General features: G+C 36.3%; 10 protein-coding genes and 1 non-coding gene across 14 annotated transcripts; 7 read left to right on the top strand and 4 right to left on the bottom strand.

Annotated features, from left to right (window-relative positions):
• Positions 1-2,404: 2,404 nt before the first annotated feature.
• LOC137390271 (chymotrypsin-like elastase family member 2A) lies at positions 2,405-37,866 on the top strand. Its single transcript, XM_068076606.1, has 7 exons — positions 2,405-2,579; positions 16,577-16,667; positions 22,131-22,280; positions 25,197-25,322; positions 32,042-32,184; positions 36,353-36,507; positions 37,271-37,866. The coding sequence occupies exons 1-7, from the start codon at positions 2,405-2,407 to the stop codon at positions 37,463-37,465; spliced, it is 1,035 nt and encodes a 344-aa protein (XP_067932707.1). The 3' UTR covers positions 37,466-37,866.
• A 2,518-nt stretch (positions 37,867-40,384) lies between these two features.
• Positions 40,385-46,988, top strand: LOC137391604 (homeobox protein ceh-12-like). The gene is made up of 3 exons (XM_068078116.1): positions 40,385-40,644; positions 45,419-45,570; positions 46,502-46,988. Exons 1-3 carry the CDS (start codon positions 40,443-40,445, stop codon positions 46,625-46,627), a joined length of 480 nt encoding a protein of 159 aa, XP_067934217.1. The 5' UTR covers positions 40,385-40,442; the 3' UTR covers positions 46,628-46,988.
• Positions 46,989-51,451: 4,463 nt separating this feature from the next.
• Positions 51,452-54,319, bottom strand: LOC137391212 (G protein alpha o subunit-like). The gene is made up of 8 exons (XM_068077613.1): positions 54,209-54,319; positions 53,954-54,088; positions 53,767-53,839; positions 53,330-53,632; positions 52,880-53,203; positions 52,520-52,740; positions 52,235-52,413; positions 51,452-52,127 (listed from the first exon to the last, which is right to left on the bottom strand). Exons 1-8 carry the CDS (start codon positions 54,267-54,269, stop codon positions 51,918-51,920), a joined length of 1,506 nt encoding a protein of 501 aa, XP_067933714.1. The 5' UTR covers positions 54,270-54,319; the 3' UTR covers positions 51,452-51,917.
• A 4,064-nt stretch (positions 54,320-58,383) lies between these two features.
• Positions 58,384-58,743, top strand: LOC137389728 (phospholipid scramblase-like). Its single transcript, XM_068075810.1, has one exon. It carries the CDS (start codon positions 58,384-58,386, stop codon positions 58,741-58,743), a length of 360 nt encoding a protein of 119 aa, XP_067931911.1.
• Positions 58,744-59,344: 601 nt separating this feature from the next.
• On the top strand, positions 59,345-139,598 carry LOC137389725 (uncharacterized). The gene is made up of 9 exons (XM_068075807.1): positions 59,345-59,769; positions 68,868-68,946; positions 70,261-70,393; positions 82,739-82,848; positions 104,247-104,349; positions 114,747-114,854; positions 117,866-118,015; positions 123,903-124,036; positions 138,993-139,598. The coding sequence occupies exons 1-9, from the start codon at positions 59,345-59,347 to the stop codon at positions 139,203-139,205; spliced, it is 1,455 nt and encodes a 484-aa protein (XP_067931908.1). The 3' UTR covers positions 139,206-139,598.
• Trnar-ccu (transfer RNA arginine (anticodon CCU)) lies at positions 120,426-120,498 on the top strand. The gene has a single exon. It is a non-coding gene; the product is annotated as a tRNA-Arg (tRNA).
• Positions 139,599-146,198: 6,600 nt separating the features above from the next.
• On the bottom strand, positions 146,199-159,919 carry LOC137391159 (uncharacterized). 3 transcript variants are annotated; one of them, XM_068077529.1, is made up of 8 exons: positions 159,865-159,919; positions 157,047-157,130; positions 153,376-153,498; positions 149,019-149,160; positions 148,791-148,892; positions 148,551-148,650; positions 148,198-148,344; positions 146,199-147,598 (listed from the first exon to the last, which is right to left on the bottom strand). In XM_068077529.1, the coding sequence occupies exons 4-8, from the start codon at positions 149,148-149,150 to the stop codon at positions 146,796-146,798; spliced, it is 1,284 nt and encodes a 427-aa protein (XP_067933630.1). In that variant the 5' UTR covers positions 149,151-149,160; positions 153,376-153,498; positions 157,047-157,130; positions 159,865-159,919; the 3' UTR covers positions 146,199-146,795. The 3 variants fall into 3 exon arrangements, with proteins under 3 accessions (XP_067933630.1, XP_067933631.1, XP_067933629.1); XM_068077530.1 differs by lacking the exon at positions 157,047-157,130 and having other exon boundaries at positions 159,865-159,880; XM_068077528.1 differs by lacking the exons at positions 157,047-157,130; positions 159,865-159,919 and adding an exon at positions 155,130-155,172.
• A 6,665-nt stretch (positions 159,920-166,584) lies between these two features.
• LOC137389723 (uncharacterized) lies at positions 166,585-175,705 on the top strand. The gene is made up of 3 exons (XM_068075805.1): positions 166,585-166,589; positions 175,184-175,373; positions 175,457-175,705. The coding sequence occupies exons 1-3, from the start codon at positions 166,585-166,587 to the stop codon at positions 175,703-175,705; spliced, it is 444 nt and encodes a 147-aa protein (XP_067931906.1).
• Positions 175,706-182,112: 6,407 nt separating this feature from the next.
• Positions 182,113-212,342, top strand: LOC137389892 (zinc finger protein DPF3-like). Of its 2 annotated transcripts, none has more exons than XM_068076048.1 (8): positions 182,113-182,293; positions 189,689-189,887; positions 197,103-197,311; positions 200,017-200,177; positions 207,104-207,206; positions 208,012-208,124; positions 210,797-210,878; positions 211,739-212,342. In XM_068076048.1, exons 1-8 carry the CDS (start codon positions 182,119-182,121, stop codon positions 211,804-211,806), a joined length of 1,110 nt encoding a protein of 369 aa, XP_067932149.1. In that variant the 5' UTR covers positions 182,113-182,118; the 3' UTR covers positions 211,807-212,342. The 2 variants fall into 2 exon arrangements, with proteins under 2 accessions (XP_067932149.1, XP_067932148.1); XM_068076047.1 differs by having other exon boundaries at positions 200,017-200,189.
• Positions 182,627-188,077, bottom strand: LOC137389893 (uncharacterized). Its single transcript, XM_068076049.1, has 6 exons — positions 187,896-188,077; positions 187,281-187,388; positions 186,501-186,640; positions 184,632-184,757; positions 183,006-183,187; positions 182,627-182,871 (listed from the first exon to the last, which is right to left on the bottom strand). Exons 1-6 carry the CDS (start codon positions 188,031-188,033, stop codon positions 182,813-182,815), a joined length of 753 nt encoding a protein of 250 aa, XP_067932150.1. The 5' UTR covers positions 188,034-188,077; the 3' UTR covers positions 182,627-182,812.
• Positions 212,343-214,435: 2,093 nt separating the features above from the next.
• Positions 214,436-215,626, bottom strand: LOC137389720 (uncharacterized protein DDB_G0290587-like). Its single transcript, XM_068075800.1, has one exon. It carries the CDS (start codon positions 215,624-215,626, stop codon positions 214,436-214,438), a length of 1,191 nt encoding a protein of 396 aa, XP_067931901.1.
• Between the last annotated feature and the right edge of the window lie 2,102 nt (positions 215,627-217,728).

The raw sequence follows: 217,728 nt of genomic DNA, 5'->3' as shown, positions 1-217,728 counted from the left end.
TCAAAGAGCCATTGCTAGATTTTTGGTATAAAACCAAGAATGAAAGTTTTTATTTATCTGCACATGACTTTTTTAGGCCCTACGCTGCTATTTTTTAATGTTCCATTATAAAAAAAAACTCTTATTTCAGCTAAACAAAACCATTGTTGAAAGGATGGATGTTTGTTCCATCACCGCGAATGAACACATATCAGTCACTATTTAATTTATTAGGTTACAAGGTCATGAGAGAAACATTGACATCGCTAAAGACCCTCATATCAGAGTAGCTGTCCAGCCATCTAAATACAACTAATAATAAATAAATAGAAAAAAAAATAGAAACACTAAATAGAACTAATCATGATTAAAAGATTATCTGACTTTGATACATAATTACATATTGAATGTTGAAAATTCTTAAAAAATAAATGCACAAATATATAAGCTATAAATCCAATTATGAATTACTAAAACATACATTATTTAGGGTAATACTGAGTACTGCTATTATAGGAGGCTGCTTGACCTTGAAGTTGATTGACTCTTTTAGCGTTTGCATTAGACAGCAAGAGATCTTGTTGTTAGCATACTGCTGTTAGCATACATACTGCAAAATGCAAAAGAGTTAAGCATATAAATTCAGAGTTGTTTACTTATAGAGAAGACAACTTTTAGTAATGCTAAACACGAATGATGATATTTTAATAAGAGGTGTAATACTAAGAGTACACAAAAAGCTAATTCACAAACATTAATTTTTTCAACATGTTTAAAAGCATATTTCACCATGAGAAAATTTTTCACAAAGCTTGTTAAAATTTAATTTTAGAAATGTTGTGTCTTGATAAAAACCACTCTCTACACATTTTTCAAAAAAATTCCAAGTTATTGAAAACTGACTAAACCAAAGCTTATTAATTTGTGACCTTTTCAAACTTGCTCAACGTCTACTTAGTATTAGTGTGTATTAAATTAGCAAAGATCAATAATAATGATATGAGAGCATCTGCTTTTTTGTTTTTTCAAACGTTTTACAAAGCCCTTACTAGGCAGTCAGAATTTTATGGAAGAATTACCGCACACAAGCTCACTATAGTTTGATGTTTTTTAAATGGTTTTTTTTGGCATTTGCTTCAGTTTACCGTATGTTTAACATGTCAAGCGAATAAATCAACGTTTGTCATATAAAGATCCGCATGCTATCTTGCTGGTTTATTTGGCTACTGCTAAAAATTTGCTGGAAAAAAGTAGTAACTCAAAGTATGTAAAAAAAAATTATTTAAATTATTTAAACGAATAACTAAGAGTAATAAAAAGATTAGGGAGTTCAGATTAGGGAGTTCAAAACTAAGATGTTCATAGTTTTCTATTATTCTAATAAAAACAAGCTAATTTTGGGGTGATTCAACCACAAAGCCAAGTATATAACAAACCGCTAAAGTTAAAATATTTATAAATATGTTAACTTGCTGGGGAATCTGTAGCTAGCTATACTGAAAAACAAGTACATTTGGCATCCGATTCAATTTGGAAACTTGTATCAATAAACTTCTAGCATATAATAATTGATTGCACTATTTATAATTGTGCCTTAATCCTGTAAAGCAATATGTTATTACAAAAACCAGAATAACCTTCCTTTACATAATCTATATACACGTATATAAATTTGAGTATTTCTTTGTCTGTCGTATGTCCAGTTTATAGCAATGAAGTTATAAGAACGAAAAAACCATTTCGCGCTGGAAATCTACTCAAAAATGCCAGTTTTGCGAACAGGCTTTTTAATTACTTCGCCAAGCAGCCACTTTGCTATACTATAGAATAATTGTAGCGCATATAAATAATCTAGCATGCTTGAGGATCATCATTGTGGGAGAGATCATGACGCGTGACGATTATAGACACAATTATTCCAAGATGTGGCAGGCTAACTGCCACATCTTGGAATAACGTATTGCCACATGTTTAGTGGTAGGGCATTTGGCTTCACATCTGTGCAATTGAATGTACAGGTTTGATTGGCATGAAATGCAATAATTTGTCTTAATGCCTAGAAGGGAGGGAGGACGTGGTTTTTATTACAAAAAATTTAGACTAGCTTAAGTTACTCAAATATATTGGGTAAAAAACTTAGCCAATGGCAATGCTACGCACACCCTGTGTATGTAGCATAAGAAGTAAGAAATTTCTCATATGCCCATACTTGGTTAATAATGTAGTACATCCAAGAAAATGTTCTGCAACCTTTAATCACAACATGTTTACGGTATAGGATTAGTGGCAATATGCAAACTTGACTCCCACAATTGTGCCTAGTAGCAATGCTACTTGTCAACTTATTTTGTTAAACATGGTAAAAGGTTTATGGGAAGATAACAGTTGAATACAAATCATTAGGTATTAGTTCATCAGTACTAGTATGATTTTTGCAGCCATTTGGATTACCTGTGGTGTGGGTGATTTAAATTCGTCATTTGACTGCGGTGAGAACAAGTCAATTGAAGCTGGATTTGTCTGTGATGGAGATGAAGACTGTTTCTGGGGCAGTGACGAATCAGATGATCTCTGTGCCAATCACACTCACAATTCTTCAGGTTAATATCTTTATATAAATTTTTGTACATGTACTAACTGAATGCTCGGTGTTGTATGGGTATTACAAAGTTTTGCACAAAAAATTTATTTTTACTCAACATATATAACAATTGCCATTCTAACCTCTAAACGAAAAAGTTATGTTTATTTCTGTGTACAGTGTTTATCTCTGTGTACAGTATTTATTTCTGTGTAACTCATACTGTACTGGCAGCAGTGCCTACTACAGATCTATACTGATTGCAACAGTCTTGCTGCCCATGTGAGTCTAAGCATTGTTTTTTACTTAAGGCATGCATTTTTCTTTTGGTATAGCTTCACACATAACGCCAGCTGCAGTGTTAAGCATGAAGCCATAAACGATTAGCTTGTGTAATAAGCATGTGCCCAATTTATTCCGTAGTATAGCAAGATGAACGGCGTAGTGTATTGGAAAATTCTTGCCTGCAGAACTGGAGGTTGAGAGTTCAAATCCAGTGTGCAGTGAAATTTTACTTCCTGAAACTTCATCTCTATAACTAGACACGCAAACAGACAAACAGACAGACAAACATTGAGATTTATAGATATAAATGTGTGAAACTTTTATTTTTTACTAACCAGCACGTACAAAACTGGGAAAAGTTCAGCACTTATGAGTCAGTCTTTGGAGGATTACAAGCCAACCCGAGTGGCATTTACTTTAAGAAAACTTTCAGTAAAGCCGTTATGGTGTTTGTGTTGCTCACAAGAAGACAGAAGGTTAGATAGAACCAACCCAACTATTCTCTCTCTGGATGCCATAACTGTGTTTCATAAAATATATGGTTACTAGGATGATGACAGTCATGCACGCCATGAGAGATCATCACGTGTAATAACTATGCACACAATTATTCTTAGATGGAGAAAGGTGGTCGAGTGTCGCAGTGTAGCGCTTGACAACGGATCAGAATATCAGCATTTAATTCCTGCACAGTACAACATTTTTTCCTAACGCTATTCCTTTGGTTTTGGACAGACAGACGAACACGGCTATTATTATAGTAAAGATTTGCGCAATCAATACCTAAATGCCTAGATATATACTGCAGTGTGATGGTACCCATAGCTAATTTAGTCTGGTATTCTACATGTACTTACTATAATCATATTGCTTATTCTTTACACATATTACTGGACAGTTTTTAGCAAGCACCACAAAAATAGTTTTTGGTTGAGAGGTGCTGTACCGCAATGGGAAAATTTTTATAAGCAGATTGGAATGCTGGTTATGAAAGAAGATAAATCCAACATCAAGTTATGCGTGTACTATCGAAATTCTCAAGTCCTTCAAACACGTAATCAGTGATGCAATTGGGCTCCAATTACCTCCATATAGAGTTAATGTTCTTAAATGACATTTAGTTTTAGGTTTTTCCAACGATGTTGATGTAATGTTTTTTCCAAACATTTCGAAAGGTTCGCTCAGTGTTGCTAGTTCCCTAAAGCACCAATGTAATAGGAATTTGGTGTGCAATTTTTTAAATTTTGCTATAGTTTGCTTAACCATAAGTTATAGAGATGATGTTGTATTTGATCATAGAAAGCTGATTTTGATAAAATTAAATTCATCAATATAGTCATCCTCTTAACTTGGTGAAGCTAGGGGGCGCGTTATTAACCCCCACCCTCCCGAATGGCAGCATTGCAATGACTTCTTCTCTCCTAATATTTACTATTATTACTCAGCTGTCACTAAAGGTCTACAGTCTTATGTTTGTTACTAGTATTGTCTTTTGTTTACTTAACATGAACGACTTCAATGCCTCATACAACTCGCTCTCTGCTGTTCACATTACAAGTGACAAAACAAACACGATTCCTCATAAATTGAGCAATACATTACGTGTTTCGTCACGCTAAACAGAAGGTGGTATTTATAATGAATGTAAACTACAAAACATGTGTACAATAAGTTAACTTTTGCAAAATGATCTCCTGAACTTTAAGCATAGTTTATTTGTACCAAGCGCTAACCTTGACCTTGAAACTTGGCTCAATTACATAAATTAGCAATCCTCTTTATTAATGGAGGGAGGAAATCATTTCAGGGTTATTTTGCTTTTATATGTGACCAAAATAACTAACTTAGAATAGCAAATATTAAAAAGACATGATAGTGTGGATAGAGTATCTACTCGCAGTAAACTGTTCACAATTCTCAAGCCCTTTCTTAAAGATGAAATTGCTTAAAATTGTTAGTAGATTTTATCAGAAAGTATCAGTATTTTTTTATCATTTGCAATTGTTTTTGATGTTTGAGGTGATCTGAGTGCCAGGATGTTTCTAGATTGAATCGACAAAACTTAATCATATTAAAACGCACTTACGGTAAACTTTCTACAATAATAATTGGTATTAATCAGTGTGCCGCAGCATTCAATAATGATATTGTTCTTAACATCTTAAATGTGCTGCCATAGGTAGAAAAAAACACTTGCACGAAATAACAGCAGACATTACTCTTGTGACGATTACACAATCATAGAACATAACATGGATTGCCATGACATGACAAAAAACCTATTTTTAGCAAAAACAGATGAACTCATCATTGTTGCTCATCATTATTATTATTACATATTATTATTATATGTTATTATTATATATTTTGATTAGGTGTACGATTAATTTGATTGCGGGCAACTACTCTAATCAGGTTTATTTTGACTGTAATAAAAAACATCTCTAGTAATTTAGCCTCAGGTCTTGTCACAGTATTTTATAAGTTATAATGGTGTTGGTTGAGTTGCTAGTAGGGTATCAAGAATAAAGTGGTGCCTCCTCCATATTGTGTAGATCCAGTAAGATATATATCAAGATTTGTCGATACTATTCGCCATTTAAGCTAAGCAGGAAAATGAAAATAAAATAAATACCCAGCTCTACTCAAAAACACTTCCCATGATTAATAGTCTAGCGTATCTGGGAATTCTGAAAATTATCACTAATTAAGTGATTCAATTAGGTTTGCTGAGGTTTAATCAAATAACTATAGGCTTTTCATTTTAAGGAATTCACCCTTTTTTGCTAATATATAGTTTTGGTAACCACCGAAAGCAGGCGATTAGCCAGTAATTTAATTATTATTCAAAATTCAAACAGTTACTAACTACATGTACTTTATTTTACATTTAGCTATCCGGCTTTATTTACAAGATACCTCTGATGTTTTTATTTCCATGCATTTTCTTTTGCTCTTATCTCAGCCCTGTAATGTCTTATTAACAACTTGATTATCTTCAAAACTTTCCTCTCGTACAATGCAAAACACAAAGTTTTTTTGCTGTTTTTGGTTTAAAATTTAAGATTGTGGTTGGTATTCCAAGACTTAGTAAGTTATATCTCGTACTTTTAGCAAATGATGTAACATTTATGAGGAGTTGAAGCCTATAAATCTATCATTCAATTTAATTCAACGAAATATATGGTGTTATAAAACATAAAGTATAATTTATAAGGAATAACTTATGGTATACTTGGGGGTAGTTATGTAAGCTGAATACCGAGTTTGCTATCAGAATTAGTCAAATTATCACTGATGGCATTTCTCATTCAGCTAAACTAGCAGCTGTTTTTAACACAAACAGCGTTTTTATCACTCACCTCACAACAATGTATTTATATTGCGTAGGCAGCATATCGCTCTATAGCAATGGACAAAATTGAATTAAAGACTGTTGCTAACTTTTACTATAAAATATCATGACTAGCTGTACATTTTTTTGATAAAATCACTGGCAGAGTTTAACTTGGGCAGTTGATATACATACATGTATAAGAAGACCTTATATAAGTTTGACCTGCAGTTTGAAAAGCAGGTATTTTCTAAGCGGGGTTAACAGATACGCAAGCCCCGCCTCTCGGCATCAGGAAATGCTATTCCTCATCTTATGTCTTGTTGTCTTTTCTGACTCCGAAATGTAACAAACAAGTCGAAAGGAGAAAACAACTTACCAAAAGTTACTGATCAGCTTTTCTTTTGTAACATATTAAGAATTATGAAAACTTCAAATAAAATTAAAAAAAGGCTACTTAAGTAGTTTGTCTAACTTGGAAAGAACGAGAATGGTTCCTAGCTTCCTTTACGGCCCAAATAGCCTGATGAATATTTTTTCTATCTCTCATTTATTGCTTCTAGCAGTAGAGTTTGTATTGCAGAGCCCATTTATCAAGCTATTTGCGATATTGCTACAAGTATTTGGTACTTAGTAAAAACTGATAACTATTTGTACAGAACTAACATACAGCGTTTTACCGATATACACTTTGTTTGACTGTCTTTGACTGAAGACCGTAAACTAGTCGCTTATATTTAAGAGTCGCTCATCTGAAAGCAAAAAACTTTGGCTCCCATTCAAAAATAGTTGATATTTTAGGTTTTTACCGATACAAATGGTCAGTAGGAAACCTCTTTGAGTTAATTGTTTCTTTCTAATTAGATGTGTGTATAATGTCCGTATTAGCAGAAACAGTTTTTATTTGAATAAAATTATTACTGGTTTAAAATGCGTTTTTAATGATGAACTTGGGCAAAATCTTAATAGATTTTATTAGAAATTATCGGTATATTTTCAACATTTGCGATTGTTTTTAGTGTATCAAGATTTTCAAAATTGAAAAAACTTGATCGCGATTAAAACTATTGCTCAGATTAAGTAAAAATGTGATTATTATTATTGCAAAGAGACAGACAGAATAGAAATGAGTAAGCCTGTAACTTGAACACAATACCCGATATCAACTATAGCAATGATAGCGACTTGTGATGTCACTTCGCACGTCTTTTTCTTCTGAGCAATTCAATCGTGATGAAGTTTTATCGATTTTAACCTTGAAACATCCTGGCAGTCAGATCACTTTAGACATCAACAACAATCTCAAATGATAAAAAAATATCGAAAAAAATACTTTCTGATAAAATCTACTAGGATTTCGTGCAAGTTCATTTTTAAACTGATATTGAAGAATTGGGATGAGAAGAAAATCACAAACAAATAAGAGTGTTTCTATAATAGGAATAAACATATTTACACATATTTATTAGAGTATAATATCTTAACGGGATACATATATTTACTGATATTCTAAAATACTGATATTGAGCAAAGAGCGTCAGATTGATGCACCAGTATCTACACACGTTAAACATATAAGTCAGCGTATCTGCCCGTTACATTATCTAAAATCATCAATGTTCATTAATGTTTATTTGATATCTATATCAGTTATGAAAAGAGTTATTGCCATGACTCACATTTGATAGCTTTTCAAAATATTAGGAGTTGTCTTATTGTTAAGATAATTAGCCGATGAAATGTAAACATGAGAAAGCATGAGCAAACATCAACATGCCCCAATAACATGTTATTGAAGACACATGTCATAAACATACTTGTTCACAGTAGCTAGAAACATGAGCCCATATCACGGACATTCGCGTTCACATCAGTAGCTGGAGCCTTTTTAGCTAATTTTATTTCAACAACTTTATGTTCAGTTTTAATAAGAGTGAGAATATTTAGCTCTGGCTGTTCACCATTTTATTCCGAGTGTGTGCAACGATCTCTTATCAAATAGCCAATTAGATTATTGTCACACGAATATTACAAATCAGATATATTTACACAAAATACTTTTCAATGTTTGGCAATGTCTCGTGTTATGCCTACAGCGAGGTGTTTTGAAATGTGAAGCCAGGTCGTGAACCAGTTTGGGCAAGTGGCAATGTAAATGAACTTCACTTCGCTATAAATTGCTCCTTTATAAAACAGCATAATAGTCGGGTGCTCCGTAGACAGTGTTCATAATAGTCGGGCGCTTCGTAGACAGTGTTCATGTAGTCATCAGGAAATAAAGTAATTCAAAGGCTTTTTATGGCCTCGTTGATCTTACTTAGGTATGCTGTTTTATGGCATTGCACACGATGAAGAGCAGGTCAGCCGGAAATGGTTGTCTTACGACACATTTATCCTCATAGATAGCCTGGGAAATTGATATTGTAATTTTTTTTATAAAACTTATAAAATTGTGTTGATCTTAAGTGATAGAATATCCAGCAAGACTGTTCGTAAAAGCAATTTAGTTAAGTATTTTGGAGTTTTCTTTCCTTCTTAGCTTTGAAATATTTGGTTAGCTTTCAAATGAATTAATTATGCGGACATAGTTATTCGGCACCATCAAGAGCAGATAACTAACTGGGAAGTGATGTTTTTAGTATTATTGTTTGGTGTACAGCGATGGAAGAGCATGTTTTATGTTGTGTCAGTATTACCTCAATTTCAGCTTCTAAATACACCATTGTTTTTAACTGTGTTAACTGTATTCTATGACCTTTGTAAGTTTTATATATATATAAACTAGATAGATGTGACAGTTATATGTGTAACATGTATGCATATGTAAAATGTATACATACTTATTACATACATGTATATTACATGTTACACCTATAACTGTAACATATATATGCATAATATATTATATATAAAACTTATATATATATATTCCATATATATATATATGTACGTAAACAAATTGTTTTTGCTTGGGTTAACTCAAACAGGTGGTAATCTATACTCAAGCTCGGATCACCTACCAGAGACCAGGAAGTTTGCGCACTGGCCTCAAGATCTTAGCCGTTCTCAGTAGAGCGAACTGTATTGGAAACATATCTGCAGCTTACTTGAATTGATCGTTGACAGTATATAGCTCGCCGCATTTGATGTACAGGTGTTATTGTACTCAATGATTCAATGACCAGAGCTACAGTTGTTCTTACACGCCAGTACAACTCACACATGTATATATGGTATATAGTGCGAAGGAGTCAACAGTGAAGTCAAACTAGTTATATATATAGAACTTTATTGGCAATAATTTCATTTCACAAATAGAAATGTTTTTCAAATTAGGCCAAACAACAATAGTAAAACAAAAAAGGGGAAAAAAACAACAGTTAGTTACAGTTACACTGAACAGTTACACTTAACAGTTAGTTCAGTGTGTACTCACTTGTATGACAAAGCACTAATGGGGTTTGATTGAAAGGTATCTACTAATTTATTCCATGAGTATATGCTGCTGATGTAATGACACGAAATGCAGATACTAACACTTCTGCTAGTAAACTGGTTGTGAGCAGTTAGAGTCATTGTGTAATCTTAGTTTAAGCTAAATACTGTCGTTTCATCATTGAGACAGAGTTTCCATAAAACTGCACTTTTCGACGTCACCTTTTCCTTATCTGAAGCAGCTTTTCCTTATCTGAAGCAGCCAAACACTCTACAGTACTTTTAGGCTTTGACAATTCACTAGCAAATGCAATACCATCAATGAAAAAGGTTTCACTAATCTTCAGCACTATATGCGAGACAATTGGTATAATGCAAATAAAATCTATCGCTCATCCTTCCTGTCATTTCCCAGATGTCATTGAATTAGCGCGGAAAGCTGAAAGTAAAATGCAACTTTGCAGTCTTTGCGTGATTCAAGTAACCTCCGAAAAATAATCCTTGTGTGAATCTGGGAATTCTTGAATCGAGAGATGTATCAGTTGGCCTTGAAATAACTCATATTTGATAAGGTGGTAACTAAGACAGTTTCCGTATCAACAGTCTCACCAAGACGTGAATAGAATGAGACTTTTCAAGTGAGTGACAAATCTTCAAACAATCAAAATGCACTTAATTTTTTCGCTAGGATAACAATGATGCGCATGTCAAAGCAATGTTTCCTCCCACTTCTAGACTAATTATACACGAACTAAGATAATCTCTGCATTAGATTATCTCAGATTATTAACTATTTTTCTTTGGCTAATCCTCATCATAACGGAGTTTTATTACTGTAGACGACATTGCATATCCAATTAAATTACTCATTTTTCCTTTATATCTCCAATTACGCACAAATGAATGAAACTTTTCGCCGATCACCGGGAAATATTGTAAGTTCAACTTGCCTGTTGTGGCCGATACTGTTCCGTTGACACACTGAGCCCTATCTAAGCTTCTTACGATGACTGATCTGTTCTCTACTGCCTAGACCAATTCTACTTTTGACCGATTTCTAGTCACACGTGCGCTCATCCATTGCTAACTGCTGTCCATGAAATGCTCATTTCTTTAGCTGCTTTAAGGAAGGCAAATAGTCATTCTCAAAAGGAGGTTTAGTCGTCCCATAAATTCGGTGTGATGCTCCTTTACTTTGAGTTCAAACCAGTATCTTGGCAGTCAGGTGTGCTGCAAGATATTGTCAAGTCTGTCAATTAAGCACTGAGAGTAAGCATATGCACGATTCAACATCATGAAAGGCAAACTATTGGTGCGGGTAGGAGTGCGGTGGCTATTGAAGTTGGTTGTTGCCAGTTCTAATCCCGTATACTGCAATATTTTTTTCAACCTTTACCATTAGCTTCATTCAGATATATGTACACGGCTCTCACTATATATTATATCACATTAACTCATTATATCACACTGGTACCCTGGCAGTCTAATGCGCCGTGTGAGATTGTCATGTGTAATCAGCATAGAGACAACTATTCCAGAGTACAGCGAGATGGTTGGTTGGTGCAGATTTTAGAGAGGTAATCTCAAATTGCTGAAAGTTGGAAGTTCGAATCCCATATGATGCAATTTTTTTTCAGCCACACAAACACGACTCTTACTAAAGATTTATAATGAAATTCACAAATTTACAATAGAGTACCAATAAAGTCAACTTGTCACTACAATTTTAAGCTTGGTGCAGTTGTCTTCTCATACCATGACAATAGTTCATGTCGTGCTTATGAGTCAGCTATTATAGCTTCACTGTGATAAACTAAAGTGCCAGACAGCAGCTTTTAATAAAACAGTTTTTAATAGGCCAAAAACACTGAAAAGAATGCACAGTTGTTTAGACCACCCTGTTTAGACCACCCTGTTTAGACCACCCTGTTTAGACCACCATGTTTAGACCACTCTGTTTAGACCACCCTAATCTACAAAAGACTCATTGGCTGGGACGAGTATAACTGGAGTGGCTCAGAACCTGGTCACGTGACGGAGAAATTTTCTGTTTTTGTCTAATATTTAATATCTCATGCCAAATCTTACCAATTTTTTCGAGATTTGTATTTTTTTTATACATTTCTCTATTTTTCTATACATTTTCCAAATATCTCTCTGTGTACAATAATCTTATGCAAGATTCTGCAACTATTTATGCACATTTTTGCATAATATCTTATCTTATATTTCTTAACAGTATTGGGTTATTAGTAGTGGGTTATTGCAATATTGCTGTGATAGAATATAGCATTGTGGCCAGTGTCTAATATTAATCATGATACATGATTAAATGCAACTGGGCATGTGCAAGACGTGACAAAAACAGAAAATTCCCCCGTCAAGTGACCAGGTTCTGAGCCACTTCAATTATACTCGTCCCATTGGCTGACATGACAAATGGTCTAGCTCTGGATATAGAGGAATGGCCTCTAGCTAAAGCCCCTTTCCCCCCATCACTCAAATACTACTATTTTGACTAGGGATATTTTTAACTTTGCCCAATTTCTCATGATTGCGGCCAAAAAACTGTGACAAGCCTTCGGAGACACTCTCCTTTTGCAAAAACCGCCATAAACAATTTTCTCTGGAGCATGAAAATTTATTCTCATTTTAAAAATATTCAGTCAAGTGTTCATGTTGCATGAATCTTAATGGAACTTATCTTCGCGTATGTAGGTATCCTTATTGATGAATTTCTTGTTAATACCTGCAGGAAAGTATATCAGCAAATGGTAGGGTTTTGGTTCCAAAATAAAAGATACTTGCATATATAACAAACCCTAACTGCTGTTCACATGACATCTAAAATTAATAAAGTATTTTAACATCTAATAAAGTACAAATGGATACTACAAGTAAAAATACTATGACTGAATGAGATGGAAGCAATATTGTTTGCGATTAAAAAAGAACTCATTTTAACTAAGTAGCAATCTCACTAGTTAGTACAGAAACCTCTCTACATACGATTTGAATTCATTCTAGTGTCGGCATTGGAAGGCAAAAATGTCATATAGAGGGGTATAGAAACCCATATTAATTATCTAATGCAAACAATCTCTGATAAAAATCATCAAAATTTTATATACGTACTGTACATATTAAAAACTAGTAACAATATAAAATGTTAACCTTAATAACTATAGTTACTTATAGTAACTTTAGTGTATTTAGTAGTTATGATTTGCAAGAAAATGTAACAGGACAGTGTACTACATGCAGTATGTACCATAGGGTCCTTATCTTCGAGACAGACGTATAATGTAAACATTAAATTTAACTTGAATGGATTTAGCTTACTAAACACACACTTAAAGTTAAGTTTTAGTATTTATTTTACTAAACTCTGTTGTTAACGAAAATTTTATTACCTGTTGCCAGTTTTGTTTTCACTATAACTGGAAACAGATAACGCTGAACTGAGAGAGAGAGCGAGCAGCATATCTCTTTCATGCATTGTAGAAGGGATTTCGGCAAATAACATATCGCCATCTTCATTATTCTGCTGAATTTAGCAAACAAATTTCCAAATTTGAATTTTGAGAAAAGTTTTTGTTGACGCTGTATGGTAAAAAATGTCAAAAATGGCGAGAGCAAAAAACATTGTTTTTCCAAATCGTAAGGCAGAAAAATCGTATAACAAGGTCATCGTAATCTGAGGGCACACTGTACGCTATTCGAGTTTTGTCATTATATTATATAGTCACCCTGACTGGCAGAGAATGACAGCCACTCAAGTGACACTATCAGTTGACAGAAATAAAACAGCAGCATTGGCTGATTGGCATCCTATAGAGTAATTTCTTTTATTGAATGAACACTTGCTGCCATATTTGGGAATTTTCTAAGATTTTTCAGTGCTGTTATTGCTGTTATTTTAAACAATAAACATGGATAAGCCAATAAATGTTTCGCTAATGAATTAGTTTTTTTATCCGAACAGTTAAATATTCCATAAAACCTAATATTTGATAAGGGCCCATATCAGTGGTCATAACTGTTGAATCACACGGTTTTTGGAAAATATTGGATACCAAAATAATCAGTTAAAAGTTTAGACCAGCTTATGCCATAGAAAGGCTACCAATGTGTTGCAGAGTTCAGAGTTCAGAGTTCAGAGTTCGGACTCCTATTCAGCCATTTTCGCTACTATCGGGAATAACAACTTGGGAATGTTCGGAGTCGAACGAGTTATTGACATTATTACAGCTTACGGTATTATTATTACTGCTAAAAATAAAATTCTCGCTCTTACTAGTATAATTATTGTTTAATAGGGAATCATCAGAAGACTATTGATCTACAGTTTGTGAAACCTCCGTTGCTGTGTCTGGTCATTGAAAGCAAGAAAATGTGATAAAGATAAAAGATTTTTTGCAAAGCTAAGCTCAGGACAGGCTGTAAACATGATTTCTATTGGTTCAAAATTATTTCCTTTCGTTTAAGTATGTACACAATAGGCTAATTTATTACCTACTCACCAATTAGAAACAATTTGTACAAAGTCTACTAAATCTGCCTCACTCGGCTCTTGGCATCTTGCAAACACTGCGCTGAGCTGCACTAAGCGGCTCATGGTATGTAATGAGTTAACATGCATCCATGATATTTGAATAAGTACATTGGTTAAGCTGTTTTTAGGGTTTTTGCATCTTTGCAAATTTTTTGCTAAAAACTGAAATTTTATAATATTGGAGTCCTAACTAACCTTTTTGAATTGAAAACCCATTATCGTCCTAAAAATATCGCTTTGTGCTTTTTGGCTAGCTCACTTCCTCTGGTAAGAAGGTTGATGATAGGTTAATGACATCACGTTTGCTTGTTCTGTACGCAAGCACAGATTTGTAGCTACCAATAATATAAGTTGAAACTTTCACAAAGTTGTTTAGTTCCGGTTCGCTTGCTTTATTTGCATTATTGATAAAAATAGTTTTTGACAGGCGATTATAAATAGAGTACAGGAGAGTGTCTCCTCCGGTCACGTTCCCTCCTGCCAGCTCACTCTCTATCACCCCTATTATGTCATGCATCTTCTACTTGCTTCTCTTTGCAGCTTATTTTGGCTCAGCTTAAAATTAATTTACTTTTAACAAGTTTACTGAATATATTGCTGTTCAAAAGAGGATGTCAAATTACTGTTTCTTTTCCAGGAAGATTGTGCTGATAAGACCGGTTATCACATCTAGTCAAAAAGGCTGCTCCTTTTGTTAGCAATAATGGTCATCTTATTTTTATCTCATGGGTTTTATCAATTCTGACAGCTATCGTAAGGCAGCATATTTCAAAGGACTTGTCTAATTTGTCTAATATATCTACAAGGTGCCTGTTTGTCTTGAGACAAAGTGCTAGCAGGTCATCCTCTAAACACCGCATATACAATAACTGTTAAATAATCATACGTTGATATATGCTTTAGAGTTTAATGCTCAATGCTCTTTGACACTGTATAGCTGAGCCATTATTTTTAATTTAAATAATGCGTTGAATAGCTGAAACCATTTTGACTGAGAAAAATGGCAGCTGCTGACATACTTTCCATAGGATATTATTTCTGTGGCTCTGACAAGCCGAAATACTCAAGCGGAGCAACTTTATAGTTTGGTTGTTATAGTGGTATATAGATTACCACCACTTGGTGGCTCATATGTGTTCAAGTATTGAATATGATGATAGACTGTTGTTCACCTCAAATAGTAATTTTTGTTTTTACTTGCGCTTCTGCATGAATCTGGCAAATGCGATGAAAGTATTTGTTGCTTAGTAATATAAGTTGAATGAGTATTGAGCCAATGAAAAAGCCTTGTTTTTTGTTTTTAAGTTTTTGTTACAAATCAAAATACCTTTACTTTATTATTATTGGTTTATTAAGGGTTTTACTGCTGATTGTTTATCTGGCAAAAGATTCTACTTATTACTATATATCTGTACTATTAGTATTATTTATATTAATAATATTATTACTATAATTGTGTTTTTATTTTTACCAATAGTTAATCAAGTTTGTCATGTCTCTAAATTTTTTAAGATTATATAACAAGTCCAAATATTAAGTAATCGGCTTACTGAAAGAGAATCCTGTAGACCTTGGGCTCTGTCTGGCTAGCTTAAAATTCTACCATATTAATAGGGAGGTTTCACACTTGCCATCATCATCTTCAGTCGCACTATTGTCAAGCTGAAACCAGATGAAACACAATTTTTTAAATTTTCTTTTTAACTTTTGCTAGTGTTTTTCTAAGAGAGCCAATCAAATCTACTCAAAGTCATTTGAACTCGTTACATCGCATTGGGAATGACGACTGTTGCTCAGAGAGTCAGTGCAGTTCAGAGAACTTGCTTACTCGCATATTGGTCATAGAACAGACAGTGTCAGTCTTTGGATTACAGTTACAATTGACACAAAGAAAATAGGATATTAATTAGCTTAAGTTACGGAAAGTAGTTTATCAGCTGCATACCCAAAAAAAATTATTTTCCGTGACGCATGACAACTTGTCAAACCTATTTTTGATCCGCTTTATTGAAAATAATGGTCAGTTTTTAATAAACTGCAGTACTAGTTCCTGTTTGGCAAGTTACTAATGCCTTCAGGTTTTGTGTAGCAGGAACTCAAATGTAAAACTGATTATAATTGACAACCCATTTCTGCTGACTAATCGTAGTTAGCTGGACTTCATCGGTTGGCCACTTACCGGATCTTATCGCTTTTCAATCTCTGGTCTGCTAGCAAATGAGTAATTTTTAAAGCTAAATCCTTTGTTCGGCAATTTATCTAAAAATAATTAAAAGATCTAAGATAATTTACGATAAAAGATTTTTGAATGGTTTTTTGTTGGATTTGCAGAGTTTCAAGTACATAGTACCTGATTATTATGCAATTTTTTGTGCTTTTATATTTGATTCACCAGTTTCCTTTTTAGGAATTTGGAAGAAGTGGTTAGCAAAATTCCTAGATGATGAATACTTAAAAGTTGGGGGTTGTGGGCTTCCAGACCTGCTGCCTAAGTTTCGGTAAGTAAAACACCTGCAAGAGTTGTCCTTCGTAATGTATTTTTTTAGCTAAAACTAAACCTGTGGAGAGCTCATGCTTTTAAAGTACTTGGAGAATTTGCTGCATCATATGATACCCTAGGTAAGGAAATGTTAAAAATGCTAGAAGGTGCTGTTAAAAGTAGGAAGTAGTTAATTTTCAGTAATGAAATTTAAATATTTAATTTATTTATAAGTTTCCCGCTTCTTCGAGGCAGTATGTTTATACTAATTTGTTTACAATGAATTTACCAATCTATTTGGTGGGTTGGTAGTAATTCCTAACCACATCTTTACCAAAAATTACTTTTCCGTAGTTTGATTTTGTTGCTAGTCAGCGGTGCGGCGTCAAAGGAAGGGTGGGGGACAGGGTAGCAATGTAAAAAGCTTTGCACGAAACACCAGCTACTATCAATTACCGCTTTTTTTCAAATGCTGGCAAAGAACCTAAGATAGGAATTTTGAAACAATAAAATAAAATGAATGTACATTCTATATAAATCCCTTTTACAGTCTCAAATCTCACAGTTTTTCTGATAACAAATTTTAATCACCAGGACATATTCACTGGCCCTAGAATAAAATTAGTAATCTTTGTGAATTTTAACTCTGTGTTATTTCTTTTACTACTATCTAAGCATGCGTATTTTATATAAGCTTTGTATCGGTTTAATTTAATGCAGCTTGAAGTTTAAAAGTAAAAAAGTAACACAAATGCTTATTAATATTTATTAAAACTTATATTAATAAGCTCAAAAATAGTTTGATGTTCTTATAAATTCACAAAGATAAATGGCTGCAGTTGTTTAAAGGGGATAAGATTGGCTTTGCTGTGACATAGTCTGGTGGACCTATTGACTCATTGCTAGGGCAATCATCGCTAACATAGAATTTTGGTTACATATTGTGACCTCTGACAGTGTGAAAACTTATAGGGAAGTGTATAATTAAAGGAACAGTGACTCCTAGGAGAGACCTGCCCTAGTCATAGAAGCGTGGTAGGTTAAGAGCTTTATGCGCAATTTTCCTTGAGTTTTCAACTTTGCTTAATCATGGTTGAGTTTTTCTATAAACTCATAATCTATAACCATGATGTAGGAAGTTATGGTATGATGTAAGTCATTAACATGCAAATTTTAGTTTACGACTACTTAGAGCTTGAGCTAATTATGGATTTCCTCGAAACCATATTTATACAAAAAACCTAACTCTGAAAATCTAACCTAAAACCTAAAAATCTAACTCTGTGTATATTTGGCTAGTTAGAGTGTGGAGTTAGTTGCATGTTTTTGCTGAAAATATACTGGCTAATAATTTTTTTGGCTCGAAATATTTTTGTACAGGATAAAAGCTGCAAGCAAATTGATTTTCAGTTTTTGATGTTCGGTGCTCCATTCTGTCATGTGAAGTTGCGTATTTTGAAATGCGCACCATGCATCTGGAGTTGTCATCCCAAATGAGTTGTGCAATAGTATAGGTATCTCTGCAGCATACACTCATTGTATATGGAAACAACAATATTTGTAAATTTGGGTACACAGGTGGTTTTTACACTGATTCACGTATATATGTACTTGACATGACCTTTTAGTGACATTGACCCTGGCTCCATCATGTTGATGTTTCAGATTTTTCAACCACTCATGTGTGTGTCTCATTATTTATTTCTGTTGGTGTCTGGCGTGTGTTTCATGATATCACTAAAAATGACAAGGATACCACTATAATAAGTAGGCCCTACCAGTTGTCCAAAAAAAGCAAGAATGTAAAAAAACAGCATTCAGAATGACCTTGAAGCAGTATGTTTATAGGCCGGCGTATAGTTAGCGAAAGTTTTATATAAAAATTAGAACTTTGAGCAAAACTGGCAAGGTTGGTAATGTTTTTAATTTCTCTCCAGTCTCTGCACCAGCTTGCTGAAACATCTGTGTAAACAGGTAAAGCCTTTATTATATTATATTATTTATTAATTCACACAAAACATTGCTACCAACACAATCTATTACCATCTGCAGACAAACACCTTCTCTGCCATATTGATATAGCAGAGGGTTTCGTACGCCATCCTATACAGATACTCTGCCTTGTTGTCCATATACATGGTTAGTTCCAATTTAGCTGTGTCATAACTCTCTGGGCATTAGTACACTTATTCCTAGCTCTTATGGTTTGTCTCCTTCTGTTTCTTTTGATCAATATTCCAAGCTAGCTGAGAAATAGTATAGTTAAGAGTTAGGTTGTACTCCGATAGCTATCAAAAAGGTCGGTGAGATATCATTGAGTGCTTCCTTTTTGTCAAATGTTTTTTTCACAGATTGACTTAAACACTAATCCGGCCATTTTGGTTGCGTTAATGTCCATTTGTAGTTTGTAATACCTAAAACATGCTGTATCTCCGGCACGCGCTCTCATTTGCCCAGAATGAAATAGAAGTTTAAACAGTTTGTTCGAGGCAGCCTCTTCAGGAAGGACCATAAAAGTTTCTTGAGAAATGCAAGTCATGGCTGAAGCTCTTTCCAGCCACACCGGGTTTTAGAGCATACAGAAATGCGTCGTAGAAGTAAACGCGCTCACACATTATGCTCGAATATCTGTCACAGCATTCGATGACTCGAAAGGTTGATGAATGACCTTAAACATGAATCACTTCAGGTTTTAGAGCAAATTCTACATTTTTTTCTAACCCTAATGTCTTTTTTGGGAGATTATACTGAGCCTGTTTTTATGATCGCATTTTCGTGTCTTTATTGCCACTGGCAATTGAAATAGCTGAGTATCGGTGTCGATGGCAAATGGTGAGTAATTAATCTCTCTCGGGCTGACTCATCCGTTGTGAGAACTTCAACGCAGGAGGTCTATATGAGAGGAATAAGCTCTCCAGTACCTGCCACCATATCAAGTGTCTCCAACAAAGCCTTCCTAGCCTCCATCCAGTTTATCATTTATCCATTAGCTTTCATATAACCAACCAAAAGGTTTTTTGTTGTTATTTTGAGCTCGCTGTATCATTCATATCCTGTTGCGTATATCAGAATTCATATGAAAATCATACAAATGCTGGGTTTTTAGCTTTGCTGTATAACTTTTATCATGCAAGGCATTATTTTTGTTAATATAAAACATAAAATAATATCACTTTAAAATATATTATTTTAATATTTTATGATTACTTTAAAATATGAACTGCCGCACAATTTTTGTTCAACTTTTCATAAAATTTAAATTTTTTGCTAAATTTTTATTTGGATTATTTATTTTTTTTATCGTTGTAGTGTTATGTTACCTTATCACAGCATATGGGTAAAGCAAATGGTAATGTATGATGTAAAAGGGAGATAACTCCAAAGACTAATGTAACATACCAACTACCAATAGTTGTTTTGTGATATTACACCAAATCTTTGCTATTTTGATGCAGATATTAGGGTTTCACCTTTCATAGAACTTTTAGTGTAGAGTTTGCAATGGCCCATATAAAAAGGCTTTAGGATTGAGTATGACAATTTTCTAAATAGCTGTTTCAACCCTACTTACGAGTTTCCTGTTGTATGACACAATACTTGAAGGATTTGAATAGCAGCAATTCTCACAAGGAAGTTAGCATGGTTCTCTGCATCAGCCACCAGACCCTCAGCAACAATCTCATGCACTAAAGCTTCGTGGCATGAGGCTCTGTGGTTCGTGATCACAGTGTGATCACACTGTGATCACAGTGCTAAGCTGCTACAGGAAATCGCTTAGAACATGGCTACAAGGTCATTTAGAATATGGTTGTTTACAGCAAATAACGGAAGTTTATAACTGTGGCTCTTACATACAGTAGGTGGCGGTCCCCCGGCGGCAATCTCATGCCAGTCTTTAGTTCAGCGCTTTTGGGATGGTAATGTCTGCTGGCGTGTGTGAAGATTTGAATGGTACTTAACTCTTGCAATCACGGCCAGCAGCTACGGGCCGCAGCCAGAGCATAGGTCTTATTTTGTTGGAACATGCATCAGGCTAGTCAAGAGTGCTTGTGGCTTTTCATCTATGAAAATTTTTATGTAAGGGTGCAGTTTTGATAGAGGGCTCATCATTCAGTGAAGAAATATTTAGAGCATTCAATTCATGAATTCTAATAAGATAAAATTTATTCATAAGTGTGTTCCATGTTAAGGTTGTTTATTAGAAACAGCTGATCTTGGATAACTATACCTAATTTCCAGCTGTAGACCTAAATTGTGACCATCTATCAAGCAAGCACCTGCCCTCCATGTACCTCACCTGCTCATAATGTCACTCGGATGTGTGATAACCCAGGGCCTTTTGAGATAGAATTATTAAACCAATTTTGCCATAAAAATGTTAATTCTTCATTTTCTAATCTATCATTATCACCCTAGCTAAGGATTTTCTTTAGCGCAATTGAGTCACCCCATTGTTTAGCAAGAAACCAGGCTATGGCTGACCAGTCTATAAATAACTAGGATTTATCTAAGCTTCCTTGCACCATCATAGCTTCTAGGAATCGCTCTAGTTAGCTACCAACTGAGAAAAAGATTTCTAATTTTGCTAAAGTTGTTCATAGAATGATTCAAGCTATTTCTAATCACCTCTTTATATGTTTATGAATTTGATCAAAACTGACAACATAATATCTTTTTGTTTTAATTTAGATAATTCTCGGCGAATTCTTCAACAAACGATAGAGACTTTCCTGCCGTTACTAAAAACTTTGTTGTTTGATCCTTTCAGTGTTTGTGTCCAAAAAAATGTTTTAATGCATTCTCTATGGTTTTTAAAATAAATCAATTTTATGTGCAGATGACTCATCTGCTAGGATTGCGTTAATGAATATCGCCGCACGCTCCCATACTAATGATCTATAAGACGCACTTTAAAATAGCATTAATAATACATAGTTGAATTTTTTGCTAATTGAGTCTGCACAAGCACACTTTTAAAATGTGTGTTTATCTGGCCGAGTGTTCTAGAGTAAACTAGAAACCGGATATATTCTAACCAAACCATACGCCCTCTCTGCGTCAGACAGGATGCACCTCTTTTTGACTCCCCGTAAGGCCATAGGTATGTTACTACTGCGGGACATTAATTTGGTTAGAATCTATTCCTTTCTACTAATAAAGCATTCAAATTGAATTTTCAAAGTTCTATGCTGTTAGATGTTCACTAGCGGCCAGGCCAATTGAGAATGTAGTAGGAATATTTCAAGAAATTATAGAAAGCAAAGTGGCTACTATGGTATGTATAACTTTTTGTTGACATAAGTAATCATCTGTGAAAGGATGTTTTTCGACACATGCCAAATAAAATGGAAAGCGAGAAGTCAGGAATTATCGGGCGAGTTGAACAAAGGTGTTTTAAAAGTTAATAATCTAATAGTATTGCAGAGGTGTCTGGTATTATGAAAATGAAATAACACCCATCCGGAGCTGCCTTTTGTTTTAGAGTTCGACGTCTAATAGACGGTGAAGAGGCAATAAGAGGAAGCTGGCCATGGCAGACGGCGCTTGTCAAAAAGGACCAATCACTTGTCTTCTGTGGAGGCACCCTTATTCACAGGCAGTGGGTACTGACTGCCGGCCACTGCCTAGAAAGGTAGAGCAGTTAGGATACAGGAGCTACTAACCTGTAGCCTGTCTAACCTTGAAAAATTTGTTATTTTGTGTGAAACATGCTCACCTACAGTAACCTATGACTAGAGTTATACGGCATAATTTTTATCAAATAATTTTAGGCTAGCTAAAATCTTTTTTTTCTGCAATAGTTTATGTTTTGTATAGAGCGAGCTAACAATATTGGAAAAGGTGCTAATCATGCCGTGTGGCCATATTTTTCTACTGAAAGACCGATGAAGCTTTGCATTGGCGTCTATTTGTCTCCATCATCTCTTGCTAGTAAACCAGATGCACTTCCTCCTGGTTCTTCTGCCCTGCAACTCCTGCATACCCTCTAACTGCTTGGCCTATTCTCTCTGTCTTTCTTCACAAGATAATGTGCGCTGACTCCCCAATAGAGAGTTGGCAGCTTTGGAAATATCTGTGAACTATTTTTAGCATCTAATCAATTTGGAAGTAAAAAGGTGATGGTTTGTATAATATTCTCTGTATTTATAGTACACGATATTGTTGACAGCTGTGAGTTTTAGAGTGTAGTTAAACTGATAACAGATATGGTTTTATATGTGTAATGACAGCTAATCATAAATGCATCCTTAGTTGGCTATAAGTAGATAGATATGTACTTCAGTGTTACTATAGTCGATGCTGTTTAAAGTAAATTATACCACGAAACAAAAAAATAAAATACAGAACAGTATAACAAAAAAATGTGTATTGAAAAAAAAGCTATTTTTACATAACGCTGTTCCATGATGTAAATTGGCAAGGTGCTAGTGTTTGGTATAAAATGCAGTGGTTTTTCTGAGGAAGTAGGAATGTAATGGATGGTCAGACAGATTGGAGATATGGTCTGAGTATCTTAGACAACGGATACGTAATAACGCAGTGACTAGATAGAACTGCTGGTACAATAAGTATCGCATCTCACACTTGCTAGTCTATGCTAGATTTAAGGAAACCTTAAAACAAGGGCTATATGGTGCTAGCTACTACATGGTTTATATACATAAAAGCTGCTAGCAGCACACTTATATGTGTGCACTTCATTAGGGATAAGCTCTAATGTTTTCCAAGATGCATTACAAATAAACTGACTGAGATGCCAATAAGATAATCATTGATGTATAAAAAAACATATTTTTGCGATTGAGTTCAGATATCTCAGCAAGCACACCGACGAATTAATCTTCTAGCTGTCCTATCATTCATTGCGTATGATATAAATGATATTAGCTTGCTTGAACAATTTTCACCGTATGTATTCTGGCTGACACCAACCAAATCAGAATGTCCTTCATTGGCATTGCGTTCGCTGGCAGAGTTGAGAGCCACAACAAATATGAACTTGGATTACGAGCCATTAATACATAGTCACTATCAAGCAGCAAACTCCCTATGGAAACGTATGACAACTAGCAGCATGTGCTGTCAGTTGTGGTTGTGACAGCATTGTTTCCAAAACAATTTAATGTGTTTCCTGTCAGAATTACTTTCTGCTAAACTTTGCTTTTAGTGAATTTATCTATACTAGTACGCTTTCTGGGCCCGCGCACTGTGAGAGATCATCATGAGTAATCAGTATTTGGAGAACTATCTAGTGCATTGTTAGTGCTCCAGAGTGGTGTTACTGTAGTGGTAGCATGATTGCATTTGAATCTGAAGGCATGGGCACAACTTCCATGCGGAGCAATCCTTTTTCCCAATGCTTTAAACCGATGAATCTGTCAGATGGACAGACAGACACCACTCCTACTATATTAAAGATTATACAGTCCTGGTATCTTATTGAAAATTAGGTTAGCAACTATTCTATGAGAGCCAGCTAACAGCAGTAGCATTTGGACAATGTATATTATGGTCGCTGGTGAGCTTACAAAAAGCCAGAATACCGCATCAACATTTACACGCAGCTCTATGGAACACAACCATAAACAGTCTTAGAAGTCACCTCTGACTTTGAAAGAGAGGGGAGAGGGAGGAGAAGGGAAAGAGAGGAGAAGAAGGAGGGAGAAAGAGAGCCAGACAGGTAGATAGAGATGAGAAAGAGAGAGAGGAAGGGAAGAAGAGAGAGAGAGAGAGAGAGAGAGAGAGAGAGAGAGGGAAAGAGGGAAAGAGAGGGAAAGAGGGGAAGAGAGATTGAGTTTGCAAAGAAATGCCCTGCAGGTACAAGGCGGTGCAAAAAAAGACCTGCGAGACAAGAAGTCTATGATGCTATGGGCTTGATTGATTGATCTGGTTATAACCTTCTTGTTTATTCTCACGTCATCCATTACCCTTTCATCAATCTCTCATTAATTTTAAAACTTTGAACAAGCACTCAGCTCAAGACAGTAATTCAATAACGAATATTTAATCTTAGTGACGGAAGTAGGATAAAATAGTTTTCACTTTGAGTATCTACCAATTAGTAAAAAAGCTTAGAGGATAGAGAGATTTTCATCCTACCACATTGTCATTATTTTTGGCCAATCACGGTTGAGTTTGACTCATTTTCTCAGGTTTGCCTTGTACCCTAGTTTATTAAAACAGATATAGACCTAATACAGGATACCATATACCGAATATTGGGTGTTTTTGATTTCATGTGGCAAAAACACTTGACTTCCTTGACAATACCCTACTGTTGTTTGATGATATGCACGATGTGCTGACACCAACCTGTTCTGAGGGAAGAGTTGTCGTATCGATGCCCACCTGCAGTAAAGTATATAGCCAGTTTGTGTAGCTGTGTCAACACTTCATCTCACTTTCTCTCATTCTGTTTTCCATTGACTAAAGTGTAATTAGGAGATTTTCATTATATAAATGATGCTATAATCATTCTACTAAATATAAACATAACTACTTCATCCTTGTCAAGGTTTATTGTCATATATCCAAAAACTATATGTAGTTTTGCAGGGAATGCGAGTAACCTTGAACTTTGGTTTGGGAGGAATGATATAACTGTTGCCGAGATTGGTTCACAAAAAAGACAAGCTTCTAAAATCTTCCGTCATGTCAACCACCGATATCCTGCGTAAGTAGTTACCCTCATGGCTTAGCTTACACATACTAGAACTATATATACATATATATATATATATATACATATATATATATATACTATAAATATATATATATATATATATGTATACATATACTATAAATATATATATACTATAAATATATATCTACTATATATACTACAAATACATGTATATATAGTGTTTGTCTTGTTTTACTGATTTATACTGTAAAAGTAAAAAAGAGGGAAAATAGACACGTCAGTGGTGAAAGTACAGTATATGTTGCAGATGCCTACAGAGACAGCTTGACCATAGTTGTAGTTGCAGGGCTGCTAAGGAGAAAATGGGAAGAGAATGCTATGTTTTGATCTTTAGCTATACCTATAGCTTTTAGGTATGCTAAGGAGAATTTCAAACAGGGCTGCTATGTTTTGCCCTTTTGCTATACCTATAGCCTTAAGGGGTGCTAAGGAGAATTTCAAACAGGATTGCTATGTTCTGATTTCTACTTATACCCACGGTTTCTATTTTCAAAATGTCACCACTGCTTGCTTCGCCATTTCTTGTATCAATCGTTATGTAAACCATGTCCTATGCACTCAGAATGTACTATTTGATTTGCCCAGGGAGTGATGCAACTCAGAATTTGTTGAGGCTTCTGTGGTTTGCACAATACTTCTAGGGATTGTAGTGGCAGTGACGCTACGTGTTTGGTATTCATATTATTCTCAGCAATGATTGTCACTACCAGTGCTTATAACTCCAGTGGTTAACAAATACCACCTAAACTTAAATTGATTTTAAAATATTTCAGACATGGCTCAGCACGTGCTGTAACCTATCGTGGGAACTGGTACAACCTTTCGTTATACCAGTTGAAGTACCTAACTTTGACGCGTTAATCAAGAACTCCTCACTTCTCACTTTATCACTCTACTACCCGTGTATTGTTTGCAGTCTCGCACACACTATGTTTTCAATGTCTCGCACACACTATGTTTTCAATGTGCGGATAATGTGAATTTGGAGTTGTGCACACGTTGAGTTATCGTGAAATAAGTATTTCAACAGACATTTGCATGTTTTTAAAAAAGACAATGGAAGAAGATTTTCAGGCCAGGGGTCATAATGTCACATTCGGAATTGGTTAAATTGAATACAAGCCACTGAAGCGTTGAAGATGCTTAAAATGGAATAACTTGCGCGGCACTTTCTTGCGAATCATTTGCAAGTGCTATTTGCATCTTTCACAAGCATGAAGCATTTGGTAAAAATTTGTGGATTAACCACGTCATGGAAACATTTTGTTTTTTCGAGCAGCTGCTAGTCAATTGGTAAACACATAAATACATGTAGGCTTGCTACAAGTAGTTGTTCTAAGATTTAAGTTGCTGTGACACACAGATGTAGCGTTGCAACTTGTAATCAACAATTGAGCCCGACTTTTGTCTACCATTGGCCTAAAGGAGAAATATCTTATTAAATTAGCATTACAAACTCTCTCAAACATTAAACTCCTCATAAATCAGTTCTAAAACTACCAATGAAAGTTTGCCAGCGTTAAAATTGTCAGCGTTGAAATTGTCAGCATTAAAATGGCACATTTTATAGTCTCCTTTGTTTGCTCTCTTTAAAAGTATTTAAGACAACATTGTGAACAGTTTTGGTGAAACTACCTTGTTTTAAGGTAAACCAATGAAATATTAACAGCAAAACTTGGCTAGTTTTTGTCTGCTATCGTGCCCAATTATAGTAAGAGCGGAGCCAAGAGAGGTAGCCATTATGTAGATACTTTCCTATTTCACTTCTCTAAGGCTATTTTAATAATCCATTTTACTTATCTTTGCTCTAATAAGAGCTGTGTTCATCTGTCTGTATGTCCATCCATCTGTCTGTCCATCCATCTGTCTGTCTGTCAGCAAAAGTTGGATGTTGGTAAAAGATATTACACGGTATGGAGTGTAATCTCTCAATATTTACCTTAGTCAACAGACAATCTAACACCTGTCCCAATCTTTAAATAATAATGCAGTTTGTTATAACACCAGACTATCTCTCGTGCTGCACTGTAATGCCAGGGTGATAAAAAATGGAATTTCCAGGTTGCTGTATTATTCGTTTTTTTACCACTGCAGTAAATAAACAGTCTTGAAAAGACGTCGGTATCTGGTATGAAAGCTTTGACTAGCTTTTTCATTCTACCCTCTTATTTGTCTATTGCTATTGTCATCTAGCGTGTCGAGCACTACGAGGCGTGTCTCTAACTTGTGCGAACGTTCATCTGCATGAGTAATTTCTCTTTTTTTATGATTTCTCTAAATCGATTAATATTTCTAATATTTCTCATTATCTGCTATTGCAGTATTATGTAGTATTTTGGATAGCTAAAAAGCAATACATTGTATTTAAAAGTTAACTACTGTGACAATGCAGCTGACATCTCGGAAGGACTTCCTTAGATTTACCATTGTGTTTATCGCTATGATATATTTTGTGGTCAGCTTTCCCAGCGAAACTTGGAGGGTTAACACTAAAGTGTTGTTGTCATTCTCCGTTTCGAACAGCCGCAAAGAAGCTACAAATCTTTTTGTGCGGAAAGTAATATTTTTTACAAAAATTTGCCATTTTCTCATGAGCTAACAAATCACACCAGCCACTTGCATTTGAGACCACTAATTATTTAAAACTAGGACTTGCTCCCAGACCTCTTTAGTACACAGTTTTAGGCTGTTTGGACACGTCCAACCATAGAGCTCCGAGCTGCAGAATATAATAATCTCAAGCAAACCAGTACCTTGTGTACACAAGGTCCGTTTCCTCTCACGAATCCAACATCATTAGGTCGCACAATCATGCATCACATTTATCTGTCAGTTTGGGGTTCTGGGCATTTTCCTTTACCAATTATTCCACACCGCTGGTGAATATGAATTTGCTGAAGCAAATTACATGTGGTTGGCTCTGATTATTTATAATGACAATGAGATTAACAGTCACGCTCCGCAGTGTTTCATCTTTATCAGCACTCATATGTTTGTTGGCTATTAGGCCGAACGAGGAAAAACAGCGCTTTAACAGATTATGCGTTTATCTTTCGTTTGATTGGTCAAATAGGGTAGTTGCGCTATTGTAAGGATTAATCCGTTGTTTAGTTGTAATTGTCATTTTAAAGTTTATCTTTGGTGATTTATTAAATTGAATAGGAATTGAAGAACTTGCCACAAGCATTTGAGTGGCATGTCCAGGTACCTCTTAGCCTTATTCTTGTGAATCATCTCTTTCATATGTTTGTGTGATAAAGACCTTCCACAATTCTATCTTTGATAAGCGAGTTCAAATCATCCACGCCCTCGGCATTTAATATATTTATTAGTTGTTATTTGATGGATGTGATGATGAGTTAGCAAAGGTTTGATACGAGTTCGTATCAGGTATCCTAATGAGCTTGGAAAATAAAAAGTGTTTTGATTTTTACAAAGCAGCTCATCTCTATTTTCTGTACTCTGTAAAACGTAAATTTAAATTGATTTTTTGACAAAGTATTTTTAAAGCTGTGATTAGACAGCAGCACAATAATCTATCTCTATATTCTACCTTTTATATTCTATTTAATAATCTATATTCTATTTCTATCTACACTTAGAAAATGTTAAAAACTCAGACAATATTCATCTCTCTAGCTTGCACTTTCAAGCATGATTAATCTAAAAAATAGTTGAAAACTCTGCAAATATTTAATTTATTGTATTTGGTTTTACCGAATTTCATTAAGGATGTAAATAAAAATTTTGCTTGATTATTTCTGCAGCAATATTTGCAATAAATGTAAATATGTATATTTATATTATATATAATATATATTATACTATACTAGATTATAGTATACTAGAGTATATAATATATTATGTTAGATATAGTATATTAGAAGTAGTAATTATAATAGACTTACTAGATATATTAATATATATAATAAGTGTAACACATGTAATAAATACACAAGACACAACACAAATAATATACATGATAGATATACAAAATAGGCCTATACAATCAATATAATAAACTCTATAGAAGGTCATTAATCAGGTACTATTTTATAATCATAGACATGGGTCTGCAAATGATTTGTATATAAAAAGCCACAGCAATATTTTACACTAAAGCCTAGTAGCACCAATGAAATACAGCCCCATTATAGGGGCCCAATGATATACAGCCCCATTATAGGGGCTGTATTTCATTGGTAGCTTTTACCACTCAAGGACATTTTTGAATCAAGTAATTATTAAAGTCTGTATGCTCTTAGAAGTAGCTAGTCTGAAGGAAATAACAGAATTTAGTATGACTAGATAGCTAATACTCTATACTAGCTGAATGTCCGGGTAACTAATGTTTTATATGTGCGTTTTACAATTCTTGTAAAGCTTTACTTCTCAGAGTAATGACATAATAACATTATATTAAAGATGGTTTATCAGTTTTTATGTGAAGTTTTAATGCCAAGTATGTGGAATAAAAAATTCTGATATCTTCCAAATTGGTCATCCTGATCTGCATGCTAGATAGTTTTAAGCGAGTACAGTTTTAAGCGGGTACAGCTTTAGAGGCTGCAGTTTCAGGTCTTCTGTATGATTACTATCGGTGTCAGAAAATTATTGTTTCTAGTGCGACTGGCTGAGAGGATTTTTGTTCTCATGTAATAGTTTCTGGTAAGAAAGCAGGAAAGTTACGGCTTTGCTATAAAACTATTTATTACAATGGTAGAATACTGTTGAGCAACGAAGTTCTGCATCACAGTAATTTGCCTTTGCTTTTTATTTATATCGGCACTGTTAATAATATATTAACACATTTCCTAGAAACAATTTTACAAATAGTGCTAAAACTTATAGTTTTTAAATTTTTGTCAAATTTTTTTAAAATGGTACAATATTAGTCCGCTAGGGGCAGATAATTCTATAAGTCAAACAATGCGAGCATACGGAAGGAGTAGTATAAACAAAGGGTGAAAAGAGAGCCAATAATAAGGTTGTGATGGGAAAGAAGAAGAGAGGGCTGGATAAGCATTTGGTACAACGATCTTGCACAAAATTTTAGGGAATTTTATCAGAAAGTGTCGGTATTTTTTCATCATTTTTGGTTGTTGTTCGTGCTTGAGGTGATACGACTGCTAAGATGCTTTAAGATTAGGATATCGTCAAAACTTGATAGCCGTTAAAACGCTCAAAAGGAGAACACGTGTGAAATGAAGTCACTAGTTGGTATCACTGCGATAGTTCATATCAGCTATTGCGATCAAGTTGCAGCTTTACGAATCTCTTTTCTGTCGTTACGTTTCAACTATAAACATCATAATCGTGCTTCCGCTTGGTCTAAAAGTTTTAAACTCGTTAGAGTTTTAGCGGTTTCTTGAAACATCAAGGCAGTCAGATCACCTCAAGCATTAGAAACAATATCAAATGATAGAAAAATACCAATACTCGCTGATACAATTTAATGAAATTTTGCACAAGTTCATCTTTTAAAACACTTATAAGAAAAAAGAAATTTAAAAACACAAAAAATCAGAGAATGAAGCAAGAAATGGAAAAACAAAAAATATTGTATTGCAGAATCATATTATGGCAACATGGCTACACTTTCAACTCAGACCCGTGAATCTTCACATTTTGACTTAATTTGATTGATTTATTGAGTAAAGTCTTCCGCAGTTGTAGTTTATTCCTCTAATCCTTTAACTGTTCAACGTACTTAAAAATAATTGCATTATCTTTATCTAAGTTGGCCAATGTTGGTTGGTATTGCTGGCAAGGTCAAGTGCAACCAAGCACGCAAATCCCTTACCTCACACTAATTAGTACCAAATAGTTCCTCAACCTGTTACCAGTCCTTCTCATTTAACACAATTTTTATTACTTAAGCATAAACTTGGTAGATAGCCGTGACCTGTGACCCGTGACCTGTGACCTGTGACCCGTGACCTGTGACCTGAAAATCTTTAATGATAAACTTACACAAAATGTTAGTAGATTTTATCAAAAAGTATCAGTATTTTTGAACATTTGCAACTTTTTTTGATGTTTGAGGTGATCTGATTGCCACGATGTTTCAAAATTAAAATCGACAAAACTTAATCACAGTTGAAACGCTCAGAAACAACATACGATACGTGCCGGAATGATGTCACTAGCTGCGTGGCTGCCTGTCTCTCTCTCTCTCGTTATTGATATCGGCTATTGTGTTCAAGTTGCAGCGTTACACGTCTCTATTCTGCCGGTCTCTTTACAACTATAGACGTCATAATTGCACTTTCGCTAAAATCTGAGCTTTTCCCTGAACCATCCTGGCAGTGAAATCACCTCAAACATAAAAAAAATCCCGAAGGTTAACCAATACCGATACTTTCTGATAGAATCAACTAAAACTGTGTAGTGCATCTTTAAATGTAGCAGTTTAGACTGGGTCTTGTTTGGCCAAACTTAGCATTCAATAGATCTGTCAGCTTAAGAATGACATTGATCACTGGCAAGGTCAATTACCAGTGATCTATCCTGTTTGCTGTTTGCTGAAAGACTGTGTGAAACATGGATTGCGTATTAAGCGCAACGGCCAAATGATCCAGCTAAACGGATCCCTAGTTTACCAACACGCATTTTTGCAAACTGACTCTCATCAACTTAGGCTATAATTGCTGTATCCTCCCTCAAGCCTCAAATCATTCTCTTTTTAGGCACAAGTCAAATGACATCGGTCTTATAAAACTGGCTAAGCCTGTGGCGACAGCTCCCTATGTTCACCTGGCATGCCTGCCAACATGTGTGACAAGCGAGCCCCTCGAGCACTGCTACCTATCCGGGTGGGGCCGAGTGTCAGGTAATAGCAGGTGATGTTTACGATGGAACACGCTTACCAGCAATCTTTATTGATTTGAATTTGACGATAGATCGGTAAAGTGAAAGTCCAAGACATCTGCCAAGCTAGTGAAGCTTTAGCGTCACTCAAGGAAACTTTTAGAGCGGCTGGTATCAGTCGGAGGTAAAACCATTTGCCTCCAACAGTTCCGCATCGACAAGACATCAAACTGCAAGTCAACGAATGGCACCATTTAGTTAAGTGTAGTTTGGATAGTAATATTTTGAAAGAGCCTGCATCTTTCATAAGCTAATCAGGGTTTTATCAAATGTGCTGAGTATTTTATCCCTGTATTGAGAACAAATGTGGGAAATGCTGAGGTTTCATTGACTGTAGAGTGTAGAGTGTGTAGAGTGTACTGCGTTGTTTACTCGCATGTCCGGAGATAGGCAATAGCTTAGAGGCACCCGCATATGCATCCCATGCATGTGGGGCGTATAAAAACGCCTCATGCGCTTGTAGAAAGATTATAGAAAAACCTAAAGCTGAAGTAAACCTTTTCAGCTGCAAATATTGAATACCTACGTGAGCGATGATTAACAGCAGTTGGCAAAGAGACAATCTGTAGAGCACTTGCTGTTACTTGTTGCATAGCGACACGATTTGGGCAGTGGCAGACACTGGTACGTGTCAGATCTCTTCTAGACAAGCAGCAGCCATGCTTTTCAACTTTTTATGGTTTCCTCACAAGCAGATATGAGCCCACACGCTGGCACGCTTCTCAGAAGAGCATTGCTAGGCGATGGATTATAATATAATCGCTCTGCTGGCTCTGTTATATTTTGTATAATTTGTTCTTTGCTAAAGAAATTGTTTCATTGATGTGGGATTTGTGTAAGTTTCGCGTCAAGCCTGCACTTTATTCCAACTAAATTTAGTTTTACTAGAATTAAAAACCATTTGACTTGCTATCATTAAACGGCATGACAAAAGAGCTCTTGGCAAGGACCGACTAAAGCGCCCCTGTAATAACCCTTTTGATCGCTGTATTCCGATTCTAACAACGGCTAGCCTGCCAAGAATGGATAATTCCAAGTTCAAAACGCTTAATATTTAAAATCAAAAAGCCTGATCAGCGTACGTGACAGCATGAACGAAGTGTTAACTTCAAAGTACTCGCAAAGCATCCAAACAAGACCCTCATGGTCTGGATACTGGTAATCAATCTCCTTGTAAAATGTCTGGTATGAAGAACACGAGGAAAGCCCTCCGAAATTCTGGTAAATCACAACATCGAAGTGTGCTCTTGGCATCGCTCTCCCCACTACATGTACTAGCTACTAAACTGAGTTCAGCATCTGTAACTATTTGTAACTAGTTGTTGTAGCTTTAATTGTTTGTGATTAACACTCTTGAAGAGCAAAATAAAATAATAAAAATCTGTTATTTGTTTTAAATCTTTTCTATAATGAAACCTGTATTCATCTGTTTTATCAGTCTAAAGTCGTACTAAAAGCATCAGGAAAAAAATGCATTACTTAGGAATTGAACTCATTTATTTTTGGCGTGGTATGCTAATGCACTACACGCTGCGCCCCTTGATCACTTCTCCATACATTTGTATAACTACACACATAGTTATTACATATAATGGTCTCTCACGGGACACGAGATTTCAAGTGAGTATAATAATGATCTGTGTTACTAAAATATCTGTAGTTTTAAAAATCAGAAAAGCTGGCTTGACGTTATCTTTCCATTCCATCGTAACAAGAAACAAGTTATATTTGTTTGTTACAATGTTATATTTGTAATATAACAATAGGTCTGCTGCTATACTAACAGCAGTCCTCCAAAAAGTCTTCTATCTTAGACTTATATTTTCCTCGCCATGTTTACCGCTATCATTAAGCGCACCGAAGATTGTACTTTCCAAGCTAGCGATCGGTGTAACGTGAGTTCAGGTGACTTAACCATGTTTACTAAAGCAAAATAATTTTTTTGCACATTCCTAGTTCTTATCCATTCGCTAATTATAACTGTCAAGCACCTGTCACTGACCTGCTTTTGACGGCGCATCTATAGATGATTTTGCACCGGTACCTGGAATATAAAGTTATTCATGAATTTATAGAAAATGTGATCTAGTCGCTAAATTTAACTGATTGTATAATTAAGCCATTTTATGCGGTAATAAGTTTAATTTGGTGCCTAAATAGTCGACCATTTTTTATGTTTCAGGATTGGAGCAATTTATAAATGTTAATTCAATTTAACATGACTTTGTGATTTACTAAAAATGTATATATTTCTAAAAATTATATTTTTGTACTTTTTATCAATTGTGTATGAATCATCGATGGTTATTAATTCCAACGAGCTGCCAGTAAATAATATAAAATTGTCAGCGTCTACAATGGTTGACAGCTGCACATTCTTTTACAGTTTCATTTTCATGACAAAAGATCTGCATCGCATGAAAACCTTTGTAATGGTTGAGACGTTGTTGTCAGCAACATTTAATTTTGTGTAGCTAGGACTTTAAGCATGTGTATTTTTGAGTGTGTGGAGAATTTGGGTAACTGATCCTAAAAGGTGAGAGAGTTTTAAATGTCTGTTACTTCTGCTAGGTATATTCTAATAGGCCATACAGCTCTGTGATTACACCAAAATATATTGTATATACGCAATACTGATAGTTGCAGCAGGGTTATAGAATACTTTTCTGACAGCAGCGGTAGGCCATCTCACTACTTAAACGTGAACTCACACAAAGTTATAGTAGGTTTTATCAGAAATCACCCATATTTGCTATCATTAGCTATTGTTTTTATATTTGAGGTGATCTGACTGTCAGGATGTTTCACGATTAAAATTGATAAAACTTAATTGCGTTTTAAATGCTCAGAAGAGATACATGTACATGTACAGAATGACATCACTAATCGCTAATGATGTCACTAGTTGTTATTGTTGATACAGTCTCTATTGTCAGTCCCTGTGTAGTTATGGACGTCACAATCATACTGTCACTTGATCTGAGCACTTCAACTCAGATGAAATTTTATCGATTATAAAACATCCTGTTGCAGTCAGATCACCTCAAACATCAAAAACTATTGCTTATATACATATTGAAAATATGGGTAACTTCTGATAAAACCTACTACAGTTTTGTGCAAGTTCATCTGTAATATTGATAGCTGCAGGAGGGTTATAGAGAACTTGTCTGGCAGCAGTAGCAAGCCATTTCACTACTTAAGACACATTTTGTTCCATGATACAACATTCTTTGGCTTTGTGGTTGGCGATTGTCGGAGCAGCATAATGCGTTGCCATGGTAATTGACTGCATTGACCAGTTCTGTCAACAGATCTGGTTCATCGGTGGAGGTACTGACTGCAATGACAAATTATCAGCCACTAGATGCATGATGCGATATAATAATTCACTCTGCAATGCTCAAAACTTTCTAGTGTGCATAATTTGACTATTTAGAGCTCAACTACTCTGCTCTCTCGTAAAGGAAGAGAAATGCAAATTCTTAGTGGGGTGACGCATTAGTCTAAAGTACACACACTTACATAACACATGGTAATGAAAACATTAGAGAGCTATTATTAGCAACTCTACATGCAGAAGGGTTTGTACTAGTGCTGGACACGAATAATAAAACTCACTGAACTCACGGGTTTATCTTCTCTCGAGTCTCGGGTAATAGAAATTTTGAGTATTTCAATCTTGCGGGTTCAGACTTTGACTTGCGAGTTTGGGTTTTGGCACACAAACCTGTCGAGTAGATTGGACAAAAACTCGGTTTATTTCGATCTGTGCTCTAAGCACTGTTTAACAACCAGTCTGTTAATGATGCGAGCACAAATTTCGGTTGATAGAAAATAGTAAAAAATAATAAATAAATTGAATAGAATTATAAATGCACTGTAAATTTTAAGATATGTCTGATGTTTAGAATTTTAGACATAAAACCCGTATCAACAAACCTGATACCCGACAAACCCGTTGGCTAAGAAATACTCGTGCTAAGCACTACCAGCTACCAGATACTCGAAAAACTCGAACGGAAAAGGGCGAAGTTTACACTCGCTGGCCAAGAAGTACTCGTGCCCATCACTAGTTTGAACCTTTTGCTAGCCCACAATGAACTAAGAACTAAAAGGTTCTGTTCCAGAGGCTGAAGATGATTTGATGTACCCGGCTAATCTTATGCAGTTGAAGTTTCCCATGGTGCCCCATGATCTCTGCCGGTCTGAGGCATCATGGGGCTCGAGAATCACTAACAAACAAGTATGCGCTGGTGGAGATGGAGTACATGACATGTGCTGGGTACGTGTGGAAAATTTCTCTTAGCAAATGCTAGTGATTAATCTGTAAGCGAGTCTGTCATAAACTTTTGCCACTTTTGGCAACATTTTATATATGCAATAGTAGGTCTTTCTTTTGATCTGCAAATTTTTATTGTTGTTGTTTACTATATTCTTGAACACTATTTTTTCGTAAACGTGTTGCGCTGGATGCCTTTGTTAGTTTTGTCATAGTTTTAGACATCTGGTCAGTAGGGTAGTATCCTATTATTGGAGATGTTGTTTCAATTAGAAAAGGCGCTGCGACGTGTAGCCAATACCTATAGTAGCCGTCAGGGAGGATTTTTTAGCCTTAGGTGTTCATGAACACTTACTACACTGACTTCGAGAAAAGCTCACATAGCCTTTAAATCTTAAATGCATAATGGGTAGCGCTAAATTTTTACTCTTACTAAAACAACAGTTGTCCTTATGATGTGCGCTAAAAATAACTTGGTGTCTGGTCATGTCCTCGATCAGCTCGGCTTGGAGCGGCTGAAACCATAATTCACCATGGACAGGAGATCCATCATCATTAGTCAAGTAGGAGTATAGCCAATGCTTTCCCACGAGTGTGAGCTCTCTGCATCCTTTACGCCGGGTGCATGCCATTTTGTTGTTGTTATACTTGAGCTCTCCTATTGGGGATTAGGTTCTTGTCTGCCAAAGCTGTATATGACTTGATCCTTCTGCCGACAACATATGGTCTACTATGAGGCGCCCTTAATAATCTCAGACATTTGTAGGGTGACAGCGGTGGAGGCCTGCATTGCTCACACGAAGGAAAGTACACCGTGTACGGTGTGTCTAGCTTTACCGGGCACCTGTGTTCCCGTGACATGAGGCCCGCCATATTCAGTAAAGTAAATCGATATCTCAACTGGATAGGCAGCACGATGGGACAGGAAATGATTGGAAAATCTAAAAAGATCTCTTTATAGTCTCTTTCGTGATGATTAACATGTCCAACGATGATGCTGTTTGCTTATTAAAATCCTCCTCGACTATTGCGATGCTAATACTTCCACTGCTCTAAGGAATTATACAGCTATGGATCTTGCTCTCACATGTTCAAATGTACATCCTCTTTGACTAACTTGTCACGAGTTTTATTTAACATCGTTAACTTTTTGACCGTTATACAATTTAGCGAGTCAAGCTGAATAAGTTTAGCCTGTGCTCACAAACAAGCAGTTTGATTCTCTACTGCTACTGCTCTAAACATTTTGATAAAATAGTCCGTAAACACTGTGGTTGTTGATTATATTTGAAGTATGACTAAGGTGTCTGATTCATGCAACATACATACATGTATATTATACAACCTTCTGTGTAATATTTGCTGCACATAAAATAATTCGAACAAGTACATCTGACTTCAGCTATTGATGGTAAAAGTTTTACATATGATTAGATTAGCAACGCTAGAAATACAAAATTGTTAAATAAAATAGGTATTTTGTATCAATGAGTTTGATTAGAAATTTGTTTTACAGTAAAAAGAACATGGGATCGATTTCTTGTAATTTACAGCTCTCTTACCATGGCTTAGTATTAAAGTCCATGACTTCTGTGTTTTTAACTGTTGTGCTTTATTGCGAGCCAGTTTTGAAAAGCAAACTTTAATTTTCGGCAAGCGTATCATTAGAATGAAATGTTTGTAAAGTGCTCATTTAATTTAATTAGTGGATTACCAATGTTTATCTGATTTATTTTAATATATTTATACATAAAAATTAAATGGAAGCATTAAGTTCATAACTGTGTGAACACCAACAAATATAAAATAACTTTATGGATGTGTTTGATCTCTAGCTGCGATGACCATTTGCACACTTGCTTCATACATGTACATATCTTCTCCCACCAGTTTCCCTCATACCATGGTACCATGGTTTGTTTATTGCTCATAATTGGTTGTAAATGTGTGGATTATCACATGAACGACCTGATATGACGATGAAATGAGTTGCGGTATCTAACTTTTTGATAACTCAAGGGCTCTTGCTGCTAGTAAGTTACAGTCGCAGCTGGGGAATCTTTATGACTGGCTCCCTGGCGTTTCAATAACATCACCTGGCTGTTGTTCTTAAAAGTGATTTTTACACGAACTCCTTTTTGTTGAAATACATGGGCATGATAGTTTGTTTCAGCTTGAACATATTTCTTAAGGATGAGCTTACACAAAATTTTAGTAGCGTTTATCAAAAAGTATCGACGGTTTTTATTATTTGCGATTGTTTTTGATGTTTGAGGTGATCTGACTGCCAGAATGTTTCAAGAATAAAATCAACCAAACTTGATCGTGATTAAATTGTTCCGCAGAAAAATATGTGCAAAATGACGTTGCGTCGTTATCCTTGCGAAAGTCGCTATCGGCTATTGCGGTATTTTAAGTGATTTAACTGACCAAGTTTAGTCAATTTTAATCTTAGAATATCCTGGCAGACTAGCTCACACATCAAAGACAATCGCAAATGATAGAAAAATGCCGATTCTTTCTGAAAAACTTACACAAAATTTTAATCGATTTTATCTTTAAAAGTAGTAATCAATAATCAATAAATAAGCTGAACTCAGATTTAGCCTCTTATTGGTTATTTCGAAACTGATTTTCTTAGTGAGTTTTTAAAGTACGTATGAATGAAATTGGAAGTGTTTTGATTGCCTCTTACCAGCGATATCTTCTACTCCTTAGATTAGTGTCACTTCTCCAAGGGTGTGATGTCATTTCTCCGTGCGTGTGATAATCGCGTTTAGAGTAATAATCCAAGTTATTAGCGACTAATGTCGAGTAGCCGTCTCACTTTTGCGACGCGAGGTGGAAATGACCGCAATTATAAACATGTGATCCATGATCGCTTTAAATTATATTACAATGTCCTTGTCAATAATCCTGCTCCTAATCTCAAATACAGTAGTATCACTAATCTCGCCTTTGCCTACATCTTTGCTCTTTTTCTATAGCAAAAATACGATACGGAGACGCTGCCTCTTGTCGTGCTCAAGTCACACATGTTGTTGGAGCAGTGCTACTAGCCATTATTTCGACTTGCCAATGTTCCATAATATTGAACATAGGTATTTTGTTTCTCAAAGATCGAATACGAGGTCTGTTTTGCTTACTGCAAGCGGAGACTGTGCGTGTTTGAAGAGCAGTGTTGCGCGCATAATGTCTCTGTGACCTTCGCTAGACCTGCCTGGACCAAGTGGCAAAGAATCCTTGACGATTGGAGATATGACCAGATGCGGAGAGCACTTTGAGTTTGCATGTCATTTCTGTCACAACTGGTAGCCTTTTTTGGGGATGGAACTCCAACCAGCTGTTCACAAGTCCACTCTTACCTACCTTTTAAAAGTAAAAAAATATACCAATAAACAGAACATTTCAAAGTAGGCTGGTACTTCTTTGTGTTGCCCATGGTCTGTAAGTTGACCTAGAAAGAAGATCTATTACATGGAAACAATGCAATATAATTATTATCAGTTAGCCGTTGATGAAGAGGCTCGCGGCACAACGATCCCAATGATTGTTGCTTATCAAGGACATATACATTGTTGACATTACCAATTATCAGCTGTTATGAGAGCCACTTTAGCCCTTTACCATAATTAAATGGCATACGGTGATTATTAAAGGATGGGCACTCTCAATCCACCGCTATTCTTCCGAACATGGTCGCTAAGATGACTTCGTCACAAACGGCTGCCAAATTACATAGCAAAGCTAGTTTTAATATAAGCTCACTCTTAGACTTGGGGAACACAGCTAAATCGCCGACAAGTTTTATCGACAGTGAACAATCAGCATCGTCAACAAACATGGCTGTTCTGCCTAATAAACACATTTCTTTGTCACTACCCTGTAATGGGTTCCCACTAAATTCCGGACTTTTCACGCTTCCACAGACAACATTTATGGATCCGATATACAGAACAGACTCGGCATCGGACAGTTCTCTTTCACATCGCTCTTTGTTACCGACAAATCCTTGGACTGCTGCCTTGGCAGCGTTACACTCAAGTACAGTTCATGCTGCCGCTGCCGCGGCTCTGTCGAGGTCATACCTGCCTTTACTACCACAAGGACATACACTGGAAGCAGGTACAACTGAGTGGGGTAAGTCTACTATTTTGCTTATTTCCTACGGAAGCAGACAGCGACGAGCGTCGACCTTAAATTATTTCAAACGAATCGAATGATGAATGGTTGATTAGGAGCTCAGAGCTAACTAAGGATGTTTTCCATGACATTGACCACTTAGCAGAGCTCAATACAAATTAATTTACCATATAGATTTTTGAGTGGTTCCTAATCTAATTGCAACTGAAATTTAACACTTTCCCCTCACTCTACACTGGTATTAATGTACTAATTAATCACTTGTTTTGTCATCTGCAATTGGAATTATACCATGATAATTAATTGAATAATGCCAATGTGAAGTGTAATTGCCATTAGAGCAAGGGTAGATATCGCAGCTGAAGACAGTCTCTGCTCTTGTTCATCGATGGCCTCAGGCCTCAGGCCTCAGTATGTCTCGCTCATGTTAGTTATTTGCTCGCTAATCAATGTCTTTTCCTGCCCCTAAGTTGCTGATAATCGAAAACCATTTAACCGAACTTGGTGTGTCTGTCTGCTGCGGCTATTTTTAGTTGATGCTGAAAACGGTTCATGCATCTCGTATGATTTTAAACAACTGAAGGCTTTTGGGAAGGCGGAATATGAAGTAGCCTTCACAAAACAAGAACATGGTGCAGCAGATAATTTTGTTCAAGGGCGTAGGCTATAACAGTAAAATAGTGCATTTAATACGTATGTAGGTCCTTTTTCGTTCAATACTTTATGCGATTGGTGCAAGTTCACTCACAGCTAGAACTGCATAAATGCTAGCTGTATAGTTCAAACATTATACAAAGTTATAACAACAGGTTGGGATAAACTGAGACAAACTTTATTTAATGCAGTGACATTTTTTCCGGACCATGACCGTGTACCCTCCATTTTAACAGCTACATCTGTAATACAATGATATGTATATAATAATGTATTTCTTACCCAACTTCAAGTAAGCAATTGCCTGCCAGAGGGTTGTTTACTCAGCGATGTTTATTTGGCAGTAGAGCAATTTAAGGTTGCTGCCGCGTCTGTTATAACCAGTGACCGCTTTAAGACTTGTATCCCGGACCCAATGTTCACAGGCCAAGTACTCAAGAATACTAATAATATATATTAATATATGATACAATATAACATATTGTATCATATAGTATTAATATATGAAACAATTTATTTGGGATATTAATATAAGATATAATGATATAACGTTATATATGATATGATATTATATCATACTACTTTATATGATACATTATCATTCAATATTATATAATCAATTATAAAATTATACATTAATTTAATGATGTCCAAAACTTTATACACTGAATTAACTGATCCTCGATGTGTACCTTTGACTGATAGCTTAATACACAGCTGCTAATCTAGCCAGCCAAAGACACATTCAACCTGACGATGCATCCATCATTCATTCATCAGTCTTATTACTACAACTTGATCGGCTTTGAATTTCTCTTGTTTAAAATGTACACATTCTTTATGAGTGACCAGACGAGAGCTCGTATCAGGCTAGTTTAATCTCTCGGCTAATACGGGTAAGGAATGTTCAACAAGTATAGCCTTGATGAGCAGGAATATTGACAATGCTCGGTACCAAATATCGTCTACCAGAACAATTTGCTCTGCGCCTCCTATAACTAAGAATGTGTTAGAGCAACTTGCTTATATAATATACATATATATACTTGTCACAGAACAATAAATGACGAAAGCGATTTATTTACAAGCAATGAAAAATAGAGGTGCGATGGCAAGATTGTATAGTTCAAAGTAAAACTAGTAGCCAATGGCTTGTACATGTTAAAGCTAGACAGTTTTTTTTAGAGAAAACCAGTTTTGTGGCACGAATTATTATATTATTTATTTGCAAATCTATTGTTGTTCCTTAAACTGGTGAGAGGCTGTAAAAAGTTTAGATAGTCATAATTCTGCAAACAGAGTACAGAAATAGTTGATTAATATAGAGTAGCAGAACTATGTTACATTAGCGAACTCAATTTTTGACCTACTTATAAAAACCTAGCGACGATACATAGTGACTCGCAAAATCTTTGACCTATTTATGAAAGCTTAGTTACCACTTATTGGCCTTAGGATAAATCTTCAACTCATTTATGATAGGTAGCTTAGTGACTACTCTCTGCCCCATGTATAAATCTTTGACATATTCATAAAAGCTTAATGACAACTTTCTGTGTCATATATAAATATTTGACCTATTTATGAAAGCTTAGTGAATATCAATATACTATTTACTAAGACTGTTTAATTCAGTCAAGGGTAAAACTACTATCAGTAGTCGTACTATAAAATTTAGAACTCCGGTAGCCATATGAAGTCAGATGTCTTTGAAATAGAAGGTCAGGGTTTATCCAGGCAATAAAACTGCCAGAATTTATAAGTATACAGAGTACACAATTGGCCACACTTATTGAGTACAGTCGACCCCGCTTATTGTGTACAGTCGACCCCCGCTTATTGTGTACAGTCAACCCCCGCTTCTTCGCACTTCCCTTCGTCAGACTTTTAATGGTTCCGACAATGTGTGAGGTCCAGACGATTGTCCAATGTAGCCGTGTCTGTCCGAAGAGTTACAACTTTGACTGATAAGGTAGCTCTAGTGACAGGCAACGCAAGTGACATGTGCGTCAGTTTCTTGCCAGAGTGTTGTACTGTAATTTTCCTTAGTTATTATTACTGTTATTAATATTATAGTGCGCCCGATTGCAGATATATTCATAATTTACTCTCAAGTTTGCTGTATATGCATATTGTACCATATTGTAACCTGGGAGTATGTGTGCGAGAGAATATAGGCTGTTTAATGTACAGTACTGAATATTTACTATACGCAATTTTTCAATGTCCAGACACGATCAGTCTGTACTAGTCTGAGCAAACAAGGGTCAACTGTACTTCATGTACTGTGTTTACGAACTAGGGTCAACTGTACTTCATGTACTGAGTGTACAAACGAGGGTCGACTGTACTTCATGTACTGTGTGTACAAACTAGGGTCAACTGTACTTCATGTTCTGTGTGTACAAATTAGGGTCGACTGTACTTCATGTACTGAGTGTACAAACGAGGGTCGACTGTACTTCGTGTACTGAGTGTACAAACTAGAGTCGACTGTACTTCATGTACTGAGTGTACAAACTAGCTATTGAAAAACACACCAAATATTCAGTAATAATGTATATAAGCGCATTTCTACAAAAAGAGATGTTTTTTTTGTTTAACCTTCTCTCTTTTGCTAACAGCTGATGTGACTTAAAAAATAACTATATGAATCTATTCAGGTTTTCAGCCGCTATAAAGTACAAATTTTCCTTCGGCTTTTTAACGTATCAGATTTTGAATAAATTGGAATTTGAACAGGAGTTCTAGGATGTTTTGTTTCAGATATTGAACACAAATTGAATTGATATTGAACAGAATATTGAACACAAATTCCAAACTCAGAAACTCACAGAAAAAGCTGTTAAAACCCAATGGCATTGTGTTTGTCCTGGTTTACAGCACACAAACTGTATTTTGTGTTTTAGCATAATTATAAATATGTTTCCAGAGAAAACAAGTGCAAGTAGTAAATTTATTTCTGCACCTGTTGTTTTAATAGATTAAACAAGGCTGGAGTATGAACTGTTACAAATAAAGCAATACATTACCCCATCTGGCCTTCTCTGTCAATAGAGTATTTATAAAAAATACAGTCTACTTCATGTATTACCTCCTTCTTTAATATGCAGTTTGCGATATAAAATATGGTATAATATATAAAGAAAGTATTTTTTTATATTTTGAACAAATTGAGATTGTTTACATTATTTGTAATTAAAAAAATAGTTTTGAAAATCGAACAAATCATTTTTTGAACTGTCCTATAAAGGGAATTGTGGGTCAAAAACTAAGGTCAAACTTGATTTTAATGGCGCTCGACCATAAATGGCGCTTGAGCTCAACCACCCAACAGAATTCAGGCTATATTTTCAGCATCTGACGCGGTGACTAGATAAATTGTATCTTCCAATAAGAAACTGGTATATCTTATTATTTTTGTTTAACTTTATGGAGTAGCTACCCTAATACTCTCTACAACAGATCTGTCCTCTCTACAACAGATCTGTCCTCTCTACAACAGATCTGTCCTCTCTACAACAGATCTGTCCTCTTTACAACAGATCTGTCCTCTCTACAACAGATCTGTCCTCTTTACAACAGATCTGTCCTCTTTACAACAGATCTGTCCTCTCTACAACAGATCTGTCCTCTCTACAACAGATCTGTCCTCTCTACAACAGATCTGTCCTCTCTACAACAGATCTGTCCTCTCTACAACAGATCTGTCCTCTTTACAACAGATCTGTCCTCTCTACAACAGATCTGTCCTCTCTACAACAGATCTGTCCTCTCTACAACAGATCTGTCCTCTCTACAACAGATCTGTCCTCTCTACAACATCTGTCCTCTCTACAACAGATCTGTCCTCTTTACAACAGATCTGTCCTCTCTACAACAGATCTGTCCTCTTTACAACAGATCTGTCCTCTCTACAACAGATCTGTCCTCTCTACAACAGATCTGTCCTCTCTACAACAGATCTGTCCTCTTTACAACAGATCTGTCCTCTCTACAACAGATCTGTCCTCTCTACAACAGATCTGTCCTCTCTACAACAGATCTGTTGTGTAGACAAAGGTTATTGTTCATTCAGAGATTGCATGCCTCTCATGCTAATGGTTAATTGTTGCAGGTCATATAAATGGTTCAAAATCTCGTAGACCGAGAACAGCGTTTACCAGCAAACAGCTCTTAGAACTGGAGAAGCACTTTAAACAAAACAAATACCTCTCACGACCAAAACGATTCGAAGTTGCAACATCTCTGCTATTAACAGAAACGCAGGTTTGAAGATTTCCCTAGCGATTATCACTTTATCAGTTTGTTATTGATAGCATCTGAGTAATTCCATAGTCGTAATAGTCTTCATAAGCATTTCATAAAAAGGTGTATCACCCAGCTCTGTACGCCCTTGCCGGGGTCTGGTGACATTGTTGTTCAATTGCTGACAGATTGGGCAATTAATGGACAAGTTAAAATCTAAACTGGCATAGTCTTATGCATAATATTTGTTGTTAGCAAGATATCAGCTTTATCCAGAGGATATTTTAATATTTTAAGCGATACAACTAATTACAAGGGACAATCATCTTGATATGAAATAAATTGGTTCTCCATTACCATACTGCAAACAAATTTTCCTCCTCTATCACTGTTTTAAGCTTCGCGCATATTTGCCATACGCAAAGATTTGTCGAGAATTTTAAGATAAACGAAGGCCATCAAAGAGAATCATGTCCTAATTGTTTAGTCACAGCAGATAAAACATAAATTACTGTTTACCTGATTTTCCTAGTTCCCAATTACACTGTGATAAGGATCGCTTGAGATACTTTGCATTCTATGAAGGAATTACTGCTGATGAGAATTATCAGTTGAAAGCATCCCGAAACATTTCTGACCTCACCTGTCAAGGTTCGAGACTAGAGAAAGATTTACCTTTCTGTAACAGCATAAATTTGAAGGTTTCTGATGCATGTAACAATCTCCAAGTTCATTACTGATATGATCAGCAACTTTTTATCTCTAGACTTGGGCACACGGAAATGCTATTAAAAATAGAAAAGCGTTAGTAGGGAAGTAAGTGAATCATCACACATAATCTGGCGATCACTGCGAGTGCAAGGTATTGCATGATAGCAAATCTTCACCACACCTTTTAATCAACCTTTCAGCATAGATACACGTTTAATTACAAAATTCTATTGCTCAACAGGTAAAGATATGGTTTCAAAACCGCCGTATGAAGTGGAAGAGAATGATGAAAAATGGTGATACAGGTTTTGAAGAAGATGATGACATCACAGACTCAATGAGCAGAGAAGTTGTTGGTGCAGATTAGATCATCAATTTTGTAAACTTTCTGTTTGCTTATTTATTATTGATTTATAATGACTAATATTAGAATTCTAGCTAATTACTTTTTTTTAGCTTTTTCTATGAAATGCACAAACATGTCCTCCGAGTCTACAGGTCATCCGCATAATACGCCACCCACAACTTACCACCTCTTTCACTGTTTGCTCTTTCTTTGCCATCGACAAAGCATCTACTTTTTGTCATTGTTAGTATTATATGCCATGCTTGACTGCTGTCTTTAGCCCACAAGCTTTATTGTTAATCTGTTTCTAAATATTTCTGGTGGTTGCTTTAGATTTATATATGATAAAAATGTTAGTGTAGTTTTCAATCTTCATCTAAGATACTCCTGGAAATACGACAAGAATAAATGGTCATTTGTGAATAATCATGCGAATAATGACTTGAGTGTTCAGGTGGTGTTTTGTGTCGTCAGCCGCATACAGTTATTTGGGATGATCATTGTTTGGTTTTAATGTTTTTTATAAGTACATTTTTTGTTAGTAGTTTCTCAACTGGGTGGTAGAAATCTCCCTAGCTCTATGTTAGAGCTAACAGTTTATTAAAAACTTAATGATTGTAAGTGTGTGGTCACCAAGTGTTGCGGAAGAGAAAATATCTAATGCTAACAAATGGCTAATTTAGCGAAAAATAGTACAAAAGCTATTTGATGGATAAGGTGAATTTATTTGTAAAAAGTGTTCTATTATAACTAGAAGTATATTTTTAAGTTTATACAGTCTCTCTCGATGACTCATATAATTTTTCATGGAGATTATCTGGTCATCTGATTCTATTTTTGAAGTTTTTTTAAAAATAGCTGACCAAGTGACATACTGCATAATTGCACAGATATCAGTTATTGAATTTTCGGTATTTGAGAGGTATAAAATGAGTGAGATTTACAGAAGAATGGTGAATTTTTATGCAGAAGAGAGTTAAAGACTAGATGACATCACAGGCCCATGTTTTATACCAACTCAGCTGTCACGTGTTTGTGGTGCCATCAGTACTACGCAGGGTATCTTTTTCATATTTAGTTTAAATTCTATAACTGCTTTTTTGCAGTTTTATGTAGTGTGCTAAATACTTGCTCAAAATTTTATTTGTAAGCCTCTGTATTAAAAAACAATGATGCATTTCTCGAGTTGCTTGCAGTTTCTACAAAAGCGAAGTTCACACTAGATACCACATAAAACCTGTTTCAACACCATGCCTATCCATGCTTTGGAGAAGTTGTGTTCACATACACACACACTGCTTCGTTTACACTTTACTGATAGTACTTTGCCTTATAGCTGTTTGATTAACTTGATTAGAGTTAGTAGACTATGAAATATAGATAGCATTAAATGATTAATTTCCTCCAACATCGTAAATATTTAAATATTTAGAAAATATTTAAATAGTAAATATTAGTAAATAGAAATATTAGTAAATATTTCTGAGCTTATTTTTACCATTTTTAAATGTTTAACCCTAATTTTAATTGAGCAAATATAATATTACGCTTCCTACAGATAAGCCAGCTAAAGCGATCAAGGTTTATAGAGGTCAACCAAAAGTTCCCACTCGTATCGTAAATCATTATTCACATAAGCATCTTGTCCGTATCCCGTCAGTATTGCATCAGAACAATTTTCTATGTGAAATAATCCTAAACACAATTGAAGCAAATGCCTAAACACTACTTGACAATGAGTTAAGAATTAAATGCTTTGAGGCTGTTTAGCAATGTGCAAAGAAGCAAATGCTTCCATTCTGTTTGACAATGAGCAAAGAAGCAAATGTTTCTAGGCTGTTTGACAATGAGCAAAGAAGCAAATGTTTCTAGGGTGTTTGACAATGAGTAAAGAAGCAAATGCTTTCATTCTGTTTGACAATGAGCAAAGGAGCAAATGTTTCTAGGCTGTTTGACAATGAGCAAAGAAGCAAATGCTTTGAGGCTGTTTGAAAATGAGCAAAGAAGCAAATGCTTTGAGACTGCCAGGCACTGAGCAAACTAAAGCATCAGCTATAAGCGTGTTGTGTGTTCCATGAAGATGGAGTGCTTAAGTGTGCTACTTCTCCTATATTTTATGGTCTTTCAGTAACTACTGTGTTACTATATCTAACTTCCTGTCAATAAACTTTTGTCTTGCGTCATTGGCTTTCTACCGCTCAACATGGATAAGTTTTAAATGGTTCAAACTTTTAAAGTTTCAAGCAATTAATCTCCTGAACATTGGCCAGGTTGACGGTTCCTTCCATTTAATTCAGATTAGACTCGCCATGTGATCTGCTTGCTATCACCAAGGTTTTCCGATTATACCGCTGCTCATTTCAAGCAACGCAATTTTTATTTTTATATTCAAAATATAAACGGTAAATGTTACAAAAGTAATTCGCACTTGAGCCAACAGTTGCTAAGTATTTATAACATATTTATGACATAATAGAACAATTATAAATTAATCATAGTTTAATTATAGATTAACCAGTGATTTCATATGAGTTTTGATAAAGCAGATTTTTAGATTATGGCTGCCTTACCACTACCACTTCCAGTAAGGTAAGTAAGTACTTACCACTACCAGTAAGGTACGTAATTACTTACCATTACCAGAAGACTACGCTGACAACAAACTTGTCAAATATATTTAAAGAAATAATTTTCTTGGACAAGTAGTATACTTGAAAATAAAAAGCGTTTCAGCAAAAATCATTCATCAGCATCTAATATACTTTCAATCTTCTACTCACGTATTCTTTAGTTTATCATCACAATCGATAACAATAATATTATATTATTATTATATATTGTAATAATATAATATTACCTCTTACCCACTTACCTCTCGCTATTACTATATAATAAGGAGAGGTAAGTGAACACGACAGCCTGCCCAATCTTCCTATTTCAGCCTTTACATGGAGCTAGGACTACAAAGGACTGTATCTCAACTGTCCTTGAGGATGGCCAGCATAGTTTTCATATTGAGACACTGCGGCCTGCCAACTGAAAACGTTCTAGCCGTTGGTCATAGCTTTGCTCATCAGGGGAGCAGAGTCGCAGAATTAGACTGCATGAGTGAGCATCAACAGTATGTTATTGTTTAGTATTTATAGGTAGAGGACAGTAGACTGTCACCAGATGGCACCGTCGCCATTATTCTATACTAACTGGTTTTCCAACACCACCAACATGTGTCAGTTGTCAATAAAAGTGTATTTCAATGTCCGACATCAAGTTTTTATGAATTTCTATTATATACGCAATGACATCCGGGTTTAGACCAAGTTATTGCATTTATCTTATGTGGTTGTTATCATCAGCGTTGAAAAACTTTTCTAAAGTTGATTTGACTCACTACGAAAAGAAATAAAATACTGTATTCTTATATGCTATAATGTTGAATATGTTATATATATTACTTTATTGGTAATTGTTTCATTTTAAATAAAAAAAATTTTCAAATTATGCCATACATAAATAAAAAAACAAAAAATAAAAAAGGGCAACAGTTAGGCACTAAAATTGAATAAATAGTTTAGCATAGAGTGTTTAAAATGCCTTTTTCTGCTAAGAGAACAAATACCCATCATTTTTTTGACGCCATCAAGTCGTTTGCACATGCGCTCGTTCATGAAAAAGCTGCCATATTTGTAGAAAATGATCATTTTTTATTTACTAGTACTTTTAGGTGTTGTTTAGATACTATAATAAAAAAATTGCAAACCAAAAACATCGTTTTCAAATTATCATTGCAAAAGCTTCGTGTTTTTAATGATAAAATTGTCTATAAAGTTGACCGACAACGATAAAATGGCGTCACGAAAAAATGAAGGATAAGTAGAAGATTGTTAAAGCAGCTGGCAACAATATTTTCAAAATAATGGTTAGTGGTTGTATGCAATTTGTTCATAAGCTAAAATGAATTAAAAACTTGTAACTATCCTGCAAAAATGAAGACACAAACCATGAAGGATCTTGAAAACTTTAGTGACGTAAAATTGATGCTAAAATATTCTGACTGCTTTTTGGACAATCATCCTCAGAACAAAATGTGTAAAAAGTTTTAATATTTGATATTAGTTTTTAAAATATTTTAACTTATCTTGGATAAAAATGAACACCGAGCATATACAAGAATTCATGTATACACAAAATAAATTTCTTCTGGTTGGCCAAAAGATGGTCTACACAAGGAGTTGCTTATGGGCTTGCTACAATAATCAGCATATGTAACATTTAAACCAGATATAGCATCAACATCCAGGCACGTAATCTTGTCAATATTATTAATAGCACTGTTATTGTCATTATTGTGTTTACAGTGAGCTGAATAAATAATGTTTTAAACAGTTTTCTGCTAAGCTTTTTCTTCATGACATGCCACTTCTTTTGAGGAAAAAAAAGGGTGCACAACTTCCGCACAGTTTTAGCTCCTTTCATGACTGCTTTTCCATTTAGGAGTTGTCTCTACATTCTGATCTTGCTAAGTTTGTGTGTAATAAACTGACGAAAAGACGCTTATGTTGGCAAAGCCCTTTCGCTTTCTTGTTTATCTTTAGTGACAATCTGTGAGTTCTGTTCTTTCACACCTTGCTTACAGCAATTTTAGCTTTTAGCTTTTAAATTTTGGATTTAGCATTTTAAATTGCTTATAGCAATTTAAAAAATTTTTAATTTTTAGATTTTTTAAAAATTTAAGCTTTTTAATTGCTTATAGCAATTTAAAAAGCTAATTCTGGTTGAAACTAATTGAAATTTGATAGGAAGCTTTTATGTTTCCTCAATGTCATGAGGTCAAATTCAAGGTCATTGTGTCCAAGGGTTTATTTGGCACTTCAAAAAAGTTAAAAAAAGCATTATAGAAATATCAATCAAAATAAATAGTATAAAATTAAATTATTAAATAAAACATTTTCACATCTACAATATGTACAAAATGCAATAATATCAATGTCACAGTGCATACAGTATATTTGCAAATTGGCCGGAATAGTTACAGTTCCTGAAGAGAGTGCGATGACGCATTTAGCGTGCACCGCATGGCGTATCCATTGGGATGAAGCAATGGATACGCTCAGCAAAATAGTCATATGTACAAAAATATATATCCTGATAAGGAGGCACTCGCTCGCTTTGATTGGTCATGTGTGCTCCTCGTCTCTTCTGAAAGATCTTTCGAAATAATCCTTGTTTGTGTTTCATGTAATGTCAGAGCTTACACGTATTTGGGAGGATAACTCCCAACTTAGTTTTTGTCGAAAATGCTTAGTAAAGACAGCTAACCCATTGGCAGTCCAATCCTCATGAGAAATTCTTTGATTATGATGCTTTTGCAGCCTTCGATGACCTTGGCCACATTGCTTTTGTCGATAGCGCATGTGTAGTGGAACTCATACGATCTGTAAGCGGGCTCGATACAGCTGAACGATGGAATGCGTTCCTCGTTTATCTGCTTTCTCCTCATGTCCTGAACCTTGTCAATGATTTGCTACAAAAGGTGTAAAGAGACATTAGCTACCTTCATATGCAACAGTACAAAATATCCTTCACTCATTTATCAATGCCTTTCGTTAGAATTTTAGGTTTTTTGCTTACCTTGAGAAGGAAGCGGATATATGTAGCAGCTTTCACCACTTTCTCATCCATTTCACAGTAAATAAGAGTCGGGTTAGAAGTCTTTTTTCCCAGTTTAGAGAGCTTCCTGGGAAGGGTAAATAGCGTCTGGTTGTGGTTGGGTACTGGGAAAGCATCAGAAAAGTTTTTTCTATCCCCATCTAAAACAAGCGAGCATATCCATAAGTACATGAGTTATGCGCAAACTGTCTTGCTAGATTACATCGAGTCGTAATGACCAGATGGTCAATAAGCAATTTTGCTTACCGTTAATATGGAAGTTTTGGTATGGATTCTCTGCCAATATATCATAGAGGCTGCGGTAGATCTTTCGATCATGCGCTGTGTGTGACGGTTTGGTTGCGTTGAGATAGGCTTCCTCTCGTATTTTGTCCATGGCGGCCCCAAAATCGGCACCTCGTCTTATTTTTTCTTTTAGTATGTCAATCTTGTTCAGGAATGTCAGAACAGACACTGATCGAAGGTATCTATAAATAATATATTTTATAAGTATCATGCTGGCCATTAATCTTCTGTGGTAAGTTACTGGTAGAGCTGTTGGCATATACATACAAATAGAATAGATGCTTGTACTTTCACCAGATGTACAATAAATGTAAATCTCACCTTGTAGTGATAACTTGATGAAATACTTTCAAGGATTCCAGCAATCGGTTCGTCTGACTGTCCTCTCGTAAAGTTTGGTCGAAACTGCTAATGTCTTGCACAAATAATACGGCGGTCACTTTCTCAAACAAAGTAATCCACTTTCTTCTTTCACCTTGTTGTCCGCCGACATCCAGTACTTTGAAATGCACATTGCTCCGTGACTCGTATGGAGCTGTGATGTTAGTTTCTGTTATGGAAGTTGTCATCACTCGGCACCTGAGAATGTCTTGCTCGCTTGGAATGTAATCAATGTCCTTGATTGTGCCAATTCTGTCGAAGAAGCTACAAGGTAAGGGAGAGCCATTAATAAATAGCAAAAGCATTCAGGCATATATATATATATTTGCATGCAGATAAATTATTAGAGTGGTCTCACAGTGATTCATGAACACCATAATATGTACTTACTAGGCGGCGCAGTCGAGTAGCTGATACTCGTTGGACCGGGAATATGCTTGTCGGACTCCTTCATCTTTCCATAAACTTTCCACATCCTCAAAGAATTCTGGGGATGACAAGAAGGGAGATCTGAGAATGTCTTTGGAAGAGAGGGTTGGATTGGAGACTTGAGAGTGTTGTAGGATTCGCTCTGCACGATCTCTCATCTCTGTACTCGTCAATGGAATGCTAAATTGCTTCATGGCTACTAGTATAGCAACCATGCTGTCGAATATATTCTGTCGGATATATGGAATCCTCGCTTTTTTCTCTCTACAAAAACAATAGGAGAACTCCATTATTGCCATGTTGGGATACGTGACAGGCAGAACAGCTGCCATTGAGTATGTATATTAACTGAGTGAAGTGGAGCTAGCTGTTATGAAATGTCTCTTATGACTACTCACTCGATGTCAAGGGCCTCTCCATGTATAAGTTGCATCTGCCTGATGAGTGTGCTTTTCCCAGCCTCTCCTGGTCCTACAGAAACAAACAATTTTAATTCTAAATTCTGCTGCAGCCATAAGCTAACTCGCAAACTGCATAAGGAGTAAGTTAATATCACACTTATGATTGCTGGTCTGAGCTACTCACCTAGTAATAAAAGCTTTATGTATTTCTGTTCAGATTTGCCATCAGATTTGATTTGTCTGTCGATGGCAGCTGAGATTTTTGCAGCTGCCCTGGAAGGATCTAATTGACTTCTGTCTATCATCATATTTTCAGAGCCTGAAATACAGAAATTTTTAGTCGTGAGAATATGATATCCAAGAGCTGATTGCGGATGAGTATAATATTATCCTTGGTATAGCCTTCAGCAGATTCATTCTCGTAAGTTCCTCTACTCACCACTCAATTTGGCTCGCAGTCTCCGGCACTGTTTCAACATGCTGTGCGATATTTTAGTCATGGTCGGCTGTACGATAACCGTTCTATTACCTTATTCTTAATCTCCTTCACTCTCACAAACTGATTCAATGGCTAGCCGATTCTACTTATATACCCGCCATCAGCCAATCAGATCGCTTAGCCAGCCAAGCATGGACTAAAATTTCATCAACATCCATCAATCGCGCAGCATTAATCCTACACGAGTAAGCCTTCTTGATTGTTTCATTATTAAAACGTTTGTGAGCTTCTTTTAAGATATTAATTAGAATCATTGGACATTTTTGTCCTAAATGTTAAAATAATTTACTTGAGTGCTGAAGCTTTCATACTTTCTTCGATCATGTATCCAACTAAGAGGGTGCTTTACACAGGTAGCCGTAGCGCCTAAGAACTTGAATTATTTCAGCCAAAATAGACGAGGGCAAAGTTATTGCTTTTTGATACGGCGGCATATGTCATTTCTGAGGAGCTCTGATTTTAGCCTCTTATCCTCAGTCAATCTGATTTCAGAATGGGACGACTTTGTTTCCCATGTTTATACCTTTTTTCAGGCTAAAGCTACTTGATGTTAAAGCCGACCAAAGAAACATTTTTTTATCAGCGTTTTTGTTCAAATTTGTTTGTATTGTTAGTTCATAATAATTAGATATAGAATTTAAAGTCTAGAGTTTTTAATAACAAGTTATATCTTGAGTTTCCACAATTTTAAAAGTATCCCTTTTGTCAGTGAGATTAGTAAAACTAGCTAAAACGTGGTCTGATTCTATTACACCTGCTTCGGTTGCAAAAAACCTTGCTAGTCAACAAAGAGCCTGACAGCGGAAAAGGGTATTCAATAATAGGCCTGCAATTGACTTCTTATTTTCTTCAAATAACTATTAAATATTGCATTCGATGTCTAATTAGAACATTTAATGTTTCAGTGAATATTCAATGATGTGAATGAGATATCAATTTTTATAGTGTACTACCACAATAAACCATTCAAGCTTTTTGCATTTTTTTGTAATCTAGTGGAAAAGTGCTACAACAATGGTACAAATGCAAAAACGTTAGAGAGATCTGCATACCTATGCAATCTTGTAACTTATAACACAATTGGTTCTAATACAGCTTATAAAACCGTTTTTATATGAACCAAAACATCACTGCAACTCGTCATGACATCCTAGAGTGTGACTTGGTCATCTCGCAGGCTCATACTTACATCTATAAGTCAATGTCATTTTTCTATTGTCAGTGATAGGAAAGTCTTGGCGCCTACAACATTCTTAGATAATATTTTATGTTTGCATACGCCATTCCTAAGGGCACTGAGAAATTTTTCCTTTATCTTCCAAGAGTTGTAAATATTTTAAAGCATTATATCAACCTCTGGGTAGCTAAGTCACTCCGTGTTAAGTAATAGCATGACAAAAGGATGTACATTCACGAGCAGACTTAAGCAGTCAACAGCGAATGACACATGGTTGGGTTTGTGCTGGGTTCTTGTTGGTGCAGTGACACACATGAGTTCTTTTGTCTACCGAATGCCTGACTCAATTTTTCTTTACTTATGATGATAAAGTTGATATTCTCAGACTATGTGTCAGCACATCTATTCATTGCTATTGTTTTCTACTGTTGCGGCCTCCCACACAATGACAACCTCGTCTCTGTGAAGAGTCCAAGTCTAATCATTCTAGCGAGTTTCCTCAATCATACTTCCTACATCCGTCGCTATATTTGGCAAGCGAGTCGGGTCGTTACGATAATCTGTTAACCATGCTGATCATCCACAAAATCATCGGGATCACTCATGCACGACAAATTACGCTCAGCCACTCAATATTATTTTAACGCGGTATGAGAAGACAGCATACGTGACTTAACATTCTTTGTTCAACGTTTTGGTCATAAATGAGTTGGGTGTTTAGCACGTTATTCAGTGGTGACTCGTACCTACTGACTCATCTTCAGATACAGCTAAACAAATAATTTACTTATACACAGGCTCATGCTAAAACAAACTACAACTTTTCAAGGCGCTCACTACATCTCATCCACTAGGGCCGCTTCCTCCTGCATTGTAGCTACTAGACAAAGACCCTCGCTGCTTTAAGAGTCAAAGCTCACAGAACTTGTACATTTAAAGTTTAAGCTAGCCAGAGAACCTTTTTGTCCAATTGATTTTACAAATTAATTGTTGTTTATGCCAAGCGCGAGGAGCACAAACTAAGTTCTAAATCAAATACATGCATCAAAGGTGCTTAAGCAAAGAGGTGTGGTATGTGTGCTGCATTTGATCAAACAGCCAATGGGCTGCGAGATCAATTACCTGGCATCCTTCCAAGCAGCTAGGTCAATGCTGTAATATCAATTTCCTATTTACAAACTTCAAGCGCTGAAAGTTAATGCAGTGAATACAATTTGTGGGCAAATAGGTATTTTTTAGCTTTGATGTTCACTTGGCAACAGTTTAAGTCGACTGTTTATGCTATGCCCCAACCTAAATGACAGAACATCGTTTGTATATATATATATATAAAACAGAACAGTTGCAGCCATGATTGTTGATTGCGCTCCTTACCCTGCATTTCTGTAGACATTTCGTCCGTAGTGGTGCTAGTTTCGTTAGAGCTTCCTGTAGAACTTTCATTGAACTTTCTCTGATGTACCCTTCTTCTTCTGCGGATCCTTTGGTAGCAGCTGCGTACGAACATAATACACGCATCCACGGGGCCTCCTTAGATGTATAATAATTTTGAGTTATTGTGCTTCATATTTTATATTGATAGTGCCAGGCATCAATGGAGTGCTTTGCAAACAGAAGCCCTGATAAAACAGGTGCTACAATATATGTCCACCAAAAAGAGAGACGGCAGTCAGGGGTGCGAGCATCTTGAGGCGAGTATCTGTTCACATAAGTTGCGCCTAGTTCATCCCTCTTTCTTTTATCTTAACAGGAAAATCATTAATTGGTTGAGTCTAGAGAAGAATTGTACTCAGATGTCAATGTTATAAGTAGCAAAGGACAGATAACTATTCCCCACCTAATTGATAGAATTATATATGGAAGTTGCTCCTGTGACTTCCTAGCAGACTGGAGTTGAAGTCTCATTCTGATTGGTTGCATTTTAAGCTATGAAAACTGGAAAGAAGCTGATGGAAGGCATATGTGAATGATTGCTTAAAACATATATTCTTCAAATAAAATGGTTTGCCTTTATTAAAATACTTTGACTCCTTTATCAACATGAACAGGAGCGAGGTGCAGATGAGCGATGTTAACAGGAGCGAGGTGCAGATGAGCAATGTTAACAGAAGCGAGGTGCAAATGAGCAATGTTAACAGGGATGAGGTGCAGATGAGCAATGTTAACAGAGACAAGGTGCAGATGAGCAATGTTAACCGGGATCGAGGTGTAGATGAGCAATGTTAACAGGGATCGAGGTGTAGATGAACAATGTTATCAGGAGTGAGGTGCAGACGAGCAATGTTAACAGGGACGAGGTGCAGATGAGCAATGTTAACCGGGATCGAGGTGTAGATGAACAATGTTATCAGGAGTGAGGTGCAGACGAGCAATGTTAACAGGGACGAGGTGCAGATGAGCAATGTTAACAGGGACGAGGTGCAGATGAGCAATGTTAACCGGGATCGAGGTGTAGATGAACAATGTTATCAGGAGTGAGGTGCAGATGAGCAATGTTAACCGAGACAAGGGGCAGATGAGCAATGTTAACAGAAGCGAGGTGCAAATGAGCAATGTTAACAGGGATGAGGTGCAGATGAGCAATGTTAACAGGGATGAGGTGCAGATGAGCAATGTTAACCGGGATCGAGGTGTAGATGAACAATATTATTAGGAGTGAGGTGCAGACGAGCAATGTTAACAGGGACGAGGTGCAGATGAGCAATGTTAACAGGGACGAGGTGCACATGAGCAATGTTAACCGGGATCGAGGTGTAGATGAACAATGTTATTAGGAGTGAGGTGCAGACGAGCAATGTTAACAGGGACGAGGTGCAGATGAGCAATGTTAACAGGGACGAGGTGCAGATGAGCAATGTTAACAGGGACGAGGTGCAGACGAGCAATGTTAACCGGGATCGAGGTGTAGATGAACAATGTTATTAGAAGTGAGGTGCAGATGAGCAATATTAACAGGAACGAGGTGCAGATGAGCAATGTTAACAGGGACGAGGTGCAGATGAACAATGTTAACAGGAGCGAGGTGCAGATGAGCAATGTTAACAGGAGCGAGGTGCAGATGAGCAATGTTAACAGGAGCGAGGTGCAGATGAGCAATGTTAACAGGGACGAGGTGCAGATGAGCAATGTTAACAGGGACGAGGTGCAGATGAGCAATGTTAACAGGAGCGAGGTGCAGATGAGCAATGTTAACAGGAACGAGGTGCAGATGAGCAATGTTAACAGGGACGGTGTGCAGATGAGCAATGTTAATGGGAACGAGGTGCAGATAAGCAATATGAACAGGAATGATGTTTAGGTAACCAAGTGAAAACTTTGATGGCTTTCAAGTGTTCAATGTTCATGTGTTCAGTGTTCACGCGTTTAACTCTAGTTTGGATTATCTTTAAAAATATTCAGCACTGTGTTGGTGACTTTAAAACAGATTATAATGAAACTATCTAACCTATGGTAGCGCTTGCTCACAGTTGACTTCCATTGGTTCTCTCCGAGCCAATACATTCACTGGCAGTTAACACCGCTGTCAGCAAGCCAATAATAGACACATGCTAAGCTAAAAATTGCTCACCATGTGGCACTAATGTCTACGATAAGTAATAATTGTGCTTGTGCTTTATGCTTGCTCTACAATGTTTTTGGCATATTGCCATTGTCTCGTTTTTGCTTAACCAGACCAATGAGATATTTTTTAAACTGCAGATGTAAATTAGAATTTTGAGTATGAAAGAATGTGGTGGGAAGCACACCTCCCTTCCTTTTACTAGATTCTAACCGATTTTTATGTCCTTTCACATTTGTGTCTATGGATGTTGATAGGTTTCCATGGAAACGTCAAATGTCCACATTAATGAGCCACTCGACTGGAACTCTTTTCTACTAGTTGTAAGTTCGTTTTCAAGATGGTGGATCTTGGAGTGAAGTTTTTAATTGTGCTTATAACCGCAGAGAATATCTTTAGAATAGATGGCACTGAAGAAGAAGTCAACGGTGGATGGAAATTGGCATCTTTGGATGACTCTATGAGATTTTACACTAATGTATGCACTATACCTAAAATAAGCATTCAAGAGATGACAAAAGAACGGTTTGAAACAAGCTTTCGTGATAAACCATTCATTTTAACATTTCCAAATGGCGCAGATGACTGGGTGAAGTCGGAACATTGGACTGTTCAGAGCTTGAGTAGAGAATACCAAGAGTGGAAGTTCACCGCTGGTAAATCTATTGACATTGTCTACAACGGAGGAAAGGGTGATTTCAAAAGAACTTTCAAGGAATACGTTGCTGAAATGCGGAACACCACAATCCAGAGTGGTGATTTTACGTGAGTTCAATGATTATAAAAGACAACGAGTTATTTCCACAAGTATTCGTTTTGTCAACTATGGCTGAGTGTGTATTAATGGGTAACGATGATTCATTCAGATGAAGTAACCCATTGCATTACTTGTGTATATTTCAGCTAATATTAAAAACAGCAAGAATGGGCGGGTATGTTATACAAAAATGCTATCAGCTTTTATCTGTTTTGTCGATTTATCCGATTTACATATATAGTTCTGCCTAGTTTTGTCACTTCGATTCTTTTAGAAATATATTTTGCTAGTTGCAGCAGTTTTAGCCAATTGTTCTAGACATCTCATTTCAGCGACCTTGTTCAAGATTCTTCATTCAGACAAATACCATCACATACTCCTAAACATTCTCAATAACTGAGCTGAATTGTTGATAGCTGTCAAACGTGACACATCTGAGAAAGGCGTGCCTCGTGTTCCCTTGGGCTGCGCTCTGGTTCTTGACACGCCGTTGCAGATGAAGTCTCATTACGTTTCTTTGAGCTAGCACCGTAGTTACATATTAATATTCCAGAGTAAATACAGTACTGAAATAGATAACAGCTCCAATTTCAATGCTGAATATGCAGTATGGAAACTATGAATTGCTCAGCAACAAGTAATATTTGTTTAACCCAAGGCCATCGCTAAATATGTTTGATGAGAGATATTCTACAAGCCTTTCTCTGCTGATTGAAAGCTAATACTACGGCCCATCATATGTGGGCCATTCTGATGAGTCCAACTAAACACTTTTAAAAATTTATAAGCCCTCAACTAGTTGACGAGCTGATACACTCAACTTATGGTAAACAGCAACAGAACCAGAAATAAACAATGAAAATGGCCTCGATCCGATGATCATATCCAATCATAATGAAACTTGACAACTGGTGAAATGTGTTTTTCCCAAAGCAGCATGAAGAGCATCATCACTACTCCTGTTCATCTAGAACTCTGTTGTCCATACAATATACTCTTGTTTACACAGGAGGTTTGTGTTCATGCTGAGACCACATCTCTATACCGAGATCCTATTTTATATATCGTACTCTCTTAAAGGCAACCGATATTGTATGAATCATTAAAAACTCTAGCAGAGCGTCTAACCAGCTATTAGAGAGCCAAGGTTTGGCGTATAAAGTAAAAAGGAAGTGTGCCTGCCGAAGAGTGTTCTCCGTTCACACATTCGTGTTATGTTGTTAACAACATTTTAACAGCATAACTGTTAACCCTCATGTTAACAACACGCTCTTATTCCTGTTCAATTAGAAACCATAAGCTTGTCTATCAGATGGTTATAGCCTCTGGTCCTGTAAACAAGGGAGCCTGACACATCGATTAACCAGACTTTGGCGCATATAAACCTCACACCAAGTCTTTTTTAAATTTGTGTTATCGTTATTATTTGCTGAAATAAACTAAGTCAAACTAGGGAGTTTTTCTGTTTTTTAAAGTATTTCTGTTTGTTTGTTGAAGACTCAAGGAGCTATAGTAAGGAAACAGACTTGAGTGATTACGCCTTGGTCTCTTTGTTATGTAGGCCTTATACAGTAGTTTGTTGATTAGAGTGTAAGAGGTGAGCAAACCCCGGTCCTGACGACAGAGTTATGCAAAATTCAAACCAGGACCTCTTCACGTATGACTGAAGTTATATAAAGAATGATAGCTAGAAATAGCCTGGTGAATATTGTTTGATTTTGCGCTTTTATCAGTTCAACATACGTAAAGCTTTTGGTTTTTAATCTAAAATATGCTCGATAAAAGTCGTAATCCTTGAGTTCTTCACCCCCTAATCTTTGAAGTATTTATGATGTGCTCATAGGGTGCACCTTTTCAAAGAATATTAATTTTGATAAGCCTATCAGACCAAAGAATGTCGTGTTGTTTAAATGCTGTTAGCTAGGAAAGGAAGTTATTGGTGTTTAAATTCACCTCCCTCTAGCTCAACAAGACGTTATCAAACTTATAAAAAATTGAACAGACGGGCAACGAGTTACTGTAGCAGATCACACAGTTGAGCTGTTGATCCTACCAACTTGTCATTAGACAAGAAGTGTGTGTCTGTTAAATTGACAAGTGACGTGAAGTCAATGCATATTGTTCGCTGCCGCTGATGGACGAATCTAACAACTATTTTGATTAAAGGTCTGACAGCGTGCGGAGAGATGAGTTAGACCGGACACTAGCTTTCAACTCGTAATCTATATCAGCTGTACTTTCCGTTGTTGCTATTTATAGCCGCCAAAAGATCGGTTATTAGTGATTCATATGAACCAAAGAGACTCAAAAATTAATCTAAAGTAATTTGCTGTTTCAACTTTTATTTTTTGCTGATGTTCCCTTTCATTGACTCCACCAGGTTCCTAGGAAAGACACAGAGAGAATGCGATATTTAAAAGCTGCAATTGCTGAATGATGCGATCGGAATGCAGGGCATCCAAATATTATTGCATTGCTGCAGTAGGTTTGAAACTTCAGGCTCGCAATATACTAATGGAACTGAACTCATAATAATAACTACAATAATGACCTTCTGAACACATCAAATTGCGCAATCGATGCGCTCATGGAAATACTTCAAATATCTTCTCTTAATGAAACATTTTCCCTAGAAAACCGTAAATGCCGGTATGAATAGTGGTGTTAGCAACCTTGCCGGGTATGAATAATGGTGTTAGCAACCTTGCCGGGTATGAATAGTGGTGTTAGCAACCTTGCCGGGTATGAATAGTAGTGTTAGCAACCTTGCCGGGTATGAATAGTGTTGTTAGCAACCTTGCCGGGTCTCCTTATTCTTTTTATACAATACGAGATCGATATCAGTACAAAGTAATGTTTTTTTATAAAGCACTTTAATTATCACTTATATTATTTCTTCAGTGTGGGGTGCTTCAAGATTACAAGATAAGAGCTTTATAATTTAGTAGATTCGATTTGACTTTTTCGTAACTTAATTTCACCAGCAGACAAAAGCAAATCAGGCTTTGTGGAAGAAACGAAATAAAACATTAATGTCTAAGGAATATAATGTTTACCCTTTAGAAGTTGCATATGCCACAGACATAGAGCAGTAACAGAATGAAAAACACCGCCTCATCTTTGTGTCTATGCGTAAAAGTCATGTGTCTCTAAGCCAGTGCTGCCCAACCTTTTCCGAACATGGGCCGGATTTAAAAAAAAATGACGCCAGTGGGCCGGACTCACATTTCTAGTCTTACATTCTTTAATAGAACTATTTGAAATGGTTTGGAAAAGTATTCAGAACTGTAAATATTGATTGTATTTTTTATTTATAGAAATTACCCTTTATACAATTATAATTCATAACTCAATTTAAACATAGGGGGTCCTACATATGATACTACATGTATTTCTATTACTTTTATTGCTATCAAAAGATTATAGTCTCCAGATATTACATGAATACGAAATGATCATTAGAAATTTTGATTTAGTGCCTTAAATTCTATAAAATAAATTCAACAATTTATCAAGATTAAAAAAAACATTGTTCAAATGGCTTTGTATTTCAATAATAAAACAATTTCATTTTAGATGTAAACCGGTAATGAACGAAAATATCAGTGAGAAACTTGAAATTGTTTCGAGTCATCAAGAAGCTTTTCGATGTCTGCCGGAATATTTGTTAAGGCCAGTCGGAGTTCATCTTCGAGGTGAGCGTCACTCAAAGAATTTCTTTTGTTCGATTTTATTAATTGCATGCGACTGAAGAGATATTCACACATCCATGTCGAACCGAACAAAACGAGAAAGCGTTTTGCGTAGCATGTAAGATTTGGAAATTGAGTGTGAGGCAGACCGTATTTGTAGAAGTCCATCAGATTCCTATTTAAAAATTGACTCTTGACATCAAAATCACTTTGTAATTCATTCAATTCCATTTGAAGCTCAACGGGGGCATCAGCAGGATCCACGTCAAAAGGCATTGAAAAAAATTTCAGCTGGTCTTCACAAGCACGGAAATCCTTAAATCTCCTGGCAAATTCTTCCTGCATCCGTTTTAACTCACTCACAAAGAATTCCCGGTTCATGGTTGAAATGTGCGACTGTTTCTGAAGGCAAGGAAAGTGGGCATAATTGCTGTCAGCAATTTGAGCAATCCACAAATCCAGTTTCTTTTGGAAAGCTGTCACCTCCCCAAACAAATTATGGATGAGTTTTTCTTTTCCTTGTAACCGCACATTCAACTCATTCAGTTTGTCTGTAATGTCCACCAGAAAAGAAAAATCATTCATCCATTTGTCGTCATCAAAATTGATGCATAAATTTCCTTTTGCTTCAAGAAATGCTGCCACATGTTCTCGAATATCGTAAAAGCGTTTCAAAGTACGTCCACGGCTGAGCCACCTGATCTCGGTAAAGTAAGGAATGCCAGAAAATTCGGCGTTTATCTCATCGAGAAAATTTCGAAACTGTCGATGATTCAATGCACGACTCCTAATGAAGTTGACAGCTTTCACGACATTATCCATGACGTGATCAAACTTAAAGATTTTGGAGCAAAGTGATTCCTGATGTATAATGCAATGGTACCACAATATTTGGTCTTTACTCACATTCAGGGATTCCAGTTTTCTTTGGATGAAACCACGCAAGCCTTGCTCCTTGCCGATCATGGCCGGTGCACCATCGGTAGCAATTCCCACCAGACGATCATAAGTCAGTCCCGCCTTTTCGAGTGCAGTGTCGATTTCTTTGAAAACAGCAGCACCCGTGCAATTTCCTTTCATGGGGCATAGAGCAAGTAATTCTTCAGTGATATTAAAAGTTGAATCAACACCTCTCACGAAAATCGCCAGTTGTGGTGTATCAGTAATGTCAGTAGATTCGTCGATGGCAATGCTGTAAGTTTCGAAGTTTTTACAAAGTTCGTTCAACTGCATTTTCGTATTTTTGGCCAGTTCTTCAATCCTTCGGGTTATTGTATTACGCGACAAGCTAACACATTTTATAGCTTTCTCTTTCTCTGGGCACAGAATTTCAATCGCCGAGGTGATACATTCTTTGACAAAATCTCCTTCCGAAAAAGGTTTCATGTTGCGTGCAATCTTTTCAGCAATGACGAAACTCACTTTGGCGTACTTTTTCGATTCATCATCTACTTTCCGAAAAATGTTCTGTTGTGAGACTAAATTCTTTTGAAGTAAAAGTGCTTTCTCCTTGCGTTGATCTCCTTCATAACGATTATGGGTCGAAGCGTGCTTTAATGTGTAATGCCGTTTCACATTTTCAGCTTTTAGAACTGCGACTGTTTCACCACAGATCAGACAAAGACATTTTGCATTTGATTCCACAAAGAAATACAAATTTGTCCATGCTTCGTTAAACCTGCGATTCTCCTTGTCTACTTTTCTGATTTTTCTAGCCGACGCCATGGATGAACAAAATTTGAAATTTATTGTGAAAAAGAAACTACTGTAATTTGCTCATCGGTATAAGAAGGCTTCCTTATCAAAGGTTGTGCTGGAGTATATTTGAAATTGAATCACCTCAAAAGCCAGTTTTATTGATGCGGAAAGTCAATAAGGCGTGCGCGCCTCGGTGGAAAATACCATAGATATTTCAATAAGCGGTAAAAAGTTCAGCGTTTTCTATTGAAATATCTATGGTAATTTCCCAGCAGTCCTTCTTCAACCAGCTGAGGTGAGCGCCCTGAGGCTTTTGATTCGACGATCGAATCAATCAATCGTACACGCTGTGATACTTCACTTTTTATCAATTTTTCAATGTCAGCAAAGACACTAATTTTTGACCTAACGCTACTGAATTCTTCAAACTGAAAACTATTGATTAGTAGCCAATCATCTTCGAAGAAAAATAACAGTTGTAAGCTTCTGCGTTAATAACAGGAATAAGTTAAAGACTGACGCACGGGCCGGATTCTAAGGCTTCATGGGCCGGATCCGGCCCGCGGGCCGGACGTTGGGCAGCACTGCTCTAAGCCATCAAATATGCTCTAGAGATCTGACGATTGCTCGTAGCATTTTTTTTAGTTTCGCCATGCTACAAACACTTGTTAGGAATTTCAACAGGGTAGTAACCTCGCTGCCAATAAACAGCGCCTTAGCTGACAAGTAGTTTCGATACTGCTGTAGTGCTAGGTATGGAGAGGCAGAGAAAGCTATTTAATGAAAGTACTCTATTTTTAGAACAACGCTGCCGTTGTTGTACTAGAAGGCAGCTAACAGTTTAGCACACTGCCCCGCTTGTCGGCCTATACATCTAGTGTTTATGTAAAATTCCATGAACAACCCAATTGTTGGAACTGACCACTTTTGCAACCAAAACTTCCGATGAGCTGCCTTATTCATTGATAAGAGATATGAATTACTCGCTCTATGTCAGCGCACAGGGCATACTTGTAGCTGCCGGTATGAGCGTGAATCGACATCTCTTGGGCAACAAATAGTGCCTTGTTATAGCATCGCACGCTGCCACTTTGAGTGAACTTCTCTCTAATCAACACTCACTATTATTAGCCTTTCAAGGAACGCCAAAACTTAGACCATCATCCCAATAAATGTTAAGCCTGCTTGTCAACTCTGGGGTTAAAGATGCTTTGACAACAGAAAACTCTGTAAATTTTGGAAAACGGAGTAGAGGACGAGCAGCTCGTTTTAATCACAAGTAGTCCGTTTTCTCAATAAGTTATAACAATTTGGTACATTTTTACTCGAGCAGCAACATGGGTCAGCTATAAGTGTGAACTATTACCTACATAGTTTAATAGCCATATTTCTAATAAACTAAATGAAAAAGTGGGAGCTGCGGGAATTATTATCCCTTCATCTCTTTCTTGGAGAGTTGTAGAGAGCTTCGTTTAACATCGCCTAATATGACAAAAACAAGCCTTATTGCTAATTTAATTATGGATGTATTGTTGCCGCCCAATTCTGCAAAGAAATTTATTTGTTGCTGTCTACCAATGCAAGTAATATGATATCACTATTGCTATTATGGTGAAATTTGCATAGTTTAATTTTAAGTGAATTTCTTTTGCCAAAATTGTTTAAAACTTGCATAAGTAGCATAGAGAATCCCTCAGTTATAATTTTGTTGGAAGTAAGAAAAAATCTTATCTTGTATTTTTTGCTGTACTTGTATAAAAAATTGAATAGGCAGCAATGAAAATTTGCAGTTGGCAGCATTCTAAAAATGCATAAAAATGCATAAAAATCTAAAATGGCTTTATAAAATTCTCATTTCTTAGATAGATTTATATTTTGTATTCTACTTCCTGAGGTTAAAATCACTATATCATTCGTGTCTATATTAACATGATAAGAAGAGGTTAAATTTATATATAAGTTTCAGCCATTTTTGATGAGAATTTATGTGTTTCTGTGAATCAATATTTATTTTGACAATTGCATTTATTAGCACAAAGTTCTGTTTGAAACTTCTTTCTGCCACCTCTCATCACTCTCATATATTATTATAAATACGTTGCTCCAGACAATATTCACACAGATTTTGGTCCACTACGTAGGCATCATTCCTCACCTCTCTCTTCACTGAGAAACCTTTCAGCACAAATGTTTTATTTGAAAGCATTCAACAGACTCTCCTAATTTTAAAGACTTCTCAAATTGGCAGCAAGCAGCAGCAGGCATCAGACTCGTGACTGCTTAGCTGGAAAGCTATGCTGCTACAAGACATCGTATAATAAAGTTTAATTACTGTTCCAACTTTTGAAATTTTGTAAATTATTTCAATATACCATAACTTTCACTCTCTGACTGAAGGGCACTGGAGGCAAACTAAGATGCATTACGTAATGCTCGTACTAGTGTCATGCAATGCAGCTCACTCTTTGTCAAGCACATTGGCGATGTCAAATCCTAATGCAATCATTTTTTCTTGGAACTCACAGAAATAAGTTTTTATTATGACGGTTGTAATATAAATGCTTAAATGTTCATTTTATGCTTAAAAATATTGCTATTCAAATTATTTTTAGTATTTATATTATTAATACGAGCGCGCTGACAGTCAGATGCGCCGTGAGAACCGTAATTACTAGGTCACACGCAATATTTCTGCACAGCTGTTCTTTAGTTCAGTGGCGCAAGTGGAGGAATGCTTGTCTACTAAACCAGAAGTCATGGTTTAAATTTTGTCGAAATGAAAACGATCTTTTAACCTAAAAGTGTGACTTTGGAAAGGTAGACGGAAGAGGATGGCTCTTATTATAGTAAATATTTCAGAGCATTCAAGGTTTTACTGCTTGAACTACTTTCTGTTAGTGTGGTCTGGTCTCAGCTTTTGATCTAAACATAATCTTAGATGATCAGCTAGAAATTATTTTAAGCACACCTTATATGTACGCTGGCTGACGGTGTACAGGAGCATACACCGTCAGCGTCAGCACCAACAAATTCCCACAAACTTCTCCAGTCTGCATCAGGCTTTAGTTTCTCCTCACTAGCTCGTATTTGCTGTCCTCCCAACGTGTGGGTGGTATAAACTGCTGCTCCTTTGGCTTTTGGGCCAACAGAGATACTCGCTGTGCGTGATTTATTGACCTTTTGCCTTGCTTGGCATGACAGTTCTTACAGCTTTTTAAAGGGCAACTGTGATACAGTTAGCCCTTGTTGGCAACTGCATTCAAGCTTGTTTCTATTTTTAGCAGTTTTATGTTCATTTTAGGACAACACTGTTAGTAGCTGCAAAGTTTCAACTTCTAGGCCAAGCAATAAACCTCCATCTTAACTTAATCAGGTTGGGCAAATAGCAAACCTTAGCTTAGATGCCTCGTAGAGCCTAAGGCTATTCACTGAATCTCAACACAACTATTCAGCATTTATTAAATATAGTCTGTGGTCCTTCTACTCAGTCTTTTTGAAACTGATGTTAGTAAATACCCGAGTAGTTAAATAAAATTATTATATCTGCATCAAATGTGTAGACAACTCCACTAGCATATCTCAACATCCGCTGCCCCACATGAGCAGTGACTCCAATGCGTCATGATGTTTATGCTGCGGAGGTAATCGAGATTGTGAAAAACATATTTTCTTGTTTATGTCGATGTTATTAAATATTATAATTCTGTTTGTTTTAGATATTTATTTGATAGGAACTTCTACTATAACTCATCTCTGCCATCAACAGTCAGAGTGCCTGAATTCCTCTTCGAAGAGGTATGAGTTAGAGTAATCATCATAACGCCATTGTAATCAATAATATAGCTTTCTCGTATATGAAGTGAGAATAGGCAGCTCGCGGCAACCTCCTTTCACTCTCACACACAGCCATTCTCAAAGCAGTGTTTCAGCCGTCTTGAGCAATATTTACAGCCATTCATCTAATACTAATAAATAAATTTTTAGAATTTTTGCACCTCAAGTTTTTCAACAGGTTCGAATGATTCTGATATGACGCCATATAAAAATATTTGATATTGGACAGCCTGTATCAAGCTGCACTTATGTTAGGAATGATGAGTTATTGAAAAATTATTTAAATAGGTGCCTATATATAGAAATAAACTGCCTGAATAATACTTTGGGAAGTAGGTTTCAAAGTCTAGTTAATACAGCAACAATCATTGGCTTCCTCATTGGCTTACTGGTTTACCTCGAATATATTCAGAGGTGTTTTGTTATTTTAGCTTTGCACCTAAAGACATACGGGGTTGTCAACTATGTTTTTCATTTGCACCTAAACGCTTACTGAGCCGCCAGCTATGTTTTTCATTTGAGTTTATTTTAATAGTTAGGGAAGTTAGTAGAATATTAATTTTCATTACTTTGTGTCACTAGCTACAGAATGATTTAAATCACAGCTAATTACGTGAGCTCTAACAAATATAATCTAAAGTAACGGTCTTAGGTCAAGGTCAGTAACAAGTGACATTAAAATATTTACAAGTTTTTCACGTAGCGTTATAGATTCTATATGAATGTGTGATAATTTCTACAAATTCATTCATCGTCTTTTGAAATGATTAATTTGCAACATGTTTACATTCATTAGCAGCATATGTACATTGGATGATTATGTAATCTATCTACTATATTTAACAAGCCAGCATTTAAAAATTAGCTAAAGGCTGGCTCTTATATGAGCTACAAGCGCTTGCGGCAGCCGTACCCAGGCTATAGTTATAACCTATGGTCCCAGTAGGTAGTAGGTAGGTAGCGCTGTTAGCTGCAGGTGGTGACTGCAAGAGTAGGATACTATTCACAGCCTCATGCTGTGGACATAAACCTTTAAGAGAAGGTAGGCACACCGATATAACAAATACACCTATCAATTGTTCGAAAGGACCTTGTTTTGACACTGTAGCAACAACCTTAACTGGAGTTCAAACATGTCACTAGCATGTCACTGCGTTCTAAATGCTACCATAGCCAAATGCTTATGTATATTAGCATATGACTGTAGCCTGAGTTTAGGCTAAGTGTACCATGTGTAGTGGCCAATGTAAGTTGTGCGCTGTATCTAAATTTCAGGGTGATCCTATACTCTTTGTTGGACCTTCTGGTACAGGGGCTACATGGCACAAACACATGCCAGCATGGAATGGGGTCGTCTTTGGGCAAAAGCGTTGGTTTCTTTATCCTATTGAAAAGACTCCTCCCGGAGGCAAGTATTGAACTATGCCTAAGGCCTCTATTAACTCTCCTCTGTGCTGTCAAGCTAGTCAAAAACAGCTAGTAGTTTTTGTGACAATCAATTTGCATCGCAAGGCAGCTTTTTGACAGTTCTACTCTACTGATATATATTACGACCACAAATACGTTTGGTTTTCCCAATGGTTGTTTTCCCAATGCACATTGTGACACAGAATTATACTACAGCGATGTGAGTCAAACTGAAATGGTGAAGCTGTTAGCTTGGTCTGCTATGATGTCATGACAAAACAATCATTTGCAAATTTAAGAAGTTCAATCTGTAGGCCAATCGAGATTTTTACTTGGCTGACAATGACGAGTTCTCACAATTCATCAGCCAATCAAGATTTCAGTATTATTTTGAATTACCAGCTAATATATAGACTAGATACAGGCAACAAACTCAGCCCTTTCTGAAAGAATTTGGCTGTAAAACAGCTTGTTCTCTTTTTTCAAATTATATCTTTCTTGCTCAGCACGTTTTGCTCTGGCGCATGTATTATCTTTGAACCTCCATTTTGGTTCCGTCTGGCTAGGAGACAAATTGAATTTTTTAGCATATTTTGATACATGGGAATCCTAATATAGAATGAGCCCTGCCATAATCCAGAACATTTTTGTTAGCATACTCTTAACTATAGTATTTCATTAATTGTTATAGTCACTATTGATAGCAACATGAAATGGTTTTACTTTACAAGTTGTGCTTGTTCCAAATCTTACATAAATTTGTCCAAGTTTTCAATGCAACGTGTCAAACCTATCAGATGGTGTAAACTTGAAACGTGGGAAGGCACTCACGGTGCATATCTATGAAAACACTAAAGGCTCTTAATTGATCCAGTTGAAATTGCACATTTGTAGAAAAGTGAACAAATTGTATAAGCTCTCCCGGATTTTCCTGACAAAACAAACAGAAGTTTACAAACTAAAAACTGCTGAGCACAATTTACTTAATTATTAAACTAGCAAAGTTTTAATTTGTTTATTAGTTACTTTTTATTTACATTAAAATTTTCAATCGTACTATAAAATAAATATACAATTCGATTGTCAACGACTCCTTTTTGAATTTATTTACATTTTAAATTCTACTATTGACAACTTTCCAATGTGATGCTTTAATCTAAAATTAAATTTGGTTTACATTTTTACTACAGCAAGCTGATGTGAGTACCCTAGTAGGAATTAAAGCATACAGTCCTCAACACAAACAGGCGATTGATAATTCTAGATGAGAGATTTCTGTTTCTTCATTTTTTCAATTCAATCTTTCAACATTTCGTGTATTTCTATGCATCTTTGAAACATGAAAGTTTAGTAAAAAAAGAGGTAAATAAGGTTCCACAAATGCTTACCTCATAAGCTGATGTTTAAAGGTTTTGATGTTCGGTAGCCGTGATGAGTCCGTGGTTGCACAAGCCAGGATCGCTACAGAAGTTCTTGCTGTATTTTTTTAAACGGATGGTTTCAATAAAATTGAACTAATTGTATTTTAGCTAATAAATTTTTATATTCAACATAAAAAATGGTTCAAACTAATTTTGCTATATACCATCTATATCAGAAGTTCAACAGCGTTACACGATGAATGTGAACAGGAAGAGATAAGAAAGGGAAAACTCTGCCTCCAGCAGTGAAGGGTTTCAACATGAGCTCAGCATAGACTATTCTTCACCTTCAAATAACCAAAGCCTTTATAGACCAAAGTTTCGATAGCAGACTGATTAATAACAGAAACTTTTGTCTATTTGTAAAAATCCCAATCAAGCTTTATCTAAATATTCAAGTTTGATACGAGCAAAAAGCAAAATATTTTTAAACTTTTAATAGTTACTCGCTATTGGCTCAATTAGTTTTCTAGGCACTCTAAAACTCCATAAATGTGAGAAAGGCAGGGTGGCAACAACCTCTTCAGCCTGTTTTTAACCAGTCACCTGTGTCAGCTGTTTTGGCTAGATAACAACATTGAACACAAAGCGAACTTGACAGGTCGTTTGAAATTCAGAGCAAAGAGTACTTGTGGAAGGTCACGAGCATTGCATCAGATGATAACAGTGTTATTCAATAAAGCACCAGCGTTGCTGAGACTCGACAAAATTCTAACGTGGCTACATTCACTATGTTTCCATGGTGCGCAGTACTGCGAAGCAGCCCCCCCTCCGAAGTCGAGGGGATTGTACGTTTCCATGCTGCGCAGTGGTTTTCAGAATTTCAGCAAATTAGCCAGAGAAGAGAAATTGTATAAATCGAATCGCCTGATGGAGAAATAGAATCGATCACGGATACCGAACGTCATAAACGGTCTTTTTATGATTCTGTCGTCATTATACTTTTATTTACAATACACATTCACAAGGTTTTACAAACCTAACACACTTTTTACAAAGTAATATATTTTTAATAAGTATTTTTAAGTAATATATTATTTATACGTTAATTTAGGACTTGCCACCTATTTTTCGAAATGTGTTGGCATCGATAACAAAGTCCAGGAAAGTAATCACCTCATCATCCTCGTGAATGCAGACCATAATTAAATTTAAGTGAAAGAAGATCGGAAGAATAAAAAAACAAGATTAGCAGGACAACCTTTGTACTAGTTTATGGCCTTCGAAGAATCCGTATCCACGGCATGAGAGCTATGCGCAGCCACTGCGCAGTCGCTGTTTCTTTGCTGCGAATTTGCACTGGCTTCGCACTGATCAGTGCGCAGTGATTTCAGTGCGAAGACGCCGTTTCCATGATTCGGAGATAGCGCAACTCCGAAGCACTGCGCATCATGGAAACATAGTGAATATCAGCTATCACGATACTGGCTGATGCCTAAAGGATGCTCAAGTGGGCCATTTCAATGCATTGAAAATGCATTAAAAGGAGGTTTCAGTTACTCATAATCCTCTGAAGACCCATATATACGAATTGGTGCTTGCCTCAAGGCTTTTTATGGGATCAGATAGTGAGGCTACATTCATAGCATTGGTTCCTCAACATTTTGAAAAATATTTACCATTTTTCTGTATTATATTCACAGGGTATAAAGTTGTTGAAAGATTTAAATTTTTATTACTGTTTTCAGTCATTCTACCTAGTAAGTGTCAGCTAAAAGCTAATTTTTGCAATGACAGGTTTTTTTATCTCATTAAAAATTGTTCTCAGTTCTATAGGCTAGGTCATATGGCAACCTATTCAATGCATCTAAAATGCTCATATATTAACATACCATTTTGTTACTAATTTTTAGTATGTACAGCCAAATATAAAATTTTGACAATTTTTATATGGGGTGTCTACATTAAATAATTATTATGGGTTTCTAGGTTTCCAGATTAATAAATTTTTGCCCCACGATGCCAACACTAGAGCAAATCAAAATCACATGCCGAAGATCGACCGTACTTCAAAAGGTCCACTGTAGTAAGTGGTAGTACAAGCTCCACATTGGCTGCTGCTTAACCAAATGTTTAACAAAATTAATCAATCAAATGGTAGCTAGACACAAACCAAGGCAACACCTTATGCTTCATACACACCTGTGGCGTCACCACAGGTATAACCAGACAGCAACATGAATTGTATATAGTTTGTAATTAAAAGTCAGTTTGGATAATAGCAACAGGCCTGTATTCATTGGTTGCAAGTTGGGGTGGTTAATGTTAGACGACTAGTTATGAACACCTGGGGGTGTGAAGGGGGCGGTGTAAGCCCCCAACAGGTTTCTTTTGTGTAGGGCCTCAGCCGAGCCTCTCGTGTGAAGTTTTAAAAGATTTTATCGGAAAGTATCAACATTTTTCTATTTTTTGAGATTCGTTTTGTTTTAGGTGATGTGACTGCCGGGACGTTTTTAGATTAGAATAGGCAAAACTTGATCGCAGTTAAAACAGTCAGAAAAAAGACATCTTTTTCTTTTGAGCGTTTTAACAAAGATAAATTTTTCCGATTTTATTTTAAGTTTGTCTGGAGGTTTTTACGCTTTTGATGGGACATGGCCAAGCGGATGTTTGGTAAAACTTGACCTTTTGCAAACCTTTATAAAAGTCGTTAACAAGAATATTTTGCCGCTGATGATGATAATAATGACACCTAAGAACTACTAAAAGTTGATGTTTGTCACTATGGCTTGGAATAAAGTGATATTCTACAGCGATAAAAACTGTCTCCATAGCCGTTGGGCAAATAACTGTTCGAGTAAATTATGTTGAGGTCGATTTATCTGAAGCAATTTATTTTTGCGTGGGAACATACCAAACAAATCCGTTTGAGTTAACCTCGTGTTCGAGATGAAATGTTACATTTTATCTGAGGGCAAGTTATCCGAGTTTGACTGTACTTAGCCGCAGAAAAATCCTAAAAAGTTGGGACGGCTCAGCCAGCCAGCCGCCTCAGGGAATACGGGCCTGAATAGCAAAGTCGAAAACTAACACTCCTTTGGGAATGTTTTTCAGGAGAGGGCTTCCTGTTATTTAAAGATTACATCTGCAAGAACAGTTAGTTTAAAATTTAAACATGATGCGTGTAAACTGACTTGCTGCCTTTATTGCATAATACGAGCAAAGGTTTGGTATAGCCAATCAAACTTTAATAAATCTGCTAACAACAGAGCAGCAGGAACTAAAGAGCAAATCACAGTGCTGCTTCGGTTCATGACAAAGAAATCATCCTTTTCTATGACATCATAGTAAGCAAAGTGCCAAAAATTACAAAAATAATCTATCAACACAGAATAGCCTTCAATAACCAACTTTCTTTTAAAGTTAATTTTTTCCCTTACCTACTTGGAAAATTTTTAGCTTAAAAACGTAGCAGCAATAACACCGTTGTTACATAGACTTGTGCCAACTCAAGGAAATATTTTGGAGCTTTTGGAACCTTCTGGCTATTTGAGACATGTCAAACAGATGTACCACCACACCGCATACGTGAGGTTGTGCATGCTTTTATTTTTCAGTTTTTGTAAAAGCTGAATGTTTGTTTTTGTTCATAATCATAATTGGAAAACTGAGTTTCCTGTCACCAAAACTTTAGTAAAAATGAAAATCAGAAACAAGCGGAGGCATATCGAACAGCAATTTTTGAAATTCCATTTACGCAACTTTTCTAAAAATTTAATAGTTGCCTGTGACATGTCAGATTTGCCTAACTAGGGGCACAGCTAGAGACTTAAAAATCGGTGCTTCTCCATGAGCATTCATTATAAAAATAGTAACAGACATTACAATAAAGCTGGTAATATATTGAATGTATTGTGAGCTCTGGAAGGTGTATTAGCACACATAGTATCTCTAAACTGCATGTTTGCTTTTCTACAAAAACTCAAACTAAGAATCAAGAAAAATATCAGAGATTTTCATTGTAAGTTAACTAAGTATAGTATGCAAGTAAGCTATTACTAGTAACGCTGCTCTTTGTATATATCTTGAGGTCGTTCAAGCAATGTTTTCATCAGAGTATAAAAATATTCTTATATGCGTGGACCGTAACTCTTCCTATTTTTTGCCCCAACCTTGACACTCACCACAGCTAGTCAATAATCTCATTATCTTTTTTTCTCATAGTTTTTCTTTTTTGTATTTTAAAGTTTGTTTTTCATACTCGAGATTATTGTTTAAATTTTTTGTTTGTTTGTTGTATTTCATGGCAAAAAGTACCTACATAGCAGGTAAAAATACAAGAAAAAGAAGAAGCAAAGAGGACCCACATGCACAGAAGCATAGATAGTCATGGTGCTGATCCCTGGTTAACAGCTAGCTCATTAATTAACTATTATATTTTTAAAAAATTAATAGTTATTAATATTTTTAAAACTAATGCAGTGTTAACAAGTACCTTTGTACTAACCGCACATTTTTAGGCCAGTCAACAAGTCCTTATAACCATCCATGTTCACCATGTCATTACTAGACTTGCAAAAATCTTCTCTATAGTATGAGCCATGTTTGTTAGTCTGTGTGTCCAAAGCCACGGTTGGAGGTTGGAAAAATACTCAATTCGAATTCATGACTCTCTGCATGATGGACTGGCGGTCTAGCAACTGCTCAAAATAATTGTATGTATAGTTATTACGCCTGACAATCTCTCAAAGCACACTAGACCGCCAGGGTACTAGTCTATAATAGTCACCTTAGCTGCCAATGGCCTGTGGCGCTGTATTGCTATCAACTGTTTGTAAAAACGTTTGAAGAGTGTTTAGTAGCAATTGCATTCTTTTTATTACCCAGTAGACATAAATATATTACAAACATAGTTTTATGATACGCGTTTTACCAATGCAAACAATAGCAGATACCATAAAATCTCTAATTGAACGCCACCTCTATTTGAACGCCACTTCTATTTGACCGCCACTCTGAGAGAAAGGTTGAAGAATAGAGCGCCACTCTCTAATTGAATGCCACCTCCATTTGACCACCACTTTGACTATCTTTGATCTTTACAAACCCATAATACCAAGTGATCAGTAAAAAAGTGTCCACAAAATCAAATCAATAATGAATCGTTTACATCAATAGCAATTAATTCTCTCGTTGTCCAACTTCAAAGTTTTTCGTTTTTTTTTTGTCAAAGCTTTGAAAGCGACACCATATAAATAATTAATAACTGTCTCAGGCTAATAGTAGTTTCTTGGTTAACGCAGTCTTGATACTTCGAAGTACATGTATATATAAAACAACTTATATTTACGATGGTAGATGAACAACTAGTTTTAGGGTAAAGGTTGTGAGGTAAGGTCAGAGAGCAAAACTTTTACGCATTGTATTTGTGCTAAATGCGTCGCGTAAAAGTTTTGCTTTGCCAAAAAACTGTATGGTTGCTAATACTGATTAATTCAGCAGTGCAGAAAAAGAGTTGAGGTCAGAAGACATTGTGGAAGGTATTGGACAGCCAGAATATGTTCGTTTCATCAAAAACAGCTATCAGAATGCGGCAATTTGAGCAAATGATGCAAATATTAAAAAAAGTGTTAATTCACATTTCTGCACGTAATATAAGTATGTTTGACTTATGTCAATTGTTCATCAAAGTATATATTTGTAACATTGATTGATTATCATTATATAACTTATAAATTTGCAGATTTATTGTATATTATTTAATTGCATCCTTGTGGTTATCTTAACACAGCTTACAATGGATCGACGCTCATAACTCCTCTTCTATTGCACATAAAAAGTTAATTCTGGCTGCAAACTGTAGCAAACATATCAATGAGTGCAATGGGCTTTTATGCAGCATTATTAAATATAGATATAAAGTAAAAACATGTTTTCAAATTAAGAATGAAATAAAAATTGATAGTTCCAACAACTTGCAAAGCAGTAAACAGGCTATAATATAATTGTATGTTAATTGCAAGCAATAGATATCAATTAGTAGAGATATTTCTTGGTTTCTCAATATATTTATATTGAGATATTTGATATTTATTATATATTTATAGTTGAGATACGGCAGATATTTTACATCCAGAAGGTACAGTATTGCTCTATCGGATAGAGAGGGTAAAATATAGGTGACATTCGCTTCGCCCGTAAAATGGCTAAATTTATCTTCCGAAATTCTGACAAGCCGTTTGAAAAATACAACGCCAGCCTCTATTTGAATGCCGTCTCTCATTGACTGTTACTATAAAAGGAAAGTTGAGAACTAGAGCGCCATGGCATTTAATCAGACGTTTTACGGTATACCTTCTTATAATGCAAATGTTTTACCCGCTAGCAAAGAATTTAATATATTATCCTTTTTGATTCTAAGTTAGTTTTGCAATGAGCATTGTCATTAAATTGTTTTTTACACTCTAAAAACAAAGAGCTATTCAGTTTGGTGAAAAACAAAATGTCATTCTACCAGATTTGAAAACTTGAAATCATTTGTGCAGTTCTGAAAATATATATAATTTGGAGCTTTTCCTCCTGCCTTAACACAATATATTTGGTATTCACTAAAAAGGTGCTAACATTGTTTTCAGCTGTGAACAATAAAATAGGCCAATTTTTTCAAATTTGTCAGGAATGTGTCACAAATGATGTGAAGGGTTTTGGAAAGCTTATGAGCTAGCTCAACTGGAGACCTTCAAAACATCGATGATATTAATAAAATAATACATATATATAGTTTGAGTATTGTATGACTCTAGTGTTAGACTGTCTTTTCCTTCTTATCCGCTACGATTCAAAAATATTTCACAGAAATTCTTCTGGTCTATATTTCGTTTTATAAGCAAAAAAACTCACAGAGAGTATAAATTACTTCCATACTAGACAATATTGATTACATTGCACTTTAGCAGCTGGCTGTCAGGTTATGCTGGCAGCCACCATTCATTGGCAACAGGTGGTCACTGCAACTGGCAAGCTTATAAACAAATGTGATACCAAAATTAGATGGGTGTAACTTCATTCATTAGTATTATAAAAGAGTTAAATATTGTTAAACAATAGCCATATTGTTCAGAGCGGTGAGGGCTGAACTAGCAGTAAACAGAGGCAAAAAGCTACACCTTTTTCTTATTGCTCTAACAGTATCCTGAAGGCTTCTAAAGTGAGACATTCTTGGAATTCTTCTATGAAATCATAAGGCGTTTTATGTTTGCGTGAGTGTGACCTAGTTCTGTTGAATTGTTTAGCCGTTTCACCTTCTCACTAGCAAATATGCTCAGCTTAAGCACACCAACCTTCTGATTCACTGGGTTATTATTTTTTCACCAAACCGGGTCACATCTGGTCTGCCCTTCACTATACCTTAGTATAAAAACTCAATTTTTTTTTACCATATTCCTGGTTAGTTTGTATTTGGCCTTGACCCGTATACATTACCAATAGAGCCCAGATGCTGCCATTCATACTGCTTGGCATTACTAGCTCTACTCCGACAAAGATACTTAGGCTAGGCAGATGTTTATCAATTATACCTTCGACTGTAGTAGCTTAGATCATAGAATCAGCCAAAATTTGAACAGGAATAATAAAAAGGCAAGTGAATACCCTATTAGTTCTTCTATTCTCGTCGGGCAAGTCAAACAAGAAGCTCACTCAAAAGAATTCTCGACCTGCTGGTATGAGAAATCGTAAAAAATAGTAATAATTACAATAGAGCTCTCCGAAAGTCTTTTTAGCCCCAAACAAGTAATAATTTATTAATATTAGTAGTAGTAGTAGCCGTCTATTGTGGCCGATGATGAGTTTCACTTCCTCAAGTGCAAACACTCTGTTTAACAAATAATAATCATTCACTAACCTACCAATCAGCAATCAGTAAGTAAATAGTACAAAAGGTCATGGGATCAAAGATTTTTGTTTAATGTCAGCTACTCAGTTTCATCAAATGAACAAATGGACGAACGAAAGGTCAGTTCTCATAAAGCTATCTTTTGTATCATGTGTATACATTAAACTTAACAAGCAGTTATAGTTGAAAGTGATCGGAGCTCAGATCGGCTGCCATGAACATCCGTCACGTCATATCACGCTTGTTCAGTGCACGAGAGCTGGCTAGGTCATTCACCTTATAATAAGCTGCTAGGTTTTAAGTGTCCAAAGTACTTCCAAGCTATAAATTGGATTTAAGCCAATTTAATAGACAGCATTGTTTCTACGAAACTCGTAATCAACGTTTATCATACTCTTCTAGAGCATAATTTAATAATATTTAATAATGACCTTTTATGAACTGCTCCACCCTCCATAAAGGGTTTAGGAACAAGCAATTTGTGATCGACCAGCAGTAGATAACGTTACAATATTCTCTGTTAATGAATGCCGAGTACATAACAGATGCTAAAATTAGATTCTTCAAGTGCTTATCTATTGTTTAAGTGCCTATCAACTCCAAGTTGATTGGGTGGTTGATGGGCGACGAGCTTATATTGTCCGGAAATATCAACACATGAAGTTCCTCTTATAGTCATCCGAAGAAAATATGAATTCCCCTAAACTGTATTGCTCATGAGTGCGAAAGCATGACGCTTTACAACACGGGACAACGGGATGGCTAAGCAAACAAGATTCTAGTCAAAATATTTACCAGTTGTATTTCATGCGGAAACATGGCAGACAGCCAAGTTTTAAGGCTAACCATTCCACCCTCGCAAAATTTGTACATTTTTCTCGGATGATTACAAAAAGGCTTGTTGAAATCACATAGACATGCCCAGCTTCATTTCATTTTATTATATTACCAAAGTAAGGTCGTAAGGTCGTAAGGTCATTTGTTATACTTAATGCTTCCTTTTCGTTTCACCAAGACTTTATCACTTATATCTTAGAACATTTTTAGCAGTAAATTCAAGACTTGAGCTAAATCGAAATATCTGTATTTCGATTCTTAGACTGAAGACTCAAGATCATGATGGTTGGTGTAGCTGTGTCCCATCCATTAGTTAGTCTAGCATTTTTAAACATGTGATTTATTAACAACAAAGATATAGCAATATTCTCATTGGAGAGGTCGTTATGTCTTAGTCTAAATTAAGTAATTCCACTATTTTCACATTTTGTTGCAATTCTAATCAAAAAACCAGAAACCTTTATTTTCGATTATGACTGAAACAAAAAAATTGGGAAACTTGCTTGTTTACCAAAAGAATAAATGTGCATTTCTATTGTGATAGAATGTATCTGACATAGAACTTTCTCTGTATATAGAATGTTAACCCATAGGTATAGCGCAGTGCAACTATTCTGATGTGAGCTGAACAGACGACCTCACCTAAGAGTGACCTTTGTAACAACAGGCCAGCAAAAATCCCCGAAAGTTTTTGTTCCATCCCTATTGGATGTCGCTAGAAAGTTCCCTGACAATCACCTAAACTAACATATCTGTTTATCATTGTGAAGCTGACGTAATGAGCTGACGTCTGCTTCCCAGTAGTCTTCCACGTCTGACACACTCTTTGGAAGAAGAGAGAGTATTTGGAAACAGTTTTTGTTTTGCCGAACATGCACTTTCAAAGAAGTATTTCCTTCATAAATAATTGAGTAAGCAATGCAATGTTTACTCAAATCAAAGATCAACACAAAGTTATCTTTTATCATGTAGCGCAATCCCATGACAAAGTTCCTACTGAAATCATCGTCGGTTTAAGAATTAAACTGGCAATAATCGGCGCTTCTGCTATTCATTCATCTAATAATAACATTTTATCTCCAGATCGACCAATCATCATAAAGCTTGCATTTCAGAAAGAATGAATCTTCTGCTTTGGTAGATTTATTTGCTGATTCAACTGAAATGCCAACTAAACATCCACTCATAGAGACAATCATGTGAGCCTTAATGCAATGGGCAATCGTGAGATAAGGTAAAAATGTTATAACTTGAATGGCTGATGTATTACAGTATATGCAGTATTGCAATTATTAAAGATGTGATCACAACAAATTTATAGATATTTTTTATCATTTGAGATTTTGTTCGCTGCTTTAAAGGATCCGGCTGTCAGGATGTTTCAAGACTAAAATTGAAAAACTTGGTCACAAGAAAAGAAAACATTCAGAAGAAAAAGACCTGTCCAGATTTCCAAAAATGATGTCAATAGTCACACTTCCTGTTTATACAGTCTCTTCTTTAGCCAATCATCAGCGCTGGGTATTCATATATTTACACATCACTGAGAGAAAAACAACGGGACAATTTCTAACCAAACTATCTTTAAATCATTTGAAACATTTATAACAATGTATCTGGCGCTATATTTGAAGTTTTATTCCAGCAATCATGGAAAAATACCAAGCAGAATATATGTAAGTAGAGGCGCATAACACTGCAACTTGAACGCAATAGCCAATGTCATAACAGGAAGGACAAGCAGGAAGCGCAATTCCTGATGCCATATTTGGGGAAGTCCTAGCACCTTGTTTTCTTTTAGAGTGTTTTAACAGCAATCAAGTTTTGTCGATTTTCGTCTTGAAACCTTCTGACAGCCGAATTACAAAAAACAAACAAAATCTCAAATGATAGAAAACTATTTATACCTTCCGATAAAATCTACCAAAATGATAAGGAACAGCTATATTTTCTGATAAAATCTTATAGAAGTTGATGTGACCACATCTTTAAACGAGAATGCCATATTTTACAAGAAAATTCTGTCAGAACTCGTAGCAGGTTTACCCATCCGTTAAATAGGCTATTGTAAGTACAAACTATACATACCGCCGCACCTGAGCAGCAGACGAGATTCTATAAATAGCCTCACAGTACATGAAGATTAATAAGAGTTGCTATTAGAACTTCCTATCAAACTGCTGATTGTTATTAATTCTGCAAAAATAGCCTAAGTTTTTAGTCAGCCTTCTCCTAACCTTTCAGTTGCTTTTAGGATTATATGCCTACACCCCTACCGCCTGGCTCGCCCATGTCTACCCCAAGTTGGAGCCATACGCAAAGCCTCTTGAATGCATTCAGAATAGTGGAGAAATCTTCTACGTGGTATGCTACACAATATTATATAATAACTTATAGTACAGCAGCCCATTCTACGTGGTATGCTACACAATATTATATAATAATTTATAGTACAGCAGCCCATACCTGTTATACATCCATATGTGTATATATGTACATGTGTGTATATATATGTATCTATACCTATATATATCTTGCAGAAGATATAGGCTATATAATTATATATATATTTAAATATATAAACCTCAAAGTCTGTGTGTGTATCTGTATGTCGCTCAGTTCGTCCAGCTATAGCTATTAAAATATTGGAATATAGAATCCATGTCGCAGAAGTTTTGATTTTTGAACCTGTGTTCGCTCCCTGTCCAATCCCTTACCAATTAAGCCACACGAGCTTGATGGATTCACATGGCGATATATGTCGCTATGTGCCTTTGCCATTGTGCCAGGCTAGCTAACAGCAAATGGCATTGTTTATGTTGAGTTTATAAGTGTGGCATCGCTATCACTGCTTATAAGCTGATTTTTAATACCCAAGCAACGCCGGGTATTCTGCTAGTATATAGGCCTATATTATATATACATTGTATATATTATATATATATTATATATACACATGTTATCATGTATATATACAAAGCTATCATATATTACATATGCTATATGTAATATATGACAGCTTTACCTTTGAAGTTATCTCCCTTCGGTCATTACAAGTCATGATGTCACTTTCTGATTTTATCTCTGACCAAATAATATAACATAAACGTTAATAACATGGACTAGGAAACCTATACAAGAATGCCTTAATTTAATGTAGCCAGTCAGGAACAGTTGCTGAGGGTTAATTAGTCAAGTATAAGCTATTAGCTAACAAAGGTCAAAGGTTATAGGCTAATTTGCCAATCTATTGCTAATTGAGTATTAAGCAGAGACCCAAAAATGCTATTTTTGTTATCATTCGAAAGACAATTGTGGCATTGATAATAAATGTCACCAGACTGTCTGTGAACAGATGGCTGTGTATTGATATCCAGTCGAGTTAACCATGATTCCTGGTTACCCTCTGGGTTTAAAATGAAAATGTAACTTATTCTGCACTGCACATAAAGGCTGGTTCTGTTCCAGACTGTCTATGAACAGATGGCTGTGTATTGATATCCAGTCGAGTTAACCATGATTCCTGGTTACCCTCTGGGTTTGAAAATGTAACTTATTCTGCGCTGCACATAAAGGCTGGTTTACACTATAGGCCTATAGCCGTATGGTGGTACTAATCACACAATACTTCAGTGATCACCTGTAATAACAACGTTCACATTATCACAAACCCTCCACATTTACATCAGCGAAATGTCAGCAGTATAGCGTTCTCATGATACAAGGCAGTCGCGGAAACGATGAAGTGCTAGGTCAGCAAAATCTCTCATAAAAGAAAATATGGATCAAGCAATCCTCGAAGGCCAATCACCATCACCCAAGTGATGCACATCGCACAAGCTGTCATGGATGCTGAGCAAACTGGGAAGGCTCGACACCTCAAAACTTTCTCCAAGTATCTGCCTTGGCTCGACGACGCCTTCGGCTTACAGTGCACCTAATCGACGGATAGTCGTCGAAGGGGCAACACTGACACACGACAATATAGTGTGTACCAGCTTTTAGATGTAGCTAGAATGACAGGGGTATCAGCTGCTGGATTCTTTTAGAACAACAAAAAGCAAATATCAATTGCCTGTGATAGCATTTGAACTAGGTTCAGGAAATATACAGGTCTGTTGCCATAAACAGGCAATGAACGGGTGAAGGCGAGTACACAGACCTCTAACCTTGTCTTTCTTTCATAAACATTTTATCTCGTCTCGTCAGTTCCAGGGTCACACCTTAAATATTTTGTGGTTATAATTTCGTTTCGGGTCGTGTTCAAAGGAAGTGGCATAACATAGTGGATTGATTTGTCTCTTATCACTCCTGCTAATCAAAGAAGCTAACGAGTGAATTGCTCGATACGTACACGGATAAAATGCCATCAGTTCAGCTAAAAGCAAAGCAAAAAACAAGTTCGATGGCCGAGCAGAGTTCAACTTAATAGGCAAATGTTTATGCTTAAAATAGCCAATCCATTTATGATTTATTCGGCCCTCTAACAACATATTTTCATACGGCTTAACTGACACAGATTGGCCTGGTGATATCATAAACAGCGTGTAGCTTACAATGCTTACAACGCACTTTTGATCTAAAGACTTTAATATAATGGGTTGGAAATATCAAAGACCTTATGCATACTGGCTATAGGTTTACATCATTAGGAGGTTTAAATATGCAATTGATTTGTAGCATGAGGTCTCCACAATTTTAATTAGCGGGTCAAAACAAGTTTAGGCTATGGTACAATCCGATAACTGAGTGTTGTCTCCACTGAATTGATTACGATAAGAATCAAAGCTAAAAGAGCTTTCCTACAATTTGGATTATGTCATCACCTAATAGTATTGCATGTTTCAATTAACTTTTAATAAGACAGTTTATTATTACTTATGAATTCCATTTTTAAAATTTCTTTTTTGTTTAGCATTTGTTTTTATGTCCAGATTTAACCTTGTCTGCAAAATTGCCGTTGGGAAATGAGCCATCCTAAAAATTAGCTAGATATGGTTGTTTTATTACTAAATAATTCAATTAAACGTGATAAAAAATAATGACAAACTTAAATGCCAGATATTTATAAATAACATCTCTTTAATCTATGGTTGATGCTGGAGGGAAAGAGGGCAATAAAAAAGGGAATGAAACAGATTAGTGCAACCTACAAGCATGCCAAATGAAAAGAACATTTTTCTGGAACAATCTACGATCCGAGCAATCGTCTGGCTTGAACACAAACTGGCACACCGCTATCATGTAAACAAAGTTATTCAAATTTTTACGATTCAGATTAAAAGAAAGTTTTGTGAGTGACTGCATCTCTTGTGCTCACAATCAGAATTGAAAGGCTGAATATCTGACAGCTCAAATAAAAATCAAAAATGAATAGGTCTGATATTTCTTTGCCACAGAGAAGGCATACCATTCATAAAGCTCGATAAAACTTGTTAGTATCTTGCATCTTCCAAGATTGTCTTCCAAGACCTTTCAATTTTGGGGCATAGCCAAGAATAACTAGCTGGTATGCTGTGTAACAAGGTGGTATGCTGTATAACTGCTGTGTAACAAGGGCAAATAACGCATTGGCAGAATGCCCTCATCTTCATACCATCGTACCATCAGCTGGCCTGTCTACCCTTCCCCTTAGTTGAATTTAGTCCATGACTTATGAGGAGCTGAAAGTAGCTTCAATGTTTACTATAATAACAGCTGTGTCCTTCCATCTGTTTGTCTGAAGTCACGTCGAGAGGGTTTGGAAAAATGATTACACCATTCAAAAATCAAACCCAGATCTTTGGATACTCACCAAGCAAGCTACCATCGGCACCACTCATCCACCTTTCTACATCTAGGAATGATTGTGCACACAGTTATTACGCATGATGATCTCTCAAGGCACACGGGGCTGCCATGCTACTAGTTCCGATTTAAAAGTATGAAAATAAGTTATGTTTTATAGCACCCTAACAGTCCGGCGAGCCGTGAGAGATCGTCAGATGCGATATATGTACAATTATTCTGAAATTTGGCAAGCTGGCTGAGTAGCACAGTTGGTAGTGTGTGTGGTTGCAAAAGTAAATCTGCGAGTTCAATTCCTATGCAAGACAATCTTTTTTCCTAACACCCTTATGAACCTGTCTCTCATTATAGAAAAGATTAAAAAGGCTAGAGTAACACTGAGTTGTGCTTACACGCATGTGATGCGCAACTGGTCGTGTATCACACCTGTACACGTCATAGAGTATCCTTGGCGTAACCGATTATTAGTTTTATCAGACTAGTCAGCCAACCAGGAGCTCTATAAAACAACTGTTACACGAAGTCAATAACAAAACATTATGAAATGGTAAAAACTTGAAACTGAGATAAATAGACCTATTTTATTATAATTATGATATGATTCATTGTAGCAGCTGTTAGCGCAGTTCCTATAGCCAGGCACTTGGGGAGATTGTTATTGGGTGGAGGGGTAAAACATTTTTCAATAAAGCCATAAAAAGTGGTTTTATAAATCCAATCTACGATCAGAAGTTGAATTTCAATTTATTCAGAACCTAAATATATCAACCACACAACCAGAATAATTTCCCTCCAATCGGCTCCCGCCACTGCTCAGGGTGTAATCTGACACAAGGAAATAACCATCCTATTTTACAAATATTCTAAAATGTATTCGATACTTTCTGCTGCTTGCTTCTTTACTGGGTGATTGCTGTTGGCAGTGGGCCAAGCTTTCCTAGTTTGATGGACATCATCTGGTCAGTATCAATGGTCTGGCCTCGTGTTCCCATGGTTACCCTTCCGCAGGTAACTCAAATATGCAATGCCTAATTGATTTACTAAGATCTGTTATCATCTCGTATGATTGTGCAGCAATAGGAGAAAGACAACTCCTGGAGTGTCAGTTGGGTGCAGCCCCTTTGTACTCCATTTGCATGACCAGAAACAATTATGAGTATAAATAGTTGTGAGGAATAAAAAAAACATTGCATGAATTGTAGTGCTTTTCATTTGCGATTTATGCCAAAGTTCAACCTAGAAATCAGCGCAGAAATATTTTAGTAGTATTCACTAGAATGAGCTTATTTAATTAAACAGCAGTTTTTTTGGAACAAAAAATTGTTTTATTACTTTTATTATGAGATTGTATTTCATTTGTTGATTGTCTACCTCGTACTGCGTTTTTAAAGCACTCCAAAATTACCTGAAAAACCTTTTTATATAAACAAATTTTAGTATTTCTATTTTATTGACTACATGAATTTTCCTAGTATAGTGTTTGCCAAATGTGAACTCGTTTCACTTCGCTTCTTCTGTCTGTATATAGGACAAAAAAATGTCATCAACTGAAACAAAATTCCTCATGATTGTCACTTCTTGACCGTTTAGTTACACCTGGAACCGGGATTTTTTGCAAATAATGATCCAAGGACTATCAGTTTTATACCCTGATATTATTGAGGATCGGTGGGATCCACTTTTCCCTGTTAGTTTAACAACGTTCATTTTTTTTTTAACGTAATCATTTCTGACAAAAGCTCTTTTAATATCACGTTACATAGAAAGCTTTGATTTATGGAGCTTGGACAAAGAAGCAGAATAGTCAAGCGTGACCTCACACTCTGTTGATTTAGCGATCAACCTTCTTTATCTGTCCTCGGTAAACGCTATTTCCATGGAAATTAGTCTAACCATTGAGCAAGGATTTCTATTTCAAATCTGCACTCTCATCTGAACATGAGCAAATGAATTGTTAATGTCCTTTTAACATATTTTATGCCATCACTTTGTGGTGACAAACCAAACCGCGTATATATTTATAAACCGGTAATTGAAAAGATAGTTACGCAGTACTAGCCCTTCCGTTATTTCTTTTATTTTTGCATGTGTATATTGACCTTCTTTACAGTTTACCTTCAGCCAGACCTGTTATTGAGGCATGGCGACAGTGTCAGAAAGCAGCCTAGCTCGACTTTGTTCAAAGGAATACACTTTCATTCTCAGCATTTCCATGCTTTGAAGGTTGGTTTTGGTAACCCCCTTCAACAGATCCAGTTCGTATTCAGGATCTCATACTATAATTGCTATCTTGACATTTCAAATCTTTACTATAATAAGACCTGCATCCATCGGTCCGTCTGTTCAAAGCTATGCTGAGAGAGTTGGGAAAAACATTCCCTTGCACAGGCTTCGAACTTGGATATTCAAATTTGCAAAAAACATTGTTTCACACGGTATTAAACTGGGATGTTTTATTTTGGCCCGTAGCACCACTCGAACACCTTCTGAATTGAAAAATAATTGTGCACATAGCTAGTGTACCTGCTGATCTTTTACAGAACTGCCAGCATACTAGTTGGTTTAATTTAATAAAAAAAGTTATTTTAATTATGTTTTTTAAACTAAAAAAACAAGAAGTTGACCACAGCTTAATCATAAATATAGATGTACCCAAAGACTTAATAGGCCTGCTTGGCAGCGGTGTAACATACACTCTCTATTTGCTTAGCTCATTTACTGAATGTGTCTTTGACATAAAACCATCATATACATGTAAGTTAAGAAATATGATTATACAAGCTCCTTTGACAGCATCAAAACTCACTTGTGGGTAATTTTTCTAAAATGACAACTCATACAAAGAGATGTCTTAGCCACTATGAATATCGTTTTTTTTTCAACTTTTAAAATTAGAATCAGAACTGCAGGCTGCGCAAGTGTTTTTATGTATCATCATATCATATGGGTCAAACCTTCAGTTACTTGTAGAATTAGTACCTTGCATTAGGATAGTAGCTAGTACAGATCCAGCTTGGCAGCAACACTTATACGTGTAGTCATGCTTTCATGTCTGAAAGTTAAATTGCTTTAGACAATGATAGCACTAGAATAGGTTTTATAGTTTCAGCTGCCGCTCGAATTGTTTCATTCAGCCACAAACCACTATGTTTAGTACAATCGTTTAGTTGTTTCAACTCGAAATGAACATTTTACGTTAGTACTGCATGGCAAATGCATTAGGCTCCAGCCCAAGACTTATTTTATGGTTTATCAACTTTTATAACTATCGACTTATTCTCTTTCTAATGTTGAAAGAGAGATAGTGAAACACATGCATTCTGTCTCTAGTTTCTCTCTCTCTCTCTTTCTCTCTCTCTCTCTCTCTCTCTCTCTCTCTCTCTCTCTCTCTCTCTCTCTCTCTCTCTCTCTCTCTCTCTCTCTTTCTCTCTCTAATGTTGAAAGAGTGATAGTGAAACACATGCATTCTGTCTCTAGTTTCTCTCTCTCTCTCTTTCTCTCTCTCTCTCTCTCTCTCTCTCTCTCTCTCTCTCTCTCTCTCTCTCTCTCTTTCTCTCTCTAATGTTGAAAGAGTGATAGTGAAAGACATGCATTCTGTCTCTAGTTTCTCTCTTTCTCTCTCTTTCTCTCTCTCTCTCTCTCTCTCTCTCTCTCTCTCTCTCTCTTTCTCTCTCTCTTTCTCTCTCTCTCTAATGTTGAAAGAGTGATAGTGAAAGACATGCATTCTGTCTCTAGCTTTTTTCTCTCTTTCTCTTTCTTTCTCTCTCTCCCTCTAATTTTGAAAGAGAGATAGTGAAAGACATGCATTCTGTCTCTAGCTTCACTCTCTCTCTTTCTCTTTCTCTCTCTCTAATGTTGAAAGAGAGATAGTGAAAGACATGCATTCTATCTCTAGCTTCTCTCTCTTTCTCTTTCTTTCTCTCTCTAATTTTGAAAGAGAGATAGTGAAAGGCATGCATTCTGTCTTTAGCTTCTCTCTCTCTCTCAACTGATATTAAGGTTTAAAATGCAAATAGAGAGTGATTATGCTAAATTGAAAACTTTGATAAAAATTATCTACAAACATCTTCATCAGCTGCTCATAGCGTGTTATATGATAATAAATACGCAATACGCTCTTTCATGTCACGCAACACTTCACCTCTACGTTGTAAGCCTGGCACTAAAGACCATAGTATGCCTCTACAAAAAAACTCTAGCTTGTACCGCAAGTAAATGGAGAGATGAAATTAATAGCGTATGCAAGTTACAACATCGGTACTTGCGATCACGCGCACATTTGGCAGCGCAGTGTGTTTAAGATTGTTATTTTAAATGGTATAAAAACTTACACGGTATTTATTACGTGTATATATGTAGTTTACAGGTTTAGCATATTGGTTATGCAAAAACACAGTGTAGGGAAATATTACAAAGCATAAAGTATATATGTGAAACTAAAACTTATATAGATAATTTGCTTGTCTTGAACTTTCTTTATACCAAATCTTTGAGGAATATGGTAGCCATAATAACTACATGTATTTCTAGTAACTGCTGAAAATGCTAAAGACCTAGGTTCTGTTTAGTTATGAAAATATGCAGAAAGTTATTGAGAGCGTGTATAATATGCTGATGCACTTTAATACAGTGGGTTGACTTTTACAAAATATATTATTAAAAGCCCCCAAACAACAAATTGGTATCCTATGCATTTGAGTGTAGCCGTTAGTCGGCCATTGTGAATATGTGTTAGTTTATAGTCGTTTTGAGTTAGAGTTGGTGAATCAAAGCCGTTTTATATGTATAGAATAACTAAAATATTAGAACCAATCAAATATAACACTGCCACTAAAGCTAGGCTATATGGTAGGCCTACAAGGTAACAAAGTTGGCCTTGATATAAGATTTAGCAACTAAAATTTTAGATAATCGAAAAAAGAAAATGTGTTAAATACCACTGTTTGCTGTAATAGAAGTTTCAATTCTAGTAGTAATATTAAGGTTATCTCCCTCCTACATATGCTGCATCGTCCCCCTTTATTTTATCTTGCTCTTTTACCCATTGGCACCCAGGTCTTCACAAGACACCAGCAGCTAAAATCGCTGGATGTCCTGTGAATTTTACTTAATTTTATTTTTGTATGTATTCTGACAGCATAAAGCAACTTTTGCTGACACTAAAAGTTGCTGCCAACTTGTTCGGGTCTGTAACCTTGCTTTGCCCTTTTAAAGATTAACTGTCAAAAGATTTTAGTAGATTTTATCAGAAAGTATCAGTTTTTTCCTATTATTTTTATTATTTTTTATGCTTGAAGTGAGCTGTCTGTCAAGATTAAAATTTACAAAACTTGATCGCCGTTCAAATACTTAAAAACAAAATACATGCGAAATGACATCACTAGTCGCTATCCGCTAAGTAGCATCATTACGCCTCTCTATTTTGTAGGTCTCTTTGGAACTATAAATGTTATAATCGTACTTTTGCTTGATCGGAGCATTTTACCACCAATCAAGTTTCGTCAATTGTAATTTTGAAACATCTTGTCGGTCAGATAACTTCAAACATCAAAACAATCACAAATGATAAAAAATAGTAATACTTTCTGATGATATCTACTAAAACCTCATACTAGTTCATATTTAACTTGGAGAACAACAACTCAAATGCAGATACAGAAACACATACAAACCATTGCAATTACTGCTCTGTACACTGTTAGACTTGATTAAACGTATACACAGCTTAGATATGGCTGTAGATGGTGTTGCACGAGAAACAGCTGGTATTTGAGAAAGAAGTAAGAAGCCCTATGCATAGGCTAGTAGTCTGCAAAATATTCTTAAATATTTGTCTTTTTTGTAAGTTGATCAGATTTGTTCATAAAAGCAATAAATTAGAAGACATTGATCCATACGTACAAATTATTCAGTTATTAAAAATCATACCGCCAGACTATTTAAATCCATTTGATGTAGTTGACTCAGTAATCGGATCTCTTGAAACAAATATGCCAGTAATTGACGGTTTTTGCTTTATTGGTTCATGACGTATTAAGAATGAATTTAAAATCTAACTAAACAATTTTTCTCTTTGGTTTGTTCCATAGCATTACTAGCCTTCTTATTAACAAAAGGAGAAGTTTGACCATCCTGTTAGAGTTGCTCGGGTTAGATATCTCAAGTTTACCATTAATAGACGCAATGTGAAAGTGATTTCACAGTAGATTTGTCTATCAGCTCATCGTTCTATGTCAATTATGTCTGGTATTTCATGAGCTGACACGCGCAAGGGAAAGAGCAAATGTTGACTCTTTATACGTAATGTTTACGCATATAATATACGCATACGTGTATATACTTTGTACGTAAGCAGCGTTATCTATGGGCTAAGATTATAAAGCATAGACCGGCGTATACACTGGCATACACACATAGATGTTTCTGTTGAAAGTACTTTCTTAAAGATCATTAAAAAGGTGGTTGATTTAGGTCACTTTGCATCATAAAACTTTTTCATACGCATTCTTGTCAAGTTTCTATATTTCATCAAACCGAATCCATCAAGACTAAAGTAGCCAATTAAAGTAACCTCTGGGAGTGCCAGTGACCTACTCTCTGTTTATTTTTAAATACTCACAGAAATATTTAGTATCTTGACTATAGTAAGAGTCATGTACATTCATATGTTTGAAGCCCTAGTTAGATGCTCAGAAAAAAGATTGGGTCATACAAGATTTGAACTGCTAGCCAATATTCTGCCAGACCAAAACACTAACCACTGTAACAACTCATACCGCATTATTGAGCATGTATTTATTCTCAGTGCTTTATTGGCCGACCCGACGATCTCACGCAGCTCACCGGACTGCCAGGGCACAAATCTTTACTATAATAAGCGCGGTGTTTGTTCGTCTGTCCATCTGTCTGTTCGTCCACGAGTTGAGAAAAAATATTACATCGTATGGGATTTGAACTCATTTGCCTAATATGTTGATGTACTTTAAGTCAATGACTTGACTTTTGCAAAATTATATTAGACTATTTGAATAGAAAAATAATTTTTTTTCATTAAATACAACAATATCGTTCTTTCACTTTAAGCCTAATCTTACTATAATATAGGAAGATATATGTGACCATTATATTGCGCTACGTGATTATAATAATCGCATAGCGCAATATAGTATGGCTTTACGCTGAGCGTACTAGCAGGTGTGTACTGAGTAGATGTAAGTTAAAGTATGGCATTTTTTAGATCTTTTCTCACAAATTATAGAATCTACTCCCTCAATTCTCAACTATTTAAAAATATAATTTCGTTATTATTTTTACTGTTTATATCTACTAATCTCAACATCCTGTTACTTTCTCTCGCTATTCTTCCAGCCAAAGAGTTTGTATATCTGTACGTAAACAGTAGTAAATAATTGACATAGCTAACATGAAGTAGATGTTCTTTAGATTCCTATATCATAAGTTCAATGAAAAGCAACGAAACAGAATTGAAAAATGTGTTTTATTTATCAAAGGCTGCAGTCAACTAGAGCTTTAGATATAGTCTCTCGTTGCCAGGCGACAGCAGTTTATGTTCTATTATGTCACACGGGTTCATCGAGAATGGCTCACTTATATGGAATCATCTGCTGGTCACACTAGAAAGATAAGAAACTCCGGGAGCAATAAACTACCGTGAACTTAAACTCTTCAGCAAAACTTGGAAAATGCGTTTCTGAGCCAAAATTTAAGTTTTCTGAGATGAACTATCTCAGTTGTTGGCTCTCATGCATTTTTTCGAATCTTTGTCGGTTTTTGGCATCTCATTGTTCCCACATCAACTAATTGCCCATAAAATGGTATCTGCAGTCGCTTGGGGAGGAGGCCTTTTTATCGTCTATTTATAGACAGTGGCAGCTGAATGGGACAACTAATGATGATCCAGTAGATTAAAAAGCTTACTAATCCAGACAAATCGGCGAGCGGAAATGAGCCCACCATTTTCGTCGAATATTTTTATATGAGGCATTAATCTTTACTGCTTACCTGATGCAGGGCTTTTTTACTTTCGAAATAAATAATTAGTAATTTCTAGTAACTATCACCGCAAATTACATGTTATTTAATTAAAAGATCAGTGACCTTACTGTGACTTTAGAGCTGATCAGGTAATATTTTATGGCTTCTAATCAGCTGACACAAAGGTAATATTTTTAATGAGTTCTCATGCATTCTTGGAAATTACAGTTGTACAAGGCAAAAAAACTCCAAGAAATTGATACAAAACGTGCTTAGAGTCTTGCAATAATCATGCAAATTTCATGTAAAGCTGCCATGATTGAACAAGTTGATGTTATACTGTACTCGAAGTATCCTGGAAGTTACCTTGCTCAAGGCAATGCGACTAAAGGTGTTTGGATGGCACAGTGACTAAAGAACACAACCTTCAGTAGGAGAAAATTTAGCATCAGTTCGCCAGTTATGTCTCTACGAAAATCTGAAATTCAAAATTTATCAGTCGTAAAGTTTTATTCACTGTGCAAAAAAAGAATCTTCAATCTTTTTTCATTAACTATAGTAGAATTCATTTTAGTGCAAGGGAGTCTTGGGTAAATACAGAGTAACACGCCTTGGTTTTTATGAAATAAAACATTTTGTTCTAAGGCCAGGCAACTTCTACTTTCAATTGACAATTACAATTAGTAGTCGTGTGGTTCCCCAGAAGGAGCAGGAAGTGCCTGTCATGTTATTTCATAACGCTAAAAAATAGCGCAAATTCAGGTGACGCTCTAATGAATGCTTTTAGGGGTTTTTGGGTCCGGCCATAAAAGTTATCTACTGATTAGTACAATTCACTCTCTCTCTATCTCCCTTCATGTCTTTATGGCTCCTGTAATTGCTCCTTGCACTCACCCTGTCTAGATTAACTGGACAGTCTTCTATCACAAAGATTTATCTTCTCTATTACCTGTCTTCCACTTGTTCATCAAAATGGCTTTATTATACCAGACGATAGCATATTAATGATGTATTATTATGCTATAAAGGTACATCACGCCCTTGTGATGCTTGCAAATTTGTCCTTCCGTAATCCTTGTGTTTTTGGCTATCCTTTTCGCAACCGCATTTGCTTTTCTTAAGGCTTCGTACTTCTCGTGTTTTGGCATATTGAATCAGTTAATTACCTGCGGATGTATTCTATAACTTTGATTGGTAGCTTCTACTCAATAGTGAAGTTAGCTAGGGAAATAAATAACTGCCTGTATTTCCCTAAAACAACGAATAACAGCATTGGTTTGCTACGACGAGTATGGAAGTCATGTAGTGGACTAATGTATTCAGATGAGTGACAAAACTCAAGCTTACGCATGTACATGCCAGAAAAACTTATGAAAGCAATTGTTCTCTTCTCTAGTATGCTTGTTCCTCATGACTGAAATGAGCGTTTGAAGACATTCATTGGCTGAAGTGACAAGGAATAAAATTGACAAAAATTTAATTGGAATGAATATCAGCTAAATATAGAGGCATATTTTGGCAGGCGCAAGAGATGTTCAAAACGTGACCTATGTTCTCGCAATGATATCAACATTACAAAAATAATCATATGCTGAAAATATGCCATGTGAAATTTCTGCCTTCATGTGGCATTACCCTGATCATTACTTCCCGTAACTATTTTGCATTTACCTGCCTACATGTCTGCCTTCACCTACCTACCTGTCTTTACCTACCAACCTGACCTTACCTACCTGCCTTTACCTACCTACCTTTACCTACCTACCTGCCTTTACCTTCCCGCCTTTACCTACCTACCTGCCTTTACCTTCCCGCCTTTACCTACCTACCTACCTACCTTTACCTACCCATCTGTCTTTTTTCAAACACGAGTAACTTGACCTCATTGTTGCTAGATTAAAATAGGTAAATGAGAAAGTCAATTACACACTCCTCATGCACTACTCATGCACTACTCATGCACTACTCATGCACTACTCATGCACCACTCATGCACTCACTCTCCATGCTGTCGTAGTGTGAGAAGGCATGCATTTCCTGAATATACTAGTAAAAGGCTTCTTTAGCAGCAAGTTATGAAAGCTATTTGTAAACACAATAGCTAGTAGTCTCTACTAGGTACTGCAAGCTGTATGTTTACCAGCACTCATTAATATACTTCCTTGCTACTAGCCTCTGCTTGTACAACCTGATGTTTTATTAAAAGAACTAGCATGGGGAGTCGTCTGACCTGAGTGTAGTATTTGTTAGTTCATCCACAGCTTTAGAAGTTTTAGTAATCAGTAGCTTTGCATGAAAGATTCAGCTCTTGCGGAAAAGGCATCAGCAGGTAAAAAAAGTGCATTCACCTATAACTTACCTGCGCTATTAGGAAATATTTACACATGTTTACTAAAACTTGGCACCCTCTTCTCTTCTGATTGCACGGTCAACAGAAAGATGTGCAGGTCATATTCTAATTGCTGTGTCAAGGAGGCCTCTAAACACCTGTTTATATTGTACTGAGAGAAGATGGTGTGCAATAAATGTTGCAGCATTTATAGCTGATATCACCGAGGAAACTTCAGTGCACTCATGCCTCTGTGTTCTCAATATAAGTTTGTTTTTCTATTTGGTGGTATGAGTATGGCTCTTAGTTTGGAAATCTCACACAAACCTGATCGAAGGTTTATAGGTTCTTACCTCTCTTACTAAGAGAAGGTATACAAACTTTTGAAATACAATTATTAATCAATTTTTTGTCACTTTTTATGGTAAAACCAATGCTAAATTTTTTCACCTATGTTTCTCTTTTGCGGTAGTAAGTGATAGCACATGGCGAAAAACTGAAACGTGTTTCAAGTCAGCTGAAACTCCAAACCTCTACTTTTTTTGCTTGTGAAATGCAAAAAACAATAAACCATCAATCAATTAGAAGTTTCACTCGCTGTTAAAAAATTTTTAAATGTTACAAAAAGACACTAAATGTTTTGCAATAATATTTATAAGGTATGATAACTGTAAATTATTCAGAAATTTAAAATGAAATCAGAATAGTATCCGCAATCTGCCCAGTAATACAACTTTGTGATATTTAGTAGCCATAAACAAAACTCTGTAGGTTCCTGAGGAAGATGAGATTTTCTGCAAAACTATTCCTCTTAAACAGCACAATCTTGTAACTTTTCAATTTAATTATATATATATATTATATCTATATATTTAAACTTAAACAACAGTCTTATTGCTGGCTTGTTTTACAAAGGTCTGTTTTAGAGGCTGGCATGCAACAGACCTTTCTGTCACACACTATATAAATATTATCAGGTGAATGCTCGCTAAGTGATTTCCCGCAGAAGATGGGCACATAGATAAAATGTGTTCACATGAACTTATTTTTAAATAAAAACATGCTTCATTGAGTTTACTTAGGAGATAAAGTGAGACTGATAAGGCATGACACAGCATGAAATGTTGTTTATAAAGAAATTTCAATTTTTTACAAACGCAGAATTACATACGCTGGCTTCTAAGGCAATTGCAGTTAAACTGATGGTTAGTGTTGATAGCAATTGTCATACCTCAGGGTTATTATCATCACTAGACGCCAACTTTTAAAGACCCACTGGAAATATTAACTACTGCTAAACCTGAGAAGCTTAGCACTAGTGAATACGGACACGCAGCCCTGGATATAGCATATGAAGCTTTAGGTAGAACACATGTATCCCTGGTTATAACATATGTAGCCCTGGGTAGAGCATGTGTAGCCATAGGTATAGCACATGTAGCCCTGGTTATAGCATATGTAGCCCTGGGTATAGCATGTGTAGCCATAGGTATAGCACACGTAGCCCTGGTTATAGCATATGTAGCTTTAGGTAGAACACACGTAGCCCTGGTTATAGCATATGTAGCCGTAGGTATAGCACATGTAGCCCTGGTTATAGTATATGTAGCTTTAGGTAGAACACATGTAGCTCTGGGCATAGCATATGTAGCCATGGGTATAACACATGTAGCCCTAGGTATAGCATATGTAGCCTTGGGTATAGCATATGCAGCCCTGTTTTTAGCATATATAGCCCTAGGTATAGCATATATAGCCCTAGGTACAGCATATATAGCTCTAGGTATAACATATGTAGCCCTAGGTATAACATATATAGCTCTAGGTATAGCATATGTAGCCCTAGGTATAGCATATGTAGCCCTAGGTATAACATATATAGCCCTAGGTATAGCATATGTAGCCCTAGGTATAGCATATATAGTCCTAGGTATAGCATATATAGCCCAAGGTATAACATATATAGCCCTAGGTATAACATATATAGCCCTAGGTATAGCATATGTAGCCCTAGGTATAGCATATATAGCCCTAGGTATAGCATATATAGCCCTAGGTATAACATATATAGCCCTAGGTATAACATATATAGCCCTAGGTATAGCATGTGTAGCCCTAGGTATAGCATATATAGCCCTAGGGATAGTATATATAGCCATGTCCAATGACTCAAGTATTCAAAAATTTAAAAAAATAAAACTGTAAACCTCAGAAAGCCAGAAATCGAATGAGGTCTGTACACAGATGTATCTAATTGTGTTTGCTAGTACAACGCAACTTCATAATATTCCGACATGTTACGTATCACACAACTCATGCAAGGGGAGGTTGGAGGGAATCTAAACGAAGGTAAAGCAAACATCGATGGCCATTTTGCTCACCGTGAGACGATATTCAGACTTGTTCAGTTTACCTTATTCTAAATTTTTACACTTTTTTACATTTGCACATAAGTGCACTTTAGTTAGAATCAAATCAGTGCGGAATAAACATTTAGATTTGTTGAAAAGTTTTAGATTTGTTGAACTTTTAGATTTTGAAAAGATTTATTTCTGTTAGAAATCAAAGTTTCCACTATACTAGTCTTCTTAATATGTTGATAAAGTTGAGCGGCGTCAGCAAATTTTAAAGAAAAGTTTATGCAAGGTCACTTTTGGCAGCGGAAGCCGTTTCCTGTTTGAGAGCGAGTGTGTAGAAGGAAAAGCCTGCTAACTACGTTTGGATAATGTTAACTTTTGTCGGTGAAGTAAGCCGTTTTATTTGACAAAATTGTTGAAGGAACAAACATTCAACACTCCGTGCTGGCATAGTGCAGCTTTGTCTAGTTTTATTTAGTCAGCTGTATGGAAGACGTTGCTTGGCGTGAAACTTCAAAGAAACATGAAAGACCGAGTTGAACAAGCTAATCTCATCAGTGTTTTATTATTCTGCCATGAATAACTTGACACGTTGTCGACTGGCTTTACTAATAATCCCGAAATATTTCTCTAACCAAAATCACACTAAAGACAATGAAAATGTAGCACTTTAATAGTGTTTCTCAATTTTTGTTTATAAGTTAAAGTATTACGGATTATTAGCTAGTTGTGGGTTGATAAATGATTGCGTCACCTGTAGTTGTTCCGGTAGAACTGTGAAAGAATGAAAGTGTGGAGTTACTCTTTTGTTCAGTTCATGTGTCATAACAATAACCACTTCTATGAGGGGTCTCACAACTATTTTCTTACGGATGTCTGGCTAGAATTTGTAATAAGCAAAGCTTGTAGATTCGTTTTATATTTTGTAAAAACTGTATTGTATATCGATTTGTTTAAAGCAAAGCATTTTAGAGTCAAACTTTCAATTCCTTCTTAATAAATCTAACAGCCAACCTGCCTTCGAGATAAAGAACTAGCGCACTAAACATAAATAAAAAGCAAACCTCCTGCATGATGGTAATTGTGAATAAACAAGTGAAAAATATTTCACTAATAAATCAAGAAGGAGTTGTTTGATATATCCTGGATGTAACACAAAACCCCAACTTAACCACACGGCACACTTGCTAAATATACATCATCCGATGAGAGTGCAATATTGATAACTTATTTCTTCATCATAGGTTAAAAAAAATTATAATTTTTTATGCTTTTGTGTATAAAGAGATTATTTATATGCAATTTGAGATTAAGCAGGTTTAATGTTATTGAAGTCGACATAAAATTAACAGAAAAAACAGGATAAATCTACAAACAAGTATTCACCAAATAAAATTCAGATAGTATTTGCTTTTCCATTTTCTACTCAGCGATTTGTTGTTGTTGCTGAGGAGATTACTTTATAATCTAAAAGCTCTTTTGTGGTTTTTATGCTAAATTGTCTGATGAATACTATTTTACCTGTTTGAAGAAAGCTGCCTCATGCAATTACTACTCTGAGTTTAGTTAGTAAACTGACTAAATTAAAGATAAACTTACACAGTGTTTCAGTTGATTTTATTAAAAAATATCGACATTTTTTATTTTCCACAGATTGGTTTTGATGTTTGAGATGATCTTTCTGCCAAACTGACAAAACTCGATCGCGATTAAAATGCTCCAATCAAACAAAGATATCAACATAACAGAGACGCGTAACTCTGCAACTTAAATGGAATAGCCGATATCAACTACCACCACGAGAACATCTAATATCATTTTGCACAAACCTTTCTTCTGATTATTTTAATCGTGATCAAGTTTAGTGGATTTTAATCTCAAAACACGTTGGCAGTCAGAAATTACTTCAAAAACAATCGCGAATGATAGCAAAATACCTATAAGTTGTGATAAAATCTATTGAAAGTTTGTGCAGGTTCATCTTTAGTGGTCAAACATGAAAGATCCTGTCCAAATACAAATATTTCAGTTCTAATTCACGTTTCATTCATCTCATCCCAGTTCAATATCACGAATAATTGATGAGTTTCATTTTAATTTATATACAAATTTTTTTGTTATTGGCTAGCCATCAGATCTTATCAGTGACATCTTCCTAGCCAAGATAGGATAGTATCTACAATTTCATCGTTTTATCTTTCTATGTAGTCTGGCATTATCTGACTCATCTAACATCCACCAATGTCTCTATACATCAATACAGAATAACAGTTGTAGTGAGACAACAAGACTGATGGTTTCCTCACATACCTGACTAAAATAATCCTATTATGGCATCCACTGTCTTCAATTCATTTTCTTGCAAAACAAAACATAAAGAGTTGTGACTGGATTGTTCTGCGCCGTTGTTATCAACTGTTCATCAGGCGCTGAATCACCGGAAAGAGATGTCGCCAATCTCTTTATGATCTCACTCTAACCACCGGTCACAATGCTCTTTTGTAACAATGAGCGCTCTTTGCCTAAAATATAAATTTTTGTGGAACTCGTCATGGTGTGAGTTTTTCCATTTTTGCACACAATAGTAAACGTGTGTCCTTAAAATGGTCGATGAATTATAGTGCCACTAATTGCTATTACTAAGAGCATGAGTGTTGAGTCATCTGTCTGGAAATCAGTTGAATGAGTTAATGAAATTACCAAAAATTGAGTTGGATGTGTGTTTTTCAGTACAGATTAGCCTTGATACGTTAAGTTAAAGGGTAACTCTCGTTAGATTTCAAAAGATTTTATCAGAAAGTATGAATATTTTTCTATCATTTGAGATGTTTTTTGTTGGTTTCGATGACCTGAATGCCAGGACATTTTAAGATTAAAATCAGTAAAACTAGTTTGCGGTTAAAACGGTTAGATGAAAAACGTGCTCAGACTTTTTTAAAAATGACTTCAGTAGGTGTGAATTCTGTTTATAAGCAATAAATATACAGACTCATTGGCATTTTGGTAATTATACATTTAAACAGAATTTAGAGGAAAAAGTTGGGCAATTTTTAGCTAACATATCTTTAAAATTATTTGAAACATCTATAAAAATATATTTGAAGCTATATTTGAAGTTTTATTCTAACAATAATAAACAAATTCAAAATAAAAATTAATGTCAACAGAGACGCGTAGCACTGCAACTTGAATCCAATAGCCGATGACATAACAAGAGGGACAAACAGAAAACACAACTACTGTTGTCTTTTTTAGACGACTTTTTCTCCTGAACGTTTTAACCACGGTCAAGTTTTATCAATTCAAATCTTAAAACATCCTGGCAGTTAGTTCACCTAAACCAACAAACAGAATTTCAAATGATAGAAAAATGTTTATACTTTCTAATAAAACTTTTTAAAATTTGATGCGACCTCTTAAAGCCATCATGTGCTTGGAAAAAAATTCTTATAAGAATATAATGAATTTCCATAATTTGTGCTGCAGCTCAAATATTAATAACAAACTCTTTTGGTAATTTAAAAAATTCTATATATAAAACTATGCAAATTAATACTTGTAAAAAGTTAAGTTATTTGTAAGAAAGCAAACTAATCAAGTAATCACAAATGAATAAAAGTTAAATTTTACACTTGAGACAAGGTAATGGAGGATTAGCATTGGTGATGCAGCAGAGAGAACATATATACATATTTTGACGAAGCTACCCTCAGAACGTCTGGCTGTGATAAAGTTTAGAGTGAACCTATGCAAACATTGTTTTAGATCTAAGTTTAAATCGTATTTTAATCACATGTTTACCAATTATTATGATTTTTATGGTTTTCCATTTTTATTTTATTTATGAATTGTTCAGTCCGCAGTTTTTTATGAGCCTTTTATGATCATATATACAAACATTTCATTTCTCTAACTGAAACAAAAAACACACTTACTTACTCACTCACTCACTTACTTACTCACTTACTCACTCACTTACTTACTTACTTACTTACTTACTCACTCACTTACTCACTTACTTACTTACTCACTCACTTACTTACTTACTTACTTACTTACTCACTTACTTGCTTACTTACTCACTTACTCACTTACTCACTTACTCACTCACTCACTTACTCACTTACTCACTTACTTACTTACTTACTCACTTACTCACTTACTTACTTACTTACTTACTTACTTACTTACTTACTTACTTACTTACTTACTTACTCACTCACTCACTTACTCACTCACTCACTTACTCACTCACTCACTTACTCACTCACTTACTTACTTACTCACTTACTCACTCACTCACTTACTCACTCACTCACTCACTCACTTACTTACTTACTTACTTACTCACTTACTTACTCACTTACTTACTCACTTACTTACTTACTTACTCACTTACTTACTTACTTACTTACTTACTCACTCACTCACTCACTTACTCACTCACTTACTTACTTACTCACTCACTCACTTACTTACTTACTCACTTACTTACTTACTTACTCATTTACTCACTTACTCACTTACTTACTTACTTACTTACTTACTCACTTACTCACTCACTCACTCACTCACTTACTTACTTACCTACCTACTTACTTACTTACCTACTTACTTACTTACCTACTTACTTACCTACTTACTTACTTACTTACCTACTTACTTACTTACTCACATGCAAGTAGAAGGGGTCATAAAGCAAGGAAGCTAGCTTAACGTTGACTTCTTGAGCTTCAGATCAAAATTCTAGCTTATTTAATTTATTCCGCTTTTAGTTACAACGTTTTGTACATTTTAATATTAGCTATCACATCCTGTCTCTTCACTTTCACTCAGATCAGACTTTTCCTTTTTCCTGACTATAGCAACTAGACACTGATAGATTATTAAATGATTGATTTAGAGATGTCTTTATAATTTATTGATTATATTATGAAGATAGCAGTGATTCCTTTATTTTTTGCTAGAGTTCGCACTCAGATGATTGCTGTGGAGGTCTATCAGTTCAAAGATCTAAACTGACAGAGTCAAGCAGGGCTTAATATTTCCCAAACACTATAAATCTAAACTATATAAAGAAAACAGTGTAAAAATCCTTTACGATGTTTGGAAAAACTCCAGATGTGTATGCTGCAAACCATAACAATTCTTATATCAAATATTTACTGAAACTAAAAGTGTTAAGTTAAAAATTGTATGTTACAGCTATCAGGTTTGAGTCTAATGTCATGTGTGTATGTTTAGATCTACATGTATGTATAGAGTGTTTATACCATCTATGTGGTTAATTACAGCCAGAGTCTTACTATCATGCTATACTGAATATCGGTGAGACAGTGGCGATATCCTTACAATCTAAGAACATCACAACCAACACAGAGTCTGAGTTCTACAGCGGTGGGTATAGCTTTTGTCTCGTACCATTATCAATGAATCCTTTTAAAATCTTTTAATCTTTTCTAGACTCATTGTCATCACTTTAGTCATGATGTTTAACCTCACTTCCAAGGAATGCAAATAGACGGTTGCCGTAGTGGCACACCATTTTTTAGAACTCTGTAAAGAATTTCCACCAGTATAATCTGGCATCCAGCATCCAAAGTCTGTGAGGCATAAACCAGCAGCTTTTTATTGCTGAAAGCTTGCGACTAACCAGGGCGTTCTCACACCCCCACATTCAGAATGAAGCGGAGAGGCTCTAAATATAATTAAAAGCAGGTTCAAAATAGTGTATATGAAAACAATAACTTATTAGGAAGTCATTCTATGAAATGTCTAAAGTTTACATACAGAAACAACAAACAAAAAATACTTTATAATCTTTCACTCTTTTCCTGCATCTTCTCTGCTATTATCTGATCAACACATGGTTTCTTGTGGGCGGGTGAAATGCCCAGATCATTTTCAGGATTGATGGCATGACAATATCTATTTTTGATGTTTAAGAGAAATGAAAATTTAAGTTCACATAGCCAAGTTGTTGCAAATGAAACAAGAATTTTCAATCGGAAAGCCCTGGTCTAGACAGTTCACAAAAATAGTGATCATTTATTATGCGAATGAGGAGACTAACTTCTGACAGTTAATTGAATCAAGTTTTCAAGTCATTACTTAATTGGCTTGATCTTTTAACTCAGCCATATGTTTGAGTCTCGTCTGTAAGCAACAGAAATTATTTAATTTCTAGTAGACCTTGCTCCTTAATTTTAATCTCTGCCACTTTCTCTAATTTCTATTTTCCATAAAATCAAAAATCAGAAGGCGGGAGGCAGAGGTATTACCTGAATAGACAGAACCTGTCTAAGATAACGGATGAGCCGAGCTTGTTTCCTTTTCTCATTAATTACGGAGAGGGTCGTGTCAAGCCGTAACACGCTATCAGATATCAATTTATACTAATCATCTGGTCTCTGTCAGTCGCTTTAGATAATTCTAATTATAAACTAACTCGGCTTTCAATGAATCGTAATTTGAACATACACTTTAAGTTATGTTAATTAATGTAGAGAGACTCAGTTTATGAACAGCGACAAAGTTCACACATACAACCTTTGCATAGGGACAACATCTGACATACGGAGAGCTCGTGGTGGAGGTTGAAGCTACTTTAGGTTCACAAGTTTACGCATGACTCAGTAACCTAATCAGACTCTCGACTAGTGTGTGTATAATGACGAATTATGTCAGCTTTTTTTGTCATCGTACGATCATATCTGCTTAAGATGTGCACATCTACGCATGATGTGAGACATATGTGCCTATTATAGACCAACATTGGCTCAATCAAGCACGCCGTTATTAGCGCGTCTTTTGTTGAAAATTGCAAGTTTTTGCTAAATAGTTATTACTCTCATAAGCGATATGTAGCTTAATTAAAAAAAACCTATAATCTGATCGCAAATAATATTAGCAGTCTAAGGATCTTTTCCGGCTTGCGTAACCTTAATGTTTGTTTTAAAGGTCATAAACCGTTAAGACTCTTTTTAGATTAGTCAAGTAGTGGTAGAGGCATAGAGGACCAGCCGACGCTGGATGCCAGGCCTTCACTCACCTTTTATCTATAGACATGGTCCTTGTAGGAAGTCTACTCAACTACTATCACTCTGCAGTGTGTTGAGGTCACATGGTGGTTGTCTTGTGTACTTGGTACTCATAGTGGTTGCCATGTGTACTTAGTACAAATGGTGGTTGTCTTGTGTAGTTGGTACACATCATGGTTGCCTTGTATACTTGGTATATATGTTAGTTGTCTTGTGTACTTGGTACACATACATAGTGGTTGCCTTGTGTACATATAGTGAAATCTTTGCCAGTAACTGCAGAGTTATCTTAAACCTACCACCAGATTTAGACCACCTGGTTAGGTCAAAGGTCGTAGGTCGAGTGATTACCAAGCAAATTAATTAAATACAAAACTTTAATATTATTTAGTCTTAAGTGCTGTTACCATTCAAATGATTTACTTTTAAAGGACATTTGAATACAGCAGTCTGATGCAGTTTTTTCAAAATGGATTTTGTCAAAATGCATCAGCATTAATTAGCCTTCAATCAGTTTTTCATCAGGAGTTATTTTCTCATGGAACAATTTATAGTTCCTGCTTATGAATTATTGTCGTAATATTTATGTAACTGAATATCCGCTCCTCTAACAAACTTCATAGCAGCAATTATTACTGCATCCTGTTTGCTGTCTAAAGATGTTATTGAGCTCCGTTTATGAAAGGCTAAAATTTTGCCCAAAAGAGGCTTCTGTGATAAAACAGTTATGAGTGCATTAGTATCCCACTTCATTTTTGAGAACATATTGCTAAAGGATTTAAGGCTCTTGCACGCTGCTGTCTATCAATGCAAGTAATTTGTCGTTCATATTACAGTTAGAATTGCTTGAAAGACAGAAAACTTTAGTGATATGTTTGCAATTTTGTCTTGCTTGTAACAAAATAGTTACTACATTATAAAAAAAACAGCACATACTAAATATCCCAATTTTTTCCCTAATTATGTAAACAACAATTTTTCAATAATTCAGTAAAAATGTTTAGTTGGCAAAATTTGAGCATGCCATTTGCCATTGTCATTTGCTATTGTCTTTTGCCATTGTCATTTGCCATTCCCATTTGCCATGCCATTGCTTAGAAAGCAGACTAAGAGAAGAAAATGTAACATCAGTTTGGTTGTGAATTAATATTTAAAAATTTAATTACTGGGTAAATTTCAAATGACTCACATGTCATATGACTCTGCTGCCAGACAATTGGTAAATATTTTATTACATTTTTTCAAAAATTTCTGTTTTCACAGCTTCAGAAAGCAGCAATATTTTTGTTGCACAGCAAAACAGTTCCTGTTTTAAATAAGTGAAACTGTAGACTTTTGCCACCAAAAGTTTTAGATTTTATTTGTTTTTAAAAATCTTCATAGCTAACTGATATGTCAAGAATCTTGTTACAAAACTATTACTCCTTTCAAGGGTTATTTAACATGATAGCAATTTTAACTCTTAACAGCTGTTTATGATTTACTTAAAATACTGCATGATATTGCTGCTTTAGAGATTGGATATTGGCAGCGTGTTTCCTGCATACCGGTATAAATAGAATAAATATTAAAATTTTAAAAGGATCTATTTTGTCACGCATAAATTAGAAAGTCAGCCATACCTTTAAGCTTTTTTTGATAAATGTTCATTACAATGTTTGTCATAGCAATGAATGTAACAAAAGTTAAATAGGTTTCATTTTAATGAAAAAATAAAATGCCAACAATCGATTATTACTGAGCTGGTCAAGTCGAATAGAATATTTCGATCTGCTCTACCTTGGTAGGCTTGCAACTGTTAGAGACGTGCATGAGAAGTACTTAGCTGCTGACTCGGCAGCACAACATCTCTATGTTACAATATGGTGTTTAAACATTATATTACTTGATTGCTGTATTTTACATTGTGATTGAACTGTCAGCTCTTCGTCAGCTGAGGTTTGCAGTGTACTCGGATTTACTAATAAGGGCTGATACTGTGATACTATATGGGATGGTATTATAAATTATGTATGATATATGTGTCATATATATTACGCATGTGTTATAATATACTAATGTAATATATATTATTATACATTGTAATATACTATATATATTATAATATATACAGTATATTATATATACATTATATCTATAATATAAATACTATATATGGTAGTATATAATATTATATGATATAAATTATGATATCATAAAACAGCATTATACAAAAAGAGTTTTTTTTTCAATACATATATAATTAATAATATCAATAATCAATAATATTATTAATCAATAATATAGTTTGCTTTGCTACGCTTTATTTTATTTTAATTTTGTCTCACTGTTTAATATGCTTTGAAGGGTATCAACCAGTGATAAAAAGTTCATATTCATCTACACTGTGTAATAATATCAAGGCACAAATAGCACAACTTATCTTAAAGGAAAGTTGCATTTTTATCGGAAAATTCCATGAGCGATCGTGCAAGTGATTTGGGTCGCAATTTTGTTGATTAAAACTATTTATAACAGGCATTAAATAAATAAACAAGAAGTTACTTGTCAGTAATTGACTTGCATTTGGTTAAAACTGTTTAACACGGCCTACTGACCAAGAGCTACACTCGCTTAATTGTAGCGATTACATTTGATTCATTTGTTACAGTTACAGCTACAGTATTCTATCTATTCACATTTGTAATTTCAAACTGAAAAAAATGCAAAGCGCTAAATCGTTTTACATCTTTTTTATAAAAAAAAAGGTTTATTAACCGTTGAAATCTCTAGTGTAAGTAGATAAGGCGCATGCCAACTAACACAGTGATATCTTTAGTTGCAAAAGTCACATGGTGATCACCTAGTATGAATATGCCTTTAGAAATTTTTGCAATGTTTTTTTAAAGAAAATCTCTGCAATATTTTTTATAAAGCTGTTTGATGAGAGATTAACATGGATCCTGGTTCTTTATTAAAGATACTTTCAATATATGTAGAGGTCAAGTATCGGTCTCAGTACCGGTACAGAGGTCAAGTATCTGTATCAATGGTAGTATAGAGGTCAAGTATCTAAATCGGCTCATACCAGAAGTTCTTGAATATATTAGGAACTTCAGATACTTTCTACAACTACTGTTGTAATGGTAATAATATCTTAGCCTACCAGGTAAAGGCTTACAAACATCTAATATCTTAGCCTACCAGGTAAAGGCTTACAAACATCATCTACTGCAAGTTTTTATCTCTCAGAATTAAATATTTAATGAATTCCGTTTCGTCCTCTAAAATCGGTTTTACAGGAGAAATGTAGTTAATAAAGTCAGGTAACACTTTGCTCCATTCAGTATGTCAACAATGTATTTCACTTTTCATTTACAATAAGAATAATAATTACAGCTAGTTGCTTGCTAAGAATACAAATAAAATAAAAATATATTTGTTTATCTCAAACAAAATAACTGACAAATAAATAGATAGTAATAATCTATAATATAACAAACACAAAACATCTGCATCAGTATCTACATGTATATCCGATAGGGCTGCATCAGTATCTACATGTATATCCGATGGGGTTGCATCAGTATCTACATGTATATCCGATAGGGTTGCATCGACTTTTCTATTTTCACTACGGTATCACAACTCCCAGTGGCTGATCGAGGTGGTTTCTGGGTGACCATCTCGAGCATCTAAATATTATCTTCACTTTATAACATTGCTTTCTGTATCAACATAGTATGTTTCTGTCATATAGCGATGCATTCCCTGCATTTCTCATGTCTATGTGCCCATGTGGTGACTGTCTGCTCCTATGCGATTATTTCCCTACACGTGTCCATGTGTCTCTGTGTACATGCGTACATGTGTACACGCGCCCATGTGTCTATATGAACATGTCTATTGATAGTCTGGGAAATGCAAGGTAGTCATCAGTATTATTCATTGCATTAAAGGCAGCATTTATGCTGTCTGAGCTGTGTTTAATAGCGTAATTACCTCCCCTGCCTTTTCTATTAACTCGCTAGTAACGATGTAAGCTTACTAGATGCTTAGCGCATAGAAAGTACCTGCCATTCTTGTCTCAAATTATGCCATAGCGAAGACTGGTCTAAATGGGATGTTTTTATTTGACTTCTCAAATTAGGAGTTTTAGGAAGCTTTTCTAGTTTTCAAAAAATTTCAAAGGTTTGGTAAGCGTAAAAAGTGGAAATAGGTCAGCATATGAAGGCAGCATAAAAATGGTCTGTCATGGCATAAACCTATGAAGGATAGTGCACATTATGGCAGCATTTTACAATTATAGTGGTATACAATGCAATATACAATGATATTTTTTGCATTCTTTTGTTTATTAAATTTTGCATTTTATACTTGCATATTTGAAGCATTTGTATTTGTGCATATCTGAATAGAATGTAAAGCAAAAAGATTTCAACAGTGCTAAATGATCAGCGCTACAACAATTCGTTGTATTATGAAAACAGGAAAAATAAAATAATGCGGAAAAATTTACATTAAGCTTGGTAAAGAGCTCTGATTGGTTCTTATGAAGCTACAAATAAGAAGCAAAGAGCCAGAGCACAGACCACAACACACTGTAAAATGATTGTGTAGGTAGCTATTTCCCATAAATAGGCGCTCAAAAACAAGTTCTTAAAAAGCAAATAAAAACAAGTTTAAAACTGAAATTTTAATTTAAAGCTGTTAGAACAGCAAACACCCAGGCAGTGCTATTTTAGTTACATTCGGTGACTAGCATGTCTGGGAGTAGCCAATAGACACGCAGAAAAGCTATGCAGTAATAAAAGCTCTCTGCCTACAGAAGTTAAAGTATGTGTTATAGAATGTCCAGAGCTCAAATCCCATAAAGAACAATCTTTTTTCCAGTCTCTAGTTGTGGTATTGAACATTGAAGCAACTTTAGTTTAAATGAAATCAGCTCATTGGAGAAAATTAAAAGTCGTAAATTGTATTGTCAAGTCTACAGCCAGTAAGACTGCCTGTTACAGACCTCTCCGTATGATCTGACAGGTCTGTAACAAGCATACTACTTGGTTATATACCGTCTCCAATGTTGGGCAGTTTGAACTCCGGTTGAATTCTAATTTTGAACTAAATTCTGCAAAATCAGATCGCTTTATTAACCGTTATTATCCATTAACAAACATCATTAAACAATCAATTATATTTACGTCTATTTGCTAGCTAGAAATATATAGTTATATAGAATGTTCTTTGTTTGGTTATGTTTCTTTTGTTGCTGCGATTAATCCAACCTTAGCTTTTGGCAAACATTCAAGCATTAGCGTTGTGAATGACCAGGTGGTGTGATGTTAAACTGGCACCTGCGCATATCTGCAAAATGGCAGTTTTTGTTGTTGATCGTAAACTGATATATATGTTCATTTTTGTCTTGTGACGCACCACACTGGCTTCTTTCTTGGGAAGGCAATTCTTGTCAGATATTGATAGGAGATTGTTAATTGCCAACCGCATATCACAAAGCATGTATAGGATAATCCATGATCATCTTTGGGCGGAGCCCTCAATTGCCCTCCAAAGCATGAGCCGTCTCTGGAATAGAAATATATAGTTCCCAGTATGCTGAAATTCTAGTCATTATAGAGTGAGTTGATATTTTTGATGACTACGTAGTGTTACGATGACAATTATATCTATCAGCAAGCAGTAACACTAAGTGAACACTCTAAAGTCTTATATATACAATCAGGGAGCATAAGAAGGGTAATGATTGCAGTCCACTGAGTCTGAAAGAGTGTCTATATTTTTTATGAATAGAAAACAAATAGTTTCAGTGTAAAAAATTTTTACAGAGCAAAAAAACCCCTCTAGCTCTGTCTAGGCTTCATCCTTTCTTACTTCTTTCTTTCAAACAGTATTTTATAGGAAATTAATGCTCTGTTAGCAGCCATTTCTTCTTTTTCAGCCGGTCAGAAGTACCTCGATGTTTTGGTATATTATTATATATATATATAGTATTACATTATCACAAGAACTAATAATTCGATCGACTTGACACTTTGGAAGTTTACTGAAAACAAATTCTCTAGAAAGCGACCATTATTTGTAGTCCTTTGTAAAGCGAAAGTGCAGAAAAACAAAATGAAACCCATAAGTGTGGAAAAACAAAGTGAAACTAGTCAGCCGAGTTTACTCGGATCAGGTGGGGAAACAACTCCTCGAACTATCCGGTTCCCAGTCTCCAAGGTGTTAAACAAAAGTGTTGCAGATCTCAAGGTGGGTTGAAATTTAAAAACCGCCTGCAAAAATTGCAAAGTTTATTTAAAATAGTCAAATGGATGACACACTCCAGATATCATGAGACTAGCTGAGTGCTTTTAAAATTTTGTTCGAAATATTTTGAAATGAATTGTTCAATTCTTTGCGCCAAAAAGTTTTAAACACTTGCAAACTGTTTTTGTTTGGGAAAACTCGTGCAGTAGTTACTGGCTGTTAAGAACACGAGGAAAACTTTGTGGACGCGCATGCCAAACACAAAATTACGGTAGCCAATCAAGAACCGGTACCTGGAGGTGCAGGGCAGTTACTCTTATTCACCTATATAATTAATTCACAGGGCAATCTGCACTTCAGATTGGCTCATTCGTGAACCGAGGTAGCTTACCATCTGCAGACTTATGTGTTTACTGGCCTGTCACCTCGCGGCTTTAAACCAACCACCATACCGATTATGTAACATCTGCCAAGACTTAGTATGGCATGTGACTAGTACTAGGCGGATTATTACTTACATTTTGTTAGACTAAGGTTCAATCAGGTTTAGTCTAGTGCAACTGGAGTTTAATCCAGTTATTAAGTTCCCCTCTATTTTTTGTTTGTTCCGGTTACAACCTGAGGCTAGCCTCAGAGTAGCTTCCGGGCTTTAAAGTCCAAAACTTTGCAGACTGAATGGATAATATTCTGTTTCTTTAACCTCCACTCTTCACAGCTTTCTTTGTTATTATTCAAACTCTTGTTGTCCTTTCACTTTCAACCTTTCCTCCTCATTTTCTCCCTCCCATTTTTACTCTTTCTACCTTTTCTTAACGACTACTGAAGAGTTGTAAGTTCCTGCAAACTTTATCGAGAACGACAAACCAGGGACATGAAAGTATTAAACGAATGGCTGAACTGGAGGCGTTGTGTCTCAGTTGAGACTGCTTTGCACTACATAGCACTGCTCCAGCCACTTGCCATAAACTCATATCATCTAGGAATCCTAACCTTTTCTTCACCTGTTTCTGTAACCTTCTCTTCAATGATACTCTATTTATGGAATCCATCCATCTTGTGACCCAATTATGCGGTTAATTATTTACATATTTTTATTAATATTTCCCTTGACATAATTTTAACCATCCTTTTCGTTTAGTGTTTGAGCTAGTAGACCTTTGCGCTCTCCAACACATGGCTTGCCCTGTTGACATTTGCTAAATCATTGATTGGCATCTGGTTTGTAAATTGCACGATCTCGCCTCAAGATAAAAAATCATGCAATTGCAACTTTCTTAGAGATTTTCTGCGTGTAACGGCTATGCATTATTTGCAAAGACTGTAGCCCGAGGTCTTTAACAATATTTTAATGCTTTAGACTATGCATAATAAAATTATAACAAGTGTGTTTGTTGCAATCTAAAAAGGTTGGAATTCCTTCTCAAGTCATAGAATAATAACCATGTGAATTGCGCATCGCTGAAAGCGACATAAAGGAGATAACTCCAAGTCTATGAACACGCTTAAGTCTAATTCAATGATTAGAGCAGAGCGCATGCTCATTCCAAAATTGGTAATTTTTTGATAGTTTGTCTCACTCACCCTTCTGGAATGGGCATCGTGCAATACCAAGTGCTCTTGTTCACAAGTAAAATGTCAGAATTCAGTTTCGTAATTATTAGCAAATAAAACATGTTTTCATCATTCTTTGTTCAAAATCAAATAATCTTATCAGATAGTTTTGCATTAAAAAATGCAATCATGTCAGGGCATTCTCAACTTCCCACTGTTCAATACTTGCAACAAACATCAAGTTCTCACATATTGGCTGATATGTCATAGTCGAGACACCTACCCCTTGTATATAAGTAGATAGGCAGACATTTACTGCAAAGCTGTCCGTCGTGTTATCAAGATTTGCTGTCTCAAGTATGGTGCATGACTGGCCAAAACCGCTCTTCTAAAAAGTGCATATTTCATTCTATGTCACTGAAGTTTACATTTGATTGCACAAGAATATTTAATAAATAGTAATGCAAATACTCTGTAGGGAAAAATAAAACAAAAATAGTATCAACTAGTAATGAATTATTACATGAAGCTATTCAGTTTTATCGTTTTTAGATTTCACTTGAACATTGAACTTACATGCATACTGGCATCAAAATCACTGCTGTAGGCGGTCTGACCACCCTTCTTATTCATTTTGAATTTTAAAAATTTTCACCTTCTAAAAATGCCTTGTACTCTCATTGCTATAATAAGAATATCATTTGGTGGTGTTAAGACTTCTGCAACACCAGTCTTTCAGCAGTATGGTACGACCAACTGCAAAGCTTTCCAGAGTAGAGTTGCTTATCAGTAGGTAGCATTTAGACTTGAATCTAGCCTAGCTGAGTACGTAAGTTCAGTAAACTGGAGTCAGATGGTAAGGATGAACCTCAGAACTCAAGCTCTTTCCACCAGCTAGTAAGTTGGAAGGTGACCAGAACTGTCAGCAGCTGCAGTCGTCAACAACATAATGTTTTGTTGTAGCCATGGCTGATCACTATGAGGCTTCAACCAACGATGACTTGAATAAAGTAGAAGCCTTTTATAACGCTGCCGTCCGCAAGTACATGGATCTGCACTTTTTGTATCCAGGTTAGTTTGTGCTTATTTTGCTATTTGCTATTTGCATGGTAATAGGAAAACAACTCAAACTAAAGCAGAAAAGTGACTTCCTCAAGCTTCTTATATCTGCTGCATTTAACTTAGCTGGTACACCATTGACCAGATGTATTTCTGGTGCTATTTGGCTACAGAAAATGTTTGAAAACAGTCTAAGCTGTTGTTGTATACCGATCATTTGCAACATAGGGTAAGCTGTTTTTGTAGTACTTAACCTCCTCTCTTCTCCTACTTGAAGAACTCAGACTAACCAATAGAAATGGAAAAAGTTAGCCAACAGTCGTACCTGTATAGCTATGTCTTCACCAGTTACTTGAAAAAGCACTTGTAACTAGTAGTAACAACTACCTAGCATTATGCGCATTCAATAACTAATCAATGCTAAGTATTTTTGAAACTTGTTCCTCCTTGCATAAATAGCACAGACTGTCTTTAAAGTTCTGAAAAGTTCTTTTAAATACCAAATTAGAAAGTGAATTCGTTCTTATCTCAGTCAGATGCAACCATTGCACCACAGATGAAACAAGAGTCATTAAAAAGTTACAATGATGAAACGAAATGCAAGGAAGCAAGAGAATAAAAGGAGCCCGTATCCTTGACTCTGATGAGCGCAGCTCTCAGCAGGAAGCTGATCCGCTTCATCAACAGTATCACTGTGATTAGCGACCATTAGGATAATCCCATGAACTCATTCACAACTTGATGGGAATCGCTCTCTAGCCCATCAGCGGCGCTCTGGAATGCTCTCAATGTACCTTTCTCTCTGACTCATCGCTCACTTCAGTTTTAGAATGTTTCAAGCTCAAACAGCCAGCTAGCTGGGGCTGGGTTGGCTTCCCAGCCTTACCTTCCCTTTGTAAGCCCGGCTGTAAATTTATCGTTCTGCCGAAGATGGATAGCTGTTGTTGATCGTAAATAATTAATCGACTAAAGTTGAGCGACGACGACAAATTTCTAGCCAATTTTGACAGGTTATTGCCCTTCTAATTAATTCGAGACATAAAGAATTGGATTGGTTCATATGTCGGTAATATACTGAACAAATTAATACTGCGAGTCATTTCTATCAAACTGGCTTATTACACTGACTACTAGAGTCATAAATTACTCTTACTTTAAGAATGCCAGAACTCTCCACGAAGGTCTCGCTCAGTTTTTTTACTGACAAGACACGAGTTATTGTCTTGTCGAATCTGTAATAGACACATTATGGGTTCCACAGCGCTTAATTGCACTTTATACTAAAAGACCTTAATCTCTCTTCTTGCGAAATTGCGCTTGGTCAATATTTTACGAAGAGATTACCATTAATTTGTCCAAACTAGTGAAGTTAAAAAGGAAACTTGAATCGCAGCCTTAGATCTGCCTTGGTTGCCTAGCAGGGGGTCCGGATGCCTGACGGACAATGTTTGGTTAGATGGAGGATATTCCTGGATTGCATTTCCTTCAAGTGATCACTATCTGTCTCAATTCAAGTACTTGTTGCTGTTAGATCCCGATCAGTCACGCTAAGAAGGAAGGTTACAGAGTCGAGTTTCCTTGTCTTAAGAATTTGATATCTACGTGTATTTTTTTGCATAAAACTGCATGCAAAAGTATTAAGGAACACTTGCTTTTGCGTTACCAAAGTCCCTCTCTTGGCAGTACAGAGATGTAATTCAGTTGACAGGAACAGATCCAGATTTACTGGCATCTTTGGTCCTCTGCAGTAGCAGCGACAGAGGATAAGTTTATCTATCTCTGCTTTTGAGTTTGGCCACGGCCCATCTTCTGGGAAGCACAGTCAGACTCTTGGTTGAGTATTTTACTTTATCCCAGCAGGATGCCCAGATTCATTCCTAGTTCTGGTGTTGCCAGTTCAGCCTCCGGCAATCCGACCAATGGTGCAGATCGTATCGATCTTCATGGTTATTCAATAGCAAGCACAAACTCCTGACCTGTATATTTCCACAACCCACTGTGTCTTTAAATACAATTTACTTTCTTCTGAAAGTTTCTCCACTGTCAAAATGACATCATTAATCAGATAAAACAGATTTTTATTATCAGAAAACAGAATGACGCTATTTTAGTACAAAATGGATTTGCAACAGATGTTTGAATAAGAAGGCGTCCTTCGATGTGATGGAATGCTATAAACCAACACCAAAAGAATAGAATGGAATACTTATTAACTCCTCTTGTCAGTCTTATATAGTGATCATAAATTTTCTATCAGTCAGAATGAACGACGCTCCAAAAAAATTGGAAACAGTTGTGTAAAAACAATTTAGTAAATCCCATTGATGGCCAAACGTGATTATCTTATAAATCCTTCAATAGCCAACAAGTATATAAGCAAGTCGTGATCACTGATTTTTATACTTCATTATTTGCGCTATTCTTCACCATCTGCGGCACTAACTATGCAGTTCTGTATCTCAACACAACTTCTTTTGTGATTTGCTGATGTTTTACTGCAAGACAATGATGCCCGAAACCAAAGGTGACATTTTGGACTTAACATGTTTCTCTACTGAAATGGAAGGTTTGCACAACAAACAAACAGAGATCTCACAAGCTTTGCAAGAAATGGTGTTTGTATGGCCAGTTTACAGATGAAGCAACTGCCTATGTAACAATGTTATGCTTTTAAGATATGATGTTTATTAAAAGTTATTATTATTAAAACATTAACCACCTTCCGGTGTAACCTTCACTTATATTAAGTATAAATGAGTGTTAGTAGTTCCTAGTCACGACTAGAAATTGTTAGTAGTTACTGACTGTTACTAGTAGCCACTAGAACTATCAGTAGTCATTAGTGATAGCTAGTAGTTATTTGTAGCAGATAGTAACTAGTAGTAGTCATTAGAAGTTAGTAGTATATTCTAGTAGTTACTAGTAGTTACTAGCGATTAGTTATCGCTTCCTTAAATTTACTGAGTAGTTCTTTTGCTTAGTAACAATTGAAGTCTACAATGTTTAAAAGCATTCTATTTTAGAAAATACAGAAGTGTTAGCACACATCAGTGAGATAGCCTGTGATCGAGGGTACCAAAGAAGATGTGAAAGGGTGCTTGACTTAATAATACAACTCGACCCATTTGCTGTTGAGAGCATCAAATTGCGCAGCAGGATTTATTACGATACTCGTAAGTTACATCTTCAGTGGAATCTTGAAGCTTTTTAGCTGGTTAATTTAGCAAGGGTTCCAACATTGTTAGATTGGGGGGCCATAGGAAGCCCATCGATACCTCTGCAACTAAGAACTGATGGAAATAACCTGAGTCGCTAATATACACAGCTCTCTCAATGGTAGTTGTTTTTTGTTACAAAGCTAAAAGAGGTTTTCAGCCAATTGTTTCAAACCATTGATGCCAATTATCTGCTAGTAACTAGTAAATATTTGAGTTGCTACACGGTCTCAGCTCTAGCCTTTGTTAATGTTTCTTAAGTATCAAGCTATACATGTAAAATATCGCTATCAATAAACCCAATTTTATGATTGTGTGTGTTTGAATTGTTGTCATGAAAGCAGTGTAGCAATTTGTGTTGAGTATCTGCAGAATCTGCTGCTGGCTAATTGATTGAAAATGGAAAAATCTCAGGCTATGCCAGACTTACGGCTAGTCAAATATATTTAGTGATGCAATAAGTTTAAATAAACAGTGATTTTTATAAAATTGGAATTAAACTAATAAATAAACATTTAGCCTATGTTAAAGTTTGCCACTAAAGGACCTGGCATGGTAAGCGTTTCGGTAGACCAGATTTATTAATTAGCAAAACAAGACTATATCTTTCAGTTGTCCTTTCTATCACAACAGGAGAAAACAACTCTTAATTAGTTACCAAAGTCGGGTGTCGTAAACGATAACAGTGACTTAGTAAGAGTGGAACTTGTTAACCACAGAGCCTCAAGGTACAGCAAATTAAGCTAGGGCTAAGGTCTTCATAGTTGACTCAGATTGCATCCACCAGATGATGAGTTGAGTCATAAGACTACAAGGCTTTCACAACAGTGCAACCTCATTGTCTTACGCATCGTCTAATTCGCCAACTTCAACAATCTCCACTATTCTCGCCTCTCCAGACAGACTGTCTCTCTTCCTTTATCTTCCCTTAAAAGTAAATATCATGAAAAAACTGATCCTGTTATACTGGGATATAACAATTCTACTAGGGCATACATTGCTCTGTCAATCACCTGCGAGAGGGACAACCGTACCTCTAATTCTCTTGCAACTAGTAGTATGTCTAATTAGAGTGATTTCTAGTTTTTAAAGTAGCGATTTTTTGTTGGTAACTTATATTTCTTACAGCTAGAGCTCATTTTGAGTTTTATTGGAACACTAAAATTGCGCTGTACACCCAAAGTGAGTGTGAAAACTTAGATATCAGAATCGCTTGAGAAAGTTTACATAATATAATCTGAAACAAAGTTTTAGGCAGTTCAATTATGCTGATTGTAGAGGCCTTGGTTCTATGTAATGTACCCTTGCAATCATAACCCTTTCAGCATTCAAAACTAGTCTCTGCTATACACTGTATTTATTGTTTTATTTTACAATATCTGCAGCTCTATTTTTAAAACCTATATCTTATACCAGAGCCTTCGTTGTCTGTACCATAACAACTTACTGGGTTGGCAGAGAGCAAGTTAAGCAGGAAAAAGGTTTTAAGCACATAATATTTTTCATGTAATGGCCTTAGACAGTGATAATAGTAGTCTTTGTAAAGGATTTTAGCTGAACACCGCTGCCCTACCGCTTTATATAGTATAGCTTTCTACATGTATGTTATACTGTATATAACTGAACACTGCTGCCCTACCACTTAATATACTATAACTTTCTATTTTATACTGTATATAACTAGAAAATATTATCTGAACTTATTTCTTAATAATTATATTATATTATGTTATATATTATTGTATAAATTATGTTCTATATCATCAAGCATATTTTCCTATATTATCTGAATTGCTAAAGTTCCTTACAAATAGGTAAGTATAAATTTAAACCAAAAATCATTTTGGAAGACAAAATATTTACTCATTGCTTTATGACAGTTTTACACAAGTATATTCTCTGTTTAGTTGGAACCAACTGGCAATGTTTGAACTCACTGTGAGTACTTTCTCCCTATTCTCTTGGAACTATCTTCCACCTCGTACACTATAACCTAAGCTTTCAAGTTGGGTTTACATCACAAAATGAGGCTAATTTACCAGATTTTAGTATTCTAATAAAATATTGGGAGGTGTATAAATAATACAGTAAAAGCAATAAAAATTTTGGGAATTTATAAAATCAATTTCAACATTAATGTGGAAACAGGAATGGTTTGAAATGCTTCCCTGAGGCTAATAACTTGTTCACTGATTTTTATAAGCTTTTATACGCAGGGCAGAGAATTTCGGCAGTAAGCCGCAACAGTGGGCAAGAACAACGATCTTATTTATTGTCCTAAACCATACATATTAATTATAAATAAACAATTGAATTGGCTCAAGCCGTAATTTCATTTACCTATCTATACAGCGCAGAAATGCATCGAGCCTCTGTGGCCTAATGGATAAGGCATCTGCCTCCTAAGCAGGGGATTGCGGGTTCGAGTCCCGCCAGGGGTTAATTGTTTTTCGCACGTAATTGGTTTCGTGTACACTTTGTGTGCTTGTATGATAAAAAATACAAACCTTCTTATAAAAATTCTGATTTTATCTTGTGTTGCTAAAAGGTTGAGTGATGAGCGTATGGGTAAACTATAACGAAACTTTTGAAGCATGTAAATTTGAACTGTTTTTTACTAGAATATCTGTCCAAGCCAACAGCAGAGTAAATGTTACTGATAAATCTTTCTATTTAGAAGAGCTAAGTTCAAGATTAACCACTGTTGGTGCGGACTTGCATAGTCCAATAGGTCACACAGACACCGAGTGGTACTTAGTAGGTCCTCCTTGATAAAACCTGTTGTTTTTGTAAACGCAATCCCAAGGACTATTGTGAGGTAGAATTTTACTGACCGACAATAATATCATTACCACCCTCTATCTGGTATGGTATTCTTCCATACCCACACTTTCTAGCTAGTTGTGACCACCACATCCTGAGGCTTATTGCATTTTGTTGACAAACTTCTCATAAGATGCCTTGATCCTTTGTGTTGACACCGTGCCTTGTTACGCAAGCCTCTTGAAGAATTCTTCCACAGCTCTCGCTGTTATGAGGTCTTGTAGTCTTTCTTCTCCCCTCCCCCTCCTTACCTTCCACAGCTCTCGCTGTTATGAGGTCTTGCAGTCCTTCTTCTCCCCTCCCCCTCCTTACCTTCCACAGCTCTCGCTGTTATGAGGTCTTGTAGTCTTTCTTCTCCCCTCCCCCTCCTTACCTTCCACAGCTCTCGCTGTTATGAGGTCTTGCAGTCCTTCTTCTCCCCTCCCCCTCCTTATCTTCCACAGCTCTCGCTGTTATGAGGTCTTGCAGTCTTTCTTCTCCCCTCCCCCTCCTTATCTTCCACAGCTCTCGCTGTTATGAGGTCTTGCAGTCCTTCTTCTCCCCTCCCCCTCCTTATCTTCCACAGCTCTCGCTGTTATGAGGTCTTGTAGTCTTTCTTCTCCCCTCCCCCTCCTTACCTTCCACAGCTCTCGCTGTTATGAGGTCTTGCAGTCCTTCTTCTCCCCTCCCCCTCCTTATCTTCCACAGCTCTCGCTGTTATGAGGTCTTGCAGTCTTTCTTCTCCCTTCCCCCTCCTTATCTTCCACAGCTCTCGCTGTTATGAGGTCTTGTAGTCTTTCTTCTCCCCTCCCCCTCCTTATCTTCCACAGCTCTTGCTGTTATGAGGTCTTGTAGTCTTTCTTCTCCCCTCCCCCTCCTTATCTTCCACAGCTCTTGCTGTTATGAGGTCTTGTAGTCTTTCTTCTCCCCTCCCCCTCCTTATCTTCCACAGCTCTTGCTGTTATGAGGTCTTGTAGTCTTTCTTCTCCCCTCCCCCTCCTTATCTTCCACAGCTCTCGCTGTTACGAGGTCTTGTAGTCCTTCTTCTCCCCTCCCCCTCCTTACCTTCCACAGCTCTCGCTGTTATGAGGTCTTGTAGTCCTTCTTCTCCCCTCCCCCTCCTTATCTTCCACAGCTCTTGCTGTTATGAGGTCTTGTAGTCCTTCTTCTCCCCTCCCCCTCCTTATCTTCCACAGCTCTCGCTGTTACGAGGTCTTGTAGTCCTTCTTCTCCCCTCCCCCTCCTTACCTTCCACAGCTCTCGCTGTTATGAGGTCTTGTAGTCCTTCTTCTCCCCTCCCCCTCCTTATCTTCCACAGCTCTCGCTGTTATGAGGTCTTGTAGTCCTTCTTCTCCCCTCCCCCTCCTTATCTTCCACAGCTCTTGCTGTTATGAGGTCTTGCAGTCCTTCTTCTCCCCTCCCCCTCCTTATCTTACCATTCTTTACACCTAAGACATCTTTATCGAGTAGATCTAACTAAGCCTGAGAGTCAGTTTTCATTTTGAGCTGTTTTTGCGGAGTCATTGCGCCTGCAACCCCTTTGAGATATGGATAAAACAGTTGACCTCTGGTAGCGTACATTTTTACTCTCAGATGTTCTAAAATATGTTTCATTTGGTTGTTTTGATATGCTATTATAGGTTTATATGTGTCAGAGGTTTTATCATACTGTTTATGATAGTAATCCTCGGTTTCTAGGTTTTCAGACAGGCACAGATATATAGTTGGTGTTTTCAATGTTAGCGCTAATCAGAATATAGGATATGGATAGATATGAACATTATTATGACCAGTAAATGACATTTGAAGCATATTATACCATGAGAGACAGAATAAAATAAAGAATAATCAAGTACAATTATGAGTAGTGAAAGAGAAAGCTCTTTTCACATAACTCTGTTCTATAATGTGGACTGGGAAGGCGTTGGTGCCTGGTATCAGGTGTAGTGGTCTTACTAGAGAAGTGAGAATGTAGTGGATGGTCAGGCATATTGGAAAGATATACTCGGATAATTTGTATGTGAAAGTGTATGTACATTATACATGTAGTTACTGAAAGTGTATGTACATTATACATGTAGTTACTGAAAGTGTATATACATTATACATGTAGTTACTGAAAGTGTATGTACATTATACATGTAGTTACTGAAAGTGTATATACATTATACATGTAGTTACTGAAAGTGTATGTACATTATACATGTAGTTACTGAAAGTGTATGTACATTATACATGTAGTTACTGAAAGTGTTAAACCGTTTTGCATAATTAGGCATTCATAAAGAAAAATTGTTTTAACTTGTATCAAAAAGAACTATTACTATGATATAGCAATAGTTAATATTATATAACATTAATATTATTAATGTTATGCCAATTTTAATATGCATTTTACTTTCATAGAAACTGACACTTGCTTGTTGACAAGTACTAGCGAGTGGTATTTATTAATGAACTGCCACTAAAACATCAATAGTCTATGTGCAAGTTGTTTGGTGGCTGATATCATTGTTCTTTCACTAATTATTTCATTAAAGTTCTAACTGTCACTTCATAGATTACCGTCTACCTCTGTGTAATGAAACATTGTCTCAGGCAGGTGTTTGCTATCGGTTCATAAGGAAAAGCTGTGGAGTGTAGTTTTCATAATCAAAATCTAAATATAAAACCGAATTTGGGATATTTTACGATTGCGACTATTAATATCAGGAATACTTGTGAATGGCACCTGACTTATCATAACGGTGACGATATTAGGCAACTATATTTATTTCACAACAAAATGAAAACAACAGATCAGTAAAATAACCACCATTGTCCATAAAGTTTGTAAATTTATAAAGGGCTTTATTCAGCATATTTCTTTGTTCTGATGCCATGTTCGGGTTCATCCCAACAGAGCTCAATCATTAAACCCCGCCCATGTGATAGCCGTCGCCTACCCTTGTGGAGAGGTTTTATATCATTGATTTTACTGTAGCAGCACCCTGAATCTTCATGGAGTGACAGTTCTCAGTCACTTAAAATTGTACAATTGCAGAGAAATATGAATTGTGTGAGCAGGAGGTATTACGGGCACTCGCAATTCACCCGCAGAGCAAAACTTTGCTGAGGGAACATGCCAACTTTTTATGGAATGTTCGCAAAACAGAATCGAAAGAGGCATATAAAAAGGTATGTGTTAGAAAAATATAAATTAGTTTAAAATATTAGTTGCGCTGTTAAACTTCAACTATGAGTTGTTCAAAATTAGGTGATAATTATGAGCTTCACCATTATAGTTGAAGTTTTGTTACATATCAATTTGCTTTCTATGTTATTATTTGTTTATAATTAATGACTAGCCCAGCTGCGCTTTGAATCCTAAAAATGTGTGAATATGGAGTTGTCTGCTTTTGATAGTAATGAGAAAGCAACTCTAACAAAAGCAGTTAATTTGGTATCGGTAGTTTATGATATCAGTAGTGTTCTTTTATATGTTTATATAGAAGAATACTACACATATTAGTCAAAGTATTTTACTAGTAATCTCTGCTACGGTTAATGATTACGGAGCGCAAGAAGTTTATAGAATAAAATCGATGGCTCCTGAAGTAATAAGAATGGCTTTTACCTGTAATAACCATATATGTAATTCTTATTTTGTGATATGATAGATTTCCAGATGCTATCACTTTCTTTTTAAAGAAGCACTAACAACAAATCATAGCCATATAGTTATGTCCTATTAGATATAATGGTAAAAAGGATGTATGATAAGGAGCCACAATTAGCAGAATTTCTGTTTTTGGACAGAAAGATGTGGGAAAATGAGTATACCACCCTTTAGGATAAAATGAGGAGTAAAGGGTTTTTAATATTTAGTAAAAAGTATAGTTTTGGTGGAGAATAAAAACAGATTGGTGTCTCTACAGACTCTATTGCGAGTTCCGGAAAAAAGTTAATAGAGTACATTTGGTAAAGGGAAAGGAAAAGCGCTTATTTGGTGTGTTTTGTATATTTACAAAACTGCTCAAAGTTGATTCAAAATTAATAAAACTTATAGATGATTGTTGCCCATTTTATACCGAACAAGAAAGTTGTTGTTGATGATAATAAGACCATGTGCAATAGAAGTGATGTCTTGTGCTGCCAACAGTGACATAATTGTTTAATCCAACCTATTGTCCTAATGAAAATCAAGCAACAACAACTATTGGCAGCACTTTGAATTTGGTGTCAACTAAAAAAAGTTGAATTATGCATAAATGCCAAAAAGGGGTTATTCTTAATAAAGAGTACAGTTCTTACCTCAAAAATTTACAAAATAATATAAGACTTGCAGTACTAAATATTTAAGTTACATATGCCCATGATTGAGTCAGGTTGCATACATTTCAGACGTTATCAAAGGTGTTTCGAAACGAGCAAACAAGGGTGATTGTTTGCATTGAATATGGTCTTTGTGACTTAAATAAAAAACTTTGAAAAAGTGCCGACGCAAAGTATTAAGTATCACACCCCTAAAATGCTTGGCTTTTGTTAGTTAATTCTAGTGAGCTAATCTGTGTACTCAATCTATTGAAGATATGCTATACAAACATGTGTATCTCAAACTCGATCCAATGGCGCCAATGCAAGCCGGGGACTTCCCAAAGACTTAAATATATATGTGATCTTTAAGAGGGATATAATAAGCTCACGGCTGTGTAAATATTGCATCAATCTCTTTAGTAGATGAATAAAAAATTAGAAACTTTGTTTACTCACGGAAAACCCAGCATAAGATCTATAGACTCCATGACTGTCAAGTAAAATGTATCTAAACACTAAATAATATATATTAAATATATATTATTTTATATCATATATGTATTATATATATAATATATATATTATATATAATATATATATATTATATATAATTATATATATATTATATATAATTATATATATAATATATATATATATTGTATATATATAATATATATATGTATATATTATATATATATAATATATATTATATATATAAAATTTTTCTATAGATAAAACAAATTTCATTTCTTCAATGAAATGAAACTAACCTGTGAAATTTGCTCGAAGATTCGAATGAGTTGGGAAAACGTTTTCAAGTTACTGTAGTGACTCATGCCTTGCTCTGTGCGAGTATAATATTAGCTCCGTGCGAGTATAATATTAGCTCCGTGCGAGTATAATATTAGCTCCGTGCGAGTATAATATTAGCTCCGTGCGAGTATAATATTAGCTCCGTGCGAGGATAATATTAGCTCCGTGCGAGTATAATATTAGCTCCGTGCGAGTATAATATTAGCTCCGTGCGAGTATAATGTTAGCTCCGTGCGAGTATAATATTAGCTCCGTGCGAGTATAATGTTAGCTCCGTGCGAGTATAATGTTAGCTCCGTGCGAGTATAATATTAGCTCCGTGCGAGTATAATATTAGCTCCGTGCGAGTATAATATTAGCTCCGTGCGAGTATAATATTAGCTCCGTGCGAGTATAATATTAGCTCCGTGCGAGTATAATATTAGCTCCGTGCGAGTATAATATTAGCTCCGTGCGAGTATAATACTAGCTCCGTGCGAGTATAATATTAGCTCCGTGCGAGTATAATATTAGCTCCGTGCGAGTATAATATTAGCTCCGTGCGAGTATAATATTAGCTCCGTGCGAGTATAATATTAGCTCCGTGCGAGTATAATATTAGCTCCGTGCGAGTATAATATTAGCTCCGTGCGAGTATAATATTAGCGAGCTCGTCTTTGATATTAACCTTCAATGCAGCTTGAAATTCCCCCAATATTGTAATTTATTGTAAGCAATTTTAACATAAAAATGGTCAAAAATTTGCGAGATTTATCACTTTTATGCACTCGCCAAAAATAAGGCTAACTGAAACCTTAACATAAACTGAAGCGCTTCACTAACCTCTATTTTAAATTGCCACTCTAAGCTAGGAAAGGGTTTTAAGTTGACCAAATTAGCCTGCAGAAACTGAAAACTAGAGTGTTACCAACACAGCGAAAGAGAAAGCTGTGTTTGCTCTCAAGCTATATTATTTTAGTAGTAGGAAGTCATATCGTACGTCATATCACGCGATCCCAAATACATGTAGTCAAATTCAGACAGATGAATATAATGGAATAGATTAAGAAATGGTAAGTAATTGATTATCAACTACCAGTGTAAAAAAATGGTCAGTAATTGATTATCAACTACCAGTGTATAGAAATGGTCAGTAATTGATTATTAACTACCAGTGTATAGAAATGATCAGTAATTGATTATCAACTACTAGTGTATAGAAATGTTTAGTAATTGATTAGCAATTTCCATACACAGGTAGTTGATAATCAATTACTAACACTGACCATTTATATACACTGGTAGTTGATAATCAATTACTGATCATTTCTATACACTGGTAGTTAATAATCAATTACTGACCATTTCTATACACTGGTAGTTGATAATCAATTACTGACCATTTATATACACTGGTAGTTGATAATCAATTACTGACCATTTCTATACACTGGTAGTTGATAATAATCAATTAATAATACCATCTACTTTCATTGGCTAGACTAAATAGAGAAAGCTGATTTCTCTTGGGCATCAGTATCTCGGGGTACCTACCGATATCCACTGACCAGAGCAAGTGTAATGCAATATTGACTGCCAAACAAGGAGTCCAAGCTGTCATCAATCAGAGGGTATGCGTCCTGTTTAGTGACAGCATTTAGACGCCAATAGTCGATAGATAAATGCCACTTCCCATTCTTCACAAGCACTACGAGAGAACTCATGCTTTTTTGAGGGCTTGATGAGACCTATCTATAGCAAGTCTTTTATCTGTTCTTCCCATTGGCTTCCTTCTCTAGTCCCAGTCAATGGGGGCTATTAAATAGACAGCATACCTTTCTTGAGTGGGGATAGACTGCTCAACCTTGGGGGTCTTTCCTACATCCCCATCACCCATACTAAACACGGTGGTGTAGCCGGTCAGTAGTGCAGCCAACCTCATTGCCTAGCCTGATTCCGAGCATTGAAGTTGGGCTGCTTAAAACAGGTCCTCTAGGTAGGCCAGCACTCCGTTTGTTGGCATCTGGTTGAGCACCCAAAGAAGAGGGCTCTATGGATCAATCTGTGGGGTCTCTACCCTGATGTATGTGCCAATTGCGACCCAGATTTAAGACTCAAGGCCTGCTCTGCCGAGTTAAGACACCTGACTATAACTTGGCCCTTTGGCCTGGGTTGTTTAAGCTACTTGCCACAAGAGGTTTGCCGGAGAATTTTTCTATCAGGCTCACAGGACAGAAGGTTTCAGTGGTGATGCGACAATGGATAGCCCTCTTTGTCCGGGCCAGTACCACTACGTCCTTTAGCACCTGCACCGTGCTCTGCAGCAATTACCCGTTCCAGTTTGTACAAATCAGTGTTTTGTCATCTACTCAAGCCACGAGTTGCTTAAATTTTGAAAAAACCGCTGGTGAGCCCCAAGAATGGCATGTCCAGAATGGCGTTTCCCTCAGATAGCTGAGAACAAAGATTTCTTTGCGCTTTGCATTTTTTACAGCTGAATGGAAAGTCTGATGATTCTGTAAAAAAAGCCTTGGCTCGTCCGCCAACAGCCTATGGCTGTCACTTTTCTCGTGTTGATCTTGTACAGTTCCTGGCAACCGGTCAAACACTTGTTTGCTCAACAAGTTTGTAGTACAACCCGTGTCCAACAGGAATTGGACAGACCAGCCCTCCAACGTTCTGGAAAGGAAATAACCAGTAAAGTGAGACCATCATAGAGCCTGTGCTATGGACGGGTTCTCCTTGGAACCCTCTAAGGGGTCCTTGGTGTCTCCGCTTTGCAGCAGAGCAAAGTTTGTCTTCGATGTCGCTCTGGGTTCGAGACCGACCTGTTGATTTATTGAGCAGGTCTCCTGGAACAGCGTATGGGTCACCCCTGCTACTTGTTAGGCAGGCTTCCTGCTATTACATCTAGTATGAGCCGTCTCAACATTTTTCGGAGTTTTGATCAGAGAGGATTTGGTGGTCTCTCTCTTTCCTTTCCACCTATGTCCCTTCAGTTCTTATTCAGAGGCGTAGACTAGGTTGGTGTCTAGGATAGAATAAAAGCTAGTTTCACCCAAAAACTGATAACAGTTTTGTGCTATCACAGAAACATCCTGTGCACGAAGCTTCTTTCGCCCAGTCTTCAAAAGGGTGAAACTAACCGTCGATCTCCATTGGGCCTTGGATGACCTTGTCCATTTTTGGGCATTGGAAGCCATGGTTCAGTCTGTAGCTAGTGCTACTGCAGAGGCTCTGTGTCGTTTCCTGGAGCTGGCTTCTTGGTGCTAGAGTAGCCGTTGCAGAAGTGCCCTTGGTCGCTGCACCTCCAGCAAAGAGTGGCCTGTGGGTGCTTCCCTTCTGCCTAGAGCAGGTTTGCTCCTGAAGCTGCTTCATTTTTCAAGTAGGTTGTTGGACCAACCGTGTTAGCTGGTTGATAGCCTGAGTCTCTGCAAACTTCACCTGGTTAGGCAGCCCTTTGTAACCGGCCCTTTTACACTGGTTCCAAACCGGTGTAAAAGTCGGTGTATTGCCTTCTTTTTGTATTTGGAGGTAGTCATTGCCAGTCCGTTATGTCATCTTCGTATGATCAGTTATTTTACAACCAAGATGTGGCAACAAATTTAGCTGTGTAAGAAATGCTCTTTCATAAATTTCTGGCTGATCATGAGTTCCATTTACCCAACATTAGCCTGAATTGCCATTTGTCAGCTGCTGGTACTCCCCTCCTCAAGGAAATGTGAGCAAGGGTTCTCAGCCTTTATGGCCATTAAACCCAAAACTAGAAATCATCCAACAACACCTGAACATTATCTCAGATGTGCTGTAAGATTGGGCTACAAATAGACCAGCTTGTGCAGAAGAAACAATTGCACGTCTCGCTCCTAATTGTATTTCTTCGTTTATACAATATTTATTGCTGTTATTGTATAATAAATACTGATAGTTGAACAAAATAAGTTACCTATTTTGGAGCCAGATGGAACGCAGTGCTGTAAAAAAGAAAAGATTGATACACAATAAGAAAAAGGTTGAGAAACAAAACTCTAGGGAGACGCAGAGCTGTGATTCCTCCTACCCCTATGTGAGTGAGACAGCCAAGAAGGCTCATTAGCCAGAGTAAAAACTTGAACCATAATTTCAGGAAGAAGAAGAGGATTGGCTGCTGCATCTGTTACACAGGAAGTATAGGGTGAAAAGTCAATTAATACCAAGCTAAAAAATGAGATACGTTATGCTACAGCTAGTGAAAAATACTTGACTACCAAAAGGATAAGCGAACTCAAAATCCTTGACGATATTGGGGCGTAACCCTAGTGTTATATGGGCCAACAAAAGAATGTTATATTCATGCACAACCATAAGATACCTTTTCACATAGTGAAATCACTGCAGCAAGGAGGAAATGTTAGTACAGGGCCAATGTACCCACTCCCCGTAGTCTGTCATGTGTAGTAAGAGACGGAGGGAGTGAACTTGAACTCTGGGGAGTCATGACATGATATATATGCCATTACTAATTAGGAGAGAGAGAGAGGAACTCCAACACTTGTGCCAGCTCTCACCGACAGCTATGTGACTCAACTGGGCATGAGAAGGTCAAAGCTATCAGTTGATTATTGAGTTGGGGAAAGACATTCTCCCCTTTAGAGGGAGAGTTGAATGCTTGGAAAAACCAGCAAACTTAATGCACTACATGAATTAATATTAAAAAAGGTTTTTCTAGTTGACCCTAAGCACTTTGTTATTAACTTGCTCATGTGTAAAAAGGATTACAATTAGGCTATTTATAATAATGTTGCATTGAATTTAAATCCATTTTTGAACAATCAGTCAAACACGTCACCAGATAAGGGAGCAAACCGGGGGTGACTTTAAATTCCCTACACGTAGCGACTATGAGAATAGAGATAAACTGAGAACAGTCGTATTTGAACTTTGGAAAAATTGCGTAACACGGAGTAGCGTTGAGGGTCTACAAGATGCATTTGCATAAAAATTCTTTGCAAAAGTTTTTTTGATATCTTCATCAATGTTTGTAGGGTACAATCGCTTGCCACCTGATCGACAAGCTCAGGGAATAGTAAGAAGTTTCGTTATTGATTTACTTATAAGTTTTCCGTAGTTCAATAAAGTATTGGCTATATTTCTGACGCGCCAGTAACATTGGCATAGAGAGGACAACTCTGAACACTCGCAGTTAGCCAGAGCCTCTCATCACAGGTTAACAGAAAAGCTTTAATGCGTACCAGACATGGAAATAAGCTGCAAATCTAAAAACACTTTGGGTGCTGGCAATATCACATTTAATATAGCTGAGCTCTTCGATGGAATACAAGGTTGTCTGAAGAATTTGATGAATATAAACTGACACCAATATTGACTTGCTGAAAACTACTGTCGTAAAAATTCATAGAATAACATATATGTGAAAACTCGAACTTAAATAATGTAATGCAATTCAATAAAAAGCATTACCTATAAATAGTGCAGTTTGAGATAATAACATGCATTACCTATAAATAGTGCAGTTTGAGATAACATGCATTAACTATGTAATTTACATTTTAAAGTAGAAAGTTCTTCTGGTACCAGACAAAATGTCAAACACATATTTTATCCTAGAGTTGTTTGAAAATTACAACTAAATACACATGTTTATGGGTGGACCACTTGCATCTCAAAGAAGAAACTTGCTCGAAATTCTGCTCATATCTCGATTTTCTCATAAGTTGGGACAGTCGTATGTCGAGGTACAACCCAACCCATACACTAAAAAGATGATTGTATGCCTAATTTTTTCGAACATAAAGAGGCTGTTCCTGTTGGCAGATGCTTGTTACTAGTGTGAACAACTTGGTTTTCATTTGAGTGGAGTTGTGTTTTCACTCAATTTTCATGGACTGAATCCGTTATAATTTACGTTTTAGCGTTTACATTTCAATAAATTACTTAACATTAAATACCCGATACTAATATAAATATTTTAAATGATTAACTTATATATACATATCATTGTTTGTCATTTGTCTGTTGGTCTGTTTGTCGTGTGTCCAGTAATAGTAATAAGCTTTAGTGACGAAAACTGTGTGTCACACTGAATTTGAACTTAGTACCTCCAGTTCTGAAGGCAGGCAGCAGAACCATTAAGCCACACCGTCTAGATTAATCGTGTTTATACTCATTACATTGGTTAAAATGCGCATAACAACGTTGTGTGACGCGTAACGTCTAATATAGAGATTCCCAACCTTTTTTATTCAGTTCCCCCTTATGTCTTTTCATATATTTGATTCCCTACGCACTTTCAACTCACATGACTAAAAACAACCAATACAATTTATAATCCTATTTTATTGTACGTATCTAAACATATAACATATTGTTAATTTTTATACCACGTGCATACAACATACAACATTACTTGACTTTCGGCATGGAAGTGAATTGGTTCATGACTAGGTTGACTTACTATCCAATCAAAATCTGGATGCATATGTTCATATATCTGGGTTCTGACTAGTAGCTCATTATTAGCAACTAGTGTTATAGATAAAACCAAAATGTTAAATGATGAAACCCAAACTCACATGGCACTGCAGGACGTAAATTAAAATTTATCAAATCAGACACCTCTCTGTTCGCCCTTATGCATTCAAAATTCCCCCAAGGGGGAATTCCTCTCTGGTTGGGAACCCCTGGTCTAAAGATCTGTTTTCAGGGCTCACGACTTGGCGGTCATCATGGCTCACGGCTCTTACAATAGTAGTTGAAGTTACTGAAATTAGTCATTTTGCTAATCTGAGAAGACATAGTAAAACTTGGTCAATAGCAGCTACATTAGTTGCTACTGTTTATAAGCTGTTTTTATAACCTGTGCAACGTCGGACATTCATCAGTTTTTCCTATAATAAAAGCAGTGTCTGTTCGTCTGAAGTCACTATGGGGGTTGAAGAAAAAGATCCCATTATGCAGGATTTCAATTCTTCACTTTCAGCATGGCAGACCAACCCTCTAACAATTGCGCCAATCAACCCTCTCCACGAGCAACTCCACAATAATCTATATATATATATAATTTCTCAAAGTTTGTGTATATGTATGTGTGTTCCTCCAGCTATTGCTATAGCGTACACTGATTATTTTACCGATGCGCACACGCATGACGGCACCTCTGTTGAGAAATATTTTTCAAAGGATCAATTACTATATCTGGGGTCAAGGACAATTTTTCTCACGCGGACAATTATATTGTCTCCGTGGAAGAGCCTTGACATTATCTCTCAGTTCGGTCAAACAAAGACAGTATGTCATCTCATTTTTACATTTGTACCAATATCAAAAGGTACCACCAGTATCGTCGTATTCAAAGTTTTGATGGATAGCTTCTGGTAGAACAGTAATCTTTTTACACACACACACTTCTACGCAAGAATTGTTATTATTAATTCAACATATTAGGATTTTTATTTTGTTTTCTCAGTTCGTATTAATTATATCATTACCAAATCATCTTTTATTTTAATCGTAGTAAAACCAACTTAATGCAGCTATTACTTGCTAATTATTTCACATTTACATCTAAACCTTTTTATAGTCGTTTTATTTTTTTCATTTATTTGACTTGCAACATTTTCCTCATGATATGAAGTTTAAAAGTTGTGTGACAAAGTTTAAAAACCTTTACAGCTGTTTTTATTTTTCTCTTAATTTATTTCAATCAAACAAAACATTTTTCTCATGATATGTAGTTTGAAACTTAGAATGGAAAATGTTGTTATATGTTAAATACAAATAAGTTTTCTGTCCAAAGACTTTTCTTATTACCCTGGCAACGTCGGGTTGTTCAGCTAGTTGTGTATACTTGTGTATACTTGTGTATATAGTTATTATGTCTAACAATCTCCCACGGCACACTAGTGAATATAGGAAAAAAATAAAAAATAAAAAATGTCTAGGTAAGATTATTAGTCTAAAATCACAGCTTGCGTAGTTACATGTGCTGACCCATTGACACACTTCAAGCGCTAGCACAAGACCAGCTTACCCTTAAAGAGTGAAACACTATGGATTAATATTGAGCAAATTCATTGACAGTGTAGATGATGCTAGCGGTGGATGCTAGCATATTCGTGTGCATTGGTATTGCTGGATATTGTAGCCTCCCTCATGATTGGCTAGCTGGTATCTTAACAGTGAATTTATGTGAAACTCGTTGAAAAACACCAAAAGCTCAGGCTTATAATACCAACTCATCACTTTAAAACAACATAACGCTATTCTGAATAGAAAATGTTTTACAAAATAATTTAAAACCGTGTACCATTTATATTTTGAGTGTCATAATAGAAATACATTTCTATAAATGTCAAGGACAAAAGATTACATTCGTGTCTGATGCCTCTAGTAGGTTGTCGCGAGGCAGACGCCAGTGCTAGCATCTCACATTGCTACAGGTTTCGTTCTTTTGGCTTTTCATTCTCTTTATTATTAATTACTATTAATAATTAATTACCTATCCCCTAAGAGTGGCAGTTTCGAGTGGTAAAAATTTTATTTTCCGTCTCAGAAGGGGAGATTATCTTACTTCATCCAGAAGGGGACTCCCCAATTGCGGTTGCGTTCATTGAGCGCTATGTTTCAAGACTTATAACATGATCTCGGTACACAGTTAACCGAACACTGTTGTCTCCATGGAAGAGCAGCAAAAAATATTTTATGAATATTGCTGACCTTTGGTACAGAGCTTGGTAGACATGAACTGACCTTAGGACATACACAAGCGGTTTTACCCTTCCATCGCTTTTGACAGCCAGCTCGTAGGGATGGTTATAGGCAAGAAAGGATAATGGAGAAAGTATGGGCCAACCAAGCACACCCTTTGGGCTCTTCACCTTTGTATCGTTGCATTTAAAAGCCAAACTCATCTCAGGTGTCTGAAAGGGGTCAATGTTGGCTCAAAATGAATGAGGTAGTTAATATCAGCAATTATTTATAAAAAGCGAAATAGCAAAATATAATAATTAAAATTGAAGGGTATACATTCTGCAGCTACATGGTATTTGGATATGTACCATATTAAGCCTTCACCAAGTATCTCAGTACAAATTTCTCAAAGATAAACCCTAAACTCTATCATTATTTAAATGCGTTTAGGCAATAATAATTTCTAATATTTATTATATTAAAAATTAAGTAACTGAGGCTGAGAGGACAACTGAGGCCGTAAATTAAGGGTGAGAGGGCAACACTGACGTACGTTTTCATGATGCGCATGATTCGCAAATTTGAGCCAATCCGCAAGTTGACGGCATCATGGAAATTGCATAATCCCACAAACTAAGCTAGTTTTGCGATTCGCCAAACTTCATCAAATCCGTCATGCTTGCGAATAACTGGAAACAGCACTCGCGAATGATGCTCATTAAAATAGCTATTCAATTTTAAACATTTTCAATATTTCAGTCATAGTTTCTCGATCGATTTTCACATGTTTGTGTCACTAACTGCGTCACTAATTATTAACTTTTTGCGTACAATTCCTTACCTTTTTTTCAACAAGGCGCCAGAGTCAATCTGCATCATGCAAATGTCCATAGAAATATTTAATTCGCACGGTAACACAACTTGAGCACAACACCACATCCATGTGATGTGGATGGAAACATAGTTTTATTGTGAATTAGCTTTTAGGGTTGTTTTTGGTCCGCTGTGTCATGTATTACATAATTTCAGGTTTGCTTGTCATGTAATCGCCCATGATGTGTTTAATCTTACGTGTCTTTGTCAACTTGCATTGGAATGAGCTTTTGCCTTGTGAAATATATGTGTGCTAAACTATAGTAATTAACTAATATATACTGTAGTCGCTACCTAAAATAATAAAAATTATTGGGTAAAGCAAAAAAAATTGTTTTATAATTAAAAAATTAAACAAAAGGAAATTTTTATTTCTGAAAAATGGTTGCATATTTTTGCATAACAGTTTGAATAGAATATTACTAGAATGTTTACATGTATGTTTAAACACATATAGGGCCTATAGATGGGTTAATATCGGGCATTGCCTCAGAGATGCGAACAGTGGGATTTCCTACTCAATTCAAATAAAAACCTTTTAACAATTTTATCCAGGAAGAAAAGTCAACTGTTTTTTGGCATAAATCAAAGGATGAATGAGTTATTACTGTATTAACTTGCTAAAGCACTTATGACACACCCCATTTAATCCTTTACGATCTGTTTGAGGAAGTACATAAAAAGACTCCTACAGCCAGAAACAACTTGCAGAGTTAACTATCATTGGCTAGATTAAAATTTATTACCTCAATATCAAAATGATTTCTGGTTTTCCCCTAAAGGACTCACCGCGATCTGAGTTACCTAGCAGTGGTTAAAATGAATGCGTGGTCAATAAATCATTGCAAGCACTCCAGTGAGCTTTCTAGTAGGTTAATTATAACTGATTTGAGTATTTACCTTTAGTCAGGGGAAAAGGAAACATATGGTCAGTGAACACTCATTCGCGATGCTGCCATTCTTCTAGATCAATGTAGTGGTGTGTCTGGCAGCAGGGGTGTACGTATACGAATGACAGAACATACCCAGTATGTTATCAGTCAGCCCATGCTGCTTATGGTGAGTCATACATACCGGATGGATCCAGGGATATATGACTCAATATAGAAACATGGATCCAGACTGTACCGTTTAGACAAAAGGACGGACTATGCTAAGTGGCATCCGGCTGGTATTTAAATGAGTACCATATCTAGTGACTGCAAGACGTGCACAAAAACTCTCTACGTGTTCAAAAACTTGCTATAGGCCTAAAGGCTAGCTCACACTATATCTCCATAGGTCTGTGTTATTCACGCAATACTTTGGTGATCTTCTGTTATAATATCTATAATAACAATGTTCACACGATCACAAACTCATTTAAACGGAACTAATCCGCAGCATAGCGTTCTCGCTATGCAATGCAAAAGATGGATTACTAGTCCCGTGGGAACCATCATAAAAAATATTGATCGGGTAAACTGCAATGGCAACAATCACTGTCGCTGACGTGGTACACTATCACTGGGTTTCCATGCTTTGAAGTGATTCGGAGTTGATCACTGCCGATTAATTCACACCTCACCTTTCTAACGATTCGGAGTTGCACTTTATTGATTTTTCCCAGACTAGCGATATACACCGTAAAACAAAAATTGTTAAAGTAGAATCGCTTTTAGGTCCCGGTTGCTTTTTGATTCATTCTTTTTGCACTCAGCCAAGATGCCTGATCAGTTTTTTCTTTTTGTTTCTTTATTGCTGCCCTCTATATTACAAAACAGCAACAGAATTTACTACTTGCTATATAGTTATTACTTCAGAGGTCGCATAAACGATAGTCTCTTTTATGATGAGAGATTATATATTTAATAAGAAAAAGTCTCCATTTGCAAAAAATATGAAAGTGTGATATTAACAACATAAATAATGTAGTCAAAATTAAAATATATTACAGGAAGTTGCAACCACAAACCATAATAAAATAAATACAAAATTAATTACCTTATTATTGCTGTATGAGAAATCTACGTTGGCAATAGTAATTAGAATTAGTAATCAGCATCGTAATATGATGAAATACGCTGAATTTTTTTACCTTCACTGGAGAGCTTTACTGGATATTACCGATTCGAATCCATCCGCAGTGAGCATTTGTATGACACTATCGTAGTCTCACTGCGAATGCTTATGCACAAATTTTGTGAAGCAAAATGGCGTTGAATCGGTTTCGGTTTTACCGTTTCTATGATTTGGCAACTCTGAATCCATTTGAAGTATGGAAAGCCAGTAATTGCACAGCCTGTCGTAGATGCTCGGCAAACTATCGGAAAAATTTGATAGCTACAAACTTTCCCAAGTATCCGCTTTGCCTTGACGATGCCTTCGGTGTACGGTGCACATAATCGACGTATAATTGCTGAGAGGAGAACACGGACATACGGACATACAGCAACATAGCGTAAACCAGCCTTCATATGCTACAGATAAGATATAGATTTCAGCTGTCATCCAGACTTGTTTAAAAGCCAACTAAGCAAGAGCGATGAAACTAGATCAGATGCCGACAAAGGGATGTAGGCATGCTTGATGCTGCCATCGCCAAGCTATTAAATCTTAACACGTCAGACAAGGAATTTGATGAATTCGTACAAAATTGTTTGTTTCGTTTTATGAGCCTTACGATTCGGAGCATATTATATATGAAAATCGATCCATTCACCCACAATGTCATTAAATTTGGTCCCCCTTATAGTTCAAAAAATACATTACTCAATTGAGCATAGGACGCAGGTTTAATAATCTAGAATGTTTATAGAATAACACCACACCTTAAATGGCTTTAATACCTTATACTGCTTGCTCTTTAGGTTTATTTTTTTATGATAGAATAAGAGGCAGCTATTAATAAATGGTTTCTGAGACTGATTACAGTGATGTACCAGGTTCATATTAAATATCTGTCGTAAGTTGGAATAAATGAATAATCCTAATAATATTATCAATAAAAATATTATTATTAATAATTGTTTTTATTAATAATAACAATAATTTGCTGGCTCTACTGATAGTTGATGTGAAAATACCCATTAGCACAGCAGACAGCCCGTTGGGATCGGCTAATATCCTTCGGAAGGTCCTGTTCAAACCAGCCTAGCAGAACTAGTAGAACTAGTGGACTAGTGAACTAGTGGAACTAGGCTGATGATAAAACTGATAACAATAATAGTAATAATAAGAATAACAATACTAATAACTAACTCATGTTACACTTTATAAAAGTTTGTCTAGCAAGTTGGAGCCTCACATAGCTAATAAGTTCAGTTGAGTATACAACCTGTCAAAATGCATCACTTCTTTCCTACCGTGTGGTGCTCCCACAATGCCTGATGCCAAGTAATTCACCCACGCTGTGTGCGTGGGTGAATTACTTGGCAGACTTGTATTATGGCACACGCCTGACACCCCCTCACTTATCTCACAGGCTTTATGAATTTTTTTGCAGCTTTTGGGTGTGCTTGATCCAGTCACGGATGAGGCTGAGCAGGTTAGGGAAATTCTCCGAATAACTGACTTTGGGCCAGAGTTATCCTCCCCTTCAGAGATTGACGCTGATGAAGAATCGCGGATTGCGATTTTGGAAGACCTGGATACCGACCATGACATGGAGATACCACCAACGACTACCACATTTCCAGGGATCAAAGAGGAATTATAAATGCACGTTGCATATATAGAATGGATAGAAGTGTATGACATCATTGTCAGCAAGGATATTAATGCAGTTTACAGGTTGACAGCACCACGGCATCCATTTAGGCGCTTCATCTCTGTCGTAGTTCATTTAATTATTATTATTATATTTGTATTACACCTATGCATTGAGAATATGTTCATCTTACATGATGGCACGCAGCCAATGGAAATTCCTATCACTCCCCAAGTTGTTTGCTTCCAAGCTTTATCTTACATCTATTATTAATACCACAATGACTTTGTTCTGTAAAGTTATCTTATCAGATAGAAATCAATGTTTTTCCATATGGGGTGTTGATACAAGCAGTAGAATCAATATTTTCTAGAAACAATACATCGGCGATCGGTTGATGCCTTATTCACTGATGACTCGTTCTGAATCATATTCCAATAGAAACTAAATTTATTAATTTGGATGTTATATTGTCATTTGAAGGCTTTTTAGTAATTATATCAGATATGATCTAGTCTTTTGGGTACAAACTTGAGATATTAACTTACCCATAAGTTTTTTTTGTGTGCATTAAGTTAAAAAGGTTTGATTAAAAAATGATTTTATTTACAAACTGAAAATTTTCTCATCAAAACATGAAAATACGCTTGAGTTGATGCATTGGTCAAAGTCGTTTTAGCGAGTTTACTTGTCATTTACAATTGCCAAGTTTTCATACAGTGATAGTGTGGCGACACCCCCCCCCCTTTATGGCACTGTAATACTATCATGGAAGCAGCCATGTTGCTCTCATTCTTCTGTGATTCAGTGCCACTGTTTGGAAGCGAAACACGCGTGTGATACGCCATCTTTGTGTCATGGAGTCCATACAAAAAGGGGTACTTTGCTGTATCATAGTTTGAAGCAGTAGTAACACAGCTGTTCCCTAACTAGAGTCACACCCATAGCGAATAATACAAAAGTAGCCATTTTTCTTCTGATCATCCATGGTTTGTTTGTCCTTCACCTTTTAAAGATAGCCTACAACCTTGACATAAGCGGTTGCACGACCTTCGCTCTACTATAATGTTTTATGGAAATATGATCTGTCTGTCGTTCCAACGCGGTGCTTTAGCACTGGTGCACCAGATGTCGCTATGCTATCGTTGTATGAAAACTTAGTGAGTCAATAAGTCAGCATCTTTTAACAATTTGATCTCAGTCAGCGTAATGAATGTTTACCTGTAGTTTTTGTTAAACAACCACAGAGCCTTGCGTAAATAAAACTTTGCAACACGATCAAAAGTGAAAGCCAATATACTCGCTGTAAGTGAACCTTCACACTTATTGGCTCTTGTGAGAAATTTAGTAGTTCCACTTGACGGCGTTACGCTTTGGACAATTTTGGGTGATTTCAGCGATTTTTTGGCATTCTAGCTGATAAATAATTTTTGAGAGAATGCGGATGTGCCGATAGGTGGAATGTTATTTACTACTTGCAATTAGCTGTTCAATAAGGAATCCTATTGGCCAATAAGGAATCCTATTGGCCAATAGGGAAAGCAACAAGCATACTAGGAAATGCTGATTCCGACAGACGAATCACTACTTGTTTTGGTATTTTCACAAAACCTTATTTCCTTTTTCTCAAACGTTGGTACTCTTTAAGATTTCTTATACAACTGCCAGTTTGAATATCTTGAAAAAGTTTACAGCAAAATCCTGTTCACCATTCATCATGTTTGTATATAATTAGGCGTTATTGCCATGCTATCCGGTTGTAACTGGCAACAGGGAAAGGTTGAATTCCCAATACCATCAGCGTATTGCATCAACTGTTAATTGAATAAAAGAGTTATAAATAATGGATTAGGGAAAATTTTTATTCCCTTTCTATAGCTTCTGGCTACCTAGCCTGTGTTTAGCCAGTGTCGTATAGGGAGCTTCTGGCTACCCAGCCTGTGTTTAGCCAGTGTCGTATAGGGAGCTTCTGGCTACCTAGCCTGTGTTTAGCCAGTGTCGTATAGGGAGCTTCTGGCTACCTAGCCTGTGTTTAGCCAGTGTCGTATAGGGAGCTTCTGGCTACCTAGCCTGTGTTTAGCCAGTGTCGTATAGGGAGCTTCTGGCTACCTAGCCTGTGTTTAGCCAGTGTCGTATAGGGAGCTTCTGGCTACCCAGCCTGTGTTTAGCCAGTGTCGTGTAGGGAGCTTCTGGCTACCTAGCCTGTGTTTAGCTAGCTCATTAGTCCTACAGTTTTATTCGCTAGAGTTGCAGTTTACAGCGAGTTAATTATTCCAAACACTGCATATCATCCTGTAGATATGAAATTGGCATGTAAATACAACCTGTTTTGGTCAATATGGATCTAGCCACAACTATCTCCTGTCGACAGCCCTCTGTTTACTGACTGTAATAGAAATAGTATTGTGGATGGTGTGAGAGTTTTTACTGAACATACCAAATTTTTTGAAGTCTTCAAGGTAAAAACCTGCGTTATGCAATAAAAACCTTAAAATAATTCTATAATATATTTATATGAATTCATGCATACATGTATAAGTTCAAAGTAATCAAGTTAGCAGAGAGAAGTCTAATCCAAGAGTTTTGTATATTAAAACAAGATGGTGTTTTAATATACAAAACCAACCATGGCAACTACAACGTTATTCTGCACTCTATATACCTATATATGTATGTATATACAAATGTATATAAAAATAAATTTTACAACCTAAATTATATTAAAACTGCAACTATTAGTCAGTGAAAAGAAATTTCACCTGTTGCCTAAGCTTGGAGACCCATGAACAGAAAAGTGTAGTCCAGGCCATGAGTAAGTTGATAGTACCAACTACCCCCTTCTAACTCCAACTTGCTCTAACTTAAACTGAATATGGTCTAAATTAAGTTAATTCTTACCTTTATTACATTTATATTTTTTTATTACTTTTATCAGAGCAGAGAAACTTTAATATTCCAAAAACCATTGTTTGCCATTTTTTAAAAACTACTTCACGTTGAGAACAAATTTTCGCTCAATTTTAAATCAATTTCAAAGGATATATATGCGGAGGTGATTGTAAGCTGGTATTTAATTGAGTCTCCGTGTTTTTATGTGTATTTGATTTCATCAATTAGTGGAAATATAACATTAAGCAAAATGAAGATATAGTTCTAATATTGATTAAGTTAAACAAAATAAATGAAAGCTTAGTTCCTACTCGTTGAGGCATGATGAGGCCGACATGCGCAGTAGCACTGCGGCTAGTCGAGGCGCTGGGCCCACAGGCATTGGCACATTCAAACAGCAGGTCTGGAGTAATTTATGCTTAACAAATGACTTTTAACTTTAACTCTGAAATTAGCAAATGCAGAGGTATTGCGTAAGTCTATTGGAAGACTGTTCCATTGTGATGGTACTCTGTATGCCATTGTTTTTTGACCTGAAGCAGTATAAAATAATGGTAAAGGTAGATTGGTTTCTAAAAATCTGGTGTTATAGTGTAAATCTTTTTTTGTTTTGTCATCACTTGAACAAAATTTTAAATGAGCTCTCAAGAGAATTTTATACTGGTAAAGTTTATTAACAGGCAACACAAACGGCTGAACAAACAGGGACTGAGATGAAGTCAGTGGTGGCTTATTAAAGATTATGCGTATTTGACGTTTTTGTGATAGGGCCTATTAATATGTTTTTAAATAGCATTTCTTTGTGAGTTTAGACAGTACCTAATTTTAGAGTTAATAAACGCGTTGTATATTAGTTTCATAACACTTCTGGGTGAAAATTTAGAACATCTACTAAAAAGGCCTGGCATAGATCCTATCTGCTTATGTAGCTTATTGATGTGTGTATCCCATATCAGGTGACTGTCCAAATGAATTCCTAAAAATTCATCTGGACAGTCACCTGCACTAACAGCGTCTTGATGGCCAATTTTGGGAGCGAGGAAGCATTTTAAAAGGTTCTCAAAATAAGCCTGCTGTAATGAATTTTCAGTATGACTAACAAAAAATTGTAGAAAAAAACAGCTTTGAACTTATATATAGACAACTACTGTATATCATTATTACAGATAACCATTTCGTACTAAGCATTACGCGAACACACTTGACCTTGACATTTGTCTTTTAAAGGGTCAGTCCACAACATTAGCCTAAATAGTCAAATGCTACTATTAAGAAAGCGAAGCCCTTTACTCTTATTCAAATAGCAAAGAAAAAATGTTCTGGTCTGTCTGTATATCGATAAGTCGAGTAAATTGGCATGTTAGTATCAACCTGTCAACTAGCTCTAAAACTATAGGAGATACTTCTTGTTAAAAGTTCCAGCATAAAACCTGCTACCGGTGGTCGAGCTTTGGAGCTTATTAACAGAGTTCTGTAGAAAAGTGAACTAATTTTAGTGATTGAGATTCCATTTTCTAAGGGAACTTTTTGACTCTTGTAAGAAGGCTACCTGTTTCAGGTTACATTACTGTTTCCTGTTAGAGCTTTCCTCCGTTGTCAACCTCCATCGATAAAATTTTCCAGTTTTATTTTAGCATGCTAGTGGATGAAGACACCTCAGCTGTAACGTCATGCTATCAGAGCAACATATATGAACAGTCTAGTATGCGATGTTTTGAGAGAGTATTTGTGGGAAAACTTAGGTGGCTTGGACAACTAGACTACTACAATCATTTGCAGCTGAATGTACCAGCAACTGACGAATGGTCCATACTTGCGTGGCAGCTGATTGAAAACAATATCAAACGGTTCTACATAAATTGCTGTTAGTTCGCCTTTTCTTTCTAAGTTTTTAGCTTTGCTGATCAAATTATGAGTGGATTTTACAAGTTTTTCAAGTCTATGCAAATTGTTGAGTCGTTGTTTGTTAAGTTCTATTGCAATTTTGATTGCAGAAAAACTCTGTTCAGCAATAGGTTAAGGATTAATTATTAAAAACTTCAAATACACATATATACATAATTTTTAATTTGGTCACAAAAACTTTTTGTCAAGCGCTAAACGAAATCTAATAACAAACAGTATAGAATGAAACAGGATTATTGATGCCAGTTGAACACAAGTCATTCTCTATGGGTAAATGTACCATAACATTGATGATTTTAGGATAGGAGTTTAGGACCAGAGATAATTCAGGGAAATGTTTTCCATCTGATCCTAGGTCTAAGGAAATTACGTAGTTTCGCTTGATTTTTCTGAACTTCTGGTATGAGTAGGAACACGAATGTTTCATGAAATTACAAAGTTACACTGAAATTATGGTACACATTTTCAGTGTAATTTCAACATTAAAACTTCAAATGTTTGAACTTTAGGATACACGTAATTTCAAACATTTTCAATATTAATTTTCAAGTTGACTGGCCGATCAGTTCAGATATTACCAAAATATCGAGGGTATTTTTAAGCGACCAAAAATATCTGTTGATAGAGCATTAATTTGTTCCGTATCTCGTACTTCCGGTTATGTAGAATTACAAAGTTCTCTTGCTGCTTCGTTTGATATGTTTTCAGTATGACTGCAAAGTTTTCAAGTTGATTGTACTATTAGTTGTTGAGATGTTTGCAGAATAGCAAGAGCACTTTTATCAATTAAGAAATGAAAAATGTTTGCCAACAGAAAATTAGTTTGTTACATACTTTCAGTCTACATAAGATTTGGAGATCTGGCTCACTTTTTGTAGTGCTGGTTTTTAGTAAAACTCCAAATTTCAAAATAGTTGAGCTTTTAGTTATTGAGATATTGCTAAAATCTCGAGGGCACTTCTAACCGACTGAGAAATGAAAAATGGTCGCCAACAGAACCTTAATTTTTAATAGAGCTTCATGATATGGTTAATTAATTGTTTGGGGGGATTTTTGCGATAAACGATTTAAAAATCGCTAACCATGTAAAGATATATTGCCAATCATAATAATAATAAGCCTTTAATAACAAATAATAACAAACATTCATGAAATGTTTCTTATTATACCAAACACAAAGCAGTTTCTTTTTAATTTGAAAGGTACAAAAACATTAATAACAATTTTTAAAAGTTTTTTTACATAATAATAGTATCACGATATATCGTAAATCATGTATTTGCAATATCAAATCGAATAGGAGATGTTTGAATCTTGGATTTATTGGAAATCATGAAGCTCTACATGTAGTTTCTAATGACATACTGATTAAAAGTTTAATAATGAATATAAAAAAAAGACAAAAGTAGAAAGCTTTTCATCAGTAACAAGAGCTTCTTTACACTAAAACTATTTTATTTTCTATTTTTGAAAAATATACACACTCTATCAGACTCGGTCCACATCAACCATTGTTGTTTTCAGTTACCTCTAAAAATCTTTGAAAGTGTGAAAAAATTATTTAATATACTTGATTTTTGTTTTCTTTCATTGTATTCAAAATGCTGAAAGCTTTAAAATGATACTCAGTTTAAAAGGAAATGTGGTTTCCTAAATGCTTTCAGTGAACTGATAGTTGTCAATACAATCTAGGATGAGGGGACTTGCTCCTGTATGCAAGGTTAGGCTTCATCTGTTCAGGAATGACAAGCATCTGTCTGCACCGATTGCGTCTGATATTCATGCTCATATTACCAATGCTCGTCTCATCAATCGAAAACCTGAGCGAACATTTCCTTCACAAAATACTTGATTTTCATTGAACATCATGAATAGATTATGTGTGCAAATATTTATGCCGAAAATTTCACATTGAAAATTTTAAATAAAGGCTGCCATTCAGTGTTCCAAATTAAATAGGCCATTGCTTGAGTTGTCTAGCGTATGTTTGCTAGTCAAGTAGGCCCTGCATGTTTGTAATTCCTGCGGCAGCATGACTAAATCAACTACCTACCTGTGTATAGCAGTAAAAGGAATGCGTCAGTAGTGAGTAGCTGAGTCGAACAGAGGACTTTATGTCAAATATAAAAATCTGTCTAATGTTATGCATTGCCTAAGGGATGACAATGCAGAACTAGAGATGACAACCAGCAGAAACACTTGTCTAAATCATATATAATCATTGTATTAGTTGAACTACTACTCTACAGCCATGAATAGAAATAGGAGAAAATAATATTTATATAAATCAACATATAACGATAAAATATAAAAATGTTTGTGATTAACATGTATCTGGAACATTTAAATTGGAAAACCAAAACTTTTTGAATTTATTCAATCATCCTGACGACTCTCACAATATTCACTAGATTTTAAATCGCGAGTTGTATGCAGAGACAGCCGACATCCTTGTAGCACCAAATAAATGAAGATTTCAAGTGTTTCGCTGACAGCGAAACTACTATCTAAAATCTATTAATAGACCAGACACTTTTCTCAACTAGGTCCATTCTTCACCGTTTCTTTTACAGCCCACTGTTTTCAATGATGGAATTCAATTTTTGACCTTCACCTCTGAAAACTGAAACAATATTGTTGGAAATAAATACCAACCCTTACCAATAAATAATCAAGAGGTTTTTCTTAAAAAGCTTCCAGGCCATCGGTGAGTGTGTCCCGAATAAAACAGTCACACCAACCAGCTGCCATTGGCTAGCACCGACAAGTTGACAAACAAAGCAAAACTGGCCATTCGGTTTTTCGTCAACGTGGCATCACTTCCCAGCCAGTTTCCTCATTTACAAAATGTTCATCTACATGATTCTCATAGTCGGATTGTGATATAGCGGTAAATCTTGCATTACATACTGGACAAATCTTCTCTTCTATGTCCTGAGCGGGCTGAACGATGGGACCAGTTTCAGCCTCTTCCGAAGCTTGGTCAGCGCATTCTAGACAATGTTCCAAAAAGAGAGCGTCAGACAGGTGAGGAAATCTCTGTTTACAGACGCCACATTCCCTCGAGCTGGCAGGCAGCGCTTGTTCTTCCGGCACATCTACTACTCGCTGTGTCAACTGATGCGGCTGAGCAGGAAGGTCATGTAGTAAACGGTTTGAATGCTTGTAGCTTTCATTTATTGGAGTTTGTGTATTAAGAGTAGAATGAACTGGGGGAGAATTAACTATTTCGAAAGTTTCTGCTACTGGTTTCATGGTGCCTGGGGCGAGACTGCGTGTTCGCGGCTTTGGTTTAGGCGGTCTCCGATTGCTAGCAACTGGAGACACAGCCATCTTGTCGCGCGGTTCATCAATGACTAGTGGATGCCCTAGGGCGTCACCCCTAGCATATTCTTGTACATTCCCGTATTCATGGTCACTGCGTTCTACAGGAATACGACATTCAGTTCTAATAAGGCTACCGGTGCCCTCAGTTTCCGGATGCCTGTTAATGTAAGTGGACGGATTTTGTGATGCAAGGCTAAGAGTAAAGCCCATGTTAGTGGACGGGCCTGTATGACCAGCCCCTCCATAAGTTTCTGCAGATATGGGACCAGCTTTCCGAATGACTGTAAAAATAAAAAACTGATCTGAACAACAAAAAATTTTCATCTTAAACTGAAAACCACCTTCTCTTGCTCAGACTAAAAACCACCTTCTCTTGCTCAGACTAGAAACCACCTTCTCTTGCTCAGACTAGAAACCACCTTCTCTTGCTCAGACTAGAAACCACCTTCTCTTGCTCTGACTGCCACCAGCAAAGCGTACTCTACTAAGCGATGCTGAATTGACAGAGTGATAAATGAGAAATGGCCTTTACTGTATTTTGTATTATTGCTATCGATGTGGAAATAGATCGTTAATAGCTTATGCTAATGCTATACTTTTCTCAAAAATACTTCAAGTTCATAACACGAAACAAACTATCGAAAAAAATGGGTTTCAACAGATTTAATTATCTAACATATCATATAAAAGGTTTCCTAAACAGATCCCGTTTATACTAGAGACCCTCATATATATGTTACGAGTGAGAATATCTTTGTCCATGTATAGATGTGGCTGTCAGAGTGAAACCCTGTATTAATCAATGTCTGAAAGCAAATCCTGGACAGATGAAGCTAGCTTAAGTAATTAAATAATAAGAAAATAATTCTAGGCGTTTTACCTTGACCTCTCGAGTCAATAATTTTGGTCAAATTATGTATTTCTCGATTTTGCTGACGAAGTTTTCCTGTGAGCAGTTTGATCTTATCCACGTACTGCGGAAGCTTGGACAGCAGCCGCTGAACGAGCTGTTTTTGAGTTTTGTTTTCTGTAAGTCATAAAAAATAATCTATAATAGAGACATAAATTATAAGCAGGCCTAGCAAACAACAAACCATTGATATTCTTTATCCAGTCTACACTATTCAAACACTTCTGCCGGTTATAAAGGCATAAGATATCTTGACACATTAAACTTCCGAACAAAGTTTGCATACAGATGTACGCACAAGGCCAATCCAAAGGTTAGCTTACCACTGGTGCCTGCTGCCCCAACAACCAACTGTGGCGTACCGTGTAATGGTCGTGACTCGCTTTGGCCTTTTAGTAATCTCATTTGTAATTCCTTATTTTCCTAAAAAACAGAAATCCAGTACAATGCCAACGAAGTAGGAGAAAAACCTTTTTCCCAATGCAGTAAAACAAAAAGTGGCATAAAAGACCATAGAAAGCAGAACTTCATAGGGTGGTGACTAGAACAAACACGATACATACCTGCTTGGCCTTGTCAAGTTCTTTCTGCAGCTCGGACATCTGCGATTTCGTGATACGGTGCTCTGATTGCTCGTCAGCTAGTTTCTTCTCCAGTTGTTCGAGCTAGACAATCAACAAGTATCGTATTTAGCCAAATTCACTCTTTATTGTCATTATTTTTAAAATTATTACTAAATAACAACACAAAAAACTAATTTAATAACCCAGAAACAGAATAATAGCTCTTACTTGTACTTTGAGTATACCAGTTCCCTTTGATGTTTCTGTGTATTGAGGATGTATGCTTCCTCCGTCTCCAGTTAATCTAGTGCCGTGTGTAGGTTTTTGTGCAATGCCAGCACTGGCTCCTGTCTCGCTCATAGTATAGAAGCTAAAAAGAGTGTGCAGTACGTGTAATGTACAAATTTCACTAATAGTACAGAAGCTAAAAGGAGCGTATAGTACACATAATGTACAAATCTCACTAATAGTACAGAAACCCTTTAGCTCAAAAAGGAGTGTGCAGTACATGCGATGCAGAATTGCATCTGGCAACATCTCAGTGCAGTATCTACATGTAGTTAAATAAGATAGAATGAGCTACCAAATCTTATGGAGAAAAAGAATTGTGTTTATCAACTAAATAACTTGGCAACTACACAAGAATAAATAAAGTCATCGTGACTTGATCATTAGTAACTAGAGAGTCTCCCAGCCTGTTTACTCCGAGGTGTTACTCGTGACTTGATCATTAGTAACTAGAGAGTCTCCCAGCCTGTTTACTCCAGAGGGGTTACATAACCAATACTCTTCAATGTAATGCATGGACATTGTTATTGCTGCAAGATCCATCACTCAATACATCATCTACATATTAGATATAAAAGCAAATAAATCTGCAAACCTTGCATTTACATAGCATTTGCATTTACAAAACACTCGTAAATAGCCATTAAACTAGGTTCGCTGTAGCCGGTGCCACATTTCTGTCACTGGGTGGAACTAGTGGAGACCCGTGACGAAATGAGCTAATGAATTGCAAGGCTTTGTGTCACGAGCTAATAGCCAGCCGGTCAGTCGCTCATTGATCGGTTGACCAGTTATTATCTACTGAATGAGCTATGAGCGCAGAGATTATATACGAATAAAAGCTATTAATAGAAGTGGTACACAGTAACAAGCCCATGTCAGAAATAGAATGACAATTATACAACCATCAAAAACAAATTTTTTCAATTTTGATCTGAATGTATAAATTCATTTACATAATAATACAAAAATAATAAAACAATAAACAATGAAAAGTGCTAGGAATAAAAATAGAGAAATTGCAATGTGCAAAGCTTCAAGACAGCTACCCAATAATCAACCTATAAGACAAAGCAGCAAGTCCTCACTGAAAGTGAAAACATTCTGCGTTCACGAAGAATCATACAAGCATGTGGTCTATATGAATCATTCATAGTTTGTCATGGCATTTACAAATATTTTTGCGGATTTCCCGATAGGGAAATGATTAGGGAGGGGATTAAAAATAGTTCTCCCATATGAGTTCAGTTCAATTGATAGGAATGCATTTGATACAATTTTCCACTTTGTTTACGATTAGGTAACGATCATAATAAGGATCATTGACTTTTCAGTACAGGAATGGCTAAAGATGGGTTTTCAAGGAAGGGATTTTCATATGCTATTTGACTGTCAAACCTAACAGTACCTGTTTTTGTGTATTGTAATAGTTCATTTATTTGTGTTTTTAGTCCAATAAAAATCATAAAAGAGAAGGCAGCAATGCAATAACAAATTGCGCTCTGAATATAGGCCTACATTCCTTTTGAAAAAAAATTGTTTTTATACCATCAACATAACGGGAATAAAATACATTAAAGAAACTGGTAACTTGAAAGAAGATCTGTTATTGATCAATAACAGCTCATGATTATATATATATATATATATATATATATACATATATATGCGCAAGAAATAACAAACTAGTGAGAGATTGGTAGGGCCCAGTGTTGGGAATAGTGATTCAGTATTTGTAAATGAGGCCTAAGTACCACAGAGAACACAATGATGAAGTGGGGGGGGGGGTAAAGGAAAGTCCATTATTTGATATGGTGAATATAGAGGCTAACTAGAATATTATATTATTAATGTAATAGTCACAGTGGTTTGTGTAATTAATCTAGTACCATTGAGATAGTATAGAGTATTAATAGCTAACTACTGATCCATGTACTGTCCTAACTCAATTTTTGACCATAGCGATCTGTTCAAAAAGCGATCTGTTCAAAATATTCAATTATTTTTTCGCTATAGCTAATGTACGTAAATAATAAAAATTCAAAAAGATTTTCAAGATTTTTTATTATTTTCGCCATAAACTGTGTGAACACATTCAACAAGAACAGGTAATATGACAAATGCAGAAATTGTCTCAGGAGTATCTATTAATGGACTAGACAATGTTGGGAAATATATTGCTTTGTCTCTAGCAATTTTATACCTTGTTCTCTAAACTTGAAGTCTTGTAACACTGTCTTGTGTATGATAAATAAAAAAGTGTTGAAACAGGGCATATAGTTTTATTTTATTAAATATGTACTATTTAAGATCATGAAAAAACCATGTATAACCAAAAATATATGTTCTATTTTTACCAACTTTAACACGAACATTAAAGCAGCAAAGGCCTACATTAAACTATAACTGTCGCGTACAACTTTTATCGTATTTTTGTTAGGAAAATCGGACACGCTGATTTCGATTTTGTACTCAAAATAAAGATTGATTTACCAACTTCCAAAGTAATGAAAGCTTTATTTATAGCGTCTTAATATCGGTCTCGAAAACAACACGAACGGCATAACAAGCTCCGCCCATAAATATGTGACGCACGCTAGCTTTTTAGATACGGAAGTCAGGGATGTTTAGTCTGATTTAGAATAATAGAGATGGGTGTCTTAAAACCCATTATTATTTGAATTCAGCCTGTAAAATAGTATCAGACTTATGACAGGTAGATATACTATTTAAAATTGCTCGTAGCTTGTTACAAGATGTTTAATAAGCTGAATGCAGAGAAAAATGAGCTCAAAAAGCACAATTTTATCACAAGCTAGCGCTGTTATCGCGCTTTTTTGAGCTCACTTTTAAATACGCCATGCTAAATAGCTTATCTACCTTTCAGAAAACACTGCGGTTATTTTGAAAGCTGAATTTAGATAATAATGGGTTTTAAGACACCCATCTCTTATCATTCTAAATCGGACTAAACATCCTTAACTACCGTTCCTAAAAAGCTAGCGTACATCACATATTTATGGGCAGAGATTGTTGTGCCGATCGTGTTATTTCCAAGACGAATATTGAAACGCTTTTAAAAAGCCTTCATGACTTTGAAAGTTAATGGACCAATCTTTATTTTGAGTGCAAAACCAGAATCCGCATGCCGGATTTACCTAGAAAATACGATAAAAGTTGTACGTGGCAGTTACGGTTTAAGGTTCCAGTCTACAACGATTCCAACGAGTAGACCAGTACATCCTAGTAAAGTTCGTGCCAAATAAAAAAAGTGCATTTGTCTTTTATTTTTACCAATTTGAACAAAAAAATTTATAAGCCTCATAGGAGATGAGAGGATATGGTCAGAAACTTAATTTTTTGCAACTCTGAAGTGTAAAAAGTCTCAAACTTTTTGGTCGAAATACAATTTGGTTGAGAACAGAGATGGTTGAAAGCTGATGTATGACTGACTGCATATAAACAGCTTTTTTGCATAAGTACAAAGCTAGACCATATACTAGGGTACAAAATAACAACTATTTATTTCATATTTGAAATGAAGAACATTTACAAAAAGTAACAATGTCAACTTTATTTCACCATTGCACTAACCAATAGACAAAAGGTTTTATCACCTCGTGTGCGAATTACATGAACAAAAACAGTGCCAGCTTGCAAATTAATTGAGAGAATATAACTCGGTACGTGATGAATTTTCGACCTTTTGTAATCGCAAACGAGATCTATTCAACTACAAGTTTTTAGACAAAAAATGTGTGAATCCTCAACAGTACAACAAAGTAAACATTAAATTGAAACGGAGCATTTTAAATGGAAATACCACTTAAAAAGATATGAGGGTTAGAACATTTTTATGAAATACTACATAGCAAGCTGTGTGAGAATAAAAAGCATAGATGAAAAATGCCTATTTCACTTCAAGCGGCGCCTAAATAAATTTCACTCTACCGTTATGGGGTCACTTCTCAATGATAAAAACAACTGCTAGGGTCACTACACAAAGATGAAAACAGTTGATATTGGATTTGTCATAAAACGTAGATATCATTTTCCTATAGCATTGATCGAAATACAATTCAACTCGGATTTATTTTCAAGGACTTTCCGGTAATCCGACTAGTGACCCAAAACCATAGGAAAAACTGATATTAGCGGTACTGACTCGTAATACAATCCATCACGACTGCCTTTACTGCAAGCAGCTACAACCGATTTTATATAAGAACTTACCTTACAATCCATCACGACTGCCCTTACTGCAAGCAGCTACAACCGATTTCATATAAAAACTTACCTTTATAAAGGGATCTCCATGTCCGCTTTGATTGTGAAATGTGTTTATAGGTCTAGATATATAGAATGCTCCGACTGCGAGTACTGCGTCAGTCATCTAGCTGGTATACAGAGCCTCAGGTAACTGTGATACAGCCAAATATATATATATATATGCAAGAGAGTGTTTGAGAAACGATAACTCGTTGAGATAACAATTTATCAGTAGGAAGAGACTAAAGCTTAACGATATGCTGATTTTAGAGTTTGGTGGCAATCTTGAAGATAGATGATTTGAAAATCGCCACCATTTAAAGCGATATCACCAACCGTATAAATAATATAATCTCGGAATGGTGATTTATCTCATACCTGATGATTTTCAGAATGAGCGATACTGGAACCAAAGTACATGGGCCTTCCACAAGCACTTATGAAATAAATGTTTCGATCATGCACACAAAACAGTTTCTTAATTAGTTTAAATATACGAAAACACATTAATAAAACTGTACGAGTTTTTTTACATAATACATATCGCGATATATCGCAAATCATCTATTTGGAATATCAAATCAAGTCATTTGATTATAGAAACTAAAGAAGAGACAGGCAGGAGTATTAATAGAAACTATGGTTGGTTAAATCTCAATAATGCGTATCCTGGTACTTTTCAAGGAAACGCAACTCTTCTATATCAGTTGCATCAGGTGTTTTGTAATAACAAGACAAAAATAAAAATAAGTGGCATTAATATGTACAGATTTATATTTTCTTACTAATGGGCCCTTCAACAAGCTGGGCTACACATATGAATGGCATGGGAATACTTGATAGAGCACTTTACATATTTTTAATTAGTAATGCCAATACAAGGTTTGAAATCCAAAACTTATAACCTGGATTTAAAATAATAAAGTAAAAGAATAAAACCGAATGAGTGAGAATAAGGGATTTATAGTTTGATGTATCATTAATACGTTATGACTAAAAGGTTTACACAGTCCAATTGCTAGGCCACATCCTAAAGTTTCTAGTTGATGTTCAGTTTAAACTTTTCGAAAAATTATTTAGAATCATCGTAAATGTAAATTTTGAAATAACAAATTCTTTCTGTAGGTGTCGTCAGCTGCTGAATGATGGGTGCATTAATCATCCACACAACGAACTCATGCTCATTGGGGAATTATGGAGGGGAGTTTAATACTGAACAGGAAAAGCTTCCTTTGAGCATATTCATTGTAATTCTATCATAATAGTGATAGCTTGTTAGTCCAGCAATAGAACAATAATTCTATGTTCATAGACTGATTCATTATCATTCCTTCCATTTTTAGCCTATGTTATCTACTGTATATACCCTTACATGAAGATTCTTTTCCTGTGGACATCTAAAACAGCATTAAGCAAATCTACAACTTACTTTGATGATCAGTCTGAAACTAGTTGCTTATTAACATTTGGACCAAGGATAACTGTTAATGACCAAACAAACATAGATAATTTACAAAGGAGACTGATGGTGACCATGTAAAAATAGAAAGGCCTACCTACCTACAGAAGTCCCCAAATTGTCATATTAATCGTTGCAAGGCCTGCCTCACATAAACCATCTACTGCAGACTCAACATCTTTAACAACTGCACATGCAAGAAGATACCTAGCTTTGATGACTTAAAAGAGACAATTTTCCTATCCTATCTGGAAGAAAATCTCCAGAACAAATGTAATACTTTGAGACTAGAAAACAGCTAACAACTATGGAAAATACCGTACCTGAAGCTGACTGCAGGATTAAACAGCCATAGCTAGAAATGTGGAACTTACAAGAGCATAGAATGTGGTTCTAAAGGAAAAAGCATCAAGCGTGCATTTGATACTACGGTTACCATTAATTCACGTTCGCAGGCTAGCAAAATCGAAAACGGGGAACTTTATTTTTCCCTCCTAGCAAGTACAATATCGCATTGAAGTTGTACAATAAAGCGTTTACGTCTACCGAAAGAAAACTTACACTGTGAATATGAGAGTACATTCCAGAAACAACATCCAATCACGACATAAAGAAACCGTTTGAATGCACAGATAGTGGATCTAATATACCACATGAAACGAAGTCATAATTTAATAAACCATAAAAACATGTTGATCACAGTGCATACATGTCAATCGGGTTTGGTTAAAAACCCAACCTAACCGTCATTTGCTTTTCTTGGCAGAGTTTCAGTTCCAAATCTATGTTAAAGCACATAAATTAAATAATTTTCTTATAATATAGTTCAATACATCAGAGTCTTGGCTTTCGAATGAGCCTATATTCAATACACAAAAAATAGTACAACTATGAAAAACAGGGTGTCAAAAGTATGTCCTGCAATAAAAAAACACTTTGTTGCGGTTCCCACGATGTGATGTCACAATTATTATTTAGTCTTAGGTAGTCGATCCCTTTCACTGCCACTGAGGCTGCGCTTTTCTGCGACAATCTGTATTGTTTAACCCAAAGAGCGCTAATAATAAACTAGGATTCTAGATAATCAACAATGCCCAGGGATGTGCTAACGGCCGACCAATACAAACACATGTTCTGGGTTAATTATGCTTCAATAAATATACTGTCGTTGATGAAGGTAGCGAAACCACATCGATTAAATTGTGACCTGGAGATGTGTGGCCCTAGGACTATACGTCAATCGCACGTTCGCGAGTTCACGCAATGCTTGAAATTAATTAGTCTCAGTTGTGCCCCTCAACATCACAATAAAATGAGAGGGTTAGTGCATAATATCATCTGGAAAACAGTATGGTGCTTGGAATCTGAGTTATTTATCATAGAAATAATCTGCACATGGAGAACTACTGACACTGATTCCTGTCATTTTCATTGGTTCTCTGGAGTTGTCCCACCTTCGCCTGCCACTAGCGTCATTATCCTAGTTGATTAATATAAGCGGTAAGCAATAAAATAGGCGGTAAGAGCACACAACACCGCATATGAAAATTGTGACGCCCTAATTTTCGAGTCTATGCCATTGAAAATTTCTGCAATAGAGCTCTGAGGAAATCCTATAAACACCAACCAACGTCTGTCTCACCATGTCAAACAATAGCTCGTTCGAAAGCCAAGACTCTGATGTATTGAAATATATGATAAAAAAATTATGTAATTGATGTTTTAAGTATCTGAATCAAATAGTCTCAAACTTTCTTTTAGAGCTCTGATTTGCTCAAGATCTGAGATGCTCGCAAATTGAGGTCAGTCCATACTCGAAGTATATTATAACACATTCTATTAAGCCGCATCAAAATGAATTCCTTTAAACCATCATGACAGACAAGAATAGCATTTTTTGGCACATACATATTCCATGAAACCGTGTCTTTGGAAGTAAAACTATGAAACAAACAAACAAAACAAAAGTTAACTTTGATCGTTTGGCACTATCAATATTTGCAAACTGTACTTGCATTAATTGATTGATTAACATATTTGAACAAGAATTAGCTGAAGAAATGAACATGTCATAACTAAATACTATGGTCTCTTGACACTCATATTCCAATCACAAACAAAATGAGAGAGCATAATGGTGTAAATAACCCTTTAAGCCACAAAGATGTGATCATTGCTACTGTTGCGCGGATTTATTGAAAACTGCAGTCCAGCTCAAATGTTATCCAATGATAGCATACCATGGAAACTGGTAAGAGTTCCTCCTAGCTTCAAAGTGCTGTTCTGCGCTTGAATTGGTCAATTCAAACTCCTCTAGTAGATTGCTGTAATTTAGAAATCTATTTCCTTGGATCATGTTCAAGGATGCATCACTAGGATAATGAGCCAAGTTTGATAAAATAAGTCATAACAGTACCATTTTGTCATTCCTTCTGTTCTGCTAGTATGCAGGAGATAGATGTTAGGCTGACATTGTGGTATCAACTATTGGTTCGACAATGGCTCTAATTGTGAACACTCATAATGAACCAACATCGATAACCGAAATTAACCAATCATTGAGCCTGAGACTCTGTGTTTGCGTTTCTGATTGGATCATTTTCATAATTTTAATGGGTTACTTAGTTCTATATGTATTAAAGGTAACTATTGATTGAAGCAATTAAGCAATGGCGCAGACGACAGCAGCGTTGTTACACCACATTCTGGTACACGGTATTGAGTGCGCCATTTGAAAACAATATGTAGTTAATGGCTGGTTTACAGTGTATCGTCATATGTCAGCTTTGCCCTCTTGGCGTTCATTGATCGACTATGTAAATCAATGGCATCGTCACAGCAGCGCGGATATGTCGGGTTAAATTGCAGCTGTCACACTTTCCTGATAGTTCGCCAAGCATCAACGACAGCTTGTACAATGTGCCCAACTTCGGCGATGATGATTGGCTATCGTAGATTGCTTGAACTATACTTTCGTTCATAACAGTTGCTACAGTACTAGTATTAGTATTTCATTGTTTCCATGGCAGCATTGTATAATGAGAATGTTGTACCGCGGACTATTGATTGATGTAAACGCGAAAGAGTTTGCGATACTGTGAACGTTGTTATTACAGACGATTACAGAAGTGTTGTGTGAGTAACCCAGCCATGCGGAGATATGGTATTAATCAGCCTTTTGAGTGTGTCACCAGTCAGGCAAGAATGAGCGAACCACAAATGACTGATCCCCAAATGGCCACCTTTGCTTTTCAAGTAGTAGTTTTGTCAACACAAATGTGCCTTTTTTCGGTAACCATATTTGAAGGCACAGACATTCGTTAGGAAAAACGTAAAAAATAGCAACGCTACTTTGTCGCGATAGAATTCAAGCTAAGAAATATCAGCCAACGGGAATAGAGCTCTGGTGAGAAAAGCCTTAAGGTAGGGCCACACGAGACAAAATTCTCACGAAATCGGCGAAATTTGGACGGAACGATTCGGACGAATCGACATTTGGACGAATTCGTTCATCGTTGGTTGCGCACGATGAACGAATCCTGAATTGGACGAAACGTCAGAAATTCCTACGAATCATTGTTTGATTGGTCGGTTGAAAAGGTTAGTTGAATGTTGAAGGTCGTTTTCTTTGGCGCATATCCAGAAAGAAATAAGAGAGAGATTTTAGTCTGATTTTAGTCTGTACTGAAGCAAATGATTGAAACGGAATCGGATTCAAGTTATCACCGCGTTCTGATTGGCTAGTTGAAAGTTAGTTTCGTACGAATCCGTGGTGGAGAAACTCCGTGTGGCAGGTCAGAAATTTCGTACAAATGGAATTTCCCAGATTAGTTGAAATTACACGATAAGTGTGGCCCTACCTTTAGTGCATTCATAGGGATTAGTTAAAATGTAGCTTTCTATTAGTGGCTCTAGAAAGTTCTGCCAGTTGTCCCTTTCGAGTGATTCACGTAACAAAGATGTTAAATTAACCAAGCTGGAAGTGAATTTGGTTACGCCTTATCATAGTCATATGCTTTATTCAAACAAGTTCTGATTTCATACCCGTAGTTACCATTACAAAGCAAATATGGTTTTTACACAGCTTGTAGTTTGATCTCTATAGAGCAACAATGACACTTACTAAGCAAAATTGATCATGAACAGTCTAAAACAACTTGTGGTTTGTTTGCATCATCGCAAGCAATCAAGGGTGACCTTTGGGAAGAGGATGATTCATGGACTTTTCCTATTGAGAGACCTACCTCACCTAGTCTTCAAATAATGCTAATCATGTAATGTGTGATGTGATTAGTAGCCTTTGTTGTCAAGAAACATTCTATTCTTCAATATTCTAGGCATATTGCTGTGCTGGTTACTAGTGATATCTCAACTAAAAATTGTAGGTGGCCCATATGGTATGGCAAGCCTGTTTCTAAAGTATTTGAAAGGGCAAAGCGCAAGCCTATTAATAGCTTGGCTTTTGTTCAAAACTAATAGTAGCACAGTAAAAATGTAAGGAGTGTTTTGACACTGGCATCTATCTAGCTAAACATTGACTTAGTAAAGGAGTTCACTAGGGGAAACGTTTCTTCCCCGTGATCATACGACTACATGTACTATTATTTAGAAAACAAGACAAGTTAGATAAGACAACGGAAAGGGTCCGATTAAAGGGTAAATAATGTAATACACATATAATAGTTCATGTCTGTCTGGCTAAAAAGTGCTGACTTTTGGACCTCCATGTAATGTTTGCCGTAACCGAGTGAAACAGCCGTTTCATCGCTTTTTATAAATTTTACATAGAAATGGCGAGACTCGTCTTATCAATGATATACAGCCCCCCATGGGGAGCTGTATATTATTGGTCTCATTTTTGACTTTTTACTTTCCACTCTATTGATTTGAAGGTATACTAAGCTGTATATTTATTTATAGACTTTTACGTATAAAGCATGTCCTTCTATATCCCTCCCAATAAGAAAGATTTGGCTATCAAGACTAAGTCTAACCTAACTCGTCACTCAGTCAAAAACCTAAAGCTATCTCACGAGCACAGTAAACGATAGTACTCACTGTTGCTGTACTTTTGTGAAGTCCTTCGATGTAAACTTGATACTAGTCGGAAGCTGGTACTACTACGGTCCTTTTTAGTTGAGCATTTGAAGATCGTAGCAAGCAGCGTTCCGTCCCTCAGCTGATCAATGAATCAGGTAATCCTACTAGAAGAAAACATAAATGACTTGCTCCAAGTTTCTTAGCCGGTATGCTTGTTTGCAGATGATCCTCAGGTTTATAGGGCTGATGGTAATATGTTGCAACAATTTAGTGATCGGGCTGATAAATGGGGCTGATCGGGAAATAAACTTTAATACCTCTTTAATGCCCTACCTAAATGTTTTTTTATTAAAGTTATGGGCAAACATTTGGCAGACCTTCAATTCTTTTCAAATGGTCATGTTTGAAAAGGTTTCTTATCTTAGGTTTCCCCACACCCCTATTTGGAAATCATTTTGCAAGAGGACATGAAATGGGACTTCCATAACGATGCTATTGTTTGCTACCAGAGTGTAGCTATGCTCAGCAGAGTTTTAAGATGTGCAGATATGCAAACAAGGAAAATGCTTAATTTAGTACATTAGAAAAGTACATATTTTTCTTTTCATGTATTGAATTTGCATCTCCATCATGGAATCCCTATCAAACAAGCATGTTAAAAAGCTAGAAAAAGTTCAAAATCAGGTCTTGCGTTTATATTCAGATCGAAAGGTCGTGTTAGTTTTACGAAAATGAGAAAAGAGACAGGTTTTCAATCACGATCAAAACGGAACAAAACTGCCAGACACAAACTACCTTAAAACCTCTATTTGAGCGCCACGGCGCTCTACCTTTCTGCCCTTTCTCAATAGTGGGGGTCAATTGGCATTCAATTAGAGGGTGGGGTGTATTTTTCAAATCAAATGGCTTGTCAGAATTCTGGGAAGATAATTTTAGCCCCTTACAAGCGAAGTGAGTGTCGCTTATATTTGGCCCTCTTATTTCGGTGGAGCGATATTAACCCTTTTGGATGCAATAAATCTGCTAACTTACCTCCAACTTGTCAAATATCTCTTGATAAATATGCATTGAGAAACTGAGAAATATCTCTACCAGTTGATATCTATTGCTTGCAATCAACCTGCGATGATACTATAGCCTGTGTCCTGCCTGCTTTGCTATCTGTTTGAACTTTTAATTTTCAATTCTAAATTTGAAAAATGTTTTATTTTATATTTATATTTAACAATGTTGCATAAAAGCTCATTGCACTCATTGATATGTTTGCTACAGTTTGCAGCCAAAACTGGCTTTTTATGTGCAATAGAAGATGAGTTATTAGTGTCGATCAATTGTAGGATCAGATTACCACAATGATGCTATCAAATTATACGCTATATATCTGCAAATTTGTAAGTTATATAAAAATAATTTATCAAATGCTACAAATAAATATTCATGAACAAGTGACATAAACGCAACATACTTATAGGTATTACATGCAGAAACAAAAATTAACATTTTCAAAACAAAAATATTTATATTGTTTGCTCGGATTGCTGCGTTCTAACTGTTGCTTTCGATGGACCGAACATCTTTTGGTTGTCCAATACATTCTACAGTGTCTTCTGACCTCAACTCTTTTTCCGCACTGCTGAACTAGTCGATATTAGCGTCTAAACAATTTTTTGGCAGAGCAAAACTTTTGCGCGTTGCATTTGGCACAAATGTAACGCGCAAAGGTTTTGCCGCATAGAAAGACACATATACGCCTTTTAAAAAAACTTGTAAATTCTACCAATCCTTCTGACCTAGAACTATAAGAAAACTGAGATCTTATAGATATGCTTATTTTAAAGGTTGACTTGCAACAAAATTCATGTTACAGTTATTTGGTATCAAAAGATTCATCATGTCTTACTCTGCTGTGTTGTAGGTGCAAAATATGTGGAAATGTGATTACAAGCTCTTAAAAGCTCAAAAACGAAAAGCCGCCATAGATTGGAATCTCTTTATTTCTCTGACGTAGTCATGACAGTTGGGTTATTGTCTTGTCATGTGATGTTCTCACGTGAATTGAAAGGCCAATAAAAAGCTCAATATAAAATTATCGTAGTACTAGTTTATGACAAACACTTCGGGTTTTACCGAAGACCCCGTATCAAATATAGATGCTCGCTACTTTACAGTTTTCTTTCGGCTTTGACTAATCGTCAAGTCTTAATCTGATCCCCTGACCCAATACTTCGAAAATTTTGCAGCACTTTTCGATTATCACAGGTAACCAACAGGCTCATCATGATTATCAGACAAGGATATGTACTCATTCGAGCTAAGGTTAAAAAGTTTAACGATTTTTTACGGTAAGTTATAAGATATCAGTGCTAAAAGAGACAGCATTACAATGACGATAAAACAGACGCGTAAGAACAATAGACATGGTTTTATTGAATGCGTGAAGTATATTTGTGAAAATATTTCGACGAATGAGATTGCATGAAAGTGTAAACAGAAACCATCCTGTAACAAGTACGTCCCATTTGAGCCGTTTTGGAAAGCGAATCCAAACTACTGCGGTCTCATGTGGCTGCGATTAACTGTTCGTTTTTTAGCTTTTAAGAGCTTGTAATCACATTTCCACATATTTTGCACCTACAACACAACAGAGTAAGACATAGTGAATTTTTTTCATATCAAATAACTGTGATGCGAATTTTATTGCAAGTCAACCTTTAAAAGAGTAAAAATATAAAAAATTACAAGATGAATATTTTTTTAATTTTCAAGTTGGAATTATGTTTCTCCAGTTTTGTAATGCACAGCGTGCAATCTTTGTAGAAAAATCTTATCTTAATCAGGGAATCCAGTTATAATTTATATGCTTTGTAAAATGGTATCATCAGATGTCATGAACTCTTTTACATAATTCACTGGCAGCAAAACATGTGCACAAAAAAATCTATTTTTTATATTGTTATTGGAAGCTGGGTAATAAAAATGGAAGATTTTATTTTCAAGTTGGTAATTCTTACATTAAAACAGTTTTTATTTTAATTTTCTTGAATTATATAGGTGCTACGTGCTATCAACTTATTAATATCATCCAATTGATACTATATTATAACAAGGCTTGACTCCAACTTGAAACATATTTCCTGATTTGCCAGCCACTGTGAACAGTTAACTGCATTGGTGAATGTATTGAACATCTATCAGTAGTGAAACATGGCAGGTTAGAATTAAGCCACCAGCTCAACGCTGTCACAAAGCTAGCCCACGCAGTTCACTTCACATTATCCAGATACATTTCTCATCTAAAGTGTTATATAAATTGAACTGTTATGAAAGTAACATGTGTTTATTTACCGCTCATATAATATTTAGAATGCTGCCTACGCCTTTGGCAGCAATAGTACACACCTTATATATCCCTTTTCCAAAAGATTATTGAGCACTGTAGAGATATATCTGCTGCTAATCTGCTGCTAATCCAGCATTCATCATTCCATCAGTTTGCCTCATTTTTAGCAAGTACAGTGAAACATGGATAACTCAAACTTCACGGGACCGAGCGAAAGTGTTTGAGTTATCAGAGCGTTCAAGTTATTAGAGCACAGTCACAAGTGAATGTATTTATCAATAGATACATATACAAACTACATGTATATATAAAACTAAAGTATAGGTTGTTTGTTGTAAGTTGAAGGGCATCCGATGTAGAGTTTTAAAGTATTTATCTGAAAGTATAGATAGTTTTATACACTTGAGATTTGTGTGTTGTTTTAGGTGATGTGACTGCCAGCACATTTTCAGATTAAAATTGGCAAAACCTAATCGCGGTTAAAACGCTCAGAAGACATTTTTTCTTCTGAGTGTTTTACTCGAGATCAATTTTGCCAATTTTAATCTTAAAGCGTCTTGTCAGTCACATCACCTAAAACTGCAAACAAATCTCAGCCCAATAGAAAAATATCTATTCTTTCTGATAATTTTTAAAACTGGACATAAGTAAACATTTATGACCAATGCAAAAAAGCATGCTTTACATCTGATCAGTTGTTTCATTTGAAAAACTTATCGAGTGTAGTCTGTGACAAGGTATTTTTTGACAAAGATCATCAGTGTGACTTATTGTAGAAATAGATTTTAAACAGTTATTATAGTCCTTGTTGGCCTTTTCTAACAAAATTGGTCCATCGATAGGTACGCCTTCGCTACGCACTTGTCTAAACCAAGTCAATAATACACCATCCAAATCATCGTGTGACGTTGAACGATCTCTTAGCCTTGACGAATTTTGGTCACATAACGATCTTATTTTTTCTTTTTGTTTAATCCATGTTGACACTGTACTTTTTGGAAGATTTTCTCTTTTTGATGATGCTGATAGCTTTAGTCCTGCTTCGATTTCCTCGAGTACTTTAAGTTTGTCAGAAGGTTTCTACGCTTTTCTTTGCTTGCGTGATGCCATCGTAAAGCGGATGTCATTTGTAGCGGACGCCAAGCCACGAGCCTATTTGTGACATTTTATCTTTATGTATCCGCATATAATCACTGTTACAATATGTATTTTGCATGCTGTGTCTATCTTTATTAATTTTTTATCGCTAATACCTTCCAACGTTTATAGCTTGGCCGTAACTAAGCGAACGTCTTAGCGACCCTATTAATCATTTTTATACGATTTCTTTTTCGGTTCCATTATACGGTACAGGGGAAATTATATTATACACTGTACGCGTATAAAAAGTGCTTTCGTTAAGAAAGCAGAGTAGTCTCAGCTCCGCGACTAGTAGAAACTCCTTCGAAATAAATTGAACAGAAACCATGTTTGTGAATTCGGCAAAAAATTGTTCGAGTTAATGGTGCCGAGGTTGAGTTATATAAAACCCTTTAACATTGCGTAGGAACAGACCAAGCAAATCCATTCGAGTTAACCATGTGTTCGTTATATCCTAGGGCGAGTTATCCATGTTTCATTCACTGTATAATGATGGCTAGAGATAGCTTTTAGGTTATCTTTAGATTAGAAGATAAAGTTAAACTCGGATAACTTGCCCTCAGATAGCTCGAATGCATGGTTAACTCGAACGGATTTGTTTGGTCCGTTCCCATGCAATGATAAAATGCTTTAGATAACTCGATCTTAACATTATTAACTCGAACAGTTTTTAGCCCAACTGCTACCGAGGCGGTTGTTATCATTTCAGAATATCACTTTCTTTCAAGCCATAGAGATAAACATCAACAGTTAGTAGTTCTTAGGCGTCGTTATTACCATCATCGGAAAAATATTTTCGTTAACAACTTTTCTAAAGATTTGCAAAAAATCAAATTTTACCAAACATGCTTTTTGCGATGGCCCTTCGAGAGCAAGCAAAAGCGAGGTAACCTTTGAATAAACTTAAAGTAAAATCGGCAAAATTGATCTTGGTTAAAATGCTCAAGAAAAAAAGATGTCTTTTTTCTGAGCGTTTTAACCGCGATCAAGCTTTGCCAATTTTAACCTGAGAATGTCCTGGCAGTCACATCACCTAAAACAACAAATCTCAAGTTATTGAAAAATATCTATAGGCCTACTTTTTGATAAAATTTGTAAAACTTGACGTGAGAGGCCCTTTAACTTGCAACAAGCAATCTATGCTTTTGATTTATATATAGTTTGTTTATGTACATGTATCTACTGATGAATACATGCACTTGTGACAGTGCTCTGATAACTTGAACACTCTGATAACTCGAACACTTTCACTCGGCCCCGTGAAGTTTGAGTTATCCGAGTTTTACTGTAATTGCATTTTCAAATACTACTCTCGGCACCGCGTGTAAGTGCACCTGCGACACGAACGATTATTATGTACGGTAGCTATTGTTTTAGCCCTCCCAAACCTAGTAGTGTTTACGCATAGGCTAATAACGATTCCACTAAAGGTTTTTGTTTCACTTTTTGTGGTTGGTAAGACAACTTCCAACAAACAAACTTATGGATGAACTTAGACATAAATTTTAGTAGATTTTATCAGAAAGTATCTGGTATTTCTTTATGATTTGTGATTGATTTGGATGTCTAAGGTGATCTGAATGTCTGGATGTTTCAAGATTATAATTGAAAAAACTTGATTGCAGTGAAAATACTCAGAAGAAAAATATCATATGGGCTAAATGACTTCAATAGTTGTTGTCTTTGCTATAATAGATGATATTGGCTATTGCGTTCAAATTGCAGCGTTATGCGTCTCTTCGTCGGTCTCTTTGCGACTATAGATGTCATAATCGCATTTTCGCTTGATCTTAGATTTTCACTATCTAATCTAATCTGAAGCTATGATAATAATAATAATAATAATAACAATAATAATGGGAATACAGTAGAGAAGCTGGCATGTAGCTATCGATGCCTGCATGCTGGCAATAGTTAACCATCTTTTTAACCCGAGGTCATAACCCCAGTTGGAAAGTATTGTTATCTTCCTTACACTGTAAGCTCATTGACTGCTAACAAACCTGTTTTAAAGCACATAAATGACATGATTTTTTTATCATATATTTCAATACATCAGTCTTGGCTTTCGAATAAGCCATTGTTTGACATGAAGAGACAGACATTGGTTGGTGTTTATAGGATTTCCCCAGAGTTCTACCGCAAAAATGTTCAATGGTATAGGCTCGAAAATTGTGATGTCACAATTTTCATAATCGGTGTTGTGTGCTCTTACCGCTTATTTTATTGCTTACCGCTTATATCTATCAACTACGATAATGAGGTTAGTGGCAGACGAAGGTAGGACAACTCCAGAGAACCAATGAAGATGACAAAGGAATCAGTGTCATTAGTTCTCCATGTACAGATTATTTCTATGATAAATAACTCAGATTCCAAGCACCATACTATGTTTTCCAGATGATATTATGCCCTAGCCCTCTCATTTTATTGTGATGTTGAGGGGCACGACTGAAACTAATTAATTTCAAGCATTGCGTGATTTTGCGAAAGTGCGATTGACATATAGTCTTAGGGCCACGCAACTGCAGGTCACAATTTAATCGATGTGATTTTATTACTTTTGGTAATGACAGTATATTTATTGAAGCATAATTAATTAACCTTGAACATGTGTTTGTATTTGTCAGGCGTTAGTTTGATATCCAGGCATTGTTGATTATCTAGAATCCTAGTTTATTATAAGCGCTCTCTAGGTTTAACAACACCGATTGTCACAGAAAAGCGCAGCCTCAATGGCAGCAAAAGGGATTGACTACCTAAGGCTAAATAATAATTATGACATCACATTGTGGAAACCACAACCAAGTGTTTTTTATTGCAAGACATTCTTTTGACACCATGTTTTTCATAGTTCTATTATCCTTTGTGTATTGAATATAGGCTCATTCGAAAGCCAAGACTCTGATGTATCGAAATACATAATAAAAAAGTTATATATAATAATAAAATTATATAATTTATGTGCTTTAAAGAGATAGAGAAAAAATTATTGTAAAAGGGCTTTCGAGTTCTTTACGCATAGGTAGTATTGGACTCGAATGGAAAATATATGAAGTGTTCAGATTTGCATCGCTTACCCTCATGGTTTTTAGAATTATGCAGTAGTTGTTGCGATGGTACGGGATAACTGAGTTGGGTGGGATCCATCAACAGCTGACATGTGCATGGGTTGAAATGGATCAGCAGAAACTGTCTGGCAATCACTCAATATTTTACTGTTATTAAACTATCAGGTGAATGCCTGACGACAAGGCTAATAAAATAATTATCCAAAAGATTGGACTAACTCACCAAGTAAGCTAGTAATTTAAGCTAAATAATAAGCCATGTGTGAAGCCAGCTTAATAAACGTTATATTAGGCTTAATGATCATGCATGCTAGTTAAAGATGTGGTTGCGTCAAATTTGAGTTGATCTAAAAAGAAAGCATTTTTTTTCTCTATCAGTTGATATGTTGTTTGTTGTGTTAGGCAATCTCATTGCCAAGATATTTGAAGATTATAATCGAAAAAATCTGGTCGCCGTAAAAACGCTCAGACCAAAAACATGCCCAGACTTGCCCAAAATGATGTCACGAGTGAATTTATTTGTCAATATATCTCGTATTCACATCGGCTATTTGCGATGAAAGTCTAGTCTAACGTGGCTCTATTGGCATATATTTTATTTTGTAATTGCTCATGTTGGTTAGAATAAAATTTTAAACCCTGCTACAGATACATTATTATGAATGTTTCAAAGGCCTCAAATAACGAAAATTGAAAATTTGTCTTACTCACTTTCTCTAAATGCTGTGTAAACATTTGTGTACCGACTACCAATTCTACCGGTCTACGGTAATTCGGTCAAGTTAACTGTAGAATAAGGTCTTTGTATCAGCACACTTCCTCCGCTACCCACACTAACGATATACAGCCTCCCAAAAGCCCCGCCCACATTATGTCCGTCGCCTATCCTCGGGGCCGGGCTGTACATCATTGCCAACACTGAAAACTAGTTTTTTACTACCTTTGAAAATAATATACATAGGGATAGAGTTTTAAGGATGAAAAATCTGCTGCAAACTGGATTTGAACTCACATTCTCCAGTTCTGCGGACATCCATATACCGTATCCAATTCACTACAATATTCTGCAAATCATGTTTTGCATTATCTTCAACAATATAATTTTATTATATAATTTTTACAAGCAAAAGATTTTCATCTCGGCATAAAGCTTTTATTAAAAATATTCATCAAGTCGTGGCCACTCACATAGTTTTAGCTGATACAATAAAACAAATTCATCTACTGCAACAAACTCAAACAAAACATGGTTTATGCAGCACACATTCAAGTCTCTCTTTCCCCTTTATGGCAGTTTCCACACTGACAAAGCTGCTTCGGCTGGTGGGACGACATAAACATCCTGTAATCAGTAAACCAAATGCAATAAATATATGTCATTCATAGATATGTCATTCTAAAGCGTATCTACTGAAAGCTTTCAAATTGGGAGTTTGATAGATTGCGAGTGTAATTTTAAAAACGAATAAACGTTTAACAAAGGCACAAGTACGCCAAGCCAACGATTCGGAGCTTTGGTTCTGAAAATTAAAGATTTGCATTGATCAATCGATTTTCTTCACTTTTTACAAGTGAAAAGTGAACATCTAATGTCAAATCATAAATCTAATTTACTAGATAAAACCGCCACAGAAAATTTGAAGCAAATGTAGCTAGGAGAACCGATAAAAAACCATAAAACGATGATTAGTGATCGCAAAAAGTTATAATTTTATTAATTAGTACATGTATTAATGAGTACTAAAATATTACCTTTAGTATATTCATCAATCTAAGCCAATGTATCGCTAGGTGCTAAAGATTAAAAAGAAGCTGTCAAGAACTCACTGTACATACGTATCTCGCACGCGCAGGAAATTACATTTTAGCCTCAAATAGGGAAATATAATCTGAATGTAAACTCAACAGGAAACTCGAAAGGAGAGTCAAAGTAAAAGATAAATTTACCTCCATTCTCCGATCTTCCTCCGTAGAACTTTTACTACCTGATGCCAAGAAAACTTGGAGTCACCTTCGCAGTAACTTTACTGCAGTTTTACAATAACATTATTACATGTATGTTGTTCGCCAATAAAACGTGTAGATCGAGTAATTCATTAAAGTAACGATGTTAATTAATTTAGTAAATATCGATGTCCATGCGATTTAATAATAGAGTAAAATCCCGAAATTTGAGATCACAGACAACACGTTTTACGAGTGATAACATTTATTACGGCCTATATAAAAATTTCGCGCTGATGATTGGCTAAGGAAGCGACCTCATATTTATCGCTCGTGGTTTCTTTTCAGATATATTGCTTGTGACGTCACGAAAGAAGCAGCCGCTGGAACGTGAGCTTTTTAAAAGAGGGCCTCATTCAAATGCATATACAGTATCTCTGGACAGGGTTGGTCTACAAAGACAAAAATGGCATCAAATTGTAGCTGATGTTTTAGCCTTTTATGGGTCTTAATTTCATTAAATCGAATTTTTTGACGCGACCACATCTTTAATAGCCAATAGTATTTTGTTAAGCCGCTTTAATCATGAATATTTTGACTGATGTAATAAATATATGCTTAATTAATTACTCTTCACTATGGCCAGTTGAATATGTAGTCTTGTGGGTTAAATTGCCTGTCTGTAGGTCTAGAGGTTCCGAGTTCAAATTCAGTGCTAAGCAGGTTTTTCGTTACCGTATTAAAATTTTGTTGTTATATCTAGACAGAAGAACAACAGATGATAGACAAACACTGAAATCTATATATACAGATGACACCAAGAACCTACTTGCAACCAAATTCGTTCGGCGTATGCCAAAAATTATATATTGGATTAAATCCTACACTTCAAAAGAGTAATTACCGTGCTTGTCACGACCACTAAAAGCAGTATGTAGAAGATAACTCAAAGTTTATGGGTACGCCCAAAGCCGTATAGCTCCACATAGTACGGCGACCAACGGAAGCGTATACAGGAGCTCGCTCGTTTCCAAACAAACAGGCCACGCCTACCATTTTTATACTCAGTTATAATGGAGAGGCTGCAACATTAACCAACCAAAATTACTTCCATTGGCAGTGGCTTCAAAATTGATTGTTGTATCATACACCATTTGAAAGAGGACAAAATTCCCTAAAAGAGACTACAAATGATATTTTTGTATTAAAGTAAAGTGAATGCAAAAAAGTGAGATGTTGAGAGAGAGGTAAGAATATTCCATTAGAGATCAGTATGTCGATCGGGTTTGTTTGGAAACAGGCGCTTTAGTTTCCGGTTTTGGTCACGGGACTCTATGAAGATTTACGGCTCTGGCTATACGACCTAGAATTAAAATAATTCATATTCCATACCCTATTCCACAATAGATACATTTGTGATATTGTGTCTCAAGCAATCCTTTAGGGAACAAGAAGGGAAGCCAAAAACACCCCAAATTAAGTCAAATCTTTCGGATTTGGGATACCCATAGATAAAGGCCCATTAATCGCACTATTGAGTACGTATTTCAACAAAACCTATTGCCAGCTTTCATGGCTTACGTGATGCAAACTTCCTCAATGACTTTTATTTCTATCCCCGATAGGTACATGAATCACACAAATACAGGGAAACATTCCCGTCAAATATCTGTAGAACTTTATTTTCCAAGTAAGGAGTTAGGAACTAATTTTGAGTAATCACTTCATGGCTATCTAAGCAGCGGACGGACGACAGCAGCTTTGAGAGATGCACTTCAGATGGACTGCAAACAAAGCCAATGAATTTTGTTTGTTATTATACGCTACCTGCTACTCGCTACTTGCTACATGAAATGATGATCTGTGATTAGCTCTCGTGGTTGTTATTTCTTATTATTTGCCCCGGTTCTTTGAGAAAATGGAGCCTCTTATTGGTTGCCACAACCAAACAAATATTTGAGAACTGAAAGAGTTTAAAGTGTGGTTAAGCTGATTTTTCGAAACATTTTAGGCAGACAAAAATAAAATTCTTGGAAATTTCATCATTATATTGAAATTTTGATGAAATTTGTCCAAAATATCAGCCGGTGTGCATTCAGTTTTACTGGTTTGAATAAATAGCAAAAACTTCTTGGCAGTTGAAAATGGTTTGAAATTCATTTTCATTTCTAAAAAGTGTGGATCAAATGCAGAGTAGAGTATGATCCTTGGAGGGTCAACTGCCTAGCTAATCACTCAGTTACCATACCAGCCAGCTGGTTACTGTAGCAACTTAGCAGTAAGTTGTTATAGCAAGTGTAAGTGTAAGTAACTTGTAGTAAGTAGTAGCAGTAAATTACTGCTAGAACTAGGATAACTGAATCATAGAAGGTGGTAGAGGAGGGTACACTTTATCTGATCAATAGAAAATCTCATAAAAAGAAAAACACAGTGAATTTATAATGAATAATTATTACCTGTGATAAATATAATAATGTTAGTGAATTGATTTACAAATTTCAAAATTTATCAGCTAAGAACCAACAGAAAATAATATTAGATTTATGCACTTTGGTCTTTAGATAGCTGTATTGGCATCACAATTAAACTGATCAAATGAAATTTCAAAACAGCCAATGGTATTAACTGGTAATTCAGATCAGGCTACAGAGAGATCACGTGGTAAAGTAGCAGCCCAAAATAACCAAGTTTGTGACAAATATTCCTTACAGCATTGACCTGTTCATACCGGATCAACCAGTTTATACTGGATCAACCAGTTTATACGGGATCAACCAGTCCATACTGCATCACCAGTCTATACTGAATTAACTTTATGAGAAGAACAGCGTTTTCAGAACTCATTGATTGTACATTTGACGCACCATTGTCTGTTATATTTGTTTAATACTAAAGTTTAATTGATTTATATTATTATAAGTGATTCTTGTTATCAATTAACATATTTAGTAAAAAAAACTTTCAATTTACGTTCTAGTTTTTGAGGTATTTTTCATCCTTCTTTTAGTGCATGAAAAACAATAGGCGCTACAAATATCGTGGTTAATGGATGTTTATTAAACTAGTGCCAAATATCAGAAGTATGTCTGACATCAACAAACCGTTTGGCAATATAGTGAACCTGTAACTTAAAATAGCATGTACCAAAACAATTTGAATATGGTGAAGGCCTCGCATTGTCCTATCTATGTTAATACCATGAAACTACCGTTACATTTCCGCCTGCTACTGATCTCTAATTGTCTTGTATACTGCTGACTATTAATCATGTTTTTAAGCTTCAATGATTGAGCCGCCCGAATCCTTCGATGTATAAAAACACAGGAAACTATGGAAGTTTGATCATTTAAAGAAATTTTTTAATCTTGAAAAATTTAATAGTATTGAAGAACTGTCGAAGAATACGAAAAGTAAATTTAAAAGATTTCAATTGCTCTAAGGAATTTCCAGTTGAATCTAAAACCATGCATTGTAATTTCTGTTAAGACCATTCATATCATTTTACTATTATAAAATTCATTTAAAACTAAAACATTAAAACTTATTTTAATATATTTATTAGTTTATTTATATAAACCCATCCATGGTTCTTTGACAACCTACCTGTAATTATTTGCTTGAAGGAGTAGCGATGTCTATGATGGATATCTTCAAAACATGAAAACGAAGAGATTGCCTGACTTGTGGTAGACAGAAGTATTTACGGAACCTTACCTAATGAATCTGAATACACATGAAGTTAAATGAAATACCGTGACAGGTTGTCAGTAGAGTCTAAGATTTCATTCATGTTTGTAGCCAGCATTCTAAAAAAGTTTTTTTAATGTCAAACAAGTCTGGCCAAACTGGTAGAGAGTTGTCTACCTTCTACGTTTATAAATATGGAATATGAACGAAGCTATCACCGCTGACTAGGCGCTGAGTGGCTTGTCCACATTTTTCACCCTATTGCTTGCATAATTTGAAATAACAACAAACTCCATCAGTCACTGAATATTATCTTATGACACAAAAAGCATTCTGTACATGTTCTTGATCGCCTGTAATGTTGCTATTTTTGTCTGAGTGAGCACGACTCCTACATTATGTTAACAAGCTCATGTAGACATGCAATACTTTAGCTTGCTCAATGGCTCACACACAATTGGGAAAAATAAAATTGGAATAGCTAAATTATAAAACATGTATGAGGTTTTTGTAAAAATTTCTGACCAGTAGGTCAGGGTTTTAGGTTTGAATCATAAAGTTCAGCCATAACATCATTTTTAACATTTTGTCACATAAGGTTAAAGGTTGACTTGCAACAAAAATCACATTACAGTTATTTGGTATCAAAAGATTCACCATGTCTTACTCTGTTGTGTTGTAAGTGCCAAATACGTGGAAATGTGATTACAAGCTCTTAAAAGCTCAAAAACGAAAAGCCGCCGTAGAATGGAATCTATTTATTTTGATGACGTATAACCACGAAATTTGGTTATCGTCTTGTCACGTATGTTCTCATGTGAATTGAAAGGCCAATACAAAGCTCAATATAAAACTTATCGTAGAACTAGTTCATGACAAACACTTCGGGTTTTACCAAAGACCCCGTATCAAATATAGATGCTCGCTACTTTACAGTTTTCTTTCGGCATTATTCAATCGTCAAGTCGTAATCTGATCATGTGACCCAATACTTCGCAAATAATTTTTGCAGCACTTTTCGATTATCACAGGTGACCAACAAGCTCGTCATGATTATCAGACAATGATATGTACTCCTTCGAGCTAAGGTTAAAAAGTTAAACGAATTTTCATGGTAAGTTATAAGATATCTGTGCTAAAAGTGACAGCATTACAATGACGATGAAACAGACACGTAAGAACAATAGACATGGTTTTATTGAATGTGTGAAGTATATTCATGAAAATATTTCAACGAATAAGGTCGCATGAAAGTGTAAACAGAAACCATCTCCCACAACTACATCACATTTGAGCCGTTCTGGAAAGAGCATCCAAACTACTGCGGTCTCGTGTGGCTGCGATTTTCTGTTCATTTCTGAGCTTTTAAGAGCTTGTAATCACCTTTCCACATATTTTGCACCTACAACACAACAGAGTAAGACATAGTGAATCTTTTCATATCAAATAACGGTAATGTGTATTTTGTTGCAAGTCAACCTTTAAGGCCAGAATGTGAAAGTATATAAGGTGTAAATCATCAGCTAGCCTGTGTTCTACATACTCGTTATTTTAAGTTACATTTTGGTCTCAATTGGCTCAATGACCTGAACGTGGCTCGGTTTTAAAAACTATACAATTTGAAATGTAAGAAAGAGTATGGTTTAAAATAAATGTAAATTAAAAGTCAACTGATCAATTTTATGAAAAACTGTAAAGTAGTAAAGATAGTTATGTAGAAATGTTAAAATAAACAAAATTAGGTGCTTTGTATCCAATACACCTGGAATTCTTAATAGTATTTACTTAGTACAAACTAGATTCTGGTAGTATTGTACTAAAACTAAAGGTTCAAAACAAACTTCACACACTTAGTACAAGAGTCAACTTATCAGTTTCTGTCATTGTAATATTGTTTCAGTTATTTAAAAAGGCAGTTGTACTGGAGTAAGCAGTTGACTCAAGCTAACAACCGTAAGAGACTGTCAACTCAAGCTAACAAGCGTGAGAGACTGTGAACTCAAGCTAACAACCGTGAGAGACTGTGAACTCAAGCTAACAAGCGTGAGAGACTGTGAACTCAAGCTAACAAGCGTGAGAGACTGTGAACTCAAGCTAACAAGCGTGAGAGACTGTGAACTCAAGCTAACAACCGTGAGAGAGACTGTGAACTCAGGCTAACAACCGTGAGAGACTGTGAACTCAAGCTAACAAGTGTGAGAGACTGTGAACTCAAGCTAACAAGCGTGAGAGACTGTGAACTCAAGCTAACAAGCGTGAGAGACTGTGAACTCAAGCTAACAAGCGTGAGAGACTGTGAACTCAAGCTAACAAGCGTGAGAGACTGTGAACTAAAGCTAACAAGCGTGAGAGACTGTGAACTCAAGCTAACAACCGTGAGAGAGACTGTGAACTCAAGCTAACAACTGTGAGAGACTGTGAACTCAAGCTAACAAGCGTGAGAGACTGTGAACTCAAGCTAACAAGCGTGAGAGACTGTGAACTCAAGCTAACAAGCGTGAGAGACTGTGAACTCAAGCTAACAACCGTGAGAGACTGTCGACTCAAGCTAATAACCGTGAGAGACTGTCGACTCAAGCTAACAAGCGTGAGAGACTGTCAACTCAAGCTAACAAGCGTGAGAGACTGTGAACTCAAGCTAACAGCCGTGAGAGACTGTGAAACAAGTTATGATTAATTTTGCATTTTTCTGCTTGTTTCATATATTTAAAAGTTGAAATGCAGATAAACAACAAACAACTGAAAAACAAATAGCATCTGAATGAAATCATGAGAATTTTTGACAAGTTCATGATGTGACTAGCGGGTTAGGGAAACTGCTTTTTACCATGATAGATTTTATGTTGTTCAAATGCTTAAGCTATCATCAAAGACAAAAACTGATGAGATATGAAAATCATTCAAGCATGCAGTTGCTACCGAGCAAAATAGCCTTGAACAAAGATTGGTCCCCTGTCCACTTTTTAAAATTGGTTTCATCGTTATTTTGATATTTTGTGTATCACATCCATGTATGTGTTTTAATACAATGGCATGCAGCTTTTATAAGTAAATTTGTTGCTCTTGCAAATTATAATTTGTGTTTGCTTTAAAGGAGTCTCACTAGGATAAACTTTTCAAGTCCAGCCAGCATTCTTTCCATGTAATCTGTAAACCATCATCTCCATATTTCCTTTCACATCTCCATCTCTGTCTCCCTATCTGTCCTTGTCTATATGTTTTTGTAATAGAGCAAATAGCTGTATGCACAATATGGCAATTTATATTAAATGCAAACCAGTGTTGTCTCTATAATGGTAAAAATAATTGATGTTTTTATAAAGGCTTCAAAAACTTAAATACAAACAAAAGATTTTATGCTGGAATGACCAGGTTTGCTACCCAGAGTTAATACTCCGAAAGAAACACCCACCTGGCTAGGCCCAGACTTGGATATTGTACCCCCAATCACCTAGTTGGTCAATTTGAAATATACACCTTAAACAATGGGAGTTCCCTAGGGGCGCCCAAGTTCCACGCCTCTCCCCATTGAACAGTGTGAAGAAAGCTATGAGAAACACGGGCCCTTTCACTGGCTTGGCTGTGGAAACCCCCCCTAAAGTAGCAAATTCACTGACAGTGCCCCATGGCCTGAAAACCCTCTCTAAAACGTGATTTTGGGCCGAGCCTAATGGGCCTTTTGGAAGGAGTATCAACCCTGGGGTTTGCTAGTAGCGTTAAATGTCTCCTCATATAGCCTACATCCATGTACCTATGCAGTGTGCTCGGAATCATGTCGACGTTTTGCGTTGTAGTGGGAGTTGTATTACTATCACTAGCAAAGTTGCAGTAGAGTAGACAAATCCTACATTAGTTCACAAAATTTTATTGTTTTTGCCCGAGGACCAAAGAAAACACCGCACACATATACCGTCCGACACATACCTATACCCGCAACACCGTTCTTTGTAAAGAAAGGACTTGGACTTTGCTAAAAATACTAGCGATTCGTCAAAACTTGGCATATCCGGCTGAAGATTTCATTGACGCTTAGCCAGTTTTTTATTCTTTATACATTTGCATTTAGTCAGTTTGTTTTTCGGCTTTCCTCACCCAACATTTATTTAATTTTTTTTTATCTATAATGCTATTATCCTAATTGCAAAATCAACTACTATGTTGTGCATAACTTAAATAAATGGTTTAACAAGAGCTAATGCGAATATAATCAACCATCATGACTTTTAAATCTCACACCCACTATAACTTGTTCATCGTCGTGTAAATGTACTTTACGGATCAAACATGCTTAGTCTGGTATTACATTAGTGGAAGTGGAGCTTGTAAGCATTTGATAGTATACATCTTAGTGGAAATCTCTAGTTTTGTTAGATTAATTTCAGGTATAGGCCTACTTGTGTAGTAGCATATTCCTGGTTAGGTTGGTTGCGTCGTCAACAGATGTCTGTTTTTTTTAATGAAAATATTATGTTTTGTTTGTGATTATGTGTAAAAATACAGATGATTAGCTGTTACAATAGTATTAAATGCTCGTGATATTTAATGTTCGTTATCTCGTCAGATCACAAATGTCAGCCCCAGTAGGAGCGTGCGTAATAAAACGAGTGGATTAAAAGCATGCGCTTACTTCAGATTGTAATCACGCTTTGCTGCTGGTTCTGCCTGGCCGGCCAGTTCTTGTCTTGTATTCCTGATATGATCTGACACTTGATACATTACCAATACACATGTGTGTACCTACGATACATATTACATGGTGGCAGCTGGAATTTTAGACCCTGCTATGTTGTTTACATCAGACTTTTTTCTGCCTCTACTTTATGGTTTTGTGGCCTGCTGATGTGACTACCTTAGATTTTCGCAATTAACAGTGGTTTGAAAGCCCTTGGAGAACTCTCTTTTGAGGGTAATGTGTCTGATAATTAAGGAAAGTGGCGGATCTCTATTGAGAATTACTTGCTAGCGATTGATTTGGTACTGATTCCAGACATGAAGGGTGTTGCTCTGCCTGATAATGCTTATGCTAAAAGAGGTCAGGTAGCTATACTGCATAATCGGGCTGGTGAGAAGGCCACAGAGCTATTTAGTCAGTTTGAAGTTGACATGGGCGAAAACAGAGGTGTACTTATTGCTGCATTGTAAAAATTGAAGGTCTACTGTAATTCTAGACGTAATATGCTTTATGAATGGTATGTGTTTTGGTAAATGAATCAAACTGATGATGAGTCTATGGACATGTTTGTCAAATGACTGAAATACAAACTGCCAAGTGTGAATTTGGTACGTTGCGTTATCAAATGCTATTATGTCGAGTCGTGTTTGGATTATCTGCTGTCAAACTAAAAGAACGCTTTTTTAGGAACAGAGCTATCAACCTACAGAATGCTTTAGATGACCTACACACTGTGGAAATCACAAAGCATCAAATGTCCAGATTAACTGCTGTTGACACATCCATAAGTAGTGTACAAATTGACCCTCTTGGATCTTGTGTCAATTCTGTTCAGCATGGCTCAGGTGTTATACCTAAGAAGCCCAAGCCTGGCGAAAAATGCAAATATTGTAGATATAGCCATATTAAAGGCCGATGTCTAGCATACGGAGAGACCTGTAATAACTGCAGGGCTAAAGAATCACTTTGGAAAGTATGCCACAAATTCTAGATCAATGCTGAGAAACAGAATTAACAGTTTGTTTGTTGGCTCGGTAAATACTATCACAAGCATATGTAATCTTAAGTCTGCTAAATCTTAGGTTTTGCCAATGTATGTGAGCCACAAGCAGAAAGTCATTAAGGTCCCATTCAAGAATGATACAAAGGCTGAAACAAACTATCACCTTGAACACCATCCATTCTCTGAAGGCCAAACTTTTACTGACTGCTGTAAAACTTTATGGATACAACTATACCAAGACCGATAATGTTGATGCTGTACAGCTCTCTGTGAGTCACTACAGTATCAGCCATACAGTACACTTTGAAGTAGTTGATGAAAACTTGTCCTCCTCTATTTTAGGCCTAAAAGCTGCTGAGCTGTTTAGATTGATCTGTTGTGTAGATAAAGTGACATGTGGCATCTCAATCTTGGATAAGTTTCCCAATGTGTTCAATTGTATTGGATGTTTAAAAGGTGAGCATGAGAAATGAATTCATGAAACAGCGGAACTTGTTGTGCATCATCCTCAGCGTGTACCTCTTAGCATGATAGATAGAGAAAAAGGAGCGGGATGGAATGGAAGCTTCAGGAGTCATTTCAAAAGTTGACAAACCAACAAGTTAAGTAAGTCGCATGGTATGCGTGGAGAAGAGAGATGGTTCTGTGAGAATATGACTGGATCCAAAAGATCTAAACACAGCTGTAAAGCGTATGCATCACAGAGTACCAACACTAGAGGACAGTGTTTTTTGGTTCAATGGAATGCAGCACTACACTATCATGGACATGAAACATGGATATCGGCATTTGGCACTCACAGAAAAGAGTAGTCTACTGACCACTTTCAACACTCCATATGGTTAATACTGCTTTAACAGGTTTTCTTTTGGCTCCACTCAAGTGCCGAAGTCTTTGAGAAGAAGCCTGAACAGATATTTGGAGACTTACCGGATGTTTCAGTATATTTTAATGACATTATTGTAGCTGAAAAGACACAGCAATAGTATGATAATAATTCCCAAAGATAACTTGCAAAGCTAAAGCAACCAATGTAAATCTAATTCTCAAGAAAATTCAATCAATCTGAGGTGCGATATCCCTATAGGTAACTGTGAACAGCATCTACAACAACACAACAGTTAGTAAAACAGAAGTACATCAACGTTGTACTTCTGTTTTAGTCTCTTTCAATGTAATTCTGTGTTAGTAATTAATCGCTACGAATGCATCAGAAGAACTAATTTTAAATGAGGATTTAGACTGTGGGGTTCCTATAGGAAAATGTGTAAGTGAAATTAATTTGCTCTAAAACATCTGAAAAGCAGACAAGATAGAGTGACAATGTGAAGGCATGTCTGTCATTGGATGGTATCACATGGCATTCAAAAATATCCAACGATGTCTATGCCCTGATTTGGAAAAGATGACTGCAATCAATGCCATACCAGACCTTACTAATTGAGAAGCAATACAGAGGTTCATTGGTGCCCTCAATTCTCTCAAGAGCTTACATACCCAACAGTTTGGCCTGTATGGAACCATTGAAGATACTATTGAGAACTGACAGCCAATAGACCTGGTCAACAAAGTAACAAGAAAGCTTCCAGATTGTTATATGCCTACGCATGTCTGAACCAGTTTTGCAGTACGTTGCACCCTTGGGATACAGTTACCCTGTTATACGATTTTTTCGCCTTACAAAGTTTGATATGATGATTTTTGGACTTTTGTGAAAAGCATGTGAGCGAGAGCAAATATATATTTTTAGTCTTATAAATATATTTACTATAAAATTTTATTCATCCGACATATTTAACTACAAGTATATATATATATATTGAATTCGTTAGCTGTGGAATCGAAAGAAGAAAAAAAATTATTTCCATGACAACAAAGTTAGAGATCATAAATAAATATGAAGAAGATGGTCATATTGTTAATATTGCTAAAGAATATGGCCGCAACCATTGTAACCATTATCAAAAACAAGATGTGTATCAATTTGTGATTATGGTCATTTTGTAGAGATTATCAAATTGTAAGTGCTACGATTTTGGTGCTTCGTTGATTGTATCAGCCTTTTTCTTTCTTAGCCAACATTTGAGAAATTATGTAGGGTATTTCCAGTTACTTCAAATCTCCTATCAAGTGATTTATTCTATATAAAATATTCAGCCGAGGAAATACCTTTTTAACTTGACTAGTAATCTATTATTGTTAATTCATGTTTGGGTTTTTCTCGTCGGGATTTTTTAAGAAGATATCATAGATTTAATATTATCAATGGTTTATTATTTTTGCGCTGCATTCGTTTTACACAATCAAATTATTTTTTATCGTAATGCTTACCTTATGAACAAACATGTATGAAAAGTTTGAATTTGTCTCTGAAGATGGCAGAGACAAAGTGCAGATGTGTAATCAGATTGACAATCTTGTTGTTTTTTTGGCATCCTCATGACAAAAACAAGTGTTTTGGTTATTTTGTGAATGCTTCTGGGCTGTTGAATCGATAGTATTAGCCACTAAGGCTAATCTCAGTCTATTATTTGCTCTTTGTCGAAGGAAGTACTCTGTTTGAATAAAAAACTGGCTGAACTACTGCTAACAACAATCCTTCAACAGAATATTATATAATAAGTGTAGCATACAATTGTACAAGCTTCGTGTTTAGATAAGTGCTGTTAGAATTTACATGTAAATCAATACTTTTTATAGTGCAAATCTATACCAAACACTATCAGGCTGTACACCAAGATTATTATGACCTTGAATGACTATATTCTGCCTACTATTTGGGAACTTTGGATTCTCTATATGTACCTTGATATAGTAGCTGCCAAAAATATTTTGTCAATGACTAGGATATGCTATGAACATTAGTTGAGATCTACAGACACTTATAAACTTGGAGTTATGCTCTCTTACTTGGTTGACTTGAGTAAAGCCTGTTTAGCAACCCGATAACACATTTTTTTGCATTTATAAACCATTATAGGTATGATATAGCCATGAGTTTACATTTGTTGTCTCTGATGTAACTAAAGCATGCCGGGCTCAATGAAGAAGGCTTAAAGTTAAAATATGAGAAGGCAATTCTGAGAGAAGGTCAACTCGCGAAGTAACATCCTAAACTGCTCACCATGTATTATTTTTAGATAGTAGCTGTGGACACTAACTTAAAGTGTTGGAGTTTTGATACAATAATGAAACACACTTGCTGTAAATAGCTGAGCAACCAGTAAGAACAGCTTTTATGATGAACTAGGACTGGCTCGCAGCACAGTTTTACACAAATTGTTATTGGCCGGATACGCTAGAGGCTCAGCGGAGGAATGCTAAGTTGATTATAGTCGCTTTAAGTGTAATACGTCTATGTTCATTAATAGCAATCAAAACTATCGTAGATTACAACCCTGTTTTGCAGGCTGCCATGTTGGCAAGTGTAGAGGAAAAGTCTAAATATGACACGGCCCTTGAGTCAGTCAAACAGTGGAATTCAAAGATGATGATGGAGCGTAAAATGCGACAGCCGTATCTGGACAACACCACAGGCTTGGCTCAAACTAACTGCCATTTGTGGATTTCAGAGAGAGAGCGAAATCCAGGTATATAGTTACAGATAATTGTCAGGTGTTGGGCTCAACAATAAGGCTATCAATTGCTAGTAGTGAGTTGGAGTAGTTACTAGTAATTAGTATCAATCGGTGACAGTTGTTTGCCAGTGGTGACATGTTATATTTGGCAGGTCTGACATTTAGTAGCAAGTGGTAAAAGTTAGCTCCATGTATCTCTAAGCCTCTGCTCTCTGATCATTAGTGCAACCATATAAGACAAGACTGTCTCAGCTTCACTTTCTATATATCATACATTACTACGGTATATAATATATTACTACGGTATATAATACATTACTATATAATATATTAATATATAATATATTACTATATAATATATTACATTGGCTTGTTTGCACATAATGGTGTAATTTGCTGAATACTGTGGTGAATAAATTCATAGCTGTTAAATCCATATTATATATACAATGTACATATTATGAGTTGAGTAAAACTGACGTAATAGTATTGTTTGGGGAGTTATCGTCTTTTTATATCAATTCGCGGATATCAGCTAGAATTGTTGTATTTCTTTAGTCCTGGCAGGAATCCCGGAATGGTCCGAAACTCTACAATGCAACGAAATATTTGCAATGACTGTTTTAAGAAATTGTGAGCCAAGTTTCTAGAAAAACCCTAGTTTTATGTGAGCTTTTCGCATGGTTTCACTCACATTTATATAGGTGGCCTTTAAAATAACTACCTTGATTGTCGGCAGCACTTTGCGCACGCGTGTTGGATTCAAGAGAGGACCTTCTAGTGGAGCTGAGGCTGTGCTTAACCAACCTTGACATTGCCGACCTGGTAGGTTGGCTATGTGGGATTGGCTCTCCCGGTGTGTGTGAGTAGCGCATCACCGGCCTCTTTGTTGCCGATTCGAATGCCCTAAAAGTGGCAATAATTGATGATGATGCTACAAATCATGATAGTGGGTATTAGTAAAGTATAGCACTCGGTTGTTTGCGGATACAATGTTAAGGTTTATACCACCAACACAGTTTTGACTATGCAAGCTCCAATAGAATTATCTTCCCTTCGCTGGGCATTGCCATAGGTAATCAATGTTTTGGTGCCAAGGATGAGCATTGCCTTTGAAATATTTAGTTGTGCTGTTAAAAGTGATCTCCAATATCCTCTCAAACGAAGACATTGTACAGTGTCTGTCTGATATTACCTGTTAACTGAAAATCTTTACTTTTGTATATACATGGAAATGATTAAGAATTAATTTCACGTCTATAGAAGAAAGCAAGGTCGAACAACTCTAGGATTTATAATTATTAGATGAGTTGGCAGTTGAACAAATGTTAGACGTATCAGGCGCAAGGAAATGCAAGATATTCTGGGTATCACAGGCTAGGAAATGCATGAGATGTTGAATGTTACAGCATTGTAAATGTTTGTCATATGGAGGAACACAGGATGAGAAATGCTTAGGATATTCAGTGAGTTAAAAGGAATCACAGAAGAGATTTTATTAGTTGCTAGGAGAAAAGTTGATCATCACCCGTCTGCGTTTGCTACCTACCGACAAGTTCTGGCAGGTGCTTCCACAGGTGTTTCTGTTCGATGGGTTTTCCTTAAGAGTCATCAGCCAGAAATAAGTGACATATTGCACATTCTAACGCTGTCATTCTCAAAAACTCATGGACTTGATGTTTTACATGACACCTTACTCATCTGTGTTTGGAAGTGTAACATAGTTGAGTGAGCCCCTTCTTCAGCTATATTCCTAATATTACAGTCGAATTGTGATCACCTATGCTAACTAAATTTTCACCAAATAACATGAAATTTCAACAGAGATTTGTCTCGAAGCATAGAACAATTTTCAACATATCAACATATGAAATTTCTCAAGAAATTTAAGTTTTGTAAGTAAAAATAACAAACTTGCATGAGTTGAAAATAAAATATAGAAGTATTTGTAAATCATCAATAGAGTTGATTTAGACTATATCTAGCATAAGTCAGAGTAAAATAATTCTGTTTACAATGCTCGACGGTGAGGCAGCAATAAAAACCTCTTTAACTGCCTATTATTTTACTTTTTAATTTATTTCTTATTTCAAATTTAGAATTATACGTTTTCATTTTTACATAATTGATTTGTTTTAATATTACGTGTTATTGCTTGAAGAGTTGATCGCTGGTTTCGGCTTTGGAACGAATTAAACAAGACACAGTGTAATCATATAAGGATTTTTGCTCCAACATACAACTGTTTTGACATAACAAGCAAATAACTTATGTTTAACTCTCTGTAGTGGTCTACTAGAAGAGCGGATGACGGTGTCTAGTCAATCAGTACTGGAATACGTTGACTTACAGTTTGTATTTGTTGACATGCGCCTGGATTTCTATGAGTGCCTTGCTAGTGACTTGTAGAAGGTTCCATGAAGTCTCGTGCTCGGCATGCTCAATGATCTCTACTAACTGTCGCTTAATACTTGCACTAAAATACAAGTAGAGCCTGAAGGTGTAGCTGTTTAGGGACACGAAGAGTGCCTGGTGGTTTGTTATACCAATGTTTTAAAGGCTGAAGAAAGCAGAGGGGGTGGGGGGGAACTTCTTCATTCTGAAACATGACTATACAGTACACGTAATGCCAAATCACTTCTGCAGTTTCACGATCATGAAGTGAAGGCAAGACAGAATTTTGACTGGTTAAGACCTAACTATGCCTTCAGATACCACCACTAATGACTACTATCAATTAGTTGCTATGTCTGCGACTAATTACTATTAACTGTGACTATTAACTGTGACTATTAACTGTGACTATTAACTGTGACTATTAACTGTGACTATTAACTGTGACTATTAATTGTGACTATTAACTGTGACTATTAACTGTGACTATTAACTGTGACTAACGGCTATTAACTGTGACTAGCTACTATTAGCTGTGACTAGTTACTATTAATGACTCCAGTAACATCCTCTAAGTTGTGATCAAATGAATTCAGTTAGTTATTCTGATTGAATGCTAGCTGCCTGCTGCTTATAACCTTGACATTTATTGCCTCAGGCTCAAAATAAGCCTTAGCAAATATCTTGAGCGATCCTGGAAATATTGTTGTTTTTTGGTCCCAAGTTTTATAAACTATTGAGTGTAATCAATGGTGTGTTACATTTACAATTGCAGTAAGTCATATATACTATAGGTGCTCTAACTAGGTATGCCATTGTAGCTACACACATCTAGTTTTGCTGAGAGAAAGAGAATATAGTTTTGCTGGAGATCGCTGTGGTTTGCTCACATCGAGGCACGATGCAATTTATTACACGATTATTCACAATAGAATGTATGAAATATTATAAAGCTGAACGCTGTCCAACCTCAATCTTTGACTACAACCCATTTCAGCTGGTTCAAATCGCGATTTGTTTGGATTCTGAGACGGTGCTTCTATTACAATTACTGTAAATAATTTTAATTTGTTGAAAAACTAGAAGAAAATTTTTACATTGTTTGACACCATAAACTGTATATTAAGAGAGCATGTAATGTATAGATTACTCTGCATTTCTCATAAATACTCTATTAATAGGCTAGACTGGGGAATGCATCGACATATGAAAATATCTTGTGTTTCATTTTTACAAAAGATGAAACTACCGGTATAATAAAACACTGATACATTGAGCAAAACAAAAGTACAGTTGATATTTCGTACACAATAATGATTGTATGACAGTGAATACTAGATACAGTATAATGAGAGAGAACATTAGCAGGCAACTGAGATTCCTTATTGAGTTACTCATGACTTATCTCAGGTGTGTTGAAGTTCCTAAATATACTTCAGCGTCTGAGTCATTAAAATCTCAAAATTTGTGTTCAAACTCCGATTTTTTTGAGATCTGAGGCATTTGAAAACCAAGGTTTGACTGTATAGTAATACACTAACTATAAATGGTAAGTTATACTCGTGTGTGATAATCACAATGACTTTAGCTGAATGATACTGTTTGTGACGGAATAGATGTAAAATTTAAACGCTGCCATTGCGATACATAGTCAGCATTAAGACATGACTCGTCGTTGTAAACATCGGTTTAAATCGATTTTGTTTTTGCCAATTTTTAGGCAACTGTTTCTCAATAGAGATTTTTCAGTATTTGAATGGGTTCCTTCAATGTCTCTCCGGGGAACATCTAGCAAACATCAAAGATGAGTAGCAGTCTCTCTTACCTGGTCTCTGTAGGAATATCTGACAGCAGTATGTTGAGGTTGCTGTTGATTTCATCTATCAACTCCTTATGGCCCTGGTCCAACATTGTGTTCTCACGTGTTATACTCTTTCTCGCATGCTTATGCCTCTTTACCACTTCCTGACAAGTGTAGACAAGTGTAAACAGGTGTAGACAAGTATATCATACATAGGCATGCCGTTATTGCAACATTTTGTGATTCGGTACACCTGATAACCAACTGGTCCTTTTGTTATTTTTTTTTTTTCAAGTAAGTTGGATTATTATGAAAAACAAGTTATATTTTTGTTAGTCTAAATATTAAAGCAATGCCCTAATTTTGCTCTATTTTGCCTTGTATTACCTATTACATGCAGACACCAGGAACAATATTAGCAGTAGATCTTCAATGTACTATTTAGCAAATGGTAGATCAAGGGATGCAAATCTAAATTAGTTGGTAACATAAGTCGTGAGAAAAAATAATGTGCTTTACTGTTAGAAATTTTAAAATGTTCATATTATAGCTAATAATAGTAGTTTAGTTTCTCAGGAAGTACTGCTAAATAAACATTTTTTAATGTTTTTCTCTTTAGACAGCATGTTGCACCTATTTAGCACCAGTCTGTAATTTGCACCATTTAGACATTTGTTGAAACTTTTTAAAAAAGCGAGTAGCCAGTGAAGTTATCTACACGTTAGTGTAGTTTCTTATGTGAATGTAAAGATGACATAGCGCTGTCTAAACAGGACCCATATCAGCCTGTAGCGGAGAACTTACCTTCCAATGTTGGATGTCAGTGCGGAGGTTCTTCAGCTCTTGCTCGTACCTCTGCTGCAGGGCGATGTCATTCTCAACACCAGCGCATATCGTCTCATAGTGTTTCACCTGTTGGTTAACAGCCCGTGATTAGTCACTCCCTACACAATACCGGCTCTCTAGAGGGTACTCTATTTCACCTCCTTCATTTAACCTTTTGAGAATCTTAAGATCCCACCATCTCCATGAGTTATTCTCCTATGCATTACTTATCTTACTGTTTTAAGAGCTGACTATAGCTATGACTTCATAAGAGAGTAGCTCTTGAGCTTATGAGGAACTCAGGCTAGTAAATTTTGATCAATACTCTCTCAGGTACTTTGTTAACAAACAGGTTATGAACTTAAATTTTCATATGTTTCTGAAGTGCCAGTTAAATAGACAAAATACTTTTACGTAACCTGAGTACAGCTAAGCTCCACATGACTGCTTCTTTTCCATACATTGGCTCTAGTTTTCTGTTCATGTTCTGGGAAGGTGCACCCTAATATAGTCATCTATGACCAGCACTACTTATGACCAATGATGATGTCTTCTTACCGAATGAAATGCACGCCCTCAACAAACCATGCTTACCTCTTTTACCAAGTTCTCCTTCTCTCGTTGCAAGAAAGCAATTGTGTCATCCTTCATTTTGTTGCTCTTTCTTGCCGACAGCAGTTCTTCCCTCAGCTGCTGTATCTGGGCGTATGAGTGTTTACCGAATACCTGCATGCTGCTAAAAACTGGTCATTTAGATGCTAGAAACTGGTCATCTAGAAAAGTCAGCGCTTTGAATAAGAAGGATATTGTGACTGCCTCACCGCTGCTGAGTGTCGTGTTTACCTTGAAAGCGTTCAATGGCCCTAGTGTTATATCAAGTTAGTAGTAATATCGAGTTGAATTCTAAATTGCAAACTGAAACGTAATCTATCGTTGGACTCTACTCAATAGACTATTATGTATCGTGTCACGCAGGACAATTGATATGGCTATTGAAGAACAAGACCAGCTACTTGGTTTATGTGTGAGAGCTCAAGCGCTGACAGCTTTTGTTTACACAAATACATGGTCATTTGACTAGCAATAGAAGTCATAAAGCGGAAAAAACAATAAATGTGAGGCGTTACTTTTCAGCACAAACTTATAGTTGTCTTCTCTTGTCGCATATAGGCGTTATGAAATGACATAATTGCGGTAGTTGCTAAATATATGGTTGTACTTTAGTTAGGTAGATGTCTGAGCATTTTGAATAGCGTGAGAATGTTCCTCGTCATATAGTACTGTAGAAGAGTTATCAATAGAGGTTATTAATATCATATTCATGTGTAAAAACATGTGTACCCTATCATTATTATACCAATAATGTTGTCATAATACTGTTCTCCATCATTTCTTTGAACTTGATTATGTTAAATATTTTGAGTGTACTGCTAAGGATAGAAATCTTTGTGCTTAGACATCATGGAGCGGCTTTCTTTTGTTTGCTCCAAACCTTTTTTGCGCCAGTGATAAACTGTGAGCTCAGACAGTGGTAGGAGAGTGCAACTCTACCAGTACAGCCACGTGAAACATGAAGATCCATGTCAGCAGCAAATGAAACATGTCATTTCACTCGCAGGAAGCAGCTGAATATAGTTGAAAATCTTGCGATTGAAATAGATCAGAAAATCGAGACCAGTTAGAGTTGTCTACTAATGATTGCTAGTAAGGATTCTATTGGAACACTTACGGAAATATGGCCTACATATGTGTTTATACTTGCCAGTGTGACTACGGCAAAATCTATGATTCTTCCAAGATAGTTATCGGACAGACAACTTTGTTTTAAACAAAAAATGTAATTTTTCCTAATATATCTGATCATTCTAGACACTTCAGTCGAACTGTTTTATAATAGAGAAGTTTTTGTTGAACAAAAGAGTTTTACATGGCAATTGTATATATCTTGTTATCAATCACAGAAACAGAATTTTCCAGTTCTAGCTGCACCTAAAATAGTGAAAGCGTTTGCTATAGCGGTAGTGTTTGCTATAGTGGTAGTGTTTGATATAGTGGTAACATTTGATATAGTGGTAACATTTGATATAGTGGTAAAATTTGATATAGTGGTAACATTTGGTATAGTGGTAGCCTTGATATAGTGGTAATGTTTGATATTAATATAACCCTCTTCAAAGCAGTTGATTGTTTCTGAAATCACAAACTCAGAAACACGTCTTGGAATAAATATACTCCCAAGTATGCAAACATTGAATGTACATGTACTTGTATTTCATTAAAATTCAGCTTGCTAAAGTTTTTTTGTTTTACCACTTTGGTTCAACTAGGTCTAGTAAAAGTTGTAAACTGAGGAATTCTTCGTCAAAATGTTTAAACTTCTTTCGCAGGGGTCAAACCTGGTCAGGTGTACTCCTACCCAGCCAGAAGGTGGAAGAAAAAAAAGAGGGTTGCGGTACCTGTAGCAATACCTAATGAGGTGCTCCCTATACAACACGCCCCAGGTCTGACCTCTGAAGAGCTTCTCGCTACGACTTCCCTTGAGCCGGTAGTCACACTTGGCAAGGTAGACTCGGGCAAAGAAAAATGGTAAGTGATGGAAACTGATTTATAGGGTCTGTGTTAACTGTCTAGCTTTCTTGTTTGATGCTACTGAGACAGCATGCTATCAACTAAGAGTGAAATCTACTGCGAAACGAGGAGTGAAAACTTGGACTAAAATAAAGTCTGCGATTTATGACGCTTACAGATTTTCTTTGGGCACCCAAGAGGGGCATTCCATGTCAGAAAAAAATCTTGCACGTATATGCAATTGGGTAGATAATAAACATTAGGTTAGTCGTTCTTATATCCATAAACTTGGAGTTATCCTCTATATACTGCTCTCAGTGATGTGTGGCAGACATGGCAAATACTTTATCAATTATCTCGAGCGATTTCAATGGAACATTTTTTGTATTGACTGAACGCATTTGTTATGAGGCAGGCGATTGGTTACTATATCCTAAAAACATTACAATATTTATAAAGATTTCAGGTCACACTTTTGCTGTTGCATGCTTATTTCTGCTGCCAGTTACTTGACTCAAACATTGTGTAACCCAATAAGGAAACAAACTACGACATAGAAACATTTGTGGGCAACACAGGGAGAATCTGAACAGCCTTAGTGCAAGTAGTAGCGTGTGCACCTTTGTTATACATAACCAAGTAGTCTGCAGTTCCTAAGAAGGGGAGCTGGGCTCATGGTGATCATTAGAAGGTGATGTGTATGTGATCATTAGAAGGTGATGTGTATGTGATCATTAGAAGGTGATATGCATGTGATCATTAGAAGGTGATGTGTATGTGATCATTAGAAGGTGATGTGTATGTGATCATTAGAAGGTGATGCGTATGTGATCATTAGAAGGTGATGTGTATGTGATCATTAGAAGGTGATGTGTATGTGATCATTAGAAGGTGATGTGTATGTGATCATTAGAAGGTGATGTGTATGTGATCATTAGAAGGTGGTGTGTATGTGATCATTAGAAGGTGATGTGTATGTGATCATTAGAAGGTGATGTGTATGTGATCATTAGAAGGTGATGTGTATGTGATCAGTAGTAGGTGATGTGTATGTGATCATTAGAAGGTGATGTGTATGTTATCGTTAGAAGGTGATGTGTATGTGATCATTAGAGGATAACGTGTGTGTGATCATTAGAAGGTGATGTGTATGTGATCATTAGAGGATAACGTGTGTGTGATCATTAGAAGGTGATGTGTAGGTGAGTGCAGGTATCAGCATGGCAGGCTCAAGTGGGGTACAAAATGGTATTAACTGTTTATAAATACACTAAGTGACGATTCCTAGTTAGTATAATGTACATAAAAAGTCATAACAAAAGGTTGAAGTGTTAGTATCAGCAATTCATCTACCTTATGAAGCAGTCTCTTTATCTGCATCCCTGTTTACCTAAATACCTTGTTAAATTCATATACCTACAACTGCAACATATGTAAGTGTAGGTGTCTGTGTATGTCAGTGTACACTGAAGTGTCTTTACTGGGAGCTTTTTTCTAGAAACTATTTATTGTTTTCCTGTAAACATCAGACCTGTTTAGTCAGCAATTCATGAATCTGTCTTTGGTATAATATGTCTATGATATAATATATCTATTATATAATATGTCTATGATATAATATGTCTATTACATCATATGTCTATGATAGAATATGTTTATGTTATAATATGTCTATTCTATCATTTGTCTATGATAGAATATGTCTATTACATCATATGTCTATGATTGAATATGTCTATGTTATAATATGTCTATGATATCATATGTCTATGGTATGACATGTCTATGAGGTCATCTCTATGGTATGTCTATGATATCATGTCTATGGTATGATATGTTGGAGCGGAAAGTACCACCCATATGGGTTAACCGGGGTGAAGAAACAATTTATATATATATATATATATATATATATATATATATATATATATATATAAATTGTTTCTTCACCCCGGTTAACCCATATGGGTGGTACTTTCCGCTCTAACATATCATACCATAAACATGATATCATAGACATGTCATACCATAGACATATGATACCATAAACATGATATCATAGACATATCATACCATAGAGATGACCTCATAGACATGTCATACCATAGACATATGGTATGACTATGAACCATGATACTTGTTACTAGCAAAATATAGCACTCGGTTGTCTCCAGCCACAATGTTAAGGTTTATACCAACAACGCAGTTTTGACTATGCAAGCTCCAATAGAGTTATCTTCTCTTCGTGGGCATTGCCATAGGTAATCAATGCTTTGGTGCCAAGGATGAGCATTGCCTTTGAAATATTTAGTTGTGCTGTTAAAAGTGATCTCCAATATCCTCTCATATGAAGACATTGTGCAGTGTCTGTCTGATATTACCTGTTAACTGAAAATCTTTACTTTTGTATATACATCAAAGTGATTAAGAATTAATTTCACGTCTATAGAAGAAAGCAAGCTCGAACGACTCTAGGATTTATAATTATTAGATGAGTTGGCAGTTGAACAAATGTTAGACGTATCAGGCGCAAGGAAATGCAAAATATTCTGGGTATCCCAGGCTAGGAAATGCATGAGATGTTGAATGTTACAGCGTTGCAAATGTTTGTCATATGGAGGAACACAGGATGAGAAATGCTTAGGATATTCAGTGAGTTAAAAGGAATCACAAAAGAGATTTTATTAGTTGCTAGGAGAAAAGTTGATTATCACCCGTCTGCGTTTGCTACCTACTGACAAGTTCTGGCAGGTGCTTCCACAGGTGTTTCTGTTCGATGGGTTTTCCTTAAGAGTCATCAGCCAGAAATAAGTGACATATAGCACATTCTAACACTGTCATTCTCAAAAACTCATTGGCTTGATGTTTTACATGATGCCTCACTCATCTGTGTTTGGAAGTGTAACGTAGTTGAGTGAGCTTCTTCTTCAGCTATATTCCTAATATTTGAGTCGACTTGTGATCGCCTATGCTAACTAAATTTCCACCAAATCGCATAAAATTTTAACAGACATTTGTCTCGAAGCAAAGAAAAGTTTTCAACATATGAAATTTCTCAAGAAATTTAAGTTTTGTAAGTAAAAATAACAAACTTGCATAAGTTGAAAATAAAATATAAAAGTATTTAAAAATCATCAATAGAGTTGATTTAGACTATATCTAGCATAAGTCAGAGTAAAATAATTCTGTTTATTAGTCTAGCTTATATATACATATATATATAAATATATGTATATATATTTATATATATATATAGGACAGATAGCGCAGTTGGTAAGGTATTGAGACCGTGATCATTAGGTCCTCGGTTCAAACCGCAACAACTGCACTTTTCTGGTGGTCCTTGGACAAGACCCTTGCTTGTATAACGTCTACAACCTCTATGATGAATGCAATAACCAAAGCCATGCCGGCTCGGACGTCGCCCGGTCAAACAAGGTAGCTGCCTGTAGCTGAACCAGGACAAGGCAGTGAAAAATGGGCTACTGGTTCAAAACGGATGAAATGGACTCAGACTGATAACACGGACCTCATGCAGTGCTACTTTATGAGCGAACCTCAACGGGGGGCTATATGGGAAGGATGCGTCAACTGTGGATAAACATGCGCCCTGAATTACCGCTAAGCAACTTGTAGCTCAGAGGAGTAACATAATCAAGCGGCACCTCATATCGGAACTTGAGGTAGATGAAATTAGGGAACAATTCACCCAAGTAACCTCCTCAACCAACGAGGAGTGCATATCATCACACACTGTCACACATACACGATCATGTGTTGACTCACGGGTTGAAGAAGACATGCACTTGGACCTTGACCCAAAGGCGAGAGAGCTTGCGGAAAAGATCATCAACAAGATGTCAGCTGCTAATGATTATGGAAGTAGGGTACCACTACGAAGAGTTAGCAAGGCCATACCTAAGAAGCTGTTAGAAGACATTAACTTGGCACTGGAGTCAATCTCAACTGGATCAATCAGTGAGACTAATGCCTTAATCTACAGTACATCAACTGTCATCTTGGAGGAAATGGATATTAAGCCAATGCCAACAAGGCTTCAAGCCATTCCATCCTGGCAGCTGAGGCTACAAAATAAGATCAAGGACTTGCGCAAGAAAGTTAGTAGGCTCAGTGAGAGATCTAACCACAGTTTGGAGCGTCCAAAAAGGGAAGCCACAATAGAAGCTCTAGAATCTGCCAAACAGCAGCTAGTAGCACTCTCGGCACGACTGAAGCGGTATACCAAAGAGCGGGATAACAAGAGAATGAACAAACTGTTCATCAATAATCCATCTAGAGTGTATTCCCAGTTCAAAGGTGAACTGCAGAGGCCAATGTCTGAGCCTCCCCGATCTAGCACTTCAAAATTCTGGAAGGACATCTGGGAGAAAGAGACTACTCATAACACCACTGCAAATTGGCTGAAGAGGCTTAAAGAGAGCCATCAACACACTGTGGCCCAGCAAGGACTCACCATCAGCAAAGATGACATCAAGTGCAGAGTGTAGCGTATGAAGAACTGGGCAGCACCTGGCCATGACATGATTCAAGCCTTCTGGTTAAAGAAATTGACAACACTTCACACTAGAATGGCTAAGCAGATGGAATGCCTAATAGAACAAGGTGACCATCCAGAATGGCTGACCAAAGGACGAACTGTACTTCTGATAAAAGATCCAAAGCAGGGGCCGATTCCTAAAAACTATCGACCAATAACGTGCTTGCCCACCACCTGGAAACTGCTCTCAGGAATAGTTGCAGACAAACTGGAAGAGCACATGAGTCACTATATGTCAAGTGCTCAGAAAGGAATTGGGCGCAACACCCGAGGAGCTAAACATCAGTTACTGGTGGATCGGACAGTCTGTCAAGACAGCAGGAGAAGGCAAACCAATCTTGCCATGGCTTGGATTGACTACAAAAAGGCCTATGACTCAATTCCCCATAGTTGGATACTTGAGTGCCTTAGTATGTACAATGTTCACCCTGCTCTTGTGGCATTCATCAAGATGTCAATGACCAAATGGAAGACAGAACTGGAGGCTAATGGCAAAAAGCTGGCGAGTGTACAAATTAAGCGAGGCATCTATCAAGGTGACTCCTTATCACCGCTGCTCTTCTGCATATGCCTAAACCCTCTAAGCAATATGCTGGAGGAGACTCAATGTGGGTACCAGTTTAAGAGTGGCACCAAGATAAACCACCTCTTCTACATGGATGACATCAAGCTGTACGCTAACAAAGAAAGGGACATTGATTCGCTAATACACCTCACTCAGGTATACAGCAAGGACATCGGAATGACCTTCGGTATTGAGAAATGTGGAAGGCTAATTCTTAAGAAAGGCCATTCTATGCTCACAGATGGCCTAAGAATGCCAAACGGTACCATCAAAGATATAGAAGAAGGGTACAAGTACTTGGGGATTATGCAAAGCAACATTAACCATGAAGCCGAGGTACGTCACAAAGCCATTACCGAATACAAGAAACGCCTTCGGCAGGTCTTACGGAGCCAGCTCAATGCCAAGAACCAAATCATGGCAATAAATACCTACGCACTGCCAGTAATAAGATATCCAGCAGGCATAGTAAAGTGGACTGAGGAAGCCATCAAAGAAACAGATATAGCAACTCGTAAACTGCTGACCATGCATGGAGCACTCCACCCAAAATCTGATACTACTAGATTGTATCTTGATGGGAAAAATGGCGGTAGGGGACTCAAAAGTGTACAGCAGACAGTGAAAGAGAAGGAGCAAAGCATCAAAGCATATGCAGCCTCCATGGCCATCTCAGATAAGTTGCTAGCTGAATTTCAATCGGCTGCTCTTACAACGGACCTACGCCCTGATGATGAGGAAATTGACTGGCACATGAAACCTCTTCATGGTGCTTACCACCAACAAATATCTAAGGTTGGCGATCTTCACCAGACATATATGTGGCTGAACAAAGGAAACCTATCGGCCAATACAGAGTCACTAATCATGGCAGCCCAGGAGCAAGTGCTCCCAACAAGGCAACTCCAAACGAAAATCTATCACACTAGAGACGATCCTAGATGCAGACTGTGCAAAGATGCACCTGAGACCATCCAACACATCATCAGTGGATCCAAGCAGCTAGCAGGGAACGCATACACTGAGCAGCATAATCATGTCGCAGGTATTGTGTATAGAAGTCTATGTAATGAGTATGGCCTTAATAAACCACAACACTGGTGGGGAGCTCCTGGTAAGGTGAATGAAAATGACCGCGCTAAGATCCTCTGGGACTTCTACATCCAAACTGACAAGCATGTCCTAGCAAACCAACCAGATATAGTGGTGGTAGACAAGGAGAACAAGAGGGCTACTATAATAGATATAGCAGTACCCAATGACTACAATATAGCCAGCAAAGAAAAAGAAAAGGTAGAAAAATATCTCCCTCTTGGAGAAGAAATTGAAAAATGCTGGAATGTAAGAACAACTGTAGTCCCAGTAGTCATTGGGGCACTGGGCGCAATAACACCGGCGCATAAAATGTGGCTTGCCCAAATACCAACAGCAATCAACTCAGGTGAGTTGCAGAAAAGTGCGCTATTGGGAACAGCTAAGATCTTGAGGCGAGTGCTCAATATCCCAGGTCTCTGGTAGGAGACCCGAGTTAGAGCAGAATTTACCACCCATACGGGTATCCGGGGTGAGGAAACAATTTTTTTTATATACACGTCCTTGGTGCTCTCACCAGTAGTGCCTGAACGTGAGTTAGGCAATTTATGCAACTTTTAGATACAAAAATGTATGTGTTAAACCAATTAGCATGGACGTTTGCTTTACATTGTTACAATTTGCACTTCATCAAGTACAACGAGGTATTTTCACTGATATCATGCTCACCTGCCAAGTTTCAAGCCTTCGTTGAAAGCAAATAACCTTGTAGCACCAGTGTAATTGAAGGATTTTATACTGAAAGCTTTTCAAATTGTTTATATGATATCTGGGTTTTTGTTCAATATATGACTCATAGCATGCATGAAACTCAGTATGTAAGTAGCCTAATGATGGGCCCTCCACAAGATATACTTGTACAGTTTCCTTTGCTTACACATAATAATATGATTAATATTAATTGATAAGCAAATAAGTCTTTCAATACACAAAAAAGTTTTATACAGATTTGGTGAGTGTATTTTTGAAATTACTGTTATTGCAAGGTGGTCTTCCAAGCGCATATGTTTGATTTAAGGATCACCGCACCACCCCAGTATGAGGACATCGATGATTTTGAGGACTTTGAAGATGATTATGATGTGGACGGAGATGACAGCGATTTCGAAGACTCGAGCTCAAAACGGAAACGATCCAAGAAAAAAGACACCCCGCCTGCTAGTTCGAAGTCGAGCAGCAAGCGCAGTGGGAAGAGTGAAGAGATAGACAAGACATTTGTGTGTGAATGTGAGTACATTATATCGCAGTTCTATAGCTTGCTCTCTCTAGTGCTGTTTGGAACAGTTAATGTTTCTCATGAGCTCATGTTTCTCTAAGCTCGTCTCTCGCTATAAGCGATAGCGCATCGGTGTTATGCAATAAGCGTTTTGATGGACATTCGCGTGATGCGAATTAATGCGGGTGCTTTGAAAAAGACAATGATTTCTGCACCAGATGTCATATTGCAGCATTTGAAATCGCTCAAGTCGAAATAAGAGAGGATGGAGGGTGTAAAATGTTTAAAATGGTATAGCTTGTGCGGCATTCGCAAGAGCCATCTCCATGCTTTGCAAGTATGAAGTACTCTGTAAGAAATTCCCGGGTAACAAAATCTGTTTGACTTCCGAATTTTTTCTGTTTCCATCTCGCTGATGAGCACACTTGCGGAGTAACCACGTAATTGAAAGACAGTGAGATACATACATGTACCTGCAGATAAAATCATTGGAGTGGCGGATACATACATGTACCTGCAGATAAATTCATTGGAGTGGCGACTGTTTTCTTTCATTAATTAAAATATTGGAGGATTAGAATGAGCATCACACGTTTATTTCCAAGTGTCATACTCTGATTGGACGGCCACTGTCGACCTCCATCTGGTTATTCTCAGCCATGGCTAATTTATAAATCGTAATATTTGTTGATAACTTGTCTATGATACTGATGTATTTGGATAGACACCGAAAACAAGTCCTACATTTTGCTTCTCAGTACAGTACCTGACTAGCTTTTTAAGGGCACTACAGCAATGACTTACTTCTTTGCGTTTCAGCTCTCGCAGTTTCAAAACTTTGTAGGGTAAAAAATTGTTCATTGAAATTAAAGAAAAAAAATTTAAATAGATTTTTCTCAAACTCTGACCCATTAAGATCCGTCCATTAGCATTATTGTGATAGCAGTCATCACGGTTTGCTGTTGTTCTGTTACGTTTTGTGAAGCGTAAAAGTGCAAAGTGCTTGCAACACTTTTCATCATGCCTATTAAACATCGTCGACCCTCAAAATTGTCTGAAGAACTTGAGAAATAGAAGGAAATGCTCACGATTAATGTATAGGTGACATTATTAGTTTTTTAGTTTCAAATTCATTGGTTTTCACTTTTCGTGGGAGGCGCTGGTCGGTCGACCGTACAAAATGAGGAAGTACTCTAAAAGGTATTATAATAGAAAAATGCCATTTTTTCCATTTGGCAAGGAGTATGTTATCACACACTGGTTAAGTGTAACCTCATGCAAATGCTTAACACGACCTACTTCAACTGACTAATTCGATCGGACTAACTCGATTGCACTAATATGGTCGGACTAGCTCGGTCGGACTAACTCGGTCAGACTAACTCGGTCGAACTAACTCGGTCGAACTAACTCGGGAGGACTAACTCAGTCGGACTAACTCGGTCAGACTAACTCGGGCGGACTAACTCGGGAGGACTAACTCAGTTGGATTAACTCGGTTGGTCCAACTCGGTCACACTAACTCGATCAGGCTAACTTGGTCATACTGTCAAAGACAGTTTTGTGTCATGTTAAAATCACAGCATTCAGGGTACAGTCAAACATCTACGTCGGATCAAGACAGCATATGAATTGTACAACATACAATATATAATTTCAGCAAATAATGCTTGACCTATCACTCAGAGTGATTTTCAATACGTCATGCTCAGGGCTTTTCAAAGTATTTGTATGATAGTAACAACTATCCCCTTCAATTGCAGACTATGTAATTCATCATATATGTGTATGTAGCACATGCTTGCAAAATTTGACTCTTTCCATATTTTAGTGCATCTAAAATTGTAGATTTTGCATTTGCCCATTCATATAATGTTTGAATATATTTGAAAATAAAAAAAACCTCAGCAAATATTTAACTTTGCTGGCTTTGGAGTTATTGTATTAATAATATGACACTGTATAGACTTCAACTCAGAACGGATTAACCCTCTTGCTGGCATACTCTAAGGCCTAAGCCATAACTCTTACTAGACTGTTATCAGAAGTTGGGTTCTGGCAGTTTTATCAAGCGTTGATTTGTTTTTATGAATAGCAAACCAATAACTGTTTCAAATTGCTTAAAACCTATGTTACAGTTTTCCAAACTTTATAATGTTTTAAGGACATTAGAATTTGACAATCAAAGATGAACTTGCACAAGATTGTAGAGGATTTTATTATAAAGTGTCGGTATTTTTCTATCATTTGCGATACTTTTTTATATTTGAGGCGATCTGATTGCCAGGATGTTTCAAAATGTTGTGAAAGTTCACATTTAAGAGCAAGTGTTTGTCAGCATCAGGTTATACAACATGACATCACGCAATACGTATTTAGGCACCAAACCTTGTTCTCTTATGACATGTTCATTATATATATATAGTACTTTATTGGCAATAATTTAATTTCAAAAATGGAAATGTTTTTCAAGTTAGGCCATACAACAATAGTAAAACAAAAACAAAAAGGAAAAAAAATCAATAATTAGCCATTAAAATTGAATAAATAGTCTGACAAATAGTGTTTAAAATGCCTTTCTCTGTTAAGAGAACAGATATTAGGTGGAAAATTGTTAAAGCAGGTGGCAATGATATTTTCGAAATAAGTGTCAGTGATTGTATGCAATTTGTTTCTGTCAGTTAGTTGAAAGTTATAGTACCATAACCTTTTACAGTGTGCCCTGCCAAGTACAAAACCAGAAGTGGACTGGACCAGCACATCACCAGTACCCATGGCTTCAGCAAAGAGGCTCAGATGTCTGAGGTGCCAGCCCTGGAGCGGATGTTGGAGCCCGGGGTGCCAGCCGTCGTGCCCCAAGTAGCGCCAAAAGAGAAAGTAAAGAACCCTGTATGTTGATGTTGCTGTAGTTAGAGACTGCATGTCTATGGGAAGAGGGGAGCTTGGAGTCATCCCTGTTGCCGGTCCTCGAGGGTGGTCTAGGATAGCTAATTGTATGAGGGTAGACTTTCTCATCTCTGCCCAAACCCTTAACTTCTCTGTTCAACCCGTGAGCCATATTCATAGCTATCATTATAACATCATTAAGAAGAAGGCTGGGGAATGGTGACTAACGGATACATGGTCAGGCTATTAACTAAAAATAGCTCTGCGTAATGAAAGCCAATGTTAAATTTTAAGCAAGCTTTTAGTTAGCAGACTTATTATTTGAATGAATAGGTGTCGATTTTTCGATCACAATTGCATAACACCATCAGCTTCACGCTTTATTTTGGTTACTGAAAGTTTGGTCACTCTAATTTGATTATAAGCTAAAAATAACATTGATTGAGTCGTCAACAAAGCTTCCATATAAACTAAAGAGCAATCGTGTGCATCACTTCTCTAGCACTGGATTAACCTATGATTCTGTCATCCTGCACTAGATAGCTGGCAATCATCAAGATTTTTCCACAAATTTTTTTTCTCATGCTTGCTTATTGGCGTGCTCTAATATGGTGTCCCACACCTTGGTGTCCTGGGTAACAGCGATAATTATTACCTGCTGCCTTCCTTGGTGTCCTGGGTAACATCTATAATTACTACCTGCTGCTCCCATTGGTTTCCTGGGTAACAGTGATAATGATTACCTGCTGCCCCCTTGCTGTCCTGGGTAGCAGTAATAATTATTACCTGCTGCCCCCCTTGGTGTCCTGGGTAACAGTAATCATTATTACCTGCTGCCCCCCTTGGTGTCCTGGGTAACAGTGATAATTATTACCTGCTGCCTCCCTTGGTGTCTCGGGTAACAGTGATAATTATTACCTGCTGAGTATTGAATATGGGCTGTGATTGTCATGCTGGGAAGTAGCAGTTAGTTGTAAGCTCATAGGCAAGTAGTGCTGACCAACACTTCCTTTCCGCTCCAGATATGTTGAAATATATTGCTGGATGCTTTGATCTGCAAGTCAATTTGTTTACCACACTTTTCCACAGCCTAAAGTAAGTTTCATACATGCTGTCTCAGTTCAGCATACGGAGTATACATGCTGTCTCAGTTCAGCATACGGAGTCCATTAAACCTTACAGTTGCTTTATTGCAATTTTGATGCTCAACCACATGCATAACGAAGAAAGACAATATCAAACTCTGGTTTGTCAAAGGCCGGTGAGTCGTGTGCACATGCAACTATGCTCACTATATAGAGACTGCTGAAAGAGAACACAGAAAAGTGTATGTACAAAAAGCAAGAAAACTTACCTGTGATGCATTGCAAACTGTTCGTGTGAATCCTGGGGCATTTTTACTCGCGTTGGACTGCTAAAAGCGTTGGACAAATAAAACTTACGTCATCAACCACAACATTTGCAAAACCGCCAATGGTGCTGGACTTTTGTGTTGATTTTTGTGTTGACCTGTTTATACCTTGTCATTTCTCAGCTCTTACTTTGTGCTGGGTGTTATATGTTAGCCAGGCTTTGCAAGGCTAGCGATAATCTACACTGCGTATGTCTGAATGAGTAATTTACGTCACAAACATCTATCTTATTAATATTATACCAATACTAGTTGTGCTACCCGGCGTTGCCCGGGTAATAGAAAAGTCTTTGAACAGAAAATTGATTTGTACTTAACATATAACAACATTTGCCATTCTAACATTCAAACTACATATCATGAGAAAAGTGTTTTGTCTTATTAACAATGCGAAGTAGTGAGAGCTGCTCGCTATTAGCCTGCGCTCTATTAACCAGTACGTTTAATAATGTGAGCAACAGCTTCTCGTGACGTTATGCTATGACCCGCGTCGTACGCAAATCTGTTGTGTATTTGCTCACATATACTGACTTATATGGGCAAGGTAGCAATTCAACTTCTGTGGTCTAGTGTATAGGACGTCGGTCTGGTGAACAGCACGCTCCGAGATCGAATCTTTTTCGGTACAAAGTCTTTATCCCAAGATTTTAAGATCTATAGCCGCAATGCGTACACACATACTTTGAGATATATATATAGGTAACGGTAACAATAGTTCTACATTACAGAACGTTTAGCTTTGTTTTTATATTAAAAAAGTGGTACTATAAAATTTCCTATTTTAGCTGTACTAAAGATATTAAATCAGACCTTTTGTTTCACAGTCCTGCTATATACTCAGATACTAGCATGAAATAGTGCCCAGACAGCAGTAGAAGTGGTGGCGAGACACGGACATATCATACAGCAGTCTAGGATCACTGCTCATTATATGGGTCTTCGGCTGGAAACCATGGATCAAGACCTATTTCAGGGCCTACTAGGGTACAGCTTCCCTACTGCTGGCCCCAGCAGCAGAAGCCAACTCCATGTAAGGGCACCAAAGTCTGCTTCCCTAGTGTTAGGAATACTGTATCACTCAGTCATACAAACCTACCCGGCACAGGATGAGCTGATTTTCATGGCCATAGTGAACCAGCAACAAAATGGCTTCTTACAACTCGTGTACAAGCATCAAATGTACTGAGTCCTACTCTTTGATCAACTCCCTTGCATCAGTCAGTCAACGGGAGACAAAACCACTTACCCATAGAGCTGATTGACGACTCACCGACAGCTTTATCACAATCATCCATCTACCTCCTTTCTACTTTTTACAGAGTTGTTGCCAGATTCACGCTAATGCTACCTCAGTTTTCTGAACAATCTCTTCACAAAGAATTCACAAACTTTCCTATGTGATACCAATCATTTGTAGAAACTTCGCAACAGGATGCCCAAGAAAACCTTGGCAGCTTGTCTCAGCTGCAAAAATTTTCACATTGCCGCTCTTTTATTTCACAATCGAGGCACAAATTCTCATGTCTTTTTAGCTGTTTATTTTTAGTCCACTGCAGTTTATTTTTATGGAACTGTTAGCTTCATCGTGGTAACTTCGTTGTATGCCTCTGAATAAAAAACTAGGTCTGGTCATTGTCTAGATAATGCCACACACTGTGGTACTGATTGCTGCCCATGAAGGTCAGCTAGCACAATCCACTTCCCTGCTGGCTTGACACCAATCTCTGTCTGACCAAGCACTCTTAGCTCATGCACTTTAGCTTCATACATCTCCAGGGTCATATCTGAGCCAAGACCCAAGAATCTGCAAATCACTGAATTGTGATGCTATCAACCATGACTTGATCTATAGCGCATGCTGTTAACTACTGCACCGAAGGCATCTATCCTCTAAAGCAACCTTTCACCTGACAAGTTTTGCCGGGCTTGGCAGCAGGTCATACACAGAATTTACTAAGAAACTTAACCTAATGGGTTCAATTCTCCAAATTTCAGACTATTGGAGCGCCTGATTTCCCATGCTGAACAGCGACCATGATGTAATAGTAAGAGAGTTTGTGCCTGTTGTCAGTCTTTTTCACCACATGTAGTCTCATCTATCACCATACCCCTTCTCTGTTTTTGAATACCTTGTGAAAGCTGCACATGCCTTCACTATCTCAAACCATGCCGTCCTGATGTGATTGCCCCAACAATTTTTTTGATATAGAAAGGGCATCCTTGACCTTGTTGTTAACATCCCATTTGTGTCCAGTTGACATATTAGCTGTACGTTGAGTGGTTGTATTTTTAAATTTCCTCATCATGGAAAGCCTGGTTTTACCAACTTTATATTCTTCCACTAGATATTTCATGGCGAAGTCCTTAGTATATAAAGCATTTGTGTCAAAACTTTGAAGCAGCACAAGCCACTTTCTAGCTTTACCACTCACCATTTGTTCCATCAATTCTACCGGCGATAGCGGTACATAATAAACTTTAAGCAGCCAGAAGACTCGAGGTAAGGAAGCAAATTTATGACTTCAAATCTTGAATTTGCTAGATGGACCAGAAATCTCAATTGCCCTCAATCCTTCACTCAACTCATTTGCTATTACTCTACTTCGGAATCTATCAGTTATAAAAAAGGCAATACCACCCACCCAAACCTTTTACTGACAAATCACCTGCTGTTGTAATTCTATCGCTCCCAATGAACAAGCTTACTGGTGACTCTTTTCTTTAGTAATAGAGACTTACTATTTGGTGGTTTGAATTTCATCTCACGTCATCTAATCAGACACTGAAGTCTATTAAAAGCGCAGGGCACTTGTTTTTCACTAGGAGATGAAACGGCCATAACTTTCACAAATGCTTTTATATGAAGAAGTGCTTGATTTGCTACCGCGGGAATCTTTTTCACAATACTGTCTGCACCTTTACCAACAACTTTTCTTGTCAACACAAACATCAGAGGTGATACAGCACAACCCATTAGTATAACCACTCTAAATGTTTCCATGACTACCCTGACAAAATCATTGCCATAAGTAGTGAACAACATTTAAAACACACGATAATACTTTGAAACTCAAACTGACTCATCCCAAAATCAATTACGTCATGAGACACTAAGCCAAAGGCATTTGCATGTTCTGACCAAACAACATTTAATCTCTCTCTGACTTGGCATCCTTGATTGCTGCCCATATCATGCTCATATGTTCCAAACCAGCAGGACAATCTGGTTTGGAATCTGAAAAATGACTGCCTCTTAAACTGATGTGTTAACACATTTCCATTTTCCATCAAAAAACCTTACAGCTGGTTTTCAGAATTCTAATGAAGATCTTTCGTTCACATTCAAGAATGATATAGGGTGAACTGGTTTAAACTTCAACCAATTCCTCTTTAGTTATTTACACACTATTTGTCTTTCATTGTTCATCAAAGACAACTCTTTCTTTCCACAGTTTATTCGAAATGTTCATTTACAGAGATAACGCCGTTGGGCATTTATTGTAAAGAATTAACGGACTACGCATGCTGAACTGAACAGCATGTATGAAGTTTACTTTAGGCTGTGAAAAAGTGTGGTAAACAATTTGACTTGTAGATCAAAGCATCCAGCAATATATTCCAACATATCTGGAGCGGAAAGGAAGAGTAACTTACCTTATTTATCTCGAGAGTACTTTGGGCCCTCACCTTATATTTCGCCTTTTTCACTCCTGCTATCCTACAATCTCCACCATCTAAGGTGTACTCTGGTACCATAGACCATCCCATTTCTGGTGCACTTTCAAATTCGATCTTTGGCTTTTGTCCATAGAAATTCTCTCGATATTCCTCAATTTTAATCTTAGATGTTTCCAGCCCTCCACTTTTGCTTTCTTGAAAGAGACACTACAAAGTCATATGGATCTATCAATAACTTGTGCTGGCCTCTGCCCTGCTGATTACAAGAATCTTAGCTTTTGCCACATCTATTACTCATCTAAATCTTTCCTATTTCTCATCTGCGCACGATATGTTCAACCTTTTAAGGTGAAAATGTTCACAGTGCATTTTACCTTTCTTTTCCTGCCTCTTGTTAGCTTGTCTTAGTTGCTGATCAACGTTAATGTACTCTTAACAACTGGACCCAAGTTTTTCAAGCAAAGAGAATGCAGTAGCTTTGACTGCTGCTTTCCGTCTTTTCACTACATCCATGCAAGACATTGAATTGCAGCCCTGGTATAATCATCCAGCTCTTCCTAAACTTTCTGATCACTCTTCTTTGGCCAAGTAATTCTTTCAATTACCTCAGTTTCTTGATGCAGTAGATGCACATTTGGTGATTGAGTGTTGATTGCATAACCACACAATCGAATCATCTGCTGTACATGCTGTTGCATTGCAGTTCTCAGCCACTTACTTTGTTTTATGTGCATTCATTTCTCGCTCAGTTGTGAACTGCCTTTGACACACACGAGTTCATAAACGTTCCGAGTTGTCAACTGTAAAATCCAACTGGTTGGGTTTATCATTCTCTTCCTTTATAGCAGCGTTAGAACGGACCATCACATAATACGCAGACCAAATCTAAGTTTGGTTATGTGTGAATTATTATTTGCAAAAGTTCTCAGTGTGTGGACTCTATAAATCTCTCATGTCGCATCTTCTGCAAATTAATGAGGTGGCTGAGCTGAAAAATTATTCATACCCTTGGCTCCTATATGATGCTTCATATAAAATCTCTCAAATTTTTGATAGTAAATAGTGGGCATGAGCTGGCTTCAATTTGTTCAATAGTATTGGACTATTTGAAGCCAGCTCATGCCCACTAATCACTATTAAAAATTTGAGCGATTTTATATGGAGCATAGTAAAGGAGCCAAGAGTATGAGTCTATATCATGTTTCATAGTCATGGTCACATAAATTTTGACTTTTAAAATGTTTATGCAAATGCCTTAAGGATTAGACTCCTTCCCATTTATACAGATGAACTCTAGTAAATTCTTATCGACAAAAACTCCTAATATAAAACTTTTTATTTCAGGCTTTCATGCCTCCAAATATCTGTCTAAAAAATTCAAAGCTCTCTAAACTAGTATGGATGTTATTATCACTCTATGAACTAACCTTCTAACACATGTAGTCACTCACATTTATTCAATGATAAAAATGTTTATTATGATCAGGGTAAATGTAGGATCTAGTCTGAAAGCATACTTACGCTTGTCTTGTGTGCATTTGTGGTAGTTTGCAATAGGGGTCATCGAAGGTGTTTGGAATATAGTAAGCATAGGGGAGTAGTTAGTAATTCCTTGGAGACCTCTGTGAGATCATCAGATGAAATATAGTTTCTGAAGCAATGTAACTACCTACAGAGTACTTATCCTTTCGGTTCAGTAGTGTTATGTCTTTTCATTTGTGAAAGGATCACATACTATCTGTCATACATAATAATCTGTGTTGATTTTGGCCCCTGCAAGTGCGTTCTAGCCAATGCGTTGTCTCATTTTTCTTTTTTCATTTCATAGATGCCCAATGACTATTGCGATTTCTGCCTCGGCGATGCCTCTATGAACAAGAAGTCGAAAGTGCCAGAGGAAATGGTGTCATGTGCTGATTGTGGCAGATCTGGTAAGTGGCATACCTAATTGAAGATATATTTTAATTTGAGACTTTTTTATTTCTCTCGCGGGTTTTCTTACAGTAATCATTATAACAATAAGTATAATTATAACAATATAAGTATATCCACAATTATTATAACAAGTACCCTGAGAGTATAGTGTACTGTGAGAGATGGTCAGGTGTACAAATAAAGTACAGATAATAACTATTATTCGGCATAAGATTATTCAACAATGTCTAAGAGGCAGACTGCTGCCGATGTTACCGTGTCAGGCTAGTGAGCTGAATGCTGCAAGTCTGATGCTGTGGGTTCAAGTCCTGCAGGATGCAATCTCTTTTTACAATCTAAAACCGTGGTTTCTGACGGACGAACACAGCTCTTATTATAGTAAAGATATTCGATCGATATCCTCGAACTTGTTTCTATCGTAAATTGCAGTGTCAATATTTGTACTATTTATTTTGGCTACCAACAATTCGATCTGTCGATCAAGTTTATAAAATAAAGTGCAGGGCCGAGCGCCGCTTTTTTTCATTTGGAGCAATTCACTCGAGTTCCGTCTGATCAGGTCTGAACTAGATGGCGACTTGCTGAGCTCGTGCTCTAAAAATATTTCCTTCTTACGTTGCATGAGTGAGCATTTGCGCTACACATCAAGACTTTAGAGTTAACAAGGTAACTGTTAATTGTTAACACAATAACTGTTAACTGTTACCAAATTAACTGTTAACAAAGTAACTGTTAACTGTTAGCAAGATTTGAATGGTAATGGTTCTCTGGTTCATGGAGTTAAATTGTCTTTTTGTGCAGGTCATCCCACCTGCCTCCAATTTACAGACAATATGAAGATTTCAGTGAGGAAGTATCCTTGGCAGTGCATAGAGTGCAAGTCCTGTGGTCTGTGTGGCACCTCAGAAAATGATGTAAGTCTATGACTTAAGGTGTCACTTTTATGGTCAGGGGATTGAGTGTCGGAACCAGCAAAAGAATTCCATTCTTTTTTATCAATAAAAATGTGCATATTCACCTTTCATCTTTTTGCACTTAACACAGTGTTTGCACTTGTTGCTGTGTCCATCAGCATCTTTAGAAGAAAAAGAGTGTAGATATCCAGCTACAATATTTTATAATGATCTTCTGCTTTGTTCTTAGTGGAGTTGTCTGCTCCGCATATCCGCTAACTCTCTTGGTGGTCAGCTGTTGCTGGTCCAGAATAATGGCAGTTTTTTCTCTTTTTTTGCTAAAAGAATTGCTAAAAGTAGCAGTCTGTCAGTATCGTCTCACTATTCTAAATCTTTTTCTAGTTAATAAATATTGCGGAATAAAGCCCTGCATAGTGAATAACTGTTGTAATGTCATTTTACTGTCCGAGCCGTCTAACGCTCCAACAGTTTCACAGTAGATGGTGTAGAAGCCATCTAAAGCAGCCATGAACTCATCAATTGTAGATGGAAACCATAAATTTACTCTGGTTAGTCGTGAATGCTATAACGGTTTTAATTACTCTGTGCATGGCAGCACCAAATGGTTGAGTGTGTAATAAGTTATTATAGGTCATCTATAGGTCATCTAGCCAAATTTAACGTAATAAGCAATTGCTCTGTTTTTCTCGGTAAAATAAAAGTTCAATATTTTCCTCGGCACATAATGTACATCAAACCTGAAGGAACTGTCACTCTCTACGTAAAATAGAGCATTTAACATCTTTGTTTGATTTATAAATTCAAGTGTGTATGTGAGAGTTCTTCTTTGTTCAAGTAAGCGAACCATGGCTGTGAAAGAGCTAAAATATAATACAAAATACAAATACATATAATAATTAATTAACGCAATAATAAAAATACAAATATAAGATGATTAGCAATTTATATTGTAAAGTTATTTGATAGTAATAATGAAAATACTGAATGAACACATTGCTTTTGTAACAAAGCACATATTTTTACAAATGGTCTAATATATGTTACTTCACTTCAACCTGAAAGGCTCTGTGTACTCCTGTTCATCCATGTTCTACACCAGATAGAATATCACCGCTTGGGTTAACTTTGGAAGGAGTGCTATATTTTGACTTCTTCACCCGCTATCCATCGTTTTTTTGATGTCATAAATTCGTTGGCACATGCGCCCGTTCATGAAAAAGCTGCCATATTTGTAGAAAAGGATCGTCATTGTTTTATTTAATAGTATTTTTTGGTGTTGTTTCATACTAAAATAAAAAAATTGCAAACAAAAGCATTGTTTTCAAAAATTCATCGCAGAAGCTTTGTGTTTTTAACAATAAAAGTTGTCTGCAAAGATGGATGACAACCAGGGCCGTATCCTCCTATACTGCAGCTACTGCCATGGTAGTACCAATTTTTGAGGCTCAAAATTCCGGAATTCACGTCATTTTTGCTTGATTTTAATACTTTGGCTGGGGAAATGGCCAAAATGTCGTTTATCGGTTGTGTGGGAAACGGCGTTTACGTCGCTTTTAGTATAAAGCTGCCGTCTCGTAACGTTAAACAAAAGATATGAATGCTAGTAAGTTTTAAATATCATCAACAAGATATTAGTCGATAAATTAAGATATGAAACGATTATCCGAAAGGCGTTGCTTTGTGCTAATGAAATCGCGCCTCCTTGGAAAAGAATAAAGGCTGGAAATACCAGTCAACATCGGCTCAACTTTCAAAACGGTAAAATAAAATACTATTTGATTCTCCGATTGTAAGTGATTTTTTGGTGTGATTAGAATAACAATAATTCAGATGATGGAAGTGATGTAAACTTTTTAGACTTTTATAATACTTAGAATATACAGATAAAAACGATCGTTGTGGTAGCTCGCATGGCAACGTTATAGCGTTGGACTCTACCGAAAGGAATGCTTCCAAGCATTTCTTACAGAGACAATTGTACATGGTTGTATTTTTTGTAGTTGTAGATATGTAAATGAATGCTTATGTACAAAAGATTTTGTTCATAGAAATAAATTAAGTTTGAGCTATGCATGTAACATGCATAGCTCAAACTTAAATCTACTACTTGCTCAGTATTATAGACTATAGTATAAGTACATTATTTTTAACATGGTGCTCTATTAATTTTACTTTTTAACTCTACAATATTATTTAATTAAATTATTTCATAGGAGACTACTCATCTCCTACACCATTCAGCATTGTACCCGATGATAATTCTACCTCATGCTAGCTGTGGCCAACCCCTTTAGCAGCTCCCATTCACATTATATTTTTAATAAGCGTTGTTAAAGACAATCTCAATAAACAGTTTTATATTTAGAAAACTGGATTATGTCAAATTTTATGTTAGAACATGTGCCCCATCAGGAGCCAAGTGTGCTATGTAGATTTGCACCATTTTGACTAGTTATACTAAAAATTTTCTCGGGGGAAAACCCCCGGACCCCCCTCCCCCCACCAAGGGGGCGCTCGGTACCCCTCTTGGACTCTGCCTGCTGTACCCTTGTCAAACAGGTAGATACTGCCCTGACGACAACGATAGAATGATGTCACGAAAAAACGAAGGATAGCTCGCTGTCTCACTCTACCTGCTACTTCCTAACCTCTCAACCCATTATATCTTTCAGGACCAACTTCTGTTTTGTGATGATTGCGATAGAGGATATCATATGTATTGCCTGAACCCACCCCTCTCAGAGCCCCCAGAAGGTTTGTGGACCATGATCTATTTTGGAGATTCCATAATATTCTATAGCTATATTGCAAACTAATAAAAATGTAGCATATGTTTATTACTAACATTACATTTATTACTGCAGCTTATGTAATAGGGTACACACATTGCTCTACTCTGGTATGCGTGTTACTTTACACACATTACTGTAGTAGTTGGTCATGCATTACCTTTGTAAGATGTATGCATTACTATAATATAACCATAGGAGAGTTAGTATGGTCATGGCAGTGATCGCGGCTTCGTTTTGTGTGTACCTCGAGAAAGGTTTTCTGGGCAGCTATAGACTTATTGGTGACATATATATGTATATTTTATATATAGTTATATGTATGTACTCACTAGCTAGTAATTAGTCATGCTGTCAACCTCAACTTACTCTTTCATAGGAAGCCTGCAACATGACATAAAATGTGAGAAAATATTTATTTTGTCTTACATATAATTCCTAAGGAAAACATTTTTCTTTTCATGTCTCAAAGTAAAATAACAATCACAACTTATTTTTAATGATTATCACTTTATTAATTTAATTTTTATAGGTAATTTATGCTTTCGCATTTGGTTTCTGTCAATTTTGTACAGTTCATCAATTTTACCACCTTTTTTCATTACTTCGGGCTTATGTCATTGTTTTATAGTTTTGACATGAATTAAAACAATACAATGTATTCTTGTGAGAATATTTGCCATATGATAGTTTAGATATACATATGAAATTCCAGAGTGAATTAATTTCATATGTCGAGGTTTGACAGTAGATGATATGGCTGGGCTTGCTTTTATGGTTTATTGTCTCCCCTGACTTATATTGATGGCAGTTCTTTCTGCACAGGGAACTGGAGCTGTCACCTTTGCATAGCTGAATTCCATGGAGGAGTCAAACCAGCCTGGATGGGTTAAGAAGAACCCGCCTCATCTATGCATTTTAGTTGCTTGACATCTTTGCAAGCTTCATCATGACATCTGTACATTGTACATATATATATATAAAACCAGTAAAAACTCTGAGTCAAACATATGCATGAACACTTTAACATGTTTATTGTCATGCATTCTAGTATTATTCACTGGTCAGAGCGGAACACTCTTTATTCTTATCATAAGTATAGTCTGTATAGAATATTAACCTTGCGTGAATAATAGTCAGTGTGTCCGCTGGCCCCACTAGGCACAACGTTGGCTTACGACTAGCCAGTTCATATGAAAATTAGCAGGTACTCTATTAGTTCTTGGTTTGCAGTAGCCTAGTATGTGTGGGTTTCTTTGATAATCTAGTCTTCAGTAGTCAAAATAGCTCAATGCTCATCTTAACACCTGTGAACTCACACAATTAACTGTAGGCGTCCTTAGCTATCACTGTTGACACGTTGGCTCATCCTCTGGCATTGATGAGCAGGTTGTGCTCTGCTTCTCAGCGCCTAATCTATAGAGATAGCAAGGGGCAGCTTCCTGTTGGTCTAGTCACATTGACTTAATATATATAGATGAGGTGTTGTTTGTTAAACCCACTGAATGACCTATCTGCTCATAACACTTTCTAAAATACGAATGTAAAACTATTAGTAGTTGCTTTCTCCTGGTTGAAGGCTGTAAAATAACTCGGCATTCCTTGTATGAGACTGTTATTTGCTCAAACTTCTTGTCAATAATTCCTAGCTAAAGGAGATATGTTTGCGTACTGCTACAAAGACTTGCAAGGCAACTTTTTCAACGTCACCCATTCAGATAAACTGGTTGTTAGCATTTAGAAATCGTATGATTTATTCTCAGCAAAAAAATCAGCTCCTACTTTTATCAATACTAGTGCCCAAGCAATCCAATGCACAGTGACGCTGTCGGATGTACTAACTCTCTGCTCAATGGTTTCATACTGAGCCAAGGCGGTCAATTGGCCATTTGAAAAAGGCAGTCAACCAAGCAGAATGTTGCGAGTTCAAATCTCCTATGATGGAATTAATTTCTCAAGATCCACCTGTGGCTTCGGGCAAACGGACCCAGCGTTATAGCAAAACTTCTGTTTACTAATAACTGCATTCAGAAAAGCTGGCAACCTGTAACTTTGGTAGCCCATACTATCTTGTAGTTAATTGCAAGATGAACTTGATAAAACTGTTGATTCTTTCATGTTCAGATTATGTAGCTTGTACCTTTGGTTCTCTCTAAACAGTTTCAATATCTATAGCTTACAGCCAATAGCACGAAAACCAGGTTTGTTTTGTTATTATTAAAATTTCACTAATCTGTAATCATTTTTGTTTGTTACAGTTTGACACAAAACTATAAAGGAAATTAACCTATATTTTACAATGCCACAGAGAGCTGCACGCATGTCTAAAAGTATTAGAGTGGTTATTGCCAATATGCAGTAAATGCTTGATTTTTTAGGCTTAGCACAAGTGTCCGGGTTAGGTTTGAACTCCGAATTATAACAACTTTTTGTAAGGCTAATATTTGATGTTATATCACTGACTGTCAGTATGTTCCAAGTTACAGGCGTTTCAAACAAAAGAAACGTGCATTTCCTGCTGCATGACCCAAATCTCAATATCACAATTTTAGAATTCTATGTTCTGGCCAAGATCTGGGCTGTTGCCCAATCTGCTAAAATAACCTTTAAAAACTACAGATTTGTGCAGCAAATACTACTAAAAGCAGAAGAAGGATATGTTGCAAACCTACAAAGCTATGGTCAAGGAAGTTCGGATTTGAATCATTTGGAAACATGTACATTTTCAAATCCCCTAGCATCACCGACGCTGCAAAAAGAGTGCATATCAAATGGTATCTTGATAATGGTATCTGGATAATGGTATCTGGATAATGGTATCTGGATAATGGTATCTGGATAATGGTATCTGGATCTTAGGAGCAACTAGTTTAGCTAAATATATTCTTTAAAAAATAGTCTGTTCTAGTTTCAACAACAGATTCAACAGTTCTATATCTAACTCTTCTATTCAAACTACAAGGCTTCTGAATCAGCTTGGAACATTCTTACACTGCACGGTTGCAGATAAACCTATAGCTAAAAATGTTAGCTGACTCATTTTTTTCCATATTGTTAGAAGTAATAGAGCTCTGATGTTTGTAAGTCAAGCATTTGAGAAGCACACAGCACTCACCAGCATATCATTAAACCACTCCATATAGCACATCATACTAGTAATTTTGAACAACATTAATATAATAATTAATTAATTTAATGACATCTCTCAAATTATTTTTGTTATTGTTTGAGCTATTATGAATTGTTATTTTAAATGGCTGTATAAGAATTTGAAAGATATTAGAACTGAGTTGGTTAGGTTGATGTATCAGGCTTTCACTTGGCTGCAAATAACATTGGAATGCTTGGCTCTGATTCAAACGTGGATTCGGGTATAGCTAAACACTTGTTGAGAGCTTTACTTCGACCACTAACTGATGAAATCATCGTGTGCAAGTTTTAAACTGCTGAGGCTCTTTGCAAGTGAAGGCATGCTAGAAAACTAAACAGAATTCCGCTATATTTCTTAGGAACTGCAGTAGTTTACAACATGGAACAGAATGCTGCTTGACACCTTGATGTGTAGTAGGTCGTCTGCTGATATATGTAGTCATAAGGAGCAGACGAGCACTTCATCACAACTAGTTCGCGCTTCAAGGACTTACAACGGGCTATCCTTCCGTATACATTAATCGTAGTTAGCACCCCGATCTCAGTAGGCATTTTCTCATCAGTCCAGAATGGAAAGTTTGTTCCACAGCTAAACCTTTCAGGGCATGTATCCAAAAGTCTATTTCCAGCTGCGCCAGCAAAACGAAACCACCCTTTAAAAGCTGTGTGCTGATCACAAGCATAACCATTCTTGGAATACTTTCCTCCTGGTTTAATGTTGGAACCATTATAATCTCTCCGCCATGAATCAGTGAAGGTAATGACATTCCCAAAACATTCTGGTGGTGTAGTATATTTTATGATGGTAGTTGGCTTGTCTGTGGTTGCAGTAGTAGTTGTTTCAATTGTTGTTACAGCTTTGGATAGTGCGGCTGTAGTAGTGGCTATTTTCGCTGTAGGTGTGGTTAATTCGATTGTTGCAGTTGGTTTGGATGTAGTAGTCGTCAGTTCGATTGTTGTAGTAGGCGATTGAGTCTTTGTAGTGGTTGCTAGTGTAGTTGTTGTAATCGTAGCAGTCGTTGTTGTAGTAGTTGGTGTTGCAGTGGTAGTTTCTGTTGTTGTAGTGGTTGGTGCTGCAGTGGTGGTTGCAATTGTTGTAGTGGTTGGTGTTGTAGTAGCAGTTTCTGTTGTTGTAGTGGTTGGTGTTGTAGTGGTAGTTGCTGTTGTTGTAGAGGTTGGTGTTGTAGTGATAGCTTCTGTTGTTGTAGTGGTTGGTGTTGTAGTAGTAGCAGCTGTAGTTGTTGGTGTTGTAGTAGTAGTTGCTGTTGTTGTAGTGGTTGGTTTTGTTGTTGTTGCAGTGGTTGGCTTAGTTTGTGGACCTCTTTTACAGTCAAGAAAAGTATCCAAGAGTTTTTTATAAAGAATTTTCTCAACTTCCAAGCTCACCGGATGATTTTCATTGATTAGCTCACGAGCTGTCTTGAGGTAAGACGGGCAGTCTGAGTAGAGCTTGCTGTAGAGTTCCCTGATCTTGACATTATACTCCTGTATTAGTGTTTCCACACTGGCTTGGCAGTACAAGAGACACAGTATAGTAAAACTTGCAATCGCTAATAACTTCATTGCAAGCTGATGCTACTTATTCCTACAAGTTGTATTCTACAAGAGTGAAGCAGCGCTAAGGGCTCTGCGCTTTCCAGTGCAATTGTAGTGTGATTTGCTAATGATTATGCGGTTGTGGGCAGTACGTGACTCCTCCATCTGTGATTAGAGATTGTTTGCTATGCTTAGGCTTGTCCATTTATCTTGAAGTAAGTGCGTTGCGTGTTTTGCCAGATGGTACATTTCACCGCATGACAGACCAGCTCCTGTAGTGTAGGGAAGCACGGATTTCGAGATACGAGAGAATAGCTTTTACAAGTATGTAGTTTGACTCCTATTTATTAAGCATGATGGAGCAAGGGCACGTTTTTAACAAAGATTATTTTAGGGATTAGTTGCAGTCGTAAATACCTGCATTTAAATTCAAAAGGATGAAGTAGTACAAGTACAATTTCTGTTTTGGTTTATTAGATTCATGGAACCTTTCTTGACCACTATGGCTGGGGATACAATTTAATATTTACTTTGGTAAGTAATTGCAAATGTTACCTAACACCAAGGCAGTTATGTTTGCACAACTGTAATGATGAGCCAGTGTTACCGAACCACACAGAGTCTATGACGCATGATGAGGTGATGCAAAAATTCTATTCCTCGGTGTAGCAGGTAACAACTCAGAGTAATATGAAAATTGAATGCACAAACAGTTTTGGTCAATAACCGTTAAAATTCATGTTGCGGATTAGTAAAGAAATTTGTTTAACAAGAAAACGACTCCAAAAACCAACACATTTTCAGTAATAAGCTAACAAATGGGAGCTTGCAGTTAATAAGTTTAAAAAATCTATGAAAGGTGTTGTTCATCCTGCTTGCGACTATGAATTAACACTGAATTTAAGATGTTTAAGCATATAAACACTTGTCATGGGCAATTTAAAAAGCGTTTTTCAGGCTAGAAGTACAATATCCATCCCGCTAACTTTTCACATTAGCTATTTATGGAAATTTGCCCAACTTTCTGGCATCCAACTTGACAGAAAATGAAAATTACTAGCAATGTTCAAAAAAAGTTTATAATCGCCATTCAACCATGAGCAATCCTAATAGAGCGGCTATGACTACAGCTTACAGTGATCTACTCCTAAGCGTAGCAATTAAATCACTAAAAGATCAGAGCATAATTGAAGTAATTTTTATTATGACAACACTGAAAATTACATTGCTCAACTCTTGCTTCATGGGAAGCAAAACATACTTGTAGCTGACCATTTAGTTGAGATTCGGTAGGAAGGCTAGGACAGTTAGAACACAGGTGTGGCTATGAGTGCAAAAATTTGTTACTAATAGATGTTATACTCTAGTACTCAAGAGTTCATTCTGATGACTCCAACATGATTGAAAGATATGAGAAGGAACGGACAAATCAAAACTTTTTGATGTTAAACCAATTTCCCTTTAAAAGGATTACACCAACATTCAAGAACGACACTCCTCCACAAAAAATTAGTTATATACATGAATATATATATATATATATCACCACTAAGAAGGAGGGGTTGAAAAATAGAGTGCCATGGCGTTCAATTAGAGGTTTTGCGGTACATATATATATATATATATACGCATGTATATATATTATAGATATATATATATATATATATGCATATACGAGGAATCATCTCGTACATCTCTGATGAGGCTTCAATAGCCAAAAAAGCACTGTCTGTAGCATGAGTATTTGCTCCCTTACATGGGTTTGGTTGAGCGCTCTGTGAGAGGTGCAACACTATTAGCCATCGTGCATAGCTCATAACCTTTGTGATTTGGGCACTCTTGTGTCAGCACATCGACTTTCTTAAAGCCTGTGATTCAACTTAGTTGTATCATGGTGATAAGTCAACTCTCTTTGGCAATGGGATTTGCCTCCTTTGCCTGCTCCGAGCTGCACTGATGAGGCTTCAATAGCCAAAACAGTACTCTCTGTAGCATGAGTATATATACATGTATATATTATATATATATATATATATATACATGTATATATATATATGAACAGATTCAACAGTACATATAGCACCTTAGTATTTACACCTTAAAGAAACTAATTTTAGCAACTTTTGTTG

Source organism: Watersipora subatra, chromosome 3 (genome assembly GCF_963576615.1).
Source record: "Watersipora subatra chromosome 3, tzWatSuba1.1, whole genome shotgun sequence".
In the NCBI taxonomy this organism is placed as follows: domain Eukaryota; kingdom Metazoa; phylum Bryozoa; class Gymnolaemata; order Cheilostomatida; family Watersiporidae; genus Watersipora; species Watersipora subatra.
The sequence above is the reverse complement of the archived record's forward strand: the minus strand, read 5'-3'. Positions and strand labels throughout refer to the sequence as shown.

Excerpts from the sequence above, each read along its gene's own strand:
- LOC137389892 (XM_068076047.1), top strand. The coding sequence starts at position 182,119 with ATGTTGGCAAGTGTAGAGGAAAAGTCTAAATATGACACGGCCCTTGAG. Across the intron at positions 189,888-197,102 it reads GACTCGGGCAAAGAAAAATG|GATCACCGCACCACCCCAGT; the intron begins GTAAGTGATGGA and ends GTTTGATTTAAG. Across the intron at positions 200,190-207,103 it reads AAGAGAAAGTAAAGAACCCT|ATGCCCAATGACTATTGCGA; the intron begins GTATGTTGATGT and ends TTCATTTCATAG.
- LOC137390271 (XM_068076606.1), top strand. The coding sequence starts at position 2,405 with ATGATTTTTGCAGCCATTTGGATTACCTGTGGTGTGGGTGATTTAAAT. Across the intron at positions 32,185-36,352 it reads CGGGTGGGGCCGAGTGTCAG|AGGCTGAAGATGATTTGATG; the intron begins GTAATAGCAGGT and ends GTTCTGTTCCAG. Across the intron at positions 36,508-37,270 it reads GAGTACATGACATGTGCTGG|GGTGACAGCGGTGGAGGCCT; the intron begins GTACGTGTGGAA and ends AGACATTTGTAG.
- LOC137389720 (XM_068075800.1), bottom strand. The coding sequence starts at position 215,626 with ATGAAGTTATTAGCGATTGCAAGTTTTACTATACTGTGTCTCTTGTAC.
- LOC137391212 (XM_068077613.1), bottom strand. The coding sequence starts at position 54,269 with ATGACTAAAATATCGCACAGCATGTTGAAACAGTGCCGGAGACTGCGA. Across the intron at positions 53,840-53,953 it reads CATAAAGCTTTTATTACTAG|GACCAGGAGAGGCTGGGAAA; the intron begins GTGAGTAGCTCA and ends TTGTTTCTGTAG. Across the intron at positions 53,633-53,766 it reads GGAGAGGCCCTTGACATCGA|AGAGAAAAAAGCGAGGATTC; the intron begins GTGAGTAGTCAT and ends TTGTTTTTGTAG.
- LOC137391604 (XM_068078116.1), top strand. The coding sequence starts at position 40,443 with ATGGATCCGATATACAGAACAGACTCGGCATCGGACAGTTCTCTTTCA. Across the intron at positions 40,645-45,418 it reads AGCAGGTACAACTGAGTGGG|GTCATATAAATGGTTCAAAA; the intron begins GTAAGTCTACTA and ends TAATTGTTGCAG. Across the intron at positions 45,571-46,501 it reads TGCTATTAACAGAAACGCAG|GTAAAGATATGGTTTCAAAA; the intron begins GTTTGAAGATTT and ends ATTGCTCAACAG.
- LOC137389728 (XM_068075810.1), top strand. The coding sequence starts at position 58,384 with ATGAGCAATATTAACAGGAACGAGGTGCAGATGAGCAATGTTAACAGG.
- LOC137389725 (XM_068075807.1), top strand. The coding sequence starts at position 59,345 with ATGGTGGATCTTGGAGTGAAGTTTTTAATTGTGCTTATAACCGCAGAG. Across the intron at positions 59,770-68,867 it reads ATCCAGAGTGGTGATTTTAC|ATATTTATTTGATAGGAACT; the intron begins GTGAGTTCAATG and ends TGTTTGTTTTAG. Across the intron at positions 82,849-104,246 it reads GTGGAGAAATCTTCTACGTG|CCAGAGTCTTACTATCATGC; the intron begins GTATGCTACACA and ends GGTTAATTACAG.
- LOC137389723 (XM_068075805.1), top strand. Across the intron at positions 175,374-175,456 it reads GTGAACTAAAGCTAACAAGC|CTAACAAGCGTGAGAGACTG; the intron begins GTGAGAGACTGT and ends TGTGAACTCAAG.
- LOC137389893 (XM_068076049.1), bottom strand. The coding sequence starts at position 188,033 with ATGCAGGTATTCGGTAAACACTCATACGCCCAGATACAGCAGCTGAGG. Across the intron at positions 184,758-186,500 it reads GATATTCCTACAGAGACCAG|TGCAAGTATTAAGCGACAGT; the intron begins GTAAGAGAGACT and ends CTTGTATTTTAG. Across the intron at positions 182,872-183,005 it reads AAGTGCTGCCGACAATCAAG|AGTTTCGGACCATTCCGGGA; the intron begins GTAGTTATTTTA and ends GTTGCATTGTAG.
- LOC137391159 (XM_068077529.1), bottom strand. The coding sequence starts at position 149,150 with ATGAGCGAGACAGGAGCCAGTGCTGGCATTGCACAAAAACCTACACAC. Across the intron at positions 148,651-148,790 it reads AACTTGACAAGGCCAAGCAG|GAAAATAAGGAATTACAAAT; the intron begins GTATGTATCGTG and ends TCTGTTTTTTAG. Across the intron at positions 148,345-148,550 it reads TGGGGCAGCAGGCACCAGTG|AAAACAAAACTCAAAAACAG; the intron begins GTAAGCTAACCT and ends TATGACTTACAG.